General features: G+C 38.3%; 4 protein-coding genes across 4 annotated transcripts; 2 read left to right on the top strand and 2 right to left on the bottom strand.

The window, feature by feature from the left end:
* Positions 1 to 204: 204 nt before the first annotated feature.
* On the bottom strand, positions 205 to 127,204 carry ZFYVE9 (zinc finger FYVE-type containing 9). Its single transcript, XM_024571035.4, has 19 exons — positions 126,839 to 127,204; positions 84,650 to 84,755; positions 82,302 to 82,407; positions 77,993 to 80,094; positions 61,521 to 61,620; positions 58,968 to 59,144; positions 57,173 to 57,342; positions 51,726 to 51,846; positions 47,132 to 47,254; positions 45,145 to 45,300; positions 37,933 to 38,157; positions 36,093 to 36,175; positions 34,657 to 34,761; positions 14,492 to 14,642; positions 12,032 to 12,112; positions 11,243 to 11,405; positions 8,772 to 8,877; positions 6,565 to 6,741; positions 205 to 2,783 (listed from the first exon to the last, which is right to left on the bottom strand). Exons 3-19 carry the CDS (start codon positions 82,369 to 82,371, stop codon positions 2,622 to 2,624), a joined length of 4,272 nt encoding a protein of 1,423 aa, XP_024426803.2. The 5' UTR covers positions 82,372 to 82,407; positions 84,650 to 84,755; positions 126,839 to 127,204; the 3' UTR covers positions 205 to 2,621.
* Positions 127,205 to 162,549: 35,345 nt separating this feature from the next.
* Positions 162,550 to 180,253, bottom strand: BTF3L4 (basic transcription factor 3 like 4). Its single transcript, XM_024571140.3, has 6 exons — positions 180,122 to 180,253; positions 176,759 to 176,825; positions 172,140 to 172,253; positions 164,421 to 164,622; positions 163,548 to 163,607; positions 162,550 to 163,010 (listed from the first exon to the last, which is right to left on the bottom strand). The coding sequence occupies exons 2-6, from the start codon at positions 176,810 to 176,812 to the stop codon at positions 162,964 to 162,966; spliced, it is 477 nt and encodes a 158-aa protein (XP_024426908.2). The 5' UTR covers positions 176,813 to 176,825; positions 180,122 to 180,253; the 3' UTR covers positions 162,550 to 162,963.
* A 1,058-nt stretch (positions 180,254 to 181,311) lies between these two features.
* TXNDC12 (thioredoxin domain containing 12) lies at positions 181,312 to 207,556 on the top strand. The gene is made up of 7 exons (XM_024571125.4): positions 181,312 to 181,547; positions 194,763 to 194,823; positions 201,426 to 201,478; positions 202,246 to 202,319; positions 203,842 to 203,911; positions 204,625 to 204,708; positions 206,731 to 207,556. The coding sequence occupies exons 1-7, from the start codon at positions 181,451 to 181,453 to the stop codon at positions 206,808 to 206,810; spliced, it is 519 nt and encodes a 172-aa protein (XP_024426893.1). The 5' UTR covers positions 181,312 to 181,450; the 3' UTR covers positions 206,811 to 207,556.
* KTI12 (KTI12 chromatin associated homolog) lies at positions 195,767 to 201,394 on the top strand. The gene has a single exon (XM_024571124.3). The coding sequence runs from the start codon at positions 196,378 to 196,380 to the stop codon at positions 197,539 to 197,541; it is 1,164 nt and encodes a 387-aa protein (XP_024426892.3). The 5' UTR covers positions 195,767 to 196,377; the 3' UTR covers positions 197,542 to 201,394.
* Positions 207,557 to 213,214: the final 5,658 nt, after the last annotated feature.

Here is a 213,214-nt window from a genome sequence, read left to right as displayed (position 1 = left end):
TGGTCCCAGGGCTCGGTCCCCATACACTGGTGTTCTGTGCGTCTAGCCTTTTTTTCCCCTTAGAAGCTCTGAATATCGGCGTCTGTGGGAAAGATCACAATGACAGTTCTCTGCAGCCACCACCAGCAAAGTTTGTGGAGTGACAAGACACAAAACAGTGATCTCCTTCCCTCCTGCCCCCCCACCCCCACGGAAAAGGGAGAAACATAGTAGACACGCTGCAAATTGAAGGCCAGGCCTTTGGGCTTGTTTGGAAAACGGCTGCTACTCTAAACAGTTCCACAGCCTGTACCTGCCAAATGCTAAGTCCCCCTCTGGCCCCGGGGAAGCAGCCTCTCTGCCCCAGAGGCTTGAATTAGGTCCCAGAGGCTTCTGTGTGCTTAGGCAGAGGGGCCACCTGCTGCTTGGCCTGGGCTTTCAGAATATGGCAGTGACAGGGGAGTGAGTTACCCTAGAAAAGTGTTTTTCAAATTCTGGGTTGTAAAATCCACTTGGTCGGTGACCAATATAAGTTTAATGAAAAAGAAAATACTCAGAACACAACATACATCATGGATAAACCAAATCTTGGTTTCTAATACCAATAAAAGACACCGTGCCTGATTCCGAGGCTGGGACAGGGTAAGCACTAGATGAGCGTGCAGCTTCCGTGTTAGGCCAGAAAACAAGAGTTAAAAAATGACAGGAGCATGTCACGTCACAAGGACGTAGGAGCTGCCCTTGAAGGGCTCTCTCTGGCCAACGCTGAGGCCATTTGTGTACCCAAATAATGAATTAGAGCCATTCAAAGTAATGCACAAGTCCACAGTGAAAACTGATTAAATGAATAAATAAATAGGAAAGAAGAAAGAGCTTTTGCTTATCGATGACTAAGTACAACTAGAAAAGGTGGAGGTAGTGCTGAAACTGAAGAAACCATCTGTAGCCATGACAGTAAAGGATCAGTTCAGACAGGAAGCCTGAGTGCTAAATCTAAGGGGAAATTTGACGAGCAGGATCGGCACGACCTGGAATGAAAGTGTGCATATTGGTTATTCATTCCAAGGGGGAAAAACACTGGAGAAGTTAGATGACACTACTCTGACCAGGTGACCAAATTTACCATCATCCATGAGGGGCAAGTGGATGTTTCAAGTGACCCCAAAGGTGGGGATTCCCTAAAAAGGACATGTCACTTAGGTGGGGTTCTGGCCAAGAATGCATATACTGATTCTAATTATGAAGAGATATCAAATTTTTAAAATGAGGCATTTTCTATTAAAAAATGGGGTGGGGGAACTATACTCACCAAAAATATGGAGGATGTGAAAAGGGGGGGTCAGGAAAGCTACTTGCTGTGTCTGATCCTAGGCTGGAAGCTTCACTGGAGGGGAAAATTCCATGAAGGACACTGTTGGACAGATACCCGGGTAAGGTAGCACGTCAACGCCAGGCTGACTGAGGTGGCGAGCTATCCTGCTGTTAAGTAAGAGGATATCCTTAATTTTAGGAAGTAAGCATTAAAGCATTTCAGGGTAAAAGGCTATTAGGTATGCAGCTTGCTCTCAAATACCTCCGGTTTTTTTTTTGTTGTTTTGGGGTTGGTTTTTTTTTTTGAGAGGGGAAGGGAGGGAGAAAGAGAAACATCAATGTGTGGTTGCTTCTTGCAAGCCCCCTACTGGGGACCTGATCTGCAACCCAGGCATGTGCCCTGACTGGGAATTGATTCGCAGGCTGGCACTCAACCACTGAGCCACACCAGCCAGGGCCATATGCCTCCATTTTTTATGGAGGCACTAATATAGCAAATGAGGCAAAATGTTAATATGTGAACAGTAGGTGAATCTAAGTAAAGCATACATAGGATATTTTTGTACTTGCAACCTCCTTGGAAGTTTAAATTATTTCTCAATAAAATGTTTTAAAAAGTATTTCTAGTGTATATTAAAACTAAAAATGTCTTAAATGCATTGTCAGCTTTCGCAGAAAGGCCCAGCTCAATACCTGCCGTTGACTCGGACAGGTCTTGAGTAACCCTGAACTGGGCTCTGCTGTCCAAATTACCTCATTTACACTGAGTTGCCCCTTCTTGGCTAGAAGAGGGATAATCTGTTGGGCAGTCTGTTAAAAACAAATACAAATCTAATTGTGACTTCTACTTGAAGTTACTAGGATGTAAGTGGGACAAGATCAGCGCGACACTTTTTTCATATCAATTCTGTACAAAGGGTACAAGACTGATGCTTCATTTTTTATTTCCCCTCCGCTCTCCCACCCCACCCTTGGTGATGGTTGTATCCATTTGAGCATTTCTGAGCACAAGACCATAAGTAAGTCTTAAAACAGGAGCAGAATTCTTGTCTAAACAGTAACAGAAGGAGATTAGCTGCAAGGATAGCGTAACTCGTGCAGTAATGGAAGCTGCCCAGGTCTTCTTGGTGGACAATACATAGAAGACTTAGAATTATGGAACATCTGTCCCCCCAACCACCCTTTCCCACCCTAGTCCCCCAAACTCCCACTCCCCCCCCCCAATTAATAGTGTTAACAAAAGCTTAATCTTCCAGTTCTAAAGTGCAAATGACTTGGGTATGACTGCTATTGCAACAGGTCTGAACAGAAGAAACAATGAAGTCCTCTGTCTATGCGATGTTTTCCAGAATATAAAAGATGAGTTCCATGACGATGGGGCCCTCACTGAGCTGGCAGGCCCCTCCATGGATCACCGGCACCAAAGCGCTGTCCAGGTCGTTCATGTACTGCGAGGGAAGGGGCTGGCCATTGCTCCCTGCTTGATAGCCAACCTGCACCAGAGAGAGAAGGGGATGACAGGTTACTGGATAGAGAAGGTCTCTCCAGAGGGCTGAGGGCCAAGGAGGCTGAGCAGGAAAGGAGATGTCCTTCCTGGACGTGGGCTAGACACACAGCAGTTAACACAAACCTCTCCTTCCTTTCCCTGAATTGTCATTTATCATCTTGACCCCTAACACTTGGTGGCCATGAGACCTTGGGCAAGACACTTAACCTGTTGGTTAGTTTCCTGAGATGGGGCTGGGGTGATAGAGGGAGATATGGAATAGCAGAAATAATACCTAAACCCTTGGTTGTGACAATAAAAATGGGAAATACACTAGATACTGTAATTTGCTGTGTATAATGCACACTTTTTTGCCCAAATTTTTGAGGGAAAAACTAAGGATGACATTATACATGGGTATAATGATCACATACCATGGTTATAATAATCCCATGTATAATACGCACAAAAACGTGGGTGTGCCTTATATACAGCAAAATACGGTAACCCCCTAACATAGCAGGAACTGAGCATTTACTCTGCCAATCATCTGTCCACACACCATTCTGAGCACCTACAAACACGGGATTCAAAGATTAATGTAACAGGGCCCCTGCCCTCAAGAGGACCACTCATTAGCAGAAAACTCCTATTTTTTAATTGTTTCACATGAATTCTGTCTTTCCAGCCAGATTACCAGTTCCATTTGACAAAGGACCGTGATCCCTCATGTGTTATTACCCTGAGTGCTCAGCACAGCATTGGGAAAGGCCTTACGTAGGAAACACGTACTTGCTGACTGACGACTAGCCAGGACATGGAGCCAGATACATAACCTTTCACGTTCTCCCTGAGAGTGACACAGCCCTGTGTCAAGAAGGACCACTAGGACAGGTCACGGGGTTCCAGGATCCAAAATGCGCGGGCATAGCTCGTTCTAGTGTGCTTCGCTTTACTGTGCTCAATGGACATTGAGTTCTTTACAGATCGAAGGCCTGTGGCAACCTTGCACTGAGCAAGTCTGTGAAACACCACTTTTCCAACATTTGTTCACTGTGTTTCTGTGCCACGTTCTGGTAACTCTAGAAATATATCAAACTTTTTCACTATTGTTACATTTGTTATGGTGATCTCGATCAGTGACCTTCGATGTTACTATGGTAATTGTTTTGAGGTGCCACCAACCGCACGCATATAAGATGGTAAAGTCAGTCGCTACATGTGTGTGTTCTGACTGCTACAGGACTGGCCATTACTACTCCCCTCACCCCCCATGCCTCCCTAGTCCCTGAGACATAACAATATTCAAATCAGGCAAATTAATAACCCTATAATAGCTTCTCAACGTTCAAGCAAAAGGAAGAGACACACATCTCTCACTTTAAGTCAAAAGCTAGAAATGAATAAGCTTAGTGAAGAAGGGATGTCCATAGCTCAGACAGGCTAAAAGCTAGGCCTCTTATGCAAAACAGCCAAGTTGTGAATGCAGAGGAAACATTCTTGAAGGAAACTACAAGTGCTACTCCAGTGAACATGAATGATAAGGAAGTGTAACAGCCTTATTGCTAATATGGAGAAAGTTTCAGTGGTCTGGATAGAAGATCAAACCAGTACATTCCCTCAAGCCAAAGCCTAATCCAGAGCAAGGCCCCAACTCTTCACTTCTGTGAAGGCCAAGAGAGGTGTAAGGAAAGAAGCCATCTCCATACAAAGGGCAAGGTGAAGCAGCAAGTGCTGATGCAAATTATCCAGAAGATCTAGCTAAGATAATTAGTGAAGGTGGCTGCACTAAGCAACAGATTTCAGTGGAGACAAAACAGCCTTATATTGGGGGGGAGAACCCCACGCCATCTAGGACTTTCATAGCAAGAGAGGAAAAGTCAATGGCTGGCTTCAAAGCTTCAAAGGACAGGCTGACTCTCTTGTTAGGGGCCAATACAGCTGGTGACTTTCAGTTGAAGCCAATGCTCATTCACCATTCTGAAAATCCTAGGGCCCTAATGATTATACTAAATCTACTCTGCTTGGATGGCAACACAGCTGTTTACAACATGGTTTACTGAGTATTTTAAGCTCATGTCTAGACCTACTGTTCAGAAAGACTCCTTTCAAAATATTACAGCTCGCTGACAATGCACCCGGTCACCCAAGAGCTCTGATGGAGATGTACATGGCCTGCTAACACCATTCTGCAGCTGATGGATCAATAAGTAATTCAGATTTTCAAGTCTTACTTTTTAAGAAATACATTTTTTAAGACTATAGCTGCAACAGATAAGAGATTACTTTGATGGATCCGGACAAAGGAAATTCAACTTTCTGAAAGTATTCACTATTCCAGGTGATATTAAGAACATTCGTGATTCATGGAAACAGATCAAAATATCAGCATTAACAAGGGCTTGGAAGAGGTTGACTCTAACCCTTATGGATGACTTTGAGGAGTCCAGGGGAGGAAGTAACTGCAGATGTGGTAGAAACAGCAAGAGACCTAGAATGAGAAGTGGAGCCTGAAGGTGTGACTGAATTACTGAAGTCTCATGATAAAACTTTAATGTACGAGGATAAGCTTCTTACAGATAAGCAAAGAAAGTGGTTTCTTCAGATGGCGTCTACTCCTGGTGAAGCAGCTGTGAAGACTGTTGAAACAAAGGACTTAGAATATTACATAAACTTAGATGACAAAGTGATGAAAGGATTTGAGAGAACTGACTCCAATTTTGAAAGTTCTACTGTGGGGAAAATGCTATCAAACAGCATCACATGCTACAGAGAAATTATTTGTGAGAGGAAGAGTCAATCGATGAATAAAACTACGTTGTTGTCTTATTTTAAGAAATTGTCACAGCCAACAAGCATCAGCAATCCCTGGCCGGGCCAGTCAGTAGCCATCAACGCTGAGTCAAGACCCCCCACCAGCCAAAAGATTATGACTCACTGAAGGCTCAGATGATAGCTAGCATGTTTTAGCAATAAAGCACTTTTTAATTAAGGTAAGTACATTTTTTTAGACATAAGGCTATTGCACACTTACTTACACCACAGTACAGTGTAAACGTGACTTTGACATGCACTGGGAAACCCAGACTTGCTTTACTGCAATATTCATTTATTGTGGTGTCTGGAGCGGGACCCACAATATCTCCCCGGCACGCCTGTGGAGAGATTACAGTGCTAGGCCACAGGAGAGGCAAAGGGACAAGGTATTGGGGGAGGGGAGGCACATGTGCTAAGAATGGACTGTTACTACTAACAACAAAAGAAAAATGTGAGTAAGACTGGGAGAGAAGCTTGATCATAGGAGAGCTGAGATGACAGGAAAATTAATGAGGAAATCGCTCAAACATGGAAATGTTCACAGTAGGAAGACCTGAAGGGGTGGGAACTGCAGAGGCCAGTCAGCAGAGGCCTGCTGGGTCGGATTAAGAAAACAGGATACAGGACAGCTTGGCCTGCTCTCTGTGAAAAGCAGACTGATTCCTGAAGGGTGGGACTGAGGAGTCTCAAAGGGCAGCATTCATGTCATTCACAAAGGGGTGGCAGGTCTTCACACACATTTCTCCTAACCCTAGAAAGAAAACCAAGTCCTTGGAACATATTCAGGTGAGGAAGCCAAGGTTCAAATGATTCAGAGTCTGATCAAACAGCACATCAAGGTGTATTTCTAAAGGTGGGAAGGCCAGAAAACTACATCGGGTCAGGCCCAAGGTCCAGAGAAGGACACTCTCTGGGTTGACGCAGGAAAACTCACACGTCAGAAAATACAGGCTACCTAAGAATCTTCTTACCTGATCTGAGTCAAGTGTCACGCGCAGTCCCAGTTTAGTCATTCCATCTTCCTTCAGAAGCTTCAGGTGGGGACAGAGAGCAAGGCAAAAAGCCTTGGCAATGTGCTCAGTCAGTCGGCTGTGATCTGCTGGATCACTCAGGCAACTGTGCTGGTCGTCGTTTTCTAGGAAAAACACCTGTTCCCCAAACGAGAGACTTTTAACCTTGTGCCCCAGGAGACGCGGGAAGAAACTAGTGCATCGGCGCTCTGTGCACGAACACCCTGACCCTCTGAGAAGGCAAGAAGACCTGACAGACAGGGTTCCTCAGAGTCCTTGGGCCAAGAACAGGGCGCTAACATCTTACATCTAAGGAATGACTCTTGTCTCTGCATCTAGACAGTGGCAGGAGTAGCCTGCCTGTCTCCCTGAAAGCCGTATCAGGGTCATCACGGTACATTCTACTCGGAACCAGAAAAGGCTTACATTTTGCATGGTGCACTTCTAAAAAGCTAACTCCTATATGTGGATGGTTTTCTTAGGAATTGAGCTTAGAATCTAAGGGAATGGCCCTTACAGCTTACGTGACCCAAACCCTTTACATTACAGATTACTCAGAGAAGGGAAGTGACTCACCGGGGGGGCAGAGAAGCACTGAGAGACGGAGGCAGGGTTAAGCCCAGAATCTGGGTCTTCTGCCTCTTATCACAGAGCTCTTCCCGCCACGTGGGCCTGCCACTGCCAAGGCCAGGGCTGTGTCAGTGTCCACTGCACTGGGCACAGGCAGAAGCACAGCAAATCTGGAACTGAGAGACCGGCATCCTCGTCCCACAGAGGAGGAGGATGGCCAGGACCTTTGGCTTCTTATGGTCCATGTGACTTTATAAAATGGAAAGCACCTGCCCTCTCAAAGAACAGATGATACATAAGCATATTCTGCTTATATATACCAACCCTAGCTTACTGCTCCAGAAGCGGCTTATAGGAAGGGTACTAAAAAGGGGTCAGCTCTGAAGACCTGTGCTCATGACAGCGACAACATGAAATGATGGAAAAAGCTCTGGAATGGGAGTCAGGAGGCCTCTGGCCTTTGCTCTGCCACTAACTAGCATCACAAAGTCACAAAGTCACACAGCCTGTCTGAGCATTTCTCATCATGCAAATGAATGGGTCACCTCCCTACCTCATGGTGATACTGGGGAGCAAAATGGAGGAAATGGAGGTCAAACTACTTTGTAAGCAATAGAGTTGTATGTGTTCCAGAGTATGCACTACTCAAAACATGCCAAAGGCATAGTCATACAGCAAGCAGCTAAGACCACTGGGCTGTGTATGAAAACATTGAGCCTGATACGAAGGATAAGACACTGGTAACAACAGCTCAAGAATTGAAGAACCAGATTCTAGTCTCTGCTATCAGGAACCAGCTATGTGAACTTGGATAAGACACTTAACCTCTCGTGGCCTCAGTTACCTTGTATATAAAATGGAAAAACCAGAAGTCACAGAACATTTTTAAAAACTGCTTCTAAAGCTGTAAGGAATCTTAGAGACCTTTAACTTAATGGTTTATTTTACAGATAAGTATAAATAAAGTTCAAAAGAAATTGAGAGACCTAGGGCCCACCTCTTCCTGCTTTGTCTGGTATGTACACACACGGGGTCTCTGACCTGCTCCTCTCATTTCCAGGTTAGCCTCTACTACAGCTTTCAAGGTAAGGAACCACGTAGTGAAAAAGAGCTTAGGAGTTGGCCAGATCTGGGTTTGAATAAGAAGGACTTCGATGTTACTTATTTACCATGTATTTTTGGACAAATTACTCAGTATCCAAACTTTAGTTTTCTTTTAAAATTATAGTTGGCACACTAGTTTTCTTATTGGTGAAATAAATCAATTTTCTTAAGACTGTTATCTGAGACAGTTTAACTATGAAAGCATCACTAGCCCAGCTTTCTGAACCACACGGCAAAGATGGTATGTACCATGCAGAGATGTACCCTTCATGAATTCCAATGCAAACAAATCCCTACTAGTTCGCAGGAAGGAGGGAACATCCGTGTGCAGCCTACGCTTGGTGGCATTTCTTCCCAGTGAGCTATGACAGACCAGAGGGAATTGGAGTATAGAAGACAAACAGATTTTTTTTCTTAACCTCCAAATATGTCTCTGGGTCTAGCAAAAAAATGTGCTCAGAGGGGGTCATGATTGCGAAGTTTTACTTCCTTACCTCCGTCCATCTAATGACTTTTCCATTCGCTTTATACTCTGATCCGTGGAATATCTTCACACTTGTTATAGACTCCATGCACTTCCCGTCTATAGGACTAACGACACTGAAACAGAGGCAGAGAGAAGAGATAGAAGCAGCTCTAGAAGTTAGAAGAGCCACTTCTCTTACCAGATCTTGCTACCAATTATACTGGGTATCTTACCAAACACATCCGTGCAACATATCACAGCAACGAGCCACTACACAAAAACGCACATGAATAGAGTGCTCATGGGAAGGGGTCACTACAATAACTAAAAGAACTCACATACAAAAAAAAGACTGATGATTCCAGGAGCTGGTTCTTTTAACATAATAAAGAAACAGTTTACTCAAACATGCTCTCTTCCTCCAGCATTCCTTCCTACAGTGAATGCAGGGCCACCCACCGGGTCCTGCTCACCCCTCTGCTGTCACGGCTCTGTCCTCTCTGCTCCTGGCTGCAGTAACATCTGTCATACACTTGTGGATCTGCCCTACAAAGGAACTTCTGAAGGGGAAGACTGATATACTCACCTTTGTGTGCTATATTCTCGGCTCTGACACACCACTTGGAAAGTAGGAGTTTAATAAATGTTCATGATTAGAAGAATTATTTAACTGAGTGCACTAATTATGACAGTGCTGGAGTGAACTGATGAACAAGTATCTATATATAATCTATCACAACAAATACCCTTTGGAGCTAAATTATCATTCCTATATTCCTGAATAGAAACTTTTCAGGAACCTAGTCCACTTTTTACAGTCATTTCCTCTCCAAAATATAATAAGCATAAATATGTGGAGATACACATTCAGTGGTGATGAGGATCCAAAATAAACAGAATCACAAAGATTCTAAATGCTTCCTAACAATGTTCAAATCTGTTTTATGTTTTTCAAGCTCTATGAACATTAAGATAAAATTTAACTTAAACTTCAATATCAGGGATTCACTTGAATTAAAAATATTTAAACAATGTTAAGTTTAATTAAACTTATCATCAGACAACAATGTCAAAGAAAGAGCACCCTTAGCTGGTTAGCACTCTTTCAAGAGAAGATACCCAGACAGAGGGACAAACTGGAAAACACTCCATTCACACACTACAAACTGAACTCCTGAGTTCGAGAGGCTTCTCTGAGCAGTTCTTCTCCTGTTGTCTGAGATGCTTCCAATGACCCTTGTTGTAGGAAGAGGCGACTTGTTGCTTGTTAGTTACCAATATGTTATGGCATCAGGTTTTCATATTATCAATTTTTTTATCTTAATAACCATGTCCATTTCCAACTATAGTAGAGAATTAAACACAAATTGACTTTGAAATTAAATTTTCCAGCGAAGTATAGGAAGATAAAGGGTTATTTGTTTAAAAAAAAAAAAAAAGGCTCTCTGACCCATGTGGCTCAGTTGGGCATTGTCCCACAAAGCAAAAGGTCATCAGTTCTATTATGGGTCAGGACAGGTGTCTGGGTTGCCCTAGGTCTGGTCCCTGGTCGGGGCAAGTACAAGAGGCAACTGATCAATGTTTCTCACATCGATGTTTCTCTCTCTTTCTCTCTCTCTTCCCCTCTCTAAAAATAAATAAATAAAATCTTTATTTTTTAAACAGAGTGATTATATTTCAATACACAACTTGTTTACAATAAATAAAATCTTTAAAAATAGGCAAATACATTCATTGATTTAGAAATTGCTTCCTTTTGTTAAATAACAAGTTTTTAAACCTTTAAAAAAAGCTGGATGCCATGTTGTAAATGCCCTCCATCTGCCTTGCTCCCGCTATCCCCTCAGACTAGAATCCCCACTCCACCACAGCCAAGTGGCACATACCTACTCATCTTACCAGATTCAGCTTAAGTAGCAGCCACTGCTCTGTGAAGCCACTCTCGAATACTGCCCTACAACCTCTACCACGCTTCCTTTTCTTTTTTATCCTTATAGTATCCTACAGTGTTTTCCACGAACATTTTCCATACTTTGGTGAACTTATTTATAATTTTTTCAGAACCGGACTGAGCCACTTATCAGTTGGGAAAGAGTGTAGCACTTGAAGCCCAAGGAGGTGGTCCTAGCCCTGCCACTTCCTAGCTTTGTGAAGTCATTTAGCCTTTTGGTGCTGTTTACTCATCTGTAATATGGAATAACATTAGTTCTATCAAATTAAACAGTATTAGCAAAATGCTTTGTAAACCATAAAAGGTTTAAAGCATTACTACTATTATCTCAGTGATTTTAGAGAAATTTTGTTCCATCAACTCTTCCCTTCCTCCCTCCTTCAGAAATATGCACAGAAACTCTTTTAGAAATGAAGCCAAGAAACCAGAATTTAAAATTCTATGTTATGTATACAAAGCAGTCCTTTCTCTTCAGTCAAGTTACAAAACACCAGCGTAGACAAACCCAGAGCCCAGCCCATAACTGATGCCAAGTTTGCTGCACTTACCCCTTGTTGACGTTCTTGTCATCATCCACCCACTGGATGTGGATGAGCTCCTGAGGATCCTCGGCATCCGTCTTGCCACAGGTGATGGTGAAGTCCTTCATCTCTCGCAGCGCCTGCCGCAAGGCATCCATGTTCTCTGCAGTGATCTGGACCATAACGCCATCTGAGAATCGGCACCAAGATAACACAGATGAGAGCGATGACAGGGACAGGGGCAGGGGAAACCAGTACCTGGAATCCGGCCAACCCCTCTAGGATTAAATGTAAAACTTTGCTCTGCTCTCTAAAGCTGACAGGAACAAGCAAGTTTTGTTCTTTGAGCCGAACTCTTACTGAAAGTACTATGAGAAGTAAACACCAAGATGTGTTCTGCTTAAAACACGTGCCTGTTGATTTCACCTTAGACACAATGAAGAGTTTCTCCTGTATCCCAAATGATGACTGCAACGTTCTTGTGGGCAAGAGGGGCTGAGCTTCACCTACATATTTACAGATTTGTGTCCAACGATACATTTAAACTTAGACTACGTCCCCTTGGGTACCTTATCCCAAAGTCCTGAAAGGCCATCTCTTAATTTTTATGTAGTGTTGTATAGTATCTCTACCACTTAGTCCCTTTTTGGAGAACTAAGCACCATTATAACAGTTTTAATTAGCTGAAGAGTGAGATGCTATTGAATGAATGATAATGATTCCAGAAGTCTATGGCAAAAATGTCAAAGCTTCCTTTAGTGTCCTTCGCTCTGGGGACTGAACTAATGTACACACAGTACTTAATTCATTATTTACCTTCCACAATACTGGACTTGGCAAGATAGCCTGAAGAGGACTTCAGGGCACCACTGAACACAAAGAAACTGGCGCCAGTCACTGAAACAGCAAGAGAAATAGTTTGGTGAAGACAGACCCTGAGGTTGAGAGACTGAGAATAATAATAAAATACTGAGTAGTTGGGAACTCCAACTATCATCACCCAGAAAGCAAACAATGCCAACCCTACACACCATAACATGCAACTAACCAAAACTCTGATGCTTAGGACAGGCGGGCAATGAGGTTTTAGGATATACTCTCCCATTTTGTTTTGTTCTAATCAAGAATCAAAGAATCTTACAAGCAAAGAAATCTTAGTGGTCAAGTCTAAGGCTTGGCCTTAAGCCTGTTTTTCTAAATGAAATAATATTGGAACACAGCCATGGCCATTCATTTACACACTGTCTATGACAGTTTTTGAAATATGATGTCACAGGGTTGAGTAGTTGGCAACAAAGACTGCAGGCCTAAAAAACTAAAATATACTGAAAAAGTCTGCTGACTCCTGATCTAATTCACTGGTTTCCAGGTTTGTTTGTTTTAGGTCAAATATATTTTGAATATAGTGATATGTTTGTCAACTATTTTATTTACCAAGTGGAACTATTAAGAAAAAAGAAGCATCTATTTAAAAAACACCTGATACCACTGTCTCTTCATAAAAGAAAGGATATTTAATACACTGAACTTTGTGAAAACTTCACTAAACTTTCTTTCTTTCTCCATGTCTTAAATTGGACTGAGCTGTTCCAACTTTCTACCTAACACCTAACAGGTAGGTCATCCAGCCTTTGTCACGACTCCTGGTGACGAGGAGCCCACACTAGCACAAGGCAGTCCCTTCTCCTGCTGGATAACTCTTAGTGCTAGCGCGCGCTCTCAAATTGAGGCCAAATTTAAATCCTTGTTACTTTCACTCATTGGTGCTGGTTTTGGCATTTTGTAGCTATAGAGAGTAAGGTGAATCTTATTTCCACATAATAGAAAATCTTAAATATAGAGATAGCTATTTTTCACTCTCTTCCAATCTATACTTTTTCAGGCTAAACATTTATGCTTCAGTCAAGACATCTTCCTTTGACCTAGTTTCCAGATTTCTTACAGGTCTTGAATCATCCGCTAAAGCACCCCCGGTTTTACCAGTGGAGAGCATCAGTTACGTTAATGAGATCCAGAACTTACTCAAATTTTCTAGGTCTGAGTTGAGTAATAGGGAGCACTGTGGACGTGTCACCTACCTTTGGATATTATATTTGAATATATACATGCTAAATACCTTTCATGCCTTTACTAAACAACTGATTTAAAATATATATTACAGAAAGTGACCTACAGTATGTCCTCTGGAGAAGTGTTTCATAAAGCATACTAAAGAAAGCTAATTTTAAGAGAGATTCTGAAGGAAAGAAGATTCATGGTCAAATAAATTTAGGAAGGGCAAGGCATTCTCCTCCTTTGGGAAGATTATAATATACATCAGCTTGTTAAAGGCTCTGAAAAGTCCTATAGTGAAGAAATCTGTTTAAACTTCTTCAACTCAGGATTTCTCAGTTTAATGTATTAAGGAAGACTTTTCTCTATTTATGTGAATATTTAAAATTTTTTTTTATTTATTGATTTTCTAAAAAGAGAGAGGAAGGAGAAGAGGGAGAGGGAGAAAGAGACAGAGAGACAGACAGAGAGGGAGAGAGAGACATCGATTTGTTGTCCCCCTCATTCAGGCACTCATCGCTTGCTTCTTGTCTGGGCTCTGATTGCAGATCGAACCGTAACCTTGGCTTGTCAGGACCCAGCCAGGGCTGAATATTTTTTAAAACCATAAAACCTATTAAGACACTTCAGGAAATGCCACACTAAGCAGTTATTTTTAAATTCGTATGTGCATTTGAATCACACGGGGATTGTGTTAAAAAGCAAATTCAGATGTAGCAGACTTTGGGTGTAGATTCTTCATTTCTAACAATCCCTTAAGTGATGAGACCACATTCTGAGCACCACTGATTCATGAAAACTTTCTTCAGAATCCTGTCAACCTATGTTAATTAACATTCTTTGAGTGTGGTCATTCAAGAAGCTCCAAATCTAAGTATACCCTCACCATGGGGCATAGTCGCTAACTTCGAATACCACGGGGGCCCTGTCAATGTCCTGGGGCAGTATTTTCTGGCATTCCCCTCCATAACAGAGATTCCATTTGCAACTCTGAGTCTGGCTGCTTCGGGAATCACCCTCACCCTGGAGAATAAGGTTGGAAACGTTAGTTTAACCAAGTTGTTTGTGGTCACCTCTCTAGAAAGTAAGTGCTATGGGGTTGAGATATCCATTCTCCATGTCCATAACATTCATTCTCATAATCTCAATAATTCTCTTAATCTCTTAATAATAATTCTCATAATCTCTTCCATTCTCATAATCTCAATTAGCTCCAACACTCACCCTTTCTGGGCTGATTGTGAATACTGATAGCCTGGGTCTGATAGTTTCCATCATCATTCTGCACACACACGAGATGAGAGTCTGCCTTCTCATTGAAGCAGGCGCCTCCTGCCAGGACGTGCTCGTTGGACTTGTTCATGGCTTTCATCATCTGCAGTCAAAGAGGAGGATTAGCTTTCTTTCCTATTCTACCAAGAATGGGCTTTTTGGGGGGACATGGCATAACTCCTTCACTTTCAAAGACAAAACAGTATTATTGTTTATTATAGGGACAAAGGAGCTCTGAATAATGAAAACAAAGTGAAAAATCAGCCAAATCAACAAATACAAAAATTCTCTGTATAGTTTATAGGTGATTTGTATTGTAACCTATGCACATGACACATTTTGCATTCATTTGTCTTTTATTGCTGCCCTAAACTCAACTAAAATTAGTTTAGCTAATTACAGTAGTCTCTGTTATCCAGTGGAGTCTCTTAAGACATATTTATACTTAAATTCTAAGTCAAAAGTAAGTCCCCTATTTAAGTGTGTCTGCGTCTTTTTCTATAGCCATACAAAGGAGTGAGGACTTTTTGTAAAATACATAAACTACACTGTTTCTTAGTTTTACTAATTTATGCATGGTATCTTCATTGAAATCATTTACTAATATTTTGCTTTGTTCTTATCAAAAGATTTTAAATGATTCCGTATTTTGCCATGTATAATGCGAAATCACATTTTGTGCTCATTATACATGGAATTATTGTACCCAGTATTACACCCATGGTATGTAGTCATTATACCCACATATAATGCACATCCTTTTTTCCCCCTCAAAAATTTGGGCAAAAAAGTGTGCATTACACGTCACAAAATACAGTTATTCTGAAGTTAATGTAAAAAACTCATTGTATATCTAGTAAACAAGTCTGAACTTACATATTATCTTGATGCTAAATTCTGGCTTCTGGTTGAAAGAGGCTAATAATTATTTTTATTTCCCATTTTTTCCTTCATGCTATCTATCCAATTTGTCTAACTTTCTACGTCAATCTTTTAAAATGGCTTCAATCTTTCAAAAATCTAATCCAAAACTTTTATTTTACTCCACACTCTTCCTCGTATAAACTGAATTACCACAGTGTGAAAAATATCAGATGAGCCCTGGCTGGTAGAGCGCTGGCCTGTGAACCAATGGGTTGCTGGTTTGATTCCCAGTCGGGGCACATGCCTGGGTTATGGGCCAGGTCCCCAGTAAGGTTTGTGTCAGAGGCAACCACACACTGATGTTTCTCTCCCTTCCCTCCTGTCTGAAAATAAATAAGTAAAATCCTAAAAAAAAAAATACCAGATGAGTGTTCTAATACCTATGATATTCCTGTATTAATACACTAAAAAAAAAAAACTACCGCTCTCTCATATGTCTATGACTCTGTATCTATTTTGCTTGTTAGTTCAGTTTGTTCATTAGATTCCACATTTGAGTGAAATCACATGGTATTTGTCTTTCTCTGATTGGCTTATTTCCCTTAGCATAATGGTCTCCAGGTCCACCCATGCTGTCACAAAGGATAAAATTTTCTTCTTTTTCACAACCGGGTAGTACTTCACTGAGTAAATGTACAATAGCTATTTTATCCACTCATCTACTGATAGGCTCTTGGACTGCTTCCAAATCTTGGTTACTATAAATAATGCCGCAATGAACATAGGGGTGCGTGTATTCTTTCGAATTAGTGTTTCAGGTTTCTTCAGATAAATTCCCAGAAGTGAAATTACTGGGTAAAGGAAACCATCAACAAAATGAAAAGACAACCCAATGAATGGGAGAACATATTCACTGATACTTCTGATAAAGGGTTAATACCCAAAACTTATAGAGAACTTACAAAACTCAACACCAAAAAAACAAACAATCCAATTTAAAAAAAGCACAAAGGACCTGAATAGACACTTTTCCAAAGAAGACATACTGATGGCCAATAGACAAATGAAAAGATGCTCAACATAACTAACCATGAGAGAAATGCAAATTAAAACCACAATGAGATATCACCTCATACTGTCAGAATGGCCATCATTAATAAATCAACAAAAAACATGTGCTGGTGAGGATATGGAGAAAGTGGAACCCTTATGCACTGTTGGCGGGAATGCAGATTGGAAAGCAGTATGGAGTTGCCTTTGCTGATTTTTAAATTGGATTGTTTATCTTTTTTTTTTTTTCTTCAGTTGTAAGAGTTTTTTTTAACATATTCTGGGTACCAGATCCTAATCAGACATAAGATTTGCAAATATCTTCTCCTATTATGTAGGTTGTCTTTTCACTTTCTTGTTAATGTCCTTGGATGCATAGAAGTTTTTAATATTTATCTACTTTTGTTGCTTGTACATTTGATGTCATATCTAAGAATCCATTGCCAAATCCAAGGTAATTTGAAAATTTACTCTCATGTCCTTTTTAAGGAGCTTTAAGGTTTTAGCTCTTATATTTACGTGACTGACCCATTTTGAATTAAGTTTTGTTTATGGTGTAAAACTATGGGTACAACTTCATTCTTTTACATGTGGAAACCCAGTTGTCCTAGCACCAATTGTTCAAGACTATTCTTTCACTGTTCAATGGTCTTGGCACCCTTGTCAAAATCAACTGGCCAAAATGTATGAATTTATTTTTGGATTCTTAATTCTATTTTATGAAATATCACAGTTCTTTTTTTTCTTCTCATGCCCTCCTACCAGTCTTGAGGTGGCTTCTTTTTAAAAAAAAATATATTTTATTGATTATGCTATTACAGTTTTCCCATTTTTTTCTCCCTTTTATCCTCCCTTTGCCCTGTATCCTCTTAGTTCATGTCCATGAGTCATACATGTAAGTTCTTTGGCTTCTCCATTTCCTATACTATTCTTAACCTCCCCCTGTCTATTTTGTACCTACCAATTATGCTTCTTGTTCCCTGAACCTTTACCCCCATTCTCCCTCTCCCCACCCCTGCTGATAACCACCCACATGATCTGCATCTCTGTGATTATGTTCCTGTTCCAGTTATTTGCTTTTGTTTTTGTTTTTTTCAGGTTCAGTTGTTGATAGTTGTGAGTTTGTTATCATTTTACTGTTCACAGTTTTGAGCTTCTTCAATTTCTTAGGTAAGTCCCTTAAACATTTCATATAATAAGGGCTTGGTGATGACGAACTCCTTTAACTTAATGACCTTATCTGGGAAACATTTTATCTGCCCTTCCATACTAAATGATAGCTTTGCTGGATATAGTAATCTTGGATGTAGGTCCTTGCCTTTCATGACTTGGAATACTTCTTTCCAGCCCCTTCTTGCCTGCAAGTTTCTTTTGAGAAATCAGCTGCTAGTCTTATAGAAACTCCTTTGTAGGTAATTGTTGTCTTTTCTCTTGCTGCTTTAAGATTCTCTCCTTATCTTTAATCTTGGATAATTACGATGTGCCTTGGTGTGTGCTTCCTTGAATCCAACTTCTCTGGGACTCTCTGGGCTTCCTGGAAGTCTATTTCCTTTGCCAGATTGGGTAAATTCTCCTTCATTATTTTCTCAAATAAGTTTTCAATTACTTGTCCTTCCTCTTCTCCTTTTGGCACCCCTATGATTCGGATGTTGGGACGTTTAAAGCTGTCCCGCATGTTCCTAAGCCTCTCCTCATTGTTTTGAATTCTTCTTTTTTCATTTTGTTCTGGTTGAATGTTTATTTCTTCCTTCTGCTTCAAATTGTTGATTTGAGTCCCGATTTCCTTCCCTTCACTATTGGTTCCCTGTACGTTTTCCTTTATTTCACTTTGCCTAGACTTCACTTTTTCCTCTATTTTTTGACCATACTCAACCATTTCTGTGAGCATCCTGATTATCAGTGTTTTGAACTCTGCATCTAATAGGTTGGCTATCTCTTCATCCCTTATTTCTATTTTTGGATCTTTTATCTGTTCTTTTATTTGGACCATAGTTCTTTGTCTCAGGGTGCCTGTTATGTTGTAAAGGGCGGAGCATTAGGTATTCGCCAGGGTGGGGCAACTCACCTGGCTGGGTTGTGGCACTATATGTGGGGGAGGGGTCAGAAAGGGTACAATGCCTCTTGCTTGGCTCTTGCTGGCTTTCAGTCACTTCCTCCTCAACCCACAAGGAAACCAGGCCCAAGGAAACTGGGCCCTTCTGATGCTGATTCCCAGGTGGGTGAGTTTGTGTACATTCTAGGACCTCCTGGGTCTCTCCAGAGAACTCTCCTATGAGACTGGGAGTTTCTCCTACTGCCACAACACCCACAAGTTTTTACAGCAAGAGTTTTTGAGGCTTTATTTCCCTGTGCTGGAACCCTGGGTTGCATGGGCTATCTCACTCCCCAGTTGTTCCTCCCGGTTTATCCACTCGCAAATGTGGGACCACCTGGTCCATCAGCTACCACCTTGCCTGCCTGGTCCTCCAGCCACTGCCTTTCAAGTGGTCTCTCCACCCTGGCTGCCCATGTCTGTCCCTCCTACCAGTCTGAATGAAAGTTTCTTCTTTAACTCCTTGGTTATCTGACTTCCATACAGTTCAATTTTCTGGCAGTTATGGTTATTTTTTGTTTTTAAATTTGTTTTGTCCTTCTTTTGGTTGTGCGAGGAGACAAACTGTATTGACCTATGCTTCCATCTTGGCCAAGTATCACACTGTTTTGGTTACTGTGGGCTTGCAGTAAGTTTAGGCATTGGGAGTATGAATCCTCCGATTTTGTTCTTTTACAAGATTATTTTGGCCCCAGGACCCCTTGCAATTCCAAGTGAATCTATTGGCTTTTCCTTTTCTGAAACAAACAAAAAAAGCCACTGGAATTTTGGTAAGGCTTGCATTTAATCTGCAGATCACTTTAAGTAGTACTGACATCTTAATATTAAAGTTTTCCAATATAAGAATATGAGATGTCTTCCCATTATTTATTTAGGTCTCTTCTTCAAGTTCTTTCAGCAATGTTTTGTAGTTTGCAGGGTAGAAGTCCCTTGTTTCCTTAATTAAATTTATTCCTACGGATAGTATCAATACAATTATCAGACACTATGATCTCCTGGCTTTGCTTCATAACTCTTGCAAAGTTAATATTTTAATATAGTACTGAATCTATAGTATAGTTTGGATCACCAGAGGCATCCAAACAATAATATTCCTCTCACACTGACATTTATTAACCACACTAGTTCAAACCATTTTTTTCACAGATAACTTTTAAGTAACTCTTTTGTAAACAAATAAATTCAGCTATAAGATTCCTACATATAGAATTCAACATATAGACTAATTTACATTCTCATTTGCAATTTACATTTGTATCATATGAAAGAAACTGATGGAATCACATATAGCAATTTAAAAGAATGCTGTATGTATCATTTCTTCTAAATTATTAGGCTAAAGTGGTTTCTAATTTTGTCTACAGTAAGTGAATTAAGAAATATTTTCAATTCAGACTCTAAAAAAAAAAAAACTCCAACATTTCTCACCCTGGCTGGTGTGGCTCAGTGGATTGAGAGCTGGCCAGCAAACTAAAGGGAAGTCAGTTTGATTCCCAGTCAGGGCACATGCCTGGTTGCAGGCCAGGTCCCCAGTAGGGGGTGTGGGAGAGGCAACCACACACTGATGTTTTTCTCCCTTCCCTCTTTCTTCCTCCTTTTCCCTCTGTCTGAAAATAAATAAATAAATCTTAAAAATAAATTATTAAAAATAATTTTTCTGAATTCTTGTCAACTTCAAGTCCAATGAGATGAAAAGCTTCACATTTCTTCAGAAATGAACAGATTTTTTTCCTCTTAAAATCACGCTCGTTTACATCAAGAAGAGAGTTTCATTAAGGTTCAAACAACCTTAATGACCATAAAATAAACTTACACCTGTCATATGATGATTAACATAAATACATGACTTTCCATTTTAGTTTTGCTATTTCTCTGCTCTATCGATTCAAATTCTGTAAGTATCTCTTATATCTATCACTATCTGCACCATAGTTCAAGACCTAATTACCTCTTTTCTGGACATAATGATCTTATAACTGATTTTTCTATACTCTGTCTCTATCAACTCTGATTCACCCTGAACACTGTTTCCATATTTACCACAGCACAGCTCCGATCGAGTCACATCTTCTCCACCTTGTCTTCTACTCACAATCACAAGCTTCCTATGCTCTGTTCTGGCCACAGACCAGCTTTTTGTCTTGCTTCCCTTCTGACTATATATCCTTATATGCAGGAAAGCGTCCTGATGCAGTGCTATTTTCCATCTGTGAGCTTTGGCATATGCTATTACTTAGCCTACCTTGCTTTTCTTCTCCCATATCCAAGTACCTGAAAAAGCTGCCCCCCACATCAAAGCTTACTAAAATACCAGTTCCTGCATGTAGCCTTCTTTAACTCCCACTCAGACACCAATGTGACCACTCCTTTCTTTGAAATGCCACAGCACACTCTTTGTATTCCTTACATAACATTATCCATGTCCAGACTTGGATTAAGAGCAGGACTCAAGCAAGACTGCTTATACTTCGGTCCTGGTTTTGCACCTAATTAGCCTGTGCCCTTCGGTAAGTTATTTGATTTCTCTGTGTCCCAGTTTCCTCCTATATAAAATGAAATAATAAAAGTAATTATTTCATATAATTATGAGTATTAAATATTTGTAAAGTGCTTAGAACAGCACCAAGAACATAATAAGTTCTGTTTGTTAAATAAAATTTGTATGCTTGCTTCCTCCACCCTGTTTATGAAATCATACGTCAACCTTAAAATCTGCAGCAAATAGTTCAATCCAGTACCTCTATTAGATAATGGCATTCAGGGTCTTCCTAAGAAATCAAAAATCAGTGACAATGACATACTGATAAAAGGCAGGAAAACAAATGCTGTAATAACAGTCTGTGCAAAATAGCTAACATATATGGAGCACCAACTGTGAGCCAGGCACTGCGCTAATGCTGTATGGGTCTTATCTTGAAAGAGCAATTTTAAGATATCAAGTGAAGTAGTACATAAGCCTTATCTTTTGTATTTCCCACTGATGGAGTCTAACCATCTATGAAGATCACAAGAGCCAATGACAGAATATAGTTTTAGGAATGACTGTGCTGAAGGAATGTGTGAGGGGTTATTACACCTAATTCATATCTGAACATGCCATGTCTTTCAATTTCCTCTCTGAGATCTCATGTTAAAAATGACAGTTTAGCCCTGGCTGGTGTGGCTCAGTGGACTGAGTGCCAGCCTGAGAACCAAGGGGTTGCCAGTTCGATTCCCAGTTAGGGCACATGTCTGGGTTACGGGCCAGGTCCCCAGTGGAGGGTGCGTGAGAGCTAACCACACATTGATGTTTCTCTTCCTCTCTTTTTCTCTTCTTTCCCCTCTGCCTAAAAATAAACAAACAAAATCTTTACAAAAATAGCAGCTGATTCAGCTTTTTGGTTTGAAGTAGAAAGGGCTTATAATAGATAAATTTAAGCAGGGCCTTGAGGAACAGTTATAAAACTTGCATATGATGTGTAAGGTTTATTAGCACAGGGCCTTGCTCAGGGAAGGTACTCAATAAATATTTGCTGAATATATGAATTAGTAAGCCATATAAGTAGGGATGATTTGGAGGGTTTGCCTTATACATGGAATTATACTGATAGTAAATGCTGTTAGCATTAATTAAAAAAAAAACTTGGCTCACTTAAAATTGCAGTGTCATGTAGATTAAGTATCTAGTAAAATAGGTTTTAATGGTTCAGTTCTGTAAACATTTATCAAGTGACAAGATCTTTAGGTAGGAAGATCCACTACAGAGGCATGGAAAATCTAAGAAAGCAAACCACTGCACCATGGATACAATGAAGAATGAAAGATAGACTCTCTGTCCCCAAGATGCTTAAAATTCAGAGCAGAGGGAATTCATACTGATCAGCTATACATGTTACATGAATAAAGAAAGATGGGCCCTGGCTGGTGTACCTCAGTGGACTGAGTGCTGGCCTGAGAACCAAGGGGTTGCCAGTTTGATTCCCAGTCAGGGCACATGCCTGGGATGTGGACCAGGCCCCCCACTGGGGGTGCGCAAGAGGCGGCCACACACTGAGGTTTCTCTCCCTCTCTTTCTCCCTCCCTTTCTCTCTCTCTAAAAATAAATAAATTAAATTAAATAAATAATAAAATAAATGAGACCATTAAAAAAAAGAAGAAAGATGGGAAAACATAGGAAAGAAAGGATGACATTTTCTGAGGGATGGAGAATTCTGGGGAAGTATCCTAAAGGGTATCATTTGGATTTACTCTGAAATCAGGTACAGAGGAAGAACACTGGCGAAAGAGAAAAGCATGACTGAAGAAACAAACAGAACTGAGAAAGGAATACTGAGCTGAATAATGAAGGAACAGGGGGGCAGAATATCCTTTTCCAGGAGATATTTAGAAAAAATATAAAAATTTATCTTTCAAGTTAGCTAGAGTAGACTTGTGTCCAGAAGCTAGCACCTACTTTCCAGTCCTATGTGTCTACATATTAACTACGAAACTTTGCTCATTCACTTAGCAAATACCTATTGAGAATGTCATGTGTACCAGGCATTTTAGTACTTCATTTATTTAGTAAATCCCTCCCTTCGTGAAACTTAGATTCTTGTGTGTGTAAGGAGAGGAAATGAAAACAATAAACAATACATGAAATGTTAGACACTGACAAGTACTAAACAGAAAAATAAAGCATGGAAGGGGGACTGGGAGCACTGGTGCCATTTGAAATAGGACAGTCAGGGGAGGACTTACTGGAAGGTGAGAGGAAAGCAATGGGATTGTCTAAGGAAAGGCCATGCAGAATTTAGAAGAGTGGGTGCAGTGGCCCTTGGGGGGTAGCATGACAGCATGCCTGGTAGTTTCAAGGAAGATTACGGACAGTGTGGAAGATTAAGGCTGGAGCTGAGTGACAGAAAAAGAAGAGGTAACACAAATTAGGTTAGAGAGGTAATGGGTTAAGGAGTACAAATGGTGTAGAGGACTTCAGCGTTTTATTCTGAGTGGGATAAAAGAACTTTGGAGGGTTTTTGAGCAGAGCAGTGATATGATTTGACTTAGTTTCAACAGGATCACTCAGGCTGCTGTGGTGAGAAGAGACTGAGGAGGGAGAGGGCACCAACAGGAAGACCATTAGAAAGCTACTGTACACATCCAAGGCAGGGATGATGTCAATTTAGACCAAGATAGGTCCAAGGACTAAGAGGTGGTTCGGTTCTAGATATATTTGGAAGGGAGAGCCAGCAGAATTTCCTGATAGATTAAACATGGGATATGAAAGAAAAGACAGATGACTCCAAAGTTTTGGGCCTGGGAACCAGAATAGCACTGCCATTAACTTAGGAAAGGTGGCAAGAAGAGCAGGCTTTGAGGGAAGATCAAGAGGTCAGAGGTGAACTTGCTAAGTTCGAGATGCCTATCAAATGGAGATGTCCAGCGGGCAGTCTGACACTCAAGTCTACAAAACAGGAGAGAGATTCAGGCTGGAGAAAGACACGTGGAAGACATCAGTAGAGAGAGAGTATTTAAGGATAATTCCAGTATTATCCAGAAAACTAGGTAGATCTTCAAGGAAATGGACAGAAACAAATAAAACTTAAAAGGACTAAGCCCTTGCAGATTCTTTGAATTTATATCTGTGGTTAAACACTGTCTTTTACATGTAAACACAAGAACGGCTATACTAACAGTCAACGGAGCGTCACCTCCCTCCTCTGCACTATTTTCCAGTGCACAGTTCACCCTCTCCTGTCATTCTTTTGAAAAGTGGGCTATCCGGTCCTCCTCCCTAAGAGAAAAGAAATGTATTCCTTGAAGGCCAGAAAATAAAGCACTACTCAGAATTTAGGGCCATCTGTTCTTGCTAGTGCTACAACGAACCTTTGAAATTATGCTTTTGTAACTTCACATTGCTCTGGAGAATATGTGTAGTTTTGAATTAAAATAAACCCAAACTCCTATTTTAGAATATTAGAGTGAAAAGAATCTTAAGAAGCCATTCAGCCTAAATTATGTAAGATGGGGAGTTATACAGATATAATCTCAGAGATTCTTACATTATATCATAGCTAACATAAACCTTTATCCCTGTCTCTCTGGTTTTGAGTAAAAGGTTATTAACAAACTTTTCTTCCTTTTTGTTAAGACTCTGACACTGGGTTAATTCTTTGGCTCTATTACCCCAGTGACCTGATAAAAGTTTGAATGTTTATTACATTATTAGAAAAAAATTGCTTTACTTTTAGTTATATTTAAAATGATTACTAAAGTGTACATATATAAATTTTGACATATGTACATACCCACAAAAACAGCTCTTGAAATCACTGTTGTATTCTATTGATCTATATGTATACACATATATTTGCACCAGAATAATACTGTCTTGATTAATCTACCCTTAAAATAAGCCTTAACATCAGGCAGTGTAAGTCCCTGAATTATGTTCTTTTTGAAAGTTGTCTTGGCCACTCTAGGTTCTTTGTATCTCTATATAAATTTTAGAATCAGTGTCTCGATTTCTTCTTTTAAAAAAAGTGTGCTGGTATTGAGATCATGTTGAAGCTATGGATCAATTTGGGAAGAATTAACATATTAACAATATTGAGTCTTTTGATCCACGAACATAATATATCTCTTCATTTATCTGGGTTCTCTTTAATTTTTCTTAGCAATGTTCTGTAGTTCTCAGTGCAAAGATATTTCAGATCCCCTGGCAAATCTATCCCTAAATATGTCATGTTTCTGATGCTACTGTTTGTTTTAAATTCCAATTTCTGATTATTTATTGTTAGTATACAGAAATATGATTGATTTTTACAATATGGCTTTGCAACTTTGCTAAATTTACTTATTAGATCTAGTAGTCATTTTGTAAATTTCTTAGGATTTCTTACATACATAATCATGTTACCTGTAAAAGATGATCTTAACTGCAGCTGGTGTAGCTCAGTGGATTGAGCGCAGGCCTGTGAACCCAAGAGTCACTGATTCGATTCCCAGTCTAGGGCACATGCCTGGGTTGTAGGCCAGTTCCCTGGTAGGGAGCGTGCAAGAGGCAACCACACATTGATGTTTCTCTTCCTCTATTTCTCCCTCCCTTCCCCTCTCTCTAAAATTAGATAAAATCTTTATTAAAAAATAAATAAAAGATGATCTTACTTCATTTTTAAAATCTGTATTCATCTTTTGTTTTCTTGCTTTATTACATTGTCTAAAAGGTCCACTGAAATGTTGAACAGAAATAAAACTAGACCTTCCTTCTTTGTTCCTAATCTAGAAGAGGAAGCAGTTAATCTGTCACCACAGAAATATTAATTGTAGGTTTTCTTGGTAGATGCTTATTAGGTTATGGAAGTTCTATTCTTAGATTGCCAAGATACACACACACCTTGAATGGAAGTAGGATTTCATCAAATGCTTTTTCTGCATCATATGGTTTTCTATCTAATCCTGCCAATGCAGAGAATTATAGATTGATTTTTTAATGTTAAAGCAACTTGGAATTATTTTTAAAATTTATTGGGGTGACATAAGTTAATAAAATTATATGGGTTTCAAGTGTAAAATTCTATACTACTTCAACTGTATACTGCATTGTGTTTACCACCCAAAGTCAAATCTCTTCTGTCACATACATTTCACCCCCATGGAATAAGCTCCACTTAGCCATGACGCACCTTACTATTTTGTGTATTGGTGAAATGAATTTACTAAACATTTGTTATGTATTTACACAACTAACTTCATGAGCAATACTGGTGTGTAGTTTTCATTTCTTGTAATTTTTTTTGTTTTTGTCACCAGAATGAGAGTCCCTCCTCAGCTATCTCCTGAGAGTGTTTCCATAGATCTGATGTTATTTCTTCCTTGATTTATTAAAGTCAACAGTGATACCATTTGAACCTGGTCTTTTCTTTGTGGGAAGGTTTCTAACAATAATAAATTCTTTCAATAAATACACGGCTATTCGTGTTATCTGCTTCTTCTTGACAGAAGTATGTAAGCTTAATGTTCAAGGAATTTGTCCATTTTGTCCAAGCTGAATATGTACTGGCATAAATGTGTCCATAATATACCATTATTGTCATTTTACTGAAGTAGGACTTGTGATGATATACCCTATCCCGCATCTTACAATGGTAATTTCTGCTTTTGCTATTTATCAAATCAGTCTGACTAGAAGTTTCTCAATTTTATTAAATTCAAAAACTAGTTTTTGGTTTCATTTTCCAAAATTTTTTTCTGTCTCCTATTTTATCAATTTCTGGTCTTATTATTTCCTTACTTCTGTTAACTTTGTTTCATTTGCTCTTAATTTTCTAATTTCCAAAGATAGAAGAGTAGGTCATTGATTTGAGATTACCTTCTTTCCCCTAATACAGAGGTTTCATGCTATCAATCTCTCTAATCACTGCCTTAGCTGTATCTCACAAGTTGTGATACTCCATGTACTTATTTTCAGTCAGCTCAAAATATTCTAATTTTCCTTCAGGTCTTTTCTTTGACCTATTGGTTATTGAGAAGTGTATTTTTTGCTTCCAAATACTGAGATTTTCTAGAGATCTTTCTGGTATTGATTTCTAATTTAAAGCTACTGTGGTCAGACTTCGGGCATAGACAGATACACTTTGCTCCCTCGCACAACCAAAAGAAGGACAACAACAAATTTAAAAACAAAGACAATCAGAACTGCCAGAAAACTGAACTGTATGAAAGTCTGACAACCAAGGAGTTGAAGAAGAAACATTCATCCAGATAGGTAGGAGGGATGGAGATGGGCAGACAGGGTGGAGAGGACATGTGGCAAGGTGGTGGACCGGGCAGGTGAGGTGGCAGCTGGTGGATCAGTCAAGTCCCATATTCGCATGCGGATAAGCAGACAGGAACAACTGGGGAGCAAGACAGACCATGCAACCCAGGGTTCCAGTGTAGGCAAGTAAAGCCTTAAAATCTCTCGCTGCAAAAACCTGTGGGGGTTTGGTGGTGGGAGAAACTCCCAACCTCACAGGAAAGACCCACAGGGTCCTAGAATGGATACAAGCCCACCCACCTGGGAATCAGCACCAGAAGGGCCCAATTTGCTTGTGGATGGGGGGGAAGTACCTGAAAGCAGGCGGAGAGTCAAGCAAGAGGCATTGTTCCCTCTCTGACACACAGTGCTACAATGCAGCAATGTGGGTTGCCTCATCCTGGAGAATACCTAAGGATCTGACCCTTACAATGTATAGGTGCTCCAAGACAAAGAACTATGGTCCAAATAAAAGAACAGATCAAAACTCCAGGAAAAGAACTAAGCAACAAGGAGATAGCCAACCTATCAGATGCAGAGTTCAAAACACTGGTAATCAGGATGCTCACAGAAATGATTGAGTACAAACACAAAATAGAGGAAGAAGGGAAAGTTATGCAAAGTGACATAAAGGAAACTATACAGGGAACCAACAAGGATGGAAGGAAACCGGAACTCAAATCAACAATTTGGAACAGAAGGAAGAAATAATCATTCAAGCAGAACAGAATGAAAAAACAAGAATTCAAAAAATGAGGAGAGGTTTAGGAACCTCTGGGACAGCTTTAAATATTCCAACATCTGAATCATAGGGGTGCCAGAAGGAGAAGAGGAAGAGCAAGAAATTGAAAACTTATTTGAGAAAATAATGAAGGAGAACTTACCCAATCTGGCAAAGGAAATAGACTTCCAAGAAGTCCAGGAAGCTCAGAGAGTTCCAAAGAAGTCCCAAGGAAGCACACACCAAGGCACATCATAATTACAAGAATAAAGTTAAGGAGAGAAACTTAAAAGCAGCAAGAGAAAAGGAGACAGTTACCTACAAAGGAGTTCCTATAAGACTAGCAGCTGATTTCTCAAAAGAAACTTGCAGGCAAGAAGGGGCTGGAAAGAAGTATTCCAAGTCATGAAAGGCAAGGACCTCCATCCAAGAATACTCTATCTGGCAAAGTTATCATTTAGAATGGAAGGGCAGATAAAGTGCTTCCCAGATAAGGTCAAGTTAAAGGAGTTCATCATCACCAAGCCCTTATTATATGAAATGTTAAAGGGACTGATGTAAGAAAAAGAAGCTCAAAACTATGAACAGTAAAATGATAACAAACTCACAACTATCAACAACGGAACCTAAAAATAACAACAACAAACTAAGCAAATAACTAGAACAGGAACAGCATCACAGAAATGGAGATCATATGGAGGGTTATCGTCAGGGAGGTGAAAAGGGGAGAATGGGGGCATAGGTACAGGATATAAGAAGCATAATTGGTAGGCACAAAATAGACAGGGGGAGGTTAAGAATACTGTAAGAAATGGATAAACCAAAGAACTTACATGTATGACCCAGGGACATGAATGAGCTAAGGGGGGGTGCAGTATTAAAGGGAGATAACGGGGAGAAAAAATGGGACAACTGTAATAGTATAATCAATAAAGTATATTAAAAAAATAAAGCTATTGTGGTCAGAGGCCATAGTTTGTATGATTTGAATTATTTAAAATTTATTGATATTCCTTTTACAACACAGTATATGGTCTATCTGGTAAATGTTCTCTGTGCACTGGAAAAAAATGTGCATTCTGCTGCTTTTGGGTGGTATGTTCTATAAAAATCAATCAAGTCCAATTTGTTGACAATGTTTTTCAAGTTTTCTATGTCCTTGATGATTTTCTATCTACTTCTACCAATTACTATAACAGGGTTACTGAAATCTCCAAATATACTTAAGGATTTGTCTATTTATCCTTGTATTCTATCAGTTCTTGCTTATGCATTTTGAAACTGTGATTATATGTATAAATTTTTATAATTGTTATACCCTTCTGATAAAGTGATCTTTAGTAATTATAAAATATTCTTTTTATCCCTGGTAATATTCTTTATTCTGAAATATACTTTGATATTACTCTATTCCACTCAAGTTTTCTTTTGATTAGTATTACTATGGTATATCTTTTTCCATACTTTTACATTTAAACTACTTACGTCCTCAGATTTCAAGTGGTTTTCTTATTCACATCATATAGTTGAAAATTGTTTGTTTATCCAATCTGATTTTCTCTGCCCTTTAATCAAAGATGTTTAAGTTATTTATACTTAATGTGATAATTATTAATATGTTGGATTTAAATCTAGCATACTGCTATTTATTTTTTTGGTTCCATCTCCTCTTTTTCTTTTTTAGTCTTTTTTATATTATTCCAGTTTATCTTCTTTATTGGCTTATCAGCCATACCTCTAATTGTTCTAATGGTTGCATTTGGACTTATGTTATATATCTTTATCATTCTACCTCTAAGAAATATTACAGCACCTTCCATGTCCTATAAGAACCCTACATCTGTATACTTCTGTTTCCCTTTACCTGGCCTTTGTGATATTGTGGCCATTTATTTGGTTTCTACATAAGTTACAAACTCCACAATACACTGTTATTCTTTTTTGTTTTAAAGAGATTTTATATTTACTACTTTTGTTGTGCTTCATTCCTTTGTGAAGATTCATATTTCCACTATTTGGGATTCTCCATGAAGGGCTTCCTTTAACATTTCTCATGGAATAGGTCTGCTAATAATACACTTTTTTAGCTATTATATTTCCGAAAAAGCATTTTGCCTTGATTTTTGAAAAATATTTTTACTCAGTATAAGATATAGATTGATAGTTTATATATTTTTTAATCCTCATCTGAGGACATGTCCACTGATCCTAGAGAGAGGGGAAGGGAAGGAGAAAGAAAGGGGAGAAACATCATGTGAGAGAGAAATACTGATCTGTTGCCTTAGTATGCACCCCAACTGGGGATCATATCTGCAACCTGAGTATGTGCACCAAATGGGAACTGAACCTGCAATCTTTTGGTTTGCAGGATGATGTCCAACCAACTAGCCACACCGGCCAGGGCTTTTGGCACTTTAAATATTCTACTGCACTGTCCTGCATCTTGAATTGTTTTGATGAGAAATTTGTTGTCATTCTTCTATCTGTTCCTCAGTATTTAATGTGGACTTTTTTTCTCTAGGTGTTTTTAGGTTTCTTCTTTTTAGCATTGGTGTTACACCATTTTATGATGATGATTATAATGTTCCTTGATGTAGTTTTCATCCTATTTCCTTCTATTGGAATTCACTGAGCTTCCTGAATCTATGGGTTTATATTTCCCATTCAATTTATAAAATTTTTCATAATTTATTCTTCAAATATTTTTCTGTCTGCTCACTTCTCTCCTCTCCTTTGGGGACCTCAGTTACAGAGTTAGGCCGTCTAACACTTTCCACAACTCAATTATAAGCTGTTCATTTCATTTTTTAGTTGTTTCTCTTTGTGTTTCATTTTGATACTTTCTATTACTGTTTTTAAGCTTACTAACTTTTTTCAGCAATGTCTAATTCAGTGTGTATTTCATCTCATTGTTACTACTTTGTTTGACTTGGGTCTTTTTTCCACGCTATGTTTCTTAAATATACATATATGCCTAGATCAGTGTCTGGTACATAATATACCATCAATAAATGTTAGTTAACACAATGATAAAAATCATCTCATTATAAGATGTGAATAGGGTTACCTAAACCAACAGAGACCTTCAATGGCCTTGAAGAATAAGATTAGATCATTTATTTACAATGACTCCATTTTTTTCATTTTCCATGCTGTCAGAAGTACTGTTTTTTTCTAGGTTTCTGAGCTTAAAGTCTTTCCTAGTGAGCCCCTCTTTCCACATTTTACATATAGCTGCCAAAACTCAGTTTTCTAAAATTATTTTCATTGTCACTTTTCTAATATAGAATCTGTGAAACCTCTTTACAAATTATCATATTAAAGTCTACATTCCTTGCCTGTTTTTGAAGGCCTTTGAAAACCCAGCAATCTCTCTGCACAGCTTCATTCCCAGTCTGCTTAGCCTCTTCTTCACTAGCCGGGTTATCTCCCACCATCCCAAGACACAATCATTCCTGCTGCTTTCCTGCCTTGGTTTAAGCTGGCATGCATTCTCCTTTTCACTTGTCGTTTTCCACCCTTCTCTTTCTAGTGCCTAAACATCATTCACTGTCCATTTCAAATCTTTCATGCATTTATGTTTAGATAGCATTTACATTTACAGGTACATTTACAAACATCTTCTACACGGAACATGGTGCTCTGGCTATTAGGGATTCATGACCAATTAGAAATGAAGAAACATTCTTAATAGCTCCATTAATCAGGGTTCTCCCCTCTCTGAACCTTTAGTAAACTTACAATAAGTCTCAGAACTTGTTTTTATACTGTTTTGTCTATGTTAGTTCTGTTTCATGTCTTCATTGAATATCTATTTCTTGTGCAACTACTCTGTATCAGGTAGTCTGCTAATGGTACAATGGTAAATGAGACAGGCACAGTCCCTCATGGAACTAAAAGTCTAGCAGAGGAAATAGACACTGAACGAGATCCTTACAAATGTAGTGAGTATGCACACAGGATGTGTGGAATTCTGGGGATGCTTATAACAGGGAGAGTTACCCTAGTAGGGACTTAAACAAAACCCTAGCTGAGAAAATGCCATTTAAGCTGACACCAGAAAAATGAGTGAGCACGAGGCAGATGAAGAGTAGGGCAAGTGTGCACTGATAAGGAAATAGCTTGCGCAAAGGCTATAAAGCAAAAAAGGAGCACAGTTTAGGAAATAATAAGAAAGACCATTGGTATAAATGAAAAAATGAATGAGAGGAAAAGTGGAGTATTGTGGTGATTAAATGAAATAACGTATAAGAAATTACCTTTTCAAATACAAAATGAAGAATTATTCAACTGTCCAAGACTGTGAGAGACACAATTATGTTGAGTTGAAACAAAAACTAAATTAGAAGGAAAGTCAGTTTGCTAAATTAGGTAAGAAAAATGTGATAATACATTGGTGAACTTGATTGAAAATGGAATGTAATAAATGATAAGAAATACAGTTACTACTTTTGAACAGAGATTTCTGAACTTGCACAACCATAAACCTGGGAGGCAGGACTCAGATAAAGACGGATAGTATAAATGGCAGCTGTTGTCATGAATGCCATCAGTCAGCACTGAAACAACTGTGGGGAGTCTCCCAGTTTTTACAGATACACAAAACAGACCCAATTCCCAACACAAAGCAGCACCTCGCAAACACCAAGGACAGTACTGGGTTAGCCAAAAAGTTTGGTTGGTTTTTTTCCGTAACATGGCTCTAGTAGCACTTAGCTGTCTTTAAGTTTATTCAAAACAATTCTGTTAGGTTGTATTGTAACGGCTGTCATTATTGGCATGCATTTAGAAAAAATTATCAAAATCAGTGAATTTTTGTGTAGCCATCTTAATATTGAAGATGGAAGAAAGTACACAACATTTTCAGCATTGTATGCTTTATTATTTCAAGAAAAGTAAAAATGCAACTGAAACCCTCCCAAAAAGATTTGTGCAGTGTATAGAGAAGGTGCTGTGACTGATCAAACATGTCAAAAGTAGTTTGCGAAGTTTGGTGCTGGAGATTTCTCACTGGACGATGCTCCACGGTCCAGTAGACCAGTTGAAGTTGATAGTGTTCAAATCAAGACATTCACTGAGAACAATCAACATTATACCACATGGCAGATAGGTGATACACTCAAATTATCCAAATCAATAAAATTATTGGTGAAAATGAAAATGTGTCTTTTATTTTACAGAAAAAACTGAACAGATTTCTTGGCCAACCCAATAATATATTTTATCCATTTGGAGATGACATCTGATCATCTTATTCCTGGACAGTGCACTCCAACAAGGCAGGCATAATGTCCTTACTAATTTTTTAAAATTTCATATCATAGAATATATTTAATTGATATGTGTGAAATAGATAATAAAACTTCAAATATGAGAACTATAACAAGTTTCCAAAGCACAATCTCTTTTAATACTACTTAGGGCACAAATTATATAAAAATAGTTCATTTTAAAGATCTGCTTCTACCTAGTCTAGTCTATTAATACTCTCTGATATTCCAAAGTAGAACAGCTAAAAACTGATAGTTACATCCCAGAAGAAGTTAAACATACACTCCAGTTACTATTTTAAGCCCTGAGTAAAGGCTTTCTTCACAGAGGCCATCCTCACACAATAATGTGGAGCCCTGAGCTTTAAGTCCAGTAAAACATCTGTGTGACTCTAAGCACGTACCAAGTACAGAATATTTATCGAATGTACAAATAAGTAAGTAAGTAGATGCCGAGTGAAAAAGGAAGGAGAGAAGGGAGAAAATTATTTCATGCCAAGAAGTAGTGAAAGAGGTGATCAGGAAGTTACCACCCTGCCTAATAAAACAACAAATTAAAAAAACAACAAAAAAATTTTTAACCATTATAATATCAAGGTAAGTTTTAAAATAAAATTTCTCTTTTAAACCACAATATTTTTAAGTACAGGAAGCTTTTATTATTTTTGTTTCATCACCATCTATCCCCCATATCATCTTCCACCTCCACACACTCCCCTTCCCAACCCCAAAATCCCACACTGTAGTCTGTGTCCATGACTTCTTTGTTTTTTTCCATTTTTGCTTGATCCCTCCACCCCCAACATTAGACAGTTTAAAAATGATTTGAAGAAAATTTTAAATGCAAGAAAGAATTCGCATGACAAATAGGTAAAGAACATAGTTTATCTAATTCTGTTAATACATGTGTAGTATGCATAATTTCATTTTAGTTACAAAATACAGCTTAATTTAAGATGCAATCATTTGCTTTTGGACCCTTACTTAAAAGTCATTTCAGGACTTAAGTGAGTTGTGCCTAAACATTAAGGATAGTCAAAAGTAACCTGTACTTACGATAAAAGGGAAAGATGAAAAGTTCACACCATGAATGCTATGAAGTTAATTTTATATCTTAATCAAAATGCAAACCTATCACTGACTATCACAGCATCCAAAGGTCAAAACCACAACTAATGACTAAATAAATCACAAATTTAACATCTTGCCTATTATGAAATTCCCCATTATTGATCTAGGCCATACAATATTAACAACTGATTTCACTGTCAATTAATTAAAAAATAAATTTATATGTAATCCTACATTTTTTATCTTCACTCATGTATTCAACTATGAAAACTATATTTTCATGTTAAATCTTACCTCATTATATCTGTTGCTGGGAATTTTGATGCTGGTTTTCCGAACTTCCATGTCAACCACCAAGCCTTGGACTACTGGTAATGTGTATTGGTAATTTCTGAAGTCCTGTGTAAAAGCAGATTGAAGTAGAATAAAGAAGTCATCCATGGCAGGATTTCATTTATAGTAATAAAATTAGTAAAAATGTAAAGAATGTCAAAAGTGAAAGATCCCATTTATCTAAATAACTAGGATAACGAAAGCCCCACTGTGTCTGTGTACTCCAGCTTTCTATTAGACTATACACTCTTACAAAGAAGGAGATTAAAAAGTTTCGTATACCTCATATATAATATTAAACAAATATGTGAATGCCTACCCTGCTTTGATAACACTTAACACTTTCAGCATTTATTTGTTAACTGTCTCCTCCCCCTAAGGTAAGCTCCAATAGGATAGGAACTCTCACTTGTTTTGTTCTTATATTCCAAATGCCTGGAACACCCAGGCACTGAATGAATATTGTAGGGTAAAACACACATATATACACCCGACATCTAGTGTGGCTGAAGCCAAATGAGCAAGAGTGGAAGGAGTCGAGGTCAAAGTCATAGCATAAAGCTAAACTTCATAGGGTCTTATAGGCCACCATAAAGACCATTACCTTTACTTTCTGGGGGGGCCAGGTTTGTGCTTGTACTGTATTGACACAAAGACGTGTGGCAGCTTACATTGAACAAAACGAGTAATTAAAACTTACTAATATAAAAAAATTAAAAATATTAAAAAACCAGGATCTGGTAATTCCATGCTACCCTAAAACTGGAATCAGAAGGGCCACCACATTCCGAGACTGGGGAGGGGCAGATTAATGCTGAGCACGTGTGTCTACTGTTATGAGGGGAGTTTGTGATGTTTGAGGGCTAGCTAGGAACACGCCCTGACTTCTTTACAAAGAATAGATGGTAAGGGAGCAAGGACAGAAGGAAGAAGATCAGATAAACATAATAAAAATAATCCAGGCAAGAGGTACCGATTATCTGGACCAAGATGTTAACAGTTCAAAAGGTTGTGAGAAATTTTCAGATTCTAAATATACTCTAGATATACTCTAGGATGCCAGACTTGAAATAAAAACAAGACAGAATGCTCTGTGCTTTATTTATATATTACCTGTAGCCCTCAATAATCCTTTAAGGTCACTTAGATAATAAGTGTATAATCAGGGGCTGGAATTCTGTACTAACTCACTCCAAAGCTCCTTACACTTTCCTAACACTATACACACACACACACATATGTGTGTGTGTGTGTGTTGTTCTTTTCCTTTAACACAAATCTTCACCTGCCTGAAACAGCAGGGAATGCATTGCTATCAACAAAATGATAAAATCCTTCTCTTCCTTCTCCCATACAAAGCCCGATAAGGAAAAAGAAAGCAAAAGTTCTCAACTTACGGCAAGAAGATTCATGATGGTATGCCCCGTCTCTCCAAACAATGGCTTCCGAAATCTGACACTGAATAGTGGGCACGGATAAACTAGGGAAATGAGAAATGATCAGACTAAGTAATGGCACCTTAAAATTTGGGTAAAAGAGATATGGTTGATATAGTTTTCCAAATATAATTATTAATGGCTCATTAGAGCATATGATATTTAGAGCTCAAAAAGTATTTAGCATGTTAGCATCACAGGCAAATCCTAAGCCTTCTATAAACTATACCAGTTGTTTGATGACCAGAATAAGCCTTTTGATGAAGTTGTTTCAAAAACGACCAAAAGTCTTAGGAAGCACTGTTCTTCAAAGTGCATTAACATGATCTAAGAAATAGATATCTTCTGATTCCTTTGTGCTCAGGAAGCCTAAAAGAATTCACTCAGACATCTCCTAACCGGCACCCTCCTTAGGGGTGCCAAATACCAGGTGATTCTATTAGCTGGTTCACTCCTTGAACTTTATGATTTGAACTGTCTGTTCAAGACAAGGAGTTATAGGCCCTAGCCAGGTAGCTCAGTTGGTTAGAGCATTATCCTGATACAACAAGGTTGCAGGTTCAATGCCTGGTCAAGGTACATACAAGAATCACAATGAATGCATAATTAAGTGGAACAACAAATTGATGTTTCTCTCTCTCTGTCTCTCTCTCAAATCAGTAAATTAAATTTTTAAAGATGAGAAATTATACATGTTGGTTCATCTGCACACAACCCTTTCCTTTACCTACTTCACTAGGCTGATTCACATGCTTCCTTCACAGTTCAGTCCAGAGGCCCTTGGTCCAAAAAATGTTTCTCATCTGATTCCTTCATTCTTGGTGAAGTTAGAGTCCATCTTGGAGCTCCCAAAGAACTCTATTAACTTTGAGTATGTGTTTTAATACAATATACAACTTTAAGATTTCTGTATGTCTTCTTTACAAAAGATTCTAAGAGCCTATAACCATGTCTTGGCTATTTCTGAATTCCCAGAATTCATGACACATGGTAGGCCTTTATTAAATTCTTGTTCAATTAATGAATAAATAAGTGAAATTATAAAGCTGACTTGCTGAGAACATACAGTATTTCGTTTTATGGTTTATAAAATAATTTTTCATCTCATTTGATTCTCTTAAAAACCCTATATAATATAAAAGGCAAGCATTACCATCTCCAGTTGCAAAAGAAACTTGACAATCAGACAACTTGAGTGATTTGGCCAAAGTTACATAGCTAATAAGTGGCAAAATTAAGAACCTATTCAAGTGGTCTGATGTCTGGACCAGCACACTTTCAATTATGTGAAGATACAAAGTTTAAAATAAAGCTTGCATTTAGTCCTTGACATCTTAGAAAAAAATCACAACTTAGCTGCTACAGCCATGGGCCAGGGAGCTCTTCTGTTGCTTATCTTATCAACTGATAGAGTGATCTCTATACCACTAGTTTCCAATATCTGTTAGGTTACATAAAATATAATTTGCTGGTACTATTTTCCAACCAAGTAACAAAAAAATGCACTTACCATATATAGATACTATAAAAAATAAAGTTATTTGTTAAGTTCAAATTCATTTTTTCTCAAGATGAAGCCAATAAGATTACAAGGTAATAAACAAGCACTAACTTTCTCATTTGATATTTTCAGTCCCTCCCATTCTAGGCAAAATAAGTAGAGACAATGGCTAAGTTTAGCGTAGCTATTTCAAAATTCTCCTGAATTGTATCACTCGGGGGGCGGGCTCTGAATATTTCAAGACTGTGTAGTCAGCATGTCTTGCTCATGTGTTTTAGAAGAAGGTATTTTCCTACTTACGTCGATATTCAGCTCCAAGTCTCAGCATTAGTCGGATGGGAAACACTTTAGCCCAAGGAGTTTCCCATTTCTGTATGAGAATCCCAAACAAGTAAGGTGGGGCTGGGAGCACAAGGTCTTGCAGTGACTGGTAAGTAGATGTCACATACAGGAATCCACCATGTTCTTTACTGCCAAGGAAACTTTGACTGAAGAATGAGTGTCCCAAGTTGCCCACAACATTCCCTAAAACCAAAAAGGTAATTGATTACTTTCTACCAATAAATCAATCATATTTTTAGCAATCATTATTAGTCTATACTAGGCCAGTCACTACCAAACACTAATTCCTAACTTTCCACCATGAAACACCCATGTTTAAAAAGTTTTTAAAGAATTAAATGGCATTTATTAAATGAAACTTTCCCCCCGATTTTATCAGGGCTTCTGGTGAGCGTGATATAACTTGTATTATCACACTGTTGAAATCTAGCTAAAAGCCAAAAATATTGATGCCTCCCTTAGGCAGATGGCACAACTTTACTGTATGGATCAAGACAGAAATTATTGCCTCAAAAGTCACAAAAAATGTAATCATGCTCTCTGAGCTTATAATCTCATTGGATTAATAAAGGCAACTCATGAACGTAATGAATTAAGACAATAAAGTACAATTATGTATGAGACATTGAGGGGAAAAGAAAACTTACAGAGAAGGTAGTACCACAGATAGGATGCACAAACATGAAATGTAAACGACTTCATATTTAAATAAGCCTTAAATTGTTTTTAAGTTGTAGATAAGTTGTTTTTTTTCCTTTTAATCGCAAATGCTCTTTATTAAGCACTAACTTCAGTTTTTAATGAAACAGTAACAAATGAGCCCTTCATTAATGAGGTATTTTCCTCAGTTTAGAATTACAAAACAACTTTCTGATAAGAGCTGTTCAACAATGTAAGAGCAGGTACAGCATTAAACATGTGCAAGCTTCCTTTGATACCTCTGAAAGTAGTACCAAATACAAAAATCCCCGTCAAAGAAGTTAATGCTCACTTTCCTTGAAAACTAGAATCTATTCACAGAACGGTTCAGAATCCTTGAGTGAAGGTAAGAAGCTGTATTGATAGCAGGGCCCACAATGAAAAGAACACCTCCTCACAAAACTCAGAAAAGCTTTGTGGGTGAAAGCCATGTTCACCTGGACATCATCATCATTCAGGGGTAGGAAGTACTCTTGCCCCAGGGTTAACCAAATCTGGCTGCACATTTCAGCTATTGGGCCAGACATGGTCCAGGTCACAGGTTTCCATGGGGTATCTGCATGCTAGACCTGTGTCCTTGGGAAAACTGGGAGCACCCTGCAGAAACTCTAAAGAAACTTTCTCTTATAGTTTGAATCTTGGCTCTGAATTCTTCCTTAGCTAGAACTCAAGTACTGAGTTGCTGAACCAAGGTCTGGTCTGACCCCACTGGTCTAACATCTGGTGCCATTTCTCCACCAACAAAGGTATTGAGTAGATAAAGTACGCTTAAGTCTGTGTCATTGACTATGATTAAAAATCCTGTGTGGCAGACAAAATTCTGTCTGCCTCCTGGTGCACATGTCTTGTTTAACTCCCTGCCCTTGAGTGGGGAGCGCCTGTGAATATTGGGTTACTAATCAACTGATTTTTGAGTTAATCAACAGGGAGATTATCAGGGTGTGCCTGACATAAGACCTCTAAATCTAGGTACAGAGGTCAGAGATTCAAAGCAAAGAGACAAAATCCTGCTGACCTGGAAGAAAGCAAACCTCCATATTGTAAAACCACCTATGAGCCATAAGATGAGGAACTGCAGGCAGTCTTTAGGAGACAACAGCTATTAAGAAAATGGGCATTTCCCTGACCGGTGTGGCTCAGTTGATTGGGTGTCCTCCCACAAAGCAAAAGGTCACCGGTTCAATTCCAGTAAAGGCACATGCCTAGGTTGCAGGTTTGGTCTCCAGTCAGAGTGTGTACAAGAGACAACATAATCAATGTTTTTCTCTCACATTGATGTTTCTCTTCCTTTCTCCCTCCCTTCCCCTTTCTCTAAAAAGAAATAAAAATAAATTTAAAACAGGGATCTCCAAGAAAGTGAACTTGCCAACAACCAGATGACCCTGAGCTCCAAATGAGAACCCCAGCATGGCTGACATTTGAGGTACCCTGAGCAGAAGATTCAGCACAGCTGTGCCTGAACTCCTAGCCCATGGAAACTGTGAAATAATACATTTTTGTTGTTTCAAGCCACTAAATTTGTGGCTTAAAAATACAGCAACAGAAAACTGATAACACAATTAGTAATGACAACTCTGTTAGAAATAGGTCATAGGTGAGTATATATGTTATAAAAAAGTGAAATTCCCAAGAAAATACTAATAGAAATATAGGTAGAAGACATAAACAGAGACATATGAAGTCTATCCAGAAAGTATCCAGCCATATAATATGAAAAATACACATTTATTGAAGAAGATACAAAGTATGAAGAAACACTGTATGGAGGACAATGACGCCTCAGTTCCCTTCAAAGTAGGCACCTTGGGACCTCACACAGTTCTCCCAGTCGCCATCAGCTGCTCGTCATATTTTCCTGAATCTCATCGATGAGCTGAAATCTCCTTCCTTTCAAAGGTGATTTTAATTTGGGGGAAAGGCAGAACTTAACGCCAAATGTGGGCTGTAAGGGGGCGGAGTCACCTGAGTGATTTGATGTTTCGCCAAAAAACTGCACGAGATGTGATACATGAGCAGGCACATTGTCATGATGAAGTTGCCAATTACCAGTTGCCATAGCTGTGGCCTTCTGAATCATCCAAACGGTTTCCGGGGAGGGATGTTCAAGCTTAGTGCAAAATTTGATGCAGATTCATTGCTCTACCTGCTCAGTCATTTTGAATGTGACAGCCACACAGCACACATGCTCACTCAATGGCGTCTACTGCCTCCACTGACCAGTACAGTGAATTCATCACTGTTCACACATGCACGTTCCAGTCCACTCTCCTGGCTGCCAGGTTACACTGATGTCACATAAACCATTGTTATATTAACAATGGCTGGACATTTTCCAGACAGGCCTCATATATGTCACAAAAGACAAAATATTCTGGTCAATAAATACATAAATATATGCCTAGCCTCATTAATAATTAGTGAAATGCAAATCAAAATGAGATACCCTTTTATACCCATCAGACTGGCAAAAATTAAAACTCTGATAACATCAAATGTTGGCAACTCATACACTGCAGATGAGGACAGGTAGATATAAACTGGTAAACCACTGACCACTCTGGGAAACAAATTAACATTATCTAATCAAGTTGAAGTTATCCACATCCTATAAATCAAAACTTTACTCCTAAGTATACCTATAAAAATTTATTTTTAAAATTTATTTTTAGTGGACTGAGACCTGGCCTGCAACCCAGGCATGTGCCCCAACTGGGAATTAAACCAGCGACCTTTGGGTTTGCAGGCCGGTGCTCAGTCCACTAAGCCACACCAGTCAGGGCTACATATAAAAAAATTCTAAAGAGCATGTCTAAGTAACAGTAAACTGGTAAGAACAGCAAACTGTTCATCAGAAGGAAAATTAGTAATTTCTAGTACTCTTATGTAATGAATATAAAACAGTAGTCTGAAAATGAATAAACTGGAACCACAAGAGCAATGAATGAAGGTCAAAAACATACAGTGGAGTAAAAAAGCAAACCACAGAAAATAGACACAGTGTGATACCAATTGTAAAAAGTTTAAAAACATGCAAAACATGTTATAATCCTTAATGATGTGAGCATTTGGGATAAAATTATGACAGAAGCAAGAAAAGCATAACACAAGTTTGACAAGAGTGGTTACCTAGAGATAGGGGATGGGAAGTTTGGAAGGAAGAGGTAATCAGGACAGTAAAGAAAGATTGGTAATTTTTTATCCCATGTTTGGTATGTTGTTTACAGGTGGTTATTGTGTTATTATGCTTCATAACTTGCAATAAATACTAAAAATATGTTTATACACCAAAATTTTTTTTCAGATTTTATTTATTTTTAGAGAGAGGGGAAAGGAGGGAAAAGAGAGGGAGAGAAACATTGATGTGTGAGAGAGACATCAATCAGTTGCCTCTTGCCTGCCCCCAGTGGGGACCTGGCCTACAACCTAGGCATGTTCCCTGACTGGGAATCGAACTGCTGTCCTTTGGGTTCACAGACCAGCGCTCAATCCACAGAGCCACACCAGACAGGGATATGCCATATAATTTTTTTAAGATTATTGAAGGAGTTTAGAAGGAATTACTTTTTTATGCTTATTTGAGGACATGTTTATTGATTTTAGAAGGAGGGGTGGGAGGGAGAGAAACATCAGTGTGAGAGAGAAACATCGACCAGTTGCCTCCTGTACATGCCCAACCAGGGACTAAACCTGCAGCCTAGGAATGTGCCCTGACTAAGGATCAAACCCGCGACCTCTTGGTTTATGGAACAACACTCCAACCAACTGTGCCACACAGTCCAGGGCTAGAAGAGATTACTTCTCTGTGTGAGAATCATCAAAGGAGGATTCATACAGAAAGTGGTCTTTGAGTAATACTTAAAAAAACTAATAGGATTCGGATAGTTGCTGTGTTGGAAAGCAGCATGGTGGTCGGGGGTCATGATCATGAGTAACGAAGCAGGCAATCGGTGTACAATGGAAGTATGGGCAGACTAGCAGTGAGAAACGAGAATGAAAATGTAGGGTCAGATACTGAACGGTGGAGCACACAGTGTATGCTAAAGATGATATGGAGCCAATAAAGGTTTTTGATAAGAAAGGGACATAAGAGATTAACTCCAGAAAACATAGTCTGGTATATACAATTCTCACTTTGTTCAATTCTATATTCTGAATGTTTGTTTACAAAAAAAAACAAGTACAGAACATGGAGGAAGGAAGGAGAGGAAACAATATACAATCTGAAATCTCCCAGGGCACCACAATAATCAGAAAGCATTCTGAAACTCTAAAATGTCATTTCTCACAAAATATAATTTTCCCCTCCCTGTGGAAAGCATAAGCAACTATGTATGATAAATATATACATATGTATACTAAATAAGAAACATATATACACATATTATTATTGACTACATATAGTTTAGATTAAAAATTCAGAGGAAATTTATGAAGCAAGTTCATTCAAGGATTTTTAAGGCTTTTTGAATGATTTATGCCATAGGGACAAACCACTAAGCAAGTGATAGAGTTCTTAAGGCTTTCACACTTGGGGGCAACTTAAGATACAATTTGCCAATTCCACACCCTATGCTACACAGAGGAGGAAAATAATGAATTGTGGTCATTTTAGAACACTTAATATATGTTTCCACCTACAAAAAATCATAGTGAAATAATATATCAAGTCGTTACCTTCATGATCTAAAAACAGGATTCTTAATAAAATATGCGTATCACACAGATATTATGCATTCCTAGTTTTAAAAACTGCTGTACTATTATTAGATACATGGAGGTTACTGACATAACTAAAGAAAACTGGTCTGGGAGCTTTAGTCCTAATCACATCTAGGTCTGTGATTTAGACAAGCCATTAACATCTCCAGGTATCTTCATCTATAAAAATAAAAGAGTCGTAGCAGATAATCTAAGATACTTTTCTAGTCCTATTATTTCTATGTGCTGTGAAATGATTCCTTTTCAAGGAGAGATTCTCATAGCTCACTTGTTTATGCTTTTGAAATGTTATTTACTTAGCTATATACGTACCTGCTCTCATCCTATATTACAGAAAATATTTATGAAGGCTTAGATGTATTATAGGCCAACCTTAGACTATTACCATTATCTTACTATCGACAGTCCCATGTGATTTTTTTAATAGAATTATTGTATTTTAATATAATGGACTCTACTGAAATATAAGGATGCTTTTTAAAAATGAGTAACCATTTATACTAAACATATATTTTAATGACACATATAGTAATTCATGCCTTCCCCTGTTGGCATTTCTCAGATTTTCATTCACAGCTCTAGTCTCTTCACAGGGGCCTATCTTATTCACAACCATAGTTTCACATAAATGCTGGGTCTCTCAAGTATGTATTTTAGCCCAGATCTACCTCCTGAGGTCCACATCCATATATTCATCTTCCATTTACATACCACCATCTGTTGTCATCATTTCAAATTCAACACACTAAACAAGGACCTCAGCTGCCAACTCTACTCTTCAACTTACTATCTCAGTGAAAAAGAACATCATCCACCCAGGTGCCCAAGCCAGAAATCTGAAGCCAACTTTGACTTGTTCCCTCTCACCCCTCACATGCAATTAGTTATCAAATCCTTCGAAATGAAGCATCACTGTCTTTCATATCTCTTCAACATTCTTTATTCCCACTGCCACTACTTACCTTAAAAACTGATAATTTCTTGCTGAATTCCTACAACAGTTTTTAAAAAAATCACTTGTAAGATAGTGAGTGTTGGTAAGAACGTGGAGAAAAGGGAACCTTTGTGCACTGTTGGTGGGAATGTAAATTGGTGCAGCCACTGTGGACAACAGAAAGTATGGAGGTTCCTCAAAAAGTAAAAATAGAACTACTACACAATTCTGCAATTTCTTTCTCAATTTTAATACTATGTCCGTATACTAGTATCCTTAGTGTTCTCTAACTTCTAATAGCTATGTATTCACTTTTATATTGTTATAGTAAAAAATATTTACAATTTATTTATTTTGAAACCATAATAAAGTTGTCCATGCCAATGGTTCTTGATACTTGAAAATTAAATGTAAAGCACACAATTGTGTAAATATTGTTAACTAAAGAAACAAGCAGTAAGTTATGGTCATGCTTTCCTCCACTGGGTACCAATATCATGAATCCCAAGCTACTCAAAGAAAAATATTCTTACATCAGTTCAAAGGATTCTCTTACAAATTTTGATTCTAGCCTTTGTAAAATAACAAACACACCAGGCAAAGTACTACAACTTATAATTTCCTCAAACCATGACAAGTTCTAACTTGTCACCAATATCAACATCCAATGCCAGGCTTCCAAATTTAACACTATTATTTTGCATCTGTGCCTGAAAGTTTTTGTCATCTTTTAAACCTAATAAAAAAATAAAATAAAGAACAAAAAAAAGTTTTTGTCATCTCTAAAGGGTGCATACTAAATCATAAAGCATTCCCACCTGCCAGGGCATCCCGATAGAGCTGCACAAAATGATTAAAGACATCCTTGGGCAAACACTTTTCATCTGGCAGACACTGGAGAAGAATGACTATCTCAGACTGACCCACTGCATGCATTCCCTTGGTCGTGAAACACCAGCACTTCCTGTTCACATCTACGGATAGAATAAAAATAAAACATAAAAGACAATCCTCTCAATTCTTACTCTTAAAAAATGCACAGAAATCCATGTTATAATACAGCAAAGAATAAAATAGATCATTCTGAGTCTGTATAATTCAACCTGTGAAATACACTGCATTGAGTGAAAGAACTATTGCAGAAAATAAAATATACCACTACCTCTGGTATATTAAGGGCTCTAGGCAAACCCTTAGGAAAAAAATTGGAAGGGAAGTAAAAGAAGTAATAGTGAAAGACATACACTGAAAACTTTTAAATCCTATTATTACAAGATGTAATTATCAAAAGAAACAACATTCCTTTAAAGATACAATAAATAAAACCAAATTATGTATCCTCGGCTATAATGATTAAAAAATGTATTTCCTCATCTTTATTTTAAAAAAACACTGCAACAAAGGAAATAATTACTTACATAAGACTAGAAACAACAACAACAAAAGCCAATATTACAGCTTTGATTTCAGGTTGTGATGGAAAAAATATTTTTTTATGTACACATTAATCTGTGACTGAAAGATTCTAGCAATTTTAATTATAGTCCTTTCTAGGAGAAAATTCAAGATAATTAACAACATGACTTTACTGAGCTTTGTGGTGTAAAAAGTGGTGAAAAGGATGGCTTTTCTGAACTACTTACTTCCACTTCTTCACTAAAAGGCTCTGTAGAGTCCTAGTAGCATAAGTCATATGTAAAAATATGTTAAAAATAATGTTCAATCCTTGACACTTTTGTCATTTGTACTCCAACACAATGGGGTCCCCCCAAAATTAAAAAAGCGTTCAAATAAATTATGAATACCACAATGTAAATCAAAACTAATAAAAGGTCCCTTCTTTTACTCTGGCAATTGTTACTTTATATACCTAAACAGGAAATGTCTAATTCAACTATATTAAGATGGTGTGCATTTCAGGAATTCAAGGTTAGCTATTTTCTAAGTATAGCTTATAAACTATATACGATAACTTAAAATTGAGTAAATTATTTTAAAATCTGATCCTAGAAGGAAAGATGGCAAGAATTAATAACTGGCCAAACATGCAAGGGTATGGTTAGCAAGTAAACTAGAAATATGCATTTCATTAATGCAGAACCTCTAAAAAGAGAAGTGTTTCTGGTTTCCAAGGTCAACTTAAAGAGAGCACACAGTGGGAACTAGAGGACTGCTCCCCAGTGCTTCCATCCTCTCTCCAAAACTGTGCCCATTAACAAAAATTCATCCAGGATAAATGTGTTCTCTATTTTCCAATACCACCTTAGGATCAAGATTTTAAGTTACTATCTTCTCTCTCATTCTGATGCACAAGAAGTCACCATGAATTGGTAAGTTTCTTCTGAATCTTAAGGTGTACTGAAGTTTTACTACATGTTAGCTAACTAACATTTTTCCCAAATAAGGTTTTGCACCATGGTTAAGATATCCGAGATTTAAATCTAGCATGTAAATTGTTTAACCCTCCTGGATAAGTTATCCACCACTGGTTATCCTGGTGGTTAGCTGTGACATAACATACCCATCTCAGGAAGAACTTAGATCAATTCATGTTTTCCTTGGCTTTCCTCCACAGAGAATTCACCTATCCCATCCCTAAGACTAAAAGCAAAAGCTTCTGTAGGTACCACAATTGTCCTCTTGGATATATAGTTATATACAAACCAACTTCTTCAGTACCAAGTTTTCAATAAGATGTGGCTCTATGTAAAAATTTTTGTGTTTAATAAATATGAAAGCTTTGTTTATTATTTGTGAGTCAGTAAAGTATCTCATTTTTATTTTAAAAACAAAATTTTAACTTACAATTTACAATTTTAACCATTGACAACAAATTTGCATTTAAAACAAATACAAGTGGGTCAGGGCCACCATCCTCCAACTGCTGCATCACTGAAATCTGTGATGGCTTCTCTTCCACAGCATAGTCTGTAAAGGGAGAAAACAACGTAAGAGACTGGCTAACAGGTTAAACACAGAAGGAAATCCAATGGGTGAACAGGCTGATTATTCACATGAAATAAATGAGCACTTGATTTATAGATACGGTGAACTTAGGTATGTACCTGCTGTCTCAGTATCGCGTTTATTAGTGTCCCCTTTCACTCTCAGTTTGGATGACAACATAGTTATCCTATGTAGAGACTTCTCCACAAAATTACGTGTGCCAAATCTAAAGACAACCCTTCTATTTAACAAAATTTCTCCAACAATCATAACAAGAATTTCACAAACTACATGTTCTAAGACCAACGTTTAAAATAATCCATGATATATAAGGAAATGATAAACTAGTTACTTCTGGAAAGGATGACTAGGGGTTGAGGTAGAGGGGAATCCTACTTTTTACTCTATATCCTTTTGTATAGTTTAAGACTTTTCTCCATAAAAAATTAAACTGTAGAAAATACACCCAAAAAATAAACTAAAAGTATCTTAAGTGACTGGGTTCATGAAAGAATTCCTCTATGGAAAGTTAAGAGTTCAGCAAATATATCACCAAAATCACCAGTATATCACGCATCAGACACTGAACATGAACAAGTTAACACTTGAGGCTCTAAACAGAACCCTTCCTATTTAATCCCTACGAGCACAGCATGACATCATATTCAGCCATCCCATTTTGAATTATGATGGTCCTCTCATCTTGAAGTCAAAATCATGGTAGTAACCATTGTACAATATAAAAGTATAGGAAAGGAATTGAAAACCTGAAAGTTGCATATTGTTTGATTGGTCTTATATAAAATGCATCATTAAGAGATGGCCAGGTAGAACAAATTAACACCATTTCCTACTGACCAAAAGAAACCAAAAAACTATTTTTTGGATGTATAGTAAGTGTTTGCCCTATCAATGAAAATATTAGAAAGAGAAATACTAAGTGAGTTAAAAAACTATATGAAGTTATTTCACTAGAATGCAAAATTGTGGTAAAGATATACCATAGTAATATGGTTTAAGCAAGTATATATTAGATAACTAGTTGCTGATTCTTGGTAGGAGAGGTTTTGACAATTTGAGTTAATGGATGTGACTTTTAATGAAAATGCAATCTTATTTAACAACAGAGTAGGCCAACATAGCTTCTTATTAATCTAAGATTTATTAAAACAACTAAAATTTGAAACTTAAGTAGTAATTTTACTAACAAAAGAATATTTATAGGGGTTCCTGTCTGGTAAAGGAGCAAAGGCATTATACAAGCAAAAGAATGTTTAACTTTACGTGAAAATTCACTGTAGAACTGACAGTACAACACACTCAGCTAACATTGCTGAGAGATGAGTTTGGCCCAACACCAGCGGGCCACAGAAGACACATACATAAATTAAAACTGAAGGAATTCAGGGTCTAAGTGAAAGAATCAGACCTATAAAATATCTAAATTACAATAAGAAAAGTGTTAATGTAATTACCAGTCTATATGAATTTTTATTAGAACAGAGATGAGGATGCAAAACATTACGATTGAGGTAACCTATGTAAGGATTCAGAGAAGAGTTTTCCACTAATCTGGATTTTGAAAGGTTGAGGAATTCTTCAAGGAGTCTAAGGTATAAAACAGTATATAGTCAAAGAAAGGAAAATATTAATTACATGTCTTCTTCATATAAGACACTTTTCTTGCTAAGAACTTTCAGGTATAAAATCTGATTTAATATTCACAACTCTTAAATTAAGTAGATGTAGTAACCCAATATTTTTTTTAAGACTAGGAAAAAGATTCAGAGAGGATAAATGATTTGTCCACTGGACCACACAGCTAGAATGGAACAGTACTGAGATTAAAGCTCAGGTCTGTCCAGATCTGAAGTTCATTCTCTTCCCACTCTCCCACTGCACAAAAAAAAGGCATGAAAGTATCAAAAGTGAGTATTCAGCCCTGGTTGGGTAGCTCAGATGGTAAGAGTGTCATCTCTACAGGCCAAAGATGTGGGTTTGATCTTTGGTCAGGGAGCACACAAAAAATCAAATAATGAATGAATAAATAAGTGGAACAACAAATTGATGTCTCTCTCTCCCGCCCCCTTCCTTTCTCCCTCTCTCAAATCAATAAATAAAGTTAAAAAAAATATTTTAAAGAGGTGAATATTCAAAAAACAGTAAGTAAACTGTAGTACGCACGTAAAGTGCTGAGGTATTGGCTGGAAATAAAGTTAGTTAAGTTGAGATAAGGTTGTGAGGGACATTTAATGGTAAGGTAAGTAATTTATACTGAAGGTATTGAAAATCCATTGACTGTTTCTAAGCAAAAGTAATACATGATTATATCTATGTTTAAAAAGATAACTGGCAACAATGTGGAAGATAAAATAAAGGAGAGAAAGACTGAAGGCAAGAAGTCCAGGTAATAGGCAAGGAAATAACTAACCAAGGAGATTATAAATAAAACTCCTTTTGAAAATATACTACTTGGATACTGACCTAGATACATCAACAAGAAACTTTCAAAAATGATAAGCATTCTTTAAATTGGATAATTTTACTTCTTGTCAAGACTCACTGGAAATATATTTTACCAGTAAAATGGCTATTTAAATTTAGTACCACCCACTGCTTTTATGTACATTTCTAAATGAATGTTATACTTCAAAACAAAAAGTTAAATTAATGTATTGACTATATCAGGTGGGCCAATCCTAAAATCACAAGAAACTCTTCAGAGTATTGTGTCCTTTAAAATATTTTTTAAAATTGCCAATGAACTACATTTGTATTGCAATTAAAAATATTATATACTTCCAGGACTTCTGGCCAAGATAGAAGCATAGGTAGATATGCTTTGCTTCCTTGCATAACCAAAAGCAGGACAATAACCAATTTAAAAACAAAAAAACAACCAGAAATGCCAGAAAATCAAACTTAAGGAAGTCCGACAACCAAGGAGTTAAAGAAGAAACATTCATCCGGACTAGTCCACCGAGACAAAGAAACATGGCCCAAATGAAAGAACAGATCAAAACTCCAGAAAAAGAACTTAGTGACAAGGAGATAGCCAACCTATCTGATGCAGAGTTCAAAACACTGGTAATCAGGATTCTCACAGAAACGATTGAGCAAGGATGCAAAATAAAGGAAGAAGTGAAAGCTATACAAAGTGAAATAAAGAAAAATATACAGGGAACCAACAGTGAAGGGAAGGAAACCGGGACTCAGATCAACAATTTGGAACAAAAGGAAGAAATAAAAACTCAACCGAAACAGAATGAAGGGACAAGAATTCAAAAAAATGAGGAGAGGCTTAGGAACCTCTGGGACAACTTTAAATGTTCCAACATCTGAATCATAAGGGTGCCAGAAGGAGAAAAACAAGAGCAAGAAATTGAAAACTTATTTGAAAAAATTAACGAAGGAGAACTTCCCCATTCTGGCAAAGGAAATAGACATGCAAGTCTGGGAAGCTCAGAGAGTCCCAAAGAAGTTGGGCCTAAGAAAGCACACATAAAGGCACATCACAATTAAGTTACCCAAGATTAAAGGTAAGGAGAAAATCTTAAAATCAGCAAGAGAAAAGGAGATAGTTACCTACAAATGAATCCCCATAAGACTGTTACCTGATTTCTCACAAGAAACTTTTCAAGCAAGAAGGGACTGGCAAGAATATTCAAAATGATGAAAAGCAGGGACCTACAACCTAGATGACTCTATCCAGCAAAGCTATCACTTAGAACAGAAGGGCAGATAAAGTGCTTCCCAGACAAGGTAAAGATAAAGTAGTTTATCATCACTGAGCCATAATTACATGAAATGTTAAAGGGACTTATTTAAGAAAAAGAAGATCAAAACTATGAACAATAAAATGACAACAAAGTCACAACTATCAACAACTGAACCTAAAAAAGAAAAAGCCAAAAACAAACTAGGCAAACAACTAGAACAGGAACAGAATCACAGAAATGGAGATCAGATGGAGGGTTATCAGTGGGGAGGTGAGGAGAGGGGGAAGAATGGTGGCAAAGGTACAGGTAATAAGAAGCATAAATTGTAGGTACAAAGTAGACAGGAGGAGGTTAAAAATAGTATTGGAAATGCAGAAGCCAAAGAACTTATATGTATGACCCACGGACATGAACTAAAGGGGGGTAATTCTGGAGGGAGGGGGATAAAGGGGAGAAAAAAAATGGGACAACTGTAATAGCATAAGCAATAAAATATATTTAATAAAGTACTATATCATTCCAATGAATGAAATAACATTATATATAAAAGCACAAATATCTGCTCTTAAACAGCCAGCCAGTAACAGCAACAATTATTTTCATGGTACTGAGTAGTTGTTTTTTTGTTAGAGAAGAGAAGGGTAGTTATCATTCAAACTCTATGTCATTCCCTTAATTAGAAGGGAATATTTGGCATACATAACTATCTTGTTTAAATATGTAAGTCCACAAACCTCCTTTTACGCCAGTGGAGATGAGAATGGGAGGAAGGCCATCTTCGGGAATAAGGTTCATTGCACTCCCAACAGGACTTCCAACCTGAGTTATGCTCCCAGAAAACAGAGAAATATCCGTCTAGGAAAAGCAAATGAGCAAAGTGAGAGTTACAGAGAGGTTCGAGACTTTGGCAGAATATAGTCAAGAATATAAATGGGAATTTAAGTGAAAATTTAGAAGTCATACTTTTTTATACTCATTAACCTGGGGTTTCCTAAAGGACTGGGTTTATATACTATGAAAATGTTTCCAGTTGTAGCTTCTCCCTTTGGCATCACCAAATCATAGTAATGAGAGAAGAGGCACTACAGCCTTGAAGAAGTAAAGCTTCCTTTACCCACGTTTCTTTTGCTATACAAGAAATAATATTTAAAGATTATAGTAAGAACAAAAACAAAATTTCAATATTATCTCATAATTTCTGAACTTTTAATGTATTTGGGTGTATTTAAAGACTCGTTTATATTGCTTTTTCAAATCAGCTTTGAGAATGGTGGTATGGTTGTACAACAATGTAAGAGTAACTTAATTCCATATATTGTGCACTTAAAAATGGTTAGGATGGTAAATTTTATGTTACATATATGTTAATACAACAAAAAAAGAAAAAAAATACCTTTGATAAAATACAGAGATTAAAATAGGTCAACCTGCCCTAGCTGGTGTGGCTCAGTGGACTGAGTACTGGCCTGAGAACCAAAGGGTCTCCGTTTTTCGATTCCCAGTCAGGGCACATTCCTGGGTTGCAGGCCAGGTCCCCAGTAGGGGACGTGCAAGAGGCAACCACACATTGATGTTTCTCTCCTTTTCTTTCTCCCTCCCTTCCCCTCTCTCTAAAAATAAGTAAATAAAATCTTTAAAAAATAAAATAAAATAGGTCATCCTTTCATTTACTATGAAATAATACTCCAAGTTCATTTTTATTTGCATTAATATGATCATGTCAGGTACACTTAATAAAGCATAATGTTCCAAACACATTTTGTGTGGGGTTAAATCCACTGAATTAACAACTTAATAGACTACACTCCAAGACCTATTACAATGATGCTCTCCTCTCCATATTCTCCATCACTTAAAGAGAGGAAAATGAAGCTTTAAAAAAGACTTTAAAGAAGCATTTTAGAACTTTTTAAAACATATGTAAGAATGTTTATAGTCGCTTTTATTCAATTCATAATAGCCAAAGACTGAACATAATCCAAATGTCCATTAACAAGAAAATAGAAAAATTGTGATATATCCATATGATATAAAATACTGCTCAACAATAAAATATTGACTGAAGATGCATAGACTATGGACAAATTTCATAAATGTTAGTTTGAGTTTAAAGAGCTAACACACAACATATTATATACTGCATGTTTCTTTTTATATGAAATTCCAGAACAGGTCAAACGAATCCACAGTTATGTAAGTCAGGATAATAGTTACCTAGGGGAAAAGACATAAAAGAAATTTAATAGAAAGGGGTACTGACAGAAAAAGAGCATGTGGAAACCTTCTAGAGTGATAAAAATGTCTACATGTTCACCTGAGTGGTGGCTACATAGGGTTTGTATATTCATCAAGTTGTTTCCCAAAGATTAATTCTCATAAAGCACTTTACTAAATACATTTACATTTAAATAAACATTAAAACTACTTTTTAAAATGTCAGTATCTTGCCATACTTTTATCTATACTATAATTTAGTGAGTTTTTACTAAAATTTTACAATGTTCTTAATACACCATCATATGAGAGGAAATTTGGAAATTTTTACTGGTATACCATTATTAAATGATTTCAAGGCATAGTACAGGAAATAAAGTAACCTATTCTAACTTGCTATTTAATAATCATAAATCCGCCTTTTAATATAAGAAGTGACCATCTGACCTCTACTTAAATACCATCTGGAAAAGAAATTTATTTCATTTACTGAGAACCTATTAGCTACCAGGTACTCTACTAAGCCATAAAGATGAGAAAACTATATTCCAGTCTACCTAAAGGACTTTTTTCCCTCATTTCACCAGATAAATATTAAAATAGAGTGCTGAACAATATGAAAACACAGAAATAAAATAACTTGGTTTACTTTCTCTTAAACTAACCTAAACCTTGTTTCCCTATAATATTCATTCACTAGAGCTTCCTCATTCATTCCAAAAAAAAAAAGTTATGTTAGCAACAAGAATCAGATAAGAAAAAACAATAAAAGGTACCCAAATTAGGAAGTAGAACTTACAATTTGCAGATGATGTGATTCTATATAGAGAAAGCAGTAAAGACTCCACAAAAAATCACGAGAAACAAACAAACAAAAAGCTATGTTTTCAGAGCCTATCATACAATTTAAAAGAGGTCAAAAAAATTTAATAGGAAAGAAAGTCATCACTGCATAAACATCATAGTTATAAGTGATTCGGGCAAGAATTGTCAAAGGACAGTGAAGTCATTTGTGGAAAGATTGCTGGGATGACAGAACACTCACAGTCTCAAGTATCACCCCTTACGTTACTTACTAACTGCAAAGAAGAGCTAATTTGCAGTAGAGAAAACACAGACACATCAAGTTAACCAATTATCAAATTGATACTTCTTTTTTTTACATTATTTTTTAATTATACATACTTTTTCCAATACTACTTATTCCTCCCATACCCTCTTCCACCTCCACCCACTCACCTCCCCACCTGCAAACATCACCCTGTGGTCCATGAGTTCATTCTCTTTTTTTTCCTTTTTGCTCGATTCCTCCATACCCCAAACTCCCCAGAGCTGTCAGCCTGCTTGCTATCTATGATTCTGCCTCTACATTGTTTTGTTTTCAAACTGATACTTCTTGATGTGTTCCACTAAGAAAATGACCATCACTTATGTAGTAATATTACTGACAAAAACTGTTTAATCTGAAATTAATCATGAGGAAAAAATCAGACAAACACAAATTAAGGACTTTATGCAAAACATGGCCTAGATATTCCTAAAATATTAACACAGTTGACTCTTGAGCAATGCAGAGGTTAGGGGCATCCACAACCTGTGTCACCAAAAATTCACATATAACTTTAGTCAGCCCTCCATACACTCAGATTCCCAACCATGGATTGAAATACTTGACCCTTGAACAGCATGGGTTTTGACTGCATTGGTCTACTTAAACACAGTAATATGAAAGACAACTTTTAAAAAGTGGTATAACTGTTGTGGATAAAGAAAACCAAAGAAACATGGGATCCTAATTTTTTTTAATATTTTTTTTATTAAAAATTTTTTTAGATCCCCGGCTGGTGTGGCTCCATGGATTGAGTGCTAGCCTGCAAACTGAAAGGTCACTGGTTTGATTCCCAGTCAGGGCACATGCCTGGGGTGCAGGCCAGGTCCCCAGTGAGGAGCATAAGAGAGGGAACTGAATGACGTCTCCCACACGACATTTCTCTCCCTCTCTTTCTCCCTCCCTTTCCCTCTTTCCACAAATAAATAAAATCTTTAAAAATTTTTTATGTATGTGTACATGTGTATAAATGACATTTATAAAGAACATTATTGGGACAATTGAGCAAATGTGCATATGGTCTATATATTAGATAACAGAATTGTATGTTAAATTTTTTTCTCATATGATAATTCTATTGTGCTTATGTAAGAAAATAGCTTGTTTTTAGGAGACACAAACTGAAGTATTAAGCAATGAAGTATAACCAATCCTCAAATGGTTCATCAAAAAAATGAGTGTGTGCCCTGGCTGGTGTGGTTCAGTGGACTGAGTGCCTGCCTGCGAACCAAAGGATCACCAGTTCAATTCCCAGTCTCGGGCACATGCCTGGGTTTCAGGCCAGGTCCCTAGTATGGGGCACACGAGAGGCAACCACACATTGATGTTTGTCTCCCTCTCTTTCTCCCTCCCTTCCCCTGTCTCTAAAAATAAATAAAATCTTTAAAAAATTCTTGTAACTTTTCTGTGAGTTTGAAATTTTTCCAAATAAACAACTGAAGGAAAAAGAAGGAAGCCTGACAAAGTTGCATGCAAGATACAAAGAAGAATGACATAGTTCTGGCTGTCACCCTCTGCAGCCTTAGAAACCACCCCCCCCCCCCCAAAAGACTTATATTTGAAGACAGACAGCACATGGTTTAATGTTCCTTCACCAAAAAGAAACATAGCTCTGTATGTCAATAAATCTAACCTTAATAACATGCAATTTCGGTTACAATAAAATCCACAAGTTATGTAAATTCCTGAAAGAAAATTACTGTACATAAGTACAATTAGTAACTAAGAATTCTATGAAAAATTCAGGAGTAAAAACTTTATCCAAACCTTGATCCTCTTGTTTTATTTCTTTAAAAAAGATGGACACATACTTAGGTGGAATTAATGGCCTTGACCACCAAATTCTAGGAGGCAATTGGCAATAGAAAAGGTCCCACTGTATAAAAGGATCCTATTTGTATAATTTCTCATTCTGGCCCTAGGTGACTCTGTTCTCCCACTGACTCCAGAAAAAGTAGCTGGTATTTGTCCCCTTCAGAAAATTAGGTCCCAAGGAAAGAAAATCCCAGTAGCCCCCAAGTTGTGATCAGTATATCCTACAGAGACATCATAGAGGTGACAAAGCAGTATGAGCTAGTTTCCTTAGGTAAATAATAAGTCTTATATCCATTAAGTCAGTGATTTTTCAACTGATTTTCAAGCTCTGAGATCCTTTTAAAAATCTTCCATGGAAACACAACTGGTATAAAAGAAAAAAGTGAAGAAGCTTGGATTGAAGAGAAAGGAGTAGAGGGATTCCTCAGCCACCTTCATATTGCTTGGCCCTTCCCACCATGGCACTCCCAAGGGGCTGCCACAGAACCTGACGAACACTGTTTGAAAACCAATGTATCAAGGGGCCGGGATTCCCTCTAGCACAACCTCTAGCTACAGCGGTCGTCTGAGCTCACCTTAGAGTAACCTTCATAAGAATCTTTCTCCTGAAAAACTTCCAAATACAGAACAAACAAGAACAACCAATTTTGCCACATATACTTTAGCCCTATACATACACACATGCATGCACAGCTATACATACACATGCACTAAACTGTATCCAAATCTATATAGGGTTCCACAAAAAGGACACTCAAGTTAGAAAAAAGCAAGTCAGGCCCTGGCTGGTGTGGCTCAGTGGACTGAGCACCAGCCTGAGAACCAAAGAGTTGCTGGTTGGATTCCCAATCAGGGCAAATGCCTGCACTGTAGGCCAGATCCCCAGTAGGGGGCGTGCAAGAGGCAACTACACATTGATGTTTCTCTCCCTCTCTCCCTCTTTTCCCATCTCTAAAAATAAATAAAATCTTCTAGAAAATAGCAAGACAGAGGCAGCACACGCTGAGTAAGTACTCACTTTTAGTTGCCATTTTGTTTTCTTACCTCTGCTGGTAAAGGACTGGTAGTTACTGGCTTGACTGGGTCATGTGACACAGCCAGGGTTCCTGCAGAGGAAGTTCCATTCATTGTTAATTTGGCTGCATCAGCAACTTCTCCATTGGGCAAGATCCCATCAGCAAACCAAACCCGCCTCTGCTCTCTGGGCTGAGCCACTTGAGGAGCCAGAAAAATAAAACAGGCATTAATGTGATATCAATAGTGTTTGTAACATCAAAGAAGAGAAGGTCACCAATTCCAGATGTACCAAAAAAAAAAAAAAAAAAAATCACTATTTAGTATCTTGTAACTAGAAATATCAGAACTGTAACTGTGTGTAAAAATGGTTATAAACCAATAAAATACACATTTAAATACACTTTACTTCTATAACTTAAATGTAAAGATTTAAAACACTTGGTTTAAAATATTAAGAATTCTTAAATACATCTATAATTATATCACATACTCTGTCCCAAATCACTAAAACAGAAACTAAAGGTGTTTTAAGTGCCTAGAAAATAAATTAATAGCAGGGAAATAATATTTAGCAGTAGATATCCACATCTCCTAAAAGTATGAGGTTCCACAGGAATTAAATGTCTGGAAAAGTGTGATGGTATTTTTAAAGGACAAAAGATGCACTGAAGAATGTTGAAGAATCATTCATTAATCAAGGAAGAGTTGGCACGGATACATAAGAATTGGGAAGCAAACTGACCAGCTCTGTGGCTAATATGTAACTGAGTAAGAAGACTGACCTGGCAGTGCAAAAGTAGTTGATGCTTTAGTAAAAGGACAGGGGAAAGGTAGAGCACTGAGTCTGATGAAATAATCTCTTTAAATCCAATTTTGGATATCAATTCAAGTAGCCAAAACAAGAGAGATTAGGGAAGAACAACAAAAATGACAAATGAAGAGAATACAGATGTTAAGAAAGAAAGCCTAAACTCGTAAAAACAAAAAGAGTATCACTAAGGAATGATCTGAAGAGGGGAAACGGGGAAGATTATGATCATGTCAATAGAAGACTTTGATCTTCAAAAGGGAGGAGACTCTTTGGGAAGGAAATATTAACTAGACAAAAAGATAGAAAATTAATGAAAGAAGATTGATTTTAATTATCAAGGGAAACTTCCTAACAAGATCATTTTAAGGAAATATATAATTGTTACTTTTACTACTGATAATCTCCTGAACTTACAAAGTGCCTTTCATCTGACAATATCATATTCATAAAGATAAAATTAAAATGAGTTGAACCTATAATTTTCTACCTATCATGCGATACAATCAGAATTAAAGTTCTGGATTTTACAAAGGTCTATGTACCTAATACAGTATTTCCATATTTTTACTTGGATAGATTAAAAATTAAAAGAGAAAATGGCTATGTATATGCCAAAAAGCAATGGGCTAGTCAGAAGGAAGAACTCTCAGTTTTACTACTTACTGAACTCGTACAAAGAACATTAAAGTAGACATGAGGTTAGGATTTTTCAGGCAGACTTCAAAATCTGCATTTCTTTTCAAGTATAAGCAGTGTAATTACTCCATTATTAAATTGGAGAGAATACTGGCATATTTTTAGAGGTGCCTACAAAATATCAGGCAACACAATATTATTCTTTACTTGCCCAAAAATATCTCAACACATTTCTCACCTTGTTCTTCCACTTTAATAACCATCCAAAGGGATTTATCTGCAGTGTTTCAAAGACTTGTGCTGTAAAATCACATCAGCACCTTTTCAGAGGAACTTGGTGAGGAAAAAGAGAGAGAATAGCACATGATCCCCTACCTTCTGCTCCAGGGTGCTTTAAAACTCCCACAGGTACCATCACAGTGGGAGGTGGAGAGCTCAGGGCTCCTGAGGCCTGAGCCTGCTGCAAGGGAGGGATAGTAGAACAGTATTCAGCAGGATTGTTAGGGTTAGGGCTCTGGCTTGAGGCACTCATCATGTTCTCCCAGGCTTGAGCTAAAGCAAATACAGACACAATCAATGTGAATGGATTGCAAAATATGGACATCAAGACCTCCACAATAATGGATAAACAATGTAGCTCCTCCTCATTAACACTCAGAGTATGTCTCTCTTCCAGTTAGGGAAGGTATCAAGGAGATAAGTAATTTTATTCAATAAAAGAGACCATTAAGTAAACTATTTGGAAGCAACAAATAAGAATTACATGATACTTCTGATACAGACTGATAGGTCAGTCTGAGGTTAATGACTAGGCCCCTGGCTTTTTAAAAAGAGAGACCATACATTCCTTTATTAAGGATTTGGAACTGGAATAATAGCATTTAGACATTTGGGGTTGGGGTAGGTAGGTTTAATATTCAATATATTTTATAAAGTTCTATTAAAAAATCAAAATCAGGGACTAAAATAGCATGACTCCATTGTGTATTTTTGTCATTTCTAGACTTTTAGGTTCTCCTCTTAGTTGAGGTAAAATCTCATTTGAAAAATTTTGAAGCCTAAAGCTCAGGCGAATGTATCTTAACATTTTTGTGAATTCTGCCTTCGTGAAATCATCACCCTGTGTACAAGCATCCAGCAAAACTACGATTTCACATATTTATAGAGTGTCTCAAAAGTACAGGATCCATTTGAGCATGAAAATATGCCACTATCATATAAGTGTCATCAGCCAATATAAATGCTCACAAATGTGTTAAAATACTGTATATTCTATAGTTTAACTAAATACTGACATTATCAACTACTGTCTTTAAAGTAAATAGGATGGAAGATGCTACAGAAATGAAAGATATCAACTTTTATATCCAGGTTCAGGTAATATCACATACCCAGGAATAGAAACCACCTGATTTTTTGAACATCTTTTAAAAAATCTCATTCAACATCAAAGAATGATCTGTAAGATTTTGAATATTTATTGCCTCCAAACTGCAGGACAAGGCTAAAAACAATGGCTATGCTCCTTTGAAAGCACTGGCAGAAAAAGGGGAAGAGAAAAGGAAAAGGGGATAGGAAACACTGAAAAGCATCAAATTAAATATTCAGTAAAAGACCGGGCTAAGCCATGCGAAAGGAAAGACACTGGAAAAACCAGGAAAAGTAGACTACTTTAGGATCCCATTATGGGCATCCTTGCTTACTTAATAAAACATAAGTAGTCCTATGAATTCTCTGCCATTTCCTTCATCTTTAGCTTTGCCAAGTTTTAAAAAAAAGCTATCAAGTTGAAAGACCTCATCAAATAAAAGAGGTATTGGGTACCGTAATTAAGCAGCATGCTCTTATCTGTGGATATATGTCTGAAAATGAAAGCAGGAATAAAAATCACCAATTGAGCAACAGAGTGAAATAACCACTATCTAAAAAATGACATTTAGGAGTAAAGAGAAGGAATTCATATTTGATCAAAATTATAAGACTTCAGAAATGGGAGGAAATTGGGTGGCTGATAGGAGATTAGAACAGATCAGATTAACTGACATGCAATAGGTTAATAAGCCAGCAACAGGAAAACATCACTATGAGCAATGCAGACAGACAGAGCAGCAAGGGCCTCGAGCAGATAAGTTTCAGCTTCCAGGAGGCACACTAACTACCCTGGCACAAGCAGCAGTGGTGTCCAAGTTCAACATTTTATGTCCATTAGTAGTTGTTCTGACAACTGTACAAAGAATCACTCAAAGAGAAAAATACTACAGCCTGATCAATTGTATTATATTGCTTTACAAGAATTCTCTGGGTGGTCTTTGCTTGCTTAACTTAACTAAAATGTCCTTGGATTCACTTCCAATCCTGTGAAAGAGGAACACTGGATAAACTATATTTACCTTTTCCAGGCCATATTCTTTTACCATATAACTAAATTCAAAACCATTATCCTTATGATAGTTTAAGTAGTATTAAGGAGATAACTGATAGAGAAATGTGATTTTCTATTTGATCCTGGATGCTACAATATTTATTTTTAACAAGGTAAATGAAACAAGATGTTAATAAGAATATATTCTAAGTTATTAAGATATTTCCTAGAGATAGTCCATTTTAATCCTTCATACTCTAAGTGGTCAATACCCCTATACCCCCATCCCGCTCCGATCACTTCACAGGAACATTAACAGCCACACAGCACCACATTTCCACAAGAACTTCCATTCTTTCTGCAAACTTACCTGAACTTTTAGCATTCATTCAGTACATTAGGCACAGGAATTCTGAAATGCTAAAATATTTTCAAAACATGGATATTTAGCTCAGTATTTTCAGTTAAAATTATGACATTTCAGAAGCTAAACAACTTGTAGAGAGAGACAGGAAATTCTCTTGTTCTCCATAACTGTAATTCAACCTGTTTTTAATAATACTTACCATTCATTAGCACTGAGTGGCATATTACACATACTCTAGCTTCCTTTCTATCCATGTACAACAGTTTACATTTCAGGCTACAGCAGGAAGCACAGAAAACCTGCAGGAAAAAGAACATACTAAATTTACTTAGGATCACAGTATAAAGGGAGTAAATCAGTACTGAACAACACTGGCTGATAGGAAACGTCATTTACAATACTAAAAACTTCAGAGGAAAATGCAGTTGAAGAAACTGGGCACAAGACCAATTCAAAAGCAAGAGTGTGAGATTATATGTCTGCCAGCAATAAGGAAAGTGAAAGTCTAGGCTGAAAGTAAAAAATCTTAGCCAAGATCAGCAAATACACAGCAGGGGAGGAAAAACCTGAGCTGCCCTTAGGCAAAACTCCTATACACAATATCAAATAACATAGGCATTTATGGACAGTTACATCTCCTATTTCTGTTTGGAAAGGTAATATAGCAGGGTGAAGTAAACAAAGATTGGGAATTTCAGGCTTTAACTCCTGTTTTTTTACTAGCCGTATATGTGGAATAATAATCATACCAGTTGTTTTCACTAGCACCTTATTTCCACCTTCCAGGGCTGGCTCTTGATAATCTTACTTCTTTTTCCCTTCCATACCAGGCAACAAGAATCTCCTCAGCTCCCTGTTAAGAATTATTTTCTTGAAAACTCATCAGTCACTTATCACAGAGAGCTTCATACAAGCAGCAAACTATTCTCAATAGGATAAAAATCCAGTTTTTATGGCCAAGATGAATCCTCTACCTTACAAAGATGAACCAAGAAATTAAGTCATATTAATGACAATGTGAGAGATCATTTTCTCTCCTTTCAGGCATTATTAATAATCTAGCTATCATGATGACCAATCTACAGTGTTCAGAGGCTTTACATTTTCTTTATTTTTAATTTTAATTTTTATTGTTATTCAATTACATTTTCAAAGTAATTCTGTGATGAAGGAAGAACAGGGGATATATTATCATTTCATCTCTCAGAAGAAACTGAGTTTGGAGGGTTAAATGACTTGATCAAGTACAGAACAAACTGTAAAAATACTAGGCATTTTACATCTATTATCTCATTTAACCTAAAAAATTCTATGAAGACATTTATTTATAATTAACAGAGTTAAATAAACAAATATTAAGTAAAAGAGCCCAGCAGTACAGCCAGTAAGTTATGTAAGTTTCTTCAGGCTCTGTCCTACCTACTAGGTAATGCTGCCTCATACTAATTCACGTATTTCATTTTAATTTGATACTTGACTATTCCTTCCCCTACACCATGACCATATCCAGTCAGGTAATAGGTACTCTTGGTTTTCCCTCTTAAATAGTTATCCCAAAATCCCATCTCTTTCTCTCTATCACTAATGCTGCTGCCTTTTTTCAGGACTTTATTACCTGAAGCCTAGAAGATCATCATAATCAACCAATTATCTGTCTTTCTAGTCTTCAAATTTTTTTCCAATTCATCTTCCACACAAATATGAAATGACAGAACTTTCTAAAAAGTAAATTTAATGATGTTAATCTTCCTGAAATCTTTCAATAACCTTTCTAATCAAGAGGTAAAACCCAAAAGCCATAATTTACTCATTTATTCCATAAATATTTGAGCCTTGACTATGTGCCGAGCACCACACTACCCCACTGAGTGTGGCAGTGAACAAACAGAGAGAGTCCTTGCCTTCATGGAATTAACGGTGTATGGGGGTTATACTCTAAAATCAAACAATCACACAAGTGAATGTAAAATTACTTCAAAAAAGTGTATGGGAAAAAAGATCATGTAATCTAGGCTTCACATAGATTGACAGGGTCAGGGAAGGTTTTATTTAGGAAATGATAGTTAAAATCTGAAGTATGGCTCAAAGTTTTCTATGAATAAAATGGTATTAAGAAGTGAAATAATAATAAGCATAGAAAATGGCATGAGCACGTGTCTCCTTAGGGGAAGAAGCATGGCTCCGTCAAGAAAGAAAAAAAAAATTAATGTGGCCAGAGGCCTGAGAGTTAGGGCTGCATGGGATAAGAGAAGGCCAAACCAAGCCAAGGTTCTACAGACTGTATTAGTGATTTGGGTCTTTTCCTTACGCAATGGGAAATCACTTAAATGTTTTAATCAAAGAGAACGATTTGACCACATATGCGTCGCTACAAATGGAGGGGAGCAAGAATGAATTGGGGATGGTTCAACATATAAAAATGAATCAACGTAACATACATTAACAGATGAAGGGGGAAAAACCCACATGATCATCTCAACTGACACAGAAAAAGCATTTGAAAAAATTCAACACCCTTTTGTAACAAAAAGCACTAAAAAAACCTAGAAATACAAGGAAAATACCACAACATAATAAAGTCCATATATGAAACAGCCACAGCAAATGTCATATTCAATGATTAAATACTGAAAGGTTTTTCCTCTAAGATCAGGAACAAAGCAGGTATACCAGCTTTCACCTCTTCCATTCAACATAGCACTGGAAGTTCCAGCTAAAGTAATTAGGCAACAAAAAGAAATTAAAGGCATCCAGAATGGACAAGAAGAAGTAAAATTATCTGTTAGCAGATGATATGACTTTGTATGTAGAAAACCCTAAAGATTCCACCAAAAAGGAAAAAAAAAAAACCTGTTAGAACTAATGAATTCATCAAAGTTGTGGGATACAAAGTTAAAGCACAAAAATCAGTTACATTTCTATACGCTAATATTAAACAATCTGAAAAGAAAATTACAAAAACAATTTCACTTATTACAGTGTCAAAAAGAATAAAATAATAGACTGGATAAAATATTTGTGCTATATATAACAGACAAAGAGCTAAGATACATAAAACATAAAGAGCTTCAATAAATGAATAAGAAAAATACTTTCAAGAAAGAGGCAAAGAGCTCACAAAGGTAAAATGGTCAATATAAATGGTCAATATATATAAAATGGTCAATAAGTAAAGAAATACTATCACTCATGACAATAAAAATTCAAAGAATGAGATTTTTTCCCTAAGGTACAAGCAAAGATGAAAAAAAACCCCAAAACCTGATATTATCCAACGCTGGTGAGAATACAGAGAAAAGAGAAGCCTTCTCTCATATCCTGCTGGTGGTAGTATAAATTGGTAGGTTAATTTAATAGTACCTTTAAAATTTTTAAGTGTTCATTCCCTTTGACCCAGTATATGAAATTTTAAAGATTTGTCCTACAAAAAATATCCACATGTACAAAGAGATGTATACAAAAATTATCTCTGTACAGCTTGTAATAACCAAAAGTTTTAAACAACCCAGATGTTCATCAGTAAAGGAACGATTAATTAGACTGCAGTATTGCCCCTAAAATGGAATGCTTTAGTCTGTAAAAATAATGAGAGAGTTGTTTGTACTGACACAGAAAAGTAGAGGAAAATGGGTAAGTTGGAGTATGAGAGTTGGATAGAAATTGGGACTTTTTCTTTCTCTCTTTATATTTTACATAATTTCAGGTGTTGGGTAGGGACATTTTAACTTTATTTTGAGTAGATCTTTTTCTTTATTTAAAAAAGGAAAGAAATATTAGTTAATATTGCAGTTGCATTTTCTGCCCCAAATACATATGTTGAAGTCTTAAGCCCCAATTTTGCAGAATGAGACCTCATTTGGAGACAGGGTCTTTACAGAGGTAATCAAGTCAAAATGAGGTCATTAGGGTGGGCTCCTAACCCAATATGAGGTTATTAGGGTAGGTGACCCTATAATAGGAAAAATTCGGACACAGTACATATACAGAGAGGATACCACATGAACATAAAGACAGCCGTCTACGAGCCACGGAGAAAGACACGGAACAGATCCTTCGCTCACAGCCCTCCCTCAGAAGGAACCAACCCTGTTGTCACCTCAATCTCAGACTTCTATCCTCCGGAATTGTAACAATGAATTTCTGTTGTTCAGACACCCAGTTATTGGTATCCTGTACAGCAGCCCTAGAAAACTAATACAGTAGGGAACTTTCAGAAGTAGAGGGCTTGTGCTTTAGAAAAATAACCACAAGTAAAAATTTAAAAAAAATTTAAAAAGAAAGATTTTTTTAAAAAAAACCAAGGTAGGGGCAGCAGCATTATGCAGTTAAATAGAAAGATCCAAGAATATCCATACTTCTTAATATCCCATGGGCCTAATAATGGTGTGGAGGGGATCCTTTACGTTTCCAATCGGATTAAAGAAACACACAGAAGTTAGAGAGTCAGATGACTTGCCAAGAGACTACCTAGAATGGAGAGAAAATGGGACACAGGCAGCAGAAGCATTTCTGTAGAATCACCCACGCCAGAGAAATACATGAAAACTGAATGTAACTTACACCACAAAAACAACACTGGACAGTGCCTATGACTGACACAGGTAGCGTGCCACAATACAAAATAGAAGGGAGACCTAGAAACACTGACCCTTGTCCTCAAAAAGACCAAGACTATGATATAATAAAATACTCAGGTCAATCGAATTAGTACCTAAGTCTAATGGAAAAAATAAGCAGAAGAAATGTGAAGTAACTGAGCAAGGGCATAATAATCCTGGATTTAAAATCACTAGATAATACTGAATTTGCCTGCCATGAACCAGGTTAGCCAGTGTTTCTCAAAAAAGGGTACTCTTGGCGTTTTTCGGGTGGGCAAATTCTTCACTGGGCAGCACACTCTTGTTTCTCACAGAATATTTAACAGACCTGGTCCCAGATTAGTAGATGCAAGTAGTGCCCTGGCTGATATGGCTCAGCTGTTTGGAGTGTTGTCCCATAAACTAAAAGGTTTCGGGTTCAATTCCCAGTCAGGGCACATGTCTGAGTTACAACTTCAGTCCCTGGTTAGGGCATGTGTAAAAGGCAACCAATTGATGTTTCTCTCCCTCTCTCCTTACCTTCCCCTCTCTCTAGAATCAATGAGCAGGCCCTCAGATGAGGATAAAAATAATTAAAAATAAAAATTGTTAAATGCCAGTAACAACCCCAGTGACTGAGACAATAAAAAACATCCCACCACATTCCAAACATCATCTAAGTACTTTCCCCAGTTTTCTGAGCTAGAGGCACAGAGTCAAAAAGTGGAGTCAAGTCAGTCTAGCCCTAACCATTGTGGCTCAGTTGGTTGGGTGTCATCACACAAAGCAAAAGGTCACCAGTTTGACTCTGGTCAGGGTACTTGCCTGGGTTGCAGGTTTGGTCCCAGTCAGGGGCGTATAGGAGGCAACCTATCGATGTTTCGCTCTTACATTGAAGTTTCTCGCCCTCTCTTTCTCCCTCCCTTGACCACTCTCTAAAAATAATTAAAATCTTTAAAATAAATAAGTCAAGTCAGTCTAGAAAAAAAGAGAATTACATATTTGTACACAAAAACTTATTACACTGCTAAAATATCATACCCTATACTTTTATTATTACAACTGACACAATCTACTGCAATCTATTCTGCTTATTCTCCATTTTCCCAAACTAGAATGTAAACTCTGTGGAGCAATGGACTAAAGTATTTTGATACTGATATCACACTGAAATAAAATAGGCACTCGACAAAATTGTTTACTGCTCCTCGATCAGTAAAATCATTGCACAAATGAATACATAAAAGGAGAAACAAACGTTAACATGCACTTATCTGGGTTGGGCTATATCGAATATGCTCAAATTCACAACTTGAACAATGACAAACACATTTAAAGCAGCTTATTAATAATAGTAACCTCAAGTTTACAGGCCAAATGGTTATGAATGACCTTAAATGACAGGATCTGTATGATCTGCCTACCTGTAAAGAGACAAATTACCATGGTTTATAATATATATATGCTATACAATGTTCCAGTTAAGTGTTGGTTAAAATGTTCCCTTTGTGTGTTTACGTGTAATTTTCTTTAATGTGGTACTTCTAGATTCCAATCTTAACTTTATAATTCACTAGCCAAATGACTTTATGTGAATAATTTAAACTCTCTGAAACTCAGTTTTTCCTCATATGTAAAACTGAAATGTTAATTATTCTGCTCATAAGGCTCATATGGGGATGAAACAACACAATACAAATATTATGTAAAATGTAGCACATAATACAAACGTATGTATGAAGCCCTTATTATTGTTTCCTTTCTTTTTAAAGTTTCCCAAACATGGCTTTCCACATAACAACTCCTACTGCCAAATTTATAAGCAAGCTTCATACTCAAGTACCATTTGTGCCTATTTACACCCCAGTACAGTGTGAACAGCACTCCTTTGCCAATTCTTGAAAATTTAAATAATCAAATGTTCACTTATTTTCATATTAGAAAGTGGAAAAAATGATGTACCAAGTTTTCAAAAAGCCCTGTAATTATGACAGAAATAACTGTCTCACAAGAATAAGAAAGTGCTTGTGACTGACCAATATCCAGCTACTCACAAAGATCAATGACAGTAACAACCTGTAAAAATTCTTAAATGAGGAAGAGAACCTTACCATTGCTTAAATAGCAAATACCAAAATCAATGTAGCAAAAACTAAAGCAGTTTAATCAAATTCCAACCCTTCCTCTGTCCAAACACCTGTTCCAACTTTACTGTTATTAAAAAACAGTAATAATTCTCAGAGTCACTTTAAGAGTATATCACAGGAAGGGTTAACAAAGGGTCTCTAATTTAACCTTTCAGCTTTATTTCCAAGTGAGGCTATATATGAGGGGGGTATCCCCCCAAAACCAGAATTATCTTCTGGGGGGCAAATCCCTTGTAGTACAGGCTCCCCCCGCTAGGTGAGTGTTCTAGGAACCCACCTGTATCAGTGCACCAGCTGGCATTATTGTGAGAGGCTGCTTTTGGTTTCGGTGAATTTTTTCTGGAAGACTCTTTCAATGCATTTGCCCATTTCATGATGGGTGATTGTTGAGCACACCTGCCCACCACAAAGCACTGAGTGTTCAGCAGTTTTTGACCCAAAACAGCATGACCCTTGTGCTCCACCCTCCCTATTAACCTGATCTCACCCTGAGCAACATTTTTGTTTGTTTCCCTGATGGAAAAAGTCCTCAAAGGGAAATGTTTTGCTGATGTGGAAGAGGTGAAACAAAAAACTGCAGAAGCACTAAAAGGCATCAAAATTGACAAGTTCAAAAAACGTTTTGAGCAGTGGAAAAACGTCTCAATAGGCGTATTACATCAAATGAAGGTTACTTTTAAGGTGACTGAAGTTCAAACGTGTGATAGAACCAAGATGGCGGCGTAGGTAGACACACTGCGCCTCCTCGCACAACCAGAACTGACAGAAAATCGAAGGGCAAGGAAGTCCGACACCAAGGAAATAAAAAATAAACATTCATCCAGTCTGGTAGGAGGGGCGGAGACGGACACCAGAGTGGAGAGGACTCGTGTGGCCGTGGCGGGACCAAGACTGGCGGAGTGTGGGACGAATGGGGCAGGCAGTCTGATCACTAGCAGACCCTGCGGCCCCACATTTGCACAGATAAACCGAGAGGGCTGGACTCAAGAGTGGCAGAGAGCAGGGCAGGCAGAGCGGCGGGTAGCACCCCAGGGCCCCACATTCGCACACAGATAAACCAGACAAAGGGCGGGGAGCAGACCAGACCGCACAACCTAGGGCTCCAACGCGGGGGAAATAAAGCCTCGAGCCTCTGATTGAAAATGCCCGTGGGGGTTGGAGCGGTGGCGGGAGGGACTCCCAGCCTCACAGGAGAGGTCGTTGGAGAGACCCACAGGGGCCTGGGGCGTGCACAAGCCCACCCACTCAGGAACCAGCACGGGGCGGGGGTGGGGGGCCCAGTTTGATTGTGGGTAGCGGAGTGAAGGATTGGGGTCTGGTGGAGAGTGGAGCGGGCGCCATTGCTCCCTCTCGGCCCCTCCCCCACGTACAGCATCACAGCGCATCAACCAGCATTACCCTGCCCCGGTGAACACCTAAGGCTCCGCCCCTTTAAGTAACAGGCTCGCCAAGACAAAAAAAAAAAAAAAAAGGCCCAAATGACAGAACACTTCAAAGCTCCAGAAAAAATACAACTAAGTGAGGAAGAGATAGCCAACCTATCGGATGCACAGTTCAAAACACTGGTTATCAAGACGCTCACAGAATTGGTAGAATCTGTTCGAAAACCAGATGAAAAAATGAAGCCTATGCTAAGAGAAACAAAGGAAAATGTACAGGGAACCAATAGTGATGCAAAGGAAACTGGGACTCAAATCAACGGTGTGGACCAGAAGGAAGAAAGAAACATCCAACCAGAAAAGAATGAAGAAACAAGAATTCGGAGGAATGAAAGGCTTAGGAACCTCCAGGACATCTTGAAACGTTCCAACATCCGAATTATTGGGGTGCCAGAAGGAGAAGAGGAAGAACAAAAAATTGAAAACTTATTTGAACAAATAGTGAAGGAGAACTTCCCTCATCTGGCAAAGGAAATAAGACTTCCGGGAAGTCCAGGAAGCTCAGAGAGTCCCAAAGAAGCTGGACCCAAGGAGGAACACACCAAGGCACATCATAATTCCATTACCCAAGATTAAACTCAAGGACCTACATCCAAGATTACTGTATCCAGCAAAGCTATCATTTAGAATGGAAGGGAAGATAAAGTGCTTCTCAGATAAGGTCAAGTTAAAGAAGTTCATCATCACCAAGCCCCTATTATATGAAATGTTAAAGGGAGTTACCTAAGAAAAAGAAGATCAAAAATAGGAACAGTAAAAATGACAGCAAACTCAGTTATTAACGACCGCACCTAAAACAAAAACAAGAGTAAACTAGGCAAACAACTAGAACAGGAACAGAACCATAGAGATGGAGATCACATGGAGGGTTGTCAAGAGGGGAGTGGGAGGGGGAGAGGGGGGGAAAGGTACAGAGAATAAGTAGCATAGATGATAGGTGGAAAATAGACAGGGGGAGGGTAAGAATAGTGTAGGAAATGTAGAAGCCAAAGAACTTATTAAGTATGACCCATGGACATGAACTATAGGGGAGGAATGTGGGAGGGAGGGGGTGGACAGGATGGAGTGGAGTGAGGGGGGGGAAATGGGACAACTGTAATAGCATAATCAATAAATATATTTTAAAAAGTTTAAACATGTAAGAATAATACTCAGTTTTTTATAAATAAATTCCAGGTTTTTGTGGGTTCCCCCTCATAAACAGAAAGATACAACACCAGAATTGTAAGTAAACAACATTTAACATAAAACCTTAAACTTGAAGTTATTAAGATAATTTCCTTTAATATACTATGAATTAATTTTTGTATATTGTTATTACCTTGTAAGATAACACATTGTGTTGTAATTTCTACATGTGTTAAAAAGTGCTGATTTGTTCCTCAGAAAACTAAAAATGGAACTGCCCTTTGACCCAGCAATTCCACTGCTGGGATTATACCCTAAGAGCCCTGAAACACCAATCCAAAAGAACCTGTGCACCCCAATGTTCATAGCAGCACAATTTACAATAGCCAAGTACTGGAAACAACCTAAGTGCCCATCAGCAAATGAGTGGATCCAAAAACTATGGTATATTTACACAATGGAATTCTACGCAGCAGAGAGAAAGAAGGAGCTTATACCCTTTGCAACAGCATGGATGGAACTGGAGAGCATTATGTTAAGTGAAATAAGCCAGACGGTGAGGGACAAATACCATATGATCTCACCTTTAACTGGAACATAATAAATAGAAGAAAAAAGGAAACAAAATATAACCAGAGACATTAAAGTTAAGAACAATCTAACAATGGGCAGGGGGGAGTGGGGAGGGGACAGTGAGCAGAGGGGATTACAGGAACTACTTTAAAGGACACATGGACCAAATCAAGGGGGAGGGTGGAGGTGGGGGAGGGAGGTGAGTTCGGCTGGGGTGGGGTGGAGGGATGGGGAGAAAAGGCACACAACTGTAATTGAATAACAATAAAAAATTTTAAAAAAAAGTGCTGATTTGTAAAAAGCAAACAATTATAAAGCATATCCTTATTTTAATCATATCCTGGCCATCCTTCATTTTTTAAACTTTTTATTAGAAATCTTCAGTTATATAAAAGTAGACATAACAGCATAACAAGCCCCAAGTGTCAATTACCTAGGTGAAACTATCACCAAAGCCAATCCTCACCCACTTCAGCCCCCTTTAATCATTTTGAAATAAATCTCAGATATCATTTCACCTTTAAATATTCAGTATATATTTGAAACATAAGGCCTAATTTAACATAGCAATACCATTATCACACCCTAAAAATTTAACAATTTCTTTTCTTTTTTTTTTTTTTATTGTTATGCAATTACAGTTGTATGCCTTTTCTCCCCATCCCTCTACCCCACCCCAGGTGAACCCACCTCCCTCCCCCCTCTCCACCCTCCCCCTTGGTTTTGTCCATGTGTCCTTTATAGTAGTTCCTGTAATACCCTCTTCCCACTATCCCCGCCCCCACCCCCCACCCCCGCCCTGGCTATTGTTAGATTGTTCTTAACTTCAATGTCTCTGGTTATATTTTGTTTGCTTTTTTCTTCTATTGCTTATGTTCCAGTTAAAGGTGAGATCATATGGTACTTGTCCCTCACTTCCTGGCTTATTTCACTTAGCATAATGCTCTCAACAATTTCTTAATATCAAATTAACAATTAACAATTTCCTAGTATCAAATTAATATCTGCTTTTAATATCAAAGCAGAGTTAACATTTAATAGTCATGTACAGGGGCTGGCAAAGTAGACTTACATATGTGATTATGTGGAACAGTTTATTCTTATATTATTATTTATTAATTACTGCATGAATTTCCATATGAACAACTGTATATCTACTTTTGCCCCACCCTGTATATTTTAATAGACTTAATTTTTAGAGCAGTTTGGGCTCACAGCAAAACTAAGCAGAAGATACAGAGATTTTTCCATATACACCTGCCCTGCATATGCCTAGCTTCCACCATTAACAACACCCCTCACCAGAGTGGTATATTTGTTAGAACCAATGAACCTACGCTGACACATTATCATCACCCAAAGTCCCTAGTTGACATCAGGGCTCACTCTTGGTGTTATAATTCCATGGGCCTGAACAAATGTATAATGATATGTATGCACCATTACAGTACCATACAGAGTAGTTTCTCTGCACTAAAAATCTTCTGTGCTTCATGTATTAATCCCTTCCTCTCTACCACCTTTTGTAATCACTCATCTTTTTTTTCTGTCTTCACAGTTTTGCATTTTCAGAATATCATACATTATGTAGCTGTTTCAAATTGGCTTCCTTCACTTAGACAAAGAACAAAATTGGAAGATTCTCATTTCTGATTTCAAAATTTACTACAAAGCTATAGTAATCAAAACAGTATAATATTAGCATAAACATAGACATAAAGAACAATGGAATAAAACAGAGAGCCCAGAAATAAACTCTCACACATATATAGTCAAATGACTTTTGACATGGGTGCCAAGACAATTCAATGGGGAAGGAACATTCTTTTCAACAAACAGTGATGGGAAAACTAGATATAAACATTCAAAAGAATGAAAATGAACCTTTACCTTACACCACCTACAAAAATTAACTCAAAGTGGATCAAAAGCCTAAATGTAAGAAAAGAGCGTCAAGACATTTATATGGCAATTTCTTGAATATAGCACAAAAAGCACGGGCAACAAAAGAAACTGCAGGTAAACTGAATTTCATAAAAATTTAAGCTCTGGCCAGGTGGCTCAGCTGGCTGGAGCAATGTCCTGTACACTAAAAGGGTTGAGGGTTCGATTCCTGGTCAGGGCACACACATAGGTTGTGCGTTTAATCCCCGGTTGGCATACATACGGGAGGCAACTGATCAATGTTTCTCACTCACATCCATGCTTCTCTCTCTCTCTCACTCTCTCTCCCTCCCTCCCTCTTTCCCTCTTTACCTTCATCTCTAAAATCAATAAACATATTAAAAAATTTTAAATCAATAAAAATAAAAATACAAAATCCCCTTCCTTCCTAGTTTATATAGCTCTTCTTTAAAAAAAGAAAGAAAGCTAGTAAGTTGATGTGCTACTAGCAAACAATTTAGGGAGAGCTAAGCAATATCAATTATTCTTATGATCTTGTCACAAAAATTTATACTCTTCAACTCTATTTTGTATTAAGGATATATGGAAGAAAAGACAAAATTGTGTGTACATGTGTATAAAAAGTTCCAGAATGTCTAGCACAATAGCAAAAGTACTACAGCAAAACTGGAATGGATTCTACGTGTAATATTCAATTTCTCAAGAATTAAAAAAATGTAAACTAAATCACAAACATTTCTTAAATTGAAAGAACACCACCTGTATGGCACACCTTGCACACCGTGGTCAGGGTTGAGTCCCACAATCAGCCAGCCTGAGTGTTGTTCCCACACACAAACAGAAATAAACAGAAATAAACAGGCCAATAACAATTAAGACTCAATTATAACAGAAGGGCCCACACAACCCACACAAGGGACATTCCTTGAGCACCCACCTCAGGGGATCAAGGAGACTGTACCACTGGACCTCAAAGAACACCTACTACATAAGGTCACCACACAAAGACAGGGAGTCACAGCAGATCTATCTAATAAATAGAAACAAAGACAGACCATCAAAATGAGGAGACAAAGAAACAGGCCCCAAACAAAAGAACAGGAGAAATATCCAGAAAAGGAGCTAAATAAAATGGAGGCAAGCAATTTATCTGATGTAGAATTCAAAGTAATAGTTATAAGAATATTCAACAGCATGAAAAAAAGCATAGAAACCATAAAAAAAATTGGAAATGAAGAATATGATATCGAAAATAAGGAATACACTGGGAGGAATAAACAGTAGGTTGCATGAAGCAGAGGATCAAATCAGCAATTTGAAGACAAGGTAGAAAAAACCACCCAATCAGAGCAACAAAAAGAAAAAAGAATTTTAAAAAATAACAGTTTAAAGGGTCTCTGGGATAATATGAAGTATAACAACATCCACATCATAAGAGTACTGGAGAACAAGGTATTGAGAACCTATTTGAAGATATAATGACTGAAAACTTCCCTAAGCTGGTGAAGAAAAAAGACATACAAGACCAGGAAGTACAGAGAGTCCCAAACAAGATGGACTCAAAGAGACCCACACCAAGACACATTATAATTAAAATGGCAAAAGTGAAAGAGAAAGAATCTTAAAAGCAGCAAGAAAAAGACAGTTACCCACAAGGGAGTTCCCATAAGATTGTCGCTGATTTCTCAACAGAAACATTTCAGGCTGGAAGAGATTGGCATAAAATATTCAAAGTGATGAAAAGCAAAGGCCTACAACCAAGACTACTTTACCAACCAAAGCCTATCACTTAACATTGAAGGAGAAATAAAGAGCTTCCCAAACAAGAGAAAGCTAAAGGAGTTTGTTACCACCTAACAAGTATTACAAGAAATGGTAAAGGGACTACAAGAAGAACAAAAAAGAAGGGTAGAGGAGAGGGAAGGGGAAGAGGAGGGGAAGAACAAGAAAAAACAATGGAGGAACATAGTTAAAAGAATAAAATGGTAATAAATATGTACCTATTAATAATCACTTTAAATGTAAATGGCTTTAATGCCCCGATCAAAAGGCATAGGATAGCTGAATGCATAAGAAAACAAGACCCATATATATTCTGTCTCCAAGAGAGTTTGAAAGATACACATGGAGTGGAAGTAAAGGATGGAAAAAGATATTTCATGCTAATGGAAAGGGAGAAAAAGCTGGGGTAGCAATACTTTTCTGACAAAATAGACTTTAAAGCAAAAGCTACAGTAAGAGACCAAGGATACTACATAATGATAAAGGGAGCATTCCAACAAGAGGATATAACCCTTGTAAACATTTATGCACCAAACATAGGAGCACCTAAATATGTAAAGCAAATCTTGATAGACAAAAAGGGAGAGATCAATACTAATAGAGTCATAGTAGGGGGTTTTAACATCCCACTGACAATAAATAGATCTTCCAGACAGAAAATCAACATGGAAATGGCAGCCATGAATGACACAACAGATCAGATGGATTTAATTAATATCTTCAGAGCATTTCACCCCAAAGCAGCAGAATATACATTTTTTTCAAGTACACAAGGATAGACCACGTTAGGACACAAAACAAATCTCAATAAATTTAAGAAGACTGAAACAATATCAAGTATCTTCTCTGACCATAATGCTATGAAACTAGAAAATAATCACAAGAAGAAAACCAAAAAACGCACAAAGACATTAAAGCTAAACAACATGTTACTAAACAATGAATGGGTTAACAATGGGATCAAGTTAAAAATCAATATACCTTGACACAAATGAGAATACAACAACCCAAAATCTACGGGACACAGCAAAAGCAGTCCTAAGAGGAATATGCATAGCATTACAGGCCTATCTTAAGAAGCAAGAAAAATCTCACATAAAGTTTAATTTTACACTTAAAGGAACTTAAAAAGAGACAACAAACAAAGGCCAAAGTGAGTAGAAGGAAGAAAATAAAGATCCGAGCAGAAATAAAAAAAGTTAAATCTAAAAAACAAGACAAAAAAAATCAATGAAACCAAGAGCAGTTCTTTGAAAAGATAAACAAGATTAACAAACCTTTAACCAGACTCATATAAAAAAGAGAGCCCTGACCAGTGTGGCTCAGTCGGTTGGGCGTCGTCCTGCAAAGTGAAAGGTCACCAGTTCGATTCCTGGTCAGGGCACATGCCTGGGTTGCAGGTTCAGTTCCTGGTCAGGGTGCATACAAGAGGCAACCAATTGATGTTTCTCTCCCTCTCTTTCTCTCTCCCTTCCCCTCTAAATAAATAAATAAAAATAAAAAATGAAACTATACCACTTTCTCACACCATATGCAAAAATAAACTCAATAATGGATTAAAGACTTAAATGTTAGATTCAAACCCATAAAAATTCTATAAGAAAACCTAGGCAGGAAAATTTCAGACATTTCTTGTAGCAGTATTTGTTCTGATATATCTCCCAGGGCTAGGGAAAAAAAAGAAAAAATAAATAAATGGGACTAAATCAAACTAAAAAGATTTTGAACGTCAAAGGAAACCACCAAAAAAATGAAAAGACAACTTACTGAACGGAAGTACATATTTGCTAGTACATCTGATAAGGTGTTAATTAATATCCAAAATTTATAAAGAAGTTTAAAAACTCAATACCAAAAACCCAAACAATCCAATTAAAAATGGGCAAAGGACCCAAATAAAGACTTCTACATAGAGGACATACGGATGGCCAATAGACATATGAAAAGATGCTTAACATCACTAATCATCAGAAAAATGCAAATTAAAACCACAATTAGATATCACCTCACACCTGTCAGAATGGCTATCATCAATGAATCAATAAACAGCAAGTGTTGGTGATGATGTGGAGAAAAAAAACCCTCATGCACTATTGGTGGGAATGCAGATTGATGCAGCCACTGTAGAAAGCAGTATGGAATTACCTCAAAAAATTAAATATGGAACTTCCTCCTGACCAGCAATTCCACTTCTGGGAATTTATTCAAAGAAACCCAAAACACTAATGTGAAAGGATATATGCGCTCCTATGTTCAATACAGCATTATTTACAATCACCAAGATTTGGAAGCAGCCCAGGTGTCCATCAGTAGATGAGTGGATAAAAAGGCTGTGGTATATTTACATAATGGAATATTACTTGGCTGTAAAAAAAAGAAGGAAATCTTACCCTTTGCATGGATGGACCTGGAGAGTATTATGCTAAGAGAAATAAGCCAGGCAGAGAAAGACAAATACCATTTGATTTCACTAACATGTGCAATCTAATGAACTAACAAGCAAAGTAGTGACAGATTCATAGATAAGGAGAAAGCTGACTGCCGTTGCGGGTGTGGGGGGCTGGGGGTGGAAAGATTACACAAAAAAGAAAAAAAGAGAGACAAAACTCATGGACACAGGCAACAGTGTGGTGATTATGTGAGGGAAGGGAGGGCAGAGGGAGATGGAGGAGAATATGGGGGGATAAATGGTATAGGTGAAGACTTAGGGTGGTGAACACACAATACAGTGTACAGATGACGTGTTGTAGAAATGTGCACCTGAAACCTGTATAATTGTTAACCAGTGTCACCCCAATAAATTCAATAAAAGAAAAAAAGAATAACTTCCCTATTTCAAACAACTCCATTAACTAAGTAAGTGTCAATATATAAACCACAAAGTTAACACTTCCTCAATTCTTATGTTTATGAAAACTGATTCAGCTTAAATCTTGGCACTAAAAAAAGCTTTTACAAACACTAATAATCAGCAAAGTCATATTTTACTTAGAACTAGAACTGGGTGATCGAAAGTTATTTATTATGTCACCTCAAACACTTTATATTTCCCTTATTAATTTCTAATTTAGCATTACAAAATGAGCATGCTAGATTTCTGAGCTGATACACACAACTTACCTTCCCACATGCTCTGCAATGGTGCCTCCTTTTGGTGAAAGTAAACCTGGCTTCACATTTCATGCAATTTGGAGCCTGAGAATCTGGTACCCATACTGGAGCCACCTCACCCAGAGTGGTAAATGGCTTTCTGGCAGAAATTCCAAACTGACCAGCTCTGAGATCATTATCAGGGCTATCTGGAGCTAATACAAGGCACGGTCTACTAGATATCCCAGACTCATAACTTTCTAAATGTTCCCCATTTGTATCAGCAATAGAAATGTTTCCCAAAGAGGTATTGCATACATTGGTTGCTGAGTTTTCCCCTGTTTTTGCTTTCCCAAGAACATCATTTTTGTTTTTAATAGTATTTCCATTGTTTGCAGGAAGGTCATTTTGTAAATGGTCTGATAATGGCTTTGGAATTTGAAGTTTAAGATTAGAAGGTTGCTTTGGTCTTGCACCACCAAATGGAACACTGATAGATTGCAGGTTTGCTACTATCTTGGGTGAAGACTGCCCAAACACTGATGGAACTTGGCTTGAGAAATTGTGTAAATAATTTTTCTTCATTAGGTCACCAGTGCTGTTTAAAAGTAGTCCACTCCCTTCTGTGACTTCATTTCCTCTCTGTTCATAAATATTCGAGTAGCATTCTGATTTGCTCTCCTCTATTTCCTTTTCTTCTGTTACTGAATCTTCTTTGGAGGGTAAAGTCTTTGGAACAAAACAAACGGGGCTCTGCATTCCATAGGAATCACAACAATTAGAAGTATTTGCTGCTGGTGTATCCATAACAGTAGAGAAATCACATCCTTTACTTTCATTCATGATAGTTCCTTTTAAATCTAGACCTGCTTCTGCCCTTCTATCACACTCTCCTCCACTATCACTGTAAGTGTCCTCAGGCTGATTCATCTGCAGAAACTTCTCATTTTCTTTATTTACTTGGCTGTCATTCATCTCGTTTAGTTTAGTCAATTTCCAACTAGTCATCTCCTGAGATTCAGAAAAATGCTCTGTCATATTAAGAAGTTCTGTAGTGCCAAGAATTTCTTCATGCTCACAGCCTTCATTTTCATCAGCTCTAACTTCACTGGGTACAAGGCAATCTGAGGACTGTTCACAGTTACCATCCTTTCCAGATCTATTATGCATATCTGGTTTGAGAAGTAAAGGTAAACCAGACTGGACGGGTTCTTCATTTGCTATCTCCTCTGTTGGCTCTTTTTTCATCAAAATCCCCTCACTATAATGGGAAAAGGAGTTTAGATTCCCTAAATCTGTCCTAGGAGAGCTGGTTTTGTCAGTGAAAACCTCATCTGGTATACAGTTCTCTTGGTTTTTAACAGCAGGATCTTCGTCTGTTCCCTGGGATGAGATTATTGAATCAATTGTTAAATTTGTAACCACAGACATGGAGGGATCTCTACCTATATTTTCATCATCCTTTACTTGTGAAGGGGAACAGATACTGGCTGGATTATCAGATGAAGTAGTACATATATGTTTAACAGAATCCCCCTCTGCATTTGGTCTATTCAACAGATCCATTTGTTTCTCTGAGTTCATATCTTTTTCAGTGGACCCATTTATATTAAAACTAAATTGATCAGTTTGTCTGTTTTCATCATCCAGTGAACAGCTAAACGCATCCATGAGGGATTGACTATTATAATTATTACAATCCTGCAAATCACTTGGTAATGTCCTTTTATCACAGTTATGCATGACGGCTACAACAAGAACATTCTTCTCATCTGGCAGACAAGCTAGGTTTCCACATTTCTTCTCTCCCACTTCAACAGTACTGCATTGATCATCTTGATTACAGTTCCTCTTAATTAACTGATCTTCTGCAATGGCATTTTCACCAATCCACATTGTGTTGCTCTCTGGATTCAGATTACAGTCCTGCCCATTAGCACAATGGTCTTCTTCCTCCGTGGTCAGAGGAGCTGAATGAGCCAGGGAGAAGACTTTCAGTTGTGACTGTGACTCATTAGAAACTGCAGGTTCATTCACTCTGGCCAATGCAGGGCTAAATGACAGTAGGTGAGATGGGGGATCTAGAAGCTTACTCCATTTTGTATCCAATAAGAAAGGAGAAACTGTTTCATCTGAAAAAAGTAAATAATTACAGTAAGTTTTCTGGTAACATTGGAAAATCTAGGACTAAGTTAGTCAACTACTTTTGCAAATATAGTCTGAAAATAAGATATCCCTAGGATATAAAGTTTCTAATTCATAGCTAAGAATAAGAAAATACATATAATTGTTCCCTCTACTATATGTCACTGAGTAGTAATATCCCAGAACATTCTCAACAACAAAAGAATTCTACCTCAATCTAGCAATATAATTCAAGTAGTTCTCAGGCTGTACGTTGGGGTAGTAGGGCACCAGTTTTAGGAAAGGCCTCGGATTGGATGAGCACAACATGGAGTGAGGACTAATGCAAGGAGGGAAAAAATGAGAACAGTGATGAAGATGGTAGTAACTAAATGGGAAGGAAATGAAAGGAATTTTCTGTGGAGACAGAATGTTCTATTATGTACATCATGACTGAAATCAGATTACATGAATATATATCTATTTGTCAAAAATGTACAGTTAAGATCTGTACATTTCAATGTGTGTAGATTTTAAAAACAGTTAAAAAAAAGAACCATAATAAAGCAGGAAGAGATAAATGGTTGAAGATATAAATGAACCAAAAATGGCAGCATGCCCTGGCTGGTGTGGCACAGTTGGTTGGGTGTCATCTGGCAAACCGAAAGGTCACCAGTTCAATTAGCAGTCACGGCACATGCTTGGGCTGCAGGTTCAGTCCCTGGTAGGGGCACATATGGAAGACAACCAATCAATGTTTCTCCCTCTCTCTAAGAAATAAATGAATAAATTTTTAAAAAATTGCAGCATGTCAATTACTACAGAAGCTGGGTAATGGGTATGCCAGAGTTTACTATACTATTATTTACTTTATATATATTTAAAATTTGTCCATAATAAGTTAAAAAAGTATGCTACAGTATGTGAAATTTTGATCATAACTGTGTCACAATATATTAATTAGGTTCATATTTACATTATTGAGGACATTTGGCAAAAAGTAGTCCATTACTTTATTAAATCAACCTAATTATATCCTACCAATAAGCATAATTTAATTTTCCTGTTTATTTTTTTAGCAGATTATAACTGAGACAGCTATTTTCCCCAAGTTACAATGCAATGTGTATATTTAATTAAAGAAGAAATAATACACTTATTACCCTTCTTGCTTTCTTCAGTAAATCTGACAATCATAGTCCTAAAATTATACAGATACATTTTCCCCTCAGTAGTAACATTAATCTTTAATGCTCCCTTAGCACCTTCTTCATATCTTTATTAAAGCATTTGCTGCACTGTAATGAATGACTATGTTACCTTACTTTTCCAGGCAGAAACCATTTCTCTCCATAAATATAAGTCCTTACTTTGCATAGTGCCTGGTATGTAGTAGGTGGACAATAAACACATGCTAAGTGAGTATCTATCAGAGGAACATGGAAATTAAATGATAGCTCTGGCCTCCAAGAAGTACATAATCTAGTTAGGAAAATAAGAGATAGAGTCCTGGCTGGTGTGGCTTAGTGGTTGAGTGCTGGCCTGTGAATTAAAGGGTCACTGGGGACTTCCAGTCTAGGGCACATGCCTGGGTTTCAGGCCAGGTCTCCAGTAGGCGGCGTGTGAGAGGAAACCACATATTGATGTTTCTCTCCCCCCTTTTCTCCCTCCTTTCCCCTATCTCTAAAAAATAAAATAAAAAAACCTTTAAAATAATGTAAATCTTTTAAAATTTGGTTTGAAATAAATCTTTATTTTACTGGTCAATCAACATTCAACGAGCTATTTTTCTTAGTTCAGGAAATATAATCACACATTTTAAAGCTTTTCTTGGCCATAAATTGTTCATATATAACAGAGGAGAGTTTGGGCTCTAGCACCAAATTGCCTGCATTCTAATCCTGCCACTTCTTAGCAAAGTAACTTTGGGGAAGTTGCTTGACCTCTTTTTGCCTCTATTCTCATCTGTAAAATGTAAATAACATCTACTTTCATGGGATTATTTCACAGACAAAATAATAAAATCCATGTAAATGGTTTAACATGATATCTCAGTGATTAAACATGTTAGTTATTACTCTGGATATTAATATAATATTATTATTAAGTCATTGGACCTGATTTTACTTTTTAAAAAAGTACTGAATCCTCTTATAACCCGACATTCTCTACATCATAAGCACATTCATATACCTTTGCCAAAGTAAATTCTCACCTTCGTTTTGTTCAAATTCATCTAAAACCTTATCCAGGTTGTAAGCTTCTGCTTGGAAGTAATTCTCCATCAGTGAGGAAACGCCACTCAAGAGACTTGTTTAAATCTATAAAGACCAAACTAGTATTACACTTTCAATTGTTAAAATATAATTTATAGACAAAACAAATGATACAAAAGGTCCCTCTTTAGGACTTTTTACCCAACTGCCTCCAACAGATCCCTCCCTATCCCCAAAATTCTACATCTTTCAGCTCTTAGCTTACTTTCACAGGGAAACCTTCCCTGAAACCCTAGAAAAGGTTAATTCTCCTTATAATTTCTCATAGCACCCCACTTTTTCCTTTATAACAATCTAAAAGTATAGATTGGTGTCATTATTTCATTAATATCAATTGTTCCCACCAGTCTGCAGACACCACAAAGACATATACACTAGACTTTGTCCACCAAGTGATTAGCAGAGAACCTAACGTAGTACCTTTTCAATAAATACCTGTGAGCCCTGGCGGGTGTGGCTCAGTGGATTGAGTGCCAGCCTGAAAACCAAAGGATTGCCAGTTTGATTACCAGGCAGGGCACATGCCTGGGTTTCCAGTAGGGGGTGTGTGAGAGGCAACCACACATTGATGTTTCTCTCCCACTCTTTCTCCCTCCCTTCCCCTCTCTCTGAAAATAAATAAAATCTTTTAAAAAATAAATAAAGTTACTGTCTTTAAAAAAAAAAGAAGAACAGAGACAGAATCATGGATACAGAGAGCATTTTGCTAGATATGAAGGGGGGTCTTGGGAATGGGTGAAGATGCGAGGGGATTAAGAAGTACAACTTGGTAGTTACAGAACAGCCATGGGGATGTAAAGTACAGCATAGGAAATGGAGTAGCCAAAGAACTTACATACATGACCCATGGACATGAACAATGGTGTGGGACTGCCTGAGGGGAGTGGCGGGTGGAGGGGGCAAGGAGGAAATATTGGGACAACTGTAATAGCATAATCAATAAAATATAACTTTTTATAAAAGAAAGAAGTGTTGTGTTATCTGCAACTAACTTTTGAGTGACTTAGGAAAAAATGTGTGAGTCTGTGTATGAAGGACAGAGGGAAAAAAGAAGGAGAGGAGGGAGAGAGGTGCTAAAAATGAGGCAAATGGTAAAAACTGATGAATCTAGGTAAAGGATTTATGAGTCTTCATTGTACTACTGAATTTTTCTATAGGCTTGAAAGTTTTCAAAAGAAAAGAGTGTAATGAGCTCGTAGTGGAAGCATTCCTTTCCACTGTGAATATAGACAAAATAGATTATTTTTTAATGTTTATACATTCAAATTCAAAAGTGAGAAAAAGAAATATAGAAATGCCATAAAGCAGGAGGAAATCAAGACACAGTAATAAGAGAGAACTGAATGGTGGCAGTCCACAGACAGCAACCTTCAGGGATTTGAAAGCTAGCAGGATTTGAAAATTATTCCCTGCAAACTTATTGAAGTTTCTGCAATGAAGGGAGACAGACCAGACTATCTGCTCAAAACCAAGAGCTGGGGAAAAACTGCCCCAAGCGGCCCCTATACTCAACAATGAAGCAGGATGAAACAGAGTGCCAATAATATGACCATTCAGAAATTAGAATGCCTACCCTTCCTCTCACTCATGATTGGGAATGATAATAATTCTTCACATTCATAAACATAACACGGCTTATCTCTATGCTTACTCAGCTCTTCCTGAGACATAATCAGTTTCTGAAACCAACCTCATCCATACATCCTCTACCCCACTACCATTTTCTACCCATTACATTGTCAAACATGATTTCTAGTCAGGAAAAAGTCAATGATTCCTGCTCTACAAGAATAAAATACTTCCAATTTTCTGCTTCAAACTATTGCTCTTCATCAGTAGTCTAAAAATACAAAATAATATAATTAAATCTATATTTCTGATTCCCTGCCCCCAGATTAGCTTTACTTGTTGAACTCTTGCATGATGACTAAGAAATATAAATGACATTAATTGGGTGGATTACTATTATTTGTTTTTAACAATATTGTTCATATCCATGTTCTTTTTCATGGTGAAATTACCTTTCTATGCTCAAGGCAGAAGTTGACTCTAAAAGTGAGAAGCCAAGCACAGGCAGAGAAATTAGCATTTTGACATAATTCAACAGTAATTTAAAAATAACCTTTTGTTCTGAATTTAGGTCAAATTTTTCCTAAAACTACACTCCTGATTTAACAAGAAGTAGTGTTATAAACGAAGCAAGCAGCATATATACATGAGCATTGTTTTCTATAGATCTAGTTGTTTTCTCAAGCTCTAAGAAAAATAAGAACATTGGTTTCCTTACCTTTTTCCCCTTATACACGTGATAAGAAACAGACTTCTCTGTGCTTACTCATGATGCCTGCTGAGCTACCACCCAGTCCTGCTGATTCAGTCTGCTCTGTTTGATCCTAAAGAAAAAACACATTGCTCAGTACATTTGCTAAAGCAATAAGCCCTAATTTTCTTCATATAAACCTATCATAGCCAGACAAATAAAAGCTATGGGGCTTAAACAATAAATTAAAATCACATCTTCAGATTTAAAGATGTGGCCAGCATATAATGGAACGCAGCATTTTATTGTCTAAAAAGGCCAATAGGTAAATGTTTCAACGAACAGTTAAGAATTTGTGCACACTTATATTCAATAGATAATATAGAGTGAAACATCGAGGTAGGCACTTTCTACCCAATGTCTTTATGTAAATTCATAAAAATACCACTGGTTTTATATTACAGTAGGCCCTTCAAGTAACCTAAGCTAACAAAACTGTTGCATCACAAGAAAGTCCTCTGCTCGTGTGATTTTTTTTCTACCTATACAAAATTCTTAAAATGAGATTCAAAAGCTTCCTGCTAAGATTTTTATTGCCAAACAACTGTTTTTCCTCTAAATGGAGTTTCATGATTCCAGACCTTTTCTGTTTAGAAACAATGATTCTATTAACCCAATTTTAACTTATACTATCAGGGGTATGCAAAAGACAAAGCTTTCTCAAATGTTATATCCTTCTTCTGAATATATGACAGTATCTATGAAGTTAGAGTAGTCCGACAAATGCCTATAGAAGTACTCAGATAATCTGAAGTTCTTTAAAAGCCTAATTTAGCCTTGAACAAGATTAGTAGTTGAACTAATCAGAATAAAACTAAGGCCCTGGCTGGTGTGGCTCAGTGGACTGAGTGCCGGCCTGCAAACTAAAGGGTAGATGGTTGATTCCTGTTCAGGGCATATGACTGGGTTGCGGACCAGGTCACCAGTTGGGGGCGCAAGAGAGGCAACCACACATTGATGTTTCTCTCCCTCTTTCTCCTTCCCTTCCCCTTTCTCTAAAAATAAATATATAAACTTAGACTTTTGGCCAAGATGGAGGCATAGGTAGATACACTGTGCCTCCTCCCACAGCCAAAAGAAGGACAACAATAAATTTTAAAACAAAAAACAACTGGAACTGCCAGAAAATCAAACTGTATGAAAGTCGGACAACCAAGGAGTTAAAGAAGAAACATTCATCCAGACCAGTAGGAGGGGCGGAGACAGGCAGCCAGGGTGGAGAAGACTTGCAAAAAAGCGATGGCTGGAAGACCGGGGCGGGCCACAGCTGGCAGAGTGGGCAGTCCCACATTTGTGTGTGGATAAACTGGGAGAAAGAACTGGGGACAGAGACAGACTATGAAACCCAGGGTACCAGCATGGGGAAATAAAGCCTCAAAACCTCTGAATGAAAAACCCTGTGGGAGTTGCAGTGGCGGGAGCAACTCCAGCCTCACAGAGAGTTCATTGGAGAGACCCACAGGGTCCTAGAACATACACAAACCCACCCACCCAGAAATAAGCACCAGAAGAGCCCAATTTGCTTGTGGGTTGTAGAGGAAGTTAATGAAAGCTGACCAAGAGCTGAGTAAACAGCATTGTTTCCTCTTGGACCCCTCCCCAACATAGAGCACCACAATGTACCCATGTAGGTTGCCCCACCCTGGCAAATACTTAAGACTCCACCCCTTACTACCTAACAGGTGTGCCTAGACAAAAAAAAAATGGCCCAAATGAAAGAACAGATCAAAGCTCCAGAGAAAAAAACAACTAAGGGATGAAGAGATAGCTAATGTATCAGATGCAGAGTTCAAAACACGATAATAATCAGGATGCTCACAGAAATGGTTGAGTATGATTGCAAATAAAGAAAAATGTAAAGAATATGAAAAGTGAAATAAATAAAAATATACAGGGAGCCAACAGTGAAGGGAAGGAAACTGGGACTCAAATCAACGATTTGGAACAGAAGGAAGAAATAATCATTCAAGCAGAACAGAAAGAAAAAAAACAAGAATTCGAAAAATGAGGAGAGGCTTAGGAACCTCTGGGACAACTTTAAATGTTCCAACATCTGAATCATAGGGGTGCAAGAAGGAAAAGAGGAAGAGCAAGAAATTGAAAACTTATTTGAAAAATAATGAGGGAGAACTTCCCCACTCTGGCAAAGGAAACAGACTTCAAGGAAGCTCAGGGAGTCCCAAAGAAGCTGGACCCAAGGAAGCACACACCAAGGCACATCATAATTACATTATCCAAGATTCAAGGAGAGATTCTTAAAAGTAGCAAGAGAAAAGGAGACAGTTACCTACAAAGGAGTTCCCATAAGACTAGTAGCTGATTTCTCAAAAGAAACCTTACAGGCAAGAAGGGGCTGGGAAGAAGTATTCAAAGTCATGAAAGGCAAGGACCTACATCCAAGATTACTGTACCCAGCAAAACTATCATTTAGAATGGAGGGGAAGATAAATTGCTTCCCAGATAAGGTCAAGTTAAAGGAGTTCATCATCACCAAGCCCTTATTATATGAAATGTTAAAGGGTTTTATCTAAGAAAAATAAGATGATCAAAATTATGAACAGCAAAATGACAACAAATCACAACTATCAACAACCAAACCTAAAAAAAACATAAACAAAAACAAACTAAGCAAACAACTAGAACAGGAACAGAATCATAGAAATGGAGATCACATGGAGGGTTATGAGCGGGGAGTTGGAGGGGGGAGAATAGGGGAAAAGGTACAGGGAATAAGAAGTATAAATGATAGGCACAAAATAGACAGGGGGAGGTTAAGAATAGTATAGAAAATGGATAAGCAAAAGAACTTATATGTATGACCCATAGACATGAACTAAGGGGGAAGAATGTGGATTGGAGAGGGGAGTGCAGGACAGAAGGGAAAAAAATGGGAAAAATGGGACAACTATAATAGCATAATCAATAAAATATATTTAAAAATATATAAAAATAAGTGAATAAAAATTAAAGAAGAATAAAACTAAGAATCTCATATTATCTGTATAAAATATCTATATATAGAAGTAACACCTGCTTGAGTGTGGTTGGTAGGGTAATAATATGGGTGTAATAATTTATAGTTTTAATTTGAACATTTCACCTAAAATGTCATATGGTGTGCCTGAGTGTGATACTATTATGTTACAGAATTACATGCTTATGATTTTGTAATAAAAGATTTTGTAATAAAAGGCGTGTTATTTGTGTCAAACCCTGTATAGTCACAGAATTTTCAGAATAAGAAAGTATGTTAGAGATGATCTAATAAACCTCACTTAATTTTAAAGATAAACTGAGGCACTAAAAGATACTTCCTGACATTACAAACATGATTCCATTATCTGTTGTGAAAATTACTTACTAAAAAATAAGAGGATGAGAAAAAGCCTAAAATTCCAGAAAGCAATAGAAAAAATGCAATGAAAATCACTGGTGAGAGATTTTCCTGTTTTGAGAACTTGAAAAAAATAAGTACATGCTACATACTCTAAATGAGAAGAGCTGCGGATACTGAGAAATAGACATATTTATCAAAAAGAACTAAATCACATCAGAAGTATGAAAAAGCAGCGTGGAGTAGAAGTACCAAAGCCAAAACGAGAATGAGGCGGCAAAAATCAGGTTCGCCCCTCTAATACCTACCTAACTGAAGATTTTTTGAAAGAAATAAAATTAACTATATAGATTCAAAGTCAAATCCTGTGTGTGTGTGCATATGTATATTTTAATGTGTGAGACAATCCAAAAATACCATGTAACTATCCCAAACATCAGAAGTTTTTGGGTTTTGTTTTTTTTTAACCATATCCCTTTAACCTTCTAGCTTCAGCTGCAAAACCTCAAGCCTGGTTAAGTCCAAATGTCTACAATCCCCCAAGTAGCCTAAATATAGGTGAATGAAAATCACACAGATGGTGACTGGTCTCAACTTTACAATTATGACTTCACACTACATTTTCCTCAGTCATTCTGCTTTCAACCCAAAACCTCATGTCCACCTTCAGCTATGTCTAGGATGTCTATCTTCCCCACTAGACTGTAAGAGTTAACTGAGAACAAGGGCTATGTCTTCCTTCTATGTAACCCATGGTATACCACACAATGCTTAACAAATGCTTCATGAAGAAATAAACTGCGTGAAGTTAATAATTCCATATTTAAGTAATCAACTTCATGATAAAGATTCCTTCCTCCCTAAGAAAAAAGTATTTGTGAATGTGTGCCATAGATGAGAGGAACAGTAAGCAAATGCAGGACAGAAACAAAAAACAGAGAAATTCTCTGGTGGGAGAGAGAAAAAAGTAACAAGGACTTAAATAGTAGGGAAATTTTATCATTATTATATAATCACAGACCTTCTGATACAATAATTACCCTTCTAGGTATTTATCTTAAAGAAGTAATTGGATAAATAGAAAAGATACAGAATAAGTTAGTTAGATTGATATTTAAAATAGTAAAATATTGGGAAAAATCTAAATGTCAAATGAAAGGAGCAATTTACAAAATGGTGCAAATGGTAAGACTCCATATTTGGAGAAAAACTTAAAAGACTTAAAAAAATATACACCAAAATATAATGGAGAATCTCTCAATAGTATTTGGGTGATTTACATTGTTTTCAAGCCTCTATAGTCCTAATTTTTCTTAGGATAAATGTACATTATTTGTTAATAAAAGGAAAGAGAACTAAAGATATGTGAATATCAATAAATAAAAACCCAAGCTACTTAAATTTTTACCTTCAAGTATGAAAACTGAAAAAGGAAGAAAATAAGAAAGACAAGGTTTTAAAAAACCCTTGGTGTCCACTGGATTTGGGGGTCCAATGGATAATCCATTAGATTATCTCCCTGGGATACATAATTTTTAATTATAATATGGGGAAAGAGAAAGAAGAATCACCTAAAATTAAAATACCAAGATTTTATTTTAAAAACAAACATATAAGAAACAATGATGTGAATAAAACTGATGTTTAAGATGTAAGAGGCAGCCCTGGCCAGTGTGGCTCAGTTGGATGGAGGACTGTGCATTCAATTCCTGGTCAGGGAACATTGTAGATTCGATCCCCCATCCCGGCGCATATGGGAGGCAGCCAACCGATGTTTCTCTCTCTCCCTTTCTCTCTCTCTCTAAAAGCAATGAAAAAATGTCCTAAGGTGAGGATAAAATAATTTTTTTAATAGAAGATTCAAGCAATTTACAGGAATCTCTAATGTGGATGTGTTTATAACAGAAGAGATTTATGAAGGTAATTTCCAAAATCCTGGCCACGGGTTTAAAAAAAAAGGAAAAAAATGAGGAAGATAAACTAGAAGATATTCTTGGTTAAGGATTGTTTCCTATCTCGGCTCTGGGTTAAAAAAAAAAAAAAAAAGGAAAAAATGAGGAAGATAAACTAGAAAACATTCTTGGTTAAGGATTGTTTCCTATCTTGGCTCTGATTAATACTATTCACCACAGAACAAATTCCGTATCCACTTAGTAACCAAGCTTCTTAATAACATTTCCAGCAGGAAGTCTGGCAAGGAATTAAACTCAACATGTACAAAACTGCATTCAATATTCCAAAGTCCTCTTTCTTGGTTCCCTCTCCTAGTCTGAGGAGAGCTATCAAGGTAGGTGTGGCAAATTATATTTCCAAAGATGATCGCTATAATATCTCCCATTCCACATGATTTTCTTGCAAGAGTGGTGAAATCTATATCCCCTTCCTCTAAACCTGGGCAGACTTTTATGACTACCTCAACGAATAGAGAAGAACAGGAGGGGCACTATGGTTACTTCTAAGGCTAGGTCATAAAACCTAATACAGTTTCTGTCTGGTTGTCTCAGGACACTCATTCTTAGAATCCAGTTATCGTGCCAGAGAAACTAGATGGAAAGGATACATATAAGTGATCTGGCCCATAAAACCTCATAGTGTGAATGAGTAAGCCTCAAGATGACTAACTCTAGCCCCAGTCACTGTCTGACTACAACTTCATTGAAAACTCTAGGAAAGAACCACCTAGCTGAGCCCAGTCATTCTCCAGAACCACAAGAGATAATAATTAAGCTGTCTGAAGCCACTATGTTTGGTGTCGTTTATTATATGTAAAAGTAGGTTAATAATTTGTTACTCTTCAACCCAATCTTATATAAATATTCTAAAGAGTTAGAACCATAAGAGAGACAGGCAAAAAGGAAAAGCCACTGATGGCAGCTTCTCTTTTACCGAGCAATTCAGCACTGACTCCAAATTTACCAATCCCACTCAATAAAACAGCCTTTGGGCTTTTTAGAGTACAGTTTGGGAAACATCTCATTATTTAAGCAAGAAACTAAGGTGAGGGAGGGTGTCTTACCTTCTTCAATAGTAGCTTATCACAGTTTTCCTTATCTAAACAGCATACAGCACTCTACTAGTAAGTAAAGAGCTCTGGTAAATGAATTTTTTTTTATCTCATTAACTTTCCAGAACCACTCTAGTACTCCTTGTAGACTGACACCCTGGAAACTCACTTAGCTAGCCAACTCCTTTTTTAAAAAAATTATTTAATTTTAGAGAGAGGGGAAGGAAGGGAGAAAGAGAGAGATACATCGATGGTTGCCTCTCACACACCCCCATCTGGGGACCTGGCCTGCAACCCAGGCATGTGCCCTGACTAGGAATTGAACCAGTGGCCCTTTGTTTTGCAGGCTGGCTCGCAATCCATTGAGCCACACCAGCCAAGGCTTGCCAGTTCCTGAATAAGTGTATGTATCATTATCAATCTGGTTCACCAACCCAAAACTTTGAATGCCATTCTATATACTACCTCTCATTCTCCCACCTCTACATTCAATCTGATACCACATCTTGTCACTCTTGACTTTTAAATCTCTCGAGTTCATCTACTCTCTCCATTCCCACATCCCACACTATCACCATCTTTCTGTTGCCTGGATTTTTGCAAGAATCCTAAATAGTCTCCCTGTCCCATAGCCATTTTGTAGCCATCTAGTCTATTTTCTCTCTATTCAAATATAAAACACAAATTTGATTTTATTATTTTTGTACTTAACACCATTCAGTGGTATCCTAGTACCCTTAGAATAAAGTCCATACCTCTATTACAAAGCTCTGTTTGATTTGGTCTCTGCTTACCTCTCTAGTTGTGACACCTCTTTATTCTCAAATTTTTACTCTATGCACTGATAATCCTGATCATCTGAACTTTCAGTTCTCAATCTTGCCTATCCCTATTCCTCAAAACAGGCCTTCATCCTGATGCATGCTACAGTATGGATGAACTTTGAAAACGTGCTAAGTAAAAGAAGTCAGTCACAAAAGACCACGTACTATATGGTTCTATTTATATGAAATGTTTAGGATAGGCAAATCCTTAGAGATAGAAAGTAGATTCAAGGTTGCCAGGGGCTAGGGAGAGGAGGGAATAGAGAATGACTGCTAATGGGTATGGGAGTTTCTTTTGGGGGTGATGAGAATGTTCTGGAATTTGACAGTGGTAATGGTTGCACAACTCTGTGAATATACTGAAAACCATGTAATGTATACTTTAAAAGACTGAAATTTTATGGTATGTAAATTATACCTCAATAAAACTGTTGTTAACAAAACAAAACAAAACATTCCTTCACTCATTATTATTTAGGCCTGGAATACTCTGCCCCTGCCACTGTTACTTGACTAATTCGTACTTATCCTCCTTATCCTATCCTACACATCACATCTTTCGGGAAGCCCTTCTGATCTAGGTCTGGGATAGGTGCCCCTTTCTCTTATTTATCTCTACTTCCTCCATCATAGCACTTATCAACTGAATTAGGATTTTTTAAACTACTTGTCTCTCCCTTCCAGGCTACCGAGGTTTTTCAGGATAGGGACTTTTTCCATCTCACTTATCATTACATGCCTAATGCATACAAATGTTTGGCACAGAGTAAGTGCTCATAACCACTTGTGACACCAAGTAAAACAACTAAAGGGTTTACTTTCACAGCACTTCCACCTGTGCATGTCTATTTCCTTTGACAGAATGGGGAAGTTTTCCTTCATTATTTTTTTCAAATAAGTTTTCAATTTCTTGTTCTTCCTCTTTTCCTTCTGGCACTTCTATGATTCAGATGTTGGAACGTTTAAAGTTGTCCCAGAGGTTCCTAAGCCCCTCTTCCTCTCCTCATTTTTTGAATTCTTGTTTCTTCATTCTGTTCTGGTTGAATGTTTATTTCTTCCTTCTGTTCCAAATCGTTGATTTGAGTCCCAGTTTTCTTCCCTTCACTGTTGGTTCCCTGTGTATTTTTCTTTATTTCACTTTGTATAGCCTTCACTTCTTTCTCTCTTTTGCGTCTATACTCAATCATTTCTGTGAGCATCCTGATTATCAGTGTTTTGAAATCAGCATCTGACAGGTTGGCTATCTCCTTGTCACTTAGTTCTTTTTCTAGAGTTTTGATCTGTTCTTTCATTTGGGCAACAGTTCTTTGTCTCAGAGCATCTATTATGTTGTAAGGGGGGGGAGCCTTAGGTATTTACCAGGGTGGTACAACCCAAGTCACTGTGTTGTGGCACTGTATTTGGAGGAGAAGTCATAGAGGAAACAATACCACTTGCTTAGCTCTCACTGTGCTTTCAGTCACTTCCCCCTCTACCCACAAGCAAATTGGGCCCTTCTGGTACTGATTCCCAGGTAGGTGGGTTTGTGTATGTTCTAGGACCCTGTGGGTCTCCCCAGTGAACTCTCCTGTGAGGTTGGGAGTTCCTCCCGCCACTGCAACCCCCACAGGTCTTTACGGCCGGAGGTTTTGAGGCTTTAGTTTCCCGTGCTGGAACCCTGGGTTGCACAGTCTGTCTCTCTCCCCAGTTGTTTCTTCCAGCTTATCTGCATGCAAATATAGGACTGTCCAGTTGGCCAGCTGCTGCCTCACCCAGCCTGGTGTCTCCTTGCTGGGCATCCTCCCCTCCCCGGCTACCTGTCACCACCCCTCCTACCAGTCTGGATGCATGTTTCTTCTTTTAACTCCTTGGTTGTCAGAATTCCATATAGTTTGATTTTCTGGCAGTTCTGGTGGTTTTTGTTTTTAAATTTGTTGTTATCCTTCTTTTGGTTATGTGAGCAAGCAAAGCCTATCTACCTATGCCTCCATCTTCGCGGGAAGTTAAACCATGTTTTATCAAGGCTTTCTACCCATAATCACAACTCTTCAGACAGCTCCTATTAGTTTGATTACCTACCTTTAAAGAAAGAAAAGTGTGCTTCAACAATACCTATATATACATCAATGGAATATCTAGCAAAACTGAATTCCAAATCAAACAACCAACATGTAATAGACCTGCCTGCATGACGTTTAATCCAAACAAACACCTTTTATGAGCAGTCAGTCGAGGTTGGTGAAAGAGCACTGGCACAGGACACTGGAAAATCCAGGTTGGAATTCATGCTCCATCAAGCATTTAACAGCACTGCTGCTTTGAGTACGCTACTTACCCTAAGTCTCAGTTTCTTTATATTTTATAGAAAACTATACTTTGCAGGATAGTTTTTTTTATAAATTCTTCATAGAACTTAATAAGTTCTTTTTTTAAAAGTTTTTTAAATTTATTTTTAGAGAAGGGAAGGGAGGGAGAAAGAGAGAGTGAAAAACATCAATATGTGGTTGCCTCTTCCACGTCCCATACTGGGGCCCTGGCCTGTAACCCAGGCATGTACCCTGACTGGGAATCAAACCGCGACCCTTTGGTTCACAGTCTGGCGCTAAATCCACTGAGCCACACCAGCCAGGGCTTGCAGGATAGTTTTAATGATAAAGAAGAATGTGTTTATATGAAGTGCCTCATTCTGATCTGATATATAAGTGCTCAAAAATGGTAGCTATCATTATTGTCAAAAAGCAATTTGTGTGAAAGAATTAAAAGAGAAAGGCACAGTGTAATTTGAACTGTAAAGCAAACCAGCAGACTGGTTTATTTATACAATTAATACATCAGAGCTATTGGTCTTAAGTGATCAATTCAAGTCTGAACAATGAAAAGAAATACAGGAACAAAAAAGTTACCTAACTGTTCGACTTTCTGAAGAAGCTAAGTACATTTGATCCTAAAATAAAACCCTTTAAATATGAACACTCTCACTCACAGTGGCAGAAAAAAGAAATGAGATAATCTTTGAGAAGAGCTTTATTCCTGCAAATCAAGACCAAAGCACATTAAGAGAGCAGGATCTGGGAATTTGACATTGTTGCTATCCCACATTCACACAGGGCTTCAATTTCCAGGATATCAATCTGGCATCTTTCACAAACACTGAATTAGAACCTGGTGGTTGTTTCAAGCAAAAAGCACACCAGTTTAACAAATATTGGGAAACATGATGACAACAGATGTATCAAATACACATATGTATTCAAATCTCTAGAACAGCAACTGATTTAAGACTGGCTCTAAAGTAAGAAGCATGTATAATTCTCATGTTTGGAGTAATAAGACTCAAGACCATATAAACAAATGTGTATATGCATGGTATAGGGTCAGAAACTATTCAGATATGCAACATCCCTAAAGTAGCATACAGATTGTTTGTTTATGATTGAACCATTAAGTAACACTGTATCAGCCCAAGTTCATACCTCTAATTTCTAGACAACAGATTCCTACTAGATTACCTTTGTCAACAGAATTCTAAAGTTTCCTGCCTCTCACTCCATACACACACATAAATTTTTATTACAACATAAAATGCCATATTCAGGAGAAATGTATCAACCTAACCAATTTCTTAACCTGGTATGAGCTCCTGATCTAAGCTGAATGAGTCACAGATCCTTCTACACTATTCTTGAGAGAAAAAGCCGCAATCCCTGCTTTTGGATTCTGTGAAATATCCTTGTTATCCTTTAAAATGTTCCCTTTCTTCTTAAGCTTCAGTTGGTTGCTCTAACTTGCAATGAAAGTCTTAACAAATATAATTCAATATTATGATATAAACTGAGACAAACAATATCAAAATCAAAGTTTCAACCTTAACTGCATACCTAAAATTTCAAAGATCAGACACTAACTTTGATATTCTATGATCTACAAGTAGCTAATACATGACAGATAAATTCACTGGTGGTAGGGTCTTACCATTTGGATCATTCTAGGTAACAGGCTGACAGGGAGTTATAATTTGTATACCACAAACTGTGTACGTCAAGAGTGATATCAAAAGTATATGTAAAGCAGAGTTATCACTCACCACTACTAATTCAGTTACAACATGTCATATATTTTACACACCAGTACCAACTATTGGAAAACTAGCCAAATCAGTAGGTTCATAAATTGTATACCTTAATTACTTGCAGTAATATTCAATACTATCTTTGCTTCTGTCTTGACAGCTTTTTGTGGGCATTTAGAGCATTGTATTTTTCTTTTAACAATGTCAAATTTAAAAAGAGCATAACCTGAATTGTCTCAGCCAAAGCTTGGGATAACTGAGTTGGATGAAATAAGTCCATGCTCAAATTACTTGTAGTATAAACTTTACAATATTATTTACTAACAATCCAAAGAAAATCTCTAACTGCAGGTGCTCTCCCAGTTCTATTTTTGGCTCCCTCTTCTTCTAAAGTCTTCAACTATCATCTCCTCTCACTCGAATTCTAGGACCATGGCTTCACCTACGTAAAACATAGTACTTCTCCATCTGGATGTTTCACTACAACTCAATTGTCAAGCAATGAACCTTTTATATTTAAGAGGAATATTTTCTCAAAAGTTGTCAACTCTCAATGTCTCCCTCCTTCCGTCTTACCTCCAATGCATGCCCCCATTCTTTTCTGGCTTCTTTCCCCACCTTAGCAACATTCAATTATAGATCACATCTTTCTCCTTTATGAAGCTCTTCTGTGTCTTGTGTGACACTAAAAATTCTGATTGTCTCCTAATTCTTTGACATCTCCCTCTCACCTTCATCCATGACTCCTCCTCTTCTACCCAATCTTAAAAGTTGAAATTACTCAGAGTTCTGTACTCAGTCCTCTTCTTTCTTGATTTGTATTTTTCCAGAGGAATTCTATCTACTACCATTGCCTCAAACACCATCTGTTAACAAGTCCTAATTTCCTTTTCTTCACTTCAGACCTCTTTTTCTGGGTTCTAAATCTATATATAGAGTGCCTATGCAAGTCTCTGTGTCTCACAGACATCTCAAACTCACTATGTACATCTACTCTCATACTAATCAACACTGTTTCTTCTGTTCCTTATATCATTATCTACCCAGTTGTTCATGACGTACTCATTCCTTACCCCTCCTTCTCCATTATGCTCACCATCAACATTCAATCATCTCCTAAAATGGATGAAAATCAATTTACTCTCCTTGGTCCAAGTCACCATTATTCCAAATCTGGATACCAACATGATCTGATCTTAGCAATGATCTTCTCATACCTACTCTGCCACTTCCTCCCCCAACCCATTCTCCACTCAGCACTTACAATAATCCTTAAAAAGAGCTAATACAATGAGTCTCCTACTTGAAACTTTTCAGCTGTTTTCTATTGCACTTAATATCAAAACTCCTTACTATGATTTTATAAAGTCCTACATAATTTAACCCTTGCCTAACTATCCAGCTTGGTTTTTTGCCACCTTTCCTTCCTATAAATCTTCCTATGGAGATTTATTTCTCTCCATCTATGTTGACACATTCCTAGCCCTTAAGAGTATCACTCTGGTCCTCTATCCATGCTGCTACCCCTCCCTGGATTGTGGTTTCCAATTCTTCTGTCTCCTCCTGGCTAATACAAACTCACTCAACCTCAGGTCTCAGATTAAATCTCAGTTCCTCAATGAAGTCCTCCTTTGACCCCCTCAGACTAGGTTTCCTGCACAGCTCTTATAACTCTATAATCATTTTTGTAATGTTGTAAAATATATGCTGTATGAGGTTAGTTTCCATGACTATCTTGTTCACCAAAGTATTCACAGCACTAAGCACAGCACCTGATAGGCCATACATATTTATTCTATGAATACCTGTTGAGACTTTGTGAATTCACAAATTAATAAATAAACTATAACATTTAATTTTCTCATTAAATGCTATGTATTTATTAGTCAGTCCTCTCAGGCTTTGTTGATATTTACAATGACCTTCAATTCACCAATCTCAATAATTTGTTGATCTTCACCCTCTTGATTTCTCTACCACTTCCATCAAGATTGCTTAAAAGAACCACTGTAAATTTTGCCTCTCAACATCTAGCACACTCAAATTAAGATAGCAGAACACTTAGTTACTGGCTGCCAAATTAGAGCTCAATAACTGAGAGTGTATGAGAGCACCCAGAATGAGGGCAAATGTACGAATATACTGTAACAGATGGTTCTGTATAGCCATTAATGTCATTGTATTTAACAAAAACTTTTATAAAATAGTTAATAAATCAACACTGTCTTTTTTGGGGAGGGAACAATAATAATATTATTTACTGTCCACTTACTATGCACCACACTGTTCCAAGTGTTTTATAAGTATTAAATGCTTAATACTTTTCACAACCCAAAATAGTGTGTATAGAATTAAGCCCTCCAGAATGTACAAATACTACAGAGTAGATTTTGTCTTAATCCTCCTTGCTGGATTGGTAGCATCCAGAATAGTATCTGGCATACAGTAAGCACTCCAATATTTGTTGAAAAAAAATGAGGAAATGAAGGCAAAAGAGGTTAAACTGCACGAAGTTACATACAGTAACATATCCAGGATCTGAACCCAGGAAATCTGGTTTTATATCTTAGACCCTTAACAACGGGGTATGTATGTATTTGAAAACAACATTCCTCCTTCACTGTTTTACTAATGAAAGAAAAAGAGAGTCCTGGCTGGTATGGCTCAGTGTGGATTGAGTGCCAGACTGCGAACCAAAGAGTGGCTGGTTCAATTCCCAGGCAGGGCACATGCCTGGGTTGTGGGACAGGTCCCCAGTGCGGGGCGTGGGAGAGGCAACCACACATTGATGTTTCTCTCCCTCTCTTTCTTCCTCCCTTGCTCTCCCTCTAAAAATAAATAAATAAAATCTTTAAAAAAAAGAAAAAGAAACTCTAGTTCAATAACATATAAACACTAGTCTGAATTTATTAATGTTCCCACTACACATAACAGTACACAGAGCAGAGCAAGAGAAGAGATATAAATTAACAGGGCACCATAATATATTTTTAATAGAGTTGATATACAATATTATATTAGCTTCAGGTGTACGATACAATGATGTGACATTTAAATACCTTACAAAATGATCACCACATTAAGTCTAACTACATATCACCATACAAAGTATAATAGATTTTTAAAAAAATATACAAGGTCTGTCCAGAAGGCATTCAGCCATGTAATATGAAAAATAGATACATTTATTGAAGAAGATACAAGATACAAGAAACACTGTACATAGGACAATGACACTTCAGTCCCCTTCAAAGTAGGAACCTTAGGACTTCACACAGTTCTCCCAATTGCCATCAGCTGCCACATTGTATTTTCCTGAATCTCATCAACTGTCTGAAATCTCTTCCCTTTCAAAGGTGATTTTAATTTTGAGAAAGGCCAGAAGTCACAGGGCAACAAACCTGGGTTGCAGTGGGGCTGAGTCATGTGGGTGATTGGATGTTTTGCAAAAAAACTCTGCACAAGATGTGATGCATGAGTGGGCATGTTGTCATGATGAAGCTGCCAATCACCAGTTGCCCCATAACGGCAGTCTCCTGAATCATCCAAATAGTTTCCGTGGAGGAATGTTCAAGCTTACTGCAAAATTTGATGCAGATTTGTTGCTCTACTCACTCAGTCATTTTGAATATGACGGCCCCACAGTACACATGCTCACTGAATGGCGTCTACCACTGCCACTGATCAGTACCATGAAGTGGTCAAAGTTCACACATGTGCATTCCAGTCCATTCTCCTTGGCTACCAGGTTACATCAATGCCACACACAACTATTCTCATTCTATTAACAATGGCTGTGCTTTCTCCAGACAGACCTCATATACATGTCTACTGTTAGAATGTACTTATACATTTTATTTAACATAACATTATAATCAATCAACACTACACAGAATAATGTGAAATGAGGCATGCACGTACATCTAGATTTGCCAGTCTTTAAAAGCTAACAGGATTCTATTACATGGATGTAAAAATTAACTCTCATCCCACCACTGAACACCTTGTTTCCACATCTGTATATCTACACCCAATATAATGGATATCTTTGTGCATGTATCTTGACATTAAAAAAAAAGTCCCTGAAAGTGGAATTTGAGTCAAGGATAGCATACATCTTAAAATATAACAAATATTGCCAAAATTTCCACCAAACATGCTGTGCTTATTTATATTTCATCCAAGAATATACAGATTTTTTTCTATAAGTTCATAGTTACTATTATCAATCTTTGCCAATTTCACAGGTAAAAATGGAACCTTTTTTTTCTAATTTGTATTTTTTTATGTTATTAAACTTTTTTTGATATATTTATTGATTATGCTATTACAGTTGTCCCATTCCCCCCCCCACTCCACTCCATCCTGCCCACCCTCTCCCTCCCACATTCCCCCCCCTATAGTTCATGTCCATGGGTCATACTTATAAGTTCTTTGGCTTCTACATTTCCTACACTATTCTTACCCTCCCTCTGTCTATTTTCCACCTATCATCTATGCTACTTATTCTCTGTACCTATCCCCCCTCTCCCCCTCCCACTCCCCTCTTGACAACCCTCCATGTGATCTCCATCTCTATGGTTCTGTTTCTGTTCTAGTTGTTTGCTTAGTTTTCTTTTGTTTTGGGTTTAGGTGTGGTCATTAATAACTGTGAGTTCGCTGTCATTTTTACTGTTCATATTTTTTATCTTCTTTTTCTTAGATAAGTCCCCTTAACATTTTATATAATAATGGCTTGGTGATGATGAACTCCTTTAAGTTGACCTTATCTGAGAAGCACTTTATCTGCCCTTTCATTCTAAATGAAAGCTTTGCTGGATACAGTAATCTTGGATGTAGGCCCTTGCCTTTCATGACTTGGAATACTTTTTGCCAGTCCCTTCTTGCCTGTAAGGTCTCTTTTGAGAAATCAGCTGACAGTCTTATCGGAACCCCTTTGTAGGTAACTGTGTCCTTTCCTCTTGCTGCTTCTAAGATTCTCTCCTTCTGTTTCATCTTGGGTAATGTAATTATGATGTGCCTTGGTGTGTTCCTCCTTGGGTCCAGCTTCTTTGGGACTCTCTGAGCTTCCTGGACTTCCTGGAAGTCTATTTCCTTTGCCAGACGGGGGAAGTTCTCCTTCATTATTTGTTCAAATAAGTTTTCAATTTTTTGTTCTTCCTCTTCTCCTTCTGGCACCCCTATAATTTGGATTTTGGAACGTTTCAAGATGTCCTGGAGGTTCCTAAGCCTCTCCTCATTTTTCCGAATTCTTGTTTCTTCATTCTTTTCTGGTTGGATGTTTCTTTCTCCCTTCTGGTGCACACCGTTGATTTGAGTCCCAGTTTCCTTTGCATTACTATTGGTTCCCTGTACATTTTCCTTTGTTTCTCTTAGCATAGGCTTCATTTTTTCATCTGGTTTTCAAACAGATTCAGCCAATTCTGTGAGCATCTTGATAACCAGTGTTTTGAACTGTGCATCTGATAGGTTGGCTATCTCTTCCTCGCTTAGTTGTATTTTTTCTGGAGCTTTGAAGTGTTCTGTCATTTGGGCCTTTTTTTTTTTTTTTTTTTTTTTTGTCTTGGCACGTCTAGTTACTTAAAGGGGCGGAGCCTTAGGTGTTCCCTGGGGCGGGGTAACGCTGGTTGCTGCGCTGTGACGCTGTATGTGGGGGAGGAGCTGAGAGGGAGCAATGGCGCCCGCTACACTCTGCCGTATTTCAGTCACTCCCTTCGCTACCCACAATCAAACTGGGCCCCTCTGGTGCTGGTTCCCGAGTGGGTGGGCTTGTGCACACTCTAGGCCCCTGTGGGTCTCTCCAATGACCTCTCCTGTGAGGCTGTGAGTCTCTCCTGCTGCAGCCCCAACCCCCACGGGCGCTTTCAATCAGAGGTCTGAGGCTTTATTTCCCCAAGCTGCCCTGGGTTGCTCTGTCTGCTTCGCTCCCCGCAGTTTGTCCGGTTTATCTCTGCGCGAATGTGGGGCCACAGGGTGCTACCCACTGCTCTGCCTGCCCCTTTCTCCGCCACTCTGAGTCCGGCCCTCTCGGTTTATCTGTGCGTGAATGTGGGGCCGCAGGGTCTGCTAGTGGTCAGACTGCCTGCCCCTTTCGTCCCACACTCCGCCAGTCTCGGTCCCGCCACGGCCATGCGAGTCCTCTCCGCCCCGGTGCCCGTCTCCGCCCCTCCTACCAGTCTGGATGTATGTTTCTTTTTTATCTACTTGGTGTTGGGACTTCCTTGCTGTTGGATTTTCTGTCAGTTCTGGTTGTGCGAGGTGGCGCAGTGTGTCTACCTACGCCGCCATCTTGGTTCTCCTAATTTGTATTTTTAATTATGGGTAAAAGCTGAATATCTATTTACAACTTTCATATGTTTATTGGCCTTTCTACAAATTGCATGTAAATATTTTTTATACATATCATATTTAGAATCTTTTTCCTAATTTAAGGTTTGTTCCTTTTTTAAAATATATTTCATTGATCATGCTATTAAAGTTGTCCCATTTTTTCTCCCCTTTATTCCCCTCCACCCTGTATCCCCCTGAAATCATCATTCCCCAACCTTAGTTCAAGTCCATGGGTCACACATATAAGTTCTTTGGCTGCGCTATTTCCCATACTATTCTTAACCTCCCCATCTATTTTGTACCTACCATTTATGCTTCTTATTCCCTGTACCTTTCCCCCCATTCTCCCCTCTTCACCTACCCATTGATAACTCTCCATATGATCTCCATTTATGTGATTCTGTTCCTGTTCTAGTTGTTTGCTTAGTTTGTTTTTGATTTTTTAGGTTCGGCTGTTGATAGTTGTGAGTTTGTTGTTATTTTACTATTTGTATTTTTGATCTTCTTCTTCTTCTTGGATAAGTCCCTTTAACATATCATATAATAATGGCTTGGGGATGATGAACTCCTTTAACTTGACCTTATCTGGGAAGCAATTTATCTTCCCCTCCATTCTAAATGATAGCTTTGCTGAATAGAGTAATCTTGGATTGAGGTCCTTGCCTTGCATGACTTTTGAATACTTCTTCCCAGCCCTTTCTTGCCTGTAAGATTTCCTTTGAGAAATCAGCTGCTATTCTTATGGGAACTCCTTTGTAGGTAACTTGCTTCTCTTGCTGCTTTTAAGATCCTCTCCTTATCTTTAATCTTGGGTAACTTAATTATGATGTGCCTTTGTGTGTGCTTTCTTAGGCCCAACTTCTTTGGGACTCTCTGAGTTTCCTGGACTTGCATGTTTATTTCCTTTGTCAGATTAGGGAAGTTTTCCTTCATTATTTGTTCAAATAAGTTTTCAATTTCTTGCTCTTCTCCCTCTCCTTCTTGCACCCCTATGATTCAGATGTTGGAACATTTAAAGTTGTCCTGGAGTTTCCTAAGCCTCTCATCCTTTTCGAATTCTTGTTTCTTCTTTCTGTTCTGCTTGAATGTTTTGCTTCCTTCTACTCCAAATTGTTGAGATGAGTCCCGGCTTCCTTCCCTTCACTGTTGGTTCCTTGTACATTTTCCTTTGTTTCACTTTTCATAGACTTCACTTCTTCTATTTTGCATCCATACTCAATCATTTCTGTGAGCATCCTGATTACCAATGTTTTGAAATCTGCATCGGATAGGTTGGCTATCTCTTTATCGCTTAGTTATGTTTTTTCTGGAGTTTTGATCTCTTCTTTCATTTGGGCCATATTTTTTTGTTTCGGTGCACCTGTTACATAGTAAAGGGCAGAGCCTTAGGTATTCGCCAGCGTGGGGAAACCCACATGGGTACATTATGGTGCTCTATGTGGGAGAAGGGTCCAAGAGGAAACAGTGCTGCTTACTCAGCTCTTAGTTGGTTTTCATTAACTTCCTCTGCTACCCACAAGCAAATTGGGCTCTTCTGGTGCTTATTTCTGGGTGGGTGGGTTTGTGTACATTTTAGGTCCCTGTGGTTCTCTCCAATTAACTCTCCTCCGAGGCTGGAGTTGCTCCCACCACTGCAACTCCCACAGGTTTTTTCATTCAGAGGTTTTGAGGCTTTATTTCCCCGTGCTGGTACCCTGGGTTTCACGGTCTGTCTCTCTCCCCAGTTCTTTCTCCTGGTTTATCTGCACGCTGATGTGGGACCGCCCAGTCCTCCAGCCAGGACCTTGCTGCAAGTCCTCTCCACCCTGGCTGCCTGTCTCCGCCCCTCCTACTGGTCTGGATGAATGTTTCTTCTTTAACTCCTTGGTTGTCAGACTTCCACAGTTTGATTTTGTAGCAGTTCCAGTTATCTTTTTATTTTAAATTTGTTGTTGTCCTTCTTTTGGTTGTGTGTGGAGGCAATGTGTATCTACCCACACCTCCATCTTGGCCAGAAGTCTAATGTTTGTTCTTTCTTCTACATAGAAATCTTCCATTTTTATGTAGCCAAATTCATCATTTTTCTCCTCTATGGCTTCTACAATTCACATTGTACTTGCAAAAATAGCCTTCCTCATTCCAATATTATAAAAATATTTATCCATGTTTTCTCTGCTATTATTATAGCATGATTATTTTTATTTGTTTTACTCTCCCATCATCTAGAATTTATTTTGGTAGGAAAAGTTCTAGAATTTGCTTTTCTTATTCAATAATATATCCTAGATATCTTTCCAGATTAACTATTTCATTTATTTTAACTGTGCACACAGAATTCTAAAATATACCCATGTCATAGTTTTATTTAGTTACTTTATTAGTTATAAATAGCTACATATAACTACTTTTATGTTTATTAGTTATTTACAGCACTAATGAGTATTTAAATTTTCCCTTATTTTCCCACAAATACCAAGAAATGCTGCTATGAATACCCTTGTGCATGCCTCCTTACCTACATGTTTTTTTTCAGATATACATTAAAAAATGGAATTACTGAGTCTATAATGTGTGTCCTTTTTTGATAGTAACAAATTATCCTCCAAAATGATGTGCTTAATACACTTTCATTTTAAAAATTCATTCAACATATATTTAAGTGCTTTCTTTATGATAGGCACTGTTCTAGAGGCTGAGCATAAAGCATAATGGTACCAACCCAGATAAAGGCACTGTCTTTATGATTAAGAGGGCAGGCTCTAGAGACAGATTTGCCTAAGTTCAAATTTGGGGTCAACAAGTGTTAGATGTCTGACCTTGGGCAAGTTACTCTAACCTTGTATCTCAAGTTCCTTATCAAGAAAACAGTATGCCCTGGCCAGGTAGCTCAGTTGATTAGAGCATCAACCCAGTAAGCCATGGTTATGAGTTTTATCCTGGTCAGGACACATACAAGAATCAACCAATGAATGCGTAAATAAGTGGAACAAATTAATGTGTCTCTCTCCCCCTTCCTCTCTCTCTAAAATCAATAGCTAAATAAAATTTTTTAAACAGTAGTTTAATAATAGTACCTACTTCACAGGATTGTTGTGCCTGTCATAGATAAAGTACTTAAAGTTTTCTCATCATTATTACTTAAATTTGCTACTATCAACCTTTATTTTTTCCAGTAAAAGACGGAAAAATAGTACATATTACATTATCGAATCACCATTTCTCTGATTACTAATAAGATTTACATTTATTTTTACCTTTTGTGTTTCCTATTCTGTGGATCTCTTCAAATTCTTTGCTCATTTGTTCCTGTTGGAATGTTTGTATTTTTCTTAATGATTTGTTGAAGTCTTTATTTATTCTGGGCATTAATCCTTTGACTGTTAAATATGATGTATATGTTTTCTAGTTGACCCTAAGCTCGGACCCATAAGCTATCAGGTTCTCTTTGTGGCCAAGTCACCAGAACAGCAGTATTGACTGCTTTTTGCTAAGAGAATTTCAGATCCTGCTCTGTATTATAAAAGGTTTCTAATTGCTTAGACTTAGGGGAAGAAGGTAAAGAAATACTCTCCAAGCAATGGGAAGTATAAGCTAAAGGCTTAGAGGCAGTTTCTATGTTATCTCCACTCTTGTCTCCTAACCACCTGGTACAGGGTCTGACACATAATAGACTCTGGATGAACAAGTATTGTTTGAATGAATGCAAAATATCCTTACCAGGTTACAAGCTCCTTGTGGGCAAGTATGGTTTCATGCTTATATTGGTATCACTCCCACAATGTCTAACAGAGCTTTTACACAGAGGAAGCACTCAAATGTTTTTACCGAATAGATACTATCTCTGTACCTGCATGAAAGTAAATAGTTGAGGTAGTCAATGTAAAACAAGCAGTCCCTTCCTCATATAAAGATTACACTCTGATTTGCAGCGGCAGATACTCTGTACAGAGTCCTGTGTTGCTTGGGTCTCTTCCTCTTAAATTTACTGTTTCAAGTCTTTGTTCAGGAATAGGGAGGGAGATGTCCCTGGAACCCCATCCACATGAGGCTGAGACTATTTCTGTGCAATATTTTTCATGTTGTATCTTTTCTCACTGCATTATTTAGGAAAAAGTTCATTTCAGCACTTTAGACACAGCTGCTTGAGCCTCTTGATATTTTTTCCTCTTCCCACACACCTTGCCTGGCAGAGCTCTGCTTTGCTAAGTGCTGCTGGACTGGTTACTTTCCAGGATATCACTCTTGGCAATCAAGGCTATATAGTTTCATGTGAAACAATGAGACAATGTAGTGTAATGGAAAAAGTACAGGATTCTTGGAGCCAGATGACCTGGGACTGAGTGCTAGCTCTGCCATTTACTAACCACATGACCTTAATGTCCCTAAGTCTCAGTTTCCTTCAGTTTTCAAATGGGAATTAACATCAATAATATCAAACCCACCAGGGTCACAAAACTGCAGTAAGAATTATAAATTAGGTAACAATGCAAAAATATTTTATAGAGTATTCTACAAATATATGTCACTACTATATGAAATATGGCTCAAAGACTCAGTAAAAGGACTCCAAACAATTCACTTCATGAGGGCAAAGGATCGTGTCTGTCAGGGTCATGTCTGCATCTCCAAAGCCTGACATATTTGTTGAATAAAAGACTAAAAGAATGATAGAAAATGAAAGGAGCATTTACCAGGAGACCTTAGTCAAATTAATAAATCTCTGCATTTTAATTTGCTCTTTTGTCAAGTGGGCGCAACACCACCCACATCAAAAGATTGCTATGAAAATTAAAAGGAAATAATATCCATAGAGTATAACATAATGGATACTTCTCTATTTGCTTCTTCCTCCTAAGCCAGATATGACTTAGGACTTGTGCATACAAAAGGTAGATACTGTTAATAGTTTTATAATAATTGGTACTGACTCAAATTCTTCCAGGAACAGTCAAGGAATATTATGCTATTACATGCCCTTTTCTCTCAATAAAAATTAATGCATTGGCAAAGTAATTATTTTAACATTTTATCTCAACTATGTTTAAATTGCTACAGTTCACTGTGCCTTACATGCTCATAAACCTGTAAAATGAACCACTGCCCCGGTGAATTTAAGAGTCTTCTCAAAGACAAGTGCTTCTTTATGTACTCTATACAAAACAATACATAACTACTAATCAAAATCATTTAAGCATCAAAGTTATATTGAAACAAATTCCATTTATGGTTCACAGCACACATGATGGAATCAACGTTTTATTTAGTTATCAAAAATTTTTAAAGATTTCATTTATTTATTTTTAGAGGGGAAGGGAGGTAGAAAGAGAGGGAAAGAAACATCAATGTGTGGTTGCCTCTCAAGCGCCCCCTACTGGGGACCTGGCCCACAACCTAGGCATGTGCCCTGACTGGGAATCGAACAAGTAACCCTTTGGTTCACAGGCCAGCACTCAATCCACTGAGCCACACCAGCCAGGGCTAGTTATCAAATTTTTAACACACATAGTCCAATCCATATTATACATCAGAATTAAAGCTAGAGTACCTAACAACAGAGCACCATGACACATGAAATATAAACTGACAGAACTGAAGTGAGAAATAGAAAATTCAACAACAATAGTTCTGGACTTCAATACTCCACCTTCAATAATGGATAATGGATGAAACAACTAGGGAGAAAATGAGTATGGAAATAGAAACCATGAACATTATAAAACATCTAGACTTAACAGACATCTACAGAACACCGAACCCAACAGCAGCAGCATATACATTCTTTTCAAGTGCACATAGGTCAAACAAACAGAGACCATAAATTAAGTCACAAAACAAGCTGCAATACATTTAAAAGGATTGAAATAGTATAAAGTTTGTTTTCTGACCATAATGGAATGAAATTAGGAACCAATTAACAGAAGAAAATTTTTTAAAATTTAAAAATCTGTGTAAATTAATTAGCTCACTAAAAAACCCAACAGGTCAAATAATAAATCACAAGGAAAAGTAGTAGAAATACCATATTTTTTAGACTATAAGACGCACTTGCCCCCCCAAATTTGGGAGGAAAATGGGGGTGTGTCTTATAATCCAAATGTAGCTTACCTGGCTCGCTGTGGGGGGAGGGATATTCTGTTATTTATGTTATTAAATATTTTACCACACTTTTTGCTTCAAATTTTTTTTTCCTATTTTCCTCCTCTAAAACCTAGGTGCGTCTTATAGTCCGAAAAATACAGTGCTTTAAGCTTAACAAGAACGCAGTCACAGCCTTAGCTAAGTATCTCGGTTGGTTGGAGTGTCATCCCATACAGCAAAAGTTTGCAGGTCAATTCCTGGTCAGAGCACATATCCAGGTTGCAGATTCAACCCCCGGATGGGGCACCTACAGGAGGCAACCAATATGATGTTACGATGTTTTTCTCTTTCTTTTTCTCTCTCCCTTCCTCCCTGCATTCCTCCCTTCCTTTCTCTCTCTGAAATCAATAAACATACCTTTGAGTAAGGATTTTAAACAACAACAACAAAAAAATGAGAGCAAAACACTAAAACGGGATTCAGTGAAATCAATGCTTAGAAATTTATAGCTATAAACACCCATTTCTTAAAGTAAAATTTCAAGTAATAACCTAATTCTCCACCTTAAGAAACTAGAAAAAGAGGAGCAAATTAAACCCAGAGCAAGCAGAAGGAAATAATAAAGATTAGAATGGAAATAAATAAAATAGAGAAAAGCAACAGAACCAAAAGTTGCTTTCTTTGAAATGATCACCAAAATTGGCAAACTATTAGCTAGACTGACCAAGAAAGAGAAGACTGAAATTATTAAAATCAGTAGTGAAAGGCCATTAGTACTGACCTTGGAGAAATTATATAAGATTTTTTAAAGGATTATAAAAGAATCCTATGGACAATTGTGCACTAAATTAGGTAACCTAGATGAAATGAATTCTTAGAAACAAACTACAACGCCAAAATTGACATAAAAAATAGATTCTGAATACAAGAGACTGAATTACTAATTTTAAAATTTCATACTCATCCTTCCCAATTAAAAAAATTTCATTCTGAGGGATTCATTCTGAATCCCTTTCCAATTCATTCTGAGGCTAAAATCACCTGATACCAAATCAGACAAAGATGACCTAAGAAAACTATAGACCAATATACCTTAGGAATACACATGTAAAAATCCTCAACAAAATACTAGTAAACCAAATCCAATAACATATAAAAACACACAAAACCCTGACCTTCATGGAGTTTACATTTTAATGGGTGGAAATGGATTATAAACAACATAGGCATGTAAAATATATGGTACACTAGATGATACACACAAAATAGGAAAATAAAAAAAGGAAAAATGGGGGGTTACAATTTTAGCTAGGGAAGCCAGAGAAGGTCTCACTGAGGTGATATTTATGTCAAGAAGCAACAAATACCTGGGGAAAGAGAGTTCCAAGAAGAGGGAACAGCAAGGGCAAAGAGTAGATTAAATGAGGGGAAGAGTAGTACATGAGCATGAGGAGTATATGGGGGGGATCAGATTAAGGCTGATCAGCTGCCAATTATATCTAACAAAAGTTAATACAATAAAATTTCAATACATTGAAAGAATCTTGATAATCCATCTAGAGTTTATTATTAAGAAATCTAATATCTCAAGGGGCAGGGCTGTCAAGGAACATGAATAAAGGACCCATGGACAAAGGCAATGGTGGGGGAAGGATTCAATGTGGGAGGTGGGGATGGGTAGGGCGGGGAGAGTAATGAGGATAACTGTAATTGAATCACAATAAAAAAAAATCTAATCCGTAACAAAAACTGTTTCTACTTTCAATTTTCACTTATGAGAGATTTTAATAATAGTTTCCTTAAACAAGGACTATATTAAAGAAAAGTCCCACCTCACTCCTAAGGCAACTCCAAATTTTGCATAAAAACCACTGTATTAAATATCTCAAAATATATACTATGATATGACATTACAACTAATACTTCTAACTGCTTTCATTTCAAGAATCTGCTGAAAATATTCCACCAATCTTAAATGTATTTGCCTCTTCCCAAAGGAGCTAGAGAAACAAAAACTTCTGTTTCATGAATCTCAGAGGATTTAAATGTCAAAAGATCAACTGCTATACTTGAAGAGATTTGTTCAGAGTAAGAAAATATGGAATGTAAACCTTAAAACTAGTTGGGCTTTGTTTTTAAATCATCAGGATAGAGTTAATAGGTATGAACAAACAGTAAAATATTCAGATTAAAAACAAGGAAGGGGCCCTGGCTGGTGTGTCTCAGTGGACTGAATGCTGGCCTGTGAACCAAAGGGTTGTCAGTTGGATTCCCAGTCAGGACACATGGCTGAGTTGTGGGCCAGGTCCCCAGGATGGGGTGCATGAGAGGCAACCACACAGTGAGGTTTCTCTCCCCTCTTTCTCCCTCCCTTCCCTTCTCTCTAAAAATAGATAAAATCTTTTAAAAAACAAAAACAAAGAAGGGTACAGATCAAGCACTATATTATTAAAGCATTTTTTAATGATTAAGTAGTTAAATACTCTATGAGTTTATCTACCAGGGTGTTGAATTTACAAAAGTTTAAAAAACAAACTAGGCAGACCAGCAAAAAAAGAGGATCTGAAAAATAAAGGTAGTGTAAGGAGCCTCTGAGACAACTTCAAGCGTACCAATATGTGCATCATGGGGGTGCCATAATGAGAAGAAAGAGAGCAAACAATTGAAAACCTATGTGAAAAAATAATGAAAGAAAACTCTCCTAACTTGGTGAAGGATATAGACATACAAGTCCAGCAAGCACAGAGAATACCAAACAAGATAAATCCAAAGAGGCCCACACAAAGACATATCATAATTAAAAAGCAAATGTTGAAAACAAAGAATCTTAAAAGCAACAAAAGAAAAGGGAACTCTCCTAAGACTGTCAGCTGATTTCTGAACAGAAACTGCAGGCTAGAGGGGACTGGCAAGAAGTACTTAAAGTGATAAAAAGCAAGGACCTACAACCAAGATTACTCTACCCAGCAAAGCTCTCATTTAGAATCGAAGGACATATAAATTGCTTCCCAGACAAGAAAAAGCTAAAGGAGTTCATCATCATCATCAGACCAGTATTACATGAAATGTTAAAGGGTCTTCTTTAAGAATAGGGGAAAAAAAGATAAAAATATGAACAATAAAATGGCAACAAATACATAGCTATCAACAATTGAATCTTAAAAAAACAAAATAAATGAGGAAGCAGAAGAGAAAACGACTCGTAGAGGACATTTTGACAGTTGCCATACGAAGGGGGGTTAGGTGGATGGGTGAAAAAGGTGAAGGGATTAAGAAGTACAAATTGGTTGTTTCAGAATAGTCATGAAGGTGTATAAAGTACAGCATAGGGAATATAATCAATAATATTCTAGTAACTATGCATGGTGTCATATGGTTTGAGATTTATCAGGATGATCACTTAGTAGGTTATATAATGGCTAAGCACTGGGGTATACACCTGAAACTGATCTAATAGTGTATGTCAGTGGTGTCAAACTCATTTTCACCAGGGGCCACGTCAGCCTCATGGTTGCCTTCAAAAGGCTGAATGGAATTTTAGGACTGTATAAATGTAACTACTCCTTAACTAGGGGCAAGGAGCTCGGTGCTACCACTGGGTAGAAACAAGGTGGAGGGCCAGATTTGGCCTGCGGGCCTTGTGTTTGCCACCTGTGGTGTATGTCAACTGTAATTGAAAAATAAAAAATGATTTAAATTTTTTTTAAAAAGCTGGGTAATCTTATAAGGTAAAGTTCAGGCTGCTTGAAATCCAAAAACAAAATGAGATAAGTTTAGATTACTCCAAATGGTTCTCAAAGTGTGGTTCACAGACCCCTGTAAATCCACAAGACTCTTTCAGAAAGTATATGATGTCAAAACTGTTTTCATATGTATATCAAATCATTATGTTGTGTATACCTAAAAGTAATATAATGTCATATGTCAATTATACTCATTTTTTAAAAAATTCTGTTTTCATAATAGCACTAAAACACAACTTAGTACGCCTTTTTCACTGTGTTGACATTTGCATGGACGGACACATCTGCACTTCACAAAAGCAACAGGGGGCAGAACTGCTTGCACCTTAGCACAGATCAAAGGAGCCACACCAAATTATACTAGTCATATTCTTCACTGCCATGAACTCAGTTAAAAAAAAATAGATGCCAGTTTCACTTGGTAGATGAAGCAATAAAATTTATTAATTTTGTTAAATTTCAACTCTTGAGTAAATGTATTTTTAATATTCTGTGACAAAATGAGAAGTACAAACAAGGCACTTACGCTGCATACCAAAGTGTGATAGTTGGCTCAAAAGAGCACTTACACATCATTTGATATGTGAACTCAACTAGCCACTTTTTCCATTGAACGTGATCTTTACTTCAAAGAAAAGAGGGAGCTCAAAAGAGAGAACAGTAGCAGAAAGGGAATCAAAGAAGAGGACACAGGTAAAATATAAGATATATTTCCAACCCTCCAATAACTGATAGCACAGACTAGAAGACAACTCAGTTTAATATTATTAATATGACTGTCTTTTCAATGATTCTTCTTGTAATCTCAATTATCCTACTATGTTCTAGGAACTATGCTGACTACTAACTATTGAACTAAACCTGAAATATTAAACTTTTCTATTGTAAGAATCCACAGGGTTCTAGACCAATGTCTTAGATACTACTATGAGCAGCAGAACCCCAGACAGCAGTACATAGAAAAGTTAAATGCTCTGATTGAAGTTAGTAGCCAGAAGATCACTGTAGATCCACATACCCTATGAACTCACCTTATGTCTCCCCTTTACTTATTCTCAATAGTGATTCTTGTAGGCCCATTGATCTAATTCAGTCATTATTTTTTTTTCCAGGTTTCAGGTGATTTCTTCTTTTTCCTTCCACACATGCACACACACTATACCCTTCCATAACCCTTCCAGTGGGACTTTCATTTCTCTAATGCAGAGTCAAAGGAGATCAATGGGGCCCCTCTATCAAATTGCTTATTCTTTTTTACCCCAGTGATGTCTCTTATTTCTTTCCCTGTCTGATTACATTGCTAGTTCCTCTAAATATGGTGACAATGAACATTTTATATTGGACTTTAATGGGAATTATTTTAGTGTTTCACCATTAAGTTTGATATGCGTTTTATTATATGTATATAAGTAAAACAAGAGGCCAATAGCTCCTTAATGTTGTTGTTATTGTTCAATATTGGCCTATTCTTAATATATATTTTTATTTCTTTATTGTGGTAAAATATATATAACAAAAAAAATTAGTATTTTAAACATTTTTGCATGTATATCTCAGTGGCATTAAATATATTCACATTGTAGCCCTGGCCAGGTAGCTCATTTGGTTAGAACATTGTCCCAATATGCCCAGGTTGCAGGTTTGATCCCCAGTTAGAGAGCACATACAAGAATCAACCAATGAATGCATAAATAAGTAGAACAACATCAATGTCTGTCTGTCTGTCTCTCTTTCTCCACTCTTCTCTCTCAATCAATAAACTTTAAAAAATATATTCACATTGTGCAGCCATCAGCTCACCCATCTCCAAAACTTTTTCATCCTCCCAAACTGAGATCTGTATCCATTAAGACTAATTCCCCATTACCACCCCCAACCCCTGATAACCACTGTTCTATTTTCTGTCTCTATGAACTTGCCAATCATATTATTTCAGGAATGTCAAGTCCTGAAAGGCTGAGTGGCTTTATGAAGGTCATATAGCTAGCTGATTTCTGATTGATAAAAGTCAAAATATGCACTTAGAAAGAAAAGTGGTGGTCATTAGTAGCCAAATAGACTCACTTCATTTTCTTCTGCAATGTCTTTATTTGACAAAATCTCTCACTATCTTTTAGTGGAAAAAATGTAGAAATCTGGGTCATATATCAATGTAGTTAATGAATTCGTAACAGGCTAAATAGTGTTGACCATAAATACTTATCAATCTGAATGGCATAGAGCTTGATTCTTAATCTTCTATTTCGTTCAACATTTTTATTAATGATTTAGATGTGAGCTTTTATGGCACAATGATGAAATCTGTAGTATGAGAGGGAGAAAAGTGTGACAGCTGGTTCTGCTATATCAAAGAATCAATATTCAACAAGTTCAAATCAAATTAGAATAATGAACTAAATCTAACACGATGCTTTAAGCAATATATGTTTCTACAGTTGTGTTCAGAAAGACCCAAACTACTGAATGACATGTTACAGGAAAAAAGTCATCAGGAAACGAGCTAATGTAATCTCAGGCTGCACCATTAGAAATGTCCAAATTGGGGATGGGATGGCGGGGGAGTGGATTACACAATCCAAGTTGTACTGATCAGTAACACAATTCATCTAACTCATCATTCACTGAGCATCTACTATATGTCAGATCACATCTGAAATACTGTTTTTAGTTCCAGTTCCAAACACAAGATTAATTTCACATCTTAACAAACAACATTTCCAACAGAAAATAGCCAAGAAAGTTAAGATGTCTAGAAGTTTTTACTTATAAAGGATAAAAGCAATTTAGGAAAATTTAATCCACAGATAATTATAATAATAATTAACATTTACTTGTCACTTTCTATGTGTGGCAATCATGTAAGCATGTCCCTTGTATCTCCCCACAAGAAAGAGATAGAGCTATTCAACTGCTAGGTGAGAACAGAGACTTCTGGTCAAGATGGAGGCATAGGTAAACATGCTTTGCCTCCTTGCGCAACCACAGAAAGAATTACAACTAAACCCCACAACAAATAACACCCAGAACTGTCAGAAAACTGAACTGCATGGAGTCCAAGGATTTAAATAAGCCACATTCATCCCGATGGGCAGGAGAGGCAGAGACACAGACACGGGTGGAGGTGTGGAGAATCCGTGTGGTGCCGAGAGGCAGCAGTGGCGGCAGAGCAGGCAGTCCCACATTCACGTGTGGTGGATAAGATCAGGGATACCTCGGGAGCAAGCGATCCCAGCCTCATTCCAGACTGCATAACCCAGGGTTCCAGTGCCAAGTGCCAAGAAGATAAATCCTCATAACTTCTGGCTGTAAAAAGCAGTGGGGGTTGGGGCAGCAGAAGAAACTGCCAGATTTTCAGGAGATTCTGCTTAGAGAGTCTGCACAATTTAGAACATAAGCAGACCCAGCCCCTCTGGAATTTAGCACCAGGGCAACAGCTGGAAGGGCACCAACTGCATACAGGGAATAAGTGAAGTGACTAGGAACAGGGAGAGTACAGGGCAACTGTCCAGAAGCCAGGTGGCAGCATTGCCCCCTCTCCAAACCCTCCCCACACACAGAGCCACAAAGCAGTGAAGGGGGTTGCCCCACCCTGACCATTACCTAAGGCTCCATCCCACACAATTTACAGGTGTGTTTTCTACAATAGGTCATGCTACTAAGGCAGGAAGTCAAACCAGCTCTACCTAACACACAGAAACAAGCACAGGGAGGGTGCCAAATTGAGGCATCATAATTAAAATGTCAAAAGTTAAAAGATGAAGAGAGAATCTTAAAAGCAGCAAGAGAAAAGCAGAGAGTTACCCACAAAGGAGTTCCAATAAGACTGTCAGCTGATTTCTCAAAAGAAACTCTGTAGGCAAGAAGGGGCTGGCAAGAAGTATTCAAAGTGATGAAAAGCAAGGACCTACAACCTAGATTACTCTATCCAGCAAAGCTATCATTTAGAATAGAGGGCAGATAAAGGGCTTCCCAGACAAGGTAAAGCTAAAGGAGTTTATCATCACCAAGCCCTTATTACATGAAATGTTAAAGGGACTTATTTTTTTAAAAAGATAAAAACTATGAACATTAAAATGGCTATAAATTCACAACTATCAGCAACTGAATGTAAAAACACAAACTAAGCAAACAACCAGAATAGGAACAGAATCATAGATATGGAGGTCATTTGGAGGGTTATCAGCTAGAAGGGGGAAGGGGAGAATGGGGGAAAAGGTGTGGGGAATAAGAAGCATAATTAGTAGGTACAAAATAGACAGGAGGAAGTTAAGAATAGTGTAGGAAATGGAGAAGCCAAAGTACTTATATGCACAACCCATGGACATGAACTAAGGGGCTGGGGGATTGCTGGAGAGAATGGGGGTACCAGGTGGAGAGGGGCAAAGGAGGAAAATTGGGAATACTGTAATAGTGTAATCAATAAAATATATTAAAAAATAAGGTGAGAGTAATTATTCTACGTAATTTTAGAGAGCAAAACAACAAAGATAGATATGAGAGAAAAGCAAATTTTGGGCTAAATATAAAAGCTGTTTTCTAATAATTAGCAGTAACCAACAATAGAATGAGGTCCTTCAGGAAGTAAGCAGGGCCTATCACTTAAGGGTGAGGCATTATAAAACAGATAAAAGTTGGCATCAGTAAAAGGTACAAAGTATTATGTGGTAGAAAAGGGTTCCACAGCCAGTAAGTTTGGGTGATATACTGCTGAAGAAGTTTCTTTACTTTTACTCCTCCATTTTTAAAATACTAATGGGTATTTGCAAATCTCTACCTGACGGATATAGCAGTATACTAAAACTTATTTGATTAAAAAACATTTCCTTCCTCCTGGTGTAGAATGATTTCTTCCCAAAGTCAAGATTCACTGATGCAGGGACTCCAGAAGAAGCTAATAAGGACAATTTTCTAGCTGTTTAACAATTTTCCAGCCAGTAAAGATATCATCTGTCTATCAACATTAGCACCTCCAATATCTCAAAGGTGGGAAGGCTACGTAAAAGTTTTTTCACTAAAATACATCTCATGCTTTTTTAAGGCAAAACGTGCCCTCTTTTGCTTTATCAACAATAATTGGTCCCCATTTTAATTACTGAATTCTTACTTTATAAGTAATATTAAAGCTGTATTCCAAGTGTGCTCCTGGTGACCGGGCTACTTTCATATAGCACAGCTCCACATACACTGTTTCTCAAACACATACACACTTATCACAAAAAAGGGCAAAAGGGGCTTATGGGTAGAAAAAGAAGACACCTCAGTCATGAGATATTCATGAGGCTAATTTCCACAGTTTCCATGTTTTGATTCAGAAATATATTTCCTTTGTTTCAGGGAAAATTTTTATACAAATTATAATCCCTCAGTCTTGGCTCCCCTATCTTCCTTAGCCACCACCCACAGCCCACTGCTACCCTTCCCACCTCCATTCTGTTACTTCATTAATGACATTTACTCACCATTGTCTAGAGTTGTCTACATGTCATCTATCTTTTCATTCAGTTCTTCTTTAGAAACATTGAATAGAATATTAAATGTGGAAGGGGACTTAACATCTAGTCCATCACTCATTTTCAGATCAGAGAAAGGAGGTCCAGATATCAGTTATTATATTTTTCTACTAATAGCAAAGCAGGCATTTTTACCTGCTTCAAAAATACCAACATATGGCATATTTTACTGCAATAATTTTTTTTTAAAAACCGTACATGAAAAAGCTAAAGTTCCCAAGATACACACACACATACACACACACACACACACACACACCTTTTTCTTACACAAAATGCTACATGCTAGTGGTATACTTCCAAGGCAAATATCCACCAAAGTCAATCAACTAATTTTATGCTCTCCCAATATGAATATATTCTCATGCACTATGGAAAATCCTAACATAAAACAAATAAAGAACACGTGGGGCAGGTTCACATGATGAAAAAGAGTGTGGGTTTTATAGCCAGAGATGTATGGTTTGGCTTAGGAAAGTCAAAACTCACAGTTCTTTCAGCTGTAAAACAGGCATAATCATATGGATATTATAGGGCCCTTTTAAGAACTAGAAATAGCACATGTAACACATCTAGCAGAAGGTGGCACACTATTGACAATGCTTTTATACTACGTAAGTAATACAAGGTAAAAAAGCAACCAAGGAGAACTTCATCAACCTGGAGTCTTAGAAGAACTGTATACGAAGCATGCAGAAACAGGAGTAAGGAATGATCAGACTGGAACCAAATCGTGAAGAGCAGTTTCAACCTTATTGTTTAGACACTGAGCAGAAATTTCTAACAGTGACCTCATAATGATCTCAAAAACAATTTACTTCAGCTACTAATTAAAAAAAAAAACAAACAAAAAACCTATGGGCAGTTATAACATCACCAGAATCACAAAAAGGTCAGATGATGTATTTTGAAGTTTCAAGGTTTTTCTCAAACTCAAAGTGTTTTATTTTAATTACTTTTTGGGGGTTGTTTTTCAGGTTAAATTAAAAGTGAAAAATGGAGACTAAAGTTTATATAAACCCTGACAAAATGTTTTCAAAAAATTTTGATACTGCTTACTTTTTATTTTAATAAAGGGAATTTTGAGATGGCTCTGATGTGCTTTGAAATAATAAAAAAAAACATACCATTTACTCTTTATTCATTTTAATAAAAGGAATTCTGGCAGATAAACTACCAAACCTTAATCTGAGGTTAGAAAAGAACCATGTTATAAATAGAAATGCATACCTTTACATTAATCCCAGCAAAAAGACTCCAAAAACTGCTGTTTTTGTAACTTTCTATAGAAATTATGGCTTCCAAAGCAAATACAAGATTGTATAACAAATCAGTGGAAGCCCTTCAGCTCACTCAGTTCAAAGTCACCATTAAAGGATCAAATGGTGATCAAATCAAGTGGAAAAATACTGTGGGTGAGCCACTGTATATAAAATGAAGGTCCCAAACTTGCATTTTGTTTACTCAGTGTTCCCTGCAGTACTTACTATTCTGAAATAACTTTAGAAACATTAGCAAGTCATTCATTACTTACTTTGAACTATGTCCTACAAAAACCTCATACCCTGATTGGAAAACTTTAATACCTTGACTGGAAACACACTTATACTACATATAAGAATAAAGAGTAGCCTGGCCAGTGTGGCTCAGTTGGTTGGAGTGTCGTCGGGTTTCGGCTTCAATTCCAGGTCAGGGCACATGCCCAAATTGCAGGTTCGGTCCCCCGTCAGCATGTGTTCGGGGAGCAACCAATTGATGTTTCTCTCTCCCTCTGTATCTCCCTTCCTCTGTCTGTAATCAATGGATATATCCTTGGGTAAGGATTAAAAATAAAAATAAAACAAAAAAAAGAATAAAAAGCAATGACTGATCTTTATGTATGTAGGATTATATATCATGGACATGTAATGGCAATCCTTAAAACCTACCAGTCCTGAATGCTTAGAAACGTTAATAGCTACATATGCAACTGGGCTCTAACTTTTTAGAAGTGTCTTAGCAGTTAAAGGAAAGCTAAAACTAAGGCTTACAATTGCCTCTTGTTAGGCAATATTCTTAGAATACAATCTTTCAGAGTTGAAGCCCCCACACCACTATTCCCATCACCACACAACATGGTTAACCAGTTCCATCACGTGCTGGTTATGAAGGATGCTTATGAATATTATTTGACAATAAAAAGAAATGAAGTACTGATACATGCTGCAACAAGGACAAATCCTTAAAACATTATGCTAAATAAAAGAAGCCAGTAATGAATTGTGATTCCATTTATATGAAATGTCCAGAATAGATATGCAAATCCATAGAGGCAGAAAGTACATTAGTGGTTGCTAAGGACTGGGAAAATTGCAGGGGGAATGGGGAGTGACTGCTAATGGGTATGGGTTTCTTTTTGGAGTGATGAAAATATCTAAAATTAGTGATGATGTCTGCACAATTCTGTGATTAACAGCCCTTGAACTATATACTGTAAATGTGTAAATTGTGTGGCATGTGAATTATATCTCAATAAAGCTACTAAAAAACAAAATACAGACTTACCTAATACTCTAAACTTAATTGAAATACATGTAATTCTTCACTGCACATTTTACAGCCTCTCTACAGTTAATATTATTTCAAACTGCCAGAAGAAACCAAGGCTGAATATACTCAACTTGCCCTAATTTATGAAAAATTCTAGACTCGTCTTATCATTTTCTTCAATCTTATTTTCTAAGGCTCCTCCCTTCAAAGGTAATAAATTTCCATTTAAATGTAATTAATTTTTTTAAATCTAAGGCATAGATTTACTACTTCTGTGTTATCATTTTTCTTTATTTTTTATCCTTACGTGAGGACATTTTTTCATTGCTTTTTTATTTTTTTAACACATTATTTTTTTAATATTTTATTTATTTATTACTTAGGAGAGGGGAAGTGAGGGAGAAAGAGAGGGGAGAGAAACATAGAAGTGAGAGAGAAATATGAATTGGTTGCCTTTAGCACATGCCCCAACCAGGGACCAGGCCCTACCAGAATTGAACTGATGACCTTTCACTTTGCTTCAGGATGCCCAACCAACTGAGCCAGACTGGTCAGGGCTTTATTGCTTTTTTAGAGAAAGAGGGAGGGAGAGGGAGAGAGAAAGATGGATGTGAGAGAGAAACATTGATTGGTTCCCTCCAGTACACACCCTGATCAGAAATTGAACCCACAACCTTTCTGTGTACGGGAAGATGTTCCAACCAAGTGAGCCACATTGGCCAGGGTATTTTTTAAAAATATGCAACAATCCTGCCCATGCACCAAAACTTTGCAGGTTAGATCCCTGGTCGGAGGGCATACAGGAGACAACCAATTGATGTTTCTCTCTCTCTCTCTCTCTTACTTTCTCTCTCTCTAAAATCAGAAACATATCCTTGGGTGAGGATTTTTTTAATGCAATAAAACTACCATAATAGATATTAACAAACATCTCCTTAAGGATATATTATCATAACTAATAAAAAGAGAAATGATGACAAATCATTATAGAATTTCCAACTAAAGAAATTATTATAGTCACAAGTCTAGGTTCATATAAAAATGTTTTAAGCTTAAAGCAAATGTATGCTAATCATCAGAGAGATGCAAATTAAAACTACAATGAGATACCACCTCACACCTGCCAGAATGGCTGCTACCATCAGTAAATCAAAAAAACAGCAAGTACTGGCAAGGATGTCCATAAAAGGGAACCCTAGTACACTGCTGGTGGGAATGCAGACTGGTGAAGCCACTATGGAAAACAGTACAGAGTTTTCTCAAAAAATTAAAAAATGGAACTGCCATTCAACCATTTGACCCAGTGATCCCACTTCTGGGAATATATCCTAAGAATCCTGAAACATTGATCAGGAAGAATATACGTATCCCTATGTTCATATCAGCATCATTTACAATAGCCAAGATCTGGAAACAGCCCAAGTGCCCATCAATAGATGAGTGGATAAAAAAAAAATGTGGTACATTTACACAATGGAATTCTATGTGGCTGTAAAAAGGAAGGAACTCTTAACCTCTGAGACAGTATGGATGGACCTGGAGATTATTATGTAAAGTAAAATAAGCCAGTCAGGGAAGGACAAATACCATATGATTTAATGAACAAAATAAACTGACAAACAAAACAGGCCCAGAGGCATGGATACATGAACAGACTGACAGATCTTTGATGGAAGAGAGTGGGGGGACTGGAAGAGATTAGCCAAAGAACATATATGCATATATGCATAACCCATGGATACAGACAACACTGTGGTAAAGGTGGAGGGGAGCTTCATGGAGGCAGGGGGGCAAAGAGGGATAAAATGGGGGACATCCGTGTCAACAATAAAAAAATCACTGATAAGGTAGATCAAATGGTATTACACTGTTCTTTTAATTTGCACTTTTGTTTACCAGTGAGTTACAAAAAACACCTTTTATATATATTTGCTGACCAAAAAACAAACAAACAAACAAACAAAACCCCAGCCCTGGCCAGTATGGCTAAGTTGGTTGGAGCATCATCCCAAAACCAAAAGGTTGTGCGTTCAATTCCCAGTCAGGGTTCATACCTAGGTTGTGGGTTCCATCCCTGGTCCAGGCGTTTGCAGGAGGCAATCAATTCATGCTTCTCTCTCACATCAATATCTCTCTCTCTCTCACTCTGTCTCTCTCTCCTTCCCTTCCTCCTTCTCTTCGTCCCTCCCTCCCTCCCTCTCTAAAATCAATAAATATATCCTTGGGCAATGATTAAAAATAATAAAAAAATAAAGCTTCGTAATATAAAATCCTTAATGCCTTAAGATCCCCATTAACACTTACTAAGGTCTCCTTTTCCCTTGCCCAGTATGAATTCAATGTCTTTTCTTAATTTCTTAATGTGTCCATAGAGATTTCCTCATCTTTACCTTATTTTATCAAAGCTCTCAAAAAGTACCTCCTAAGTACAACACATTATATACTGTTCTAATTTTTCCAATAGTTCAGTTCTATAAAGGGGCTATTTACAATAATTCAAAAGAAAAAATGTTAAGTACTACTGAATTTGTACAATAGGAAATATTTTATAAACAGCATTTTCAATTATTTTATTTAAAAATGTATTGAATATTATAAAGTATAAGGTTAGTAGCATCTACTAACTACACAATTAAAATAATAACTACTGACACTTTGGTTCCTCCTTAATTTAGAAATCTCTAATACTTTAAAATTGTTCATATTGATTTTATTTCCTAGTGGTAAATTGTATAAATAATTAATGATCTTTCAAGCTCTTTCAAACAGAAGTAAACGAGAAGTATTATTTTCCACTTCCAGAGTAACAATGACTTACTGGGGCTGCTGGGACTGATTTATAGCTCTGATTTACACATTATATCATTTAATCCTTACAATAATCCTATAAGGTGGGTATTATCAGCTACATTTTGTAGAAGAGAAAATTGAGGCTTAAAGTGGGTAGGAAACTTGTCCAGGGTTATATAGATTATCAGAAAAGACTGAAACCCATCTGACAGGTTGTAAAATATAGCTGTAATCCATAGCAGTTTGTAAGGAAAAGTCTGCTTTTTAAGATTTTATTTATTTATTTTTAGAGAGAGGACAAGGGAGGGAGAAAAACAGGGAAAGAAACATAGATCAGTTGCCTCTTATATGTGCCCCTATCCAGGGACTGAACCCACAACCCAAGCATGTGCCCTGACTGATAATCGAATCAGGGACCTTCCACTTTGCAGGACAACACCCAATAACTGAGCCACAGTGGTCTAGTCGGAAAAGTCTGTTTTACAGATTCTTCAGTTCTTAAATAATGTAAGTTTACTAATTGATATCATTTTTTGAAAACTAAGTATATGACTATTTCTATTCAGTAACTACAGCTTCCATCAATTATTATATACTAAAATGTGGCTCTACAGCAGGTGAGATACACATAAGCAAAAGTAAAGATCATGTAAAACTCAGAAAATGAGTAATTTGTAATAAGTATACCCTATACACAAGGAATAGCTAATTTTTAGCTAAAAATGAAATGGAAAATATGTGTAGTAAGTTAAGATCAAAATTGTTTCCTATCAAAAATTTGAAATAATTCCAAAAGGAGACTCATTCTCTAAAAAAATGAAAGCTACCAAGTTTTAAGTCACATAAATTTCAATACCTGGCTTTTGTTTTTTCCAAAAGGAGGAATGAAAATGAATAGTTATTGAGCAACTTCTATGTGACAGTGAGTTAATTGCTTTTGATTACTTTTATCTCATGGAACTTGTTCCCAGTGGGAGGTGCTATTACTCCAGTAATACTTAAGAAAACTCAAGCTCTAAACATCTCATTGCTCTAAGAGCTGTAGTAAGAATTGCTGCCCACATCTGATTCCATACTCTGCATCGAATCATGCGATTAACCATAAAACACACCGCACATACACACACACACATCATCCCTTTAGGAACATAAGAATTTAAGTTGAAATCCAAGCAATTACTGTATTTTTTTTAAAAAAGCTTTGTGCCTTTGCAACTAATCTCTGTCGAGCAGTTAACAGGTACCAAATAAAAGTTTACTGAATGAAATGAACAGCCGTAACTTAGCAACAGAGGAAGAAATGGGATCATCTTCACTCATTCTATCTTTCTAAAGGCGTTAATATAAAACTATCACTTACCAGGCAATGTATACAATTACCTCTGAATTGTATAAATTCAAAATAAGACAATGAATCAGGAAGTGGAATAGGAAGGAAAGACCACGTATAAAAATTATTGCCCTGGCTGGTGTGGCTCCATGGATTGAGTGTTGGCCTGTGAACCAGGGTGTCGAGGGTTCCATTCCCAGTCAGGGCACATGCCTGGGTTGTGGGCCAGGTCCCCAGTAGGGGGCGCTTGAGAGGCAACCACACATTGCTGTTTCCTTCCCTTTCCCTCTCTAAAAATATGTAAATAAAATCTTTAAAAAAAATTATTATTCTTAAGGCAAGCTACTGAATTAAACATAAGAAGCCTTAAAGAGAGATCTAGCATGTTCCACTCAATCACAAAACTTGTCTGACCCTGCCTTTTCACAGTTAACTAAGTATGTCCTGCTTCCACAATTAGCTAGTTGCTAGCAGAGACCTTGTCATTATTGTGTTTCTCGAACACCAAAGAAAGCACCTGGAACTTAATTTTATAACTATCTTTAATAGGTTACAAAATTTTTCAGATATATCTACCTCGAGAGTTTTGCAAGATAAGTATAACTGCATTTTACAATGACATTGAGGTCCAAGGAGATTAAGTACCAAGATAAGTGGCCAGGTATCCTTTTATAACACAATTACCACTAAAGGCTCTCAAATGTTTGTTGATTGAATCAGCTGTCCTTCAAAATATCATTTTTCTAAGATTAAAACACCATTATCTGTTGCTATCACAAATGACTATATTGCCACTTAAGAATGACTGAAGGTTTTGCTGGAAAACAGATACTGTACCTTCACTCAGCCTGCCAAAGTTAGTTACCTTTAAACTTATTATATCAATGATTTTAAAACTTTGGTAGCACTAAGAGGGGAACTGGGTAAGAATGAAGATCCTTGGGCCACCGTCATCCCTAGAAATTCTGATTCAAGGGGCCAGGATATGCGTATTTTAATAAGCACCCTGAGCTGATTTTAATGTTGGTAGTCTTTAGGGACACTGAAAAAAATTGGGTTGGATTTTTTAAAACCTAAGTTAATCTACCAAAAAATTTTTAATCAAGCCAATTTTTTACAATCATAAATATTTAAGCAAAATCTTACAAAAACAATACAAGGCTACTGCATCTAACAGGATAGGTCCTCAAAAACATTTACCACACCATATCTCCCTAGATCTCTGGAGCTTCTCATGATGCACAGGTGGTTAAGTAAGGGGTCTTTTAGGTAGGTAGTTTTTTACCCATGTTATTCTGTTTTAAATGACGTATTCAACTGTGATTGCAATGTAATTTAGTAAAACATTTTTATAGGTCTTAAAATGACTGAAAGTTAAACAGTAAAATGGATAGTCAGTTAACTTTGAACCTAATACATAGAAATAATAATTTAAAAATCACCAACAGTATTAGCCCATTTCAAACTTTAAATGACCATAAAAATGTACCTTGAGATTATAGGTGACCTTTCCCCCATTATTAAATATTTATGGAGATTCTGTACTTTCCAAGGTTTCTACAATAAGTATATTTGTTTATAAAAGTTTAAAAGTACTTATCAATCCTACAACCTTAACTTACATAACAGGAAAACAAAAATAACTTGTAACCTCACTTATCATAAACCAAAAATACCTATAAGCCTGACTTAGGTATCAAAGGTTAATCACTAATCACTAACTTTTCTATTACATTTATATCAGAACAAACCATTTAACTTCTAAAATTTAGACTATGTCCCATTTCCATTAGGTATCTGTTATGAGGCTAGTTAGCACGACTTTTAAAATCCTCTCGTCATCCATTCTATGGATCTATTTAGATAGAACATTTGTGTACCGAGAAGTGAGGCATTAAAATACATTTATTGGGGGAAGTCGGGGTAACAGACCTTTGTAAATATATATATATATATATACACACACACATATATATACGAATAATTGTGAGCATTCATCTAGAAACATCGTAAAGCTGGGGTAGAGCTTTCTCCAAAGGCAGACCATGCTTCGAGGCAAAATGTAATAGAAGAAGGCAGGACTGAGCTACGGCAGGTGATGAAATTCCACCTCAAATAAGACGCAAAAGGTTCTTTTCAACCCAGCAGGTCCGTGAACGGCACTCGGAGGGTACCAGGGGCTTTCGGGGCCCATCACTTCCAGCACTCCAGTTCCCACCCTGCCCTGCCGCCCTTCCCCCAGGGACTCTGCGGGACTCGGTGTGGGGCGCGGAGAAGCCGAGGCCGTTTGCAAACAGGCGTCCTCGGCATCCCTCCGGGATGAACGTGCGGGGCCGGGGATAAAGGCAGCGCTCCGCCGGGGGCCAATCCGGAGGGCGCCAGCGGCCCCGCCAGCCCCCTCGCTCCACACCCCGGGCGGCGCCGGAACCGAGGCCGGGGCAAGGGCTTCTCGGTGGCGCGGGGCCTAGTCGCCCCCCACGAGCCTCCAAGCCTCCCGGGGGGCACGGGGGACAAGGGCTGAGGCCCCGGTGCCGCGGGGTGGAGGAGGCTGCCGCAGCGGCCGGGACTCCCCGTCCGTCCGGCTGGAAGGCTGCCGCCGGGGCCCTCCGCGGAGGCCGAAGGCCAGCGAGCACGGGACCGCGCCGCGTCACACTCACCTCGAGCCGCAGCCGCCGTTGCCTCAGCATGGCCCGGGGGGGTCGTCCCTGAGCTGCCAGCCTCCTCCGGAGGGCACCGGCGAAGCCCCAGGCGCCGCCGCGAAGCCTCCCACTCCCGAAGGGGCTGTGGTTACCGCTGCTGCTGAGGCCCGGCACCCTCCGAGCCGCATCGAGCTCCTGGGCCGCCGCAGCCGAGCGGATCCCAGAGGAGCTCCGCCGAGCCGGGCCGGGCGCGCGCGGCTGCGGTGGGACAGCCGAGGTGCCGCAGGCGGGGATCCTCAGCGAAGCCTCCAGCGTCGCCTTGGCCGCTCCCGCCGCCGGTGCCGCTGGGCCACAGCGCCCCCTGGACCTCACGCCGGGCTACGACGCGAGGACTGCGGCGGCCGCCCGGGCGCGAGCCGCAGGGAGGGCCAGCGAGCGCGGTGTGGGGAAGGCGGGGGCGGCGCGCGCCCGGGCGGCCCACTGCTCGCGGTCCGCCCCAGAAGGCGCCTCCCTGGAGACGGAAAGCCCTAGGTCCCCAGGGCAGTGGCTGCTCCGCCACCTCCCCCTAGTCCTCAGACCCCGCGCACCTTTGCACCTCTCTTCGGGAAGTACAACTACGTTCCTGCGACTCGGACCCTCACCTGCAAGTAGGAGTGCGGGGGAATCGCTTCGTTTTTCTCTCTCGTGATTCGAGGGGGCATTCCTTCTAATTCCTTCAGTGTGTCTGGGTGTAAGAAGAGTGACCCAGCGCCAACCTTTTTACACACACACAATCTTCACCCAACACAGATGAAGAAATTGCCTTTGACCTTAACTTTTTGGGGATCTACTGTGCAGATCGTTACAGAAATTTCCTACAGATACCAAACCTTAACCCCTAAAGCCTCCCCCAAAATAGAAAAAAAAATCGAGCAAAACAAGAGAATAGCCAACGGGTTGTCCTGAAATTCATAAACGACTTAAAGGTAAGGAAAGAACCATCCATGTTTTCTAACTAAACCCCTCCCTACCCCACCTCTACTCTTCCACGCCCCCACCCCTGCCAAATCCCAGGTAAGGCTCTGAAGGAAGGAAATTGTTATATAATGGGGATGTAGAATCATTCTGTTCACAGTACCCCGTGTTCGACCCCACTCAAACTCTGGGTGCAAACATCAGAACCCAAAACAAAAGAAACAAAGACTGTCAAAGGGAAGTAGGGAAAAGAAGTCTCCAAATCCTCTTGTCCCCAAATTTTCAAATACATTCTTTTATCGTAGAGTAGTATGGTAAAATGAGCACGAATTTTGGTGGCATACAGAGTCTGATACTACCAATTCCAGCTCTGCCATGTTTAGCTCTATGACCCTAGGCAAGGGAAATATTTCTGAAGCTCCGTTTTCTAATGCCTGCCTTGCTAGTTGTTGTGAAGACGAGCTAATTTACGTAAGCTAGGAACTGGCGGATAGAAGGTACTCAAATATTACAATTCTTGTTGGTTCCAAAACACCCTCTCAGTCTTTCTTAGAATCAAGATTGTTCCCACCTGCTTTTGTTCTTTCTCTCTCAATCTGTGTGTGTGTGTATGTAAATGTATTCTTATCAAAAGATGGGTGCATTATTCTTCATCATCCTTGGTCTGGCTAAAATTTTCCCAAATTTCAGTTACGGAGTGATACAACATCCGTCCACTGAAGAGTAATAGAATTTATTACACTGGATCCTATGACGGTCTGCTACATACATAGCAGATGTCAGTATAGAACCAGTATATTTTTCCATTTTTAAAAATTTATAAGGCAGCCTCACTTTACCTTGCATTATGTCCCAATAATAATAAATCTTTTTAAAAGATTTTATTTATTTTTAGAGAGAGGAGAAAGGAGGGAGAAAAACATCAATGTGTGAGAGAAACATTGATCCGCTGTCCCTCACTCACCCCAATTCAGGCATGTACCACTACCTGGCATTGAACCAGCAACCTTTCAGTTTGTAGGACAACGCTTAACCCACTGAGCCACACCAGTCAGAGCAATAATAACAAATCTTAATGAGAAAATTATATAAAGTCACCAGGAGCTTTCAAAGAATAATTGAGAAGCCATCTTAGAGATATTATAACCTTCCAATCAATGAAAGCTCTCCCTGTACAATCCTAAGTGTGCCTGCCCCACCTATATATTCTGCGTCACATTACAAAAAAAAAAAAAAAATCACTATCCCCTTTTTATACCCGGAGAAACTGGTGCTTGGAGGGAAACTATGATTCAGCCTCACAACGACTCTATGAATTAAGTACCATACTACCACCATTTTACATGTGAAATGCATCCAACCTAAGGAAAAGCTGAAAGTAAACCCTGAGATTCCTTTGGTCTCCCATCTGATCCCCTAACAGTCCTTTCTGCAATATTTAGAAAATGCTATAAGAGAAAGTTACTGTCGCTAAAAATTTTCAATCTGGAGCAACAGGCCCTTTAACTTAGATCAGTTTGACAACCTAACGTTACCACCGTGCTTTCCAAGCCTAGTTCACTACCACCAGGAAATCTGCGTTTGTGTCGGAATAATCATGCTACCCAGGGTGTAGCTAAGACATGATGGTGATTCATTTGTTCCCAGGACCAGTTTCCTCTTGTTTCACACTTTCTCCCCTTCTATTCAGATTGTTTCTGAAAGAGGCTGGCTTTTATCATCAGTACCTCCTCACTGATCATTCCATCATTTTGACTCTTTGTACCCAGTCTGCTCTGTGCTCCTGAAATGTCTCTCATCTGTTTTCCTCCTCTAATGTAAATCGCTTTTTCATTTTAACCTACCTTGACCTACTGTCAGTTGATTTGGTTATCCTACTCTCAGTTTTACATTGATTTCCACTGGATGGAATCTAATGACTCTAAAATATCAATATTCCCAACCTGGAAGACCTCCCCACTTTCATTTTTATACCATATACATTCACCCTATAGAAAGCTAGTATTCTAAGAATGGTTTCTTCAACAACGATAAAATTTTTAAAATGGGGGAAAAAAGAAAAAAAAGAATGGTTTCTTCAAGAGAATTTAAGCTGTAGCACCCCAAACAAAATTTTCTTTGCTGTTCAACATTTGTTCTTTAAAATTCAGGCCTTTTGTCAGTTAAAACTGTTAAAAAAAAAATCAGGCCAAAAAGATATCCATTTCCTGGCTTGGTAAATGGCATAGGAGTCATACTTAACTCTTGTGTCTCTGTCCTGGAAAATTGGTGAACAAGCCTGATAATTTCTACTTCTTGCTTTTATCGAATATCTATCCAACTCCACTGGCACCCCTTTTGGTCTAGGCTATATGCTCAACAAATTACAGGTGCACTGAATGAAAAGAAGGAAGGAAGAGAGGGAGAAAGGAGGGATGAATGAATATATTCCTGTTTAAGAGCGCATACCGTATCAAAGGTTGTATAAAAGGAGGCACAAAACCTCATCCATACTCCCTATAATCCTTGTACTTCCCAATTTATAAGTACTCATGATTGTACTGTCAACATCTGTTTACTTGTATGTCTCACCTATCACTATTTGATTTATCTGTGTTCCCACAACCAGTCTCAGCACAGAGTACACCTCAGGGAGTGTTAAACCAAACCAAACTGTGGCTTAGCCTGATGTGCATCAAGCCAGGGCATTCCACCCACTTAGTTACTTTTTTAGGCCTTTCATGTTAACTTTCAGGTCCCACCAAAGAATAAGACTCCTCTTCAACAGGCCCTGCAGCCTAGAACTGACCCCCAGCCTGCTGCTGCCACCTATGGTCTCCCACACCCCCCTGCAGTCACCAGCCATAGCCAAAAGTCAAACCCAGAGTTCACAGTCTGTTACTAAAAATGTTAAGTCCTGGAGCAAGCTAGAAGTCATTAAAGCAGCACAAACTGAAAAAGGAAATTGGGGATGTTTGGTAGTGTATTACCATTCATTTGAGCCATTTAAAAAAAAGAACAAAACAATTTCCATTTTAGGAATTTAGCATAAGGATGTAGTGAAATATGTGAACAAAGATATATGCAAAATGTTTCTTATATATTTCACTGTGAGTTTATAACAAAAATGTAAGGAGAACCTGAAATAAATGAATTACAGTACCTTCACACAAGAAACATTATGCATCCATTAACAATTGTCTTTTTAAAACATTTTAAATGACATTGAAAACTGCTCATGATTCATATCAAATTAAGAAAAAATAAATTTAAATAAAATACATTTAAGAACACTTAAAAATTTTTAAAAAGAAAAAAATAATTTTAAGTAAAGAAAGACTGTTGTATGATCCCAAGTATCTTTTTATATATGTATTTTAAAATATAATAGTTAGAAGGAAATGGTGCAAAATGCATGTTTGCAGGAATTTTTTGACTTTTTATTTTGAAATAATTTCAGATTTAAAGAAAAGTTGCAAAAAATACTACCAAAAAATCCCATATACAGAGGCGGGCAAAGGTAGGTTTACTGTGCCATTGTGACATTCTTTTGAATTAATAGAGATATTGTAATAATCATAACCTGCATGTCTTTTTCCATATGAACAACTGTAAACCTACTTTTGCCCACTGCTGTATCGTTCACCCATGTCTAACCACATTTGCTTTAGTGTTCTCTTTCTTGTTTGTGCATGCATGTGCTCTCATTCCCGCTCTTTTTCTGTCTCTATGGAGAGACAGATATATAAAGGAACTGTGGTAATTATTTTCTGATCTATTGATCCCTAAATATTTTAGTCTTTCCTCAAGAGGAGTACAAATATCACAGAACAATTATCAACATAAAAAACTTAATATTGATACATTACTGTGATTTAATTTATAATCTTATTTAAATTTAGCCAATTGACCCACTAATATTCTGGGTTTTTAAAGTTTTTTATTTATTTATTTATTTATTTATTTATTTATTTTAGAGTGAGGGGAAGGGAGGGAGAAAGAGAGGGAGAAAAGCATCAATGTGTGGTTGCCTCTTGTGTGCCACCCACTGGGGACCTGGCCTGAAACCCAGGCCCTGACTGGGAATCAAACCAGTGACCCTCTGGTTCGAAGGCTGGCACTGAATCCACTGAGCCACACCAGCCAGGGCTGACCCACTAATATTCTTTATAAAAAAAGAAAATAATTTTTTCTGGCCGAGAATCCAGTGCAGGATCACACATTATAATTAATTGTCAAATCTCTTTAATTTTCTTTAATCTGGAACAGTTTCTCAGTCTTTGTCTTTCATGACCTTGACATTTTTAAAGAATATAGGCAATTTATTTTGTAAAATATCCCTCAATTTGAGTTTGGCTGATGTTTCTTCATTATTAGATTCAGGTTATGCATTCTTGGCAGGAATACTTCAAAACTGATGTTGTCTCCTTCTAAATGCGTCATGTCAGGAGCCATGTGATACCAGTATGTCCCATCAGTGGTGACAGCAGCTTTGTTCAGTTAATTAATTAAGGCAATATTTGCCAGGTTTATTCAGTATAAAGTAATTATTTTATTCTTTATAATTAATAAATATTTTGTGGGGAGATTATTTGAGACTACCCACAAGTCCTAACATTCATTGATAATTCTTGCTTGAAACAATTGTTACTATAATGGTTGCCAAATGGTAATTTTCTAATTCCATTATCATCATTCCTTATACATTTTTTTCTTTTCCTAGTGTATGAGGGAGCTTTTAGCTCCTACTCTATTTATTCATTTTTTAATTTGTTGATTTATATTCTAATGAACTTGTCAATTTTTATTTTATTCTATGAATTATATAATCATTACCATCATTATTTATTTTGATGCATAAATTGTTTTAGATTTAGCTGGGTTTTATGTTCTTTCATCACCTTTCCATCCTTTTTTTTTAACTTAAAAAAATTATTTATATATTTTTAAAGAGAGGGGAAGGGAGGGGGAAAGAAAGGGAGAGAAACAGCAAAGAGTGGTTGCCTCTTACATGCTCCCTACTGGGGACGTGGCCTGCAACACAGGCACGTGCCCTGACTGGAAATTGAACTGGCGACCCTTTTGGTTCACAGGTTGGCACTCAATCCACTAAGCCACACCAGCCAGGGCTCTCCGTCATTTTTCAAGCATTTCCCTTACCTTCCAGCACTACATCTCAAGCTTACCTTATGCTTTCCTATCCTCAGCTCTGGAATCACCCATTTCCCCTAAAAGATCTGGTTCCATTTAGTGGAGAATGGTATTAAAAACCAAGATCTGGATGGTAGGTGTGCTCATTGCCACCAAGGTACCATTGCTCCCAGGCTCTGTAAGTAAGTAGAGCTAGAAAATACACACAACACACACACCAATTTTTACTTGAACATCATTTTTATTTTATTTTATTTATTTATTTTTAGAGAGGGGGGAAGAGAAGGAGAAAGAGGAGGAGAGAACTATCAATGTGTGGTTGCTTCCTCATGTCCCATACTGGGGACCTGGCCTGAAACCCAGGCATGTGCCCTGACTGGGAATCAAACTGGCGACCCTCTGGTTCGCAGCCCACACTCAATCCACTGAGCTACACCAGCCAAGGCATCATTTTTATTTTAAAGGACAATAGGTAAATTCTGGTTATTCATTTGGATTTGGGAACTTGACAGACATTTTCTAGCAAATAAACAAACTGAGCCTGTCACTTCAAGAAAAACAACTAACAGTATTTATTGCCAATGATGAAATTCAAGTTTTCAGGTAAATATTAGAATTTTGAAAAACTTGTATTCACTGCCATGAATTTGACAGCTTCACAAACTTTTCTGAAAAGATGGATGATATTAACAAATGTTGTAGTGTTCTTTTAATGTTTTATACTGAAATGTGTCAACATTAGGTAGATCTGCATAACTCTGTCAACTAGTATTTTATCAAATGGCCAATGCATGATGTTATAAAAATACATATGGGTATAATATCCCTTTAAATTGTAGTACAGATTAAAGGATTTTAATGGAACAGAGCACACAAATTTACTGATAGGGTTTCAGATTCCACATTGCAACTAACCTTTAAGAAATTACAATTTATGCCCTAGCCGGGTAGCTCAGTTGATTAGAGTATCATTCTGATATGCCAAAGTTGCAGTTTCGATCCCCAGTCAGGGCACATACAGGAATCAAACAATGAATACATAAATAAGTGGAACAACAAGTTGATGTTTCTCCCTCCCTCCCTCCCTCCCCGCTCCTTCCTTCTTCCCTCCTTTCCTCTCTCTAAAATCAATAAATAAATATTAAAAATAAAGAAAAAGAAATGACCACATGTCAAATTTTGATGTATCAAAGAAAATATCCATAAGCACCTGAAATGACTATTAAAATGTTCCTCATTTTTTCTAGCTACATATCTGCTAAGGACAGGTTTTCTTCATATACATCAACTAATATACTCCAACAGATTGAATGCAGAAACTGATATGATAACCCAGCTGTCTTCTAGTAGATTCACATTAAAGAGATTTGCAAAATGTAAATAATGCCACTCTTCTTACTATGTTTTTTGTTTTGGAAAATATTGTTGTTTTTCATTACAATAAGTTATTTGTGTTAACGCCTGATGAGTTTACTGTTGTTATTTTGAATAATTGTTTAAAATGTTTTCTTAGTTTTAATTTCTAAGGTGATAAATATTAATAGATATAATCCATATAAACAAAAGATCTCTGGGATCCTCAATAATTTACAAAGCATGTAAATGAGGCTTATGCCCAAAATGTTTGAGAACCACTTCTATAGTTTATTCAGCCATTCTCCTGTGAGTGGATATTTTGGTTGTTTCCAGCTTTTTGTATTACATGCAATGTTGCAATGAATAATTTTGTGCATGTGTGTTTTTCTAATGCTGAACATGTATCTTAATGGTAAATTATTAGAAGTGGGATTTTGGGGTCAAAGGATAAATGCATACAGAGTTTTGTTGGATATCACCAAATTGCCCTTCCAAAAGGTTTGCCTCATTGTTACCATTGCGTGGCTCCCTTATCAACACATATGTTTCTTGTCAAACTTGACACAATAAGATATATAACACTTTCAATCCTATGTAGTGGGAAAAGCTTTGGGACAAGACAGATCTGGGTTCAAATCCTGAGTAAGTATTGGATATGAATAGAAGGATATGTTTTCTCATTAGTAAAATGAGGCTTCTATCTGCCGTATATACAAGGAATTGCCACATAGTATGTGTTCTTTAAATGGTTTGCTGTTACTATCTGAATCTTTCTGGACAAGCAGCAGTGATGGTCAGGGTTGACTAGCACCAATGCCCTGGATTCCTTTGACTATCCTAATTGGAACTGCAGAGGAAGTTGACAATAAGAGAGAATATACACTGTTCAAAGTCTTGAGAGTTACCTAGGGTGCAAGAAAAGAACAGGTCACCTAAATTAGAAAAGAGATCGAGCTAGAAGCAGATTCCGAAACCTAGTGTACAGAGCCAAGGGCCTGGGCCATGAAAGCCAGAATAGTTCTTTAATTCAATCAGTTGGTCAAATATATATTGAACACTACTCTGTAACTACCAGGCACTATGTTGTGTGGTAAGCAAGATACTATATTTGCCCTTTAGGAGTTTAGACTCTACTGGTCAAAGCAGATGAGAAAATAGGCACTTACGATTTCAGGGGGTAAGCACAGTGTGCTATAGAAACAAATAGGGGCGTCTTACCCTTACCCAGCTTAGGAGTTGGGCAAGATGTTTTACAGGAAGTGATACCTAAGTGACTAAGACTTAACTAGGCAAATTGGATGGAGGGATAGGAAGGTAGTAGGTAGGGAGAGAACATGTTCCAGGCAGCAGGAATAGAATACACAGCAACCTGGAGGCAAGAGAAGATATGATGTGTCTGAGGAACTGAGAGAACAGATTTGGCCTAGGCAGCGAGGATGAGGTTGGGGAGCAATGACAGCCAAGGCAAAGGCCAAATCAGGAAAAGCCTTATAATTTAAATCAAAGACTTTGGGTTTTGTCTTATGAGCAATGGGAAGCTGGGCAGTGGCATTAACTGGTTTGATTTTAGAAAGGATCACTCTAAGTACTATGTAGAGAATAGATTAAAGGACACAAATTGGAGATAGGGAAGCCATTTATAGATGTCTTGCAATAATCCAGGCAAAAGTGATGATGACTTGAACTAAGGTACAGTAAGGAAAACAAAGATTTGGGGAGGCAAAGTCATCAAATTCATGATTGAATTGGTGTGTGAGAAAGAGGGAGAAGTCAAAGGTGACACTTGGGTTTCTGGCTTGGGCAACTTGGTAGTCCTTGCTATCAGGCAAAAAACACGGAGGAGGAGCAGGCTTGAAAGAATAAATAATGAGTGCTGTTTCAACATGTTGACAGATTAGGAAACCGAGGTTCAGAGAGGTGAAATTACTTGTCCAAAGTGACTGTAAGTGGCAGAGCTAAGATTCCAGCCCGGGTCTATCTGACTACAAATTTCCTTGTTGCTTCAGCACCACCACACCTCCTCCCACCCTCAGAGTGGGAAGGTGCACCGACCACCAGGGAGAGGAAAACCACTGGGAGCATTTATAATATTAATGAAATGCCTTCATGTAAGCGAAATTTGACTGAATAATAAAACAAAGGTATTTCCATAAGCATAGTTAATATTCTGTCTATGATGACTCACACTGTCATCCTCTGACCTAGAAGGAAACTATTAGGATATGCTTAATATTGGGGAAGGTTTACAATGTATTTTTCATAAGAATTCCATATGAGACAGCATGGTATATGAGGTACAATGGAAAGACCCTGGTTTAGAGACTGGATACCTGGGTTCTAATGATAAAACATGGTATAATGAAAAAATAAATAAATAAAATAAAAATTAAAAAAATAAAATTAAACATGATATAATGATATAAATTAAAAGAAATAGGATCATGTTCTAAGAGTAGAAAATATGTTCACTCATATTATAAGTTATACAATATAAGGGCAAATGCTGTTCAAATTACTCTTGATAATTTTTTACAAAGAAATGAAACACTTTAATTCTCAGTGTTTCAAGTATTCTAAATTATAGTGTGATATATACCACTGAATGGGGAAAGAATAGTCTTTTTAATAATGGTGCTGGGACAGCTGGATATCTACATGCAAAAGGATAAAGTTTAACCTTATGTCACACCATATACAAAAAATTATGAACTCAAAATTATCAAAGACCTGTATGTAAACGCTAAAACTGTAAAACTCTTAGAAGTAAACATAGATGTAAATTTTTCTGACCTTGGATGAGACCGCGATTTCTTAGATACAACAGGAGTACAAGCAAACAAAGAAAAAAATAGATAAATTGGACTTGGTCAAAATTTAAAACTTTTGTGAAATTGACCATAGTGGGAATACTTACACCACAGAAATTGGCAAATGCTACACACCAGGGCTTGTTTTGTTAATTGTTTAGACTTAAGAAAGTGAAAGAGCAAATATTAATCATGCAGATTAAACTTAAAATTATGTTGTATCTAGAGCTATTACATTGTGAAAAACACAGCAAAAATTGAGGAAATATTCTTCCAGCATTTTAAAACTATTATCTGATTCAGCAAATAAGTCACTCATGTTATTGACAAAGAAGTGACATTCCAATATATGTCTTTGTTGTTTTACTTTCATCTTACCCATTAAGTGTAAACAAAAACATTAACCTGCATTCACGTCAGACCTACACTTGGAGAGCCAGTAATTAAACATTTATCAGCACACCACCAACTGGAAGGGACATGGGTGATCCTAGAATCCAACATCTTTTACCACTTTACATGTTGGGGGCATGAAGCCCAGGACCTGTCCAAGGTCACAAACAAGTGAATGGATGAATAGTCAACATTTGAATCATGTGCTGTTCTTTTAAATTGTAATACCACCTCCCTGGATATCCAAGAATATGTGTTTTCCATGGCATGCCAGAGTGAGGATGGGCAGTGAAGACGTATAAAACAGTTATCATCAGTTTAACTAACGAAAAATCCTTCTCTCCAGGGTTCTAACAATGCTGTTTACCTACCCTGGGGGATGGCGGAGCCAGAAGAATCAGGACACAAGAAGAGATCTGTCAGGTTCCTCTCTCTATGTGGGCAGACAGTAATAGGGCAGGCAAACAAACCTTGTCTTATGTTTGGACTTTTATCTCTTTGCCTTACACCCAGAGGCATTGAAGAGATTGAGGAGGTATTCAGGCTTCTCTTCAATCAGGAGTAAACAGAGGCCTGGCCCCGTGGGAGAGGATCAGGTTCAGATTTGGCATACTGACCAAAGCTTTCCCATTGGCCACAATCACTTGGAACATCTCTTCGATATTATTTTATTTACCCAGAGTCACCTTCGGAGGTGAACCACAGATTATTAATAATAATAGACATTTACTTTTACAACTTATGAGACCTTTGTATAATACGTGCACCATCGTGTTTGAGTCCCATTATAGTTCTGTCTGATGAGTAGGGTAGGGGTTAGTAAACCTATTTTATAGATGAGGAAATGAGGTGCAACGAGACAGGGTACCCAAGTTCACGGAGCCAATTTCAGGACTGGAACCTAGGTATAATGACACAAAATTTAGTTGTCTCCCATGGTACAAAAGTATTATGGCACAGGCCTGAAAGTATTCGGAGAATAATTATCAGTGATAGTTATTATTAAAAAATAGCTACCATTTATGAGCACTCAATGTGTCTCACCTCACTAAGTGCATCATATGCATTTTCATTTCATCTTCATAACAATCTTTTGAGGTTGATGCTAACTTCTCCATTTACTAAGGAAGAACTCGAGGTTCAGAAAGTTAAAAGAATCTGTCCTGGATCACACAGCAGTTGTCAGCCAAAATATGAACCCAGATCTCAGTTTCTAAAGGTCATACTCTTAAGCTTTTAAGATAAATGAATGGTCCCTGGCACATGAAACAATATTTTTCTTAGCTGTGGAATATTTCATGTGTCTGGTAATTATATAATAAGTAAAGAAAGGAAAAAGAGAAGAAAGGAAACTAACCGAGCATCCACTCTTCAGTCATTGAATAGATACTCCCTAACAACCATTTCTTCCGGATTGTGTGAAATATTAGGGATAAAGGCATATAAAAGCAGGCAATTCATGTGTTTGGAATTGATATAAAGAAGTAAGCACAAATGAATATATAATAATAAATTGTGGTAAATCCTGGAACATGAGATTGTTAAGAAAGAGAATAATGGGGGCAGGGAAATCTTTGAGAAACAGTTATTCGGAGGGTCCAGGAAGCTCTTTCTGAGGAAGTGACATGTAAGTTGGAACTTGAAGGCCAAGTAGCAGTTAGCCAGGAGATAGCGTATACAATGGCCTGGTGTGGAAAATAGCCTTGGAAATTGAGCATAAGCAAGTGTAGCTGGTGTGGTCTGAGCAAGCAGTGAGTGACAAGGAGATGTGACCAGAGACAGGGAAAAGTCAGATTACATGGTAAGAATTCGGCCAGCATTTTATCTCAAGTTCAGGGGGAAGCCTTGGAAGGTTTTTAGCAAGGGGAGGGATGTGATCTAATTTATATTTAAAATATCACTGGCTACCGAGAGGCAATGTTGAAACAAGATTTGAAATGGAACAGGAGGCTCAGAAATAAAAGCAAGATGGTAGCTTGGACTAGGCTTCAGGTAATAGCAGTGGAGATGGATAACTTTGAGTGGATGAATTTGAAATAGGTGCCAGATACTGTCAAATATATTTTCTTATTTGAGCCTCACAACAGCCCAGTAATGCAGATGTTTTACAGATGTTTACAGTTTTTATTTTTGTTTTGTTTTTTAAATGAGGAAGCTGAGATTCAGAGAGATTCTTCTATATCATGCTTCTGTTAACCTAAATATCAAAGGCAACATGAGAGGCTACAAGCATTTATTTGAGATCAAAAAGAATAGCTGTTCCTTCAGGCAGAGACCCAAACAGTGTTTTGATTAGGAGACAAAGGCAAGGGATATTTATGAGATGAGAATGGGAACAGTTTCATTTATAGAAGGAAGGCATTTCTATAGATGTAGATACCATACACAGTGATGTTAATTCTAAAGAATGTTTTTAATTTTCAGTACAGTAGTCATCAATCCAATAGTCATAACGTCTGCTTTCTTGTTATCTTTCCAAACAGTTGTTTGAGATTCAATTTTTCTTTAGGCCCAATTCAAAGGTGATTTTGCCCTGTTTAAACATTTCAAAGGTTCGAGGCATAAAACATGCAAGGGCAGTTCCTCTGTGATGGCAGCTCCAACTCCACTTTAAAGTGGCTTTGTTTCTATTATTTTTTACATTTTCCTCTGTGTAACAATGATCATCTCATCTGTCAAGTGAAGAAACTGACAGAACCCAGGGTAGGTGTCTGGGTGAGTAGCATGATAAAGCCTCTAAAAGGCTTCAGTCTTTTCCAGATGAAAGAGGGTTAGTCTAGGGAACTTCTGAGGTTAGACGAGATTATGTCAGCTAGAGAACTGTGTGTGATTTAGCAGAAGATCAGGGCACCAGGACCCTTAGATTTCAGTCAGTGTGGAGCAACATGAAAAATTTAGTCCTTAGAAAGGTTTACCTGCACATTGATAGAGTTTGAAAGACTCATTCAAGATAGATATAAATGTTCCAGTTCACACATGAGAGAACTAAAGCTAAAGTTCAGAGAGGGGGAAAGGGCTTGCTGGGGTCACCTGGAATGACAGTGACAGAGCTGGGGCTAGAACCAGGACTTCTGACTCCCAGTCCACAGGTCCCACAGATTTAAGCTCTGCCATCTCTTTGATGGGCGCAAATATCCTTTCACATGGAGATATTCAGGATGAAATGAATTCCATGTGCGGAAAGTGGGCTTCGAGTAGAGGAGGGGGCGTAAATCTCCTGCTAGAGGAAGCATAAATCTTCTGCTCCTGGGAGGTCCTTGCTAGAAACGCAAGTCACTATCTTCCCACATAACAACCTCTTAAATCCCCAGACATAGCCTGCTCCTGAGAAAGCTGGAGAGGGGGCCACAGTTGTCCCCCAGATTGTAGGCTCTTATTTCTCCCTTTACACACGCTTTCTCCTTTAGGGGCTCTCTATTCTCTTAAAAGCATGCTTTTGGGAAAGGATCTTCTATCAGTCACTTGAGCATGAATTAAAGAGAAGTAAATCCCAATAAGGCAGGGGCCCTAAATTCTGCCTCTCACTGCTGTGTGACCCTTGGACAAATCATTGCTCTTCTCTGGGGCTGTTTCCTTATTCTATGAGGATACTGGACATAATTTCTGAGGGGCCTACTAGTTCTGATCTTATGGGACCATACATAGTAATATTATGAAATCTTATGGGACCCCCCCAATTCCAGGTGTCTGATACGGAGTAGGTCCACCAGAACTCTTGTTACCTGTGAGATGAGGCTCAGCAGATGGAATGTCATCAACTGCTGGGCCCTCCCTGCTTCCTGCTCCCTCCTCATCTGCTCTCCCAAAGTCTCAGATGACTGGAAGCTCCCAGGATTCAGATTTGTTTTCTTTTCATTTCAGGGAGAAGTCCCAGCCTCCACCCTTGGTCCTTATACTCACACTCTGAATATAATTGGAGGGAAGCATCTTCCTGCCTTAAAATAACTCCTCTAACCACTGGGAGAAAGTGAGATGTTGATGAAAGAGCAAGAACTTTGGAGTAGATAGGCTTGGGTGTGCCATCTTATCAGCTCTGTGACCTTGGGCAGGTTTCCCCTCCCTCCTCAGATCCCCGGGCCCTGCATGCTGTGAAGATAATGTCTATAAAATACCTGAGGAAGGAGAAAAAGATGTAACCTCTTTTTCACTTAAGGGGAAAAAAATCACATTAGAAATCGAATATTGAGAGCCATTCCTCTGCTTGTGTACCATAAGTTTTCTTTAAACAACATGATGCCATATAGCAGTTTATTTTCTTAAAAAAAAATGCAATACAAAGTATTTATCCCTTCCACATACCTAATACATAATTAGTGTGAAATACATGTTTATTATCATTACGATTACAATTGTTGCTTGTAAGTCCATTGACTTTACTCAGAAGGTTCTGAATTCTCTCTAAAACAGAAATCTGATTTAAAACTCTCCTGCCTAAAAATCTTCTGTGGCTCCCCATAACTTACATGGTATGAAGCCCAAACTTTATACTGTCATTCAGAGTTGTTAACACTGAGTTGTTAACTCTGGTCCCAACCTGCTTTTGCAGTCTGGAGTCTCTGGTATATACAGTTTTAAAAAACCCAGCATTTTCCCATAGCCACTTACCATGTTCCTTCCTCTGTAATATTGGGAGAGTAATTTCTACCTTATGGATTAAATAATAGTAGCTCATGATAACTACTAGCTATTGCAGTTATTAAGTGCTAGCTATGTATAAGAATTTGACAAACTTATTTAATCCTGACAAGAACCCAATGAAGTAGGTACTTTTATTTTTGGATAAGAAAATGGAAACACACAGAGAGGTTAAATTATTGTCAAATATAAACAGATTTAAATGGAGGTCTAGCTGCCATCACAGTCCATGGTGTCAACCATTCTGCTATAAAGCCTCCCTTGAGGACATGTGTTTATTTATTTTAATTTTATTTTTTTAAATCTTCACCTGAGGATATGTTCATTGGCTTTAGAACAAGAGGAAGGGAGAGAGAGAGAGAGGAACATTGATCAGTTGATTCTTGTATGCATCCCAATCAAACCTGCAACCTAGGTGTGTGCCCTGACCGGGAACAGAACCCACAACCTTTTGGTGTATGGGACAGCGCTACAGCCAAGACAGCCAACTGGCCAGGTTAAGGGCATATGTTTAAAAGGGCTATGTACACAGTAAGGCTGTGAACAAAGGCTATTAATTACTGGCAGCACTTCTTCCTTCCTTGGATTTAATGCTCTGATTACACAGAGCAATTTACCATCCCCAAAGGTACTTTTACAGCTCTGTGCCTTTGCTCATTTGTTCTCTCTTCCTGAAATGCCCTCATTTCCTTCTCTAAAGTATACTCTTTTCATGAGACCCAAATAGGAGACCACTTAGTCTGTGAAGTGTTCCTTAACACACTGCCATGTCCCTCTACCCCTCAACAGTAGGTAGTATAACTTCTCTTTTTCTCCTTGGCCTTTTCCACTTGGTAAATGTTCAGTGGTAATTGTTGAACTCACTAATCTTAAATAATATATTGTAAATTCACTGAAACCAGTCAAGGGAGTTTTCTTTCCAGTGGGTCTTCAAGTATGCCAGAGAAAATTTAAGGTGATAGTTGGGTGATGCTTAGAAAAAAAGAACAGTGTAATTCAAGGCATGTCCAATAGGTGGCACAATAGTCACGGTCAAAGCCACCAGGGACTAGCTCCTTTGAAAAGGGAGATAGTAACAATAACTAATATTTACATAATGTTCACAAAGCTCTTTTACATATATTATCAACATGAATTTTTATCCCCATTTTACAAATGAGGAAGGAAATGAGGAAGCTTTTTCCAAATTCCAGAATCTTTTTGTAACATACTCTCAAGCAATTAGGTCAGGTGATTTCAAGGGTCCACCAGAGGCCCAGAGGCCCAGTGACTTTCCTTCCAAGTTACCTCCCTTATTCCTTGAAAATGTGTGTAATGTGACTTTAGGAACTTCCACTCTTTGGCTGAGGCTTTAAATTTTAAATATTTAAATGAAGCGAAGATGCCATGACTGGTATGGCTTGGTTGGTTGGGTGTCATCCTCCAAAGTGAAAGGTCACTGGTTTGATTCCCAGTGAGGGCATCTCCCTAGGTTGTGGGTTCAGTCCCCAGTGCATACAAGAGTTAACCGATTGATGTTTCTCTTTCTCACGTCAATGTTTCTCATTCTCTCTTTCCCCTTCCCTTCACCTCTCTCTAAAAATAAATAAATAAAATATTTTAAAAATAAATGAAGCAAAGAGGAAGGAGAATGTATGAAATATTTTAATTCATTTATGTTTTAAAATAAAAAAGTTTCAAATATATTCTGAGAGTAACTTGACCTAAGCGGGTTGGATGGAAGCAGTGAGGCTGCATAAGGTCACTGGAGATCTGGAGAAGAGCCACAGAGGGAGGAATTGTAGGAAGTTTCGTTAACGTCGCAATTTTGTCATGGGCCACCCTGGTTCCCTATTGCTGTAGCCATTGCCAGAGGACTCCATTCATCAGGGGATTTATTATCCCAGGAATTTGAGAGCACACTTCAGTATAGTGTATAATCAAGTAATTATGCCTGGGAAGTTCTCAAGAAACCCTTCTTTCCAATCTCTAATAGAAGTTAGGAAACTGAGAGTCAAATCTGGGATTACAAGAATGAAATCTGGAGTAAAATAGTAAAATCTGCAATTCCAAGTTTGGCGCTTTGGGTTATTAGAATCTTAGACTTTGATAGAAATTGAAGGTCAGAAACAAAATATAAAAGTCACAGATTAGAACTTGGTGTCCAACTAGAGTCTTGGATTGTCATTATTGAAATTTCTAAAGTAGACTTTCTGGTTGTGATTGTGGAATCTAATTGTAGGGTTCAAATTCAGAGAGTAAAACCTACACTGTATTTCCAGTAGCAGATGAGTTGTAACCATAGAATGTTCAAGTTCAGAGACTAGAACCTTCAGTTTCAACAGTAGATATGGGAGTTCAGTATTCAAATTTCAGGCTTTGAATGTGGAGCCTAGAGTTCTAATAGTAGAATCTCAGGTTATGAGAATAAAATCTAGAAGTCCAATGGTACAATTTCAGTTTCAGAGAAAAATCTTGGAGTTCCTACACTAGAATATGGAGTCACAAGAATAGAACATGGAATTATAGTATCCCAGTCTTGAATTATGAGATTGGAACTTTAAGTTCCAATAATACAATATTGAAGTTTGAATGCTTAGCCTGAAATACAAATATAGGATATGGGGTTTGGAGAGCACATCTTGAGTTCCAGTAGAAAATCTTGAGGTGTCATAGTGGGACCTTGATGTATAATATTAACTTATAAAATGCTAAAATTGGAATTTAGCATATTAGATTAGTTTTAGAATTGACCTTCAATAATAATAATGCTAATGGTTAACAGTTAAGACCTTATTATGTGCCAAGCATTGTTCTAAGTGCCCTACATGTTTCATTGTTATTACTGTATTACATTTAGTGCTCAAAAAAAAAAAACAAAACCCTGTCAGGTGATTGCTATAGAGAGGTTAAATAACTTTTCAAAGGTCATACACCTGGGAAGCACAGAGATGCTATCCAACCATAAGCAGTGTGCCTCCAGAGCTCATACTTTCATTTTTTATTGTTGTTCAAGTACAATTGTCTCCATTTCCCCCCTGCACTCCCCCCACCCCACCCCCATCCCTCCCCACCTCCCACCCTCAATCTACCCCCTTTGGCTTTGTTCATGTGTCCTTTACATGTGGTCCTTGATGACCCTTCCCCTATTTTCCCCCATTATCCCTTCCTCCCTCCCCTCTGGTTATTGTCAGTTTGTTCTTTATTTCAATGTCTCTGGTTATATTTTGTTTGCTTGTTTATTTTGTTGATTAGTGTATGGTCCACTTATAGATGAGATCATGTGATATTTGTCTTTTACCACTTGGCTTATTTCACTTAGCATACTGCTCTCAAGATCCATCCATGCTGTTGTGAAGGGTAGGAGCTCCTTCTTTCTTTCTGCCGCGTAGTATTCCATTGTGTAAATGTACCATAGTTTTTTGATTCATTCATTTACTGATGGGCACATAGGTTGCTTCCAGCACTTGGCTATTGTAAATTGTGCTGCTTTGAACAGTGGGGTGCATAGGTTCTTTCAGATTGGTGTTTCAGGATTCTTTGGGTATAATCCCAGCAGTGGAATTGCCAGGTAAAAAGGCAACTACATTTTTAGTTTTCTGAGGAAATTCCACACTGTTTTCCTCAGTGGCTGCAACAGTCTGCATTCCCACCAACAGTGCACTAGGATTCCCTTTTCTCCACAACTTTGCCAGCACTTGTTTGTTGATTTGGTTGTGATGGCCATTTTGACTGGTGTGAAGTGGACTCTCATTGTGGTTTTAATTTGCATCTCTCTGATGGCTAGTGATGCTGAGCATGCTTTCATATGTCTCTGGGCCCTCTGTATGTTCTCCTTGGAGAATTGTCTGTTCAAGTCCTTTGCCCATTTTTAATTGGGTTGTTTGTCTTCCTGGAGTGGAGTTGTGTGAGTTCTTTATCTATTTTGGAGATCAAACCCTCATCTGAGGTATCATTTGCAAATATATTTCCCCATATGGTTGGTTCCCTTTTCATTTTGCTGATGTTTTCTGTAGCCATGCAGAAGCCAGAACTTCAGCCTTAAGTCTGAACCTTTGGATCTATTCCCAATAATGGACCTGTGTTTCTGAGAGTAAAGCATAAATTCCTAGAGTAGAATTTTGTTTTCTGATAGTGGGACCTTAAGTTTTTAATAGTCAAATCTTCTGGAGAAATGAAGACCTGGGGTTTTAATAGCAGAATCTAGAATCATCTAAGAAGATTCTTGAATTCCAAGATTGGAAACTTGGATTCCAATAATGAAATCTTAAATCGTAGTCATAGAATATAAGGTCCAATCTTAACATTTTGGGTTTAGAGAGTATAACATGATGTTCCAAAAGTAGGACATATGAGTCCAAGAATAGGACCTAAAGTTCCAATGTTAGAATCTTGGGCCTTGACAATAAAATCTGGGGTTAGAATATTAAAATATGGATGTTGGGGGATAGAATATGTACTTGCAAAATAGAAGCTATAATTCCAAAAGCAGCATCTTGGGCTTTAATAGTGGAATCTGTTTGCGCACTGGAAGAATATGGGACTCGCAGAATATAACCTGGAATTCCAAACATAAAGTATTGGGTTCTTAGAGTAGAATCTATATAGTCCAATAGAATAATTTTATAGAATTAGAGTAGAACATGGATTTCCACGGGTAGAATCAGGAATTCTCAGAGTGGAATATGTCCAGTGTTAGAATCTGGGGTTCATAGAATAGAATATGGGAATTTCATAGAACAATCTAAAATTGCGATTAAAGAATTATAGGACTAAAAGTAGAGCTTGGAGTTAAGGTATACTTTTTAAAAAATTTTTATTTATTGATTTTTAGAGAGAGGGATGAAGAGAGGGAGAGAGAGTCATTGATTTGTTGTTCTACTTATTTATGCATTCATTGGTTGGTTCTTGTATGTGCCATGATAGGAATTGAACCCACAACCTTGGCGTATCAGAGCAACACTCTAACCAACTAGGCTACCTGGCCAGGGCTTGAGGAGGCATTTCAAAGGATAAGTAGAGGGTAAATAGGCAAAGAAGAGGCAGAGCATTTTAGGGAGAAAATACTCAAAGAAAAACATAAAAGTAGGATCTAACGTGGTGTGCCCTATCCATTTTTCAGTCAAGAAATATTTATGGAATGCCTGGTATTCACCAGACACAATGTACACCTTGGGGAAATAAAAAGAAATCACAAGTAGTGTCTACCCCTGAGGAAATCACATGAAGCACAATTGCAGTGACTTTTGTTTTAGACATACCTGGGTAGGAAGAGCAGGCTCATTAACTTACCAGCTATGTGACTAAGCAAGCCCCTTTACTGGTCTCTCTGAGCTGGTCTCTTCATTTATACAGACAGGATATTGATACCTTCCTTGAAGGTTTGTTGTAAGGGTTCATGATGTTCATTATAGCATATGTGTATGTGTGTATAGAGGCACATGGGATATACTAGTGATGATGATGAAGATGAAGATGATGATGACATGCTCAGAGTTACATACAAAGTGGTGTGAGACTACAGAGGGGATGATGTTTGAGTCCTGAATAATAGTAGGATGCATCTGACAATCAAAGAAAGGAAAGGGCATTTCAGGCAGAGGAAAGAGAAATTTTGAAAGTATAGAGGCATGAGGGAACACATATTTTAGAAGTCCTGGTCATTAATGAGGCTGGGGTAAAGGGTTTTAGTGGCAGGCTAGTGGTCTTTAGGTGATGGTGAAGCATTGACATGTCGTTAATAGGGGATTCACTCAACAAAAATTTAATGAATAGATTCAGGGCCTAACTGAATAATAGACCAGTATAGGAGAGATGGTCTCTGTTTGCAACACGTTATATAAAAATGTAGCTTGGGAGAAAGTACTTACACACAAGATAAGTAACAACATTGGCATAGAAGGAAAAAGATGGGCTTTAAAGTTAGGAATTCCTGTCATGTTTCACCCATCAAATTTACTCTCATTTAGTCACCCCTCCTTCAGTCTATGAGTCCTTAAGAAGAGAGACTATGTCTTTTTTTCCCAAAAATCTTTATTGTGGAAAAATTAATACATTTAGAAAAGTTTGAATATATATCCATATACTCAATTTCCTGTGTTTAATAATCAATATTTTAACTTATTCATTTTTATGTATATTTTAACTATATGAAATGGTGCAGACACCATGATACTTCACCACTAAATATTTTAGCATAAATTTCCTAAGTATTAGGATATTCACTGCAGAACCTCAGTACCATTATGACACCTAACAAATTAACAATTCCCTAATATCATCTACAATTCAACCTATATTCAATTTTCTCAATTGTCCCCAAATGTCTTAGTTTGTTTAAATCAATTTTTAATCCAGTTTCAGGCACTGCATTAGATTAATATGCTCCTTACATTCTCTTAATCTAAAACAGTTGCCCCAGTTTGTTTTAAATAACAATGACATTTTTGAAAAACTAGATCTGTTGTCTTAAAGAATTCCCACATTCAGGATTGTCCCGTTTTATGTAAAGTAGAAGTTAAGTGTAAAGCTTTGATTAAACTTAGATTAAACCTTTTGGCAAGACTGTTTAGTAGGTAACACTCTGAACTTCATGTTGCATTGCATTGGGAGGCACATTATGTCAAGTTGATGCTAAATGTAGTCATCTGTTTAAGGTGGTGCCAATCACCGCCCTCCCCACTCCACACATACACCTTTGCAATAACAAGTGATCTATGGTGGTAGAGAAAATTGGTTACCACACAACAACTTTCACCTAATAGTTTTAGCATCTGTTGAAAGGCTTTATGTGACCAGTTATTTTATTGGTGGTTGAAATATGGTGATTTCCTGATTCTGTCATTTCTTCTATATCTATTAGCTGGCATTCATTTGAAAAGAACATTTTGCTGCCAACTGAGAATGAACTAGAGTTCTTTTTGTAAGTATATTTTATTGATTGTGATACTACAATTTTCTCAATTTTTCCCTCTTTGCCCCCCTCCTCCTGGTACCCCCCTTCACTCCAGCAATCCCTCTACTTAGTTCATGTCAGTGAGTTGTGCATGTAAGTTCTTTGGCTTCTCCATTTCCTACATGATTTTTAACATCCCCCTGTCTATTTTGTACCTACCAATTATGCTTCTTAATCCATGTACCTGTCCCCTGTTCTCCCCCTCCTCCCTCCCACCTTATAACTCTCCAAATGATCTCCATACCTATGATTCTGTTCCTGTTCTGGTTGTTTGCTGAGTTTTCCTTTTTTTTTAGATTCGGCTGTTGATAGTTGTGAATTTGTTGCCTTTTTAATGTTCATAGTTTTGATCTTCTTTTTCTTAAATAAGTCACTTTAACATTTCCTGTAATAATGGCTTGTTGATAATGAACTCCTTTAGCTTTACCTTGTCTGAGAAGCATTGTATCTGTCCTTCCATTCTAAATGATAGCTTTGCTGGATAGAGTAATCTAGGTTGTAGGTCTTTGCTTTTCATCACTTTGAATACTTCTTGCCAGTACCTTCTTGCCTGCAAAATTTCTTTCAAGAAATCAGGTGGAAGTCTTATGGGAACTCCTTTGTGGGTAACTCTTTGCTTTTCTCTTGCTGCTTTTAAGATTCTCTCTTTATCTTTTACCTTTGGCATTTTTTAACTATGATGTGTCTTGGTGTGGTCCTCTTTGGGTCCAACTTGTTTGGGACTCCCTGTGCTTCCTGGATTTGTTAGTCTATTTCCTTCACCAAATTAGGAAAGTTTTCTTTCATTATTTTTTCAAATAAGTTTTCAATTTCTTGCCCTTCCTCTTCTCCTTCTGGCATCCCTATGATTTGGGTATTGGCACATTTGGAGATGTCCCAGAGTCTTCTTACACTATCCTTTCTTTTTGAATTCTTGTCTTCTTTTTTGCTCTGGTTGAATGTGTATTTCTTCCTTATGTTCTAAATCATTGATTTGAATCCTGGCTTCCTTCCCTTCACTGTTGGTTCCCTGTAGATTTTTCTTTATTTCACTTAGTATAACCTTCATTTCTTCCTTTATGTTGTTGCTGCACTCAGTGAGTTCTTTGAGCATCCTGATCACCAGTTTTTGAACTCTGCATAGGTTGGCTATCTCCCTTTCATTTAGTTCCTTTTCTGGTGTTTGTTCTGTTCTTTCATTTGGCCCATATTTCTTTGTCTCCTCAATTTGGCAGCTTCCCTGTGTTTGTTTCTGTGTATTAGATAGAGCTACTTTGTCTCCCTATAAAAGGCACCTGCAAATTGTGTGGGGCGGAACCTTAGGTAATTGCTAGGGTGGGGCAACACATTTCATTGCATTGTGTCTCTGTGTCGGGGGAGGGCTCGGAGAGGTGATTGTGCCACTGCCTGATTCTGGGGGTTTGCCTGGCACTTGCCCTGTTTTCAGACACTTCACCCACTCAACCTATATGACTGGTGCTCTTCCAGCTTTTGTCCTTGTGTTGAATCCCAGAGTGGATGGGTTTACGAATGTTTTAATACCACGTGGACCCTTTAAGCAAACTTTCTTGAAAATCTGGCAGTTTCTTCCGCTGCCCCAACCCCGACCGGTTTTTACAGCCAGAAGTTATGGGGATTTGTCTTTCTGGTGCTAGAACCCTGGGCTGTGCAGTCTGGCCTGGGGATGGGATCACTGAGTCCCAAGTTATTCCTCCTGATTTTTATCTACCACTCACAAATATGGGATGCCCATGCCCATTCCACTGCTGCCTCTCCATGCCACACTGTGTCTCCTCGTGTCTCCTCGCTTCTCCACCCTATCTCTGTATCTCTGCCCTTCTTATCCATCTGGATGAATGTGGCTTCTTTAAATTCTTGGTTGTTGGACTTCCATACAATTCCATTTTCTGACAGTTCTGGGTGTTGTTTTGAGATTTAGTTGTAATTCCTTTTTGTGGTTGTATGAGAAGGTGAAGCGTGTCTATCTACTAATCCATCTTGACTGGAAGTCCCTTGAGTTCTTCCTTAAAAGTCATGATAAAATGTTTAATTCTTTTTTCTTTACCAATTTTTAGAGTAAGAGTTAGTTAAATGGTCACCTCTAATTGTAGCAAATAGATTCTTTTCCTTTACTTTTTTTTTATTAGTATCATTGTGAGTTTGTAGACTTTTCTTTATTCAATATTCAAAAAACAGTGGCATTTAGTTTTCCATTATTTGTTATTGTTCCAAATTTGGCCAGTGCACATTCCTTTAAGCTGCCTGTTGTGTAGATTTTATGTCTCCATCATTCCTTAAACATTTTCTTACTTTCTGGAAAAAAAGATACCCCAGGTTCACTTTGTACTTCCTCTGACCTAGAATCAGCCATCTCTCTGGGAGAGCCCTGATTTCTTATATTGGGGAATGATATGTAGAAGCCAGCATCTGGGCACTACATGCATTTATTGCTATTGGAGTTTCACTGCTTCTGGACTTATTCAGTGGGCAGAGCTAGAAAATTTATATTTAAAAAATTATGAGATAATATTGATTTTCCAATAAAAGCTTAAGTTTTATATTCTATTACATTTAGATCTGTTATTTCTTAACATGAAAATCATAGTTTCTAATAATATTAACTTATTTATTTGCTTTATCCTAAAATATACATGAAATAGTTGGAAATTAAACACAAATATTTGGGCCCTGGCTGGTGTAGCTCAGTGGATTGAGCACTGGCCTGTGAACCAAAGGGTCACTGGTTTGATTCCCAGTAAGAGAGCATGCCTGGGTTGTGGGCCAGTCCCCCAGTGGGGAGGCACGCAAGAAGCAACCACACATTGATGTTTCTCTCCCTCTTTCTCCCCCCCCCCTTTCCCTCTTGTCTAAAAATAAATAAATAAAATCTTTAAAATAAATAAATACCAATATTTGGAAATTAAATAACAATAAGAATAGAATCAGGTTCATGATTTCTTTGCTGTTCTTCTTGTCCTAGACACTATCCCACATTCTACTTATTACACTTGGCATTGTGTTTAGAAGACACTTGAAATAACTATTTTCTCTTTGGTAATTATGGTAGTAATTTGATGTATAGTTAGGTCCATATGCTCTAACTTGTCTTCAATTTTAGGTTAGTAACATGTTGAATATGTAACATTTTACATGGCTTAAAAGTTAAAATATTTTATTTCATTTATTTTTTAAAGATTTTATTTATTTATTTTTAGAGAGGAGAAGGGAGGGAGAGAGGGAGAAAAACATCAATGTGTGGTTGACTCTCATGTGCCACCCAATGGGGACCTGGCCTGCAACCGAGGCATGTGCCCTGACTTGGAATCAAACCCATCATGACCCTTTGGTTCACAGGCCTGCATTCAATCCACTGAGCCACACAAGACAGGGCAAAAGTAAAAATATTTTTTAAATTATATTGAGAAATTTTAATTTTATCTTCTCCACTCCTTTCCTCCTCTCTTCATACATAGATTATAATAGCCTCTAAAATTCTCCCAGTGTTTGTGTTTATTTCTTCTTTCATATTAAAGATCATTTACTTCAAAAATTTTCAAATTTATAGAAACATTGCAAAAATAGTTTGATGAATTGTCCTTCCCCTAATTCATCTGTTGTTAATATGCCTCCATTTAATTTATCTTTTTCTTCATAGTATCTGTGGTATTATTATTATTTGTTGAAACATTTGAGAGCAAATTGTAGGCATTATGACCTTTTACCCCAAAATACTTAAGCATTTATCTCTTAAGAAAAAGGACATTTTAAAATATATCATAATACGCCCTGGCTGATGTAGCTTAGTGGATTGAGTGTGGGCTGTGAACCAAAGGGTATCCAGTTCAATTCCCAGTCAGGGAACATGCCTGGGTTGCAGGCCAGGTCCCCAGTAGGGGGCGTGCGAGAGGCAACCACACATTGATGTTTCTCTCCCTCTCTCCCTCCCTTCACCTCTCTCTAAAAATAAATAAATAAAATCTTAAAAAATATAAATAATAAAATATAATACAATGATCAATTTCAAGAAATTTAATATTCATTTAATATTTTTGTCTAACACATTGTCCACATACAAATTTCACTATCTCACTAATGTCCCTTCTGTAGATCATAAAACAACTCCCCACAAATTTTTCACATTCCTGCATGGTGGTTAAAGCTTTCTGAGAAAAAAAAAATCTGGCAACCTGGGTTAAAGAGTGATTAAATAGCAACCCTAAAAATGAGACTCTTGGATAAAGAAAAATCCTTCTCTCTCCTGGGAGCAATTTGTTTACATTCCAAGAAGGTGAAATAGAAAGCTTCCCACCTCTCCCCACGTGGGATCTGTTTATGTTCCAAAGCAAGGACCTGTCTCTTAATCTCTGGAAGGAAGGGAGGCAGCTGTGAAGGCCTTTTGAGATAAGGTCTGAGATTCATAATTTTGGAGTTTCTGTTAGTTGAACAAACTGCACTGTATGTGCAGATGATATCAAGCCCTCTTTCTGTCACCCCAAGGGAAAATAGGGCATAGAAAACTGGTGCTAAGATTGCTACATCAGTAAAAACAGTTTTATCTCTGACCCAGATCCAGAGGTTTCATATTCTTTGTATGTGTGTGTGTGTATGTGTAAAAATTGTGCAAGTGGGGTAACCTCTCAGATCCTTTACAGTTTAGGACTTAATAGTTTATAGCTTTTTTCCTCCCTAGATCTCAGGTCCTATTGGGGAATCACGTTGTGTTTAGTTTGTCAAGTTCTTTAGTATCTTTCAATATTTACCCTTTTAACCTGTTAGTTCATCACACTGACATTTTTAAGAGTTCAGACCATTTGTTCTGTAGTTCCCTTCTTTCTCACATATAGAAAATATATGACATATACCCTTCTGCACCTTGCTTTTTTATTTAATAATATATCCCAGGGATTATACTACATCAGCGATTTTTAATCTTTTTCATCTCATGGCACACATAAGCTAATTACTAAAATACTGCAGCACACCAAGAAATATATTTTTTGCTGATTTGACAAAAATAGGTGTAATTTCGATTTATTCATACCAGACAGCTATTGTTCTGTTGATTGATTTAGCAGTCTAAGGGAAAAGAAGTCAGTGCCCCTGACTAAATAGTCAGATATTGCGTGTTTCAAAAAATTCTTGCAGCTACCAGTGTGCCTGTCACAGCACACTGGTTGAAAATTGCTGTGTTATATTAATATATTGAGATCCTCCTTTCTTTTTTTGTGGCTACATAATACCATGGTTGGATATTCTGTTTCCCTAGTATATAGCATATATAATAGTTACTCGGTATTTGTTGAGGATGTAGGTGGTCTGCCCACACACACACAAGAAATGAATGGGAACAATTGAGTAGGAGAGCAAGGTATAGCCTAGACAGGATAATTTGGAATCAGACAGACTTGGTGTGCAAATCCAGCTCTCCTGGCAGTTTTGCATAGTGGGTAAGCAAGCAAGGTCTGAAACCAGAGGACCTAGGTTTGACTCCACCATGTACTTAGCTGTATTTCCTTGGGAAAGCTACTAAAGCAATTGTGCTTCAGTTTCCTCATTTGTAAAATGGAATTAATAAGAGCACTTACTTCATCAGGTTATTGTGAGAGCTCAGTAAATATTAGCTATACTTTATACATAGAGTTCAATAAATGTTAAGTATACTTAATAGCTATACTTTTTCTTTTTGTGTTATTTAATCTTTATAATATTTTTTCCATTACCATCTAGTCCCCTTATATTCCACTCCCTACCAGCAAGCATAATTTTTCAAATCTCAATTTGTTCATATGTAAAATAAGGCTAGTAATACCCATTCAACAGGGAGGCTATTGAGGACCGAGTTAGCATAGTGACTAGGACAGAGAAGCAGTCAATAAATGGTAGCTATTGAAGCTGGGGGGTAGAGGTGGAACATGATTACTGAGAGAATTATTGGTGCTCTAAGTTCCCTGTGGGTTGGACTGTTTATCTTGTTCACTAACTCAGGTCCAAACACTATACCTGTCACATTGGCTTTGGAGTTAGACAAATCTATTGTGTTTAAATTCCAGCTAGGACACCTGCGCATTGTGTGATTTTGGACAAGTTAATCAAACTTTCTGATCCATGTTTTCCTCATTGATAAAATAGGGATATCAATAGTACCTATCTCAGATTTGTTGGTGGAATTAAACAGAATGATGGGTGTAAAGCTATTCAATCACAACTTAGATGATGATTTTGAAAAAATAAAGCAGATGCCTGACCAAGTATGTGTGAGAATGTGACTTGCAGACCTCTAACTACAGGGAGGGTAATTGACCAAGCCTCCAGCTGCTGAACTGTGAAATCCATCACTGCATTGGTACTAAGGCCATGCCTCCATGGGCAACCCCATTTAGTTACTGAGTGTGGCAGGAGTACTAAGGCAGAGCTGTTTCTGGGAGGCATGGGACTCCTCTGATGGTTGACTTTGGCCTGGGGATTCCCTGATGGCTTTGCCAAGCTTTCCTCAGACTACAAGGCAGCCTAGAGTGCCTCTACCCAAGCTTTTCTTTCTCTCTCCTTCAGTTAGGGTCAGACTTCAGTCTGACAGCTTTCTCAGCCGCCTTTTTTACTTTACATAGGAACTTCTCCTAATAAAATCCTTGCATAATTAATCACATCTTGGATTATTTGAGGACCCAGACTAATACACCCTCCTTGGAAAAGGAGCACTTAAACATAGTGAATATGTATGCTGGGCTTAGCTGGGTTTTATTTTGGAAGGAAAAATGACTTGGAGAGGAAAGGAACACTATAAAAGATCTGGCCCTCAGTCGCTCACAACTCCTGCTCCTTCTCTCCTTCGTCATCCATAGATGGCACCCCCAATGAATTTATTGCATTTTATCTCTCTCTTGGTGTCTGCTTTTGGAGGACTTAACTGACACTGCCAACCACAGGAGGAGAATTCCTGGCTCTCAAAAATTATTCTATCTAGAACCAGAGAGAAAAGCAGGAGCTAGGGTGAATGAGAGTATGTGTGCAGATGGGCTATCAGTGCCACGTCCCATTTTGCCTTTGAAACAGGTCTCTTAAAGTGCCTGGAGATCAGTGTATGCAAACTTGAGAGTTAAAATAAGCCTAATTAAGTTCTTCTAATTTATCAAGCAAAGTCATCGGAAACATAAAAAGCAACTAAGTGGTATAGTAAATTAGAGGTCATGATTGTATGATTTTCTGGGGGATAGAACATGTCAAAGCTGTGGAAAACTTCACATTATTATGCCTTGGGATTTAGTCCTATTTTATTAGGCCCAGGCAATAAGGTTAAGGAAGTGACTCTCACAACCAATTGCCAAGTGAGTTTCATTGTTCTGCTTTATTGCCACCACCCACAACATTCCTCAAGCCCCTGAGGGAAGGAATAAAAGGCAAAATAGGACAAGTGGCAAGGTAGAATTCCCTTATACCCTTTATGAATGTCAGGGCTGGGTGGCCCCTAGTGCAGACAAACTGTCTCTGACAAGTGGCAGAGAGCTTTGTGGAAGAAACAGGTAACACAGAAGACCTCTTTGTCCAATTTGCTGTCCCATTTGCTTCAGCAGCTGGGGGTAGGCAAGATACCAGCACTGTAAGGTCTAATTAGATAAAATGAGTATTGGGAAGTTATCAATGGCTAGATTCTGGCTTCCTGGATTCAGACATGGTCACGATAACCTGACCTTGGTGGTCAGACATTCCACAAAGAACATACAAGACATGAGTATTCTTACACTCATTTTGTAAAAGGAAGAAGTCACACCCTCACAAACATTTTTTGTTATCTATAGAAAGGAATTTTGATTTTATTACATGGCATATTTTGCCAAAATTGACATATTAACTCTGGCCGAGTGGCTCCGTTGGTTGGAGTGTCATCCTGTTCCAGAGGTATCCAACCTGTGGCCCGCGGGCCACGAGGCCCAGGATGGCTATGAATGCGGCCCAATACAGAATTGTAAATTTACTTAAAACATTGAGATTTTTTTGGTGATAATGTGTTGCAGTATATTTAATGTGTGGCCCAAGACAACTCTTCACCCAGTGTGCTCCAGAGACGCCAAAAGGTTGGACACTCCTGCGCAGTGCACCAAAGGTTGCGGGTTCCATCCTTGGTCAGAGCGCATACCTAGGTTGTGGGTTTGATCCCCAGTCCCCGGTCCCCAGTCCAGGTGTGTACTGGAGGCAACCGATTGATGTTTCTCTTTCATATCGATGTTTCTTTCTCTCTCTCACTCTCTGTCTCTCAAAATCAATAAACATATCTAAGCATGAGGAAAAAAAAGAATGGGAGAAAATAATTGCTAATTATATATCTGATATGGGATTAATACCCACAATGTATAAATAACTACAACTTAACAACAAAAAACAACGTAATTAAAAAATGAGCCCTGGCTGGTGTACCTCAGTGGATTGAGTATTGGCCTGTGAACCAAAGGGTCACTGGTTTGATTCCCTGTCAAGGCACGTGCCTGGGTTGCAGGTCAGGTACCCAGTTGGGGGTGCATGAGAGACAACTACATATTGATGTTCCCTCTCTTTCTCCCTCCCTTCCCCTCTAAAAATAAATAAATAAAGTATTTTTAAAAAAATGAGCTCTGCCCTGTGTGGCTCAGTTGGTTGGGTGTCCTCCCACAAATCAAAAGGTCACCAGTTCAATTCCCAATCAGAGGACCTGCCTGAGTTGCAGGTTTGGCCCCCCAGTTGCGACCTGTGCAAGAGGCAACCCATCAATGTTTCTCTTTCTCCCTCCCTCCCCCTCTCTTTAATAAATTAATAATAAAAATCATTTAACTCTATATGTAAAGATTTATTTGAGATCTCTATTCTGTTCTATTGATCTATATGTCTTTTTGCCAGTATGTTGTTTCACTTGCTACAGCTTTGTAGTTAAGTTTTGAAATCAGGAAGCAAGTCCTCCAACTTTGTTCTTTTTCAACTGTTTTGGGTAATTGGGGCCCCTTAAAATTCCATGTAAATTTTAGGATGGGTTTTTCTATTTCTGCAAAAAACTTAATTTTGAGTTTTTGATAGGGATTGCATTGAATCTATGGATTGTTTTGGGTACTATTTACATCTTAACAATATTGTCTTGTCTTTCATGAACATGAGATACCATTTTGTTTATTATGTCTTAATTTCTCCTGGCAGTCTTTTGTAGTTTTCAGTGTACAGGTCTTTTGCCTTTTTGGTTAAGTTTATTTCTAAGTATTTTACCTTTCCGATGCTATTGTAAGTGGTATTATTTTCTTAATTTTTTTGGATTATTAATTGTCAATGTGTAGAAATGCAATTGATTTTTGTGTTGGTTTTGTATTCTGCAATGTTGCTCAATTAATTTATTCTAACATTTTTTGTGGACTAGTTTGATTTTTAAAAACAAAAAGTGTGGGTGCAGAATAAATTCATAACCACCTTGTTCAAATTTATAAATATTTCTTTGACCAGGTATGCCTAAAATGTGGCAAAATTTCAAGAATGCCAATGAAGATCAACATATGTAATCTACAAATTTTTGCCTAAATACTGCCATCAAAGATCTCAAATACATACAATTTACAAATCCTTCTTTAAAAAAACCTCTCAAACTACTTCTTGAATAATCATTAAGATAGGTTTGACTTTCAGGTTAACATTAGTATTTGATGAGGATATCTGTGTAGATAGGGGCCCCATACACATAATTCTCATTTCAATAAATATTTGTTGGGTGGTCTGGGGTGATGTTTAGACCGTTAAATTTGATAGATCTAGATTAAAATCCCAGTTCTCCTACAAATTAGTTGTGTGACATTTGGCAACTTTCCTAAACCACTTTTTTCTCTTTAGAAGTAGGATTATAATATCTGTCCCACTGGACTGCTTAGGAGTTACATGAGATAACTCTTTTCAATAGTATTTAATAAGTGTTATGATCATGAGTAGACTACACATCAGGCAGTGTGCTAGATGTTGGGGATGAAAGATGTATGACCTGCCATCTGCTATTGAGATACTCATGATCTGGATGGGAGATGTATTTTAAAAACCAAATAACCTTAGTATTGTACTATTGTAAAAATATGTGCAAAGGAACAGAAGCTTGAAACAGAATGGTGACTTTTAAAATTACTATGACGGCTCTTTATTTATAAATATTGTATCACCAATAGCTTTTGGAACAATTTTGTCAAAAGTGGTGAAATGATGACTGTCTTTTTTACCAGATTACCTTATTCATTTTGTGGGGCTAAGCAAAACAAGTCTCTGGGCTATAACATGAGGAAGGACACACTGGGATCTGGGCTCAGAGGGACACTGTCCATTGGTCAGTGCAGGATAACCCAGCTCCCTTGGGTCTGTCTTACAGGGATCATGTACTGCAAGTCATGTGCATTTTCAGTGGCTTGCCTCATCACCTTGGCTAGGTATGACATGCTCGGATATGAAATTTAGATAGTCTGGCTCCTGTGTAGAGGAAGGATTGGAGGGAGTGAATCATAAGCAAGACCAATAAGGGGGCTACAATAATCCAGGCAAAGTCTATGTGGTAGAGCAATGCAGGTTGAACTGGAGTATGGTAGTGCAGAACAGAGCCTTGTGGTGCCTAGGCCCATACGCTCCTCTTTGCCATGGTTTGGGAGACATCACACTTTATCCTTTATCTTCATCACTGAGCAGGTTCTAAGGAACCCTGTTTGACTCAGCCACCATTTTACAAAGAAAACAGGCTTGGAGAGCAAGGCCATTGTTAAAACACTATTATGGGGCTTTATTAACATCGTATTCTATGAACATGGCCCCCCCCCCCCCCAACACAACAAATATAAATAATGGCCCCTGGAGTTGGGCACCGCAGCAGTCCTGTTGGAAAGGTTACAGCATGGTAGGTAATGAAACTGATATCCATATAAAGACCTGTGATTTCCTACTATACCATGCTATGGCTTATCATGACATTTTATTTATAGATATATAGCATAATTAGGGGATAAATACAGAATTAAAACAAAGAAACAAATCAAACACATCCCAATATGGATTTTCACAAGAACCTGGTAGGCTTACTAAAATTTAATGGAATCCCGTAAACACTAGTTACTTAAAACAAATCTTAAACCATTGCTTAATGGGAAAAGTACAGGTAAAACAAATATGAGATCTCAACTATTTACTTTGGGCTTCCTAAAAATAGATAAATGAGCTTTACAAAAACTGAAAGCGCTAACCACAAAAATTAAGACCATGAATCAATTCTTTTTGCAGAAAGACATTTCTTCAATTGCCCCAAAAATTTAAGGTGAATTTCCCCAGAAAATACTTCTATAATTATCTTGGCAATAAATACATAACCTTGGGAAAACGTACATATTTAGTAACTACTTCACATATTTAAAAAAAAAACTATGCAATTCTTACTTATGCCAAGAACACTACAATTTACAAAAGTTTCATTCATACTCTTACCTATGCCTACTAACTCTGAAGGCAGGAACATTTCTTTGGGTTGAGTCAGGATCTCAATATGCTTTGTCCAGGAAAGAAGGTATGAAAACTTTTTTTAAAAAAAAGACTATTAGCTTATTGCACATGAGAGAGGCCAGCCATTAGTTGTTAACAGGATAAAAGGAAATACTGACCAGAGCTCCTCTGGGTGAGTAGTTAAAGGCTTTACAGGTATTGATAAAAAGAGATTTCTGAAAAGAGGATAAAATCATCTCCTTGAGAATTTTCAGAAATGAGTTTTACAGGATGTCAAGAAACATTAAGATTTAGAAACATCTCATTGGACTCATGATGAATTTCAGATTATATAATTAGGTGACCTGTCTTCATCTGGAAGACAGGAGTCTTTCCCCTTTTCCTTTGCTGTACTATTTCTCTTAAATGTCCCTAACCACTTCATGCCCATCCTAACTGTCTCTGCCCCACAATGTGTCCTTTGGTGACAGAGGAACAGAATTCTGGACTATATAGAGCACAGGTGGCAAATACAAGACCTGTGGGCTGAATCAGACCCTCCACCTTGTTTTATCCAGCTTGGCACCTTGTTTCTACCCGATGGCAGTGCCAAGCTCTCGCTTAACTATTAAAGGGTAGTTACACTTATACAGTCCTAAAATTACAGTCGGCCCTTTGAAGGCAACCTCGGGGTTGATGTGGCCCCCAATGAAAATGAGTTTGACACCCCTGATATAGACCATTTAGAGTAACAATGGATGAAACATTATTTCAAATAATGATGGGGCTAAAATTCATTTGAGGCTTGGGGGTAGAGGTAAAATACAAAAGAAGGAAATTCTGCAGACAATAATAAGAGAAGCGCAAGAGGAAATATCCTCTTTTGTTATTTTATTTTGTAGTTAAGTCCATATATTATATAAAACATAACAAGAAAATGAACAAATTTATAAAATAAATTGAGGTGTCTGGACGATAAAACACAAGAGTCTTTGCCTTTGTGTTTATAGATTGCTTGATATGTTGTTGGTCTTGCACTTTAGATGTCAAATAAAAATATCTAGCTTGAAACAAAGTTGATATGCTGTGAAGTTAAGCCACAGTTAGTTTGATGTTGGGCCAGGAAATGATAGATTTTCTAAATCTTATCCTTAAATATTGGCTAAAACAAATGCTAATATAGCAAAATGCAAGCTTTTATCATTAGACATCAAGAGGGAAACTTGAATGAATGCAACTTACCTCCAAGTCCTCTGAAAGGAGGTGACAATTAAATACTGTTTTACCAGTGTTCTCCCCAAAGCATTACTCTAGTAAGCATGCAGGCGGATGCTGTAAGCAGCAATAATAATAAGATCCAATCCAGAGGTAGGTTCAAGGCCAGAGTAGGAGAGTGGTTGAAGAAATCCTCCTCGGGCCAATAACTCTTCACAGAATGCCCTTTGGTGCTGGGGGATGAGTATATGGCCTATTTTTTTTTTTTTCCTGATTCAAAAGGACATTCCCAATTCCACCTTGCTTTAAAAAAAAAAAAAAAAAAAAAGGCATTTTTGCACCTGCTATTAAGAACAGCTAGGATACAGGATAAGGCTGGCATAAAATTATTTAGCAAGCACATGCTAGCTATTCCAGTTTGAAATCTATCAAACTATAAAACCCAGGGAGAAATAAAAAGTTGAAGATGAAGTGTTATTCCTTAAGATAAGGGAACAAAGTCTCAAAAATGAGGGATTAGGCACTCACTTAATTCTATATGGAAAACATTCTTCTGAGGCTAGGTGGAAGATGAGGAAGAGCATTTCCAAAAACAGACCAGGCCATGTGGAGGTCAAAAGGAGGAAAAAAGGCATTTAGAAAGAAATCTCTTCTGGGTATGACTAGGTAAGTGAAATCTAAGGCAACTGCACCAAAGATATGCTACCTATTACACCAGCAGAAAGCCGGTGAAAATATCTCAAGACATTTTAGACCCAGAGAAATGTGTCAAAGATGTGTTAACCAAGCAAATGAAAACCAAACCTTCAAGGATGAAATCTCTTCAGATTTGAAATTCAAGATTAATTCACTTTTCATTAATTTTATGCATTAGAAAAAAATTAAAAGTAACAAATGTAAAGATTTGTTTTATTTCTACTGGGGAAGGAGGAGGATAAATAGAACTGTTTTCCAATTTGCTCTCCACTGTATATACACATACCCACACACACACACACACATAAACATACACACATCAAAAATATCCCAAACAAAAAAACCAAGAATCAAAAATCAAGACACCCTCAAGCTGCACCAATACTTCTTATTTTGACCAAAAGAGTAGATCCTGGGAGGAAGTGCAAAATGCAAAATCATATGACCGAAAAATGCTGAACAAACAGCATTATTAATATACAAAATATTTATATTACTGAACTAGTAACAGTTGATATTCTCCGTGTCTGTAAAACTTTGGAACCACATAGCTGATGTTAAATCTAGTCCATGCCAGCTTCCAAAAACCAGAAAAAATTTTAGTTAGCTTCATTCTTTGATGCCTCATCAAAATTTTCTACGAGATCTGAAAAAAAATAAAATAAATAAATGAGTTAAAAATACATAAAAAGAGGTAAATATAATTCCTAACTTCTAACCCCAGTAAAACAAAATTGTTCTTCCTAGAATTACCCTGAAAATATATAGGACAAGGGGGCAGAAATGAATTGGTGGCATTTTGCTAATATTTCATTTATCTGGTAAAATCATAATCCTAAGGAAATGTCAGTCTTTTTTTGTTTATGTATACTAAAGTGGACAGCATTTTCATGTATCAATCATAATTCCCACAAAGATGTTACAACAATAACTATCCAAACTTACAATCACAGAGATTCCAAATTCATAAATGCAGGCAGCAAAGCTTTACGTGATAATTTCAGATTCTAAGTATTACATGGGAAGGCTTTTAATCTTTTTAATTAGATAATACCCACATCATTGTGAATCAATTTAAATTTATGAGCTCACCATTGACAAAAAATTGTAAGTCATTTTGCAGTGAATTTAAATGAGATCAGCAGGATGCTATAAATCTCAAAACTAAAGAAATGTCACTTACCTGGAACATCATCGTCCTCCTCATCAATGTCTTCTGGTTTTGGTGCTTTGCTATCCAACACTGCAAAAAGTTTATTTTAAAATTAGTCACTGAGAACAAAGACATCTACAAACACTTTATTCTTTTTTCCTGTCTATATCTTATATAATTATTCAGAAAAAGCTAAATATTGTCTAATCTAATGCCATATTTTTACTTAATACTAAAAGTCAATGGAACTTTAACTTCATTAGATATATACTATATACAGCCAGCAATTTGAATGGGCACTGAAGGTAAAACTTATATGCAAAATGGAGTAATTCAGATTAGCTTGAATGAAAAGACACAGTTAATTCATTCTCCAATTCTGTATTCTCCAAATAGAAAGTCAGTATTCAAGGTTATTTTTCATCTCTTTTGGTGTAAGAAAGCATCTAGCTATGTAGTATGAGCACTGAAATAATAGGCTCTTTGATTTTTAGGGGAGACAAGTCACATTGAAACCAGAACTGTCTTGGAAATTCAGTATGAATGGTTGTTGCATCTATAGTAATCAACAATATTAAACAAAAATATAGATCTGTGATAACACTATGTTCTTGTTGCCATTAGTCAGGAGTATCAAATTGACTATTTAATGTGGCCTGCAGATCCTAGCCCTTACCTTTTAGGTAACTACTCTCAACTCTGTATTTCTACCAAAATATTCCCTATGCCACATTGTATAATATTTAAAGAAACAAACTAAAAAATTTATGAAGCATACAAGTAACATTATAAAAGTAGAATATATATACAAGCCAATCCTTTCAGTAATGAGACACCTTTTAAAATAAATAGGTTCTTTAATTAAGGTTGGGAGGAAAAGAGGTACTAAATTGAAATACCTACCTTGCCGAGGGAACTGTTCAGCTAACTTCCTAAGACTTGTTAAGCTGTCAGCACCAAGCTGACTTAATATTCCAGGAAGCATTTCTGTGATTGGTTTGGCTTCTGCATGACCAGTAATTGCAAAGGTGTTGGCAGAAAGGGAAGCTTGGACTTTGGGATTGTTGAAATGAATAACTGTTCCATCATCTTTAATCATGTTTACCTGTATGATCATGAAAGAAAAAGGTACTTCACAAAATAGATACAACTAAAACAGTATCTTTCTAAAAAATAGTTTAGCCAATTATTTTTTTCAACTTGGTAGTAGTTATGCAATCCCAAGGTAGTAATTATCTAAGCACTGGGTATGGGTGGAAAAAGATCCTCACAACAAGGTAAAATGGTGTAGATGGCACAGATTACTAGGATGGTCAAAGAATCTACATTTTAAATTCAAGACTTCTATGAGAAAGAAGTTCATGCCCACATTAAAAAAAAATAATAATCAGCCAAGAACTGACTTCTTAATGAAATAGCCATTATCTTACACAGTTTACACTATCAAACTAAATTGGTACAGATAACATTTAGTGAGGTAGTATCTTAGGGAACAGGTTGTAATGGGGTACCAGTGTCTGGTAAAAATAACCACTGAAAATCCATAAAGAACACTCAGAAATGTAATCAATCAGGTACTTCACTCATTTGAACACTTAGTAAATTTACAAAGATTTCAACTTGTTCTCTTCGTGTCATTCTGTGTAGAGGATTTTTATCAGTTCCTCTAATTCTTGAATGTTGCTTCTCAACAACCTTCAATAACCCTTGTAAATGTGAAAGTACCTCTCCCACCCACTTGCCTGCCCACCTGGACATGCTTTATCAATTACTAGGAAACCCTGAGAACCATCCTCACATTCTTTCTGTAGCTTTCACCAATATGAATTTTGACTGTTTCAGATTGGATTTATCACATGGCCTTGGACTAATTGAAAAGGAAGATTGAGCTATTTAAAATGTTATTTTTCTCTCACTTGTGCACTTTCTGTGTTTCAGTAGAACTGAATTTGCATAAGTTAAATGTGTAAATAATGTGATTCACTATGTAGTTGACTCCACTGGGTAAGTTACCTTGGTGGTAACATGCTTATTATGTAAAAAGGTTAGGAGAGTTAACTCTTGGCTACTTTAGAAGCATTTCATGATCCATCCAAAAACTGCCCTTGTCACAATCAAGCAGAGATGCTGAGTGTTCTCCATGGTCAGTGGAAGTGGGCTTTTCTTCCTCAGAGGTGATCACAACCACTGACAGACAGCACCAGAAAGGAAGGGGAAGAAAGGGGCGTCTAAATTTCAGGCAAGACCTGGAACACAGAGAAAATAAAGGCAAATTCCCTGGAAAACTGTAACTTTACCCCACAAATAATTTCCCAGTTTTTTTCTGAGATAACCACTTTTCAATTCTATGCCTGTCCCTCTTTCAGTATTGTACTTAAGGTTCTATTACACGTATCATACACAGTAAGCATTCAATCTGGCTGTTCTGACAAATATCATCATGAGTTAAAAATAATTTATGTTCACTTTAGAAAAATATATAGTTCTGAAGATAATTATAGTTAAGTTAAAGTGGCTGAAATTCTGGAAGAGAAAAAAGGTGGCACAGTGGATATGAAATGGGATGTTGCTCTGGATCTACCCTAGAATCACATAATTTTAGTACAGGAAAAGAATAAAGACATGTAGGACTATACTTTCCAAATCAAGACCAATCACATAATTTAATAAAGGATTTCTATAATAGTTCCAGGTATGAAAAGAGTCTCAAATATCGGAATTTGAGAGTTTTAAAATTTACAGGTGTTAAAATCACAGGAGACTTGAAATAGATATTGTTCCCCCTAAAGTCAGGCCATATTATTTGTTACACTTCTAGTCAATCTGTTGGGAAGGAAATAAATACTAAAGACAAGAGCTCTTGGTTAAGCAACATAGCTAAGAACAAATGGCTGGTTACATGCAAACTCAGAATTGAATCTGGGTTTCTTAACTTTCTGTTTAATTTCCTTCCTATGATGTCATTCACATTCTTAAAATATTTATTTGCTGATAAAAGTTCAATTCTGTGGTCCCATAAAAACTTCCTAGAAAATTACTTATCTCAGAATATAGGCAAATGGGGAATGCAAAAGGTAAACAGCACAGATACATGGATAATATATATCTTCCTAGCTACAAAATAAATAATAGGCCAACCCAGAACCAAAGAGAATAAATAAATTCAAGAGTTTTCCTTCTGTTCAAGCTTCTTTCCCAACGGCTAAATGTTAAGTCATATTTTACATCCTGATGTAGGTCTTTGTAGGCTGAAATATGTTGAGTTTAGTGTAAAAAGCAAGATGAATTCCACTTCAGACTGAAGTGGAAATAAATTTATTAATGGTTGTTTTAAATGAGGTTGTATTAAAAAAAATGAATAAAAAGGCCCAGAAAGGGGTAGAGAGTTAATTTTAGAATACAGAGAATAAAATACTAGAAGTTAAAAAGGCCAGAATATTTTATTTCTAACATTCTTTCCTCTCTCCTAAGCAAATGACATGGTTATATTAGGCTCCTAGACACAAGCAATTAGGAACTATTAAAGGATGAATTGTTGGGCTGATCAGTTAGACACCTCCCCCCTTCTTTTAGAGGTAAAAGAAGGACTAAGGAACTTGTTAAATTCACAAAGCAAATTGCATGCATTTCATATGGAGAATTCACTTTTTTTCTGGTGATTTTATTGATGTTTGGTCTAAAATCATACAATCTACATACAGTATAAGAACACGGAGCAGACAAGTAAACAAAGACTATTAAATGAGCTACTATACCCTTTTTTAAAACAAACAGCTCCTTTATGTCAAAATGTTTTTTCCACTTAATAGGTAGTTGAATGTAAAGGATGTTACTTGAATGGAGGAGGCATTTTTGAAACTCCTAGTCCAAAACACCAGATGCCCTTGCTCTTATTTTTTGCTCTAACAATACTGACACATCTTGTAGTTACCAAAAAGTATTTTGTCCTCTCATGCCTAGTGCATTTACATATGCAATTTTCGCTTTTTAGAAAAACCTTTTCCTGCTTCTCCACCTTGTAATTTCCCATTTATCCAATCCTTGAGTCAGATGCTGCTAAACTTAAGGTGATTCATGCACCTTCTATACTTCATGGGTATTACAAGTAATTAGAACTGTTGTAGTAAAATTACGTTTGCAAGTTTTTGACCTTATTAGAGATGAACTCCTTAAGAGGCCATGCCTTACTAGACATAGTATGTCACCCAAGTATACAGCACATAACAGTCACTCCAATTTGCTAAATGAGTGGATACCGCCTATATGTAGCATTTATTCTAAATCATGGATGCTGTCTTAAGGTTTAGAAATAGTACCAGTAATGACCCCCAATAAAGATGCCCAGAACCATCTGGGCTCTATCTCTGGCCTGACTTTTCCTACTGTTCTGGCCTTTCAAACTCAACCTGACTGTCCCACAGAATTTAGGGCCATTTTATTTTATTAAAATCTTTTTAAAAATTTATTTGATTTAGGGAGACAGGAAGGGAGAGGGGGAGAGGGAGGATGGGAGGGAGAAAGCAGCAGGGTGGGAGGGGGGTGAGAGAGAGAGAGCGAGCGAGTGAGCAAGCGCTCACGCCATTTGTTGTTCCACTTATTTATGCATTAATTGATTGATTCTTGCATTTGCCCTGACCTGGGACTGAAATCACAACCTTGGGATGTGATTGGGATGATGCTGTAACCAACTTAGCTACCTGGTCAGGACAACTTAGGGCCATTTTAAGGCATTCCTGGTGTGGCATCATTATGCTGGTATCTAAACTTTTAAAACCCCTGCCTTCCCTGGCCTCTGAGTAGGGCCCATATATTAATCACAGCAGCCTTCTATCTGATAAATCCAATGCTTGTTTTATTCCTACACAGCAGTTTTTAAGGCAACAGGAAGTTTACAAAGTTATACTTGACTGCACAGCACTTGCTAACAAATGCCCTCTCAGTTTAGAGAGGAATTTACATTTTTCTACTGTGTGTTGTTTTGTTTGTCCCCACTAGGCTAGGTAGTGGCAGTTCTGAAAATTGACAGTTATCTTAAAATCAAGTTTTATTGCCACTCCTTCCTGTACTGGCACTTAAATGTGAGACTGAGGGATGTTGAGGATCATGGGCTTTGCGCACTCCCGTAAGTCAGTATCTTTCTCATTCAATCCTTCTATGCTCAGCACGTGTTTATTTCTAAAGGCTAGTCTAAACTATTATTGTTATTATAAGCTAAAGCTAACAGCTGTCATTATACTATATGATATGCTGGGATCATTTTCTCTTATGCTCTGGTGACAAGAGTCTGATGAGTTCTCTACAGCTATGCTGTAGATGGTGTAACATGGCATATCCTTTCTGAAAAGTAATTTGGCAACATCAATGAAGAGCTCTAAAAAGAAAAAAATACAAACAGTAAAATTTATGTGTACAATTACAAAATTTATACTCCCAGCCCTAAACTTTCCCCCAAGCTCCAGCTCCCTATGGCTAACTTGTTGCAGAACAGTTCCTCCTGGAATAATCAGTATCTCAACCTTAATAAGTGTAAGATATCTCATCATGGGAGTCGGCATGTGATAAATGCTAAATAAACATAGTTCCTTCTGTCTAGATTCTTATAATCTAAAAACGGGCAACTTGGTTAATATGTAACCATTATAACTCACAATATGAGGCCATAATAACAAATGTATTATAGCAGAGCAGTTTAAGCTAAGGGCAGAAGTACAGAGGAAGTGTTAATTATGCCTGGTAGGATAGAGAAGGTTTCATAGAGGCAGAATTATACCCTAGTTTGGAAGCTGAATGTAACAGGAAAACTCCATGAAGCAATTAGACCAAATGAATCAAAATCAGATTTTTGGTGACATTTTTCATCAAATAATTCTGATAAAATCTATTGTTTCTGAGAAATGGAACAGCTCCTATTTTTGATAGACTCATGTTATCAGGGGAAGAAAAGTGACAGCACAGTCACTGTATCCAACTAGATTACTAAATAAGAAGCACATCCAAATATCTTCAAATGTCACAGAACATGAAACATTTCCAGAAATTTAGTTTTGGATTACGCTCTTGGAATTCATCTAGGAATTCCTTCCTAAAACCTGGTTATTTACTTGGCTTTGTATGAAAACCATCTGTGACACTCCCCTGCCCTTTACTTGACAGCTTTGAATTTCTCTCTCTTTGGTAACATGTAAAAGAAATCTATACATAATTATTATACCAAATCAACAAACTAATGCATACATAAAAGACCAGAGAAGCTTGTCTCAATCTAAACAGTCTTTCAGTTTTAAAGTTTCTGAGGAAGATTTAAATTAAGTTTCAGAAACAGAAAGACATCACGAATACTGATTTCTTTCAGCCTAGAAAGTAAGATTAAAATTTTACTTAGTAAAAGTGCATTCAACAAGTTTTTAAAACCTGCCACTGATCTCCCTGCTCCTCACCCACCAAACTGAGTACTTTCTTTTCTTTTCGCTTTGGTGTTTGAAGGTGTAAGTATAGGAAACATAGTAATATTATTTTTGGTAATAGTGTCTTTTCAAAAGATTTTACTTAAACTGCGAAACAACAAAAAGACAGTATATTCCTCAGAGGTCAGCACTATGTAACAAGTTTAAAACACCCCAAATTAAAAACAAAATTCTATTTAATGTGTCTCTTCTAAGACATACTTTTGATATCTTAGTGTTTCTGAAAACTGTGTTTTCATGTATACATTTAAGGCAGTAGTTTCTTTTTTCTCCTGATAACTGTTTTTAAACCAAGCATATCATTTTCTTTAAGAAATTGAAAAAATATTACTTTAAATATAGTAACATAAAACGTTTGAGGTAAACCAGATTATATATAAAGCATACTAGATATTCCTAAATAATATTATTTTAGATATGCAAAATGTTGTATCTTGGTTCTTAAAAAATCAATTTTAGAAAGAGGGAGGAAAGAAGGAAAAAAGTAAAATTCCTTCCCATCTTAGGTTCAAATATTCAGAAATTTTACAGCTGTTAACTTGCACTGTTAATTATCTTTATGCATATTTTCTCTGTACAACTAGTGTGAGGGTGGGAAGACAGCATGCATGTGCACACACACCAGCGTGCGAGAGTGAGAGTATGTACATGCCTATCATGCACCATTGATTTTTTGTGTGATGCTCTGGAGCTATGACTCTTCAAGAAGTTAGAACTGAATTGGCAATACCAACAAAATGGAATTCACAATTCAGTTTAATAAATACTACAATAAAATTAAAAACAGGACATTATGGAGGAACATAGGAAAGGCATCTAACCCTCCTTTGCACAAATGTGTATGTGTGCTACAGGAAGGTTTCCCAGGAGGAAATAACATCTGCATTAAGACCTAAACAAGGAGAAACAGCAATGTCCTCGGAAACAGTGATGAGGATTTCTTTTATCTATAATGGGGTAAATAATGAATTCTGATGGGAGGTGCTTAATAATACAGGATATAAGTCAGTTACTTTTCCTTTCTTTGCTGAGGTGGTACCACACATAGTAATGATAAAATTAACTCTTAACTTATGGCAGTGGAAATTTAAACAGTGGTTACTATCAGAAATGGAATCATTAGATAGAAGTAGATCTAGATGGTAACATTACAAATAGTTGATGTTAATATAATTTTTCTTGAGTGTCTTTTGAAATAACAATCTTTAGCTTCATATTTGAGAGAAACAGTATCATCAAAATATAATAAAATGATTTAAAAATCCATGGGAAGCTACTGCTAGAGCTTCTTGGCTTAGGTAACAATTAGAGAGACTTGTAGAGTAGAATGGTGCTCTTATGGGGAAAAAAAAAGTCCACCGTATCTGAAGAAATCTTGGGGCTTCTTTATTTCTATACTATTAGAAAATAATCTTATTTTACATCAAAATTAAAGAGAATTCCACAATTTTGTCACACATGCAGATACTTTCAGTCTGAAAATATGAATTCCTTAACTGTCTACTAAAATCATTTTTGGACAATCATCCAATTTTATACAATAAGCAAATTCAATAGCTATAGTCCTAAAATAGCTGAGTGATAATATCAGATTCTCCTAAGCTGATACTTTACATTTAAAAGTGTAGATAGCCCTGGTTGATGTGGCTCAGTGACTGAGTGCTGGCCCATGAACCAAGATTGCCGATTCAATTCCTGCTCAGGGCAGGTGCCTGCGTTGTGGCCCACGTCCCCAGTTGGGGCGTGTGAGAGGCAACCAATTGATGTTTCTCTTGTATATTGATGTTTCTCTCCATTTCTTTCTCCCTGCCTTACTGCTCTCGCTCAAAAAAAAAAAATAAATGAAGTCTTTTTAAACAAATGTGGATAATTAGCACTGGCTGGTATGGCTCAGTGGAATGAATGTCTGCCTGCAAACCAAAAGGTCACTGGTTCGATTCCCAGTCAGGGCATATGTCTGGGTTGTGGCTGGGCCCGCAGTTGAGAGCATGCAAGATACAACTGATCCACATATCTCTCACATATCAGTGTTTTTCTTGCTCTCTTTCTCTCCCGTCCCCTCTCGCTAAATAAATAAAACCTCTTAAAAAAAGTGTGGGTAATTATTTGTGAATATTCTATTTGTTCACATATTTAATAATTTACTAAGTGATCATACCTCTTCAATACCAGCTATATTATTCACAGCCAGTTTTTTTAGAGAACTCTGAAGTTTTTTGTCATCAGCTGTAGCTGTCCTATGCACTACCTTCTTCTTTCTGCGAGCGGTACCCTGAAAAATAACCAAACAGAAGGGTTAGCATGCCTTACATCTGGGAACTACAATCAGATTTCTTCCTATCCATAGTTCTCTTAACAAAAACCCACATAAGAAATTGCTGACCGAATAGTAATGATTAATAATGTTCAGTTATGTTTGTCACACTAATCCAGATTTTTGAAGGTCAGTTCTAGCCAATTCTTATTCTTTCCAATATCCAGCCTTTATCATCTCAGCACATTATGTTTCAAGTTTTTTAATAAAAAATAATTTATAACTTCAAAACAATTCAGTGTGCTTTGTAACAACTTTCAAACATTATAAGGAATACTTTTTTATAGTACCTACTACCCCCTGACAAAAAAGTCTAAAGATATTCTGAAACTTTGGAGATTATGACAATATTAAGATCAAGTGCTGCCTTGGCTGGTGTGGCTCCGTGGATTGAGCCCCAGACTCTGAACTGAAGGTCGCCAGTGCGATTCCCAGTCAGGGCACATGCCTGTGTTGTGGGCCAGGTCCCCAGCGGGGGCGCTCGACAGGCAACCACACTTTGATGTTTCTCTCCCTCTCCTTTTCCCTCCCTTCTCCTCTGTCTAGAAACGGATAAATAAAATCTTTTAAAAAAAGAAAAGAATCAAATGCCTACTATGTGAGTATTCTAGAGTCCTAGAATCCAGGAATGAAAAACATCAAGTTCTTACTTCAAGGAGCATATATTATAGTGGGAGTATTAAATCAATAAATACATAAACAAATTATATCATTTCAAATGGGTTAAGGGTATTAAGAAAACACAGTGATAAGAGTATTGGGTAGGAGCTAAGTTAAAAAAAAAAAAAAAGACACTGTGAGATAGAAAAAAAGAATGTTAAGGGAAGGCCTCTCTGAAGAGGTGACATAAGAACTGAGACCCATGGGAAAATCTAGGGGAAGAGAGTGCCAAACAGAATGAAACAAGAGGGAACCTATAGTGTTAGACAGAGAAAGCAGGCCAGTATGGCTAGAGCAGGGTGAACAATAGGAAAGAAGGAGGAAAATGAAATCAGAAAGATAGGCAAGGGCTAGGTCAAGTAGCCTAGAATGCCACGGAAAGAATCTGGATTTTATTCCAATTGCAATAGAAAGCCATTGGAAGCCATATTAAGCATGGAAATGACTTGATCTGATTTACGATTTTAAAATATGACTGAGGTTGCTGTGGAAAATGAACTATAATGAGATCAACCAGGAAGCTACTTTGGCAGTCCTGATGCAGAGATGAGGACTGTGGCAGTGGAGACGGGGAGAGCTCAGACTGTCAGAAGAACAGGACTTGCTGATGCATTGGATGTCAGATATGAGGGGGCAAAGAATCTAGAATGATGCTTAGAATTTTGGCCTAAGCAAATAGGTTGAAAATTATACTAAGAAAAGTCTCATTTCTAAATAGGTACTTTGAAATTCTAAATACATTTTTTTCAACTGAAAAACTATTTAAAATAAGGGATATCTTCAAATAAATTTCCAGAAGTGGAATAGCTGGGTCATAAGGCAGTTCCATTTTTAATTTTTTGAGGTATCTTCATATTGCTTTTCACAGTGGCTGCACCAATCTGCAGTCCCAGCAACGGTGTAGAAGGGTTCCCCTTTCTCCACATCTTTGCCAGCACTTGTTTGTTGACTGATGATAGCAGTTCTGACAGGTGTGAAGTGGAATCTCATTGTGGTTTTAATTTTCATTTCTCTGATAATTAGTGGTATTAAGCACCTTTTCGTATGTCTCTTGGCCATCTATATGACCTCTTTTGAGAAGTGTCTATTTAGGTCCTTTGCCCATTTTTTAATTGGATTGTTTGGGGGGTTGTTTTGGTGTTGAGTTTTGTAAGTTGATTCTGGGAATTTATCTGAAGAAACTTGAAATACTAATTCAAAAGAATATATGGACCCCTATGTTCATTGTAGAATTATTTACAATAGCCAAGATTTGGAAGCAGCCCAAGTGTCCATCAGTAGATGAGTGGATAAAACAGCTGTGGTACATTTACACAATGGAACACTATTCAGCTGTAAGAAAGAAGAAAATTTTACCCTTTGTGACAGCATGGGTGGACCTTAAGAACATTATGCTAAGCGAAATAAGCCATTCAGAGAAAGACAAATACCATATAATTTCACTCATATGTGGAGTTTAATGAACAAACTGAACTAACAAGCGAAATAGACAGCAGGCTGACAGTTCTGGGTGGGGACTTGGGGGTGAAAGGATGGAGCAAAAAAGAAAAGGAACTCACTGACACCGACAACACTGTGGTGATTGGGGGGGGTGCGTGGGTGGAGGTGGAAGAGGAAATGGGAGTAACTGGTAATGAAAAAACACAAAAAACCTTTTTTTGTACAAATAAAATAAGGGATAAAATTCCTGGGCCAATCTATAAAAATGAAACCTAAAACCAGAGCTGAAAAACTAACAAAAGCAGCCTAAGTCTTGAGGGCTAAACCTTTTTGAGGCATGGCAGGAGTAAGGGGAAAGAAAAGGGGTTTCAATCTCTGAGTAGCCCCTGCAGTAGTACTCAGCCTTATTGAGGGTAGGCAGAAGTTGTTTCAGCAACTCTGGTGGGAGTGGAAGAGAGCCCTGTGAGTAGCGGCAGAAGTTATGATGAAATCCAGTTTCTGAAGGATGGATCGGAGTGGCTGTTTACATAGATGGTCATTTATTTATGAAATATTCCTGACTCAGGGATAGCTTAATTGCTTGCTGGATACCTCAACTCAAATGATCCTCAGATACCTCAAACTGAACACGTCTAAAAGCGTATCAGTCCACCAAACTATTCTTCCTATATTTCCTAAGTTTTATAGCTGGTGGTACCAGCATATATCCAGTCTCTAAAGCCAGAAATAGGGGGTCATCCCAGACTCCTCTCTCCCTTTAATCCACCATATAATATGAGTCATGTCAATTCCAACTCCTAAATTTGTGTCCCACATATTATAGCAGTAGTCTCTCAATTGTTCTCCTCCATGCAAACTTCTGTTTCATTCCATTTTCCACACTGCCAGCAGTCATCTTTCTAAAATGACTTTTATTTCCTTCTTAAAATTCTTTTGATAGTTGCCCCTTGCCTCTAGGATAAAATCCTCATCTCCTAGTATGGCATATAAGAATATAATCCAACCCCAAATTATATATTCTAAACTCTAGCTATACCAAGCTAAAGAAAACCATCCCAGTAAAGCACTGTTATCTCAACAACCTTTGTGCCTTTGCATGTGTAAGAATGACAGTCTCTTTTCAACCTGCCCATTTACCCTCTCACCTGTCTACCTAATGATAAATTCTTACTCTTCAAATCTCAGCTCAGTGATGACTTCCTTGTCTCTCCTAGGCAAGAGTGCCTTGTACTTCATTTTAACATTTATTAGTCTAAAGAATAATTGTAAGCATGTCTCTCTTCCAAGCTGAGCTGTGTCAAGAGAAGGAGACCTTAACTTATTTATCTTCTATGTGTTTGGCACATAGTAGGTACTCAATAAATCAATGAATGTGCCAACCATGTCGTTTAAAATGTATATAATAGTGATGTGCTGCATAAACTCTTCTAGTTATATTCTATGGTTCTTGAATATCCCTAGTTTTTGCATTGGTACATGACACTACGCTTGATGTAACAATGTGACTACTTTGGTTACATGAATGATAATATGACTCCAAAGTCACATAACTGTATCACTATGAAAGGAGAAAGTACTAGTCACTTCTTCCCTTTACCATCTCCTGTCCTGTGGGGCTGCTACATAGTGTCCTACCTACCCCTCCCCAGGTCTGAGGTAAGGACTGTTCTTGCTTTTACTTTAGCAAAAATTGTACTGGGCAGAGATAAGGTTAGAATATTCTCCTTGAGCCTAGGGCCAGAGCTGACGGGCATCAAAGACTTTTGGTGTTCAGAACTAGCTCTTCCTTAGGCTTCAAAGTACATAAGAATGCTCATGTTCATATAGGCAGGAAATTTTCTGCCCTTTGGGAGAAAAACCTAGCAAACAAAATGTACAGTCAGCTTGAACATATCTAGTTAAACCACTTGTAAACCAAACTATAGCAGTAAAAGTATCCAGTCAAGATGAGGTAACCTTAACATCTGGGATGCCCTGCAGGTCTGTTCTGTGCCAGACACCATGTTAGGTGTTTTATAAATATTACTCTAATTTTTAGGAGCATCTTATGTAGGATTATTTCTCTTTTGCAGATGTGAAAATGGAAGCTTAACAAGGTAGGGTAGCTTGTTCATGTCACATAACTACCAGATGTTAAGAAGATTCAAACAAAGGTGCCAGAGAGAGAAGTCTTCTAGTTATCTATTTTAGAGTTAGACAAGTTATTTCCAAATTGGAATGTGGTTTGAGCTTGATTATTAAAAAGATTTTAGATTTTCAATGACCACAAATCCAAAATAATAATAATAATAATACCACCACCACCACCACTACTATCTGGTAATAATACATTCTCCTATCAATTTTTCTTATGCCACACTCACCTTGCCCCCTATCCGGACCTGAGCCTGAAGTTTGGCTAACTTTTCTTGGTTCATGCTGTTGGTAAATCTAGGGGGGGAAAAATAGATTGGTTAAAGTCACTGTTTTACCAAAATAAAATAACTGTTTATGTAACAGTACCTTCTGGTTCACTGAACTTGCAGTATTCACTACCACAATGATCATATTAATACTGTCTATATTCTTAATAAATATTAATAACTTTTCTGAGCTTCATGAACCAGATATTAAAAGAACCAAAATTAAATAATACCACAAAGGAGTTGAATATACAAATAGAAAATAGAATATGATTCTAAGGTACCTATTTGAAGATCCCTCCTTTAAAGCATGATTCAGTATTTTGGCATTCAGTAAAACCTAACCAGTTATAAAATCTCTGTAGGCAAGCCAGTTTTTCCCTCAAAGATTTTTACAGCAGAGAGCTGTTACCAAATGTTATCAGCACAACCTTTAGACATTTTTCTCCCAAATCATATTCTGTATTCCTTGTAAACCATAAATAAGAGACTGAAAAAAACCCCAGCTAGACAAAGAAAAATTCAACAATAGGCTGTCTAGCTGTCAAGATATGAAGCAGTCATGTCCTCTATTCAAGGTCAGCTGGTATGTTAATAACAGGGAAAGAGCGCCAGATTTTTAGATGTTTCAGTGCTTCTGCAGCACTTCCCACAGAGCTCGTCAAATACCTTGCACTGATACAGTATGTCACAGTTATCAAAATATTCTTGCATTCAGGGTATAATGCCTCACCGCAAAATTTGACAAAAACATATCTCTGCCACATTAATACTACATTGGGGGGGGAGACTCTTAAATATAAGCTCTTTAAGGCTAAACTTAATTTAGAAAATTTTAAGAACATTATAAAGTCACAAATCCTACTCTGGTCAGTGATATTTGTACAAAGGAAAAAAGTTCTTAAGTTTATAATGGGCCATAACATTCCATACTATATAAACAAAAGCCAATGTTAAAGTATTGTTTTACTTGTTCTGTGGATCAACAGATCATTATTGAGATGTGAGAGATGGAATATAGAAGTACAAGGCTGTTATCAAACCTCTTTTTGGCCAATTCTCTAACTTCTTCATAATCATTCAGATGAAAAAGATTGTTTTCATTTGAGAAATGAAAGAGAATCGAAGATTTTATCAGTACAAAACACCCTGTATTCTGACTCTCTACTTACACTAACTTGTATGTATCTCTGCTCTAAGGCCAAATAAATCCCAGTTCTCAAATAACATTTATTTTTACATTAATTCAGTATTTATGTATAGTCTTCATTCTTCTAGTTGTGCAGCTTAATCAAAAAACATTTGGAACTTATGATTCCTTAGATCTTTGCTCAGCACTGTATCACAATGCTCAAGCAGCTAAAAAAACACTTTCATTGAAGGAAGTGAGATTCGAGTACAAAACCAGAAGTCTGCAGTGTGTGCCAACCTCAACTTGTAGACTAACATTTGCTTATGTAAATCCCAATATCTATACTCGGTAGCCAGAGAAAAAGACCAATATTCACTTTTCTCAAAGGAATTGGCCATGAAGATGTAGTGAACTAACAAAGAGCCTAAGGACTTTTTTTTTTTTTTTTTTTTTTTTTTTACAAAAAAGGGGCACAGGGAAAATATTAGAACCAGACATAGGGTAAACCTTTTGGGACTCTTCTGCGTTTTGAAGTGACAATCCCAGGAAGAGATGGAAGAGAAGGGACAGAAGTCAAGATAAAGAATCCTGACTTGTTTGAAACAAAAGCAACAAAATTAACTATTTATATCAATGTGTAGAACAGATTCCATTTCAGGTAATCAGGAAAACAGAGAACTTGTTCCCAGGGAGCTATTTCATTAAAAAAAAAAAAAAAAAAAGCATTTTAGGGAGGTTGGAAGCTCAAGAAGGTAGGGAAGGAAGAAGGGTGGTCCTTTGTCTATTAGCAGGAGGGGGTGTATGGAATTCAAGTAGGAAAGAGGATTGGACTTTGTCTATGAGATGTCAGGCTCAGAAAGAATCTGGACTAAACTTCAAAGATCATCTTGTTTACTTCCCGATTCCCCAGTCAACTTGTAATTCATTGTCTTGTATGTGAGTCCATCTCAAATACTTGGAAGCAGCCAGGAGGGTAAAAATATGAGTAACAAACAGTTCACCTCCCTCCCAATTTAACCGATTTGCAAATGAGGCCCCAGAAGTGAAAACTCACTTTCTAGTTTCAAAATAGAAAACTTCCTAAGGCCGTATGTTTAATGAGTTCTTTCTTGGGGATCCTAGAATCTTTTAGCCCTTTCCTCAAGGACTCAAAAAGGGGTATAAATAATGAGGCTATTCTCAGTATTTGAGTGCCTAAGTTCCAAGCATTAAAGTAGGCACTTTCACATACATCATGTTTACAGAGAGAAAATAATTTCTACTTTTAGTCCCGACATTTTTTATTATGTGAGGTTTCTTTAAAAGAGGCATCGGCTTTGGAATCATAAGAATCAACGTTCTACCACTTCGGGTTTCTGAAAGGTATTTACTTCTCTGAACCAACGTTCCTTCTGTACTAGAAAAGGTGTAACACCACACATTTCATAAGTTTTTTTTAATGGTTAAAGGTGATCAATAGCACGGGGTATGGCTCACAACAGATGTGCAAAACCTAGTAACTACTGTAGTCAATCTCGAGGGCACAGCTATGGTATACTGATATAAAGAACGCGGTATAAAGAACGTGGGAAACGAAGTTGAGACCACCATTCCTGGCTGTGCAACACTGTGTCTATCGATCAATCATCAGTTTCCTGACAGCTTATACTAAGCATCAAGCAGCGTGATGGAGCTATGCAGATGGGCAAGACACTGTCTCAAGAGTGGGAGGCCGACTGATAAACAAATACTGCCATTAGGAGGTGAAGAGCGTTGCAACGTAATTCGGCCCCAGAGGCTAGGGGCCCGGGGCCTGCTAACCTCAGTTTCCCTATCTGTAGGGGAGGAACAAATGAGATGACAACAGACTGGCTGTGTATATAGCTCAAAGCTCACAGCACTGTTGTGAATAACAAGAGTAACAGGACAGAGGTAGGGAACTACCCGCCTCCTGGGGCTGGATCTGGGTGGCGAGAGCGCGGGCCCGCTCGCCCCCACAGGGGACGGTGGTGCTGGGGACCTTCCCTCAGGTGCCGACCCCCAGCTGCGCCGCCGGTGACCGACAGGCCAGGCTAGCCGCCTCCGCCCCCACTTCACGCGCCACGGCGGAAGTGGCAGCCCGAGAGGTTGGTGGGTGTCGGAAGAAGAGGGCGGGGGGAGACCGTGCGCAGAGGCCTATGGCCGTGGAGTGGCGGGACCGCCGGGGGTCTCACCTGAAGCAGGGAGGGTCCTCAAACACCAGCACGCGGCAAGAGCAAGATGGCTGCCTCAGTGGAGACAGAGAAAGACGACGGAGGCGGTGGCGGCGGGAGCGAAGTCCACGTGACACAGCCGCCCTCACCAGAGCAACCTATCCGGGGAGAGCATACACAAACTACAGGGCCCAGCCTGCTCTGCGCCTCCCAATAGAGGGGTGGTAGGTGCGGGTGGCCGCGCTGCATTCTGGAGCTTGCAGTCTCTCGCGCGTCCCATTGTGTCGGTGCCTGCAATGTGTAGGGAACCTTAAAAAGGGCGGTGTGTACTTTTGTTTGCGAGTGTATGGAGTCAGACGTTTTCTACTAGTCGTAGAGTATGCACTGTCGAACTCAACTAGTCTCCACTCTGGAGAAGAGACGGGAAGTTTGACCAGTTATGCATCAGAGAGGAAAAATTGAGGAGAAATACTTAACCCATAAGGTTTAAAAACAAATAGACTTAATCAGAAGAAGCTTTGAAAGGGGTGTTAACACTTTAAATGCCAGCAGTGGCTTTTGTCCTGGTTCACTGAAGAGCTAGGTCAGTTTTGCAATAAGATACCAAGTTTGGTTTTTCTCGGAGCTGGCATGAGTTAGTTGCATAATCCCTGACGGAAGTACTGAGGTTGCAAGGAAAACAATGTCCAGCGCTTCTCCAGCAAGGGGCATTCTTGCAAAAACGGAAACCTTGTACCCCAAAACAGGTGTCCCAGGTCTCCCGGAGACCTAAGCAGAACCTAAGAATGAAATCCGGTCGTCTAGTCTTTTATATTTGCGGCGGGGGAAGTGATGGGGCCAAGGGACAATCTGTTTGGAGCGGCTGACTTCGGCGATCAATAATTTGCGTCATGAAAAGAAAAAAAAAACGTAAGGAATTTGCATTGTGAACATTAAATGTAGCTGCCTTAGGGGGCGGGGCTAGCTTGCTGAGGGACGCAAACAGAAACGGTACTCTGAAGCCTCCTTCCCATTCCCACCACCCCCGACTATCTCGGCCCGCATTTTCCCTGTAGGTGCTCCGGGTGAACTTCCCGAATCCGGGCTTGGGGGAGAGTCGAGCAACGTACACCAGAGAAGACACCCGTACCCTCTTCGGTGATCTGCACCTTTAAACTCTCTCGGTCCCAATCCGGACCCCGGAGGCACCACCCACATCCGTTTAACATCACTTCCTGCAGGGTTAGGAAAAAAAAAAAAAAAATCTGGGAACTCGGGGGTTTGGATTGAGCCGCACTTGGGGATCGGCACGGCCCATCTACTAGGAATCCATCCCTGCGTCTGCTTAGCACGGTGGCCCCTCACATCACCATGGAGCTGCGGCCCGGTCTCGGGGCCACCTGTTTGCTGGGCTTCAGTTTCCTGCTTCTGGTCACCTCTTCTGATGGACATACTGGGCTTGGAAAGGGTCAGACCGCATTCTTATCTTAATCTTTACTTACTTTGGGTCTCAGCCTAGTACAACCGTTTTCTCGTTTTAATACGACCCCGCCCCCCTCCCGTTCTATCTCTTGGGTCACTCCAGATTCCTTTTTATCTTCTCCCACTGCTCCTGAGTTTGAAGAAGATTGCTTAGGGTAGGAAGTAGCGGGTCTGGGGAGTGATGTGATGGGGAAATTGTTCTTGGGTTAGGGTAAAGAATGGCCCTAGCTCATCATAGTGCTTTGCACTTTGTAGGTCCTAAGGGATCGCCACCTTTACTGCTAGGAGAAATAGGGTCTTTGGGAACCTGCATATCCAGAGAGCCTTGCCCTGGATCTGAAGATTCTCCAACTTAACCTCTTCCTCGAGTTAGGTTACTGCTTCCTCCTTGCCCTGGAGGGGACAGCACCTGCGTTCCAGGAAGGGGTGATTGGGGTGAAAGGAAGGGCTTGAAAGAGGATAGGTCTAATGTTCGATGGGTCACCAACAATTGTCCCTCCTGTTCCTAGGCAGTGTCTCTGAAGAGAATGAATTGTCTTTGAGGACTGAGGGGACAGTGTTTATGAAAGGAAGATAAGAGATGTGACCTCCCTACTCCATCCCATTACTTACATCTTCATTGGAACTCAGGGTTTATGCTTTTTTAAGTGGGTGAGAAATTAACTCACCCACTTAACATCACCCATTGATTCCCCTCCCCTTCCATTTTTTGTACTGATCTTACTGTGTGGAATGACTCTGCTGCTGTCTTAAATTCTGTTTTTCTCTTATCCTCCCTATTTGTCCATTTATTGGTGTGTGATGAGATTGGGTGGACACTCAATGTGCCTGAATACAGTCACTCCTTAATCCAGTAAGTAATTTTTGATCACTTATCATATTTCCAGGCACTGTCTTGGGCACTCCTGTTTTCATGAGCTTATATTCAACTCAGAGAGACAGAGAGTAGACACATGAACAAATTAATAAGACAATTTCAGCTAGGGATAAGTGCTAGAAGGAAAATGCAACTGGAATGGAGTACAAAGGCTAGAAAGGACGAGGGAGCTGGCATTATTTGAACTAGGAGGGTCAGGGATTGCTTCTCTGAGAAGGTGATACGTGGTTTTCCATCCCAGTGGTAAAATCGCATGGTAAATTATACTGGGCCAAAATGCTTTAAATACTGACCACCCTATTTTAAAACAGATAACTGTATATTTAGCATAAAATTGTAAGTACCAAGGGAGACAGAAGCGTAGTGTTAGGAGTGTGGGTTTTGATCTGAGTTTCAATTTATTGTGCCACTAACTAGCTAAGAGCCCTAGAGCAAGTTGCTTGACTTCTCAAAGTTTAGTTCTTCATCTACAAAAGTGGGCATAATAATAACTACCTCAGACATCAACAAATAATTTACTGTGTTCCAGTTATTCTCTTAGGTGTAGGAAACTGCTTGGAGTCATGTATTCAGTATTTTTATTCCTTGTTAGACATGAAGTTCTGTGTGGTTATTCCAGTTATCATTGCTGAATAATAAACTGCCACAAAAGTTCGTGGCATAAGGAAGTCATTTGATTATGTTCATGAGTCTGTGGGTCAGCAATTTAAACAAGACACAATGGGGAAGGTCTGTTACTCCATTCCATGATGTCTGGGGCCTCAGCTGAGCTGGTTACTTCTCCATTTCTTTAAGGGCTAGTGTGGGCCTCCTCACAGTAAGATAGGTGGATTTCAAGAGTGACTGCCCCCCAAAAACAGGTTGAAATGCATAGCAATTTTTAAAATCCTCACCCGAGGATATGTTTGTTGATGTTAGAGAAAGAGAAAGAAATATCGATCGATCGCCTCCCATATGCAACCAATTGGAATTGAACCATGACCTATGTATGTGCCCTGACTGGGGATCAGACCTTTTTTGGTGTGTGGGGTGTGCTCCAACCAACTGAGCTACCTGGCCAGGACTGTGTAGCATTTTATCGTCTAGCTTTACAAGTCACATAGCATCACTTTTACTGTACTCTGTTGACAGGGTCACCGGCAAGCAGTGGCTGAGATGAGACAAATTCACACGGACTATTGAGTCCTGTGGAGGAAAAGGGACAGCACGGCCACTCTTGAGAGAGGAGAGCTCCCCAACCCTTGCCATGACAGGCTTTTATTGGCTTAATTTGCATAGGAATACAAGGAGTATATGGAAAACTCACCAATCATTGTCAGGCAGTAATAATCAAATAGATAACATTCAAAGAACTCTGAGGGCTTATTTTGAGTCAGGGTCAGATAGCTAAAGGACCATAAAACTTTGGGGAAACAAACTCATTTCATGCTTGGACCCTTATCATTTAAATTGAGGGTTTCACAGGATTTTATGCATTCTTTCTTAGGCCTGATCACCCCAGGGAACCCACCCTTTCTAGTACAGGGCCACACCCACCTCCAGATTGTTTCAGGTTTAGGTCAAACAGGGGAAGCAAAGCAGCCAAGAGATTAGGAGACTTCTTGCAGACAGAATGAGGACTCAGGCCTTGTCAAAGCCGAGGGGCAAGGGTTCATCATCCCCTTTCTCTGTAGCCCCCCCAAGTCCTTCCCTGAGGGCCCCCTCGTGACCATGCCTGTCTTAGGTCATCCCTGCCTTGAGGAATCTTACCCGTCGCTGGCTAACCTGTCATGCACTAGGGGCCAGGCAGGGTGAAATAAAGTGGCAGAGGCAGCGCCCCTGCCAGGGAGATAAGCTTTGTCATCTTAGTGGCTTATGGTCCCAAGGTCTCTCACTCAGCTTTAGCCATGGGGGGTTACAGTCTCTGAAACCAGGCAGGGCAGTTCCCAACACTCTGTCTGGGCCTGTTCAAGGGGGGAGGGACATTAATCTTCCCACCCCCAAAGAGGGAAGTGTTGAGTTCACATTGTCAGAAGAGCATGTGGAATGGGAGGTAGCCTGAAGACTATCAAGACAAGTGAGGCAATTACATGACGCTGTGAGCAGGGGACACCAAGTAACTAGGAGCACCTAGGAGGGCAACTTGAGGCAGGGGGACTGTGTTGCGATGATTAAAGAGCAAAAGGCTCTTAATATTGTGTTATAAATTTAGAAAGTATTTAGGTAATGCTTATCATTAGTCTTCCCAAAGAATATTTATTGTTCCTGAAAGGAATTAATATTTCAAACTTTCATTTTTTTTAGTAATTCTTGGGTATGGATTCTTGGGAAATAAATTATAGCCTAACCACCCCACCTCCCCCAAAAGTGCTACCTGATGCAGTTGTTCACAAAGATCTTAATGAGTAAGATTTCTACCCAGATGTGTAGGTAGCTTGGGCTCGTTCCAGAAGATGGCCTGGTGGTTTGCAAACAGGAGAGACTGCATGTTTTCATTAAGAAGAGGAAGTGCATGCCCTGGCCGGTGTAGTTCAGTTGGTTGGAGCATCATCCCATAACCAAAAGAAGAGGAAGTGCACTGGTAAGGTGTGAGTGAGTACTGCGTAGGAATCAGGAGGCCTGGGTTTTAATACTGGTCAGAACATATAGCCAGCTGGGGTCTTCCCTGGGTACCATTTACTAAATAAGAGAGTTTGACTAGAAATGATGCCTAAGAGTTCTTCTGGCTCTAACATTCTAAAGTAATTTTGTTATTCTCCATTTGCTAAAGTTTGGACTATATCCCCCTGGGAAGAAGTGTAATGACTAACATTTACTGTACATTGCTGTATTCCAGGCACACTCGTCTATACATTTTTCACAGATTGGCTGGCTTAATCCTTATAGTAAACTTTGACATGGGTAATATTATTATCACCCCCATTTCACAGTTAACCTAAAACGAGACAGAGGAGTCAGACAGCTAGTAAGTGTGGGCTACAAATCCCAGAGCCAGTGCTCTTAACAAGCACACCAGTCCTGCCTCTGAATGCAGAAACTCCTTCTAAAGACTTTAGAGCAGAAATGAGAAAGCTCTCAGTGGGGGCAGTTCACGTGCTCACCTCCTGAAACAGAAATGTCAAGTTTCCAGAAAAAAAATTAGGCACTGACACATGCGCAGTGTTTACATTCTACGTTGTGTCTTGTTCACAACAACCCTACGGAATAGATATTTTGTGAGAACTGTATTTTGCATTCGTGAAAGCAGTGGCTGAACTAGAATTCCAATCCAATCTGTTTGACTACAGACAGACTTTTATTTAGCCACTATGTTATTTTATCTCTCAGGTACAGTGTTCCCTATTTCAGAGGCTTGGCTGCCAGCTCTGACACTTGACCTTTTGTTAGCTGGGAGGGGGTGAATAATGCTCTTCTGATGTCTTTAGTTTACACTCATGAAAATAATTTTGGGATGAGGGAAGTCTGATGTAAATGCTGTGTTTAGAAATGGTCACTTTCCTTATTTTTCCTCTTTTTAAAAAAAAATTAATGTTCTTAGGGAAGGAGTTGCTGACGTGGGAGCCTTCAGCTCACTTTGCAGATAACTGGCATAAATTAAGTGGCTGTGCAGGCGACACTTTAGGAAACTGGACTCCCTTCAGACGTACATGTTGGCATGGGTGTGGGGGTGGGTGGGGCCGGGGAGTAGGTGATTTTAGTAACTAGATAAACACTGTGCACCTTCAAGTTATTTCTGAAGGGAAACAAAAGGACCTAGATTTTCCAGATCTGCAGGCAGTGTTTTCATTCTGCTTGGGTGAAGCCACATTCCTTCATCTATTTATTCATTTAGTTTTTGCTAGAGAGGCAGTAAAGTGTTGGGAGTGGTTAAACTCCAGACTCTGGAACTCCACCACCTAGGTCCTAATCCCAGCTCTGCCACTTATTAGCGGTGTAACCTTGAGCAAGCTATAAACTTCAACGTCCATATTTGTAAAACGGAGGTTATTAGAGTTTCTACCTCATACATTTATTGTGAGGATTAAAGAAGTCAATACATGTAAAAGCATTTAAAACAGTGCCCGACATGTAATAAATGCCATGTGAATGTTAGTCATTGATACTGTTATCACTGTGTTGTTGTAATTATCACATAAAGTAACAACTCAAGAAGTAATGGTGGTGATTATTCCTATTATGGAAAATTCCAGTTACTTTTTAATATAAATCTGCAAAGAAATTTTGTACATGTAGTGAACTGTTTCAAATTATACCTCTATACTTACTCTCAGGGATAACGCAGTAAGGCAGTTGGGGAAGTATTGGGGTACAAGAAAAGCACGTTAACTAGGAATCAAGAAACCTAGATTCTGGTTGTAGCTTCTTTTGTGGTCTTGGATAGGCCATGCTCTTTTCTAGGCCTTTGTAATCTGAGAGGATTGGGCTAACTGATCTCTTAAGTTTGCGCTGTCCAATACAAGTAGCACTAGCCACGTGTCACTCTTAAATTTTAAATTAATTAAAATTAAATGCTTACAATTAAAAATTTAGCCCCTCAGTTGCCTTAGCTACAGTCCAAGTACTCACCTGTGGCTTGTGGTTACCACATTGAACAGTGCAGATACGGAACATTTCCATCAGCGCTGAACTGCACTGCCCTAGAGATGATTCTCTTAGTCATAACCTCCTGTGACTGTAAGTTTTGTCAGCTAGCTTCTGAGTAGCCCAAGTTTAGGGAGAAATTTTATTTCACCCGATGTTAAGCTAGCTTCCCTGACTTTCTTTGGGCTGATACTGCCTGGTATAAATGTTTCAATCATTTTACTTCTGACTTTTATAAATCCTTCTGTTTAAGTGCCCTTCTAAACATCATATAGTTTTGGGGGGGGGGGTTTAAAAAAACAAAATCTGATCATTTCTGTCTTTTAACTCTTACTGGCAAGTTTAGTCCTCTTATGTTTGTGGCAATTATTGACAGAGTTGGTCTTATTTTTTTCATCCAGTTTCCACCACTACTGTTTTTTCTATGCTTTTTTCTCCTTTTGTGCCCTTTCTTAGGGGATTGAGTATTTGGTTGTTCTTATATTGCTTTATCTCCTTTATTTTGAAAGTGGGCACTCTAGTTCTTTTCTTTTAGTGGTTGCTCTTGAAATTTTACTTGCATACTTAACAAAATCTAACATTAATATCTTAATGTTATTAAGAACATTTCAACTTCAGTCACTTCCTGTTATAAGTAGTTATTGTCTAGTGCTTTTGTTCTGCCTTTTTTAAAAACTCTACAAATTGAACATTACATATTCTTATACAAATAATGTTTAGATTTATCTACATGTTTATCAATTTATTTGCTCACTATTCCTTGTATCTAGGCTTTCTTCTGGAATCACTTCCTTCCTGAAACGTGCCCTTTATTTATTTTTTTTTAGTTTCTCTGGTTCTTCTCTTCTAGAGGACTAATTTATATTTCTTCTATAGTCTCTTCAAACCTCCAATACTTTTTCCACAATCCTTGTCCTCAGCTGGTGACCACGTTTCCTATTTAATAGATGACAGAAGGACTTAAAGGAGACCTTTCAAAAATTGTACCACTGCATTTACCTACCTTCTAGCACCAGTGTCCACGTATTCTTCCTTCCCTGTGTTTATTGGGTAAACTATGTGTGCTTCTAACAAAGGTTAATCCCTCTAATTGAGCACTAAATCACATGTCCTTTCACCTACTCAAGATATATATTATATATATATTAAATTTATTGATGAGAGAGAAAGAGAGATGGAAACATTGATTTGTTGTCCCACTTACGTATTCATTGGTTGCTTCTTGTAGGTACCCTGACTGGGGATCAAACCCACAACTTTGGCGTATTGGGATGATGCTGTAACCCACTGAGACACCCAGGCAGGGCTACTCAAGATATTTTTTACTTTCCCTTCTTGTCCTGTACCATCAGTTTTCTACCATTATCATATCATTTCTGTCAGCTTTGAACATCCTATACTCACCTCACCATTGAATTAAAACTCTTCATCAAATCATAGCTCCCTTTAGCCATCCCCCTCTTACTACCTCCAGCAAAATTCTTTGAAACAGTTTTATGTACTAGTTTTCTAGTTCTTGCCCTGGGCCATCTTGATGTGCTCCAGTCATGCTTTCATCCTCACTCCTCTATTGAAACTGGTCTTGTCGAGGTCAGCATTGTTCTTCAGTTGCTAAATCCAGTGGTCATTTCTGATTTAAAAGGAGTATTTGAGTCAGTTGATCAGCCTTCCTTATTGAAGCATCTTTGAACCACTTGGAATGTAGGACTCCACGAGCTGTTGGTTTCCTGCTGCTCTCACTGGCAGTTCCTTATGGCCTTGGCTGGTTCTTTTTTATTTCCCCTAACCTGGGGGTGCTTCAGGGCTCTTGGACTCCCTCTCCATGTATACTCACTACCTCAGGGTCTTACTCAGTCTCAGGCTTTAAATAACATCCATATGCTGGTAACTCCTTTGAATTCCGGGTTCAGATACTCGGTTGTTTATTCAGCATCTCTAATTGGATGTCTAGTAAACATCTCAAAATGAACATATACAAATCCACAATCTGTTTTTACAAAATTTTATTTACTTATTTTTAGAGAGAGGGAGAGCAACATTGATCGGTTGCCTCTCTCACGTGCCCCATGTGTTCCCTGACCTTTCCAACTGGTGACTTTTCGCTTTGTGGGTTGTTGCTCAACCAACTTAGCTACACTGGTCAGGGACAAATCCAAACTCTTAATGTTCCTTTCTCAAACTCACTTCTCAGGCTCTCTTCCCCATTTCTGTTAGTGGCACCTCCATTCTTCCACGAGCCCTTAGACTCATCCTTATCTTCTCTTACCTTACATCCACAGCAACATCCTTTTTGATTTTGCTTTCAAAATATAGTCTGAATTTGAAAGTATCTTACTCCCTTTACCACCACAACTGGTCCAAGCCATCATCATTGCTTGCCTGGATGATTGCAATAACTATTGTACTAGTCTTTGCTTTTGCTTTTATCTCCTATATTAGTTTGCTAGGGCTGCAAATTACTACAAACTGAGTGGCTTAAAAAACAGAAATTTGTGTGTCACAGTTCTGGAGGCCGGAAGTCTGAAATCAAGGTGTCGATAGGATTGGTTTCTTTTGAAGGCTGAGGGAAGGCTCTGTGCCGGACCTCCCTCCCTGCATATGGCTGTGTTCTCCATGGGTGCATATTTTTATAGGGAGACCAGCCATACTAGGTTTGGGCCCACCCTGATGACCTCATTTTAACTGTCCCCTCTGTAAAGACCCTATTTCCAAGTAAGGTCCCAGTCTGAAATACTGGAAGTCATGGCTCCCGCAGATCTTTTGTGTGGGGAGACAATTTAATTCATAACACCCCCCTATATTCTGTTTTTAGTACAGAAACCAGAGCAATTTTGTTAAAACATAAATTACCTCATGTTCAAAGTCTTCCAAGAGCTTAGTAAAGCCAGAGTTATTACAGTGGCCTGCCAGGCCCAGCATTGTTTGCTCCATCTCTTGCCTCTTTGTCTTTGCCTTGTTCTACTTTGAAGGTCAACCTTGTGTAGTGCTTAAAAGCAAGGAGTCTTGGACCCTGATTACCTAGGTTTAGATCCTAGGTCTGATGCTTACTAGCTATGTCAGCTTGGGAAAGTTACTTAAACTTTGTACCTCAGTTTTCTCATCTGTAAAATGGGATAAATAAGAGTACCTACCCCCAAGGATGTTACAGTGATCAATATTTGTAAAGTTAGAATAGTGTCTGGCATATTATATTAATAGCAAAAACTTGTAGCCAATTCTCCAGTCCCAGACACTGTTCTAAGCTATGTATCTAGTTAGTTAGTTAATTTTTAAACAATGCTGTTCAAGTTTTTTTTTTAAGATTTTACGTATTTAGTTTTTTAGAGAGAGGGGAAGGGAAAAGAGAGGGAGAGAAATATCAATGTGCAAGAGATATATCTATTGGTTGCCTCTCACTCACACCCCCAACTGGGGACCCAGCCTGCAACCCAGGCATGCGCCCTGACCAGGAATCAAACTGGTAACCCTTAGGTTTGCAGGCAAACACTCAGTCCATTGAGCCACACCAACCAGGCTTAAGCTCTTTAACGTAGTCATTTATTTAATCGTTACAGCAACCCTATGAGATAGCTGCTATTGGTATCCTTATTCACAGCTGAGGAAACAGGTTAAGTGACTTGCCCAAAGTCACAAACCTGGTAAGCTACAGAACTAGGATTTCAAACCCAGGGAGTTTAGGTCCAGAATCCATGCTTTTAACCACTGCACCGTCCTGCTGCTCAACAAGTATTTATTTATTGAGGCAACGAGTGATGCATACCTGATGGTGAAAAAAATACCTCAGTTTACCTAAAACTGCCTATCTTGCCCTTGTCTTTAAAAGATAGTTTTTCTAGGCACATATTTCTAGGTTTAGAGATGTTTCTTCAGCATTTTGAAGAATATATTTTGCTGTCTTCTGACTTCTGGTTTGGTCCTGTCAGTCAAATTATAGGTTTTTTGTAGGAAATGTATTATTTTTTCCCTTGAAAGGCATTTAAGATCTTAATGTTTTTGTTATTCTGCATTTTGACTAAAACTTAACTGTGTGTATTTTGATTTTGTAATCTGCCCCAGGCATTATATATTGTGCTTCTTATATCTACACATTCCCGTTTTGTCTTCATTCTTAAAAATTCTCATTATCTTTTTTTATTTAAAAAAATGCAGATTTATTTTTAAAATATATTAACATGGTTTCATCCTCTTAAAAGTATATTTTTCCTCCTGTTCTTGTTCTCCTGTCGCCCAGTGTCTCACCCCAGTGATGTTTTCTCTCTTCAGGTATGTCCCTTTCCTTCACCTTCTCATTCTGAGACTCCAGCTTTACGTGTACTAATCTGTTTCTTCTTCTGCCTTTTATCTCTTGGCCTCTTCTTGACATTTTCTATCTCCTTATCTCTCTGTGCTGCATTCTGGATAACTTCTAATCTATCTCTACATCTGTCTCTAATTTCCTGTTTAAACTTACCCACTGAATTATTTTTAATGAATAGGTGTTCTTTGAGCAGTTTAAGGTCTATAGAAAAATTGAGCAGAAAACACAGTTCCCATGTAAGCTCTCACCCCTCTACCTTTCCCCTCCCCCAGACTCCCCTATTATTAATGTCTTACATTTAGTGGTACTTTGTTACAATTCATGAGAATTAACTCAAGTCCGTGGTTTATATTAGGGTTCACTCCTTGTGCTGTACATCCTATGGATTTTAATGAACATAGGATGAACATGTGTGTTAGTTTGCTAGAACTGCCATAACAAATACCACAGAATGGGTTAAACAACAGAAAATTCTTTTTCACGATTCTGGGGGCTAGAAGTTCAAGCCCGATCGTGTGGTTGGCAGGGTTGGTTTCTTCTTGTAGATGAGCACCTTCTTTCTGTGTCTTTGCTTGGTTTTCCCTCTATACATGTCTGTGTCCTAGTCTGTTTTTATAAGGACATATTAGATTAGGGTCCACCCTAATGACCTCACTTGAACTTAATTACCACTTAAAAACCCTGTCACCAAATACGGGCACACTCTGAGGCGCTGGAGGTTGGGACTTCAACATAAAGAATGTGGTAGGGGAGACACAATTTAGCTCATAACAAGATGTATCGGCCATTACAGAATCATAAAATAGTTTCTCTGCTAAAAAAATTGCTTTTCCTACCTGTTCATCCCTCCCTCCCCCATGGGCCTCTGGCAATTACTGATCCTTTTCCGATCTCCATAGTTTTGCCTTTTCCAGACGTCATAGTTGGAATCATTCATTTTGTAGCCTTTTCATATTGGCATCTTGCAGTTAGCAACATGCATTTAAGTTTCTTCCTTGTCTTTCTGTGGCTTAACAACTCATTTCTTTTTTATCCCTGAATATCCATTGATTTTGTATTTCAACAACTATATTTTTAATTTCTAAAAGTTCTATTTTTGCGCCTTTACATATTTGCCTAATTTGTGTGTTGTTGCATGCCCATTTTTGTGATCTCCTGTGTTATTTCTTTAAATGATCATACATAGTTAGTTTTGTATTCCGTGGCTGATAATTCTAATATCTGAATCCTTAGGGCTCCAAATCTATTTGTTCTTCTGCAGACTCTTGCTTGTGGTGACTTGTTTTTTTATTACACGTTTGGGTATCTATGATTGTGAGCTCATAATGGTTGTTCACCATTGGCTATCCTGAAGACCTAAAGTGGGGTATGTTTTTCTCTAGAAAGCTTTGGCATTTGATTAATCTGGAAACCAAAGGGTACTATTGATGTGAAATCACTATAGTCTTTTTGACAATGGACTAATATGGAGTCTCGGGTTTGTTTCTTCCATTTTGCCACATATAATGGATGTTTGCCTTACCATTTACTTGTTGCTCGTGGTTCCTCATCTGGTTTTAGTTTACTTTGTGTTTGTGTTCACTACTGTGAGTAATTTTGAAAGTCCGTTTTATCTAGGATTTCATTGACTGTCTAGTCTGGCATCCCGCCAAAGCAGGATTAAGTTGCCTGAGTTTAGGTAGGTATTGACATGTAGAATGGTGGGGATCACATTAGGTACCTTGCAATTCTTCTGAGCATCTTCTCATTTCACTCTTATTTAATCATTCACTCTTTAGGGTTAGACTTTGTGCCATAGGCAAGTGACACGTTTTCTCTTAGCCAACAGCCCATGCTGTTGGGAATAAAAAGGGATGATGGTTAGTTTGGATTCTGCCCCCATGTGCCAATCTCAATGAGCTATTTATTTTTCTGTTAACACTGGTGGAAATTTGAATTTATTCCTGGGAAAGAGAGGCCTAAAATATAGTATAGTAAATGAGAATCATAAAGTTTAAGGTTAAATCCCAGTATAGTAAATGAGAATCATAAAGTTTAAGGTTAAATCCCAGCTTGGCCATTTACCAACTATGTGTCCTGGTACAGGTTATGTCATTTCTCTGACCTCGGAAGTCTCAACTGTAAAGAATAACAAAAGTTGTCATTTGTTTACTGATCATTAATACCTATTTTAGTGATGAGAAAATGGGAGTATAGAGAGGTTATGTAAAAGAGGATTATTGTAAATTATTGCCAATTTTAAATGAGATTAACAGGTGTGGTGTGCCAGGCATATATAAGGTGACCAATAAATGACAGCTAGCATTATTATGGTCATTAACATTTTCCAGATATAAAATTAAGTTATTATGTTATGGCCAAAATAAGATTCATTTACTCAATAAATACTTTATTGAACACTTACTTTGGCCATGTGTAGTGCCAAGTGCTAAGGAAACAGGAGGGAATAAGACAGATATGGTCCCAGCCTTTAGGGAATTCCCTGTGGGGTGAGGGAGACCACGACACATCCAGCATTTACAGTTCAGCCTGGCAAGTGCTGTCTTGGGGCACGAATAGGGTGCTTTGGGAATCAGGGAAAATTTTCCAGAAGAAATGCCCTTTAGGTTTATACCTGAAGAATGAATTGGAGGTGAGGGCAGAAGGAAAGGCAGAAGGAGCACTGATTATGAAAGCTGGAGGAGAGAAAGTGCATGCTGCATTTAAAGAAATGAAAGAAGCTTTGTGTGTAGGATTTTAAGAAAAGTATGGAAAGTGAGCCTGGAGAGGTGGGCAAGTGCAATATTCTAAAAGGCTTTGTAAGTCCTGCTACAAGAATGTGACCTTTCTTTTTAGGGCATTGGAAAGCCTCTGAAAAGTTTTTATTCACCACAGATGTGATTTTAAAATAACACTCTAGCTGAAGTGTGGGGAATAAAAACAAGAATAGCTTTAAAAATGTTGTCTCATTTAATCTTACACCAACACTTGGAGGTAAGTATTATTATCTTGATTTTACAGATGAAGAAACTGGGACTTGGAGAGCTTACTTTATTCACAAAATTCACACATTTGATAGGAAGTAGAGTCCGCACCCACGTCTTTCTGACTCTAAAGTTATATTTTTGTATTGTCTTTGACTAGTAATGATTCCTTTCAACCTGCTTTATGTTTACTCTGTGGGAAATTCTCATTCATTTTTACAGTATTATTTTCCTACTCTGTGTTAGGTTACAAAGCATCTTACAGACATTATTTAAGTTCCTTGAAAACTATGAGTAGGCAATGTTACTTCCATTTTACAGGTCTTAAAAGTGAAGCTTGAAGTGTGGGACTGTCCATGGTCCCATAGACCTAGAAAGTGGCTAGGACTTGAACACCATGCTCTTGACAGAGGAAAGCCTTTTATGGGTGAACATGCCATACTTCTTTCTTGGGTCTTTGCTCTTTGTTCATGTGTGAATGTTTATAAGACTCTTTCCTTCTAGGTTTTGGAGATCATATCCATTGGAGGACACTAGAAGATGGGAAGAGAGAAGCAGCTGCCAGGTACAAGATATGGTTTTAGGTTATTTATGGTGGTAAAACACTTTTCAGACTTCAATTTTAGCATTAATTTCAGGTGAAGTCATGCCGAAGCAGAGCAAGAACTGAGTATTGCCTGATAACAACAACGATAATGCTATGTAACATCTATTAAGTGCTTACTATGTACCGGATGTTGAATTATGTGAATTAGTTTATTAATTCTCATAATAACTCTTCTGAGGTGGATACTGTTGTTATCTTCATTTTGGAGATAACTAAGGCACAGAGCACTTAAGTAATTTGTCCAAGATAACACAGCTAGTAAGTGGTGAAACCAAGATTCAGAAGAAGGCATTCCGGCTTCCAAGCCTGCACTCAACCAGTAAACTATACTGCCTACTAGCCTCAAATTGAGTAATCTCAAATTCCAAGTAGGTTTAGTCTATACACAGAAAACCGATACAAAGGGGGAAGAAAAGGGTGGGGTAGGTGAGGAATGTGCTGTGCATGCATTAATTTACTTAATCCTCACAACCTCTGAGGTTGCTTCTGTCTGTGAAATAAAAATTGTCATACAGGGGAGGAAATTGAGATACAGAATGGTTAAATAACTTGACAGTAGTTTACACAGCTAGTAAATGGCAGAGCCAAGACTTGAATGTTCTCTCCTATACTGTTCTGGAGAGAGAAAAAGACCCAATGTGTATATGCACCTACTTTACACAAACACATACTTGCACAGAAACACTCCACTTCTGCAAACTATAGTGCTTGCTTTTGCTACAACAGATCTTACAGCTTTACAGTGCTGAGTTTCAGACCTGCATGACTAGATTTAACAAATAAAAATAAAAGATGCCCAGTTAAATTTTAATTTCAGGTAAACGATTGGTTTAAATATTCCCCTTGTAATGTAATATATTAAAAACATTTTGTGTTGTTTATCAAATTAAAATTTAACTAGGCATCTTTTATTTTTTATCTGGCAACCTTGCCCAGGAGAAAAAATCCTATTAGTTTTTCAAGTTCTAACTCAAAAGACTATTTCTAGATAAAGTCTTCAGCTATTTTTCTGGGCAGTTTTTTTCACCTTTTCTGTACTGTTACAACCCAACCTTTTTGTATATCCATCCACCATCCATTAATAGTATATATTATTCTGCTTACAGGTGCCTAACTCTTCCCATTCAGACCCTTGATCTCCTATGGGGGAACTGTTTTATGTTTATCTCTGAATCCCCAAACATGGAGATGTTGAATGATTGAAATGGTTATTGAATAAACAGTTATTGAGAGTCACTGAGTGTAAGGAATGAAGGAAAACTAGCATTTGTGAATTGTCTTTATGCTAAATACAGTTCCGATTGTTTTGCAATATTTAATGCACATTAAGGCCCCATTAGAAATGAATGGGCCAAGTCTTTGACCGCAGGGTGATAACATTCCCGTGGGGCCTGTAACATTTGACATAAATAGATGATGCCATTCTCGTCCCCATCTCCTCTCTGAGAGAACAAGAACTGGGTCTAGTTGACTAGAACTGCTTCCATAGCAACAGAAGTCCTTTAAGAGTCAATGGCTGCCGGAAGTTCAGTTTTTACTTCCGGGTTGCGCCTGACACGCCGGCAACCCGGAAATTGGCGCGCGGGGTTGCCCGTGCCCAGCGTTGGGAGGATGCCGCTCGTGGTGTTTTGTGGTCTGCCGTACTGCGGCAAGAGCAGACGCGCGGAGGAGCTCCGCCGGGCGCTGGCGGCCGAGGGCCGCGCGGTGTACGTGGTGGACGACGCGGCGGTGCTGGGCGCGGAGGATGCGACCGTGTACGGCGATTCGACTCGTGAGAAGGCGTTGCGTGGGGCCCTGCGCGCGGCGGTAGAGCGGCGCTTGAGTCGTCACGACGTGCTCATCCTTGACTCGCTTAACTACATCAAGGGCTTCCGCTACGAGCTCTACTGCCTGGCGCGGGCGGCGTGCACCCCGTTGTGCCTGGTCTACTGCGTACAGCCAGGCAGTCTGAACATGGGACCCGGGGTGGCAGACGTGGAGGACCGTCGTAGCCAGAACGTCAGTGTGAGTTGGCGGCCGCGCGCTGAAGAGGGAGGGAGACCTCTTGCAGCGGGCACCGGTTTCCTCAGGGAATCGGGAGCAGTGGACTCGGTAGTAAATGGAAGAGCCCAGGCACAGGTATCTAAGGAACTGGAGCGGGAGGAAACCGGGGCGCCAGATCTTGCAGCTCTCGTGACTCCGGACTTTGAGAAATCTGCAAAGCACACGTCCAGTGCCTTTTACCCCCCGGAACTTCTGGAAGCCTTAATGCTGCGCTTCGAGGTTCCCGACTCTCGGAACCGCTGGGACAGACCCCTGTTCACCTTGGTGGGCTTAGAGGAGCCATTGCCTCTGGCAGAGATCCGGGCTGCTCTGTTTGAGAATCGGGCCCCTCCACCTCATCAGTCTACACAGTCCCAGCCCCTGGCCTCTGGCAGCTTTCTGCACCAATTGGATCAGGTCACGAGCCAGGTGTTGGCGGGACTGATGGAAGCTCAGAAGAGCGCGGTCCCTGGGGACTTGCTTAAGCTTCCTGGTACCACGGAGCACCTTCGGTTTACTCGGCCCTTAACCATGGCAGAACTGAGCCGCCTCCGACGCCAGTTTATTTCCTACAGCAAAATGCATCCCAACAATGAGAACCTGCCTCAACTGGCCAACATGTTTCTGCAGTATCTGAGCCAGAGCCTGCACTAACCATAGTGGGTTGGGGGAACGCCGTGGCTACTTGTCTAACCTCTCCTGCACTGTGTTTCTTTGGGAAGAATAATCAAGGCCTTCAGAGTGTATTGATGTGTGTGATACTAGAACTGTTGTGACTGATTCACCCTTTGCGTAATGCCTCTGTGCCAGGCCTTGAGTCCAGGGCATACTCTGAGACTAGAAAGGATGGAGAACAAACTTAAAGGACCTTGGCAAATTTCTCCAGAGGACAGAGCTCAGATGGGCAGGGCTTGTTTAGATTGGGTTCTACTTGAGATATCACACTCTGTTGATGTCCTCCATCTGAATTGTGGGAGAGCAGACTGGATGGATGAATTGTTTTTAAAACAATTGTGAACGGAAACTGAAGATGGCACAGTTCTGCATCTGCATTGGCCCTTCTTTCATACCACAAATAGTTTTTGAGTATTGGACCTAAGCTTTTTGCTAGTCTTTCTTCTGGAGTATAGGGTCACAGATAAATCCACTGGTTTCTGTCCTCGGGAAGCTTTGGTTCTAGTGGAAGTGAATGACATAACCATTAGATTATTTTGTCTAATAAAATCTTTTAGAAGAAGAGTGTTGGCTGGAATCTTGCATTTAATGTAACAATGTTCTGCGTGTAATTTAAAAAAATTAGTTAACTTATTTTTAATGCGTTTATTAATTTGAGAGAGAAACATCGATTGGTTTCCTCCCATACCAGGGGTTGAATGCACAATTTAGGTATGTGCCCTGACCAGTAATTGAACCCCTGACCTTTTGGTGTTGGGGATGATGCTCCAACTAGCTGAGCCACAGCAGCCAGGGCTTCATGTTATTTATTTAATGTAACATTTCATTTCATTTTATTTTATTTTATTTACTTTTTAATCCTCATGCCAGGGTATGCTTTTTGGAGAAAGGAATGGGGAGAGTGAGAGAGAGAGAAACATCAATGTGAAAGAAGCATCAGTTGTCTCCTGTATGCACCCAACCGGGGCTTGAACCTGCATGCAGCCTTTTGGTGTGTGGGATGATGCTCCAACCGACTGAGCCACCTAACCAGGGCTATTTAATGTAACATTTTAGATACACATGCAGGGTGGACAAAAGTAGGCTTACAGTTGTGAGTATGTGAAACAGTTTATTCTTGTATTATTATTTACTAGTTATTGTACTATTTATTTCTATTACAATTATTAACCTACTTTTGTCCACCCCTATATATTACTGTTGTGCCTTAGACTGAAATATTACTTAGTGTTTAGTGAGAAACAATTGATTATAACTTCTGTAACTTGTGCTTCATTCTGTATTTCAAGGCAAATGTCACTTTAAACTTGTCTTTCTTTCATTGATTTCATTAAACAAATGATAGATACCTATCTTACCAATGGTTGTGAGTTTCAAAGATGATTTAGGTAGTCTTTGCCCTTGAGAAGTTAATTTGGTGGAAAACACAGACAAGAAAACAGATGATTATAGGATGTAAGGGGCTGGCTGGTGGATAGAGGGTGATCGCAGAATGCTTTGAGAGCCCAGAGGAGGAAAGGACTACCTGGCTATTGAGAGAAGGTGGTTTTGCAAAGTCTTCGCACAGGGATCAATATGTGAACTGTCACTCTAGAACAAGGATCAGCAAAGGGCCAAAAGGCTTTGTGGACCATAGCATCTCTGTTGCAGTTTATCGGCTTTGCCATTGTAACACAGAAGAAGTGTTAGTACAAAAAGTGAGTGTGGATGTGTTTTAATAAAACTACACTGAAATGTGAGTTATGTTTAATTTTAACATCACAAAATACTATTCATTAGACTTGTTTCAACCATTTAAAAATGTGAAAACCATTTGTATCACACAGCTCTCCAGAAATAGGCAGTGGGCTTGATTAGATCTGCTGATTGTAATTTGCTGACCTCTGCTTTAGAAGGCTTAATAGCCATCTAAATAGCCTTAATAGCCTAGTTTGCTTGGGAGAAAGGATAGAGCAAACCATTCTGAACTTCTCTGTAAGTGCATGGAGCTGTTAAAGAGATGGGCTGCCTTGGCTGGTGATGTATTCCTTGCTTTTCCAGCAATGTGGACCACCTTTTGTTTCTGATACATGAGAAGGATTCCTGTGTGAAATGGAGGTTTAAGAAATCTCTTAAGTCTTTTACCAACCTGCATTCTCTGATTCTAAGTTAATTGATTATTGGTTAAGTTCGGTATAAGGCCATGAACTTTGGATTGCCATTCTAAGTTAAAGTAGAATATACCGGCCAGAAAGAACATTAGTTTTGAAGTCAGACTTACGAATCAGTAAATTGCAGAACCTAGATTTTATGTGGCCAAATATATAATCTCTTGGGAGTCTCAGTTTTCCCATATCTATTATGAAACCATTAGTAATATCTATTTTAGGATTATTGTAAGGATTTAAGTGAAATAATGCATACAGAGCACATAGAACAATAATGTATAATAAAAGTAGCACATTTTGGCTACTATAGACACCTAGATCCCACTTACTTAAGTTTTCCCTGCTCATTTGTTTTATAAGCTTTTCAAGTATTAGAGGCAGAAATCCATCCCAGATTTGTAGTAAGCTTCTGATGAGGAGCTGAATAATTAATTTGACACTTATTAAATTACTTTATGTATATTTAGAATAGTGTCCAGTACATAGTAAATGTTATATATGTGTTTGCTATGATTTTATATGCCAGAGGTAGGGGATGTAGAAACAGCTGAGTTCCTTAAGGCAGCTCCAAATCTGGTGGGTGAGGTATGTAAATATAATAAATACGAGTACAATCCAGCAGGGTTACACAGTGTATGATGGTGTGCTGATATGGCGGCTTGGATGAAGGCTGCTTACCTAGGACCCTCCTGCAAGTTGTCATTTGAGCCTTAGAACTTAAAGAGTTTCAACTGACCAAGACTGGTTCAGATGGATTATGTTACTCATTATCTTAAAAAAGAAAAAGCCTTTTTTTCCTTCCTGATTATAAAAACTACATTTAATTGTAGAAAAATTGAAGATATGATAAAATCCACAATCCCACTATCCAGGGATAATTGCTATTATTTTTTGGTACATTTCCTTTGGGTTCTTTTTTATGTACATATTTGTATAATTAAAACCAAACTACAAATAATAATTTTATATTCTAGATTTTAATTTAACATCATACCAATGAAAATTTTCATTAACATTTTCAATGATTACATAGCCTTAACATTTAAATTTGATGTTTTCTTCTACAATCTTTTCTCCCTACCTTTTTTTCCTTTTTTTAAGATTTTGGTTATTTATTTTTACAGAGAGGGGAAGGGACGTACAGAGAGAGGGAAACATCGATGTGCTAGAGAAACGTTGATTGGTTGCCTCTCACACTCCCCCAGCCAGGGACCAGGCCCACAACCCAGACAAGTGCCCTGACCCAGGGAGCCACACCAGTCAGGGCTCTCCTAGCTTTAAAGCCCAAATTTGCAAGGTTACAGGAATGTCGGGATTTATCAATAATTTTGTTACAATAATGTTATTGAATAGGTTGTCTTAAAATTCCCCCAATTGAAATCATACTACACGAATGTCTTTGTCCATTAATCTTAATAAGTTGGTCAATTTTATTAGTAGGATAGCTATGGAGAAGTGGAATTGCACCCTGGCTGCTGTGGCTCTGTAGTTGAGTGCCAGCCTGCGAATCAAAGGGTCTAGACTGATTCCCAGTCTAGGGCACATGCCTGGGTTGCTGGTCAGGTCCCCAGTAGGGGGCGCAAGAGAGGCAACCACACATCAATGTTTCTCTCCCTCTTACTCCCTTCCCCTCTCTAAAAAGTAAAATAAATAAAATCTTTAAAAAAAAAAAGAATTGGAATTGTTAGATTGTGATTTCTTCATTTTGTTTTTAAGTGGATTGCCCCTGATGGTGATTATCCATAAGTCCTGGTGTGGAGCTTGCAAAGGTAAGTGCAAATGATCAAACCTCAGATGTGTTCTCAAATATTGGCATTTAAAAAATAGGAGCAGAGACTTTGGCCCGGTGACTGCTGATTGCTTTAAGGAATACCAAAGAAGTATATGACAGATTCCCTGCCCCCAGGAAATTTGCAGTTATATTTGCAGGGGGGGTTGAAGGTAAGGCAGTGAAGATGAGTAGAGTATGAGATTAGTGCTACAGTAGTCACGTGGACAGTAGATGTCAGAGGAAGCTGAAATGTGCGGAGAGAGACATGAGAAGTTTAGGAGAGTCTTCCTGGAGGACTTGAGAAGCAAATTAGATCCCAAGGTTTTCTTACTTTGTAGCATGTGTTTTTCCTACTATACCACCCTGCCACTTTTCAGTCAGACTTTTTTCTTTGGTTTGTTATGCTATACTTTAAATAAAGTCCTACTTGGAAAACGAGTATAAAATTAGTGTAATTATATACATACATTAGTGGTATTATTACTCTATTGTCTGCTACTTTTTCAATAGAGGTTATTGAAATGTGTAAAAAAGCAAATAGTTAATTCTTCATTTGTATATCATTTTCTGTATTTTATAAATGAGGTAAAAACTTTAGAGAAATGAAGTCAGTCACTCAAGGTTATATAGCTATGCAAGTAAGTGGCAGAAGTAAGAATTCAAATGTTCTGATTTAAGGGTTAGTTATATGAATTAGCTCAGCAAATGAGAGTTTAGATATAGCAATGATGTTTTCTTCTATTACAAAATCTTTTTTCCTCCTAGCTTTAAAGCCCAAATTTGCAGAGTCTAAAGAAATATCAGAGCTTTCTCATAATTTCGTTATGGTAAATCTTGAGGTAAGACTTCTAGAGTTTCTCCTTTCTGCTATAATCTTAAGTTTTTACAGTTTTAGAATTACTATTATTAATGGTATAAAATCTTACTTAGCAGAGCTGGCTGCTTAATATGTATGTGTTTGACATTTGACACTTAGACTTGTGTCAGATACAATAGAAAGCCATCAGCCTCCACTTGTGGGAGGAACTAGGATCAGTGGGATTGGATAAGATGACTGAATTTTAAGGTTTCTTCACTCTTAGTCTATGATTATGACATGTTTTTATATCTTTGGGTAGCTGACCTAAAGGTAAAGTCACACATGCAGGCTGCAAGTTCCTGCAAAATGTGATTCAGTTGAAAGCCCCTTCTGTCCCGGGCTTGTATGGACATCCTTTTTGTTTATTTATTAGATATCCTTCATTTACTCCACATAGACTACAGGTCTTAGATCCCCAAATCAGCATATCAGATCTTAGAGTTAGAAGGGCTTTTTAGGCCATTGGTACTATCCCCATTTTACAGAAAGAGCATCTTAGGCCTGAAGGAGGTGACTTAGTCAAGATTGTAGAGCCTAGTAAGTGGTAAGAATAGGTACTGCGGCCTGTCTTTGAGCTATACCCTTCAAATGTGGGATGTTGGATGCACTATGAAGATACTTCTAGCCCTAAATATCTATAAAATAATGTTTACTTAAACATAGTACTAGAAATTTTCTAAACACGTTAACAGTTAAAAGTTGAGGCAGCTAAGGGATTATTTTATAACTGGTGGGTAGCCTGCATGCTGATACGCCTCACTCAAGGCAAAGTTACATTATCTGAAGAAATGACTCCATTCAATTTCTAAAATGGGGACCACACCATAAATGACAGAATTACCCTTGTTTCCTATGCATATGAACTCCTTGCCACTTTCTATGGTAAGTTAGAATCACTTCTCACAGGAAACAGAAATGTCTTTAGTGATCATTCTCCAACTTTGGAGATTTTTAAAAAGAAAGCTAATTGTGTGATCGCATCTCCTGGGAGGACTATAATTTCACACCCGTAGCTAAAACAAAAAAAGTACAAAACAAAACTCTCTGCCCTCATTGAAATTACCCATGGGGACTTGAATATGGGGAGAGGGACAAACATCAGATGGTGATAAATGCTATGAAGGGTGGGGGTGGTAGTTTGCAAAGATATTTTTCAAAGAAGGTAATATCTGAGCAAAGAGTTGAAGCAGAAAAGGGAGTAAACTGTAAGGATAATGGGGGAAGTGTGTCCAGGCAGAGGGTAAAAACAAGTACAAAAGCCTGAGTTAGGAGCGTGCCGGGCGTATTTAATGACAGCAACGGCCAGCAGGTTGTTGTGCTTGAAATAGACTGAACAAGGGGGAGGACATGAAGTTAGAGACGTGCCCAGGTGGCAGCACACAGGGCCTCTTAGACCACTGCAAGCAAGGACTTGGGGGCTTTACCCTGAGTGAGAGGAGAAACCACTGAAAAAATGTGAGGAGAGTGGAGACATGGTCTGACTTAAGGTCTGCCCTTAATAGGATGAAGAGGAGCCCAAGGATGAAGATTTCAGCCCTGATGGGGGTTATATTCCGCGAATTCTATTCCTGGGTAAGGCAAAAGATCTTAATCTGGGGATCCATGATGTGGAAGGGGAGAGAAATGAGTCAAGGCATTGTCCCACCTAGTGAAACCATACTGCCTTGCGCTAAAAACAAAAACACGCAACAACCAGTTTCAAGAGACAGAGGAGTTCTGGGTGCCAGAACTCCGAGTCCGAAGGAAAGCTTTTCCCATGAACTAACTCCTTTTGTAACAGTATTGATCAATCTGTTGGTTCATTCAACAGTAATATGTGCGTTAGCTGTAGGTCCAGCATTATGCGAGGCATTATGAGAATACAGATAAGCCTGAGTTCCTACCCTTGAGACCATAGTGCAGCAAAAGCAGTGGAATACCATAACCAGACAAATGTCTTACCAGGAACAATTGTATAAAAGATACTTAATGACTACCTAATCTTTACTCAGCATTCTGCTAGACTGTATGGAGGATACAAATAAAGATAATAGAATTTCATCGTTATTAAACAGAAAAGGAACATATCAGGAACAGCACATGCCAGGACATGGAGGGAAGGGTGTTGCATTCAGGAAACTGCAAGGAGTTCATTGTGATCGCAACATAAAACAGGGAGTAGGGTGGTAAAATAATGGGCTGCAAAGGCGGGCAGGTCTCGTTTCCCAGAGAACCTAGTGTACTATAGAGAGTTTGAAGTACCTCTCGTAATTATTGCAACCCTTGTGCCATTTTGTCTGCAATAGATCCCAGTGGCAAGGTGCGTCCTGAAATTATCAATGAGAATGGAAACCCCAGCTACAAATATTTCTACATCAGTGCTGAGCAAGGTATGGTTATGTTGAAAGAGAGGAGGGATGGTTGCTAATAGATTTAACATACAAGGTCTGTGATGGGAAACTCAAATCAAAATGTTAGCTGAGCATCTCCTGCAGGAGTAGCTTTTGACTAGAGCCTGTGTAGAATATAGGAGAAAGGTAAGACTGACCTTTCCCAACTACCTACAGTTCATTTGGGAGCAAACTGATCTACATGGAAGTGAAGAACTGAGGTTCACAGAGGTAGTCACTTTTCCATGGTCTCATAGTTGATATATCACAGAGCCAGGATTTCAGTCCAGAACATAGTTTTTTTTTCTACTGCATTAATACTACTCTTGTAAGAATTCAAAGCAGGGGTATGGTAACTATTAGCTGCTCAAGTCTAAAAGTTGCGGGTTTTTTTAAAGATTTTATTTCTTTTTAGAGAGGGGAAGGGAAGTAGGGAGGGAGAGAAACATCAACGTGTGGTTACGCCCCCTACTGGGGACCTGGCCCACAACCCAGGCATGTGCCCTGACTGGGAATTGAACCAGTGACCCTTTAGCTGGCAGGTCGGTGCTCAATCCACTGAGTCACACCAGCCAGGGCAAGTCAAAGTTTTTATAGATAGTAAACTTTAACTGGACCTAGAAGGATAAGAATTTGTCTCAGTGGACAGATATGCAAAGAACATTTCAGGCTACGGAAGTGGGGGTCGGGAGTGGTGGTGGCCCAACATTGAGCGTCCTGAAGGCTTGCTAGAGGAGATGTTGATTAATCAAGCTCTGAAGAATGAGACTAGCCAGCAGAAAGATGCAAAAACCATGTTCCAGGAAGAACAGCATCGGCACAGACAAGTGAAGGAGGTTGAAGGCATGAGGCAGTCATACTTTCTTCCCCCCAATCCTCGAGCAGTCACTCTAGATGTCGGGGTTGGACTTCATGCCATGTGCTGTCACTGTTTTCCTTCTGAAGTTCCCCATACCATATGTAAAAGGGGCTTCATTGTTAAGTTGCCATGTGTCCTCATTGCCATGCTACCAGGTTGTCAGTCACTTTATGTATTGAGTCCTTGAGACTCTTATTTCTCAGAGTAAGAGAGGAAAGAGATCTGGAGAGGTTATCCGCACCATCACATCTTCCTTACCCAAGTACAGATTACTGGAGGTTGGTATGAAAGGGAAATTTTCCACATGGAGAAGAGCAGCTGGACTTTAGGTCCCCAAATCTTGACCCTTGAAATTCACCTTTCCTTTAGAATTTCATCCGTGTTGCCTTTGCCTGAATCCCACATGGCTCCGCTACCGTGACACTGGGATGTAGAAACCTGTTTTTCCTAAAGACTTAGGCAAAACAGAAGGGAAGTAACAAACTATATACCACCTGGCTCTTACGAGGTTAGAGGCTTACTTTCTGAGGTTCACAGACTCGGGCTCAGGTTAACTCCTGGCCTGCCATTGTGTAGGGAGCCTGTACCATAAGAGCTGCCCTCCTTGAAATCTAAATCCACAAGAGGGACACCCTGAGATAGACAGGAAGTTTCATCTCCCATCTGTCTAGGGCCTTCTTTCCAGGTTTCTTTGTTGCCTGAGAACTTGGCTTCAACCATATATAGTTGCTACTAGAAATGACCACCTCCTTCAGTGAAGACCATCTCCCCTCAGGGCAAATGCACACACTCACATGTCAGTGTGACCTGTGACCTTGACAGGAAGTGAAATGAATGCAACATTCATCCAAAAGATACAATGGGGATGGTAGGAGGATGTTTTCTATTCCTAGTGTCAGGTGAATATATGCAGTCTATGATGGGTTCAGCTCTAATCCTGGAGGGTAAGCAAAGTAATTACTAACATTTTTGTAGCATAAAACAAGTTCATGGGGATGAAATGACTTCCCCGGGCTAAAATCTAGAGCTAGATCTGGACTCCAGATCCCATGCTCCTCTTATATTTCTCCTAAAACATAAACATCTGTATATTGTCAGATGTTGTCAGATGTCAAATATTAAAGCTCAACTTCATACTTTTCCCCCCAACCTTTATTTCACAGTTGTTCAGGGGATGAAGGAAGCTCAGGAAAGACTGACGGGTGATGCCTACCAACAGAAACACCTCGAAGATGAGTTGTAACAGGAATGTATCCCTTCTTTCATCAGAGTTAGTGTTCTGGAAGGAAAACAGCAGGGTAAACTGAGCAGGAAACCGTGCTCCTGCCTGCATGGGAAGGAGCCCTCTCACTGTGGAAGAGTTCTGCCAACAAGCTGGTCTCCATATTTGTGGATCCAGCAGCGTGTGGCCGACTTCCTTCTCCTGCCCCGCTGACCTAAGTCAGTCTATTTGTCACTGAATGTAAAGGACGACACCTTTTGACACAAAACTTGAGCCATTTGGAGGTTTACTCGTCGCACTTCAGTATTTGAATCTTTTTCCATATACTGCTGCTTCGCTCACCTTAGTGGTGAAAGGAGACCAGGAGCATCTTTTCTACAATGTTAAAATCACAGAAATCGCTAATCATTTCAAACAACAAACCCTGAATGTAAATTAGTAATTCTGCCCCCACCAAGGAGATCACCGTGCTTCTTCTTTTTCTCCTGGGAATAATCTTGGCCTTCTTCTTGAATCCCTACAACTTCCTTCCTCTTTTCCTGCTTGGGCTTCCCTGTGTGCACACCTGTGTGTGCAGGAATGGCGGTGTGCTTGGACTCGGCCCAGCTCGAAGCATGCCTTCCCCGTTACTATTAGAGAAACTCAAACCTTCAGGCCCTAGGCAGAGCCATTTTTGTCAAGTTGTCAACTGTATTTTTGTACTGGGGTTAACAAAATAAATAAACATTGATTGTACCATTACACTTTAATAAAACTTTGAAAGGAAATGTGTTGTGATAGCCTTTTTGTTACTGGAAAATGGAGGGAGGGATGGAGATCAGAAAGCAAACTAACCTTGAGGGACTAATCTAGGATTCTTCCCACCCCTGCATCTTCCACATTTAAATGGACCCTTAAAGCTTAACTCTTCTACTTTTTACATAGTTGAGTTCCCTCCATCCTCACTCTCACTGTTTTAGCGCAAGGCAGGCTTTTTCTGTTTTCTGGACTGTATTGTGACAGCCTCATAATTTGTCTACTATCAGTATTCTCCCCTACAATCCATCCTCCCTGCTTTCCAAAATGCAAATGTGATGATGTCAGTCCTGCTTAAAGCCTTGCCTGCCACCTTCAAGATAGTACTATTAACAGTAGGAAACGCTTGGGTGTTGTGTGCCAGGCACTGTTCTAAGTGCTTTGTGCGTGTTACCCCATTTTGTTTGCCGCTGGTCCTGACAGCTCTGTGGGAAAGATGCATGCTTATCCCCATTCTACAGCAGAAGGATTTGAAGTATATGATGAAACCAAGGCACAGATAAAGTCAAGGCCTTTACTAAGAAGCTGCCTCCTTCATCAACCTCATTTATTCCCATTCATGTCTCTGCATTTTGTGTCCTGACACCGAATTGTTTCAAGTTCTGCTCACAACGTGCTCTTTTATGCTTTTGTGTCATTGCTTGGCTAGTGTCCTTTGCCTAAAACTTTTTACTCATCCTTCACATTTTGAGCCACCTCTCCCAGAGTCTTTCTTTACCTTTCTCATAAGGATAAAGTGTCCCTCCCCAATACATATATCTTGGCTTCACACCGCATACTATAGTTACCTATTTGCACATCTGTGGGTGTCACCAGGCAGCCATGCTCCTCTAGAGCAGAGGCTATTCTCTGTTTTGTTTTGAATGTACCTTGTTTTTTGGACTATAAGACACCCCCACCCAATTTAGGAGGAAAGTGGGGGTGCATCTTACAGTCTGAATGTAGCTTACCTGGCTCGCTACAGGATTTCTGCTATAAAGGATGTTATTAAATATTTTACCACATTTTCTGCTTCAAAAATTTTTTTCCTGTTCTCCTCCTCTAAAACCTAGGTGTGTCTAATGGTCTGAAAAACACGGTACATTGGGCACCAAGGTCCCCAAACAATACACATTCAAGTGAACTGTCCTGTTCTGTGGTAGGTTCTTTTCACCTGTTCTCTACATTCCATCAGTGGTCTTATGGGATAGGTATTATTAGCCTCATTTCATGGGAAAGGAAACTTTGGAGATGGAATTGGCTTGCCTTCAGTTTCTAGACTATATACTGGTTTCTAACCACCCCATCTTACTCCAAACTCATGGTTTTGGTTTTGATTTGGTTTTTTTTCCCATCACACATTGCTTTACCTTCTTTGTGTTTCAAAGTGTAACTCATCACAGGAGTTTTCAATCTGGGGAACATAAAGAATTTACAAGAGATACACAAGCACAAAACTAGTGAATTGATACCCTGATCTTCATTTTCCCAAAGTTTTTCAGCATTCCTCAAAAAAAACCAATTAGCATATACTCCATCAATTCCACTTTTAAGTATATGTCCCAAAGAATTGAATGCAGGGACTCGAATAGATATTTGCACACCCATGTTTATAGCAGCATTTTTCACGATAGCCAAAAAGTGGAAGCAACTCAAGTATCCGTCAATGGATGAATAGTGTGGTGTATAAATACAATGGGATGTTAGTTAACCTTCCTTTCAGGCCAGTTTCAGCACCACGGCTACTGGTCAGTTCTGAGAGGATGCAGTTCCCATTTAGAGCACTAGGCGGAGTACAAGACTAAACCTTTGCAAAGGGTCACCGGGCCAGTTTATCAGCCTCCCTTAGCAAGCCCTATGAGAAAGGCAAAATAGGAGCCAAGTGGGAGACTTTTTCCAAAATTAGAAAGGCAGCCCGACTTACAGATCCTGAGTGGGAGCTGTTCTTCAGTTTCCTGGGCATGTATTTGAAGTGGGGAACCGTTGGCAAGCACGACGAACTTAGTTAAGAGCTATCAGATCTCTTAAAGTAGCTGACGTTTTTTGAATATCCCATTATGCACCACACATTTTACATACATTATCACTTTTAATTTAACTCCAAGAGCCAGTGAAATAATTCTTATCTCCATTTTACAGATGAGCAACCTGTGTGATCAAGAGAAATTCAATCACGTAACTAGCAAATGGTGAAATCTGTATTTAAACCCCAACCTATGATGCCAAAGCGTATGTCTTTTTTTATTATTCCACACTGGTTTACCTTAGGAAGCCTTGGAGTTTAGTTTTATTCAACTCCCTTATTTAACAGCGATGGTCCAAACAGGGGACTGGTCAGTGGTGATAACTGAGGAGACGAAAGAGAAATGTGGTGCCCAGGGTGAGCTCATGGACATGAGGACCCCTGACCACAGACCATAGTTTTGCCCATGCCACTGCTGTGTAAACACCCTGCAAGAGGGGGAGGTGTTAGAATTGGTCATTTAGCTTTGTACTCACCCTGGGAGAATTGCCTGTCCTCTCTGTTCCGTAAGTGCCTCATCTTTAAAATAGTCTGTCCCAATGTCACTTCCTTTGAGAAACTGTCCCTGATTAATCGTTCTAAGACAGCCCCTTCTCATAGTCTTTATGTCCCATAATCTTAGAATGTTTCATTAAATGTACCATCACTAACTGAAAATGTCTTATATATTTTGTTTACTTATTTCTCTCCCCTCCTAGTATTTATAACCTCTGTGTGACCAGAGATTCTGTCTGTTTAGTTCATGTTTGTGTACACTTGTGCCCAGGGTACTGCTAAGTGTTCTCACACTAAGTGATCGGCAAATCTTTGTGGAATGAATGAATGAGTGATATAATGCTGAAGAACTAGGACCAGAGGGTGAAAGCTACAAGCAGGCAGACTTCAGCAAAGACTTTCCTAAGAACAAGAGTTTCTCAGACTAAAGCAGTCTACCCTGGAAGAGGCAGTCTCGCTATCTATAAAAGTGAGCACACCAGTGCTGTCGGGGGTCTCCCACGTTGGATTGGTCAGGGAGGGCTGCATTGAGGTTTCTTTGGCTCCTCAGGTTTTGAACTAAAACCCTGATAACAGGGTGCTTTCTAGTCATTGTCAGTGGTAAATTATGGACTGGGTATTTTCTCTAATAACTGGGGAAAGACAGGCTCAGAGGATAAGAGAGGTAGAGACAAGTTGCTTGACAGGGCTAGATTCTGCTTCGAGGATCTGTGGGAGAGGCCTAAGATGCTAATAGTCTAGCTTAAATTCAAATAAAATAAGTGAAGACAATTATGGCTACTCATTTCCAACTCAGTTGCTGCTTTTACCACTGGGCTCTGTGCCCTTCTTCTGGAACCCACTTTACCCATGGCTACCTTCTGTTCCCTTTCTAATAGAAAATGATAGCCACCCAAGTCAGAAATCTCTCCTAGTTGCCTCAGTTTCCTTTCTCCCCATGTAGAGCCCAGCAGTCACCAAATCTTGTCCTTCTCATCCCTTTAGCATTCCACTGCATCTCCCAGCTCAGGTCTCATAATCTCTTTGTAAGTCCCTGCAGCAGGCTTTTTTCTGGTCTCCCTGTTCCCTGTATCTTGGAACTCCCAGTCCATCTCCCATTATGCAGGCTGAGCTCTTTCTAAATCATGAATTTGGTGAAGCCCTCCTCCTGGATAAAGCTCTGTAACAGCCCACATTGTCTTGTTCATCCTTAGCACGGCCTCCCAGGCCCTGGCTGACCTCCGGCTTTGACTTACCTTCCCACCTCACTCATCACCTGTACTGTGCCCATCACATTGATGCCTCAGAGATTCATAGCCCCTGAAGTTCTCTGAAGATTTCTTATCATTTCACACCTTTGGGCCTTTTCTCATGCTGGTCCATCTGCCTGGGTTGCTTCTTCGTGAGTTTAACTCCTGCTTATCCTTGAGTGCTCAGCCTGTCTCTCTGTACCCCACGACCTGCATCCCAGCATGGTGCCTGGCCTAGCTCTCAGCCTCCTTGCTGACGTGTTCCACAGTGAGGAACATGGCCATGTCTTGCCAAAAACATTAGTATCGCTGATTTTAGTCCTGGCTCATTCTACTTTCAATAGTTAAGAAATCATGGGTTAATTATTTCTTCCTCACATCTTAGATGGTATGAATCAGTCCCTACTTCTTAGGTTTATCGTGATAATTAAATGATATGGTGAACGTGAGAAATCCTTTGTAAATATTTAATGCCTATTTATTCAGCAAATATCCTCAGACCCCTTATAAGAATGATTCAGGAGGCTCTGTATTCGGTAGTTGTGGCTTTGTCCTTGTAGAGCTCAGACTAATAGATCTTAGCGCCTGCTGTTCTGCACTAGACAATGAGCAACTTTGGATCAGGGACCATTTGTTATTCACCCCCATGTGCAGTAGGTACTCAGGAGATATGCGCTGTGTGGGTAAGAATGGGTGAATGAATGAATGGCACTCCAAGTGAAAGAAACTTATGCAAATTCACGGAGATGTTATGGATCAGGGCACATTCAGGGAACTGCGAGTAGTTTAATGTTGGAGCTCAGGGCATGATGGGGAAGTGTCCGGTAATGAGGCTAGAGTGTCGGTGGGGCCAGACCATAAGGAGCCATATGTGTCTATTAAACAGATGGACTTACAAGGGCAAAATGAGGGATTTTAACCTGGGTTTAGGAAGAGCCCTATCCTATCATGATAGGATAGTAAGGAGGCTATGACATGAATGGAGAGGAAGGAATGGAATGGAGAGCTCTTGGGTGATAGAATGGATTGGCTTATTGAAGCCTCTGCAGGGTGGGTGAGGGACAGGGAGGGGTGATGGGTGGAATCTGCCTTCTAACTATTCATACGTTGCGTGTTTCCCTGTGTGTGTCTCAGATTCCACCCCTGCCGACAGCAGTGTGCCCTGGTGATTGACAGTGCCCTCAGTATGCATTTTAACCAGTTTCACCTCACTAACTGATGCAGGTGGGAAGAGAACGGACCTTCCCATTCATTTATTTAACAAAGGAAGAAACTGAAGCACAGAAAAGAAAGAAATGATTCGTAAATGAAATGGCATTTGAGATACTCATCATTTTTTCTTATCCAAATCTATTCCCACTCCTGTGAGAGACTGGTTAAAGACCGTAGATTCCTTCCTTCCTTGTATCCAACCCCTTTGTGATGTAGCTTCACTCTTCTTCCCAGTCGGAGGTGGAGTATATTTCTCTACTCTTTCCAATCTGAGCTGGACGTAGGACTTGATTTGGCCAATAGAATAAAGTATATGTGATGTCATGCAATTTCTGAGGCTAGGCCAAAAGAGATTGTATCTTCTGCATTCACCTTCTTGGAACACTGCCCCAAGACCACCATGTAAGCTGGTCCAGCCTATTGGTGGGTTAGAATGTGGAGAAAAGCCATGGCATCCAGCCCTCAACAGGTACCAACTGCCAGACCTATGAGTGAGGCCATCTGAGACCTCCCAGTCCGGCTGACCTTCCAGGTGAATGCTGCTTGTGAGTGATCCCAGGTAAAGTCAGCAGGTGAATCTATTCAGCCACCACCATAACTGTAAGGAGTAATAAATTATTGCAGTTTTAAGCCACTGATTTTTGGGGGGTGGTTTTTTAGGTAGCAATTATTTTCAGTAAATGGCTTCATTG

Source organism: Desmodus rotundus, chromosome 3 (genome assembly GCF_022682495.2).
Source record: "Desmodus rotundus isolate HL8 chromosome 3, HLdesRot8A.1, whole genome shotgun sequence".
Taxonomy (NCBI): domain Eukaryota; kingdom Metazoa; phylum Chordata; class Mammalia; order Chiroptera; family Phyllostomidae; genus Desmodus; species Desmodus rotundus.
The sequence above is the reverse complement of the archived record's forward strand: the minus strand, read 5'-3'. Positions and strand labels throughout refer to the sequence as shown.

Bases quoted from the DNA above. Each gene is read 5' to 3' on its own strand.
- ZFYVE9 (XM_024571035.4), bottom strand. From the start codon at position 82,371: ATGGAGAATTACTTCCAAGCAGAAGCTTACAACCTGGATAAGGTTTTA. The intron at 12,113-14,491 runs GTGAGTGTTGGA...TTGCTGTTTCAG, and splicing joins TCACAATCAGCCCAGAAAGG to TGACTGGCGCCAGTTTCTTT. The intron at 8,878-11,242 runs GTAAGTGCAGCA...CCTCTGTTTCAG, and splicing joins GACAAGAACGTCAACAAGGG to TGTCGTTAGTCCTATAGACG.
- BTF3L4 (XM_024571140.3), bottom strand. From the start codon at position 176,812: ATGAACCAAGAAAAGTTAGCCAAACTTCAGGCTCAGGTCCGGATAGGG. The intron at 172,254-176,758 runs GTGAGTGTGGCA...GTTATTTTTCAG, and splicing joins AGGTCCGGATAGGGGGCAAG to GGTACCGCTCGCAGAAAGAA. The intron at 163,011-163,547 runs GTAAGTGACATT...ATTTTTTTTCAG, and splicing joins GGAGGACGATGATGTTCCAG to ATCTCGTAGAAAATTTTGAT.
- TXNDC12 (XM_024571125.4), top strand. From the start codon at position 181,451: ATGGAGCTGCGGCCCGGTCTCGGGGCCACCTGTTTGCTGGGCTTCAGT. The intron at 202,320-203,841 runs GTAAGACTTCTA...TGCCCTTAATAG, and splicing joins TCGTTATGGTAAATCTTGAG to GATGAAGAGGAGCCCAAGGA. The intron at 204,709-206,730 runs GTATGGTTATGT...TTTATTTCACAG, and splicing joins CTACATCAGTGCTGAGCAAG to TTGTTCAGGGGATGAAGGAA.
- KTI12 (XM_024571124.3), top strand. From the start codon at position 196,378: ATGGCTGCCGGAAGTTCAGTTTTTACTTCCGGGTTGCGCCTGACACGC.